The 288358-nt window shown below is 38.6% G+C and overlaps 1 protein-coding gene and 1 long non-coding RNA gene across 7 annotated transcripts; both read left to right on the top strand.

Moving 5' to 3' along the window:
* Window positions 1-47435: 47435 nt before the first annotated feature.
* Window positions 47436-200935, top strand: DLG5 (discs large MAGUK scaffold protein 5). 5 transcript variants are annotated; one of them, XM_012553933.3, is made up of 33 exons: window positions 47437-48816; window positions 112594-112662; window positions 128395-128563; window positions 129317-129460; window positions 131309-131492; window positions 138990-139249; window positions 141317-141629; window positions 145216-145446; window positions 149772-149956; window positions 154088-154213; window positions 157870-158002; window positions 159973-160100; window positions 160694-160869; window positions 164194-164297; window positions 164883-164975; window positions 167137-168174; window positions 170409-170541; window positions 172653-172797; window positions 174179-174300; window positions 175771-175860; window positions 176752-176920; window positions 180201-180363; window positions 181050-181183; window positions 183250-183414; window positions 185001-185181; window positions 186337-186485; window positions 187135-187305; window positions 188951-189147; window positions 192536-192679; window positions 193030-193157; window positions 195270-195379; window positions 195889-195998; window positions 198865-200935. In XM_012553933.3, exons 1-33 carry the CDS (start codon window positions 48489-48491, stop codon window positions 198966-198968), a joined length of 6096 nt encoding a protein of 2031 aa, XP_012409387.1. In that variant the 5' UTR covers window positions 47437-48488; the 3' UTR covers window positions 198969-200935. The 5 variants fall into 5 exon arrangements, with proteins under 5 accessions (XP_031812270.1, XP_031812271.1, XP_012409387.1 ...); XM_031956412.1 differs by lacking the exon at window positions 47437-48816 and adding an exon at window positions 80420-81869; XM_031956410.1 differs by lacking the exon at window positions 145216-145446 and having other exon boundaries at window positions 47436-48816.
* Window positions 200936-227823: 26888 nt separating this feature from the next.
* LOC116421187 lies at window positions 227824-241047 on the top strand. 2 transcript variants are annotated; one of them, XR_004231488.1, is made up of 4 exons: window positions 227824-227896; window positions 229378-229436; window positions 233109-233261; window positions 240859-241047. It is a non-coding gene; the product is annotated as an uncharacterized LOC116421187 (long non-coding RNA). The 2 variants fall into 2 exon arrangements; XR_004231487.1 differs by lacking the exon at window positions 240859-241047 and having other exon boundaries at window positions 233109-233455.
* Window positions 241048-288358: the final 47311 nt, after the last annotated feature.

A 288358-nucleotide genomic window follows, 5' to 3' on the forward strand; every position in this document is an offset into this window, starting at 1 on the left:
CTTAATCATCTGCTTAGATCGCTGCACAATAACGGCATAATTACTAGTGGGTTTTCAAGGCTTTTGAGGGGGTTTTGTGCAATATATGAAAGAAGGGTAAGTAGCCTGCCATCAAGAGAGGAGACTGGATTTTGCTCCGGGAGACAATGTGTTCTTTGTACAGAATTTGCTCATTAAGACTGGCAAAGAGCCAAGGAGAAGAAATGAAAAATGGAGACAGCGGCAGCCCAGCCCCTCCTCCCTAGAACCTTCCACGCGGGGCCCCTCCTTTGTTCATCCCTGAAGAGCTGTGTCCCTCACCCCAGAAATGTGCCCCAAGGCTTGGGGGGCTTCCCCGGGACTCGGTCTCGGCCCCATCCTTGAAGGCACCATCCAAGCCAGGGCCAGCAGGGAGTCCTCCCCCAGGTGAGGGGGAAGGGGCCGAGGCTGTCTGGAAGGAGCTGGTTTGGACTGTCCTGTTCCCTCATTTAGACGTTAAGTGAGCTCAGGACTCGGAGGCCACGGGTGAATGGATAGAAAGGTAGAGGGAAAATCTAGGAAACGCTCACGGAATTGTCAGACCCGGGGCCCAGACTTGAGTGTTTTGTGGAGGGGAGTTATGGGAGACGTCAAGGTGGCTTAGTAGAAATTAAGACAATTAGATTTAAGAAGTGGAAGAAATGGATGTTCGAAATCCTCCAGTCCGGCCTTATTTTCCAAGTGAGGAACTGATGCTCACGGAGGCTGTGTAACGTGTGCAGATCACAGGCAGTAAGTGATCGCACCGGGATCTGAAGGCAGTCCATTTAATTCCAAATGGGGGGTTCTTTCCACTGTACCCAGAGGTTCTTGGAACTCCCGTCAATTATTTTAAAATTGAACATACCCAGCTAGTTCTTTCCAACATAAATTCTTGGCATGAGTTGAAATAACTTGTCAATGCAATGATCACATGAAGATTTATATTATAAAATATGGTTTTCCCAAACCTGTCATTTGAGCTTTCTAAGCAATAGAAAGGATGGCAGTCCAATGGGAATGCTTTTAACATTCAGCTCAGCTGTCCTTGTGAAGTAAAACAGCCTTAACCAAGTGTTAATTTGACTCCAAGATCAGCCAGTTGAGTTTGGGAGTGTCCCACACTTATTGAGCAACCCTGCTCTCAGGGAAGTAAGGGATGGCCATTAGTTGTATCTCAGCAGCTTATAACTTAAAAGGGGAGGGGGGATTATTTTGTTGCTCCATATAAGTCCGTAAGGATCCAGATCATCTGATCTGCTGGCTATGCTCTGGGCCAGTCAGGTCGGGGCAGAAAATGCTTCAGGTCTACATTAAATGCAGAGCTCCCAGGAACATGACTTGATATGAAAATGAATGATGGCGGGGAAAAGTGACACCCTCAGAATGAACCATCCTTGTTATCCATTCCTCTTGGGTGGGACACCTTTGAGGCCAGTGTATTATTGCAGGTATTCATAAATGTGGCAAAAGGTGGATATAAAGAGACTGAAAAATCAATCCTTACTTTTCCTGTTTGTGCCGGAGAAAGAGATATTTCTGTAATGTGTTAATTGTGAACAATAAAGTGACTTTACAGTATAAACAGGGCAGGTATTTTAGATTTTGTACTCGGGGGTCAGAGCTGTTAGACTACTGTAATTGTAATAAATGAATATAGTTTAGACAGGTGGTGTGATATAGAACTCTCAATTCAGGAAATTATTCCTTTTGCCCTGCTTGAATACAAAAGAAAAACTAGAAAGTATGGACACAATGACATGTAGCTTCTAATCAGTCCCATTCAGAAGACTGGGAATTAGGGAATATGATGGGCCTTGACTACCAAAGTGCTGCTAGCCCTGCCTTCCTCCCCCTTCCTTGCCCTAAAGCACCACCCTAATTTAACAATAGAAAGTCCTGGTTTGAAAATGGGTAAATGTCCTTGCCCACACAATCTGGCTTTGGGAAAATCGCTTGATGTCTCCAATTCTCAATTTTGCTCATCTGTCAAGGGAGGTTCTAAAATTCTGAGATTAATAGATGCAGGCCCAGTAATTGCAGGCAGATTATTTGAATTTCTTTATCAAAAATTGTCCTGAAACAAAAAAAACCAAAAAAAAAAAAAAAATCCTCAACACTCTAATTTACCTATTCTGAAATCAAAATTAGATGGATCAAATTACAATGTGCCACCGGAGAGCTTTAATGTATATGCTGGTTTTTTTGGACAGAAAAGTGTTTTTGGTTTTATTTTTTTTTTCTCCCAGATGTGACAATGGTGGAAATCGACTGGAACATTTGCTTTTGTGCAGCCTTAGGTCAAAATTAAATGTGTATTATATTTCATATATTCCAAACTGGAGGACAAATGGTAAGTTTAACATTTCTGGAATTATTTGGAGGGGAAAAATGCATCCAAATTCCATCTCATCCATTAAAGTATATTTATCCTTAAGAAATGATTCTTTACTCAGTCCTTTGCTCTTTCAATATCTTTTTGTACAAGTGAATTAAAAGTAATTATTTGTTTTCAATTATGCTCTACTGCTTTATTAAGCTCTAGGGGGTTGGAAATGGGGAAGGATCATGTAGAATCTTTGAATATAAATTGTCAGAGTTAAAATTATGGTGCTATGCTTCTATTTCAGGGTTTGTTTCCCTATTTCCATTGATTTATTTCTGATTGAACTTGGCATTTCATAAAGATTATTTTTATTTATGAGTGCCTCCCACTTTGCTCTTTAATACTATTAAAAATCAAAGGGGAAAACAATTATGTGCCTTTACACAGCTTTTTTCCCCCCAATTAACAAAAATAGATTTTTCTCTTCCTCCAGCCTCCACAGAGGAAACACAATCTTTGTAACAAATATGCATAGCTAAGCAAAAATAAGGTCCTGCATCGGCCACATCCCATTCCTTGATAGGAACCATATTGCTCTGGGTTTTACTAGGCCTGGAGTCAGGTAAATCTGAGTTTAAATCCTCAGACATTGACCAGCTTTGGGACTTTTTAATCTGCCTCAGTTTCCTATAAAATGGAAATGATAATAATGCCTACTTCCCAGGTCTGTTGGGATGACCAAACGAGATAGTTTTAATATACTTAACACAGTGCCTGGCTTATTATTATCATTTAAGTTGATAATCCTTCCTGAATGAAAGAATACCTCCTAGAGCAGCTTTTTAATGGAAGGTTTGTTTTAAAAGTCCACAGGCAGAAAATTAAACATGGGGGTACTGTTGTGACTACAGCCTAGTCCCCTGCATAGGTGTCCTCAGAGCTCAGGGTCCCAGGAGAATGGTTTTTAATTCAGTGCACCTCTCAGTACCATGATACCGAAGAGATTTGTTAAGTTCCTTGACTTTTAGGAGTTAATGGCTGGTGACAGACAGTCTAAGCACATTTTGTTCCCTGGAGGATGCAATCCAAAAAAGGACATCGAAGGCTCTAAATTCTGTATGGGCTTTCATAGCCAGTCAGTGTGCCCGTGGCTTCACAGAGCTTTGCTGGTGTTTGATAAAGTAGCGGAAGAGCGACACTTGCCTAGGATTTGTCAACCCGGCTTCATGTCCTAGCTCCATCCCTAAGTCGTTGTGCAGCCTTATGGGAGAGACGGCATCCTTTGGAGCTTCAGTTTTCCCATCTGTACAATGAGAGGGTTGGATTACACGGCATCCCAAGCTCCTCCATCCCTGTAAATCTACACATGGATTAGGGCAATGGCCTCCAAGCACATAATGTTAGAGCTCAGAGACCTTCCTGCCCACATTTTATAGAGAAGCTTGAGAGCCACATGGATGTGGGGATTTGTCCAAGTTAGTTAGAGGCAGGGCAGCTTGAACCCAGGTCTTCAGGGAGGTTCTAATCCAGAACTACAGCGCACCCGATTTCTTCCAGTTTCTCTTTGTTGCCCAATATCCAATTGCACTCCCCCCCACCTTGTTCATAAAAAGAAAAGCGGTTTGGTGGTTAAAGGGTCCTCCTTGGAGTCAGGAACCCAGGAAGATTTGAGTTCAAATCATTACAGTATTCCTCACATACTGACATGACACTTGAAGATCTTAAGCTTAAAAAGGCCAAGGTCTCCCATCATCCAGGACCATCTCCAGTTGTCCTGATGTATATCTTGCACCCAGACTCAGATGGTTCTGGAGGGGACAGTGGGGCAGGTGCCCTTGCCCAGCCCTCCCTCCCTTAAATCCAATTCATTTGCACGTCATGGAATCCCCTCCCTGATGTCATGGTCCTCTTGGAGAACGAAGGACAAACAACAATGTGACATTGGGCAATTCACAAAGCCATCAGACTTCCAAGCAACTAAAGCTATAGATTTCAAAACAGCTGCTGGTCTGCACTGGCAGAAGAGGTTTCCTTGATGGGAGATGGGACGATAAGAAAGACCCGACTCTGACTTGGTCCAAAGCAAGGCCTCAGTTCCGCTGCACTGAGGTGACAAGATTGAAATTATCACTCAGTCTTCCTCTTCCCAAAGGGAGAGCAGGACCAGGGGCACCAGTCCAGCCTCCTGAATACAGACCAGAGAAGCCGAGTGCCTGTGGGACATATTATCAGAGGGTGATTTATTTATTTAAGGGTCTCTGAAAAAAATAAAAATCACTTGGGTCTCCGTGGAGACCTAAAGTGTTGCCATGGAGACCACAGTATAAAGCATCACCATGGAGACCCCTTAGAAACCCTGTCTAGGAAATCATTTCCAGGTGGGCTGGGGTTTTGGAAAAGAGCAAGATAAATAGGAAGAGAGGCCCCTAAGCCTCTGTGGCTGAACTTCCTGCATGTGGGAGGGAGAAGAAAAAAATAAGGAAATGGGGAGGGTGGAGAATCAAGATCAGCTCCACAAGTTGGGGGTCCCAAAAAATCTGGATATCCAAGAGGCATTTTGCTTTTATGAGCCTCAGTTTCCTATAAAGTGATGTGTTTGCGCTAGTTGATCTAACATTCATTTCACTGTTTTATTTTAAGAGTTCTCTCTCACACACACAATCCCCCCATCTGTTTGTCCCTCTGAGGTTCTGTAAGTTCTAGTGAACATCCCTTTGAGGTTACTGTCTTGAAGGAGTCTGGAAGTTAAAGTCATGGGAGAAATTCAAAAATTAACTTGGGGAATTAGCCTCAGTCACTTTTCAGAACCTCTTCCCCGCCTGCTCTCCACTCTGAGCTGGGTCATGGTCCACGGGCCTCCACGAGGTCCTTTGTTCATTATTCCGAAAGGAAGGGAGACAGTCAAGGCTCTGTCTTAGATCACTGTCAGCTCCGAGCTCTGCTCAGCTGTGACCTCACGGCTCCTGGCTTATTTCTAAAAATCCAACACTGCAAGAGGCCCCTTTCCCTGGATGCTCATAGCGTTTGGGATCTGGAGCTCCTGAAGATAAGGAACTAAAGCACTAGAGCCCAAAGCTGTCCTTACTGAGCTTATCCAGGTTCTCTTGCCTAGGACTGGGCCATGGGGAATTGGAGGGGATGATCTCCGGCTCTAGCTACAGATCAGTTGAAAGAGGATCCTAATAGTGTCTTGATATTCCTTTTGATTTGGGTGCCCAAATGATTCAGTGGATAGATTATTGGGTCTGGACTCAGAAAGACCTGAGTTGAAATTCATCCTGTTTACTATGTGTTCATGGGCAAATTACTTAACCTTTAGCTGCCTCAGTTTCTTATGTTAAAAAGGGGAATAATATCCCAAGATTTATTATGGAGATAAAATAAGAAAATATTTGTAAATGCCTTCATATATAAACTATATAAACACTATTGTCACTTTATTATTATTTGGGGAGCTCAAACCACATTGACAGAGATATGTCTGGTGTTTGTCATCTTATTTCTCTTTTAAAAATTGTATCAGCTATTTTAACATTTTTAAACTTTGAGTTCCAAAGTCCCACCTACTCTTTCCCTCACCATTGACAAAGGCAAGAAATGTGATATCAATTATACATGTGAAATCATGTCATCTCATTTCTGCACCCACTCCTGGGTTTCATTTTCCCAGCACTCTTCTCTGGTCTACTTCATTCCCCCCCATCCCTTAATATCCAGCTTTCAAAACCCTTCCCTTCTTTTTGATCTGACTTTTTTGCTGCTCTCTGCTCAGATCCACTCTAAGGAGGCAGAGTATGGGGAAGGAAATTGCCTCTGTAAAGACTTGTTTATCCTTTTGTAGCAGAGCTCATGGAAACCTCTGCTCTTCCATATTGAGACACTTTCTGGGAAATGGACAGTGCCCATAAGAACGCAAGAATCCATCCTTTCTCAGCTGCTGATCATTTTTCCTGCAAATGCCTACCCCAGTCACTGGGGACCAATCGTCCCAGAAATGCTGCTTAGTAAACATCCAAAGTGTGTATCCAGGTCCACGGGAAGTGCTTCACTCCAGCAAATCCACTGCTGCATTACAGAAGGGTAACAGAATGCTTGAGAACCCCTAGATCATGTAAGTTGGGCTGCTACACCTTCACAATTCTTCTGAAAATGCCCGTCATCCACTGACACATTGTTGGTGAAGTGGTGAATGGATCCAACCATTCTGGAGAGTAATTTGGAGCTATACTCAAAGAGCTACTAAACTGTGTACACCCTTTGATCCAGCAGTGTTCCCACTGGGCTTATATCCCAAAGAGGTTTTAAAGAAAGGAAAGGGACCTGTATGTGCACGAATGTTTGTGGCTGCCCTCTTTGTAGTGGCCAGAAACTGGAAACTGAGTGGATGCCCATCATTGAGGAATGGCTGAATGAGTTGCGCGATATGTTATGGAATATGATTGTTCTGTAAGAAATGACCAGCAGGAGGATTTCAAGAAAGTGAAATGAGCAGGACCAGGAGATCATTATACTCAACAACAAGACCATATGATGATCAATTCTGATGATTCTTTTCAACAATGAGAGGATCAAACCAGTTCCAATCGATCAGTGATGAAGAAAGCCATCTACACCCAGAGAGAGAACCATGGGAATTGAGTGTGGATCACAACATAACATTCTCTCTCTCTGTTGTTATTTGCTTGCATTTTGTTTTCTTTCTCAGTTTTTATTTTCCTTCCTTCTTGATCTGATTTTTCTTGTGCAACAAGATTACTGTATAAATATGTATACATATATTGGATCTAATATGTATTTCAACATATTTAGCATATATTGGATTATCTGCCAGCTAGGGGTATGGGTAGGAGGAAGGAGGGGGAAATTTGGAACAAAAGGTTAGGCAAGGATCAATGTTGGAAAAATAATTTAAAAAAGAAAAGAAAAAGAAAATGCTGTGGATTGTAATCCAGATGCTCTGGATCACAAACAATAGGACATGAGCTTTAACAGAGACTCTATAGAACTGAACCATTCACATTTTCAATTAATTCTTTCATTGACCCTCTTCCTCTCATCCTACTATGATTATAGGCTATTGGTTGTATTTCTGCCTGGCGGTTACCATTTTGTGACCAGGTTTAGGGGACCTAACAGTATGTTTCCTGGCCAGAGACTGACCTCTTAATATCCCAGAAGCAGGAAAAATTATATTTTTTCCTTACTAGTAACTTTATTTATAATACACATTATTTTGTGAGTCATGTTGGGAGAGAAAAATCAGAACAAAAAGGAAAAACCATGGGAGAGATTTAAAAAAACAGAAAAAGGAAGTGAACATAGCATGTATTGATTTGTATTCATTCACTCTCCATAGTTCTTTTTCTGGAGCCGGTGGCATTTTCTTTCCAAAGACTACTGGGCTTGCTTTGGATCACTGAAACTGAGAAGAACCAGGTCTTTCATAGTTGATCAGCACACAATCTTGCTGTTACTGTGTACAATGTATTCCTGGTTCTGCTTGTTTCATTCAGTAACAGTTCGTGTAAATTTTTCCAGGTCTTTCTATAATCAGCTTGTTCATCATTTTTTATAGAACAATAATATTCCATTACCTTCATGTACCACAATTTGTTCAGCTATTCCCCAATTGATGGGCATCCACTCATTTTCCAATTCTTTGCTACCACAAAAAAGGGTTGCCACAAACATTTCTGCACATGTGGATCCTTTTCCCTCCGTTAAGATTTCCTTGGGATATAAGCCCAGTAGAAACACTGCTGGATCAAAGGGTATGCACAGTTTGATAACTTTTTGAGCATAGTTCTAAATTGTTCTCACGATGGTTGGATCTGTTCACAGCTCCACCAACAATATATCAGAGTCTCAGTTTTCCCACGTCCCCTTCAACATTTACCATTCTCTTTTCTTATCATCTCAGCCAATCTGACAGGTGTAAGGTGGTAGTTATTTCTTATAGTTATACTTGTAGCAGCAAAAAAGATGGGCAGCTGAAAACCAAATAGACTCATGAGCTTATCTTGGTGACCTGATCCCTGTATGAATGAAGTCAACTGACATCAATCACACAGTTGAACTATAAATTCAACTGATAAATGTTGAACTTATAGACATACATATATTTGTGTATATATTAAATATATATGTATGTGTGTGTGTCCTGACTTTTCACATTAATAGTCATAAAAGCATGTGTAAAAATCATAAAAGCAAGAGGTGACATTGCCTTTAACCTCTGTGTTGACCTAATTTAGTGAGCCCCTTGTTACTCTCCTATTCTGTGAGGGAGTCCATTTGAGTTACATGAGAACAGGGGAATAGGTAGGTCTTCAGTAAGCCTTTCTATCAAACTGCCATTTATACTCAGTCAACAAGCATTTATTAGACTCCTACTGTGTTCTAGGCACTGGGCTAATTGCTGGGGATACAGAGAAAGAAAAATGATAGTCCTTCCTACAAGAGGTAGATAAGTGGTGTATTGGATATTAGGGCTGGACTTCATCTTCCTGAGTTCAAATCTGATCTTGGACACTTACAAGGTGTGTGACCCTGGGCAAGTCCCTTAACCCTGGAGGTACTAGTACTATCCCCATTTTGCAGATGAGGAAACAAAGGTTTAGAGATTTAAAAGACTTCCTCAGAGTCCAGAAGTTTAAGTCTGGGGCAGGATTCAAACCCAGATTTTCCTCCTTCCAAATCCAGCTACCCATTCGTCTATGTGTCATCCAATGATTACTGGTGAGTGATCAATCAATGTAATCGATCATCTAAAACTATGACAGCTGTCACTTGTGATAGAATGTTCACAAAACATTAAGAAAAATGAAAATTGAAACAATCTTGATTTCACCTCATTCGCAACAGATTTACAATGTTGACCAAAATGGGAATAATCGATGAGGGAAGGTGATGAGAAGATAGGCAGATAGGTTGAGCTATGAATTCATACTGCCATTTGGGAAAGCAATCGGAATTATACAAATGAAGTGATCAAAATGTCCTTTTGACCCAAAATTCTATTAGTAGGCATTTCCCACAAGGACTTCTTGGATAAAAAGTCAAGCTTCATATTTACTAAAATATGCATAGCAGCAGCAAAGAACTAGAAAGTAGATCCCCCTAGATTGGGGAATGGTTTAAATAAATTGCAATATGGGAATGGCATGGAACATCTCTGTGCTGTGAGAGACACTGAATGTGATGAATACAAAGAAGACTTTCATGGATGGATGCAGAGCGGAGAAAGCAGAGCACAAACACAATGACTACAGCACGTTAATGTAAAGGACCACACACAAGATCACTGAAAGTGAATATCGCCAAAGTGCAAATAAGCATGGCCCCGGAAAAGATACGGGGAGATACTCCCCCTGCCTCCTTTGAAAGGTGAGAGATCTGTAGATATGGAATATTACATATATTTACAGATGTTTTTTTCTACATATTGATTGGTTTTACTGGGTTTTTTCTCTTTTCTAATCTTAAAAAAAGCATTCTTTATTATAGAGGAGAGATTTTGGGGTGAGGGCAGGGTAAAGGGGTGAAAAGAGGGAATCTAAGTGATGTAAAGCCAACATATTGAAATAGTCACATATTAAAATATCCAAAGCACAACCAGAAATTTTAACAAGAAGATAAAATCAGATTTTGTTATAGCATCAAGCAGGAATGAAAACTGGAATGTAGAATTTTAAGTAAAAGGACCTTTATGGGAGTTTATGAAGATGTTTTCATAGCTTTGAAAGTGTCATTGAAGTTACTCAGCTTCCAATGGAGAGAGAAAAGCTGCTCAAGAAAATTGCCAGCTCCCTGGTCATTCTATCCGCCACCAAGGACACCTGACCTAGGCAATAGACAGTCCTGGGCACTGTGCTGATAAGTAATGATGATGGATTACAGAGAGACGAAGGGTATGGGAAACATGAAAGAGAAGAATGGGCCAGGGAGTGAGTGAGTGTCTGGAGGGAGGGAAAAGCCAGAGCAAGGGTGGGACATTGCAGGGGGGAGGAGGAAGGACCTGGACATCCAGGGTGCTGCAGGAGAACACTAGGGGGTAGAACAGAATGGAAAGGAGCCAGTGCTCAAACGGAAAGCTCCAAGTTTGTGTGCACCTCCTCCATGTAACCTTCCTCAATGGCATAGTGCTTGCTCTGACGATCCATTTTACTGGCTCTTTATGTCAACCTGGCTTTCCTGAATGCTCTCAAATGGCATAGAGTCGGTGAATTTTCTGCCATTGGACAGTGAAAAGACCTCAAAGGTTTCTTATTTTAATGATAAGGAAAATGAATTGTCCAAGATCACCCAGACTGTGTCAGAGATAGGATGTGAATTTGGGGCTTCTGGCTCCAGAACTAGCGCCCTTTCCATCACACCGCTCTACCATGACTTGCCTGTGAGGGGCTGAGGTAGAAGAAAGCTTCTTTCAGCTCAGATTTTATGATTTCTTAATAAGAAAGCAATGAAAAGAGAACTTCCTTCCTTCTTCCCTTTTCTCCCTCTTTCTTTCTTCCTCCCTCCTTTCCCTGCTTCCTTCATCTCTCTCCTTCCTTTCTGCCTGCCTTCCTTCCCTCCCTCCCCCTTCACATTAAAATGAACTGAGGACATTTGCTTCTTTTTAAACACAGTAATCACTATTATATACCACTCCCATTCCTTCCTTCTTCCCTTTTCTCTCTCCCTCTCTCCTTCCTTTCTTCCTCTCTCCTTTCCTTCTTTCCTTCTTTTCTTCCTTCCTTCCTTCTTTCCTTCCTTCCCTCCCTCCCTTTCAAATTAAACTCAATTGATGATATTTGTTTTGTAAAAGTCATTACTTTATATACCATCCCCCTCCTTTCTCCTCTTCCTTTCTCCTTCCCTTTTTACTTCCTTTCATCGTTCCTCCTTCCTCCTTTTCTTTTTCCTCCTCCTCCCTCCTTCCTTCCTGCCTGACTTCCTTCCCTCCCTCCTCCTTCACATTAAAATGAACTGAGGACATTTGTTTCTTTTTAAACACTCCCATTCCTTCCTCCTTTCCTTCTTTTCCTCCCTCCTTCCTTTCTTCTTTCCTTCTCTTCCTCTCTCCTTCCTTTCTGTCTTCCTTTCCTCCCTCTCCTTTCAAATTAGAGTCAATTGATGTCATTTGGTGTTTAAAACACAATCATTATATACCACCCCCACTCCCACCCAATACCTTCCCAGTTTTTTTTTTAAATTAAAAAAACCAGTACAAAGAGCAAAGATCCATCACGTCTCATTTTCTTTACCTAGCATCCCCAGCTTTCCCAAGGAAAGAAGCAAGGGGTATTTGTTGGGGAAGTTTTCTTGGGCCTGGGGAGCCTTCCCAGCCTCCCTAACATCCCACCACTTAGGCAGCTGCCGGTGCCTGTCAAGGCAAGTGTTAGTGTGTATTGTGCTGTCCTGTGCCTGGTCTGAGGCTTTAAGAGAGATTCAGGTGATTGTTTTCCCCGCTCTCCTTAAACTTCTCCCGCAAATGAAACGTTGTCCTCTGGAGATCACCCAATAAAATGCCGGAATAAATACACCGAGGCCGGGGAGATGAAGGCATAAAGCAGGGCAGACCCGCAAAGCCCGCAGGAGCTCCTGCTTTTTCTTTGCACTTAAGCATTTCCCTCCCTCCCTTTCCTCCCTCACCGTGTCTGTCAAGGACATGGCCAGTCAGCGGGGGCAGGTGGCCTGCACGGACCACAGGCTTTGTGCTGAGGTGCCAGGGATGACACTGGGGAGAAAGGGAGGCGCTAAGGAGAGATTTAAAAAGAGCAAATGACTCACAGCCGTTGTTCGTCCTCCCTGCGGGTCCCTGAATTACTAAGAAATTGACTGAGGACTTCCCTAGTCAAGTCTCTGTTTAAAAAAAAAAAAAAAATGCCAGCAACAGGGTAAAGGGAGTTAACATAGTGTCTGGATATAGTTATAAATACTTGCTGGATCTCTCTTTCCCTCCCTCCCTGTCCCTCCCCCTCCTTCCCACCCTTCTCTCTGACTCTCTCTGTCCCTCTCTGTCTCTCTGTCAATCTGTCTCTGTTTCTGTGTCTCTTTCTCTGTCTCTGAATCTGTGTGTATGTCTGTCTCCATCTCTATTTCTTTTTGTCTCTGTCTCTGTCTCTGTGTCTGTTTGTGTGTTTGTGTCTCACTCCATCTCTATTTCTATCTCTGTCTCTGATTCTCTTTATCTCTGTTTCTGTCTCTGTCAATCTATCTCTGTATCTCTCTTTGTCTTTTTGTCTCACTATCTCTGTCTCTGTCTTTCTCTCTGCCTGTCTCTCTCCATCTATCTCTCTCTGAGTCTATCTGTCTTTCACTCTCTCTGTCACACACATACACACACACACCTATCTATCCATCAATCTATTTATCTATCAGTCTATCTCCCAACACCTTCAAGCATGAGGACTAAACAACCTCCCTTTTCCCCAGCACAACTTCATTTCCTATCAAATTATCTGCTATTGCTGCTGCTATGACTCCTCCAAACTGAATTTGCCCCAAACACAGAAGTTTCATGTTGTAACACTGAATGATTTCTTGCTCCCACACTCCAAAGCCAGTGTTCTTTCTACTTCATTGTTGAAGGACCGTTTTTCAGAAAGCTGGGGTCCCAAATGGGACTGTATTGATCTACTGGTGAACAGCAAAAGGGAGGCGGGACTCTGGCCTCAGTTGCTCAGATTAGGAGAAGCTATTATTGATGAGAATGGATGAAATGGGTTTAACTCTTATCAGATCATGCAGCTCATAGATGCTCCCATCTCTATTTTAGTAGTAACAACCTTCAAGGGGGAAAACAATCATAGTTTTTTTTTTTTTTTTTCCTAAATTTTGATGCAGTTTGAGCTATTTGGTAATCTTTTCTCCCCTCTATTGTGTCTCTGGTTCCCTTTTGCACATAGTAGCATCAAATGGATTGACTGGGGGGTGGGGGGGAAAGAGTATTTTGTGTTTGTAGTAGCTGTTTTTGTGGTGGCAAAGAACTGGAAATTGAGTGGATGCCATCAGCTGGAGAATGGAGAATATGTTTTGGCAGATGAATATGATGGAATATTTTTGTTCTATTAGACATTATGAGCAGCCTTATTTATAGAAAAGCCTGGAAAGACTTCCATGAACTGATGCCGAGTGACGTGAGCAGAACCAGGAGAACATTGTGCACAGTAATAGCAAGATTATTTGAGGATCAACTATGATAGACTTGGCTCTTCTCAGTAATGCAGTGATCCAAGACAATTCCAGTAGACTTGGGATGGAAAATGCCATTGACATCCAGAGAGAGAAAGAGAGACTGAATGCAGATCAAAACATATTTTCGGAGGGTAGTTAGGTGGTGCAGTGGATGGAGCACCAGCCCTGATGTCAGGAAGACCTGAGTTCAGATCTGACCTCAGACACTTAACATTTCCTAGCTGTGTGACCCTGGGCAAGTCACTTAACCCCAATTGCCTCGGGGAGGGGGGAAACATATTTTCATCTCTTTTTTTGTTTGTTTGCTTTTTTTTTTCATATTTTTTCCCTTTTGTTCTGATTTTTCTTTCACAACATGACTAATATGGAAATGTTTAAAATTATTATATTTGTATAACTTATATCAGATTGCTTATTATGTTGGGGAGGGGAGAGGTAAGGGAGGGAGGGTGAAAAAAATTGGAACTCAGAATCTTACAAAAATGAATGTTGAAAACTTTCTTTCTATGTAATTGAAAAAATAAAAAAAATAATATTGAGGGGAAAAACAGAACTTTCTTTTTAATCTTTTGCTTTGGCAAAAAGAAAAACAAAGAAGGCCATAAAGATGGCGAGTGACTGGCTCTGGATACAATTTTAATAATATTGAAACTAAGCTAGCAAAGGGCAAGAGGAAAGAACCAATATGACCAACCATGAGCAAGCATGGATTGCCGCATTTTTCAAAAGATTGTGGTAATAATAGTTCCCAGTTATTATTGCCAGGGACTGAAGTAGCATCATTTTCCCACATAAAGTAGGAAGATATTTACTTGAAATTTAATGACTTTTCCCTGAGATAAAAATCATTTGTATAATGCTTTAGGATTATCACTATAATGTTTGAAGGTAACAGAGTACTTTAATAACATTTTTGGCTTAGAGTTTGCAAAGTACTTACCACTTCATAAATCTGTGAGATAGGTCTTATAAGGGTTATTATCTACATTTTACAGGTAAGGAAACTGAGGCTCTTCAAGATGAAGTGACAACATGATTATATAGCAAGAAAGGTTCTAAGGTAGAATTTTAACTCAGGTCCCTTGATGCTAACTTTAACCTATATCATACTGCTTCTCATTTATCACTTTGTTCTGGTTGGTTTTTTGTTGCTGTTGTTGTTGTTGTTGTTTTTGTTTTGTTTTGTTTTGTTTTACTTTATGCTTGGAAAATAGAAATAAAAGGCATTGTGGATGTCCAGAGGCACCTACCATCCCTTTGTACTTTCTGCACTTTCTGACCCTTCCTGAGCCCATTTGGGATTTTCTCCTCAAAATTAGTAAAGAGTTTGCTATTTCCCTCTTCATATCATTTCACCGATGAAGAAACAGAGTTAAGGGACCTGCCCAGAGTCACAAAGCTGCTAAGTGTCAAAGTCTAGATCTGCACTCAGATCTTCCTGAGTCCAAGTCTAACACTCTATCTGCTGTGCTATCTATTTATCCCTACCATCCCTAGCACTCAGTTTCTTGGTTCCTTCCTTTTGCCCAGAGACAGACACGGATTAATTGGATCCTGGCAGAGAGGGTGAGTGAATGCTTTCCTAGAAATACACAAACAATTCATAGATACCCCACCTAAATCCAAAGGAATGGATTCTTTGGCAGACACGTCAGCATCCAGAACCAGATAAAGGATGGGGGGCAAGACCCCAGAGAATTCATGGGCCATATGGCCCTGCATGCAGTTCAATTGCAAAATGAGATCATATTTCACAGCAAGTCAGAAGAATGACTTATCTAACTGGAGGCAAGTGGCCAGAATCAGATAGAGGAATCTTGATGAATTGGTAAGAGATGGTAAGGGGAAGCATCATGTGATAAGAATATATCTGAGTTTTACATTATCTTAAAAATCTACTCTTGCACCATCTTTGTGTGTATTGTCCTTTTTCAATCCCAATGTATTTTACAGCCATTTCTGATGATAGTAAATTATAGAAGCTCAAGACTGGAAGGGATCCTACCCATTACCATAGGCTGAATCCCTTTTCACAAGTGGTATTCATCCTCCTCTTAAAGCCTTCCAGTGACAAGGATCTGGAGAAAGGCTCTCTGACTCCAAATCTAGCTCCATGTCCTGTCCTTCCAAACCAAGGCTGATCCCTCTGCCATAGGGCAGCCCTTCAAATATTTGAAAGCATCTGTCATATCTCTACAGACAAAACAACTCTGACATTTAAAAGGTTAAAAAATAGAACACCTGCATTCATTCAGCTGCTTACAGTTACCTAATAAAAAAAGCACCTTATTAGTAAGAGGAAGCCCTCAGCTCATCTCATTGTTAATAACATTCATCTGTAAACTGCCATAGAAATGAATTCCTTTTTACACTTAACTGAATTTGCCTTAATTTTTTTTGTATTATTTTCATATCATGAAATTTTAAATTTATTTAAGGGCCTTTTTAATGATTTCCCAGGGCACCAAAACAGTTATAGATCTGACACCCACCATATGCCAGGTGCTAGATTCTGGATATTCAACAGTAAAAATAAAAATAGTTTCTAATCTTCAGGAAGGGCAGCTAAATGGTTCAGTGGATCGAGTGCTGGCCCTGGAATCAGGAGCACTTGAGGTCAAATGTGATCTCAGACTCTAACTAGCTGTGTGATCCTGGGCAGGTCACTTAACCTTGTTTGCCTGTAAAATCAGCTGAAGAAGGAAATAGCAAATCTCTCTAGAATCCAGAAAACCCCAAATAGGGGCACGAAGAATCATACATGACTGAAAATGACTGAACTACCAATAAGGAAGCTAGTCCTAACACGTTTACTCACATTTCTGACATGTCTCATTTGAATGAGAAATGTAGTACAAATCTTGTTAATGATATGACTTTGAACATGATACATTAAATCATAGATCCTTTTACCTTATCTATAAAATAGGAATAATAAATGGAGTAACTAGACTTTGCAAAGTCTTTCATTTCAGGCTTTTGTCTACTCTAAGAATCAATTTTAGCACCTTTTTGTACCTTCTTGCTTTATTGTCGTGGTGGTTGTTTAGTAGGGGAGAAAGTGGAGTAGCCTGGAATGGAAATTCCCTTAGGAGAGGAAGGAGAACTGGGATTGCTCTGCATATATCTTGCTTTCCTAAACCTAGAAGGAAGATGAGTTGGCTTTCAGGGCTTTATATCCTAATCAACAATGAACTTTTACCTTTTCCCACATTGTGTTACACTGACCATCTCTCTAGTTCCCTGAAGCTATTCATAGTAAAAACCTTAGAAATTTTAATAGTCTGTGTGCTTCCTTCAAGTAAAGGTAGGCTGGTGGAAAGAATAATGACCTGGGAATGGGAAAACCATTCTAATCCTGGTCCTGCTATTAATTTGCTGTGTGAACTTGGGTAAATCACTCCCCTGAGCTCCATTTTTGTCTTCTCTAAAATGGGGATGGCTCCAATTAAGTAATCTCTAAGATTCTTTCCTATTCTGTTAAGTACTTTTAGTACATGTTTATTGAATGAATAAATGAATGGCTAATATTCTATCACTGGGAGTTAGGAGCCTCCAACTTCAGTGGACAGAAGATAGAAAGAATGGGAGGAGTAATATGTAGTCTAGTCTACCGTGTGCTTAGAAAACAAATCACTCAGGAACCCAAAAGTGACCCTAGGAATTACCGGTAATACATATCCCTTACTTTTCATCATAACCTACTTATCAAATTATTTATTAATTTATTTTACTTAATTTTCATTAACACTTCTGTGGGAGAAATATTCCCACTTAGTAAATGAATAAAACCAAGGCAAAAATTAATCAGCTGCCAGGGTTGGAATGGGAAGATTTCAGGGACACTGGAAAAACCTTCTCTCCCCATTTAAAAACTATCACATTGTGGCAAGGTCTACCTACTCCACTTATGAGTTAAGCCAACCCCATGGCTTCATGGTTAAACACTGGAATCGCTGGTGTTTGTGGAACTCCAGTCTTGTAACTGAAATGTTTTTAAACTGTGGGAACATAACCTCACTACTTTTTTTTTCTTAATTATATAGTAGTCAGAACTGAATTGTTCTCCTCTGAGAAAATAAGGCTTTGCTTTTGTCCAATTTTGTCAGCTTTTTTCTTTTCCTGTCTGCATGCTTCATATGCAATGGAAAAGTCTTGTTCAGTGAATATAAAAGTTTTTTCCAGAATGGTTTCTAGCCAACATTGTGCTATGATCAACTTTGATAGACTTAGTTCTTCTCAGAGTACAATGATCTAAGACAATTCCAAAAAACTCATGATGAAAAATGCTATCCACTTCCAGAGAAAGAACTATAGAGTCTGAATGCTTATCAAAACATACTATTTTCACTTTTGTTGTTGTTTTTCTTTCTCCTGGTTTTTCCTTTTTGTTCTGATTCTTCTTTTACAACATGACTAATGTGGAACTATTTTTAACGTGATTTATATATGAGATTGCTTCCCATCTTGGAGAGGGGGAAGAGGAAGGAGTCAAGAAAGAAAAAATTGGAAATAAAAATCTTATAAAAGTAAGTAACAGATACCCTTATGAACCTCAAGACAGTAAATGTCATCTCCATTACCTTAGAATGATTCTGGGGTCATGCTGTCCCTATTCTGTGCCCAGACCTCTATTTCTTAACCAGGCTTTTTCTAATCAGGTCCAAGATTAATTATACAGACTACAGTGGGGGTAAATGAATGAGATGATATCGGGGACTCCTCTCACTTCTTTCCCACATGTGGCCTTGCTCATTTCTTCTAATTTACTCTTAAATGACTTAACCACATAATCTTATAGTTCCTCAAAACTCAAGTATTCACAGTTCTGGAGATGATTTAAAAATGTAGATAATCCAAAACGATACATAATGAAAACACATTAATATTTGATCTGAATGCTTTGGAATGGATTTGTTTTTATATTTGTAGTCTATGTAGAAGAATTTTAGTTGCTAGGGTGGAGAGGAGAAAGTAGAACAAAGGTTAACAGATTCACAAGTTTGGACAAGAAATTTTTTTGTATTTTTTTTTAATTAAAGCTTTTTATTCACAAAACATATGCATAGGTAATTTTTCAACACCGACCCTTGCAAAACTTCCTGTTCCAAATTTTTCCCTCTTCCCCCCCCACCCCCTTTCCTATTTGGCAGGTAGTCCAATACATGTTAAATATATTAGAATATATGTTAAATCCAATACATGTTACACATATTTATACAGTTATCTTGCTGCACAAGAAAAATTGGATCTAGAGAAAAAAAAAACCTGAGAAGGCAAACAAAATGCAAGCAAACAATAACAGAAAGAGTGAAAATGCTATGTCGTGATCCACATTCATTTCTCATAGTCCTCTCTCTGGGTGTAGATGGCTCTCTTCATCACTGAACAATTGGAACTGGTTTGAATCATCTCATTATTGAAGAGAGCCATTGGACAAGAATTTTTAAATTTTGTTCCTAGCATACATGTGGAAACCAGAGCCATTTCCTAACCTTAAATTTACCAGTATTTTTAAATTTTGTTAAGGGAAGACTGAATATTATTCAAGGTGACCTAGGAAAGCAATTAAATTTCAGGTTAGGAATTAATGGGAATTAAGAATTTAAACTGAAAGAAAAAGAATTCATAAAGTGCCTAAAGGTTTCTCTATCCAGCTGGCTAAGTGTGGCTGGCTGGGGTCTGCATCATGAAAGAGCTAACATCCAACAGATGGCAGCAGAGAGCAGTAGCACTTCAGCAGAGAGACTAAAAAGAAAATAGAAGAAAACGACTTAATATGAGGAAAAGCAAAAGGGAACATGAAAATATCAACAGAGGAAATTGGAGGCGATGTAACATTGAAAGGATGAACTATGCTGCTATGCACGCATCCTACCATATGCAGTCCAAGTATGTAATTTATCTATATTCCCTGGCTACACATATTTTTTATATTTGTGCCCCTTTATGTTTTTGCATAATATATATTCCTAGAGTGTGCCTGATTAAATTGTCTTTAACTGTGAACTACTTTGTTCTTTGGTTGGTCTAAAATAAAACTCATCAATGGAATCTTCTGAGCTGATTTTTAGTAAATACTGACCCATAAAGCAGCTTGAATGGGAAGCCTCATGAGAACTAGAAGCCCTGGGTACTATACTTGTATTTAAATATCATAATAGCTGATATTTTTATGTTCCCATTTCTAGAGGAAGGAATTAAAATTCAGAGAGATCCGGTGATAGCCACACAGCTAGTAAATACCAAAGAAAGAATTTTAATGTTACTTTCTCCTGAAACTAAATCCCATGCTTTTCTAGGACACCACACTCTCTCATTATATCGGCATATCTTTCTGAAAGTGAATTGTCAAAAGAAATAGGAAAGCCCAAAACAAAGAAATCTTGGCTCTAGAAAAGAGACAAGGAAAGGAACTTCTTCTATTCCTTTGTAGAGGTGGGGGACTATTAGTGTAGAATCTTGAATATGATATCAGGCAATAAATACCCTGTTATTTGGTTTTGCTTAACTGGTTTTCTCTGTTACATGGAAAGAGAGTCAGATTAAATGTTATGTAAAAACAAAAGACATCAATAAAAATGTTTTTAAAAAGAAAAACAAGTAAGGAAACTTTTTTTTTTTTTTTAAGTGAAGCGAGACTAAATGATGGAATAAACAAAATTTAGATGATTCAAGCCTTTCCCCTTTTAGTACTACTTTCTTATACCTATTTAATTCCTCCCTGCTAGCCATACTGAAGATTGACTCTATATAGAAGATTGATTCCACTTCTTTCTCAGTCTATTGCAAAGCACTCAGTTAAACATAGCTTGTGCTCCCTTAAAACTGGAACAAAGGAGGTGGTTCAGTGTCCAAATTTCAAAAGATTTCCCTAAAAGGTTGCATGTGAGGTCTGTAGAGAACATTGGAAGTGTCAACAAAGCAAGTAATTAAGCAAAGAAAGTACTTAGCAAAAATGTACCAGCAAGATTTGCTTCAGATAGTTCTATTAACTCCTTCCTGCCCCATCTCCAAACCTTTGTCTGACAAGGATTTCTTTGAGTATAGGTCATAACTCTGAAATGATTTTTTTTCCTTGAAAGGAAAAAAAAAATCAGTATATGATGGACATTAACAAAATAATGAGTTTTGTTAAAACCTGACCTGGGAAATGTGTTCTAAAATCAATACAATTCATTACATTTGAGAATTGACTTTTAACTTACTCTTTTTGAAAAAGGTCACTGTCTTTTCTCTCTCTCTCTGTGTCTCTCTGTCTTTCTTTCTCTGTGTCTCTCTGTCTCTGTCTCTGTCTCTGTCTTTGTCTCTCTCTCTGTCTGTCTCTCTATCTGTCTCTCTCTATACCTCTTCTGTTTCTGAAACTAAATTGTAAGATTCCCAAGGGGATAAACTGTGTTTCTTCCAGTGTGTCCTAGTACACTGCTAGGTCCTTGAAAGAAATTCAATTCGTGCTGTTGACTGACCAGTGAAGTCCAATGAAACCTGGAGATTGTTCTTTGAGAAGCAGCAACTGACAGCAATCATTATGTTTGTGGATGAAAAATCTATGAACTTGAAAATTAGGTCTGAGTTCTAATCTTTGGAGGAAAAACTTACTTTTGGATTTTTTGTAGGTTCTCCTTCCAACTTGGCTGAATAAGTTTGTTCCCAAATATGCCTGTGTAGCTTTAGCTTACTCCCTGTCCCAGTTTGAACAGTATAAAGAATCTTGCCGATTCCTGTAGAAGAAGATAACACAAATCTATGTGGCTTGGAGGATCCTGAGTCTGAGAAGGAATATTCTGAAGGACCCTAAAACTTGGAGATGCAAAAATCTAGAATTCTAGCAGATCCTAATTGTCCCATCCAATCCTATCATGGCAGCTGTTTTTAAGTCAGTTTCAGCTCACCTTTAATTTCAGAAAATTCTTTTGAGGGATACACACATTATTTACATATGATTTACATACATCTCTATTGACCCAGATATTGTTATCCTTTCCGAGGTATCTTAAAAGTTAAAATGTTATTATTCCTCTATAAAAGGTTGGATTTTTACATCATTATTTTTAATATGGCATTTTAAAAATTATATGTAAAAATTTTTAACATTCATTTTCAAAATTTTGAGTTCCAAATTGTCTACTTCCCTTCTTCTCCTGCTCCCTCATTGAAAAGGCAAGCAATTTGATATGGGTTATACATGTGCTTTCATGCGAAACATTTCCACATTAGTCATATTGTGAAAGAAAACAGACCAAAAAAAAAAAACCAAACCCAAAAACAAAACAAGAAAAATAGTTGTTGTTGTTGTTTTTTTTTAATGTGCTTTGATCTGCATTCAGACAACATCAATTTTTTCCCTGGAAGTAGATATCATTTTTCATCACAAGTGTTTTAGAATTTTCTTGGATCATTGTATTTCTAAGAATAACCAAGTCATTCATAGCTAATTATTAGACAGTATTGCTGTTACTACCAATAATGTTTTTCTGCTCACTTCAATTTTCATCAGTTCATGTTAGTCTTCCTGGGAATTTTTGGAAGATGTCCTACTTGTTATTTCTTATATCCCAACAGTTTTCCATCACAATCATAAATCACAACTTGTTCAATCATTCCCCAATTGATGAGGATTCTCTCAATCTTCAGTTCTTTGACACCACAAAAAAGCTGCTAAAGTTGCAATATACAAAATAAATCCAAATAAATCATCAGCATTTTTATATATCATCAATAAAGTCAAACAGCAAGAGATACAAAGAGAAATTCCGTTGATAGTATAAAATACTTGGGAATCTACCTGCCAAAGGAAAGTCAGGAACTATATGAACACAACTACAAAACACTTTCCACACAAATAAAGTCAGATCTAAACAGTTGGAAAAATATCAAATGCTCTTGGATAGGTTGAGCGAATATAGTAAAAATGACAATACTGCCTACATTAATCTTTTTAGCACTATATCAATCAAACTGCCAAGAAATTATTTTGCAGACCCAGAAAAAATAACAATAAAATTCATCTGGAAGAATGAAAGGTCAAGAATTTCAAAGGAATGAATGAAAAAAATATGCAAATGAAGGTGGCTTAGCTATACCAAATCTAAAACTATATTATAAAGCAGTGACCATCAAAACCATTTGGTACTGGCTAAGCAAGAGTAGTCGATCAGTGAAATAAGTTGGGTTCACAGGACAAAATAGTCAATGACTATAGTAATCTAATATTTGACAAACCCAAAGACCCCAGCTTTTGAGATAAGAATTCACTATTTGTCAAAAACTGCTGGGAAAATTGGAAACTAGTATGGCAGAAACTAGGCATTGACCTACACCTAACACTGTATACTAAGATAAGGTCGAAATGGGTTCATGATGTAGACATAAAAAATGAAATCATAAACAAATTAAAAGAACATAGGATAATTTACCTCTCAGTTCATGGAGGAGGAAGAAATTTGTGATCAAAGAAGAACTAGAGATCATTATTGATCACAAAATAGATAATTTTGATTATATGAAGTTCAAAAGGTTTTATACAAACAAAAGTAATACAGACAAGAAGCAATAAACTGGGAAAACATTTTTACATTCAAAGGTTCTGGTAAAGACCTCATTTGTAAAATAAATAGAGAATTGACCCAAATTTATAAGAATTCAAGCCATTCTCCAATTGATAAATGATCAAAGGATATGAACAGACAACTTTCATATGAAGAAATTGAAACCATCTCTAATCATATGAAAAGGTGCTCCAAATCATTATTGATCAGAGAAAGACAAATTAAGACAACTCTGAGATACCACTATACACCTCTCGGATTGGCTAAAATGACAGGAAAAGATAATGATGAATGTTGAAGGGGATGTGGGAAAACTAGGATACTAATACATTGTTGGTAGAATTGTAAACGAATCCAACCATTCTGGGAGAGCAATTTGGAACTATGCTCAAAGAGTTATCAAACTGTTCATTCTGATGTATCCCTCCCTCCTACCTCCCTGCCTCCCTCCCTCTCTTCCTTTGACCCAGCAGTGTTTCTGCTGGGCTTATATTCCAAAGAGATCTTAAAGGAAGGAAAGGGATCCACATGTGCAAAAATGTTTGTAGCAGCCCTTTTTGTAGTGACAAGAAATTGGAAACTGAGTGGATGCCCATCAGTTGGAGAATGGTTGAATAAGTTATGGTATATGAATGCTATGGAATATTATTGTTCTAAAAGAACAATGATTTCAGAGAGGCCTGAAGAGACTTGCATGAACTAATGCAAAGTGAAATGAGCAGAACCAGGAGATCATTGAACACAGCAACAGCAATATTATATGATGAAAAATTCTGATGGACATGGCTCTCTTCAACAATGAGATGATTCAGATCAGTTCCAATGATCTTGTAATCAGAAGAGCCATCTTTTCCAGAGAGAGGACTATGGAACTTGAGTAAGCATTTTATTTTCTTCATCATTTTCTTTTCTGGTTTTATTTGTTTTGTCTTGTAGAGCAAGATAATTGTATAAATATGTATGCATATATTGGATTTACCATATATTTCTTTTTTTATTAAAGATTTTTATTTACAAAACATATGCAACATTGACTCTTGCAAAACTTTCTGTTCCGAATTTTCCTCTCCTTCCCCCCACCTCCCCTAGATGGCAGGTAGTCCTATACATGTTAAATATGTTTACATAGATGTCAAATCCAATATATGTATACATATTTATACAGTTATCTTGCTGCACAAGAAAAATTGGATCTAGAAAGAAAAAAAAATCTGAGAAGGAAAACAAAATGGAAGCAAACATCGACAGAAAGTGTGAAAATGCTATGTTGTAGTCCATACTCTGTTCCCATGGTCCTCTCTGGGTGTAGATGGCTCTCTTCATCACTGAACAATTGGAACTGGTTTGAATCATCTCATTATTGAAGAGAGCCATGTCCATTAAAATTGATCATCATATAGTCTTGTTCCCATGTATAATGATCTCCTGGTTCTGCTTATTTCACTTATCATCAGTTCATGTAAGCCTCTCCAGGCCTCTCTGAAATCATCCTGTTTTACATATATTTCTACCATGCTTTACATCTTGCCATCTAGGGGAGGGAGGTGGGAGAAGGGGGCGGAGAGGGACTGGAACACAAGATTTTGCAAGGGCTGATGTTGCAAAATTATCTATGCATATGTTTTGAAAAATAAAAACCTTTAATAAAAAAAAGAGCTGCTATAAATATTTTATACATAAAGGTTTCTTTTTCTTTTTTCCTTTCCTCTTTCTTTCAATGAGTTGTTTACCTTTTCAAATATATTTTGGAAAGAGTTATATGATTTTTCCCTTTCACTACACCTGTTTTTTTAAGAAGTTTTCTTCAGATAATTTCTTTTTCCTTTCCCAAACTCTCTTGCAAAGTTCTCATTTCCTTTCCCCATTTTTCTTCTAATTCTCTTTTAAGATCCTTTTGAATTCTTCGAAGAGAGCCCTGTGATATGGGAACTAACTCATATCACCCATTGGAATTTCATCTGGAAAGGATTTGCCTGGAGTGTCTTCAGGGTTTGAGATCTGTTCTCTGTCTCCATAAAAGCTATCTATGGTCAGAGTCCTTCTTCCTTTTTTGCTCATTTTTTAAAGGTTGAGGTCTACTTTTAGAAGAAAGGGGAAATTGTCCTAAATTCCTTTATAGGAGACAGAACTTTTATGCTGGCCTGGGAAGCTGACTTCCTTATGGTGCTAGGTGGGTGTGGCCAGGTCCCTAGTTTTTTGAGGGTTCAGAGTCTCACAATTTGTCTTTTGTATTTTCATTGGATGTTTCACAACTAATCTGCTGATCCACTGGCATGTAACCAAGACAGAGTAGCCAACACTACTGTATTTTGGCTAAGAGTCTTCAAGTAGATTCTCCAACATGTGGACGCCACACCACCCTGCACCTGCTCTCTGGCAACCTCCTCCCTCCCTCCATTGAAACAGACCTTTTCTGAAATTCCTCCAAAATATCTTCCACTGGAAATTTGTTACACTCCAAATATTGTGGATTCTGTCACTCCAAAAACCAGTTCAGAGGCTCGATCGGGTGTTGAATGCCAAAGAGAGCTCAAAGACCCATCTACTCTCTGCAATCTTGGCTCCACCCTTTCTTCTTTCTTTCTTTCCTTCCTTTTCCCCCTCCTATCCTCTCCCTCTCTCCCTTCCTCCCTCTTTTCCTCCCTCCCTTTTTCTCTTCTTTCCTCCCTCCCTTCCTTCCTCCCTTCCTCCCTCCCTTTGTTCTCTTCTTTCTTTCCTTTCTCCCTCTCTCCCTTCCTCCCTTTCTTTCCTTCTTCCTTCCTTCCTTCCTTCCTTCCTTCCTTCCTTCCTTTCTTTCTTTCTTTCTTTCTTTCTTTCTTTCTTTCTTTCTTTCTTTCTTTCTTTCTTTCTTTTCTTTCTTTCTTTCTTTCCTTTCTCCCTCCATTCTTTCCTTCCTCTTCTTAATTTCTTTGGGTCACAAACCTAATAGTGGTAATGCTAGGTCAAAAAATATGCACAATTTTGCACTACTTGCATTTTTTTTTCTTCCCAGGTTATTTTTACCTTCTGAATTCAATTCTTCTTGTGCAACAAGAGAACTGTATGGATCTGCACACATATATTTTATCTAGAATATACTATAACATGTTTAACATGTATGAGACTGCCTGCCATCTAGGGGAGGAGGTGGAGGGAGGGAGGGGAAAAGTTGGAATAGAAGTGAGTGTAAGGGACAATGTTGTAAAAATTACCCATGCATATGTTGTCAATAAAAAGCTATAATAATAAAAAAACAAAATAAATATTATTAATAGCTCACATTTATATAGCACTTTAAGGTTTGCAATTTTGTCTGTTTTGATAATACATTTACAATAACTTCTGAGGCACTTGGAGAGAACATCTCTTCCTTATTCCTTCCTTCTCTTCTTTCCTTCCCATCATCATCTTTGACCCTTTCTTTACTCGCTGAACACTTTTAACAAATACTGATTGAATACTTACCAGTATCTCTCATTTCTAATCTACCATTGCCCTAGCAGCCAAAGGGATATCCCTGAAGCACAGTCCTGATCATGTCAGTTTTCTAGAGCAGAGTTTTCAAACAGTGGAGGATTACACAAAGCCCACAACATTCCTAAATGAGGTACAAACCAGATTTAAATACAATTCCTATCTGATTTTAATGTGGTGATATATCATTAAAAATAAATGAATGAATGAAAAAAAAGTAAAAATAAATGACTAAATAAAAATATGTAAAGATGTGTGACTTTCTAAGTCAATATATATGGTCTTTGGGGATTCTTATGTATGGTTTAGTGGCCCTGTTTCTATTTGAATTTGATGTCACTGCTCTAAAGGCACAATAAACCCCAGTGACTCCCCATTGACTCCAGAGTCATGGTATATTATGTTTTGAAAAGGTAGAGAAATTGCCAGAAAAATGGGGTGTTCAAGGAGGCCTACTATATCTAATAGCATTACTCAGGAACCCAAAGAATACTAAAGGGGTTAGAATGAATGAATGAGTATGTGAAAGAATGAATAAATAAACATGTGAAAATGAATTGTGAATGAAGTTATGAATGTAAGAATATAGATATTAATCAAATCACTATTTGCCAAGCACCGTGTATCTAGAGATATAGATGCAAAAAGAAGACAGTTTTTGCTCTCTAAAAGTTTATATAGTGACAGGGGGAAAACACCACACTATGAGGGGAGGAGGGGAATAAGGATTTATAAACACCTACTACATGCAAAGCACTCTGCTAAGTGCTTTTCAAATATGATCTCATTTGATAGAACTAAAAAACTTTTCTATATTCCAGGCTATCAAGAAGGAAATGTTCCTTGAAAGGAATACTTAAAAGATGAACATCACTTTTTAAAAAGTGCCTAAAAAAGGAAAACAATTTGAAGAGACAGAGACTTAATCTGTATTACAAAGTTAGAAGAGAAAAAGAATGAAAGAAAAAAAAACACAGATAATTCAGAACTATGTAATAGAGATGCAATTCCTGAAGATAAAGCAGCTTCTCCAGTTAAAAGGAATTATGATGAAGGTTCACAGAAGCCATGAGGACAGAGATCAATGCCATATTGGTCAAAGAAGGAGAAATGAGATTTGATATTTGATTTCTGTCTACTGAGCAGCAGTGAGGTGGCATTTGTTGATCTGCCATAAACAATAGAAAAATATTTTGTCTTCCTGATGTAAAATTCTGAAATAAGACAGAGATTCCCTAGATTTGTCAGTTTCCTTGATATCTTAATAGCAAAGCTTTATCAGAGATATTTGGTATAAATTTTTTTTCCTAATGGATGTGTATGTGTGAAATTGCACAATTGTCAGTTTTTTAAATCTTCCTTCTTTCTTGTTGGGTTAAAAATTCTCCTTTTTGCTATAGATTTGAAAAGTACTTGATCCTAGTTCTCTTCTTCTTCCTTTCTTCTTCTCATTCTCTTCCTTCACTTCCTCCTCCTCCTCCTCCTGTGAAACCTATATCCATATATTTTAAGCTATATCCATTTTAAGCTTATTGCGTTATTTAGTGTAAGTTTATAGTCTAAATACAATTTCTGGAATATAACCAGAATTGTCAAAGTTGTAAACCATGACATACTTTTTGAGGATTCCCATGGAATAGGCAAGAAATGGAAGGCCTAATAGTAAAAGTGGCATTTTAAAAATTAATATTGACTCAATTGAAGGCAAATTTCAAAAATTACTTGGTTAGAAGATGGTATCTGAGAATGCAATTTGAATTTTTAGGTCATGGATAAGATATAATAATGATAAGGTCTAAGAGAAAGATATGAAGCACATATGAGAGCTAGAAAAGCTTTTTTTTTTGCCCAAATTCTTATTCTGGTCAAGGGTTTTAAAGTGAAAATGCAAGGAGAAAAACACCTGCATTTATCTGCCAAGACTGATAATACAGAGAGTTATATTATGGCATGGAAATAATAGTAAAAGTACAGAAATAAAATCTCTGGCCTCAGATGCCAGTCCAAAATTGCAATTTTCATCACTCCCTCTACTTTTCAGAGCTTTGTATTGCCATTAAGGCAACTAAAGAATAAGCCACTACTTTGCTTTTGGCAGAAAGACTTCCAGCAGACAGAAATAGCTGCGTTTCATTATTTTTTCATGCTAGATTTAGGATTTCTTTCCCAAACTTGCCCCCCTTTCAATTATTCTGTTGTATACTTTTATGAAAATATTATTATTGTTTCTATCTCAATAAATCTTTGCTAAAATGTTTTTACCTTTTGCTCCTTGAATTTCGTCACACAAATTTATCTTCTTAATATACAATGTTGCTTCATTACTTATTTTATCTATTCTATTATAATCTTCCATAAGAATATTCCCATCATAAATGGCTTACTACCAATTCTCTCTGCAGACATCTGAGGCCAAAGTTTTACTTCTGTCCTTGGGTATAGTCTTCTTGAATAGTGTTTAGCATGGTAGGCACTTAATGAATTTTCATAGGCTGACTTTGTTCTCTGGAAATTATTAGCTTTCTAGTATTCTTTCCATGTCATTGAGGCAAAACTAATTGTCAGAGAATAAATGATGAGAAACTGGGATAAGCTCTACATCTATGATCTTCTGATCTTGGAGAAAGTGATTGTTTCATTTTAGGATAAGTGATAGAGGAATAATAAAAATATAGTTCAACATGTCCCTTAAATGTAGTGAGAAAAAATTTGAAAGAATTCAGAAAAAGATTGGTAGGATCCTTCCCATGGCCTAAAATACCATGAATGTCACTGGTCCAAGAGGGAAGGAAAACTCTCAAAGATGAAACTCTTATGATACAAGCAATTACAATGGGAAAAAATGATGTATCAATAATAAAAATTAGAAAAGAAAAAAGAAGGAATGGTATAAAGAGCCGGATGCATATTCATAGGAAACACATTGGCCCACTTAGATTGGTAAAGGAGTTGGGGGAATGCTTCCATCCCAGGCAGGAATGGAACAACTAGGATGTAATCCATATAAGCCAACAGATGGTACTCTGAGCTCAAGCTGTTCTAAAGTCTGTGGAGGTGCTTGCAAGACCAACTTTTCTTTCTTGAGTGTCATTTCAGTTCCTCTGTAGGTGCACAGTTGAGACTTGCCTGTCTCCCTCTGCTTCCCATCTTTTCCTAATAATGTCCTAGCTCAGGTTCATTCCAGTCTAGTGTAAGGGATATGAATGCATTTCCTATGATAAATAATAACACACTTGCTCACGTGCATTTCTGTCCCATTGAGACCTTAATCTCCTTTCCTCGTAAATAGAATTTTTTTCCTTGAAGAAGAATCTAAATGAACGAAATATGAGGTTAAAAATACTGAGAAACAGGGTTAATTTTGGACAGTGTCTCAAACTTCAACTTCCCAGGATTCTTTACTAAGGTGAAAAAGGAACTGAACAATGTTGACGTTGAAAATACTGAATTGCGATATTTTGCTGTTCTCCACTAGATTGCAAGATTCTTAGAGCCAGATATTGTTTTTTCATTTCCTTTAATACTTATCATAATACCTGATACTTAGTAAGTGCTTAATAAATAAATACTTGTTGACTTTACTATGCTAATCTCATTTTCCTGTATGCTATGATCTATATTCTGTTTCCCTACTTTCACAACAGGAACAGACACACCCAAAAATCTATTTGTAGATGAGTATCATCAGCCCTGTCTCACAGCTTTCTAGCTGGTAAGTCAGGTGAAAGCTGGCCACTGCTGATTGTTCTCAATACCTAACCACTGCCTATGGAAACTGGTCTGCCACAGGAAACTTCAAGTATCTCAGAAGGGGCTTAAGTATCCTAGACTCTGCCATATTTCTCATATGTTTTCCTTTGGTATCTTCCATTGTCTTCCTGGAAAGCACACCTCAGCTCTTTTTTCAAATATCCCCCCAGTAGTGTAATATTCTAACAACCTCAGGCTACTCTATTTATGTTAAATGCCCAAGGCAATTCATTCAGTTCTTCCTGCTTTTATCTAGTGCCAAGAGAAGTTAGGAAAAGTCAGAAAGGAAAAAACAAAATATCCCATCCAATGGTAAGCTACACATTTCAAAATGACATGTAAAAGAAACAAAAAAAGGATAGATAAAAGGATAAATGTAACAATATCTTTGTGGTTTGTAGTGAATAGTAAAGATAACACTAAGCAGGGAGGATTGCTATTGTTTTAGCTGCGGTGGGAATATGAGAAAGATCAAAGAACTCTGGGAGAATCCTTTGCCCCAGCAAAGAATGCTTAAGTCTGTTTAGCCAAATCAACATACATTTATTAGACATCTCTTGTGTGGAAGAGAGGAGGGCACTGTGCTAGACAACAGAGTTACAAAGTCCAAAATGAAGCCATTAGACTTGCCCTCAAGAAGTTAATATTCTACTGAGTATCAATTAAAATTATTATTTATTACCTAATTGTAATATATTATATATCATATCATATATTATCATAAAGTATTAAATATAAAATAAATTAAATAAAAATACCCAGGCAGTTGCTGGGGCTGAGGCTTCCAGTGCCAGGCAACATATAGCTACAGCCCTCTCCTTATTCTAGCTGAATTCTAGTGAGAGCAAAGCAAGAAGAGAAACTCTCTAGTGAGAGTTAGACTGAGAATATTTCATTTACATATGTTTTCTTTTTTTAATATTTAATTTTTATTTTATTTTTCTCAATTACTTGTAAACAAAAAATTTTAATTAAAAAATTTTTTTTAGTTTTAAATTCTGTCCTGCTCATTGAGAAAGCAAGCAATTCAATATAAGCTTACAAGTGCAATCATGAAACATGTTTCTATATTAGCCAATATTGCAAAAGAAAACACAGACAAAAACAAGACAAAAACAAAACTCAAGAATAATGGAAGTTTTTAAAAAAGTATGCTTCAACCTGTCTTCAGATTCCATCAGTTCTTTCTCTGGATGCAACTACATTTTTTCATAAATCCCTCAGAATTATCTTCAATTGTTCTATAGATGAAAATAGCTAAATCATTCCCAGTTGAGCATTATATGATATTGCTTTTATTGTATAATAATGCTCTTCTGGTTCTGGCTCACTTCACTTTGCATCAGTTCACATAAGTCTTCCCAGACTGCTCTGAAAGCATCCTGCACATTATTTCTTATAATGCAATCTTATTTTTTTAAAAATTTTAATAGCTTTTTATTTACAAGTTATATGCTTGAGTAATTTTACAGCATTGACAATTGCCAAACCTTTTGTTCCAATTTTTCCCTTCCTTCCCCCACCCCCTCTCCTAGATGGCAGGATGACCAATACATGTTAAATATATTAGAGTATAAATTAAATACAAAATAAGTATACATGTTCAAACCGTTATTTTGCTGTACAAAAAGAATCAGACTCTGAAATATTGTACAATTAGCCTGTGAAGGAAATAAAAAATGCAGGTGGGCAAAAATATAAGGATTAGGAATTCGATGTAATAGTTCTTAGTCATCTCCCAGATATACACAATAAGTATACATGACCAAACCGTTATTTTGCTGTACAAAAAGAATCAGACTCTGAAATATTGTACAATTAGCCTGTGAAGGAAATAAAAAATGCAGGTGGGCAAAAATATAAGGATTAGGAATTCGATGTAATAGTTCTTAGTCATCTCCCAGATTTCTTTCACTGGGCGTAGCTGGTTCAGTTCATTACTGCTCCATTGGAACTGATTTGGTTCATCTCATTGCTGAAGATGGCCAGGGCCATCAGAATTGATCATCATATAGTCTTGTTGTTGAAGTATATAATGATCTCCTAGTCCTGCTCATTTCATTCAGTATCAGTTTGTATAAGTCTCTCTAGGCCTTTCTGAAATCATCCTGTTGGTTGTTTTTTATTGAACAATAATATTCCATAACATTCATATACCACAATTTATTCAGCCATTCTCCAATTGAGGAGCATCTACTCATTTTCCAGTTTCTGGCCACTGCAAAGAGGGCTGCCACAAACATTCTTGTACATACAGGTCCCTTTCCCTTCTTTAAGATTTCTTTGGGATATAAGCCCAATAGTAACACTGTTGGGTCAAAGGGTATGCACAGTTTGATAGTTCCAAATGAATGCAATCTTATTTCATCACAATTATGTATGATAATTTGTTCAATCATTTCTTGATTGATGGGCATTCCTGGATTTCCAATTTCTTGCCACCACAAAAAGAACTGTTGTAATATTTTTGTACATAAAAGTCCTTTTCTTTGTTCTTTGATCCCTTTGGGATAGAGACCTATTAAGAGTATTGCTGGGGCAAAGGATATGCACAATTTTATAGCCTTTTGGGCATAATTCCAAATTGCCCTTCAGAATGTTTGGATCAGTTCATAACTCTACTAATAATGCATTAGTGTCCTTATTTTTCATCTCTTACATATACTTTTTAAGTGACTTTCAACAGCATTTTATTTTTTCCAAATACATGTAAGACAGTTTTCAATATACATTTTTGTAAAATGTTATATTCTAAATTTCTCTCTTTCTTTCCTTTATTTCTCACACTCCTCAAGACCATAAGCAATCTATATAGGTTAAATATGTGCAATTCTTTTAAAAGCATTTCCATGTTTGTTCTGTTGTGAAAGAAAAATCAGACCAAAAGGAAAAAAAACATAAGAAAGAAAAAAGCAAACAATCAAAAAGATGAAAATGCTATGCTTTGATCCACATTTACTCTCCATCATTCTCTCTCTAGATTAACATCTCTCTCTAGTCTTATTGGAATTGCCTTGAATAACCACATTGTTGAGAGGAGCCAAGTCCATCAAAGTTGATCTTCTTGTGTGTATAATCTTACATATACTTTTAATGATTTTAACCTGTTGTTTATGAACTCAGGGGCTTGAGCACATTGTTAGGATCTTTAGAAAATAAAGGGCTGCTCCTGAGGCAAAACACTGCAGAATCTCTGGAAGACAACACCAAACAATAAACTAACAAAAACTCACCATCAAGTCTTAAACTGCAAAAATAAGCAAACATGTTATGGCTATATTTCTGCAGATAGACTCCCATAGACAAGGTGTTTGAATATTGCCTGTACTGGTTATTTGTGTCACATGGACTTGTCCAGATGTGACTCACAAGGAAGCATGAATAGATATTTCTAAAAAATCCTCTGCCTACCTTTCTCCAATAGAAATTTTGATTGTCAGCCATGGAGTATCCTTATTGATTAACAAAGAAAGGTTTGAGCTCTATAGTATATATGTTTTTCTGAATTTGTAGTTTTTTTCTTCTCTTGTAGATCGATCCTGGGAAAGTACTCTCTCCTGATCTGGAATGTACGAAGGCTGAATAGGGGAAGATCGGATGATAATGAGTAAGCTAGGAATGGGTACCAGGAGGTGGTTATAACATTCCCAGGTAATTAGGGATTTTTTATTTCAAACACAGAAGCTGGAAAGCTCAAAGGGCTTTAGGTAAAGTATCAGTAAATAGATAAGGAGGCTGGAGACCTTCAATAGAGTGTTAAAGATTGGAGAAGTTGTACTGAGCACAAGTGTCCTGTGGTCAAAGATAAAGTCCCCAAGAGAAGTCTTGGGTAGATCATTGTAGTCTCTGTAGTAGATTGTAGATCTCTGAAGTCTCAGTGAAGGATGCGGGGAGCTTTTAAATAAAGACAGGGAAATACAGAAAGTTTGTAGCACATCATCAATGCTTTCAATGAGCTTATATTCTAGTTGGAATCTCAATGGAAAGATTACTAACAATAGCAGATATTATATTAAGTGGTGAAAGAGTTTGGTGGTCTGAGATCAATGTGGGCTAGGTAGCTTGAGAGGTGTTCCTTAAAGGAGGGGGGAATACTTGCCCTAGGAAGTGGAGAACAGAGGAACATTTCAGTAGGGGGCAATGGTATGAACAAGCACAAACAGGAAAGCAAAAAGTATATTTTAGGCTCATTGAGGGCAGTTATATTATCTTGAAAATGGGAATGATATGGTGAAAGTGGTACTTGAGAAATTTTAACTTGGCAGAGATGTGCATGAAACACAGGAGTAGGAGGCTGGCTATCTATGTGTTATAATTTGAGAAACTCTCTGAAGGTTTCCCTAAACACTAAAATGCTTCCTCAATTAGTCTGTTGTTGATTCCTGAAACTTCCACTGGATTCTTTTTTCTCTTATAGTTCCAGATATGGTCACTGTTTATGGACTATGGTGAATATTCCATGTGTTTTCTGCATTTCTTATCTCTTAGGCCTTTCTTTTTCTACATTTTCTTTGAGATCTAATAAAGGTTCTCCTATATCCAATATGATTTGTTACCTTGAGTTCTTGATGAGAGCTAAAGATCTCATTATTTACATTTATAGAAACTTAGACATAAGCTATGCATAAACTATGTTTACAGATTGTTTTTTCCTCTAGGGGTAGTGAGTAGGCAATGAGCTAAAAGAAGCACAACTCTTTTAGTACTATCCCTAAGAATGGGACTGGCCTATGTGATCCCAGAGCTTGAGGAGCCTTATGTCCCACATTATATCAACAAATGATCATTAAGACCTCTTCCACTTACGAATCATTCTGGGATTCCACAATATCAGAATGTAGCCTGCGTTTAGCCCAATCTACTGGATTCTTAGAGAAATCAATTAATTGCTCTGAAATGATTTGTCTTTGTTTTTTTTCCTAAGCCATTATTTAAAAGCTTCCCAAATTGTCTGTCTACTGCCTTTCAAAGACCAAAACCAAAAAAGGGCTAGGAGAAAAATATGGCTGCAACACACTTATAACTCTACAATCAGGGAGCTAAGGGGATCTCTTGATCTTTGAAGTTCTGAGCTGCATGGGCTAAACTAATCAGGATCCATACTTAGTTCAACACAGAGGAAGGGGAAGAAGGGTTGTCTAAGGTGGTGTGAACCCAGCTCCGGTGTTTATCAGAGTAAGCTCAGCCTATGAGTGGTCCTTGTATTTCCATCTGGTTAAAGATACACTTAGTACTAAAAACAAAAACAAACAAAAACTCTTCACCAGCTGAGTTTTTCAACTTAAGTCCTCTGTTTTTTGTTTGTTTGTTTGTGTCTTGAAAATGAATATGGAGTTCTCAATGGTTATGCTGGTAGAGTGCCAACTCTAGCAGGTCCTACCAAGTTTTCCGTGGGAGCCCAGTGACTTAGCTATGTTTTTGTCATCTGAAGACCAAAAATGGTGGAGAAGAAGGGGATGAATGTTGGTTTAGGTCACAGCAACTCAGAAAGACAGAAGTTGTAATCTAGCATCTTAGTTTATGAGATAATTGGTCCCATTGATGAATCCCAGAACTCTAGATATATGAGGTAAAAGGATCAGAGATAGGAGTGAAACTGGCATTGGCCAAGATTAAACTGGAAGTTCACTACTGTGGGGTTGAATTTTCTGAATCTAAATGCATCTAAAAAGTTATGTATAAACTACATTAATACATTAAAATTTGTATTCATTGCTCTGGGGGGAAGAGGAAAGAGGGAATGGGAAAATCTCACAATTTTCAGGAACCTTTTTGATAATGACTTTTGTTATATAAATCATCACCTTTTAAAAAATTTATTAAAGTTTTTTTTTTATTTTTCAAAATATATACATGGACAATCTTGAACATTAACCCTTGCAAAACCTTATGTTCCAATTTTCCCTCCTTTCCCCCACTCCCTTCCCTAGATGGCAAATCTATGTTATATGTTAAACATAGTAGAAATATATGTTAAATCTAATATATGCATACATTTATACAATTATTATACTGTACAAGAAAAATCAAACCAGTAAAAGAAGAGAAGAAAAAGAAAAACAAGAAGAAGAATGTTGCTTGCTTGCATTTTCTTCTTCTTCCTCCTCCTCCTCCTTTTCTTCTTCTTCTTCCTCCTCCTCCTCCTTTTCTTCTTCTTCTTCTTCTTCTTCTTCTTCTTCTTCTTCTTCTTCTTCTTCTTCTTCTTCTTCTTCTTCTTCTTCTTCTTCTTCTTCTTCTTCTTCTTCTTCTTCTTCTTTCTTCTTTTCCCCAAGTAACAACAAAAAGTGAGAATGCTATGTTGTGGTCCACACTCATTTCCCACAGAGCTCTCTCTGAGTGTAAAACTGAACAATTGGAATTGGGTTTGAATCATCTCATTGTTGAAGAGGGCCATGTCCATCAGAATTGATCTTCGTGATAGTCTTATTGTTGCCATGTACAATGATCTCCTGATTCTGCTCACTTCACTCAGCATCAGTTCATGTAAGTCTCTCCAAGCCTTTCTGAAATCATCCCGCTGGTCATTTCTTACAGAACAATAATATTCCATAACGTTCATATACCACAATTTGTTTAGCCATTCCCCAACTGATGGTCATCCACTCATTTTCCAGTTTCTAGCCACTACAAAAAGGGCTGCCACAAACATTTTTGCACATACAGGTCCCTTTCCCTCCTTTAAGATCTTTTTGGTATACAAGCTCAGTAGAAACACTGTTGGATCAAAGGTTATGCACAGTTTGATAACTTTTTGAGCATAGCTCCAAATCACTCTCCAGAATGGTTGGATCTGTTCACACTTCCACCAACAATGTATCAGTGTCCCTGTTTTCCCACATCCCCTCCAACATTTGTCATTATCTTTTCCTGTCATCTTAGCCAATCTGAGAGGTGTGTAGTGGAATCTCAGAATTGTCTTAATTTGCATTTCTCTGAACAATACTAAATTATCACCTTTTTAATGTATCTCTTTGCTAAATATGAATTTTCATTTTGAGTTTGTTCCAATTCAATTTGTCAAACATATAGCGGGCTGTGATAGGTACTAGGTAAGAGAGTGTTAAATATGTTTTAATAAAAGTAATAGTGATGTCACATTTATAATAGGTTTATAGATGGAATCATTGAACCCAGCCTCTACATTTTATAGATGATAAAACTGAGGGCCAATAACAGCTGATGGGTAGGATTTGAACTCATTTTCCTCACCCCAAGGCCAATCATCTACAGAACTTTATAATAATAAAAAACATGTTTTTGAACTCATGAAATTTATGGTCTTATGTTACTTAACTTCTGTAAGATGGAGGTGCTAGACTAGATTTCTAAGATCTCTTTGGCTCTAATGATTTATAGCTTTCATATTTCCACTTACGCATCATAGTTTCCTTGCTCCTTTTCCCTAGGGACTTTACATTTTAAGCTTGATCTCACACTGTTTCCTATTTAAATAATTTCAAAAGTCACACAGGAAGGAGTGGGAAGAGTCTTTCAGGGAGGGAAGTTCTTTCAAGCACCTCCTTCTAAATAAGACCTTTGCAAAAAAATTGGCCTCTGATGCTAGATTACCAAATCAGTTTACCAAGGCTGATGAAAATGAGGCAAAAAAATTTGTTTTTGTCATTCAACCAAGTAGATCTCTCTTCTTCTCTTCTTTTATCAAAACCCCTTTAGAGCTGACTTTGAGGAAATGTGCTGATAAACATGGAAGCCCCCTGGTATGGTAGAAATAGCTCTGATCCTGGCAGTAGAGTACTGAAATTTAAATCCCAACTTTGATACTGACAAATCATGTAAACTTGGGACAATCATTTGCTGGGTTTCAATTTCTGCAGGTAGGAATGGGGAGATGTGGAACTACAGGAAGTACCTTCTAGATATGTGAGTCCATATTCAAGTAACATGAGAATGATAACGTTCTCTTCAATAAAAGGGACTTCTTATAGGGATTTTTGTTCAGTTGTGTCTGACTCTTTGTGACACCATTTGGGGTTTTCTTGGCAAAGATACTGGAGTGGTTTACCATTTCCTTCTCCAGTTGATTTTATAGATGAGGAAACTGAGGCAAACAAGGTTAAGGGTCTTCATCAGGGTCCCACAGCTAGTAAGTGTCTGAGGTGATTTGAACCCATGAAGATGATTCTTTCTGACCCCTGGCCTAGTGGCTCTATCTACTATGTCACCTAGCTGCCCCACAGTATCCTAACTTTAATTTCTTTATTTTTAATTTCTTTCTTTTCTTCTTTCTCTTGCATTGAGAAGTTAAATGATCTATCCAAGGTTACACAGCCAAGATGTGTCAGAAGCAAAATCTGAACCAGAATTTCCTGACTTTGAAATTAGCCTCTCATATTTTTCAGTAAAGCTTTAAGGTTACTTTCATTTCTAAATCCTATTTTTCTCCATTTACACATGTATAGAAACATTCATTTGCACATATTTTTATGCACTTTCAATCACACATCTACTTGTAACACATATGCACACACATACACACACACAAACCCAGAGACAAACATACTTTATGCACTATGCAGATTCCTTCCTTTACATGCATGGGAATTAGGTACATGAGGCAGGAACCTCAGAGGGATCGGTTTCTTCAGAGGAACTGCAGGATATCAAATTATTTTTTGGAATCAGTCCTAGGCCATGAGTCCCCAGAAGCCTACACTACCTGTCTATATGGAGTTTCAGTGCATTGGCTAATTAGGGCTTCTGGTCCTGGATAGATAACCAACTGTGTGCTTTTAAACATGTAATATTTTTCTGTGTTGAAGTTTTTTTGGGTTGTTCAGTTGATAATCTCATTGATTTGGACATCCCCTTCAAAGATGAGGATTGAAACCTGTTCATTCCTTCATACAATGACTCTTTCTTGTCCCATAAATCTATAGTAAGGAGTCCAGCCAACAGGCTGAGGACCTATCTCTAGATTGAGTCTTTTATCATTTTTTTATGTTATAGAAACTTTTAACAGTTTGATGAGGCCTATGGATCCATTCTAAGAATGATGTTTTTAAATGCATAAAGTAAGATTAAAAATAACTAGCATTTATATAATACTTTAAGGTTGCAAAGCTCTTTACAAATCGTCATAACAACCTGGGAAGTAGGTGCTATTATTGTCCTCATTTTACATATTAGGAAACTGAGGCAGTTAAATGATTTGCCCAGAGTCACGCAGTTATCAAATGTCTAATACTGAATTTGAACTCGTTTTTCTTTCCTTTTTTTTCTTTATTTATAGCATTATGGATTTTTTTATTTTTTTAAATGCAATTAATTTTTTTTATTATAGCTTTTTATTGACAGAACATATGCATGGGTAATTTTTCAGCATTGTCCCTTGCACTACTCCTGTTCCAACTTTTCCCTTCCCTCCCTCCACCCCCTCCCCTAAATGGCAGACAGTCTCATACATGTTAAACATGTTAAAGTATATCTTAAATACAATATATGTGTACAGATCCGTACAGTTCTTGTTGCACAAGAAAAATCAGATTCAGAAAGGTTAAAATAACCTGGGAAGAAAAACAAAAATGCAAGCAGCCCACATTCATTTTCCCAGTGTTTTTTCTCTGGGTGTAGCTGATTCTGAACATCATTGATCAATTGGAACTTAATTGGATCTTCTCATTGTCGAAGATATCCACTTCCATCAGAATACATCCTCATATAGTATTGAGAAATACTACACTTGAGAAAAACTCAAGTTTTTCTGACCGAACTTCAGGTCCAGTGCTCTACCCACAATGCCATCTAGCTGCCTATATAATTCATATGCAACATATAGGATTATTTTTAAAAATCCAGTTTTGATAAAGGGAATGCAGTTATCAAAATAGTTAAAAGAGAGAAAGAAAGAAAACTCGAAAGGAAGAAAGAAAAAAGAAAAGAAAGAAGAAAAAAGATTGTGATATAGTAGTACATCCATCAGGGATTCTAATAATAATAGTAATTTTCAGTAGTGCATAAAATATATTTCCTGTGTTTTGTATTCCCCGCATTTAGTAAAATTGTTGTTGTTCTTTTCCTTCCTTCTGGAGAGGACCATGACATCATGGATGTGATGCCATGACATGCAAGTGAGATGGATTTAAGTGAGAAACAAAGTCATCAGCCTTATTTTCCCCTCCAGAGACATCTGGGGCCAGTTAGGTTGAGTAGACATGGTCCTGGATGTAGTAGGAGACTTAGGTCTTTTTAATCTAAGATTTTTAATGGATCTCAGTTTGACTGAGACAATCCCCATTCCATGATTAAGGCTAGGGAAGAATTGAGGCAAAGAATGGCCTCTTTTACCTAATCACAAGAAAAAAAAATCCTATCTAGGAAGGTATTCCTTCACATATCACAATAAGTGTTTAATCAATACTTTATTTAATTGAATTTATTGCTAGATATTTGCAACAACTATAATGTGATACATAATTGATATAATATTCCTTGCCTTTTCATTGAGTGGAGGAGGGGTAGGTAGAAGGGAGAGAATATGGACCTCAAAATGTTTTTAAAATGAATATTAAAAAATAAATGAATGAATAAAAACAACTTTCATGTGATATGAAAATATGTGTTATTTCAATTGGTGACAAAATCACAGGTACTGCTAATACTGCTGTGAGTTGTTGCCTGCATTCATAATGGAAGGGAATGCTAAATTTCTAAGAAAAGGATGAAATTAAAGATGTAATTTTTTTTTCCTATCCAAGTTTATGAACCACAGAAATAGACCTTTAGTTAATAACCTCTAGATTGATTTTGACATTTGACATATAAACTCCCCCAGAGGAGCAGGGGCACCATCCACTGGCCATTCTTAATTTTTGACATGTGTCCAACTCACCTTTTCTTTTTTCTGATTATACAGTTTCTGATGTATGCTTAGCATGGTACCTTAGTAGCTAAGTATATATTGGGGGCAGTTAGGTGGTGCATTGGACAGAACATCTGATCTAGAATCAGGAAGATCTGAATTCAAATCTGGCCTCAGATACTTATTAGCTGTGTGATCCTAGGCAAGTCACTTATCTGTGCCTCAGTTTCCTCATCTGTAAAATGGGCATTCTAATATCCCCCAATTTCCAGGGGAAGTAATCATTGTAAAATCCTTAGCAGAGTTCTGTCCAACTTTCCTTGACCTCATTTGGGGGTTTCTTGGCAAAAATACTGGAGTGGAGTGCCAGCTGATTTTACAGATGAGGAAATGCAGGCAAACAGCTAATACTTTGCCACTTTAAAGTGTGATATAAATGCTAGCTGAACTTTTTTTTTAAAGTATGGCATAAAATGGGAAACCTGGGTTCAAGGATGGATTCCATCTCTGAGGGTGTCTCCCAACTGTGCTTCCCACCTCATGCCTGAAAATGTTCACTCCTTGCTTCTGTGGAGTGCAGTTCTGTCACACAGAACTGACTGTCACAGTCAGCTTGAGAAAAGCAAAATGAGCCAAGATGTCTGACTGTGAACCAGCACCCAGAGCCCTCTTTTTGAAGTTGCCTGGGGCCTGGGGACAGATGGGCTAGGGCAAGGGGCAGCCATGTGAAAATTTTTGGAACAGATTGTTATTTACATCATTTGCCTAGTTATGCTTTAACTGAGGATAAACTGAACAAGACAGTCTGGGCATTTAGCTGAAGAGGGTCACGGGGTTTAATTGATGTATATACCCCAATATTTGTCTTATACTGAATACTTGGAGTCTACTCCCTGAAGTCATAACTAGGTAGAATAAGTGCTATGATGACCTGGAGGCATTCAGAGACCACCAGTGAAGAGTACTACTGGTCAAATGGGAGGCAGGAAGAGAAGTCTCTTCATTTCTCTGATGCTGTTGGAGAGTTCCTCTATTGTGACTTGCACAGTGAAAGGCTCTGAAATCAGAGGATTAGGTTCAAAGTCTCACTCTGCCACTTAAGACCCACTTGGGCAGGTCACTTAACTTCAGTGGGTCACAATGTCTCATCTGAGAAATGAAAGAGTAGATTACCGCCAGGGTCCCTTCCAGATCCACATTTATGATGCAGTGACCTATTTTGGAGATCTACCCTGTGTTTAATCTTTCTAGTTGCTACAGAAACAGTGTCACCATTACTCCCAAGCACCAGTAAAGTGATGATATATATTTTTTTAATTGCATGAATCTTTAAGTAGCCTTGTATGTAGATAGAGTGCCCGGTTTGGTCAGGGAGTCAGGGTCAGTTAGTCAGGGAAAGCTGGGTTAAAAGTCTTACCTCTTGCTGATTTCAGAAAAACCCAGATTTACATGAACTGATGCTGAGGGAAGTGAATAGGACCAGGAGAACATTTTACACAGTAACAGCAACATTGTGTAATGATCAACTGTGATAGACTTGGCTCTTCTTAACAATGCAGTGATTCAAGGCAATTCCAATAGACTTGAGATGGAAAAGGCAATCTGCTTCCAGAGGAGAACTATGAGATGGAAGCATAGTATTTTTATCTTTTTGTTTGTTTGTTTTCTTTCTCTTGCACAAGATTTTTTTTGATCTGATTTTTCTTGCACAACATAACAAATATGGAAATATGTTTAAAAGGACTGAACATGTTTAATATATTTCAGATTGTTTTGATGTCTTGGGGAAGGGGGAGGTAAGGGAAGGTAGGAGAAAAATTTGGGCCACAAGGTCTTACAACAGTGAATGTTGAAAATTATCTTTACATGTATTTAGAAAAATGAAATACTATTGGGAAAAACAAATCTTGTCTCTTACACTTAACTAGCTATGTGACTTTGAACAAATCTCCTAATCCCTAATTTCTTCATCTTTAAAGTCAGCTGGTTGGACTCAAGAGCCATTTATCCATAATGCTTCCAAAGTCAAATCTATGATATTCTGTTGTTGTCAGTCTTACCTGACTCTTCATGACCCCATTTAGGGTTATTTTTTTTTTTTTTAAGTTTTTCCTCTTTGATTTTTAAATTCTTTTTTGAGTTTTATAAATTTTCTCTGGGCAGGCACATTACTCTTTGGGAAAGAAGTTTTTTTTTTGTTTTTTTTTTTTTTACCTCAGTGTCCTTCTCAGAAGATGAATCCTAGTCTTCCCTGTTCCCACAGTAGGTTTTGATGATGGGGTTCTTTCTTCTTTGCTGGGTCATTTAAAAAAAAAATAAGAAGTGTTAGTGTAAGTAACTTTAATTTTGAAATGTGTGCCAGGGGGAATGGTGCTTCAAGCTTCACTTCAACTTTCCCCTCTGACCTGGAACCCATTTAGGGTTTTCTTGGCAAAAAATGTCCATTTCTTTCTCTAGATGATCCTTTGACCTGAGTTCAAATTGGCTACTGACTTACTATACATCTTTAGATGGGTCAGTTTATGTTTCTGTGTGTCAGTTTACCCATATTCTATTTTCTTTTCTAAAAATCATCATTCCTCAAGTCAACAAACATCTGGTTGTCTGCTATTTGCAAGGTTCAGGGAGGTAGCTGCTGGGTAAGATGCTATAAGTCAGTGGTCTGTGGTTTCACTGTCAGTGTGAGAACTCCTTACACCAAAGCAGCTCAGGTTACAAGCCTTTATTTTTGAGAAGTCTTAGGGGGCCCTGGGACTAGAAGTGAGTTGTTTGGAGTTACACAGCTAGTCAATGAATTGCATTTGAACTCAGATCTTTTTACTCTCCTGGCACTTCATCTTTTTCCCTCTGTTCAGGATACATAGATGCATCTTTGCCCTCAAAGATTTTAATGCTATTTCAAGACTGAATATTTTATAATTTGATTTTGTTTAGTAAGTTGTTCAGATTTGCACAGGCCTAGGTGTAACTTGATAATAATACTGATGTATATATAATGTTGAATTATATTTGTAAATAAGGAATTATGTAATACAATCATAGGTATGAGGGTTTTCATATTATAATTTAATACAGGTATATAAAGTTTATGGAAATATAGTTAGTGAAATTTCAGATCAAATTGTCTTTAAATTGTGTACCTTTTTAAATTGTAAGATTTCTACTGTATATTGATCATCCATAGTGTGATTCAATAAATTGCTTGTAATTTAAAAACTTATTTAATATTCAAAATAAATATGTAGTTTTTAAAAGCCTGGACATTTTTTTTGTGCATGGAGTACCAATGTGATATAGTGGGAAGAGCTTTAGAGTCCAACTTTTTTTATTTAAAAAAATGGGGAAATTGAAGCCAACACAGGTTAACTGATTTGTCCAAGGTCACACAGACCTTGGCAAAGCTGGAATTGGAGTCTAGGTTCTCTTTACAAAGCCTTGGGCGCTGGACTTGTGCCGAAGCTGTGGGTAACCAATCAATCAGTCAATCAGTATTTATTATGTCTATTATATATCAGGAACTGAGGCTACAAAGATAGCAATGAAATAATATTGGCTCTTAAGGAGCTAACGTTCTAATGGGGAGACAAATTCTTTTGTATGTATAATTAATATAAAGAGAATAAATGCAAATAAATATAGGAAGTTTGAGAAGGAAGGGCATTAGCAGTCGAAGAAATCAAGAAAGGTCAAGCTGAAAGTGGTGCTCCTTAAGGACATGGACCATCTTTTACCTCTTTTTGGATCCCCAGAACTTTGCACAATGCCTGGAACAGAGGAGATGCTTAATAAATATTTATTGAGTGAAAAGTGCATTCTGTGAGGTGGAGGTGAGGAGGAAATGCATTTCAGGCATGTGGGATAGCCAGTATAAAATTTGCTTGGAGGCTGGGGATGAAGTGCTCTGTGTGAGGAACATTTAGAAGGTTAATTTGGCTGAATTAAAAAGTGTGGGAGAGAGAAAAATGTATAGGAGGTTGAGGTTAGATTATGTGGGGCTTTAAAAGTTAAAGCAAGCATGCACACAGCTTCCTTATCTGTGGTCAATCCTTCAATAAAGTGACTAACTAGCCACCCCTTAGTTTATCTTTGCATAATGATTTTTTTTTTTTCTGTAAGTTTATACAGAGACTCCAGAGACACTGTAGCCTACCTCCCCTTCCCCCTGATTTTATAGATCAGAAAACTGAGGCCCTGAGGGGTAAAGTACTTGAGCAGTGACACATAGATCCTAACAAAGCTACGATTCCAGTTTCTTTAACTATACCTTTATTCTCTCCACCTCCTTCCCACATGCTCCCCCGCTCCTTCATGTATCCCACAAGGCTAGTCAGGTTTGATTAAAGTAGGGAATGCCAGAACACACAGTAAGGGGGAGGATGATGGGGGGCGGGGAGGAGTAGGAAGAAAACAGACACATGCTGAAGAGAGCTTTTTCCACTTTTGCAGGTGGGTTCTGTCTGCCAAGGAAATGAATGTCAGTTTTTGACAGAGAGCATGCTGCCTTTCTTCTGCTACCTTCTGTCACAATGACACCTGTGAAATCTAGCTCACTTGTTGATTCGTTTTATAAAGCTAAAGTCCTCCAAATTCCATCTGTCCCCTACCTCTACCCCATCTCCCCACACCTAAAGTTCCCCAATAATCACAATGTATTAATCCTGGGTCAAAAAAGAGGGGAGGGTTAAATCTAGGATATTGTCTGAATGCAGAATTGTGCTGCAGGGCCATTTGGAGGGGGGCAGTCACCAGAAGGGGCACCCTAATTCCTAGGCAAGGGAGGAACAGATGTGCCATCCATCAAAGGCCAGAAATGAGACATAGGGGTGGGGTAAGGTGGGGAGGAGGACAGGGAAAGGCATCAGCTTGAAAAAAGATCCAGATGCATTGGAGCCACTATGCCAAATATCCCTTTTCCATTCTACCTTTCCCCACAATAAAGTCAAGCCTTCCAGTTTAGTTACATGAATTCTCTCCCCAGTTTCTTTTTTTATTGTATTTTTAATTAAAGCTTTTTATTTTCAAAACATATATGTGGATAATTTTTCAACAATGATTCTTGCAAAACCTTGTGTTCCAAAATTTTCTCTCCCTTCCCTGCATCTCCTCCCCTAAATGGCAAGTAATCCAAAATATGTTAAACATGTTAAAATATATATTAAATCCAATATATGTATACATATTTATACAATTATCGTGCTGCATAAGAAAAATCAGATCAAAAAGGAAAAAAAATGAGAAAGAAAACAAAATGCAAGTAAAGAACAACAAAAAGAATGAAAATGTTGTGTTGTGATCCATATTCAGTTCCTACAGCCCTCTCTGGGTGTAGGCGGCTCTCTTCATCACAAGACCACTGGAACTTCTCCCCAGTTTCCCCTACAAAATTATCACGTCGCTGAGGGAAACAAGCCTATGCTCTAGAAATGGAGGAGACTCATCCCTCTGAAAGTGTTTTGTGGAGAAGAAGGCATTGGATTTGAAATGAAAGGCTCTGTGTTTGAATTCTGCGACTAGTTCTTTCTTACTACCTGTGCAATCTTAGATACTCTTTGTCGCCTCTCGTAAAATGAGGGGGATGGAATAAGAGAAGATTTAAGGTTCAACCATGAAGTCTATGTTTTTCCTTATCTGAACAATCCCTTCCCAGTCCCACTGCATCAGGATCCAATATACCTTGAGAGTATAGGCCAACCTGGGTCCCAGTTCTTCCCCATTCAACAATAGCTAGAAGTGAGTCAGTTTTTCCCTTTCCAATCTTACTGGAGGGGCAAGATCTCGAAAGGGGCGGAAGGAATGGCGATCAGAGGGAAGACTTGTTGCTTAGAGTTGAAGCTGAGGTAAGAATTTAGGTTGGGCTGACCAGACCTACTTCTGGATTTCAGATACAAGGGGTCTTGCGCTGAGAAACAGAAACGCTCTTCTTTGACTTTTTTTTTGAAGGAAGGGTTTGTCAGTTGAGGAATTTCTGGGTTAAAAAAGGCTTAGCAGCGTGCCTGGCACGTAGTAGGAGTTATATAAATACTTCTTCCCTGACCCTTCCCAAGCCCAGTTTGGGAAAAGGTTGATTAGGTGGGGATGGGAGTGTTGGATTTTTGGATGAAAGGGTGGAAAGGGTGAGTTTCGGACTGCAGGGATGGGAGGGCTGGGGTTTAGGATCTGGGGGTGAGAAGTAACGTAGAAGGGGTGGTCTAAAGCTCCAGGACTCCTTCAGCCCTCCCTCCCTCCCTCCCCCACAGCCCTAATCCCAGGCTGAATCCCGGCGGGACAGCGAGTGCGGCGCTCCGCCTTTGGGGGCGGGCCGGAGGCGGGGAGCAGGGGACCCCTCCTTTCTCCCCCGTCCCCCTCCTCCTTCGGCTGCTCCCCCTCCCCCTCTCGGGAGTCGGCCGCCCCGGCGCTCCAGGCGTGGAGTGAGTGACGGTCGGCGGGAGGAGAGCGCAAAGGAGGAGAGGAGTGGAGGAGAGCAAGGGAGCGGAGAGGGGAGGGACAGACCTAGCGGGAGGCGGCGACGGGGACCAGGCCGGCCATGGCGGAGCGGGAGGCGGTGCCGGCGGCCGGGGCCGGGGCCGGAGCCGGAGCCAGGGCCGGATCTGGGGCCGTGGTGGCCGCGGGGCCTCAGTGAGTGCAGCGAAGCTCGGGGAACTCGGGCCTGGGGAATCATGCCCCGGGGGCAGCGCCGAGGCTGCTGCAGCCGGGCCCGGGGCTGAGCGGCTGTCGAGGGGCTCGCGGACCTCGCAGCGCACTCTTGGGGTTCTTCATCCCAGATTGAGGTTTTGGTTTTGGCTTTTGTGTTTCTTGGCGGGCACGGTCGGAGAAGGCGGAGGTGAGCTGGGTGGGTGGGTGGGGGGCATGCCCGGCTGGAGCCCGGCCTCGGGGCGCGCCCCGGCCACGGCCGCCGCCCGCACCTCCTCCTTCTCCTTCTTCTCCTCCTCCTCCTCCTCTTCCTCCACCACCTCCTCCTCCAGCCCCGCTGCAGCAGCGGCAGCCAACATGGCTGCGCTTTTGAGCCCGGGAGGCGGCCGCCGCTGAGCCCTGCGCCCCTGTCCGCGGCCCCCGACTCCAGTCTATGGCCCTCCGGGAGCCCCGGCTCCCGCCACACTAGGGCTGCAGCTAAGACGCCCGCCCGCCCGCCTGCCGGCTCGCCCGTCAGCCTGGGGGGCGCCCCGAGCAGCAGCAGCAGCAGCAGCAGAAGCAGCAAGCAGCAGCAGCAAGCAGCAGCAGCAGCCGCTGCCACCGTCGCCGCCAAGCGGTCCTTCGCCCAGCCCCAGGCAAGAGGGGTTTTTTGCCGACTCTTGGTGCATCAGTCTCTGGATAAGGGGAGCTCTTGAAACCCCCTTCCTATAACGCTCTCCTGGCCGAAGGAGGCCGCCGAGGGAGGGGGGCCGCGTGGAGAAACCCACGGGGGAAGCTCCTTGGAGCCATGGAGCCGAAGCACCGGGAGCTGCTTGCTCATTGTCAGCAGAGCCTGGCTCAGGCCATGACTGAAGTGGAAGCCGTCCTGGGGTTACTGGAGGCGGCCGGAGCCCTGAGTGCCGGGGATCGCAGGCAGCTGGAAGAGGAAACGGCCGCTGCTGGAGGGGCCGGGGGCCCAGGGGCCAAGGCGGAGCTGCTGCTCAAACTCCTGCTCTCTAAGGAGCGAGACCATTTCCAGGACCTTCGGGTGGCCCTGGAGAAGACCCAGCCTCACCTGCTCCCCATCCTTTACCTGAACGGAGTGGCAGGGGCCCCTCAGCCCTCGGAGGGTGCAGGTAAGGGCAGATCAAAAGAGGGAACACCTCCAAAGACTTTGTAACCAGAATCAACCTCCTTTCCCTTTCTTAGTTTAATTCTGGAGGTCTGGCAGCCTATAGTGGACAGATTCCCTCCCTCCCACTCCCCCTCAATCTATATGAGGCGTTGCCTGGGGTTGATGAGATACCTGAATCTTTGGTCCTGTATATGAAGAGTTAAAACTATCCTGCATTTTCCTTGGGAAGCTTCTATATAGTGGGGCTGCCATTGACCTCCTAGAATCCCCATTTAGAATCCCTCTGAACTGGGGGAAACCTCAGGAGGCCATCTGGTCCTGCTTCCTGCTTTCACTACTCACAGTGGATGTTGGTTAAGCCTATTTTTAAAGCTCTTTAGGGAGTTCCCTTGGGAGACTGTTTCTGTACTTTTCATTTGGATAGTAGAAGCAACTAAGTATTCCTAGGCCCTGGTTGGAAGCCCGGCAACATAGGCTCCTCTCTGTTACTTCTCTTCTGGGCTCTCTTCTGGGCTCTCTCCTGGCCTCCCAAGATCCTGCCCCAGAGATTAAGCCCCAAGGAGGAATATCCCTCAAGGGGGGAGTGGGTGATGCTGAGAGAGGCCTTGGGGACTCTGGGAAAGGATGGAATGAGAGAAGTTGAGTCAATGAAGCTCAAGAAGTGTAGAATGCAGTCTTGCAATGAATTTATGGTCTCAGGCCATCTTCCCAGCAAGGGGCAGAGTGGGGAAGGTGGTGCTGGGGTCCAGTCCTGACCCTAGATGTGCTTCTTAGAGGAGAGGATGGGTGAAGAGTCTAAGCGTTTCTTTGCTTCTCTTCTGCTGCTGCTGGTTCCTTTGTCGAGTGTGACATTTGTACTTGGGTGGGGGACATCTAGGAATATCTGAGCAGGGGTCCACCCAGCTAGAGGCTTGTTTTGGGAGATGGTTGGATTTAATCAAAACATTTTTTTAAAATAAGGGAAGCCACTGGGAGGAGGCACTTGCCCAGAGGAATCCAAAAAGTGATAAAAAAAAAAAAAATCCCTGCCTGCTTCTTTTGATTTAAATGGCACCTGTTACTCTTTAGCACTTGGGGAATGACAGGGGAGGAATGGATGCTACCTTTTTAAAGAACCAGACTCTCTTTTTAGGAGAGCCGAGAGAAAGGCCTGAGAAGTATGCCCTCAGTGGTTGTGGGGAAACAGATCCAGACCTGTTCATTTGGCCATTAAAAGCCTTGCTTATTAAGACAATCATTTTTATTAGGTGCCCTCCATAACAAGCCGGTGAGGTGTGCACCTTGGGCTCCTCAGCGGGAAGAAACTGTGGCTCCTAATGCCTTAGTTATTTAGGGAGCTTGTTCTAGGTAGGGGCCCTGACGGTTCTTCCTGGCTCTGTCGGTCCCCTTAGAGCTACATTGTAAAACCCAGTCACTGTGTCTGTTACAGTGTCCTTGTTTTCTTGCCTTACTCGAAATATTATGGTGTGGGATACACTTCATAGTTTATAAAGTGCTTTTGCAAATGAGCTTGAGAGGCAATGTGGTGGAGGATGAAGGAGATCTGAGATTGGTCTTGAAGTCAGGAAGCTCTCAGGTTCGATTCTGACTCTAGCCCAGGGCACATTGTTTTTACTGTTCAGTGCCTCTGGCTGCTCTCTAGAATGATAATTACAGTTAATTTCATTCCAGTTGTTGATCTGCATTGTTGGAATAAGTTCTCTTTCTGGGAGTTCTCTATATCCATGATATCTGAGGTCTGGTTAAGAAAAAAAATTGGGGGATGAGTGGAGGTCTTTTGAGGATGCAAAGAAGTACCATAATTTGTCCTAATTATGTGGCAATTTCAACAGACCAATTTGTGGGTCTGGTGGTGGGTGAGGAATTGGCTTGAGTCATTGGATTGATCAAAGTTAAACTTAGGAGGAAATTATTTTTTAAAATTTAACTATTTTTTTTTCAGAGTATAGATTCATGTTTTTAAAGACTTTGATATTAATGATCATACTAGCTGATGTTTATATATGGGGTTTTATTCTGAGTGGGTGGGTGGAACATGGAATAGAGGACCAGCCGTGGAGTTAGGAAAAAAGGAAGCATGCATTTATTAAGCACCTAGTATATATTAGGTACTGAATTAAACTTTTTTTTTTTTGATAAATACTAATCTCATTTGATCTTGCAACAACTCGTGGAGGTGGGTATTATTCTTATTTTACAGTTGAAGATATTGAGAGAAACAAATTAAATGTCTACACAGCCATACAGCTAGTTAATAATAGTTGACATTTATATAGCACTGATTATTTGCCAGGCACTGTACTAAGTGCTTTACAAATATTATTTTATACTCACAACAGCCCTTGGAGGTAGATGCCATTATTATGCCTGTTTTATAAATGGGAGAATTGAGACAGAAAGGTTAAATGAATTATCTAGATCACACACCTCGTATCTGAGGTCAGATTTGAACCCAGGTTTTCCTGAATCTAGACCCAATGCTTTATCTGTTTTATGTCACCTAGATGTCTTAGTTCACCAGCTGACTCTAAAACCTAGTAACTGTGTGACTATGGACAAGTCAGCTGACTTCTTGGTAAGCCAGACAACTCTTTCCTGCTATATTTACAGATAGTTGCTTACCTGCATCACCTTTCCACACTGGGTGAAATCACAGATTTGGACTGATTGTTGTTGAAGGTAGGTATGTACAGGTATTCTTTCCCTTTCCCCATTTTCCAGTTGAGGAAATGGGGAACTTAGGGAAATTATGGCTTGCCCCGAGCTACATCTAATAAGTGTCAGAGGAAGGTTTGAAAACCAGGTCTCTACTGACTCCAGATTCACTACTCTTTCCAGCAGGCTATACTGACCTTTAGTTGTTAAAATTGTAGTCTTGTTTTTTAAAGCTTGATAACAGGATGTAGTGAAAAGAGTATTGGGTTTGGAATCAGTGCACCTAGGTTCAAGACTGGGGTCTGATGCTGGGCTCTGTGATCTTGGACAAGTCAGAAGATCTTCGATTTGGAAAGTTAGCAGACCATTTGAGGTCATCTCATCTATAGATCCTCTCATTTGAAGGGAACTGATGCTGAGTTAAGCAAGCAGCACCAGGAAAACATTGTATACAGCAACAGTAAGATTGTGTGATGATTAGACTTAGCTCCTCTCAACAATACTTTGATCCAAGACAACTCAAATAGACTTGGGATGGTCTATAAGATGCCCTATAAATGTCCCCATTGTATACCCTAAAGTGCTTTGTAAGCATGTTATTTTTATTAGTAGTATTAATAGCAATCACAAATAGTGCCTAATTTACAATAATTTTTAAAAAATGCTTCATTTTTATGAGTTTTAAGGGTTGGTGTGGCCAAATAATTCATTCTTTAGAAGATAACATCTTGCTAATAAATTTCCCAGAACTTGGTGAGGATGGTCTTTTTTTTTTTTTTTAATAGTTTTTTATTGACAAAACATATACACGGGTAATTTTTCAACATTGACCTTTGCAAAAACTTCTGTTCCAACTTTTCCCCTCCTTCCTCCCATCCCCTCCCCTAGATGACAGGTAGTCCCATACATGTTAAATACAATATATGTATATTTATTTATATAGTTATCTTGCTGCACAAGAAAAATCGGATTTAGAAAGAAGGTAAAAATAACCTGAGAAGAAAAACAGAAATGCAAGCTAACAATAACAGAGAATAAATGCTATGTTGTGGTCCACCCTCATTTCCCAGTGTTCTTTTGCTGGTTATCTCTGGTTCTGTTCATTATTGATCAATTGGAACTGATTTGGATCCTCTCATTGTTGAATTCAGCCACTTCCATCAGAATTGACCATCATATAGTATTGTTGTTGAAGTGTATAATGATTTTCTGGTTCTGCTCATTTCACTTAGCATTAGTTCATTTAAGTCTCTCCAAGTCTCTCTGTCTTCAGAGGATAGTCTTTTGATATCAGACTGTGTGTAATTAAATTGAGCTCAAAGCCTGTCCACTGTTGAACTGGACAGAGTTCATGTTCCTCTGGCATAGGAGGACCCAGAGCTGTCTTTACAGTCACTGGGTAAGGGTTCCATGGGGCACCTGAAATAAATATGTTGTTTTCCATAGATAAATGCTTTGTTTGTTTTCTGTGTCTTGGTTAAGGATGCTTTTAGGGGACAGAAGCTGATCCAGAGATGGGTTGGGGTTAAGATATTTATTCTTTAAAAGAATTCTTCCCATTTTTTGTGTAAGGATCCCCTTGGCATTTGGAAGTCTGTCTTAGAATAATATTTTTAAGTGCATAAAATGAAATTCATAAGATTAAAAAAGAAAACAAAGATTAATGGGAAAAAAAGGTAATTTTTTTTTTGTTTCACTGGAGTTCATAAACTCCTTGAAATCTATCCATGTACTCCAGACTAAGGATCCCTGCTCTAGAACAATGATTCCCAGATCATGTTTTGTAACATTACAGAATGAGTGTGGAGCACTGGAAAAACTTGCTGGTCAGGCATCCAGGAGACCAAGATCCTAATCCTGACTCATCTATTCACTTCCTGTGTGACCTTGAACAAGTCTGTTTCAATTTCCTTATTTGTAAATTGAGAGAGCCAAACTAGATGATTGTGATCTATACAAATTAGAGTGATGTGTAACTCCAGGTATTGAAAGTGATTTGCTTAAGCTTTCCATTTTCTCCCCTAAATGACAAGATTAAAAAAAAAATCAAGTGATATACATAGTATTTTGGAAGAGAGGGGATATACATTATAAATGAAACTACAGGAAGCATTTCCTTTTGGAAAAGTCTGAGAAAGAATATTGACTATTTTCAAGACACTCATGGATAATTGGCTATTCGGATCATGGGGTTATTAGGTTTAGAGCTTCCTTCATGTTACAGATGAAGTAAAAGATTTGTGGCCTGACTAGAGTCACACAGGTAAGCTAGTGATAGAGCTAAAAATTCTTATTCAGGTCCATTAAATCCAAAATCAATGCTTTTTCCCCACAGGATCAGGATAGTGAAGTAAAATTATTCTCCCGTCCAGTTTTTTTCTTCCTTGTGTGTCTTCACAGGCTTTTAGATCTGGGCTGGTTAGCAGATTGTCCTTCATTGTTAAGTACTTCACCTTCAGACATTTGAGAACAGCCTTTTAGGTATACTGCACTGTCCTAGGTACTAGGTGAGCTTCAAAGAGGAGCACAACAGGGTTCCCTGTCCTCATCAATTCAATAATGAGTAGGGGCCAGGTCAGCTAAGTGGCCAAACGGATAAGAGCATTGAGGTTGGAATCAGAAAAACTCTTCTCGAGTTCAAACCAGGTCTCAGATACTTATTAGTTGTGCGATTCTGGGCAAGTCATTAAATCTATTTGTCTCAGTTTGCTCATCTGTAAAGTGAGCTCGAAAAGAAAGTGGCAAACCACTTCGGCATCTTTGTCAAGAAAACCTCAAATAGTGTTGCAAAGGGTCAGACTGAAATACCTCAGCAGGGCAGGGAGTGATGACATGAACCATAATTGATTAGTAAGCTAACAAAATCCAAATGCTATATGAAGGCTATTGTTTATTGGGATAAGCAAGTAAGTAAATCAACAATAAGATTCTATAGGATCAGGGAAACTTTCATTGAGGATATGGTATTGAAGTTAAGTTGTAAAAGACAGATAAGATTTTAATAGACAGAAATGGGATGTAAGAAGCAATTAAGTCTAGAAAGCAATGTAGATGAAGATATATTGGAGGGATAGACTAGGAATGATGATAAATCCAATTAGAATAGAATATGTTATCCAAATATGACGGAATAGTGTGAAATAAGTCTAGGAAGCTATAGATGCACCAGATTGTGAAGAGCTTTGAATGCCTTTAATTTTGTGTGATAGGGAAAAGATCCATTGGAGGCTTTTGAGTGATGTGGCATGAATGCATAAAGAAGATTAATTTAGCAGTGATATTAATAATGAATCATTAGAAGGAAGAAAATAGAGGTAAAAAGGACTGGAGGAGATTATTGAAGTAGACCAAGAGAAGCTAATGAGAGCCTATAATAGAGCAGGGACAGTGAAAATGAGAGGGGATGTATTTATGATATATTGTTAGAAATTCAGTCCACAAGTGTTTAATTGAAGTTCGGAGTTTATCTAGTTTCCTATGTTGGAAGGGACCTCAGAGACTGTCTTCTGGACTGGAAGGTACCATCTTCCAGATGAGGAAAAATAGGCTCAGGAGATTGAGGTTATTTGAGGTAGGATTTGATTGCAAATCCTTTGTCTCCAAATCTGATGCTTTTTCCATTGTGCCCCACTGTATCTGGCCCAGAGCAAACCCTTGAGAAATGCTTGTTGAGTGAGTGACAGTGGATAGACCTGTCCAGCTGGGGAGGAGTGTCAGTGTTTGGGGAGTGCTGGGAAGGAAGATTGGAAAGATGCTCTTCAGTTGCAGAGAGGCTTCAATGCTGAGAACTGTAGACTTTACTGGGATGATTAACTACAGAGAAAAATATTTAATACAAATTCTGAACTTAAAAACACAAAATATAATGAGCATTTTCATATACAAAGTAAAATATAAAAAAAGAATTGTACATGAAATTGCAGTGCTGATTATGTATAACTTGCTTTTCTTTTTAAGTGTATAAGAAATTCAATATGTCACTTTCAAAGCTGTGTTTCTTGTTAGTGTTTCCTTACTGTTTTTTTCTTGTTTTTACCCATGTATTTAAAAAACGATTCAGTGATCCTCTACCACATCTTTTTTTTTTTTTTTTTATTAGCCTTATCATCAAAAGCATGGTTAGTGGTTACATTGATCAGAGTTCTTAAGTCTTTCAAAATTGTTTTTACAATCCTGGCTCTACTCACTTCATTTTATATCATCAGTTCATACACATCTTCCCAGCTTTCCCTGAAACATGCTAAGATGGAATAATCTTGACATGTGTATACACACATACTTATACATCATAAAGTCGTCTATTTTTGCATGTAATTATGCTAAACATTTTTGGTATACGACTCTATTAATTTAATTTCTGAGTTGCTCTTTTTTCTTTTTTCTTTTTTTTTTGGTTTCCTTGTTATCCAGGACTTTCTGTCTTTTTGTTTGTTTCTTACCCCCTCACCCCCACCCCCTGGCTTCCATCCACCCATTTTCCCTGCTTCTGGACAGTGAATGTTGGGGAGAATTTAATTCCCCAAGCATTTGTTAAATGCCTTTTCTTGTGTTAGGTTCTCCTGGGGAGAGAAAGAGTTTAGATGACAGGGTCTCTGCCCTTTCAAGTCTTTCATTTTAGTGGTAGATTATGACATACCAGTGACTAATGTAAAATAAAATGCATTGATAGCATTAATAACAAAATAGTGCCTGAAGTCTGAGGAAGTAAAGGGGAAGAGGACAGACCCCTATTCAGTTGCTTTTTTTCTTTCAGTTTTATGGTCTGGTTTAACAAGAAAGATTTAGGCTGAAGTGGAAAATGAATGGCCAACATGAGGTCTCTGAATGACGTCTGGATTGCATTTATCCACACTGATCCCTCCCCCGCTTACTATTAGGGCAGACTGATTGTACTGAATGAATGGTGTGACCCTTAGCAAGCCAAAGTCCTCTTCACGTCATCCAGGAAAATAATCTGCACAGAGCCAGTATGGGGTAAATTAATACTTCGCTGAGAGTTGTGGGAAGTTGAGAATGGGGGATGGGGAAGACTTGCTCATCTCTCATGGATATACCTCTTCAATTCTTCCAGCAAGCTCCTGATGAAAGCAGGTGGAAAGTTATCAGTCACTTGCCTGGCAAAGACCGAGAATAAGAAGGTCAAATTGACTGGGGCTGGATTCCAGGATTCATGTGGAGGCAGCACATTGCCTTTCCAGTGGCTATGAATGCTCTTGTGATAGCTGACCTGGCAATTGGGAATCTTGGGTTTTTGCTTTGGTTCTGCCATCAGCTCTGCCCTTGACCTTGGGAAAATTATCTAAACTTCTTAGGATTTTGGTGTCCCTGAATCTAAAACAGGAAGAAGAATACTGAGCTTGACCCTGTCTGGAAGAAACTTTGTCAGGACAAGCAAAAGATAGCTAACATTAAGGTAAAATCTGTAGGGTACAGAGAGTGTAGGGGATTACTCAAGTGGCAGCTTTCCTAGCTATTTGACTTAGTTACTGGTCTGCAGACAGCTGTGGATGGGGCATTGGAAAGATCCAGAGCTTGACTTGTTTCCTTGGGGTCTTAGCTAAAGTAACTCTTATAGCGATATAGAGTTAAAATTAGATGGTACCTTAGAGGCTTTTAAGTGGTACCCCCTCATTTTATGGTTTATAATTGATTTCATAATTACAATTGTAATTTGTGTTTTATAATTGAAGAGGGTATGTGCTTACCCATAGACACACAAGTGTAAAAGTGGGATTTGTACTCAGTTACCAGTCAGTATGCTAAAGAAAGAAGAATTTATTAAGCATCTCCTGTGTGCCAAGCATTATGCTAACTGTTATACATATTATCTCATTTGATCCTCATAACAGCCTTAAGGAGGTATGAGCTGTTATTATCTCCATCTTAGAGTTGAGAAAAGTAAGGCAGTCACAGGATAAATGATTTACTCAGGATTACACTGCTAGTAAGTGTCTGAAACTAGCAGCCCCTATTACCTGACGTCCAAGAAAGGGACAATTAGACATGGAAAAGTTTGTAGTGTCCAGATTTGAGGAGCCACAGATTTGACCATAGTATTGGTCAAACTATATCTGAAATGATGTATCCACTTCTGGGTCGCCTTTTGAAGATTATTAAATGAGACTTAGTTAAGGAATAAGGATAGTGAGAGAGCCAGAGACTGGATTGTGTGATGATTGTTTGAAGTAACTGGGGGCAAAGAGAAGACCAAGAGGTTGGGAGGAAACGAGATTGCTTTCGTCATTTGTTTCAAGGACTCTTTGTTTGGGAAAGAGGGTGGGCATATTCTTTGTAGTTCCATAGGGAAGAATTGGGATCATTGGGTAGAAGTCACAGAGAAGCAAATTTTTCATTTGATGCAAAGATGAACTTCCTAATAATTCAATTAGTTTTGGAAACATGAGGTAATGAGGTTTCTATTACCATTCAAAGGCTAGGTGCCTTTCTTTCTGGGTTAATCAAAAAGATTCCTGTACAGGGTAGGTTAGACCAGTGAACTTCTAAGCTCCCTTCTTATTCTGAGATTCTGTTATTTCAATCAGAAAATGCTAATCTTTTGTCTCAAAACTGGAACAAGTCTGGAGCTAAGGTAGCAGAAATAAGTTGAGGTAAAGAAATTAGTAATGTGGCCATTTCTCTTCTTTTAAACATCCTTTTTTTATTGATTTCATTGGAAATATCATCTTCCTTTCCCAAAGAACCACCCCTTATAGCAAAAAACAAAAAAGAAAAGAATTAATTAAAACCTATTAACACATCAAGCAAAGCTGATATCACATATACAGAGTTAGACTAACCCGTAATGCCCTACCTACGCAAGGAAAGGAGGAAGGTGGAGCCTTTAATTCCAGGACAATTTCTCCTTTGACTTCTGACTTAGCTTATAAACTCTAGATTTCCTTTCAGGAAGGAAGGTGCTCTTTAAAAATTACCAAGGAATAAGTCAAATGAGTGTCCTTGACTAATAAAAAACAGTTGCCGAGGGGTGGAAGGTATCACTTCCTTCCAGCCCATCTTTCTGCTCCTGAGAGGTCTGTACCCTCAATATTAAGTATTCCTTAACATAAGGCCATATTTCTTTCTTCTCATATGCTGAAGATAATTTTATTTATAATTTTATTTCCTGTTTTTTTTTTTTTTCCTTATTTTCCTTCAGTGACTTAGAATATTAAAGAAAGTTTAGTAAAGGCTCTGTCAGGTGAAGTTATCTCATACCAGGCTGGGACTACCACCTGACACTTAGTTTCAAGGTCCTTCAGTTGTTCATCCTGGCCTGACTCAATCTTTTTGCAAGACTGGATTCTGGGATGAGGAATAGGATGAGTGAGATGCTTTCTTATAGCCCCCTTCCCCTGGCTCAGTTCAACACATTCAACGTACCCAGAGGTTATGATCACATAAGGAGATCGATCACACAGGGAGATTGGTTCACACTTTGAATTAAATTTTGTGTGGGGCACCATGGCATGGATGGCTACTAAGTGGTCAGGGGATGCCTTTTTTTTTTTTTCTTGTGACAAAGCTAAAGCCACCCAGGTTTAACTGTTCTGACCAGTGGTTGCTTAGACACAGCACAAAGCAGAGGTAGATTGAGTTACAAAGACTCAGTCTGTCTCTTTGGTTGTCTTTTCATGTGTCTGTCTCTGTCATGTGACTCCCTCTCCCACTTCTTTTCTCTCATCCTCTTCCTCTCTTTTTCTCCTTTACTCCCTCTTTCTCTCTCTTTCTCCTTCCTTCTCTCCCTCCTTCCCTCCTATCTCCTCATTCCTCCCCCTCTCTCTTCTTTTTCTTTTTTTTCTTCCCTCTTTGGTTTTCCTTCATTCCTGCCTGTTCTCTCTCCCTTTCCCTTTCTCTCCCCTTCCTTCCCCCTTATTTCCTTTTTCCTCTTTTTCTCTCCCTTCTTTTTTCCTCATCTCCCTTCTTTCTCTCTTTTTCTTTTTACCCTTCTTCCTTCTTCCCATCTCTCTGTGTCTCTCATTTATTTGTTAAAAATGTTGGGGGGAAAGACTTTTATAATGAAGATAAGAAAAACCAGTTGGGATAATGACTATGATCTATCTTGGGCAATGGCATGGCAACCTTGACTCACTTGATTTCCTTTAAAAATAAAAAGCAGGGAATGCAACAAATACCATCTAGTAGTAAATTAGAGATCAGGGGGCCGTTGTAGTTTTACCCAGTCCAGTTAGAAATGACTGGTCATACCAGGGTGCATTTATGGGCTGTTTTATTTATTTACTTATTTTTATTAAAGCTTTTTATTTTCAATGCATATGCATGGATAATTTTTCCCTTGCAAAACCTTGTGTTCCAAATTCGCCCCTCTTCTGTAGATGGCAAGTAATCCAATATATGTTAAACTTGCTTTTTTATTTTGTTTTTGCTGAGGCAATTGGGGTTAAGTGACTTGTCCAGGGTCACACAGCTAGGAAGTGTTAAGTGTCTGAGATCAGATTTGAACCCAAGTCATCCTGATTTCAGAACTGGTGCTCTATTCACTGCGCCACCTAGCTGCCCCCATATGTTAAACATGTTAAAAATAGATGTTAAATCCAATATATGTATACATATTTATACAGTTGTCTTGCTACACAAGAAAAAGATCAAAAAGAAAAAAAATGAGAAAGGAAAAAAAAAAAAAAGCAAACAACAACAAAAAGAGTGCCTTTCTTTCTGGGTTACAATCAAAGAGATTCCTGTACAGGGTAGGTTAGACCAGTGGACTTCTAAACTCCCTTCTTGTTCTAAGATTTTAAAGGAGGCATTTGACAGAGCTGATGGCCGCACTGTGAAACAGATAGTAAAAGTAGGATTGTTCCCATTTTATAGGTGAGGAAACAGTCTCAGAAGTTAAGGTATTTGTCCATGATTGCAGCTGGAGTTTAAACTCTATGTCTAGGGTTCTTTCTATTGTTTTGTCTCTTCAAATGGTAAACATGAATGTGCTAGTAATAGATGAAGACCAGGGGATGACCCCAGCAGGTAACTGTGTCTTTGGTCCAGGAGAATTCCTCCATCTTGATTTGTTTCTTTCCGGGGGTATCTGATAAGGGTCAATTGGTGCATAAGGATGAAATCATTGGACAAAAATGATTTTGTTATGGATCATTCCTGGGTTCCATTTATCCAGTCTTGTCTTGGGTCCCATTACTCTGCAAAATAGCAATGCTCTTTTCAAATGGAAAATAATCATTTCTTCCTAGCTTTTCTTTAAGTACCTTCTTTCAGTCAGTATATACCTTTTTTCTCTTTTATATTATACTTATTTGATGATTGGACCTTTGTTTTAGGAAAATCACTTTAGTAACTGAATGGAGATTCAATTGAACTGAGGAGAGACTTGAGGCCTCAAGCCCATCAGTAAGCTGTTGCAGTAGTGGAGATAAGAGGTGATGAGGGCCTTGAATTAGGGTGGTAGCAGTGTCAGAAGGAGAAAACGAGGGATATAGAGGAGATATTTACGGAGGTGAACTCTTCAGGCCTTGACAGCAGCTTGGAAATAGGAGGTGAGAGAGAGTGAGGAATAAAGAATGACTCCTAAATTGTGAGCTTGGGTGACTCTGGAAGATGGTGTCCTGGAAGGAATGGTGAGGTTAAGAGCAAAGATAGTTCTCTTTTGGATATGTTGTATTTAATATGTCTTTGGACATATTCAAGATGTCTGATAAACAGGAAGATTAGAAGTCAATAGAGAGACTGAGACAGGAAAGTTAGATTTGAGAACCATCAGCATAGAGATGGTAATTAAATCCCTGGGAAGTGATGAATCACTAAGTGACATAGTATAGAAGGAGAAGAGGGCCCAGGACAAACTCCTGAGGAGACTTATGGTTAGAGGGCATGATCTGGAGGAGGATCCAGCAAAAAAGGCAGACAGAACAGCCCGAGAGGTAGGAGGAAAACCAGAAATGTGCCAAAAAACCTAGAAAGAAGAGGATATTTTGATATATACGGAAGGCCATTCTTTGTTTCTTTGGCTTCCTTGGGATATGTGCCCAGTATTGGGACAGTTAGATCATATTATTGACATTTTAATCATTTTTAAAATTCCTGATTGGTTTAGATTGCATGTCACATCTCTGCCAACTTTATATTAATTAATATTTCTGGACCTCCCATTATCACTCTAATGTTTATCATTATTTGATAGGTATCAGGATGATATCTCAGAAGTTTAAATTTACATTTGTCTTATAATTAATGATAGTATTTTTATATATAATATATATATATATACATACACTATATATAACTATATAAGTGTATATATGTAGATACACACACACACACACACACAGGAAATATATATATATATATATATATATATATATATGAAATTTTCCTGCGTGTGTGTGCATGTGTCTGTGTATAAACACACACATCAAAACATATATCAAATACAAGCACACGTGGCTGGACCTCCCTATCTGTTCCAGGCTGGAAATGCAATGGCTTCTATGACTATGGCCCATTCAATTACTGATTGGTCTAGAGGATATGACCTGAGCTTTTTCTAATGTGGGCTAGTTTGCTCACCTAGCACAGCTTGCTGGCTTCCCCTGGCTCACTGGGGCTCACCAAACAGATGCTAGCTTTAGTCTGGAGACTGGTTAGCTTTTACTCAAGTGTAGCTAAGTCTTGAACCTTAAGTTCCATCAGACTGAGCCTTCCCTGTAGTAGGAAATTATAGTCATGTGTTATCACATAGTACATGGCTGTTGATAGCCTCTGTTTTGTTTTTTTGTTTTTTAACTTTTCATGTCCTTTGACCATTTGTTGATAGATAAATGGCTTTCGGTCTTAGGTTTTTATTAATTCCTTATGCTAAATATATATATCAGACTTTCATCAAAGATTCCCCTTCCTCTCTTTACATCCCTATCTCCTCTTACTCAAGAAGCATTGATTTTGTTTCTTCGAAAAGCTTTTAAATTCCATGTAATTGAAATTATTTATTTTTGTCTCTTGGCATCTTCTTTGCCATTGGCTAAGAATGCTTTCCTCTAACCATAGTTGTGAAAGGGGGAATCCTTATCTGCTTTTCTATTCTTTTGATTACATTTTCTATGTAGTTTACTCATCCATTTGTAGGTTGATAGGCTGTATTGTATAAGTCTGGTCTAAATCTATGTTTTGCTAAACTACTTCCCCAGGTTTCCCAAGAATTTTTATTGATTAAGAAGCCCTTCTGTGGTCTCAGTTTTATTGAACATTTGGTGACTATTTCCAAAAGAAATGATTCCTTCAAGTACCTAATGATACTTAATTATTAATCAATCAGCAGATTTATTGCGTGACTTTTTGTGAAGAGAAAGTTTCATTTCTTCTCTTTTAAGAGCTTATAGAAAGTGTTTAACCAATAATTTTTGATAGGTTGATTATATTTTAGGGATGGAGACAGGGATTTCTCACAGAAAAGGTTAACTAGTTACAAAGTAGCATTTGCTCAGTACTTAAATAAGTCTTATGAGCAGTTAAATTCAGAGGTGAAAAGATCTCTATCCTGTTTTCTATAGGAGGCTTTTCCTATCAGTCAATGAACATTTATTAAGCACCTACTGAGTGCCAGGGACTATGCTAAATGCTGGGGATACAGAAAGAGGCAAAAGATTTTCCCTTTCTCAAGGAAATTACAATTTAATGGGGGGGGGTGGCGAGGAGACAACAAGCAAATATATACAGAAAAGTTACAGACAGGATAAAGAAGAAATAATAAAGAGAACAACAGGCACTAGAATTAAGAGGGATTCCCTATGTTAATTATTTCTAATTTATCCTCTCTAGGACTTGTTTGTACATATTTGTTTGCTTGATGTCTCCACTATTAGATTATAAGCTCCCTGTCTTTTACCCCCTTTTTTTGTATCTTTAGCACTCAGCACAGTGCCTGGCATAGAGTAGGTGTTTAATAAATGCTATTGACTAGCTGACTGACTATTGACTGACTGACCGACTGACTCTGGAGTATTTGGGTTCAGTTAGAAGCCAGAAGGGGCTCAAGGATGATTTAATCTGACCTCTGCTTTTCTAGGTGAGGAAATGGAAGCAGAGGGAGAGTTTGGACCTGTGTCTGGAACGATCCGGTGGACTCTGAAGGAGAGAGTTTGTGTGGAAGTGGAAAAGCATAATGGTTAGTGCAAGGAGGACAACAAGATGCATCAGTCTAGCTGGAGTTTATGCTGGGGAGCTGGGGAAACAGTACATTCTGTGAAGATCAGGAGTTTATAGGGTCGTTTTGTCCCTGCTGAGATGTTTTTGAAACGCTTATATTACAAGTCCAGAAAAATAAGCTTAGACCTAATGAGAATCAGGCAGCAGCCCCAAGGAGAGACTGAACAGGCTGGGCCTCTGCTTTCAATCGTTCCCTTTGTAGTTGGCCCTTCCCCGAGCCTGCCTGACGCACAGCTGAGGGAGGGCTGAGCAGAACTCTGAGTCTGTGTGTCTGGGCTTATGCTGGTCCCTGAGCCCAGGGGTACAGGAAACAGTAGCAGGAGGTGGAGAAGATGGGAGGAGCGGTGACTGGATCATTAATTTTATTTGGAGCCAATGTGGATTTCTTAGGCAGGAGCAAAATTTTTGCATATTCTTGGTTTGTTTATTTAAAAAAAAAAGATGCTTGTTTTTGAGATTGCAATTATGTCTCAAGTTCAAAATCACTGACATTTAATGAGGCAGCAGTGATTCTGTAGTTGTTATAGCACTTCATGTCCTAGTAGGCTCAAAGAGAAATTACATCTTGAGTAGTAAACTGCCTACTGTTCCCCTCCCGCACATTCATACGGGCAGCAAAGATGCTGTCATCTTTATTAGAACGAACCACTGATAACTCAGTTCTTCTTGTCCTTTTCCACTGAAATGACGCCGTACAATGTGCTACTCTGTCTGAAATGAGGTGGTTCAGTTCAGGCAGGTTGTTCACACACATACAAATAGTGAGATCGTTGTAGTTTTCACTGTTGAGGACCCTTTTATATTCCCCGTACAAAGAGGAACAGCCTTTGGTTAAGGAAATGGTGACTTATAAGGAAACAAATGTTTTTTTAAATCTTATAGAAGTTTGTGTCAGAGCAGATGAAGATTACCTATTTTAGCACTCATTTCTTTTCTTATTTTAAATGAAAATCTTCTTTTACTCCCTTTCTCCTCTCTCCTCCCAATGAGAAAGCAAGAAAAACAACTCTGTATTAAAAATATGTATAGTCAGCAAAACAAATTTTCACATTGGCCATGTCCAAAAAGAAAAAAAATAGTCTCACCCGGTACTCTGAACCCAATACCTGTCTGTCAGGTGCTGGATGGCATGTGGGATTGAGTCCCTCTAGAATTGTGTTTGTTCATTGTATAGGTCAGGGTTCCCAAGTCTTTCTAGAGACAGCTGGAGTCAGGAAAGATCTGAATTCAGATCTAGTCTCAGACTGTTTACTGGTATGATACTGGGCAAATCACTTAAACTTTGGCTCATTTTCCTCAGTTGTAAAATGGGATAAAACAGCCTCTCCTTCTCAGTGTTGAGAGGATTAAATGAGATATTGAAAAAAAATAGGGTGCTGGAACTTACTAGGTGCTTAATGTTTGTTCTCTTCCCTTTTCAGAATTCTTTGTCTTTACTTTTGTCAATCAATAAACATCTATTAAACACTCGTATTTATTTTATGTGTATGTGTATGTATATATCCATAGTGGTTTTTTATGTGTATGATACATAGAATCATAAAGGATTTGTATTTGAAGGGGAATCATCAGCCAACTAGTTCAACCAATAAATGACTGAGAATCTCCTCCTACTGTCATTAATAGCCAAATGATCATTCAATCTTTGCTTGAAATCCTTAAATAAAGGGGAGCCCTCTACCTGCTAAAAGCAGTAGCTATCATTTAGGGATGGCCATTCATTGTAAGGAAGTTTTTCTTACCTCAAGCCTCAGTCTGTTTGTGACTTCTGTCTTGTTCCTTTTTGCCCTGAAATCTAAATTTAAACTAAGTAAGTCTAATCCCTTCCAGATATTTGAAAGTAACTGGCAAGTCATGACTCCATCTTCTTTTTCTAGCTTTTTTTTTCTCTGAGCCAAACATCCTCTATTTCTTTAACTGATCTACCGGGAGTCATGAACTCAAGACTTTATTATCATCATTGTCCACTCATGGATTTCTCCAATTTAATAGGTATCTGTCTTAAAATACAGCATCCAGAACTGAATACTTCTATGTGTAAGAATAATTTCCATCTCCCTGAGCCTAGACATTTTTTGGGATCACCTGAAATAAGATTTGTAGCAGAGTTCCTGACACTTAATAGGTACAAAATAAATGATTCTTCTCTTTCCTTCTCCTCCTTCTCCCTAGCCCTTCTCTCTTCTCCCTTCCTCTTTTACTTATCTTAGAAGAGCATTGAAGAAACTTGACTGCTGATTTTGCTTCAAACTTCCCCTATAACCTTCAATAAGTTACTTCACTTCTATGAAATTTATCTGTAAAATGGGGACTGAAAATAAAGGGAGATGATGACTTTGAAAATGCTTTGCAAAAGTTAAAATATTTATGAATTATTAATATAGACTAGGAGTTCTTAACTTTTTTTGTGTGTATATCCTGGACTCCTCTGAAAGCCTGCTGAAACCTTTAGAACCTTTTCTCAAAAAATGTTTTTAAATGCATAAAACAAAATATCTAGGAATATAAAGGAACCATTTATATTGAAATAGAGGCAATTGACAAGAAAACAGATCATGATTTAAGAGTAGGTTTATTAGAGTAATTTCAAAGTAGGGATAAACATGAATGCTATTTTGAGATATTGGCAACATCTGTAATGTGATATGAAAATATCTTTGATTTCTGTTGGTGATTGTTTCTAATCTGTGTTGTTGCCTACATTCATAATGGAAGGAAATGTAAAATTTTATGTAGAGGTTCATGAACATAAATACATTTTTCCCCCATGCAATTTAACAGACCTTCTGAAATCTTTCCAAGTGCTCCAGTTTAAGAACCTCTGATATAGGACTCCTATGTACTCTAAAAGTCCTATAATGGGAAGATGATGACTAGATGAAAACAGATTTGTCAGACAACAGGCATTTATTAAGCACATGTTCAAGACATTGTGCTAGACACTATGCATACAAAGAAAGACAAAAGACAATCATTCTCAAAGAGCTCTCAGTCCAGTAGGGAAGAGAACATACAATTATGTATAAAGGGAAGGCACTAAGATCAAGGGGGACCGAAAAGGGCTTCTTGTAGAAGAATGGAATATGAACGAAACCAGGGAGGTTTTTTCATTTTGATACTTGCACAAGTAATCTTCCTGCATATTTTCTTCAGAACATGTAAATTTGCCTTGTCAGCATCCCCACGGGGTGTTAATTATTCTTCTTTGAATTTTTTTCTTTGAAAAATAATTATTGACATCTTTGTTCTCAAACTGCATTCATCCCCCAAATATATGCCTTCTCCTTTATTGAGCAAGCCATCCCTTGTAACAAAGAATCAGATTAAGAAATCTGTTCAACAAAACACATCAACCTTATCTGACAATTTACACATTATTCCATATCTATTCCCCCTTACCAGTGTAAAGAAGCCTTTCTTGAGTTTTAAGTTAAATTAGAAAGCCATTTCTCTGGAGGAAAAAAAAATATTAAAAATCTCTTTTATGCTAATTGCCAGTCAGATCATTGAGATAAATACTTCTGTGCTTTTTTGTGTTTTATTTTCTAGGAAGGGAAGCAATTTAATAAAAATACTTAACTTTTGTTTATCGGCATATATGTTCTGTCATATATTTTCAGGCCCATTTGATTCTTGGCAAACCAGTGAAATTGGGAGAGCAGGGATGATTCTCTTCATTTGCTAGATGAAGAAGCTGAGGCCCTGAGAGACTGAAATGACCTGCCTGAATTTGCTCAGTGAATTAGTGGCTAAAATGGGACCAGAAAGCAGGTCATTGTTAGAACAGTCCTTATCCTGGAAAGCTGATTTCCTGGAGAGGAGTTTTCCTCATTGGAAGACGGTTACTTCCAGGGTTCCTTGGCATTTTACCCACCTGACTATCCCACACAGTTTGAGTGAAATTCTGGACACTGAGGACAATATATGGGAGAGCACTTAATATGGACTCCTTTCCTTGTTCCTTGTAGAAAGTAATCTCTCAGTTTTGCTCATTTTGACTAAAAGCAAACAAAATAAACAAGTGAATGGAGAGGTATCACTGTCTTCAGCCTTACTGGTAGAACTGATAGAACCTTTCATTAATTCCACTAATTTCATTAATTCATTTTCACTTTAGATTATCCTGCCCACCTCACATATAACCTGGGCAGATGAGTAACTGAGTTTGAAAAGAGTGGTTGGTATTCTTCATTTATTTCTCTTTTTTGAATTTGGGAATATCCTATAATAAGGCTTTTGCTTCATTGCCTGATATCTGATCTTGGAATCTGGAGACTTAGATGTGAAACTTGATTAATATTTGCTATGAACTTGAAACAGTCAAAAAGCATTTATTAAATGCTATTAATTTATCAAATGCCTCCTCACTGTATACCAGGTGCTGAACATATATAAAAGACAAAAATAAATTAGTCTCTGGTCTCAGGGAACTTAAATTTTAATAGGGCAGGTAATATTTGCATAAATAACTATATGCAAACTAAGTACGATAAATTTTGGGAGTGCAGGGGTAGTTACCAGGATAGAGATCAGAAAAATCTCCATGAAAAAGGGACTCTTGGTAGTAATCATTTAACTTTTTTTAACCTCAGTTTCCTAATTCTCTAATGGAGATCTTTATAGTTGGCTTTATCTGTCTCATTAGAGTATTCTGAAGGGTAATATTTTATAAACTTATACATTTATATTTCTTTTTTTTTAATTTTTAGAGCTTTTTAGTTTTAGAACATGTGCACAAATAATTTGATTACATTGACCCTTTGCATAGTCTTGTGTTTCAGATTTTCTCCTCCTTCCCCCTACCCCCTCTCCTAGATGGCAAGCAATCTAATATACGTTAAACATGTTAAAAAAATATGTTAAATCCAATATGTATAAAAATATTTATATAATTCTCTTGCTGCACAAGAGAAATCAGATCAAAAAAAGAATGTAAATGAGAAAGAAAATGAAATGCAAGCAAACAACAACAAAAAGAGTGAGAATGCTATGTTGTGATCCACATTCAGTTCTCCACGGTCCTCTCTCTGGGTGTAGATGGCTCTCTTCATCATGAGATCATTGTAACTGGCCTGAATCCTCTTATTGTTGAAGAGAGCCATGCTCATCAGGATAGTCTTGCTGTTGCTGTGTATCCTGATCTTCTGGTTCTGCTCACTTCACTCAGCATCAGTTCATGTAAGTCTCTCCAGCCTCTTTGTATTCATCCTACTGGTCATTTCTTACAGAACAATAATATTCCATAACATTCATATACCACAGCTTATTCAGCCATTTCCAACTGATGGGCTTCCACTCAGTTTCCAATTTCTTGCCACTACAAAAAGGGCTGCCATAAACTAATTGCTATTTCCATATGAATTGTTAGTAAGTAGCTATTAGTATCATCATGAAAAACTGGGCTATATGAAAGAGAGGTTGCTCCTTGTGGTCTCTGATCTCATTTCTCTAATGAGAAGCTAGGTCTGATGATCAAGGGGGTCCCTTTTTTTGGCCCTAAAATAGAGACAGCATGCATAGTGCAGTGGGAAGAACTCTGAATTTGGGGTCAGAGAACCTAAGTTAAAATCCTCTGTCGGCCTCATAATCTGTGTGTGACGTTGAGGAAATCATGGGGAAATCAGTGAAGGCGTGGGATTAGCTGACCCCTGAGGATGCTTCTGGGATCCTGTGGGAATGTCCCATTCAGATGCTCCTGCACTGGGAGCCTGGGCAGGATTTAGAACCAGCCTTTGGGGAGAAGTCACTTGTGGAGGAAATGCAGACTGACTCAAAAGTTCGGTTAGGTCTCTTGCAGGGAGTTTCTTCTGTTGCTGGTTCTTTTTCCGGGCGTGCTTTAAGCCCCGGCACTTCAGTAAAGGGCATGCAAAGCCTGGCCTCTGAATTTTCTTTGTTGTCTTTCTTTTGCTCTCCTTTTCAAAACTATTTTTGTCCTTTGGCATCGCTTCAGAAGGCTGCTGAGCCGTATCATTGAAAATAACCCAGAGTTGGCAGTGTTTGGGTTGAGGAGCCAGAGTGCTGCTTGATAAAGGGTAGGGAACGCTGTCAGGTTTTTACGTCAAGAACACTTCCATGGTAACTCTCTGTTAGGTGTTGCTCTCCCAGGATGTGCGGGCATCTGTTTGGCTCTGGGCATCCTCAAGGAGCTGCAGACTTCTCTCTTGTCTTCTAGGACACAGAAGGCATGATGTGTGGGATTCAGTTTGTCTTAGGAGGTTGCCTTCCTGCAAGGTGTCATAGGAAAAACATTGGGCACAGAGTTAGAAAACCTATGTTTGTGGCAGCCTTGTGAAGTTAGGGACCCACTGCTTCTCAGAATAATGTTTTTCATACTATTTTCACTCTTTTTTCTGTATTGTATTTTCCTTCTCATTTTTTTTTCTTTTTGATCTCATTTTTCTTGTGTAGCATGATAATTATGGAAATATGTATAGAAGAATTGCACCTGTTTAACATATTTTGGATTACTTGTCATCTATTCGAGGGAAGGAAGGGAAAATTTGGAACACAATTTGCAAGGGTGAATGTTGAAAACTAATGTATATGTTTTGAAAATAAAAAGCTTTAATTAAAAAAATAATGTTTTTAAGAACATTATAGAGGATTACAAAGGAAACTAATTATATTGAAATATAGGTATCAAAGTATTGAAAAAAGAAGTTTGTCAGCCTCAAGTTAAGAACTCCTGCACTTTGTTGAGTAGGGAAGTGACAGAGACAGTCTTGTGCTTCAGGAAACTCACTTTGGAATCAGTGGAGAAGTTCGATCAAAGAGAATATGAATTAAGGTCTTGAGGGGGGATTAGCCTTGATGCCCTTCAGTGTTATAGATAATCTTCCCTTTGCTGCTTTAGAAACCTCACTTGAAGGAGACTCTTATTAAATATTGGCAAATTGAAAACTTCCTGAGGTCTCTCACCTAAAAATAACAACGACGATAATAACCAACATCCATACATCACTTTAAAGCTTGCAGAACTTTATATATATATATATATAATTTGCATTTGATTCTCATAATAACCTGGTGAGGTAGGTGCTGTTATTGTTTCCATTTTAGTAGTAGATGCTATTGAGGTAAACAGGGGCCATACAACTAAAAAATTTCCGAGGCAAGATTTGAACTCAGATTTTAATGACTTGAAGTTCAGCATGTTAACTACTACACTTTCCAACTCCAGAGAACCTCCAGAATATCAAGAGTAGCCTATGTAGACCTTTCAGGCTACCCCAGTTTATCAAGGGAAGAGATTGTGCTTGAGTTTTCCTTGGGAAGCACCAGCAAGTACGAAGAGTGATGAGAATTGACAGTCTGCAGGGTACTGACCTCATGATCCATTTGGCCCTTTCCCAGGAGGACTCAGAATAGTTGTTTGACAACCCCTCTGTCCCCACCCCTCCACAGACAGTGGGGGAGAATCTGTGTGTGTGTGTGTTTGTGTGTGTGTGTGTGTGTGTGTGTGTGTGTGTGTGTGAGAGAGAGAGAGAGAGAGAGAACAAATACTTGTGAACAGGAAATCTGTGTTAGACTAATAAACATTTATTGTATTTTTAAATAATTATCTGAGCCTAGAACCGAGATACAACAGGCAAAAGAAAAGTGAAATTTCTTCCCTCAAAAAGCCTATGTTCTAGTGCCATGAGTAAATAGAGGAGTAGTGGATATAGCACATAAACAGAGGAGTAGTAAAAATTTATGGAGGGAAAAGATACTAATTCAATTCAGTATACAGTTATTAAGTTTTTCTATATGCCAGGCACTATGTCAGCCCTGGGGATACAAATAAGAAACAGAGGCAGGCTTTTTACCCTGGAGGAGCTTATAATCTAGTATGAACCAGAAAGGCTTTGAATCAAGCTTGAGATTCTTAAGAAGCTGAGAGGAGAATGGAGGGGTGGGGGAGCATATTACAAACATTATACAAAAATAGGAAGGTAGGTGGGGAATGAAATGCCACATTAGAGGTCCTCTCCCCATTATTCTTAGTTCTACCCTCTGGGAACAAGCTGGACCAGTCCAGTCTCTCTGCCACATGTCAGTACTCTTCATTCACTTGAAGTGCTTATTAAGCACTTCCTATGCACCAGTACTGGAAATACAAATTGAGTCAGCAAGCATTTATTTTTTAAGCGTGAGCTATGTTCCAAATGTTGTGCTAGACTGAGAGATGAAAGCCCCCAAATTAGCTTTAGTCTAGCTGGCTGAGACCAGGTGTATGTATATAAATAGATAAGCAAATACAAAATAGAAAGAAGGAAATGTTGGGGAAAAGGAGTGAATAGTACAGGATGGGCCATTTGAAAAGGTTTCATGTAGACAAGTCAACCTTTGGTCTGTGCTTTCTCATATTTAAGATTGAGGAATAGGAATGGATGTATCTGAGATTCCGCCAGTCCAAGATCTACAAACCTGTCATTCCCCTAGAAAAGGAAGCTTAAGCTGAGCTTAAAAGGAAGAGATGGAGGTAAGGAGGGGCTTCCTTGCATTCTCTGGATAGCCAGTGAAGGATCAGCAAGAAAGCCAGTCTGGCTGGATTATAGAATGTAGAATGAGTCTGGAAAGACCGGTTGGGACGTGGTATAAAGGGTTTTAAATGCGAAACAGAGAAATGTATTTGTGACTCTAGGGACAAAAGACAGAAGGTGGAGCTTATTGAGTGGGGATGTAGCGTGGTCAAAGATGCATTTAAGGAAACTTGCTTTGGCAGATCTCTGGTGGATGCCTCTGGGGAGGGGAGAAACTTTGGGCAGGAAGACCAATAATCTAGGAGAGAAAGATTGAGCTTGAATTAGGTTGTGTCCATGCAGTCACAAAGAGTAGGACACAATTGAAATGACTGAGCAACAGCAAATCTCAGCTGAGAGAATGAGGAGAAGGGGATGGGTTGAAGTTTGGAGAAGGTCAAGAGTGAGGAATGGGATAAAAAATCAATTGGGGGGGGGGGTTAGAAGAAGATTAACATAAATATGTAGTAGTTCCCCATCAACATGACTGTTGCATATGAATGAGTAGAAGCAGAGGAAGGTGATGAAGGCACTTTTTAAGCTTTTGGACACTACTCTGCCAATGTGAACCATTATGACCATATAAATAGAAGTCATTAATTGTTATTAATGCTTGCTACTTTGGAGATCTGAGATTTAGCACTCACTATAGATGCTCTGGCCGCTGATTGGGATGGCAGTCCTCTGTCACTAAGTGATTAGTGATTTGGAGCTGGAAAGAACTTAAAGGTCATTAATTCCAACTCCCATATTTTACAGATGAATATACTGAAGATTTTTCCAGGATCACACAGAGACCAGACCAGGTGGGAATTTAAAGCCAAGTTTCCTGCTTTCACACCTGCCATTATACTGTGGGTGGCTTGGTGGTTTTTTGAGAGTTGCCATGGCTGAAAAAATTCATAATTACATGACCCCACTTGGCAAACCTCTTTTAACCTAGCTTAGTTTATCCTTAGGCAACAAAAAAGCAGTGCATGGAGACTTCTTTTTCCAGGTAAGATCTCCCAGATCTTGGAGTCTGTAATCAGCCCTGGGGAACTGAAGGTCAGCTTTGTGCATCTCATTACAAAGCTTTAGAGCAGTGGTTCTCAGAGTATGGTCTAGAGAATCCTGGGGATCTCTGAAACCCTTTTAGAGGGTCTACAAATTCAAAAATACTTTTTATTTCCAATATGGTAAATCTCTATAAATATAACCCAGATAAATAAAAACACTTTGGAGAGATCCTCAATAATTTTTAATAGGATAAAGATACTGAAAACAAAAGTTTGAAAACCACTGCTTTAGAGTGAGATGTGAGTGGAGCATTGATGATGATGGTAATTATAATGGATGGTGATAATTGTAATAATAGCTTATGTTTGCATAATGCTTTGAGGTGTCCAAAACATTTTCCTCACAATAGTTCTTTAAGGGATGGTCATATAAATGTTATTCTTATTTTACAGATGAGAAATAGGCTCCTATAGGAGAAGGGAACTGGTCAAGATCATATAGTAAATGCCATAGCCAGGACTCACTCAGACTTACAACTTGACCTCCAAATTCAGGGCTGTTTTCACATATCTTTGATGAGGGTCTGATAGCCAAGATTTCTAAGCAACTAACAGAATTACATAAGATCAAAATCTGTTCCCCCACTAATATATTGTTGGTGGAGTTGTGAAATGATCCAACCATTCTGGAGAGCAATCTGGAACTTTGCCCAAAGGCAAATGATAATTGTGGAAATATGTATAGAAGAATTGCACCTGTTTAACATATTTTGGTTAGTTTGGGTCTGTACCCCAAGGAAGTCATAAAGGAGAGAAAAGAACCCACATGTGCAGAAATATTTGTAGCAGCTCTTTTTGGTAACAATTGGAAAAGCCCATTAGTTGGGGAATGGTTGAACATGCTGTGGTACATGAAGGTAATGGAATTTTATTGTTCTATAAAAAATGATGAACAAGATGATTATAGAAAGGCTTGGAAAGATTTACATGAACTGATACTGAATGAAACAAGCAGAACCAGGAATACATTGTACACAATAATAGCAAGAATGTGCGATGATCAACTGTGAAAGACTTGCTTGTTCTCAGTAGTTCAGTGATTCAAAGTAATTCCAATAGACTTAGGACAGAAAATGCCATCTGCATCCAGAAAAAAATCTGAGGAGATTGAATGTAAATCAACACATGTTATTGGTGTAATATAGCATTTGAGGGCCCCTGGTTTTCTTTGGGGGGGGGGGGCTTCTGTTCTAACAATAAATCAATAGTCCTTAATCTTCTGGCTTTGGAGTCTGCCTCCCATGCCCAAATCTGTTTGATTCTGACCATTCCTCAATCAGAAAGATTCTGATCACAGGTAGTCCCACAGATCAAATTCCTGACACAATAGTGAATAGACCACTCTTCAGTTCATTGCTGACTGTGTAGATAATCTGTTGGTCAGTGATAAATAGATTCTGGAGACCACTCCTCTGGGCCCTAGATGTCAGTGATAGAAAGTGGGAAAAGGAGTTCCCTTTTTCTTAAGAGTTTGCTATTTCTTTTGGAATTCAGCTCGTTTGTAATGGCATTACAATTGCAATAAAATTTTGCTTCTTGACTAGGAAATGGGTTCAAGCCTGCAAATTCTTTTGAGATACCTTGAGACACTGGTCTGTGACTCCAAGCGTTTGGGGTCCCCTTCCCAATCTTAACACTATGTTCACTTCTTTTTTTTTTTTTTTTCTGTTTTTTACTCTCTCCTTTGGGTTTTCCCTTTTACTCTTATTTTTCTCTCCCAACATGATTCATAAAGCAATGTGTATTAAAAATAAAATAAAAATAAAAACTTACCAAAAAAGGGAATAAATAGATAAATAACAAAAAAATAAACCCTGTTCCTCAAAGAGAAGTGGTCAAAGTATGGCATAAATATTTCTTGGAAGAAACTATTAACAAACTACCTGAAACAATTTTCAATCTGTAATAAGAGAAATGAAAATCAAAACAACCCTGTAGTTTTGTCTCACACCCAGCATATTGGCAGTGACAAAAGTCAGAAATAGTGGGAAGACAGATCCCAGTGTATTGTTTGGTAGAGCCGTGAATTGATGCAATTTTGTTCTGGAAAGCAATTTAGAATTACCAGAAGAAAGGAACTTAAATAGCTAAGCCTTATGAACTAGAAATTGTACTGCTAAGCATATACCTCAAAGGAAGTCAATGCCAAAAAGAAAGGTTCTATATGAAACTGTTTATAGGAGCACTTTTTGTGATAACAAAGAATTAAAACAAAATAGATTTCCATAGATTAGTTAAACAAATTATGATATGCGAATGTAATGAAATATTTCGCCATAAGAAATATAAATATGATGAATGCACATGAGCATGGGAAGACTTATATAGGCTATATCAAGCTATGCAAATTGAAGCAGAGCTAAGCAAATAATATATAATGATTGCAATAATGTAAGTGAGAGGACAATAGCATAAAAATAAAAGTTGAAAGTTCTGAAATTATTTATCGTTTCTACAATTTGTTTTTTGATCCTATTCTTTTTTCTTTTTTTTTTTTTAAGAGAATTTTATTTTTTCAAATACAAGCAAAGATAATTTCCAGCATTCACCTTTGTAGAACCTTGTGTTCCACATTTTTCTCCTTCTGCTTGTTTAGTTTTGCACCTTTTTTCTTTCTTTCTTAGTACTTTATTTTCATGAATGGGAGGGAGAAACAGGGAGGAAAACAGTGGGAAAGAGATGGTAGCTAGTAAAGCAAAAAAATTATTTTACCAGTTAAGTCATTTATTTTCTCTCAATTACTTCACTTCTACCTCAATTAAATTTATTTAGTTGTTTAATTAAAAGAAAAAGTCACATATTTCCACGTTAACTATATTAAGAAAGTCATGTGTCATTTGATATTTTAATTTCATCTCTGTTAAGAGGTGGGTGACATATTCATTGTCCTCGAGTTGTATTTTATCATTGTATTGATCAGAGCTGTAAAATATTTTCATTTTTTCAGCATTTCTTTATAGAGTTGATGATATGGTATAAATTATTCTTCTAACTTGGCTCACTTCACTCTGCATCAAAATTTATTTTGAAAAAAGTTTGCCAAGGCATTAAATGCTTTATGTCATTTGAGCCCCTTTAGAGTGTCCTTTTGAGACCTTGTCTTTTTCTTATCTGATATATACTTGCATCCCTTCTCTGCCAGAGGCTAGGTGACATCCGTCTCCTCAAGGCCGTTATAAATTAGGAGATAGAAGAAACGTAGGAGCATAAGTAATCAAATCTAGTTTTTCTGATGACCCTGACAGAGCCAAGAGGGATGATGAGATCTAGCAAAGGTTTATTTTCTTTTTGTTTAGTTTTCTTGTTAGTTTTTTTTAAAAGAATGTAGAAGACTTACTTGTCTTGTTTGTGGGTAATAGAGTAGAAACAAAAAAGACTGAAAAGAAAGGGGTGATTGAAAGATGCAGGTGTTAGAGAGGTTGGCAATTTGCTTAATTTCTTTTACAGATGAGATTTGGGTAGACAGAATGAAATTGGGTATTGATGGGAGTGGGGAGGAAGAACCATGTTAATGGGGAAAAATAACCATCATTTCTGAAAGTTCAAACTGGATTTAGTGTCCACTGAATTATAAATTTAAAGTGTTAATTTAAATGAAAAGGGAACTGCTTATGTTCTACAATACCTAACTCTTAAGACTATTGTTCCTTCTGGTATGAGCCTAGTGCATGCTTTTTTGGGATAGAAGGTGGGTAGAAAAAGGGTAGGATCCGAGCAGGACTTGTTTGTCTCATATGTAGATTGCCTCTGGAAATGGGGCTTGTGTGAAGTCACTCCAGTGCCAAAGTTTCTTATGGGTCATAGCCTAGTTAGAGAGACGTAGCAAGTCTCTGAATCAATGGTGGATATAATTTGATTAGTTGGTTGTCATATACATGGTCCTGAATAAAGTCATCCCCATAGTTTTTCCTCATTTTCCCAGATGAGGCTTTTCAAATGGTGGGATCATTCAAATGGTTGGGGACTTTGGGATCAAGGCTTTGAGTTCTCTCTTTGTACTGGTCAATAGGATGCTTTCATGGAAAGAGTCTGGAGGTCTCCCCACTGGGCATTTGGGTGAGTTCTGTGTTTGTTTGCCCATTCCTAAAATTGGGAGCCTGCCACAATATATCTCAGTACCACACTGAAGGTTAATGATAGGTTAATACATCTATCATTAATGCAGTTGATCTGAAGGAATTTTTACAAGTATGAAAAACTTTCACAAATATAAAAAACGTTAATAATTCAAAATAAATAAAAAAAGAATCAAATATTAAAAAAAAAAAACCAACTTGAATCTTTAGCTATAGTATATACCTGACCAACTGTCTTTTAGAGCATGAGAGTGCAGGTGACTTAATATAGAGCCAGTCAAAAAAAGTCAGTTGATATTAAACACCTACTGCATACCAGTCACTGTGTTAGGTGCTAGGCAAACGACAATGTAATGGGGGAGAATTCATCCCTCCTTGAAGAATGACACAGCTGACTACCTGCTATCTGAGCATTTATTGTCCCATCAACTTTACCATCCCACCTTGATCTCTATCCACTTCCATCACCTCTGATCTTTGGTAGTATCAATTGTCTCCTTTGTGTAAAAACATTATATGACCAACCGGGGCTACCAAGTCAAAAGCCAAAATAAGTCATCCTTTGAGAAGATTCATTTTTATTGGAGGAAACTTAAAACCCGAGGCTGCTCAGCACTGTGCAGAGGACGGGGGATTTGGAGTTAGCCAGCATTTATTAAGTGCCACTGGCACTGGGCTTAGCTCTAGGGCTGTGCTGAAACGCAGATCACTGATCTGTTCTCCTGGAGCTAGTATTCTATTGAAGGAGACCAACATGCATACAACAAGCCAGATAAGGACTGGGGATAAATTGGAGATTATCTCTGGGTTGAGAAAGCACTGGGAAAGGCAACTTCAGGAGAGGGGGAGGGAAAGGGAAAGGGAATAAGCATTAATTAAGTGCTTTCTAGGTACTGTGCTAAGTTCTTTGCAAATATGGGCTCTTTTGATCTCAGAAGGTGGAACTTTGGCAGAGTTGAAGGTATTCAAGAAATACCTTAGAGAAGGAGACAAGAGGTCTTGGAAGACTTAGATTCTGGAGATGGAGTGGGCAGGAGCCTGGTGTTCTTGGATTCCGGGGGGATGTGTGGAGGGGAGGGAATAAGGTGTAAGGAGACCAAAAAAGTCAGGAGTCAAGCTGTGATGGGCTTTGAAAACCAGATTTTATGTTTGACCCTGGTAATAGGGAGCCACTGGAGTTTATTAAATAGAGGGATGAAGTCATCAGACCTGCACTTTGGGAAGATTATTTGACATTTTGAGAATAGATTGGAATGTGGAGAGACTCCACTCATGAAAATCCACCATTAGCTCTTGCAATAATCTAGGCTTGAGGTGAAGAGGGTCTGCTCCAGGGTGGTGCTGGAGTTAGGGGACAGAAGGAGACAGGTGTGGGAGATGTTAAATGGATAAAAGCACTGGAATTGGCAAATGATTGGATGTGAGGTGGAGAGAGTGAGGAATGGAAGAGGGCTCTTGGGTTTTGAGCCTGGGTGACCTGGCAGAAGGTGGTGTCCTCAGTAGCAACAGAGAAGTTGGGAGGCTTCCAGATTTCCAGGTAGATTTGATTTCATATCTCAGCTATTCTGTATAATCTTGGGCAATGCATTGAACTTCTAAACCTCAGTTTCTTGTCTGTCAAATGAAGAGGCTTATCTCAGTTCCTTTTAACTCTAAATTTTTGTTCCTATATTTAATATAGATATTTAAATATTATATATATATACACACACAAAACAATATAATTTGTTTTTTTATTCATATATTTTATTTTTCTATAACTTCATTTCAGAATTGCCTTTTCCAGAGAGCAGTCCCTTCCTCCTCCTTTCCTTTATTCTCCCCCCCCCCAAAAAAAAAAAAGTAGTTGAGCAAAACTAATCTAATCAAGGCATCTTACTGAGGCTGCTGGTATCTTTTGTGTGACACACCCATAGTTCCATGCCTCTGTAAAGTAGGGAAGGAGGTACATTTTCTTCTCTTCTGGGACAAGTTTGGTCATTATAATTACTCAACATTCAGGTTTGAATTTTTTTTTTCTTTTCTTTTTCCAGGTTGTTATTTTCATTTATGTTGTAGGTGCTGATTAAAAGTGATTTCAAAAAAGGGGAAGGTGCTAGCTACTAGACAGGATTAGGAAAAGTCTCTTTTTAGGTTTTAATAGGAAATGAACCTGGCTTTGTGGAAGCCAGGGATTTTAGCAGGTCCACGGTGAGAGAGAAGGGCATTCCCTGTGTGAAGAATAAAGTCTGGTGCAAAGGTAGAGTAGTCTTGATTGGTTGAAATGGCGAATGCAAGAAGGGGAGTCTTGTGAAATGATGTTCACATTTGTATAGTTTTTCATTGTATGCTTGTTTTAATATGCCTGCTAGATTATATGCTTCTTGTGGGCAAAAGCCCTGTCCTATTTATCTCCTCCAACACATAGTACCCTTCATTTCCCACACTTATAATTTCATTGTGGGTAGGGCTATCTACCAATATTTCTTTGCCTTCTATAGATCTAAAGAGTTCCCTAGTTTGCCTAAGATCAACTATGTGGTAAAGGCTTTTTCTTTCTCAAACCAGCTCTATATCCATTTTTTCTGGCTTTCTCCCATACCCTCCCTACTCTTCTCTGACTGCTGGTCACTCTGGCTTTCTTTAAATCCCAACTTAAAATCCTACTACTTGGAACCTTTCCCAGCTCCTCTTAGTTCCAATTATTTTCTCTTTGTTAATTATTTCCTATCTGCAGCTTGTTTTGTATATATTTGTCCTCCACCAAATTGTAAGCTCCTTGAGGACAGAGACTATTTTCCAACACATAATAGGTGCTTAATTAATGTTTTTTTAATTCCTTGCTTCTCATTTGACATTTTAAATGCTTAATATAACTGTAATGTGAATGAATGAACATTTTAGTGATAAAATACCCAGTTGTTGATATCCTGAGGCAGGACATGATTTGGCTAGGGGGATGGTAACATTTTTATTTGACTATTTTTTTTTGATCAGATGTGTGATTTTTCTTGATCCTTGTGCTTATGATTCAGTTCTAAAGTTGTTTTTTCCCCCTTGAAATAAATTTTATTTATTGGAGGCTTCCTGTGTGCAATCAACATTGATTTACAACAAAGGAAAAATTAGAGAGTGATTACTCACTTTACAGGAGGATTCACGGTATAATTTTTCATTAGCATAAGTCTAGTGTGGTTGGAAGTACTGAAGGCTAACAGACTAAATGCCAGTTCACTTGAGAGTCTCCACAATTTATGTATGAAGAGCACTGCTGTCTGTTGTTAAGAATGAAGAAGTATATTGTAGTTCATTGTGGAAGCATCTAGGACTGATTTTTTTTGTTTGTTTTTGGTTGGGTGGGAAGGCTGGGGATGCTACAAGCATTTATTTAGTGACTACTATTTAATGCTAAGCATGAAGAAAAAATAGTTCCTGCCCTCATAGGGCTTACATTCTTATTGAGGAAAAACTTTACACAAAAAGGAGCTAATAGGGTGGTGGGAAGATGGGAAGCTTCCTGGAAAGGGACATAGTCTTGAAATCCAAGAAGTCATAAGGACTACTGGGAAACGAATGAAGGTTGGCAGGCTTGGATAACTCCTCCAAAATGGGGCAAAGGGAAGAACAAATCAATGAGAGAACCTTCTCTTCTGCCTCCTTGAAGGCCTCAGGGAAAGATGGATGTTCCAGGAATCAGGAGTGAGGGAGGTTCTAGGTTCCAAAATGAGTATTTAGTTATTACATCACTACATATGTAATAACATGTTATTTGTTAATACATGGATTATGCTGCTTATTTCTGAATTTTGGGTTTATGCTTTTGAATTGGGAAGGGATTGAATTGAAAGAGTCCATACCTTTAAGATGGCACCCTGCTGGACTTAATCCTTGCTGTCAACCATGAGATGTTATTGGGTGCTGTTCTGTGTCCGATCATTATAAAAATAGAGTTGAATAAGGAATGGTTCTTGGCTTAAAAGAGTTTATAATCTTTTGGGGGAAATTCAGTATACATGTTGGGGGAACAATGAATGACAAAAGATAGTCTATAATTAAATACTAAATTGTGTGGTACAGATCAAAGGCACCAAAGAGCACTGAGAGCAAAAGTAGTTGGGAAAGGCTTTTAGAGATGTTTCAAGTTGATTGAGTCTTGAAGGATGGGTATGATTTGGCCAGTGAGAGGACATCCTTCTACTCTATAATGCCATTGTGTGACAATAGGTTATTTATTCATCCAGTCTAGCACTGGAGATACAGAGAACGCCCCTACCTTCAAGGAGTTTATGCTCTAGTATGAGGTTAGGGCTACATAACACCTAAAAAACTGAGAAAGGAATGGATGGAAGAAAGCATCTGAAGTTCTGGGGCCGGTTGGGAAATGATGTAATGTATACTTTGGGTATACATCCCTTCTAGGATCTGGGAGGAGCTCTCCTTGGCTACTTTCCGTCCTCTCCAATCAGAGAAAGGGAGGGAGGGGCCCGAGGGGCCCAAGGGGCCGGAGTTACTGCCGACTACGAATTTCAGGGTGGATTTCATGTTACCATTATGGAGGAGAGCTAAGGAAGACGGAATCCTACCTTCACGGAGCTTCCAGTCTTGCATCAGGTGAGATAGTCTTCATAGCATAGCTCTTTGCCTTGTTGCACTTTTCTTGTCAGAAAACTTTTTCTTGTTAGTTTATAACTTCTTTGAAACGTCAGAATGCTTCCTCATAAAAAGGAAAAATGACCTTCTCTGTGGCTGCTCCATGGCTTAAGTTGAAGTAAAAAGGGGGAAAAAATCCGTGGGCTAGGTGAAACAAAATACTACGGGTTTGGGTTTTTTTTTTCCCTGGAGGTAAGTGGGGTCTCAGTCTTGCGATGTTTACTCACTTTAGGGATTGGTTCAAAATTAGAATCATCGTGTTTTATTGGAAGTCAGAATTAAATTGATAAGCAATTATTAAGCCCCTGTTGTTTTCCAGGCGTTTTTCTAGGCCCTGACTACTCAAAAACAAAAGTGAAACATCCCTTGCCCTCAAGGGGTTTATAACTTTAAAAAAAAAAAAAAAGAAAAGAAAAGAAATAAAGAAAGAAACTATATGCATACCTAGAAATAGATATATAATGTATGGAGATGTAATGTTGTTTATTGATTTTTTTTTTTTTTTTGGACTGGATACTTCTTGTTCCAAGCTGTGAAATCTAGTTCCAGTAGGGACTAGAATTCTTCTGGGAACTTTTTCTTTTCATTGTTTGTCAATTTTTTAAAGATTTTTTTTTTTTTTTTTTTTTAAATAAATCAGCCGTGTAACTGATGCAGTCTGAATCCTTCCCGTGCCTTGGGTAGTAGTGGAAACCAAATAGGAACGAGCGGGGAAGTGTTGCCGGTGGTCGGACCCATTTAGCTTCCGTCTGCCTGTCTTCCCCCTCTGCTCCCCTTGCCATTGGTCTGGCGGATGACCCGCTGGGGTTCTGTAACTCTACACCACCTGCGGAGGCCTTGGGGAGCCTTTGTCACTGCAGGGACAGAGCCGGGCTACCGGGCCAACTGGTTGAGCCACTGTGCGGGGCGGGCGCTGATGGGGAACAACAAGCTTTTGTTGTGTACGTTGCTGGCCAAAGTGCACTGTCAGCAGGGGGCCCGGGCTTCTCAGGACTGTGGGACCTGGTGGGCAGTGGGCCAGCACCCATTCTGCCTTGTCTTGGGCAGCCTACCCTGATAGATTATGGGGAGGGGTAAGATGAGGAGGGGTGTACCTTGGGAAGCTAATATTGAATAACCTCGGCTTTTACTCGTTGGTGGGGGCCACCTAAGCAAAGAGAATTACTTTTACTTTTGTCTTCAAGGCTAGCTTTTTTTGTTTTCTGAAAACTCGATCTTTTCATGGAAATGCCCATTTTTATAGCTTTGGGAAAAACCAAAGCGAACCCATCCATTCCCGGAAAACTTCCGGGTTTTCCAGTAAGGACCTCAGCCTGGAGCAGACTCCTGTTCCCAGGTGAAGGAGGTTGTAAATCTAGGTAGAACTCACTGCCCCCGTCACCTTTCAGGTTTGCTGATCCAGAAAGTTCCCCCATGTTTGGGGGAAACAGGCCGTTCTTGTGTTTTCAGAGTTGAAGTTTGAACCCTTTTCCTGCTTCCCACAATGCCATCCTTAAGGATTTGATTGAGTACACAGAGTGTGGAGATTGTACTGACTGATGTGTCTGCCTCCCTTTCTAGATTCCTCCATTGGGAACTTGGTTAGTTCTTCCGAGTTGCTCTCTCTTTTGGGGGAAGGACTTTGGTGGATTGTTTGGCTGGTTGGATGGAGCACTGAATTAAATTAGCTGTGGTTTGATGAGGGTAGAGGAGGAGAGAAACTTTGAAAGAAGAGACAGAAAAGTGATCGCAAGATAAACTGCCTTAAAAAACTGCTCAGGATAGGAGAAAGTGGTATGGGAGAGAGACCTAAGCTCAAAAGCATCTTTAGACTTTTCCTGCTTGTCTGACCCTGGACAAGTCCATCATCATTCCCTACCTCAGTTTTCTCAACTGCAGAATAATTGCCTCTATCTTTCAGAGTTGTTGAGAATCAAATCAGATGATTTTTACGTATTTTGCAAACTTTAAAAATGGTATACAAATGTAATCTATCACCAGATTCCTAAACCACCCTCTCCTAAACTCCAGGCAGTTTATTTTAAAGCTATTTATTTTCTTGTCATTTCTGTGTCTTTTTCCAAAGTCTCTCTCCACCTCCATCCTCCTCCTTCATCCTTATGAAAGCCACTGCTAATCCTCGAGTATAAGGTTCATCTGATTCTCTTTGTCAACATTTTTTTTCCTGCCCATCCTTGGAGAGCTAGAAGCAATATATCAGTAGAAGAAACAAAGATGATCTGACCCAGTGTGTATGCTATATTCAGTATACTACTATATCCCTCACTTTGTAAAACTGTGCTGCCGCAGGCATCCTTTGAAGAAGAACTTCTCCAGTAGAGAATGTCAAATTTGAAGGGACAGGGTGAAAACAAAAAGAACCCAGAATCTAAAAGTCTGTTTTCAAATAGATTCGGCAAAGAGAATCTCTCATTGGCTGACCTTCTAGCCCATTTCTTCCTTTATGTGAACACATCTTATTTCCTTTATTTTCAGTTTGTTATTTTTGGTTCCCTTGTCTCCCTTCTCTTTTGATCCAGGCCCCATAATATGAAAGTATAGAAAAAAAGTATGGGGACTTTACAAGGGTTGCCCCGAGCCAAAATCAAAACCAAAAAAGTATTTGTACAAAATCTCCCTTGACATTTCTACTGTAGCTGGAAAGACAAAAAGACTTGATGGGCTCTAGGAAATTTTATATATATGCGTGTGTGTATGTGTGTGCATATAAGATACACACACACATTTAAATATATATACATACACACACACACACACACACACACACATATATATAAAACTCCATATCTATATGAGTTCTGCTGGGCTAGCGGTGTAACTGTATCTAAAAGCATAACTGAGCATCTGCTTTCCAACCTGGGGCCCTGTTGGAAATCTTAATTTGGGGGATTAAAATAGCTTGCTTATTGGCTACAGGCCTTTTCAGATGAAAACTTGTGAATACGTGTCCTGCTTCAAGAGTCTGCTTGCCTGCTCCCCAAAGTCCCCTCCCCATTTATCTGAAATGTGATGACATGGAATGAACTTTTGACAAATAGATATTTTCTGGAGATGTTGTTTTCGGGCTCCTTTGGTCTTACTTCTGCCCTGTGATGCCTGTGTCTTATCTATGTCTTATCTGACCAGCTCTGGTTCTTGTTGGTTGCATTTTTTTGTTTGTTTGTTTTTTGTTTTGTTGCCGAAAGAGCTCTTGATAATGGTCCATTTGCAAATGGTACTGGGTTCTCTACCATTTAAATGATCAACAGATATTGATTTATCTTCTTTCCATACATTCTTAATTCCTGAATTTGTGTTCTTTAACATTTTGATAGTATTTCAATATAAGTTACTGATGTAATTTAATGTGTTTTATTTTAGAAAGGATCTACAAGTTTCTCAAGATACTGAGTTAAGGGCTCATTTACAAGAGAGAGGTGAAGAATCTTTGACTTAGTACAGGGTGAACACAGTGCTTGGGTACTGGGAGGGGACACTGGGGTGGTACCTCATTTTAGGCTTATAGACTTTGCATTTATCTAAAGATGAAATTCTGTCTTTTATCCACGGAAAAAATATCCCACCCCTTTTTTCTATTGTCTCTGTGTTGACTCTACATATTCTGATTAAGAAAATGGCAATTTTGCAAAATAGTTAGAGAATAAACAATATGATTTGCTAGATATGCTGGAGAAACCAAGACAGAATTAAAGCTCTTGCCTCCAGAGAGGTTACATTGTATTGGGAAGGTCCAGAATGCCTTGTACACAGTGCTTGCTGACTTGGATGGTGGTGGGAATTACCAACTGCTGAGCCAGGTATTGAAGGATCCTGGGATCTTAGATCTAGTCCTGAAGAGGATCTAAAAGGCCATTTAATTCAAACCCTCCTTATACAGATGGGGAAACTGAAACCCAGAAAGATTTAATTATTTGTCAGGTTTCACAACTTAAGACCCAGTGTTTGAACACAGGTTCTTTGGCTCTGGAGCCATTACCTTGCCACTGTGTATCAGGGGAGGGGCCAACTAAACACTGAAGGAAGGTAAGGATTCTCAGATGGGTAGATGAAGGAGTGAATTGCAGAGGCAGGGGAATAGCTTATGGTTGTCCAAGCCCAGAGAATGGAGAGTTGGATAGCAAGTTGTCAGTTTGAGGGACTGTAGGAGAATAAGATTTAAAAAAGAAAAAAAAACAAAAAACTAGAAATAGAGCTTGGTGCTTGACTGATTGGAAGGAGGCCTAAAATGTCAGAGTAAAAAGTTTGTACTTTGTTCTACAGATAGAAGGGATCCACTGAAGGTTTTTGAGCAAACCGTAGCATGCCTTCAGTTTATGTTGATAATGGGTACAGATGATTTATTGGGGTGGGAGGAGATCAGAAGCAGGAGGGATCCCAGGCAAGAGGTTTTTTAAATGTTTGTAGAGTATGTGCTATCTGCAAGATTCAACGGGCAGACACATACATATACAGATAAATGCATGCATACACACACACACACACACACACACAACATACATACAGATTAGACAAAAAAAGACATTTCTTAAGGACTCATTTAGTGTTTTCTATGCTTGTTCAGAGGAGATTACAACATTGACAGCTCCGTGTTTCCCCTTCCCCCTTTTCCAAGCCTGGTTTGGTATGCTTTGTGGCTGTAAATTGAAGGGAGTTGGATTATTTTTAAAGATATAGAGAGCAATGAAATCTGTTTTGCTTCCTTTGTGGTTAGGGGGAGCTTTCCTTTGTGGGTGCTTGTTTTTGAAAGATAACTCACTTTCTTTGTGACTGATAAGATGCTTCCCTGATAGCCTAATCACACTTCTTGTGGTTGACTGGAAAGGATTTGTAGAAACTATGCATGTGACCAGTTTCTTCTCTTTTTTTTTGCCTTATAATGGGTATCTTTTTGTTGCTAAGGGAAAATGGAAATGAGGGCCTACTTTCTCTACATCAGCCTGTGGAATTGTTTTTAATCTAGAAATGAATGCAAATACAAGCTTTGGATGACTGGGAACCACGGTTACATGACAGACTATCAGAAAGTCATGCCTTCAAGCCTTCCTCATTGGTTTCAGTAAAGAGGATTTGGAAGGTTTTAAATATTCTTTTGAGATGGCAAATAGCTTGGAGACTATGTGCTACCGAATGCTTTATGATTACATCCACAGAAAGAAGTATGGAAAAAAGGGTGAGGATTATGTTTTTTTCTTTCTTTCTTTTTTTTTTTTTTTTATTAAAGCTTTTTATTTTCAAAATATATGTGTGGATAATTTTTCAACATTGATTCCTGCAAAACTTATGTTCCAAATTTTCCCCTCCTTCCCCCCATCCCCTTCCCTAGATGGCAAGTAATCCAATATATGTTAAATACAGTATATGTATACATATTTATACAATTATCATGCTGCACAAGAAAAATCAGATCAAAAAGGAAAAAATGAGAAAGAAAACAAAATGCAAGCAAACAACAACAACAAGAGTATAAATGCTGTGTTGTGATCCACCTCAGTCCCCACAGCTCTCTCTGGGTGTAGATGGCTCTCTTCATCATAAGATCCCTGGAACTGGCCTTAATCATAGATGATAATATTTCTGTGGATACATGACAGAACATTCCCTTCTGAAACTTCCCTTGTCTTCTGTGTGATAATGCACAAGACTGGTTAATATACTGGTTTGAACTGCTCCCAAATTAATTGTTTTGTGATGATTTCTATTTTTATATCACAGTCGTTTCTGGGTGTATATTTCTCCCTTTCAAAAAAAAAAATAATCCAGTGAATCTTCTTTTGCAACAAGGAAAAGCATTTAAGCAAAGCCACTTGACTGAGACCACTTCTGATGTGGCTCATGGAACATTTTGCACCTCAACTCCCTTATCTCTTCAAGGAGAGGGGGGAGCTCTGTTTATATAATGCTGGACTTTGTTTTTTTCCTTTTGTTTATATGATTGTAGTCATATATTTTGTTTTCCTCCTTCTGCTAACTTTCATTCTGCCTCAGTTCATAAAAGTGAAGGTCTTTTAAAAGATTATATGTACATGCAAATGTTCTTTATTTAAGATGAGGAACTAATTCGATACTATATTTGCAGTTTTAAAAATTTGTGTCTTTTGTTTTTATATATCACTTTCATTTCCAAATATATACTCTCCCCATCCCCTACCAAAAGAGCCATTATTTGTTGACAATTACTTGGTAATCATGTTAGATGTTTACTATATGCAGGATGGTGTACTTAGCATTTCTTGCTCTCGGGGAGTTCACATTTTTATGGAATAGTTCAAATAATCCTGTACAAACCAACTAGATCCCTTATAAGTAAGAATTAAAGGGGGGGGGGTAGGGGAGACATTGTTCTACAAAACAAATGCATTTTTGTTATATGGTACAATCTGCCAATTTTGGGGATGTTCTGCTTGCACCTCTAGTTTTCCACCTCTGAAAAAAAAAGGAAAGATGTATTTTTTTCATTTTTTTCCTTTAGGGCCACCCTTTGATTAGATACTTAATTTGCTTATTTTTACCTTTCCCTCTCTGAATTTGGAACTGTAGAGTGAAGCCTTTCCCAGCTTGCTTCTAAAATGATTCCTTTTCTTGAAGTCCAAGGTGCTCCAGTCAAGGTACAAAATCTTCCTGGGTGGCAATTCCATAAGTTAGGGGGAGTGTGGTGGGGATTAGTGTTTTATTGCAGCAGTGTTTTCCACCATGAAACTATCTGTTTTAGTACCAAGTCATCCTTACCTGTTGAACTTCCTTCCTTGTTCTGTGTTTCTTAAATTCCAAATAACAGGGTAAATGGAGAATATGTAATTCTTTTTTATTTCTGTCTCTTTAGGGCCCTTTTTGTATAAGTTATTTAAAGGACATGAAGGAAAAATCAAAGACTACTGCTGTGGTATAAAAGAGAGTGAATTATGGGGAGTACTGAAATGGTAAATTAAGAATGAGGGGGGAGGAAAGAATGAGGGGGAACCTTAGATATGATTTTGATCTATTACAGCCTGGAGGTTAAGAGTTTTGTGTAATACTATAACTAATGAATGAATGGATAAGTATGAATTAATGCAAAATATATAAATACTGGGCAGTTTGGGAGGAAAGGCACTAACAATTTGGAAAGCGTCCCTGAGAAGATGCTGTGTCTTAATCCCTTTTGGTAGTGTGGAGATGCCTATGGACTCCTTAGAATATTATTTTTAGATGCGTTATATAGAATAATAAAACCAATTATTTTGAAATACGATGATCAGAATGTTTTTAAAAAGTTCATAGACCTTTGGTGAAGGATTCCTGATGCAGAAGGTGATGTTTAAGGTTGTTTGTCCTTCATTCTTGAAGAGGATCATGACTTATGGTGAGTCTTGAAAAAGGAGAAGTATTTAAAAATTCAAGGAGGAGGGAGTGCATTCCAGGTATGGTGGATAGGCTTCAAGTCCTGTCTGTGCTGATAACTTTGTGACTCTGCTCATCCGTAGAAAGGGGATAATTATATTTCTACCAGTCACTTCAAAGGCTTCCCTGGACTTGTGCAGATCTGGGGTAGAATGTCTGTGTATTTCTTGTTGGTAGTTTATTTTTGGATTTCTTGGTCTTTTCTTGATCTGGTGCCAAACTTTTCAGTTTTCTGGTAAAGGAGTTAGATGGGCTTGTCTCCTCCTATAGTCATTTTGGTGGGAAGTCCCAACTCCTTATTTTGCAGATAAGTCCAAACAAGGTAGAATAATTTTCTCAAGGTCTTTCAGGTAGTAAGTAAGTAGATGTTAGAGATGAGCCTCTGCCATATTATAGTATTTCCTCATATGATCACAGAATTGGAGAATTGGGGGGAATCCTAGAGGCCATTTGTGAGACCAACTGAGATATTGTGTGTATATAAAGGGCTTTGTTTATTAAAGCTATGTATACATGCCATTTGAATTCAGTTTACATCATATCTGATGAATGGTTATTCACTCTTTGCTTCACCAACATATTTTGAGGCAAGGGAACCCATTATCTCTACTTTGGGGTGGTTCTAATTGTTGCACCTAATGGCTCAGAGGATAGCACACTGTACTTGGAGTCAGGAAGACTCACCTTCATGAGTTCAAATCTGACCTCAGACACTTAGTAGCTACGTGAGACCTTGGCCAGTTCCATTATCTGTAAAAAGAGTTATAAAAGGAAATGGCAAACCATTCTAGTATCTTTACCAAGAAAATCCTAAATAGAGTCACAAAGAATTGTGGTAGTTGTTATTGTTGTTAAGCTACCCTTTGACACTATTAATTGTGAGGACTTGTGGAAAATTATGTCAAAATTTGGTTGTCATTAAAGTTCACCCGTATTGTACATCAATTTCATGATGGCATCCTTGCCCAGGTTCTGCATAATGGAGGATGCTCTCACACTCTCCCAGTCACCAGTGGGATTACCACATGTGTTTGGACACCATGCTTTTTTTTAGCATGATGCTTTCTACAATATTGTCAAATATATCTTTAGCTCAAGGTCATGGCATTAAGGTCAGCTATTGCACTGGTGCTAAATTCTCAAATTGAAAAAGCCAAAATTAAAGTGGAGGAAGTTTGGTGCATGATTTTTTTTTTTCATATGATTGTACATTCGATAAAGCCTGCAAAGCTGAGAATGACAACAAATTGGAAGTTCCCCCTTATATTTTCAATCCTAAATATTTATTTATATATATATATATATATATATATATATATATATATATATATATATTATATGCAGTTTATTTGTGATCCTGGGTAAATTACTTAACTATTTTCTGTCAGTTTCTTCATCTGTAAAATGGGGATAATAATATCATCTAAATTTCAGGGTTATGAAGAGAAAGTTGAGATATTTGTAAAGAACACTGTAAACCTCATAGTATGTTATTCTTATTTTTCTTATTCCTCTCCTCTTTCTACCTTCCAAAGCTGGAGCCAGATTGTAAAGGACTTAAATGATGAGTTTGTATTTTATCCAAAAGGCAGAAAACTGCTACTAAAGATTTGCTTATTTTCTTTTTAGCAAAGAAATGAAACAGTCACAGATATATTGTAGGAATGGGGAGAGGAGGAGGATGAAGAGAGGTAGAAAAGGAATGGAAATCAAAATATTATAAAAGTAAATGTTGAAAATTAATAAAATTTAAAAGTAAAAAAAAAAGAGTATTAATTTAGAAGTATAGGGAGTGTATTGGAGAGGAGAAAGATTAGAATCAGGTAAACTAGTTTGGAAGCTCTTTTGATATTCTTGGTGAGGGGTGATTGGGCATGAATCATGAGGGAGACCATGGCCCAGCAGACTAGTACTAAATTTGGGAATCAGAATTTGCATTTAAAGCTTGACTCTGTCACGACCTTCCTGACCTTAGACAAGTCATGTAACATCTCAGAACTCCACTTTTTCTATTTGTCTTATGATGAGATTGGGCTACCAGTCAGTCAGTCAATCATGGCTTATTAATTACGTAATATGTATGTACCAGCCTCTTGGCTAATCTGGGAATAAAGATAAAATGTAATAGTCTTCCTTCAGAGCTTGGATTTTCTTGGACCAGATGGTTTCTTATGCCACTTTTAGTTTGAATTTCATAATCCTTTTATCTCAGAGCAGTGACCATATAAGTAGATAGAACTGGACATAATTTTAGAATTATAAATGGAGGCATGGTTGAAAAGACTTAGCAATTGATGGCATTGAACTTTTTTGGGGGTGACCTTTCCTCAGTTTTTGATGTCTTCCTAAGGGTTGATGAAAAGGGTAAGACCTGTGAAGAGGGAAGACACCTTTTGGCTGCCTGCTTAGGTTTCATTGCTCTGCACCCTGGGGCAAGCAAATGGCTGCAAATTTCTGTTAAGCATTGGTGACTATTGGGTGTCTATGAACTGGCTGCATCTGGTTATCTGGTTTTGCTTTTGTAAGCGTCCTTAAAGGTGACAAGTTCTTTTCTGTTTTTTACACGCACTGAAGCAGAAGGTGATGCTTTTTTGTAAGGTTAAGCATGTTGGTATGTGGAAATCTTTTTTTTTTTTTAAAGTACCTATTTATTACTGACAAGCTTTGACTGCAACCACTTATTGGTTGAAGGGTATTGCAGTACAGGAACTTGAGTCCCAAAGACTTGTCAATTTTTTGTTGAGGATGTTTTCCAATAGTATAGATAAGTTGGGTCCATATTAACTTCTATAATGCTAAAGAACAATTAAAAATTATGTATAACTACTTGATGGCTTAATTTTCTTTAGGATGAGATCATCTCTATCCCCTTTGGGTTCTTTTACTAAATAGTTACTTTTTGGATTTTTATTTTCCTAGTTTACCATTGACAAACTGAACCCGAGTCATCATGAGCCTCTCTTTGGTTCAGTTAACTTTTCCTCTGCTGAACTCTGTAGCTTTCATGAAATGGAGATTATTGGGAAATTGATATTTGCAGATGATTAAATCCAGATTGTGTGTTTTTTTTTTTTTTTTAAATGAGTGTCTTGGAAAAGAGATGGATCACATTTTGCCATCCCCTCTCCTTGCATTCAGAATTCTATAATCTTGGACAGTTTCCCTAAGTTGATGAGCTGAAGTCCTGTAAAACCATTTTTGAACTTATTGCTTTTTAACTCAATTGGATTTTTGCTGCAAATATTTTCAGGGTATCCCTTTCCATAAGTGTCTATGGATGATGATGAGAAAGTAAAGGAGGGAAGGATGTTCAGCTGTTAATCTTATTAGACTTTGGGCCCCATGTTGCATTCTTAATATATGTTAAGGGTTGCCAGGAGTAAGAGTGTACACTTATACTGGGAATGTTGAAGCTGAGTACTGAATTGTCTATGTAGCTGATGAGGTGTTTACTAAAACCTAGCCTTAATATGGTGAACCTCTGAGATAGGGGTGGAAGGGAAGCACTAGACCTAAGAAAGAGTGAACTAGATTACATTTGGGCAACTGATTAAAGCTTCTCTGCTATGCCAGTAATGGGATCAGATCTCTGCCCATCTTTGAATACTTCAACCTAGGTGAGATAGGAAGACCAAGTCTCAAAGAAAAATAAAATACTTTCATTCCTGGGCTACTTTCCCCCTTTTGCTTTCTTTAACAAAACATTTAATAAAAAATATTGCTCCCCTAACAAAAATCCCATCTATTAGTAGAAGCTTTCCCTCTAGCCCCTTTTGATTATAATGCCTTCCCTCTGCTAATTATTTCCTATTCATCCTGTAGATAGCTTGATGTATGTGTGTGTGTACTTGTTAGCTTGTTTTTGCCTCTATTAGATTGTGAATTCCTCATTTTCTCTCCCATAAACTGTGAGAGAGCAGGAATTCTTTTTCTGCTGTTTTTTTTTTTTTGTTTGGTATCCTTAGTATTTATATTTAGCAGAGTGCCTGACACACAGTAGGTGCTTAATAAATATTTATTGATCTATTATTTCCTATATTAATGGAAATCACAGTTGAGCTCTGTGATTTTAAATTAGTATTGGTGAGATGCCTAAATCTCTGAAGTTATATATCTTGCCCATTCCTACATTGCTAGTGTCAGACTGGGATTTGAATCTAGTTATAATTTCTAACTCCAGGTTCAGAACTCTGCTGTGTCTTGCTGTCTTCTCTGTCCTTCCATTCAGTTTCAGATAATTATTCAGCAATTATTTCTGTTTAGACCAGAAACTCTTGAGTGTCTTCCCCTCCCGGATTTATTTATTTATTTAGATTTTGGGGGGCTAGGCTAAAGAGCTTCTTTTCCTCAGTTGATATCTATCCTTAAACACCGGGTGTTGCCTCAAACAGATCTGTTAAAGATTTAAGCTTAAAAAGTTCTAGGTCACCCATTGCATCCAGAGCTATTTCCAGTTGTCCTGATCTATATCTAGCTCCTGGACCTAGATGGCTCTGGAGGGGAAAGTCAAGCAGGTGACTTTGCCCAGTCCTCCCTCACTTAAATCCAACTCACTTGCACATCATGACATCCCCTCCCTGATGGGGATGAGAACGAAGGACAAACAACATTTCTTGTAAAAGGTATCCCTGTCCTTGTGGTTAGAGGCATCTGATTACCTCTACTTATGTAGTCTAATGTTTCTTAGATCTGCAAGTTCTGGAAAGTAAATTGTTCAATATATTGGCATCTTATCTAGTTATAATCTCTTGGGCCAAACTTTCACCCTGCTTTCAGTTTTATAAATTTGTAGGAGGGTTGATTATAAAGTCTTTTTTGTTTGTTTTTTTAATAGTGTTTTTCAATTAACAAGCATTTCTCCCCCCCTTCTCTTATTAAAAGAACAAAAAAAGAAATTTTTAGTAAATATTTATAGTCAAGTAAAATATAGTCTCCTTTGTCCATATCAAAAAAAAAAAAAAAAAAATACATGTCTCATTCTGTACCTTCAATCCATTATGGAAGCATAGATAGATCCTCATCAGTCCTCTGCTATCATGGTTGTTTACTGCAGTCATAAGCTCATAAGTCTTTCGGAGTTGTTTGGCTTTACAATGTAGTAGTTATTTTCTAAATAACTAGTCTTGTTATAAATAATTAGTCCAAATCGAATTGGAATTCAAACCCAAGTCCTTTTATCCCTTGTTCTTTGAAGCACTACATAATATCAATATTGTTTTCCTAATCCAGCTCACCTCAGCACTATTTCATACAAGTCTTCTAGGTTTCTCTAAACTCTACTTCCCCCATCATTTCTTTTTACACAGCAATATTCATTACATTCTTATAGCATAATTTTTCCATTCATTTCCTTTATCGATGAGCACCTTTTGAATTTCTAATTCTTTGATACTGCAAAAAGTTGCTAAAAATATTTTTGTTCATAGGAGCTACTTTGATTTCTTTAGGAAAAAAGACCTAGAAGAGGTATTGCTGGGTCAAAGAGCATCTATACTTAGTGACTTTTTAGACATTATTTCAAACTATTTTCCAGAATATCTATATCATTTGGTAGCTCCACGAAACAAGGGATTATTCTGATTATTTTCTTGAACATTTCCAAAACATATTTCTCTTTTTAAAATCATTTTTGTCAACCTGTTGGGGGTGAAGTAGAATTTAAGTTTATTTTGTATTCCTCCAATTATTAGGGATTTTGTTGTGGTGGTGGTTTTTTTTTGGGGGGGGAAGGGGATTTATTTGTCAGATTTGGAAGGATATTGATAGCTTGTAATTTGTTTCCTCTCCTGTAGGCCCGAGATGTATGTACTGACTATGGAGAGTTTTAATTATAGTTTTGGTATTGCTCAAGATAATGAATTTAGAAACCATCTTGTTTTAAGTTCATGAGATTCTGCCTTTCTGATGTTTCTGATGTCTTCTGACCTTCCACAAACCACCTAAATTTTCCTGGACCTATTTTTTCTTATCTGAACAATGATGGGTTGAATTAAAAGGCTTCTTTTGTGCCTTGGAGATAGAGGTTTCTGATTTGTGGCCCCTGGTGAAGAACAGTGAGTGAACACCTCCAGGGGAAAGAAGTAGATTTATTTATTTATTTCAGGGGTGATTTAGGCATCTGATAGGGACTGAAACCTTAAAGATCATCTAGTTCAACCCCCTCATTTAATAGATGAGGACAATAAGATCTAGAGAACTTAGGTAACTTGCTCAGGGTGAAGTAGCTAGTAATTAGTACAAATTAGAATTCAAACCCAAGTCCTTTTGTCTGTTGTTCTTTGAAACACTACATAATATCTCTCAGTACTTTTTCTGTTGTTATGAATACCTTTTGCTGCTATCTTGCCCATCTGCCTCTTTTCCCATCTCTCAGTTCAGTAGGAGTCCCAGGCAGCTTTTTTTTTTTTTTTTTTTTTTTTTTTTTTTAAGGCAAGGGGCAGTCTTTCTAGTTTTATATTGGTATACTTACCTTTTACTGAGGTCAGAGGCTATTTATTGAATAGAGGAAGAAGACATTTGGGAATTAGGGGATCCTACCAAGGAGAGCTCAATTTCAGCTTGAGTTAGCCTTGGATTTCCAAGGCTGAAAAAGAATATTAACTTATGGAAAAGTGGATCTTGTGTTCAAAAGGGAGTAGCCCTCAGTGGCTCTGAAGAGAAAGGCCTGGACCATATGGCATTGGAGAAGACAAGTCAGTCTATGAAAGCTTTTCTTCATGGATGGACAAAGGATGAATTAGTCCCCAAGTCATTGGGGGAAACTCAGAGGTGCAGATGAGATGAATTCTTGGGTTGTAGGATTCTGATTCTCTCAATAAGGTGGGAGTACAGTACCTGATTACCTTTTCCACAGAATTATTCAAAAGTGTTGCTGTCTTGTCCCCATGGCCCAGGGAGGTGTAGTTTCCTCATTTGGCAGGTGAAGAAAGTCTAAGAAGTTAACTACATTTTGTAGCCAGTGAGTAAATGAAGTAATACTCTACTTTCCAGTCTTCTTAGACACTTCATAGCACGTTAAATTATATGTGTAGAAAAGCCAAACTGACCTTTTAATTCTCTCTCATAATAGTCCATTTCTTTCCTTTGCAAGCCCAGAACATCCAGCCTCCTTTACTTATGTCTCCTAAAAATGCTTTTCCTTAGCCTTTTCCCTTCATGTGCCACCTTCTGCAGAGGACCTTCCTGATCTAGCTATTTACTAGTGCCTTCCTCCTACCCCATTAACTTTCATTTACTTTGTATACATTTTTATTTTGTTTAGACAGATTGATATTGTAATTCTTCCATCTCCATCTACCCAAGGGCAGGGAATGTTTCATTTTGTATCCCAGTGTCTAGCTCATTACTTAATACATAGTATGCACTTAAGTACTTGTTTGCTTGGTAGAAGTATACCCATTTTATAGATGCCATACACTGAATTCCAGAGGGGTTAGTGACTTAGCTAAAGCACCAGTTATGGAATCAATTGGGCTGTTTTGCTGTCAGGGGGAGTCTTTTCTTGTAATTTACTTTTCCTAATCCCCTGAAATAACGTTCATCCAGTGGACTGGGGAGATGACTGGTTTTTCTCATCTTTCCCAGCCAGGTTGGTGCTGTTTTATTTCAGCTCTCTGGTGTGTCTCTGCTTTGTTAGGAAGAGTAGTCTAGGGGGTTGGCAGCTTGTATGATACATGAGGCAAAGGTATATGAAGTAATTGTGAATGACCCAAAATTTTGGACAGAATTGTAAAGCAGCAAGACGAAACACAAAACTCTCTTTGTTGGGGCTCCTTTTCTTCCTCCTCATCCATACACGTGCACAGCTCCATCCTATGTTTCCTTCTTGTCCTAAAATGGATGTTAGCTAATCCTTGCCAAAATGTTAATTATTGTGTTAGCTGAAGTGACCCCTCTGAGCCATATTTTCATTTTGAAAAATTCTTGATGTTTCCTTCCCTCCTTTCCATAATGAGTGAAATTATTCACATTCCGAATCAACAAACATTTTGGAACACCTACTCTTTGCGAGACACAGTGACATCTGTTATTCCTGTGATCTTCATTACTGTCAGTGAAGGCTTGGCAAGTTGCCTCTGCATGGTGCTGATCCTAGATTTAGGCCTTTTGTTTTCTAGGCACCCGGCTTGCCATCCAACACAGCTAGATGATGGAAATCACAGAATTTCATAATCGGGAAGGATCTTAGTGGCCAGCTTATCTAACCTGTTACAAAAAGAACACTGTGATCACTTGCCTGTCAAGTGATTCCAAGAGCTGAGGCAGCCCATTCCACTGCTGCCTAGTCTAAATTTTGCCTCTCTGTGTCTTCCCCCCATTGTTCCTGATTCTGCCACTTAGAGCAAAGAGTAATCTGATCCAGGGATTCTTGACCTGAGTCCATGAATGTCCAATGGATCTGTGGATAGATTTGGGAAACTCATGAAATTGGATGGAAATAGAATTTATTAATTTAATTAATGTCCAATCCCACAAAAATTAACTAAATCTTAATTATTTAATTAATAAATCTTTGTTTTCAGTAACCTTCAACAGCAATTGATCATTTTTATCAGTTATAAATGTGGGCAACAAGACTTATTATGAGATGGAATCCATAGACTTCATTAGGCTGCCCAAGGGATGGTGTCTGATTCAATTTCTTTTCTGTATCAGTCCTTTAAATAATTGAATTCAGCTATCATTCCTTCCTCCCCCTAATCTTTTGGATAGGGATTTTCTTGAATGTCTTAAAAAGTTCATATATCAATTCAATTATGTAAGCATGTATTAGGTGCCTCTTATATAGCAGGCACCACATTAAGTCCAATTTATATAAAGACAAGAAAATCAAGAAGTCTCTGCTCTCAGGAAAGTTTTAGTCATTTAGTCATGCACACAGGTAATACAAAAAAAATACACAAAAGTATATACAACATAATTTTTGCAGTGGAATTTAGAACACTAACCAGTAGAAAGCATGGAAATCAGGAATGGCTTCAGATGAGCCTTGAACAAGAGTTAGAGAAGACAAGAATCAGAAAGTGCATTCCTAGAGTTAGGAAGACTAGATTTTGAATATGGTCTCAGATACTTACTAATAGTGTAACATTTAATTTCTGTCTGCCAAGTTCTTCTCCTATAAAGCAGAAATAATATTAATAACTACAACAATAGTAACAGTGACATTTACGTTCCAGGGTTGTTGTGAGGATCAAATGAGATGTTTGTGAAGTACTTAGAATAGTGCTTGACACATAGTAGGAAATATTTGTAAAGTGCTTAAAATAGTTCTTGACACATAGTAGGTGCTTAAAATTTCCTTCCTTCCTTCCTCCTTACCTCTTCTCTCTTTTTCTTTCTATCTCCCTTCCTTTTTCCTCTTTCTCATTTCCTTCCTTCCCTCCTTCCTTTCCTATTTTTATGGTGATGCAAGTTTAAATCTTCCTATTTAGTTATTTGCTTGGGGGCTTTAGGGAGGCATTTCACCCTCCACTATATAAAGCTTTAGAGTTTTCATCTTAAAAATTGGGCTAATAATATTTGCTTCAAGATTTATTTCACAGGGGCTGTCCTGAGGGAATAATAAACTTATGAAGTGTTTTATAAATGTGAGTTGTTATTAAGTATAGCTATAAATACCAGAGTGAAGTGATTGCCTGCATGGATGAGGTGTGGCTGTTTAAGGTTCCAGAATTTAATGCCTTTCTCCAAAAAAGTATTTGTAATGTAAAGTATAATGTAATGTAATAGTATTCTTCTCTGTGTGACTCTGGACAGGTCACTCTGATTCTTTTTTCTTCTTCTTTTTTTTTTTTAAATAATAGCATTTTATTTTCAAAATATATGCAGATAGTTTTCAATGTTCACCCTTGCAAAATCTTGTTCCAAATTTCTTCCCTTTCTTCCACCCACCCCCTCCTCTAGAAAGCAAATAATCCAATATGTTTTTATATACATATTTCCACATTTATTATGCTTCACCAGAAAAAAATCAAATCAAAAAGGAAAAAAGAAATGAGGAAGAAAACAAAATGCAAGCCAACAACAAAAAAAGTGAAAATACTATGTTGTAATCCACACTCAGTCCCCATAGTCCTCTCTCTAGATACAGATGGCTCTCTCCATCACAAGTCTATTTGAATTGACCTGAATCACCTCTTTGTTGAAAAGAGCCACATCTGTCAGAATTGATCATCACATAATCTTGTTATTGCTATGTACAATATTCTCTTGGTCCTTCACTTAATATCAATTCATGAAAGTCTCTCTAGACCTTTCTGAAATCAGTCTGTTCATCATTTCTTATAGAATAATAATATTCTGTAACATGTATATACCATAACTTATTTAGCCATTTTCCAATTGATGGGCATCTACTCAGTTTCCAGTTTCTTGCCACTACAAAAAGGGCTGCCATAAACATTTTTGCACATGTCGGTCCTTTTTTTCTTTTTTATCATCTGTTTGGGATATAGATCCAGTAGAGAGAAACACTGCTGAGTCAAGGGGCATGCACGGTTTGATAACCCTTTGAGCATAGTTCCAAATTGCTCTCCAGAATGGTTGGGTGAGTTTACAATTCTGCCAACAAGTATTCCTATCCCAGTTTTCCCACATCCCCTTCATCTTTTCCTGTCATCTTAGTCAATCTGAGAGGTGTGTAATGGTACCTCAGTTGTCTTAATTTGCATTTTTCTGATCCATAGTGTTTTAGAGCATTTTTTCATATGATTAGATAAAGTTTTAATTTCTTCATCAGAATATTGTTCATGTGTCCTTTGACCATTTATATTCTTATAAATTTGAGTCAATTCTCTATATTTTAGAATTGAGACCTTTATCAGAACCTATAGATATAAACATGTTCCTCAGTTTTCTGTATCCCTTCTAATCTTGCCTGCATTTGTTTTGTTTGTACACCTTTTAAATTTAATATATTTAAAATTATCCATTTTGCATTTCATAATGTATTCTAGCTCTTTGGCCATAAATTTCTTTCTTCTCCATAGATCTGTGAAGTAGACTATCCTTTGTTCTCCTAATTTGCTTTCAGTATCACTATGTCTAAATCATGAACCCATTTTGACTATATCTTGATATAAAGTGTTAGGTGTTGCTCAATGCCTAGTTTTTGCCATCCTGTGTTCCAATTTTCCCAGCAATTTTTATCAGATAGTGAGTTCTTATCCCAGAAGCTGGAGTCTTTGGCTTTATCAAACACTAGATTACTATAATCAATGACTATTGTGTCTTGTTAACCTAACCTATCTCACTGATCAACTACTGTTTCTTGGCCAGTACCAAATGGTTTTGATGACTGCTACTTTATAATATAGTTTTAGGTCTGGTACAGCTAGGCAACCTACATTTGCATTTTTTTTTTTTTTTCATTAATTCCATTGAAATTCTTGCAGGTCACTCTTCTTACCTTAGTTCTTTCATCCGGAACAGGAGGGAACCATGTTGTACTAGCAGACCATTCCATTTCTAAATCTAGCTCTTAACTTCTCTGGGAGACATGTTTGAATTCTATCAAATACCTAGATGACTTTTGGCCTTGCACTCCTGATCTCAAAGATGAGTTCCTGTATTTGCTACACAATCTGGTATTTTTATTGTTATTAAGGAGTCACACAGACTTTCACCCTCCTACCATAGTGTTTGAGGAGTTGATCCAAACTCATTAATTTAATGCCACGAGATTATTAATTGACCTTTTGTTTTTTGTTGGGTTTTGGAGAGGGTGTGCTTCTTTTGAAATCAGTTTGGGGATATTTCAAAGGAAAAAAATTATAGGTATACCCCATCTAATGTTTCTGTTCCAGGAACATGGGGCTATCCAGGCTGGTTCCTAAGGAAGTGTTTGCATGTGTGTGTAATAAACAGTATGGCCTAGGTTGGCAGGATTGTGCAAGCCAATTTACATCTCAAAAATTTGGGTAAAGGGGTTTGAAAATGTATTAATAACATTAATTCAAAAGATCATGGTTGGGGCATGTTATATAAGATCTCTCCTAATTTTATTTATCTTGCTTAAGGAGCTTCATTTTAAAAAGTAAAAATGCATTGCACATTATTTCCTTTTATCCACTTTGTACTCCCTACAAATGAAGCTCCTTATTGTTCCCTGAATTTGATGTTGGATCCCCTGCTGGTTGTCCCTCAGGCCTGGAATGTATTCACTCCCTTTTCAGCCCTGCCTTTTAAAATCCTTATTATTCTTCCAGGTTCAGCCCATAGTACATCACCTAGGGGAAGTCTCTCCAGATAACTGTAGGTGCTCTTTCTTTCTCCAAAAATTTATCCTTTATCTGATTTATCCCTTCCTCCTGTTGTGCCACAGTTCTCTTTTATTATCCTGACTCAGTTTCCCTAAATTGGTCCTGCCTTAGTTTCCCTAATTGTTCTGCCTCAGTCCCCTTAGTTGCAAGCCCCCACCTCCCCATCCCAGTTCATTAAGAGTGGTATAACTCAGAGGTTATAAATTGTCAATGTGTAAACTCAGAAAGGGGGAATCTAGACATTCTGTCTCTTGCCAGACACTTTCTTAACTCCCAGCTTGTTAGAATTTATGGTCCTACCCCTCAACCTGTCGGAACCAGATTTATGGTTCCTACCTGGAGATTCCAGCTCACCAGAGTTTGGACTCCACCTTTGTTTAGCTATTGTGTATAAATATGTCACTGAGAGCTCACATTGGCTGCTGGACACTGGATTCTTGGAGTCTCATTCAGACCTAGGACCAAACCACGGATCCATTTGGTCTCAGCAAATCTCTCCCTTTCAAATAAAATATTAAAAAACTCTCTAATCTCTATCTTGCCTCAGTTACTCTGGCATTACACTCCTACCCCCCTCCCTTAAATGGCAAGTAATCAATATATATTAAACATTTACAGTTCTTCTATACATACTTCTGCAATTATGCTGTATAAGAAAAAGTCTGATCAAAAAGAAAAAAAAATGAGAAAGAAAACAAAGCAAGTTAACAACAACAAAAGAAGTGAAAATACTATGTTGTGATCCACACTCAGTTCCCACAGTCCTCTCTCTGGGTACAGATGGCTCTCTGCATCATAAATCCATTGGAACTGGCCTGACATCACCTCATTGTTAAAAAGAGTCACATCCCTCACAGTAAAATCTTGCTGTTGTGTACAATGATCTCCTGGTTCTGCTCATTTCACTCAGCATCAGTTCATGGAAGTCTCTCCAGACCTCTCTAAAATCATCCTGCTGGTCGTTTCTTATAGAATAATAATATTCCATAACATGCACATACCATAATTTATTCAACCATTCCCCAACTGATGGTCATAGAATAATATTCTGGCCACCTGGTATTGTGCAAAATAGTATCTGGTATCATAGAAAATGTGAGGCTACACGGTGTGAATTGTGAGCTGACCCTAAAGTCAGGGAGACCCTGATTCAAGTCCCTCTTCAGATACATCCTGGCTCTGTGACTCTTTCCACATTCCCAGGAAACTCTAAAAGTTGCAGACAAACTGGGACAGTTTCTTCATTTGGGAGTTCTCTATACCAATAAAATCCCTGGGCCAGTTCCTATCTCTATATAGATTATCTTAGTATATTGCTCTATATCCCCTTAGGAGAATACTACCTCCTTTAGGGCATGGACTGTTTTGTGTCTGGGAGCCTAACACAGTGCCCTTCTACTTATAGGTCAGTTAACAAGCTGACCTATAAATTTAGTGCCTGGTGCAAACAAAAGCAAAAGGAAACTGTTCTTATCCTTCGAGAGTTTTTATTCTGGGAAGAAGAGGGGAAGACAAATGAGTCATCAAGGATTTCTTAGGCACCTACTGTGTGCCAGGCACTGTGCTGAGGAAGCCTTTCCCTGTAATGGAGAAAAAGCTAAGGAAGGGCTAAGGATGACAGTGAAATGGCTACCCTTGCCAATCTGCTTCTGGGAAGGTGGTGGTTACCTTGATTGAGCTAGTTAGTAAATATTTGTTGATTTGGACCATTTTTTAAAGCATCAAATGGAGCTGAAGTCTTCCATAAACTCCTGCAGTACCTTAACTAGATATATTCCAAATGAGAGAGGGAGAAAAGGTCCTTAGATGGGGAAAAAATATTCACAGCAACTCTTTTTTTTTTTTTTTTTTTGTGGTAACAAAAAAACTGAAGCTAAAGGGATGTTCATCATTTGGCTGATTAGTTGTGGATGTTGGAATTCTACTGTGCTCTAAGAATTTAGGAAATAGACAATTTTAGAATTGTAGAAAATCTATTAAAAACATGAAGAATTAAATGAACAGAATCAGATCAATTTATATAATAAAACAGCACTGCAAATATAAACAACTTTTGATAAAAAACAAAATAAAACAAAACTATGATCTAACCATCCGTGATCCAAAGGTTTAATGATGAAATATATTGTCTGCCTTCTGACAGTGAACAGTGTTAGAGTATAGAGGAAGACATTGATTTTTTTTTTTTTTTTTTGGCATGTAGCCAGTGAGGGAATTTGTTTTGCTTTACTGTGCATATCTATTACAAGAAATTTAGAAATTTGTTTTTCCTGTCTCTTTCTATGACTTTGACTTTTATGGGAAACATCAATCAATAAACATTTACTAAATGTTTACTGTGTTCTAGCTACTGTGTTGAGTGATGGATATTTTTGTGATTTTTAATACAAGGTATACTTACATTTTAAGAAAACCTCATATTAAGAAAAGCCTAAAATTGTGAAAGGCACCCTAGTGAGCAATTATTAGCACTACAAGTAAAAGGATTCTAGTTTACCCAGCCCTACTTTATTTCAAATGAATTTGATTTGTAAGACTTCAGTATTCATATAGCTTTTCAGGGAATGAATGGTTCTGACTTGAATATGAACCTGATTACCTTCCATGTTTTGGATATTGCTGTGAGGCTCGTTTCCTCAAAGCTGTTGTCTCATTGTTTAATCCTCAAGGATTTTTCATTTAGTTCTAGATTTTTATAGCCCCAGGTGATTTTTTTTTTTTTTAAATAAAAGACTCTGAAAATGTAAATTTAGGGTGTAACAGAGATATAGTTGGATTGGGTTGGGCTTTTCCCGGAGCTCATTTGTTGCTCCTGTATTTGCCCTTCCAAAGCCTCTGTCAGTCACAGAATGGGCTGGGAAGGAACTATAGAAATTTCCTAATCCTATCCACTCAATTTACTGGTGAGGAAACTGAGCCTCAGGGAGATGTAGAGGCTTATGGAAGATCCTAGGGTGAGTCATTTGCAGAGCTAGGGCTTTAAGCCCTAGAAAATCATTTCCCCCTTGATTCCGATCTTTCTTCTTTCAGATTTAGAAATTCACAAGATAAATATATCCACTCCCTTGAAGGAGGGTACACAATAATGTTCCTAGTTTGGTTTTCTATTAGTTACCCAATGGCTATTGTGTCCTTTTGGAATATGGAATAATGTCCCTGCTAATCCCATTGGATCAAGTGAAACTTGTTGTTTGGATAGAAAATTAGCTTCTTGCAATGTGACATAGATTTTTTTTTTCTCCCTTGACATTTGGGACTCTCAGCAAAAATGTATTGGAAAGGGTTCCAAATCCTGACTTAAACACCTCCTAGTTGTATGCTCTCTGGCAAGTCTAATATTCTCCCTGAGCCATTCATTTTCCTTCTGGAAAATGGGTTTAATGATTTCTGCCTTCTTTGTCATAGGTGGAAAGATCACTTTTCAAACCCAGAATACAGAAGGAATTTATTGCATGTGCCTATAAATGGAGATGAGGGCAGGGAGGAGAAGAAGGAGATATCTAAAGGCTCAGTTTGGAGTGATCAAAACAGGATCTGGAGAAACGCAATGGTGAAAATATAGAGCCAAGTTGAGTTGGGTCCAGTGGAAGGATTCTACATTCATTGCTGAAGTTTTTATTTAGACAATGAGTTCCTGACCACTTTTTGAATGTCATGGAACTCTTTGGAAGCTTATTGGTTGCTTCTTAGAGTACTGTTTTTAAATGCATAAATATAAATATAAATATAAATATAAATATAAAAAATAAATATAAAGAGTTACAAAAGAAGCCAATTATGTGGAAACATAACTATCAAAATGGATAAAAAAAGTTTCTATGCAACCTAGGTTAAGTTGGTGAGAGATGAATAATTCCCCAAAGTTTGAATAGTATATTTTACTATCTGGCTTCAGTAAAAATCTTTTTTTTTTTTTTGCCATATGAATTGTTTATTGAATAAATACATGCATTTTCATGTAAATTACTTAAGCAAAAAAAGGATAACCTCTAATAAAAGTCTCCTTTCACTGATTTTCATTTTACAGATTCCTTTAATTTTGTTACAATTCCTTTTATTTTGTTTAGCCCAAATTACAAATGTTACCAACCACACTGCATCACATTTGGAGTACACTTTCACTGATATTCGATTTAAATCTTAACATTGCTCTGACTGTTCAAATCATCATTATTTCATACTTTAATTTAGAGATCACCTCAGAGATGGAAGAAGAGACCTTGGGCATTGAGTACAGCTGCTTCCTTTCAAAGATGAGGAAAATAAGGGTCAATGGAAATGAAATGATTTGCCCAAGATCACACAAGCAAGTTGGTATCAGAACTAGGTCTCCTGACACTTTCTAGTGCTTAATTTATAATGTTTTCATAACACTACAGAGTGTGGACCTTGTGGAGAATAATGTTTTTATTTTAGGATGTTCAGGAATTCATGTTACATTTTTTTCTTTAGATCAAATCTTATTGTTGTTCAGGCATATCAGACTCTGTGAGCTCATTTGGGGTTTTCTTGGCAAAGATACTGGAGTGGTTTGCCATTTTCTTCTCCATCTCATTTTACAGATGAAGAAACTAAGGCAAGCAGGGTTAAGTAACTTTCCCAGGATCACAGAATTAGTTAGCGTCTGAGGCCAAATTTGACTTTATGAAGATGAGTCTTCCTGATTCCAAGCCCAGTGCTTTATCCGCTATACCATCTTATTGCCTGCAGATGAACTAGTGTCTCAACATATGTAATACTATTTTCCAAACATATATAAATTCTATTGTGATTAATAAAGGGAATAGAGACTGGACTTCTGATTTTATTAGCAGGTAATTCCCAGGTAAGAAAACTGTCAATGTGAAAAAAAACTGCATCAGTGCAAGAAAACTCTATCAAAGAGATTGGCAAGTTCTCTGCAATAATAATAATCTTAAAGAATTGCCTGGAGCATGGTGAAGTTAAGTGACTACTGTCAAGCAGCTGGCATGTCTCAGAGGTAAAACCTGAACACTGAAAGGTCTTAATCATGGAAGCCGAGTCTCCATTCATTATACCAGTTTCTCCAGTGTATGATTCTTGGACTCCTTGAGGGGCTTTTTAAATACTCTTTCTAGGTCCATGAGGTTAAAGCTATTTTCATAATGATATTAAAATGTTATTTTCTTTTTAAGAAAAAAATTTCTTTTTTTCCAACTGTGTCTCTGTGTGAGCCCCGATTTTCTTCATCTATTTTAGCCAAAACAACATAATTCCAATAGACTAAATACTGCAGTAGGTAACAGAATTGGGCTGTTTTCTATTAAACTAGACATTAAATAAATTTGCAAAAAACATGTAAAAATGGTGTTATTTTTCACCAACTTTTTCTTGTTTTAGAGAATTATTTTTATAAACATGGTTTTTATATATTATTGCTATTTTAAAATGAATTGATAAGTAAGTTTTTTTTTTAAATTAGCAGTTTTATTTTTTAATTTGGTAAAAAAGAAAATGATAGGGGCAACTAGGTGGCTCAGTAGATAGAGCACTGGACTTGGAATCAAGAAGACTAATGTTCATGAGTTCAGATTTGGCCTTAGACTCTAGCTGTGTGACTTTTGGTAAGTAACTTAACCCTATTTGCCTCTCATCTGTAAAATGAGCTGGAGAAGGAAATGGCAAATCACTTTAGTATCTTTGCCAAGAAAATCCCAAATGGGGTTATAGAGAGTTGGACATGACTGAAATGACTGAACAACAATACCAAAAGTTTTTGTTTGTGTGTGTGTGTGTGTGTGTGTGTATCTATCTCTAAGATAGAGATCCCACATAAACAAAGCTTTTGGGGAATCTTAGTTGTTTTTTTTTTTTTTCAATACATGCAAAGATAGTTTTTAAGATCCCCTCTTACAAAACCTTGTGTTTCAAATTTGTCTCCCTCTCTCCTTACCTCCCCCTTTCCCTAGACAGTAAGTAATCTAATGTGTTAAGCATATGCAATTCTTCTAAATATATTTCCACATATATCATGCTGCATAAGAAAAATCTGATCAAAAAGGGGGAAAATGAGAAAGAAAAAACAAGCAAACAATAACAACAGTGAAAATGGTTATTATTTGACCCATATCCAATCTTCATAGTTTTACTTTTGGACACAGATGGCTCTCTCTATAACAAGTCTATTGGAATTGGCTGGAATTTATTAATTTTTTAAAAGAGCCATGTCCATCAGAATTGATCATCACATAATCTTGTTGCTGTGTACAATGTTCTTTGGGTTCTATAGACTTCATTTAAGCATTAGTTCATATAAGTCTCTCTAGGCTTTTCTGAAATTAGCCTGTTCATCATTTCTTATAGAATAATAGTATTCCATAACATTCATGTACCATAACTTATTCAGCCATTCCCCACTGATGGGCATCCACTTAGTTTCTAATTCCTTGCTACTACAAAAAAGGGCTGCTAAAAATATTTTGCACATGTGGGTTCTTTTTCCTTTTTTAAGATCTTTTTGGGATACATACCCAGTAGATATTAATCAAAACTTTTAGTAATTTTTAGGAATATAAAGAAATCCTGAGATCAAAGTCCTTTGCCAATGCCATACTGGCTTCCTAATAAATAAAAATTATTTTAAAAGTATTATTGGATTCATTATAGGTGGTTTTTTGATCATAAATTTTCCAAATTTGTGGTTTCCATCATGACTGGTAGGGCCTGTGAATTTATTTTTTTAAATTTTGAAAAGATAAAATCTTATTTTATGTAAGTAATAGGAGCAAAGGCTAAATCAAACAGTAATCCTTTATTAAAGCATCTATGATGTGACAGGAATTGTACATTTGACAGGGAAAAACATAAGCGACCTTAGAGACCACGTAATTCAGGAGCTCTTTGTGTGGGTAAGTCATGGTTCCCTTTGGCAGTGGCTGGTGAACCTATGATCCCTTTTCTCAGAATCATGTTTTTAAATGCACAAAATAATATAAAAGATAATAAAGGAAACCCATTGTATTGAAATATAATTATCAAAATATTAAAAAAGAAACCAACCCTAAGCTAACCAACCCAGATCCCAGGTTATAAATCTTTGATATAGTACAGTTTTCCCATTTTACATGAAGAGATTAAGTCCAAGAGAGTTTAAGTGCATTGTCCAGGATCCCACATCTCCATTGCACTTTAGTTGGACATAGAGCCAAGATTCATTAACTCCATAGTTCACACTACTAGTTTATAAGGTGTCATAGAGTAGACTAAAAGTTGGGGCACCCAGGATCAGTTGATCAGTCAATCAATAAATATTTATCACTGCATAATTTTGGGCCAATTGTTCTGTATTCTAAAATGAATGCTTGTTCACTTAACTCTTTAGGTTTCAGTTTCTTCATTTGCAAGATAAGGGTGTGAAACTAAGACTTTGAGGGTTTTGCGATCTCTAATGTTTCGTGATTCTAAGCTTTCTGCCATATTGGTCTTGGAGGAATCTTTTACCTTAGTTCAAGCCTAGAGAGTTTCTCATTTTCTTGTCCCTTTTCTTTTTCATGTAGGTTAATTGTACTCTTCTTTACTGGAAACTTCTCACAGGCATGTCCTGCCTTTCCATGTCCCAGTGCTGGTGGGGAAATTTGGGGTGATAAAGTATACTCTGGTGGAAAGAATGCTGCGGTTGGGCTTACAGGACTGACTGGGTCTTCTGTGATACTGGCTGGTGACCAGGACGATTATTTAATTTCTTTCTTCATGTGTAATACAAGGATAGTAATTCCTCCTGAGATGATGGGAGGATCATGTGAAAAATGTTATGTGATAACATAACTTATTTACAGTTACCCTGACTAAACTATAGAAATATAATCCATTATTATTGCTGGTTTGTCAGCACTTTCAGGTTTATTTAGGAAGTTCCAGATCAACAGTGTTTCTTGGAAAGAGTGCCCTCTAAAGTCCATTCTAGCCCGAAATCTGTAATCTTTTAATTCTGTAAAACATTAGAATGTATGCATCTAATTGATGGCAAGCTACTTTGCTTCAGTTCTTTAGCAAAAAAAAGCTGCTATATTTTTATACATATGGGATGTTTCCCTTTGTCCTTGATTCTTGATGTATCTAGTCTTGGTATTGCTGGGTCAAGGTTATGTTCAGTTGATTGAATTTTGGGACACAGTTCCAAATTGCTTACTAGAATGGTTAGGTCACAGCCCCACCACCAGTGAATCAATGTGCTTGTTCTCCCACAATGGGAGCTTATATTCTGTGTTAACATGTTCATGTGGGGTTCCTTTCTGACTGCAAAAATATAGCAGGCTACAAATTAGATGGAGGCAGTTCATTAGCTGGCTTATTTCCAAAATCAGAAAAATGGAAAGAAATATCACACAAAAACACCCTCTCTAGTGAACAAAATTTTATTTTATTTTTTATTTTTTATATTTACACTTCCTTGGAAGTGTATTGGAAAACATCTGAGATGGAGAAAATCTGAAGGCAACTTGAGGCATTTATATTTTCCCTCTCTCCCTTTTTTCTTATTCCCCTCCTCCACCCCCTTTAGTTGTGAACGGTTTTGGGATGCCATGTGACTTAGGAGAAGGAGTGACTCTTTCTCTTCCTGACAGACCTGACCACAGAGAGACAGCATGACAGATAGAACACATTCATGGCCTCCTTAGGCTGTTGTTCTCTTGACATCTAAGGCACTGGGAACATTGCAAAAAAACTGGATCCTTTCCAGTTTTCATCATTCTCTGTTCCCTTCTCTCCCCTTAGTCAATGGGACCCCAGCCAGAAGACTGGCTTTGACTGGCTCACAGAAATTCAGAAGGACAAGGAATGGTCACTCTGCTCCTTGACCCTGTGAAATTCTGAGAAGGGGGAAAAGACATCGGTCACAAATTGACTCAGCTGTCTCCAGAGAGGAGGAGTGAGGAAGGGCCGTAGGAGGGAGAAGGGGAAAGGGGGGGTACTTCCCAAGTTTAATGAACTTGGTGTGGGAAGGGGGAAAGAAGTGCTTTGGAGAGCTTGAAAGGAAGGTGGCTTACTGAAAGACGGGTGCTTTGTGCATGTAAATAATGAAAAAAAGTAGCACGTCATTTGCCAAGTGAAGTTCACAGCCAGGTTTCTATCATCCATTACAATTTGTGTAAACAAAATTTTGTTCACTAGAGAGGGTGTTTTTGTGTGATATTTCTTTCCATTTTTCTGATTTTGGAAATAAGCCAGCTAATGAACTGCCTCCATCTAATTTGTAGCCTGCCATATTTTTGCAGTCAGAAGAAAGCCCTAGGTTCAAATCTCCCTGCTAACATATATTGGCTGCCCCACCTGTCTTTCACTTAGTTCTTCAGAGCCTCAGTTTTGTCATCTGTAAAATAATACACCTGGAACTTACCACCATCAGGCTTAGATGAGGCTTGACTTTGAAAACACGAATGCTAGTTACTGTGCTATTTCAGAATGTTTCCTGTTATTACCACAGTGCTTTAGCCCTTTGTTTTAAAAGTGCAGTATGAAAACAGATTTAGGAAACAGTGAATACAGAATACCTGCATAATCTGAACTGTTTCATGGAATGGTGGGCATAGTCTTACCTTGAAGGAAAAAAAAAATCTCATAATGGTAGGAACCCTTTTGTGTGGATTAGTTTATGTGTAACTTGCATTTGTGGTGTAAAAGGACAGAGAAGTGAATTAAAGTGCCTTAGTTTTTATGTGTTTATCTAGAGTTCTTGAAGGGAGGGACTGGGATCATATGATTCTTATGCTTTCAGAAGAAGGTAGTTTGATTTCTTCAGGAGGTGGGAGTAAATTTAATTTTGGATGTGGATTTATAGTGTTTGTGGATGGGAAAGGACCTTAAGAGAACATCCGGGACAATATACTCATTTTAGGTTGAAACAAACACTTATTAATTGTTCACTATGTGCTAGACACTGTGCTAAGTGTTTTATAAGTATTATCTCATTGATTCTTACAATAATCTTGTGAGGGAAGGCTATTATCTCCATTTTGTAGATCAGGAAATAGATGTACAGTGATAGAGTGATTTGCTCAGGATCATACCGCTGGGAAATGTCTGAGGCAGGATTGGAATTCAAGTCCTCCTAATTCTAGGCCTAGTGCTCCCTCCATTGTGCCGCATAGTTGCTAAAAGTGGTACACCAAAAGCAGTGTACTGGCATTTTATTAGGCGTTCCATCCACTACATTTCTTAGCTCCCTCTGTACAGGTGAGGAAACAGGCACTAAGAAAGAGCATCTTTTCCTGAGATCTGTCAATTTTTTTTTACTAATATTTGGATAGCCATATTTATATGATTGGTTGTAATCCTTTGTTCTTTATTTTACATTTTAATTTACATGCATTATTCTGAGAAGGAGTCCAATACTGCCCAAAGGAATCCATGGCATAAAAAAGATTAGGAACCTCTGCTCTGTTTGAGGTGGTACAACCCAATTAGGGACAGAGCTGGTCGTGGAACCTGTATCTGTTACTTCCATTGTCTTCCATCATTCTCCCTCCTGCCTGTTTTACATTCAGGCAGAGCTAACCCATAGATTGGTAGCCTGATGGAAGGAAGAAGTTGGATGACTTAGAATTTACCCTTGAAGCTTTGGGACTGGATAAGATCGCCATGGGAGAAAGTATAGGGAGAGAAGAGGAGCCAGGATAGATTCTTCACTATCCAAGGGATGGAAAAAGGAAGTAGAGCCAAGAGGTAAATAGTAGTGGACAAAGAGTTAGGAATAATCAAGTTAATTCTTTGTCTGGTAAGGCAGAAAAGGACAGAAGGAGGAGACTGTTAAACACTGGAGGGTCAAGGAGGGGAAGACTCAAGGTTTGGTGATGACGATGAGGAGATTTGTTTGGTGACCTTTGAGAGAGAGCAGTTCCAGAGGAATGGTGGGAGCAGAAGCCAGATTGTGAGAGGTTAAAGATTAAGGAGATGGGAAGCAGGTGGAAGCAGTGGCTGCCTAATTTGATTGGTTGTACTCTGGTCAACTGATAAGGGAGGCAAAAAGTCAGTCGGAGGAGGGACAAATTAGGGTTCTAATAATTTGTCTCCCCTTTCATTCCCAGGATCCACTTACAGTGTCTTGTCCATCATGCCCTCGGACTCAGAAAGCAGCAGTTCTCTCAGCAGTGTGGGTGAGTAGCACTCTGCCAGTGTGTCAGCCCTTCAGGAAGTGCCAGGGGAGCCAGAGCCCAAAGGTCTGACTCTGCCAGCCTCCCTGTTGGTCGAGGTGCCTGGTGTGTTTGTGTGAAGCCATAGGGACTGATGACATTACCCAGGGTGTAGTTCAGAGTTGACCTGGACCGTTCGGATTCTACCATTCAATGGAGTTTGCTCTAATAAGCAATTAGGGAATCATCTTAGAGGAGGAGGAGAAACCTGGCTGTAATCTTAAAATGGAAGGTGATTGTTGGGGACAATGGATGCTTTTCCATATCAGTGCCTTGTAGAGCCTGTAATTCTTCTCTGTAAGCCTGTCTGCACGAGCCAAAGTTCTTTTCTTGGAAGCACAGAATTTCAGAGTTGCATGTATCTTGAATGGCTGTCTAGTCTGAGTAGCAAACCCTTTTCCAACATAAGCAGGCTGTCATCATTCTTTTGCTTGAACATCTCCAACAAGAAGGAAATTAAGTATATCCAGAAGTGGCTCATTCCATTTTTGGACAGCTCCAATTATTAGGAAGTTATTTCTTAACATCAAGCAGAAATTTGCTTCTTTGCAACTTCTTATTGTTCCTCATTTTTCCCTCTGGGATCAAGGTGAACAAGACTAATCTCCCCTTCTTAAGGACAATCCTTTAAAGTCTTCAAGAAGTGGATATGGTAACATGTACCTATAAACCTATAATAATGCTACTGGGAAAAACTGATGCTGGAGGATGTCTTGGGCTCTGGAGTTCTGCACTGTGATGAGCTAAGCTGAAAAGCATCCATACTGTTTGGCGTGAATATAGTGAGCTTCCCAAAAGCTGGAACCATCAGGCAGGGGCAAGCCATCCCAGTTTGGAGATGGACCTTGTCAAAGCTTCCATGTCCATTAGAATGGGATAGGGCCCATGAGTGAATTAATTAGAGAGATGCAATCTTAAAAATAAAAATTCTTAAATATCCAACATCTTCCTTTGAATCTTTTTCTTTTTTAAGCTCAACAATTGCAGCAAAGTAAAAGAAATGAAATCAGATTTAAAGTCCTTACCTCTAAAATCTACAACAGTAATAGGATGAGATATTTAAACTTGGAAAGGAGTTCAACCAGCTCATTTGTAGATAAGGAAACCAAAGTTTTTAAAGAGGGGTTGCATTGTTGAGGCGCAAGTTATTTTGGTGGCTACTCTCTGCTAAGGACTCCCTTTCTAAAACCTGGATTTGGTATTAGAACTGGCCTGCCAAGCCATGCTCAAGAATCTAATATTCCACATTGGATTGCTTGTGTTTGGGGGTAAAGGGGGTGATTTCAGAATGTCTTAGGAGGTAAAGCCAACCATCTTTCCACTTTTTCTGATATTCTGTAAGAACAATGATAGTTAGTGTCTGTGGGTGCTTCTTTGAAGCTCTGTGGATAAAAGAGAAATCTTTTCTTTGTGTAGTGCCTTGGACCTCTCTAGACTTGGGGGCTGTGAATTTTTTATAGGCTCTCTACATTCATTGTTTTCCTTGGGTTTATTTGTACAGGAATTGTGTAGAAAGAGGACATAGGAATAGGGTCAGTCAGTGGCAAAATTGTGAATGGGACAGTGAATATAAGGTCATAGATTTTGCGCTGTAAGGGATCCCAGAGGTCATCTGGCTGACTTTTTAGGCAAGCAAACTGAATAGTAGAGATTAAATGATTTGTTCAAAGCCCTGTGAAGGTCAGGGCTAGCATCTAAACACAGATAGCACCATATGGTATGATAGAAAGAATTCTAGATTCAGATTCAAGAGAATTGGGTTTGAATCCTGTTTTTTTTTGTTTTTTTTTTCCCTCTTGGGGAAGAAACAGGTATATACAGAATTATAATAAGTATGTACAGAATAAACTCAGAGAAAACCAATACAAATAAACACATGTGGCTAATTGGAAGGTACTGTGGGGGTAGGGAACCAGGAAAAGCTTCTTGGAAAAGGTGCATCTTGAACAAAGAAGGATTCTATAAGGATTCAATGATGGCTCTTAATTCCTGTTCACTGCTTCCCAGCAGGACCCAGGGCTCAGAATGTTACCCTGGTCCCTCCTCAGAGGCGTAGAAAAAGTGAGCTCATTCTCACTAAAGGGCTAGGGATTTAATACTTTTCCCTAATCAAAGAACATTTAAATTTTAAAAGGGCAGAGGGTGATGTTGAAGCCAAAGGAAAATAATCATTAGTTTTAAAGTGTCAGATCTCAGCTGGTAATGCGTTTTTCCGAGTAGGGGGCTTTTCTAGTGCCCCTTCCTTTTCAGTCTGTCACTGACTTTTCCACTTACATCAGGAACATGAAGGAGAGCCAAGACTCATCCCTCAAGGCTCCTTTTCTGCTGTCACGGGCAGATGGGAAGCAGAGCTCACTTTTGGTTCGAGGAGCAGCATGAGCTTTCTCTGCTACGTGACCAGATTTTGACACTGAGAGGCTTGGAAGAGGGTGTGTGAGCTCATGCACAACACACACACACACACACACACACACACACACACACACATACACGCACATTAAGCCTCTTCTATTATTCTGTATTCATTCAGAGACTGGCCTTAGTTGCATATCTCCGGTTTTTAAAAATTTGATATATAACTATTTTTTATGCCTTTGGGGAACAATAGGATTATTTAATGTACTTTAGCACATTTAGTACTTTAGCAATAGGGCATTTCAGTAAAATGACTGTTTTAAATGATATATATATATGTGTGTGTGTGTTCATATATTTGTGTATGTACCTACATTCCTTTTTTCTTGCAAATCTTATTTGAACTGAACAGCCAAACTCTATCCTTTTCTAATTTCTACTGAGCAACTATGCTTTAACACTAAATTCAATTAAATACTTTTTAAAATTAATTTTTTTTTAAAAGCAAATATCTTGGGGCAGCTAGGTGGTGCAGAGAATAGAGCACCAGCCCTGAAGTCTGGAGAACCTGAGTTCAAATCTTCCTAGCTATGTGACCCTGGGCAAGTCACTTAACCCCAATTGACTCAGTAAAAAAAAAAAAAAAAAACCAAACCCAAAACCAAATATCTTTTTTTTAATCACCTACATTTCCCTGTATTTCTTTCCCTTGTCCCTTTCCCATTCTTTAAATATTCTTCTTAATAATCTTAATATTATTTATTTTTATAATATTTATTTAATTAAATAAAAATGATATATTCTTTCCAACAAAGAATAAAAGTAGAAAGGTATTTTTGAATGCCTTCCTCTGTGCTAGATAACTGTGCTGGTGTCGAGAATAAAAAACACAGCAAATAGTTCATGCCTTCATGAAGCTTATATTCTACTAGTGGGGATGTGACATGTTAGCAAATATGTAATAGTACAAAAGAAATTGAAAAAAGACAGAACACTTATAAGTTGAGGGATCCTGGAAGGCTTCCTGGAAGCAGTGGTACCTAAGATGAAACTTTTTATTTTTTTAAAGTATGTGTTGATTTACATTCAATCTCTGTAGTTTTTTTTTTTTTTTTTTTTTTCCTGGATGCATATGGCACTTTTTATCCAAAATCTGTTGGAATTGCTTTGGATCACTGATCTCCCAAGAAGAACCAAGTCTTTCATTGTTGATCATTGCACATTCTTTTTTTTTTCTCTAATAAATTTGTTTATTTTTAATATACATCGCTTTATGATTCATATTGGGAGAGAAAAATGAGAGCAAAAGGGAAAAATGGGAGAGATTAAAAAAAGAAAAACAGAAAAAAGAAGTGAACATAGCATGTATTGATTTACATTCAGTCTTCTTAGTTCTTTTTCTGGGTGCAGATGGCATTTTCTGCCCAAAGTCTATTGGGATTGCTTTAAATCATTGAACTTCTGAGAAGAACCCAATCTTTCATAGTTAATCATTGCACATTATGGCTGTTATTGTGTACAGTGAATTACTGGTTCTGTTTGTTTTACTCAGCATCACTTTGTACAAATCTGTTTAGGTCTTTCTGAAATCAGCTTATTCTTCATTTTTTATAGAACATTAATATTCCATTTCCTTCATATGACATAACTTTTTCAGCCATTCCCCAATTGATGGGCATCTATTAATTTTCTAATTATTTGCTGCCACAAAAAGAGCTGCTGCCAACATTTTTGCACACATGGGTCATTTTCCCTAAAGATGAAACTTAAGGGCAGAAAAAGGATTCTAAGGCAGAGATGAAGAAGTGAGTAGAATGTCTTTCAGGCATGGGGACAGCTTGTGTAAATGTAGGACAGGTCATAAAGAATTTAGAGGACAGCTTGTAGTTCATTTTGGCTGAATGAATGTGGACATGGGTAGACCAATGTAGAATTCAGCTCCTTCTGTCTTTTTAAAATTTTATTTGTTTCAATTAATGAAAATATTTTTTTCTTTCTTCCACTTCCATCCCATGTTGAGGGTGGGGGGAATGTGTGACTCTGTGTGTGTGTGTGTGTGTGTGTGTGTGTGTGTGTGTGTGCATTGTATCACCAGTCTTCTGGAATCATAACTGATCATTTTGTTGATTAGAGTTCTTAAATCTTTCAAACCTGTTTGTTTTTTACAGTTTTGTTGTTAATTTTTAAATTGTTCCCTGGTCCCACTTATTTTGCTCTATCTCCCATTTATAGAGATTTTCTCCGTTTTTTCAGAAATAGTTTTTCATAATTCTTACAGCAGGCTCTTTATAACTAAACCAAAAGGGAGTTTTTTAATTGAAGCATGATGTCTCAGCAACTAAAATTAATATTTTCCTTCTCATTAGGTTACCTTTTGTTGAGAATATCAGGGTGTAGGTCGATTAAGAGAAAAAGATATTGGGTGAATTCTACACAAACAAATGGATGTGGTTAAGTTAGGTTTTGTTACCCTTCACCTACATTTTTGGATTATTTTCCTGCCTTTTATCTTTCACATGCATGTTCAAGTAATCTTCCTAATAAATTTTACTGTGTCCCTGCCTTTCTCCAAATCCTTCCCTATTCCTATTGCCTATAAAATAAAATGTAAACAAGCATTTTTAGATCTGCTCTTGTATCATTTCTCATCATTTGACTCTATTCCCTGTTGCCCTTGAATCTATATGCCTTCACGCCCTCTGCATTTCCCTGCTAATTGTATTAGTAATGATTTCTGACCTTGTCTTCTCCTGTTCTGCCTTTGTATATCCTTAGAGGCTTTCCCTGATTCCCTCTGTGATGGTATGAGTTGGCTGAAAATCCCTTTTTCCTTCCATGTCTAAATCAAGCATCATCTTTTCCATGAAACCTTTCTTTCCTCACTCTTATTTTTAGGATTTTGCCTGGATCCTTCCTTTGTCATTATCACCTTCTGTCAGCTATTACCTTACATTATTAAGTACTTAGGAAGCACCTTCTATCAGCACATTACCTTATAGGTATTAGGTATTAGCACATTACCAAACAGCAGTTTGCCATTTCTTCCAGCTCATTTTACAGGTGAGGAAATTGAGGCAAACAGAGTGAAGTGATTTGCCCAGGTTCACACAACTAGTAGGTGTCTGAGGTCAGATTTGAAATGAGGAAGAAAAATCTTCCTGATTCAAGCTTGATGCTCTGATACCACCTGAATTCTCCATGGCAAGAGCTGCCCAGAAATAATTCTCCTTTTCTTTCATACCCAACCCTTTCTGAAGAACCAGGAATAAATTGAAAGAAATGAAGTAGATTTTCACTATTTGGAGAAGCAGAAGATGGGATTTGAGCTCAGTTTTGAAGGAAGGCAGGGAAAGGGGGCAGAGCAGTCCCAGGAGAGTCACAGAAATGGGAGATCTTATTGGTTTGAGCACTTTGGGAGTAGACCTGTGTAGCTGAATCTTTAGATGGAGGGGGCATCAGACAGGTTGTGTCTGTGTGGATCTGGGCAAAGTCACCCAAAAGCTACTGACCTGCATTGGAAGTACAGAGTTTCCTCCATTAGGAAATCCCTGTGCCAGTGAAATCATGGATCCTTAAAAATAACAGTGAATTCACTACATCTTTGTGAAAGGAAAGTATATCTGAGCAGGGGGAGAAGAAAGAGAGCTTTCTTTATCAACAGTTTTAAACAACTTGGTACAGAATTTCACACGTAATTGGGACGGGGATGTCAAATTGAGTATTCCAGGCACTTGTCTGTTACTGTTGGGTACCCACTTACGTCTTCAGTTTAGAATGGGGCTCATTTAACTCCTTGTATTTATTATAATGAAAATAGATGCTCACTCTAGAAAGTTCCTCCTTCCAGACTTGCAATCATTAGCACTAGGTCCACATTCTCTCTAAGTGTTGCGTTCAGTTGTCAAGACTTTCTTATTGAAGTTTCTCTGGACAGATTGAGAGTGGGGGGAAGGGGAAGGAACAGATCAATGTGGATATAGCACCTGCTGGTCACCAAGCACTGTGCCTAAGCCCTTTTAAAAGTATTTTCTCCTTTGGAAAGCAGATTTAGAAAGGAAACTAGCCGTGCACCTAGATGCCTTTGGACAACCTCAGGCTGCTGCTGTTGTTGCTGCTCAGGGATCATCTTGCTCCTTGGCCCTTGTCCTAGCTCTTCCCCAAAGGTTATATCGTTCTTGGAACAATTGGGCTTGCTTTTACTGCAGCTGACCCTCGCCAAGGAGCTGTCTCCTGGGGATGGAAAGGAGGAGAACTGGTTTCCAGGGTGAATACCTTTAGCCATGCTCACCTGATGTCGATTATTGTCACTCTCAGATATGTGGATAAAGTGTTCCTTCCTCTTCCTCCCAGGGGAGCTAATTCCGGGAAGAAAACAGGCAGAAAAGGAATCTGGGAAGATAACATTAATGACCAAAAAATGATTTAAAAAAAATCTGCAAGCTCATGTTTGCATCATCATTACCAACCAGTCTGTAATGTTTTCTAAACTCAGTTGTAATTTTATTGGTATGAGGAGCTCCCAGGAAGGAAATCTCTTTGCCAGTGCAGATTGGCACTTTTTCTGAAATCTAAGAGTTTTACAGAGTGTTCTAGGGCACTGGAAGGCTAAGTGATTTGGAAATCACAGTCAGTATGTATCAGAGGCAAGATATGAACTTCGACCTTCCTAACTTGGAGGCTGACAGGTCTTTATTCATGTGCCCTGTGTCTTTTGGACAGTTATAAATTAATACCTTCTGGGTCTATGTAGGAGGCTCAGTTTCCTTATTTGTAAAAGGGGAGTTAGAATTGAAAATAGAGATGATTGCTAATGTTGTGAGGATTAAATGAGATGTTATATGTAAAGTTCTTCATAAATATTAAAATGTTATTTGTATACACGTTAGCTGACATTGTAATCATTGATGTCTTTATTATCACTAACATCTCTAAGAATGTCTATTTCACTCATCAGGAAAGATTTCCAATCTACTTACTCCCACTCTGAGTTGTCCCTGTGGACTGCTTGAGACTTTGATGCACCTAAGCATCTAAATGGCATTTGCTATTACCATAAATAAAGCAAATCAAGCTGGGGTCACTAATGATGACAGTAAAGTGATGTCTCATCATCCCATCATGATATATAACTTAAATCCAGTCCAGGATGAATTTATTTATTTTTATTTATTTATTATAACTTTTTATTGACAGAGCCCATGCCCAGGTAGTTGTTTTACAACATTATCCCTTGCACTCACTTCTGTTCCGACTTCTCCCCTCCCTCCCTTTACCCCTTCCCCCAGATGGCAAGCAGTCCTATACAAGTTAAATATGTCACAGTGTACAGGATGAATTTATAAAAGAACGTATGTACAAGATTGTGTTTTGTGTGCAGAGAATAAGAAATATGGAAAACTAAATCAGACCCTGCTGTCAAGGAGCTTATGTTCTACTGACCAGTAGGAGCTATATAAAGGGAAGAGGGAGTAAGAAGATGAAGTTAGAGCCTTCTAATTTAAGTATTAAAGTTTTTTTCATTTTAGTAAGTTGGATTAATTGGTTTCCCTTGGCAACCCCTCTGTTCTTGCTGGATTATAGTAGACAGTAGATAAAAGTGCAGCTGTAAGGGAGATTTGTGAGCAGTAGATGGTAAAGAAAATTTACAGTTAACCGTAAAAGGGGAGATTGCAGACAGACAAAACAAAATATGTACAAACCCAACTACTCTTCCTCACCCTTTCCATAAAACCAAAATAAAATTCTTTCCTCCTTAAAAATCTAGAAAAGCATAGAAGTCTTGGGCTAATTGTTTTAGGAACATGTTTTTTTTTTTTTTTTTTTTTTTTTTTTGGTTTGTTTTTTGTTTTAATAAATTTAAAAGATCCAGTCAGGAATTCTGACTGGCACTGAGGTGTTGATTGAGTTTATCTCTGAGGGCACTACCATATTAATTATAACCCAATAAAATGTTTATAATGCTGAACTTTAATTATTATTAGTAGAAAAGGTTAAATGATGTCCAGGCTAGTTTGTGTTAACTGGATCAGGTAACATTCTTTAATACTTTGAGGAAATGGGGTAGACATCCCCCTGCACTGACCATCATAACCTGCCATTAACTTCATTGATTGTCTTTGAGAATGACTGGTCAAATAATTCATTTTCTCAGAGATGAATCTATGAGTTCATTCTGGCTGGTCTTCAGGTGACTGATGTATAATTTGTGGCTAGGTCCTCAGAACTTTTTCTTTTTGGCAACTTGACATATATTGTTTTTCCCTGGTAGATCTGTGATTTCATCACTGTGGAAGTTCCCTCCATATGAAGCAGATTATAAATGATTTCTATGGGACTCTTTCCTGTGGTGTCTTATAGGTGGTATACAAGGCCTGGAGCTACCCAACTTTCTCAAGATCTGCCTAGATTTTGCCTGTCATTGCAAGGTTAACAGTGAATGATTGTAGACTTAGAGTTGGAGGTAACCTTAAGAGCCATCTAAATCCAATCCCCTAGGAAACCCAGGTGATAGAACTTGCCCACACTCCTACATCATTCCATCCTAGGGCGACCAGGTTCCAAATCTAGAACCCAACAGGTAGGCCACAAGGTACTCTACTGGTGTAGACTACAGCCACGGAGAGTCACCTTGATGTGATAGTGAATCAATGAAGTGAGGCTGAGATGGAGGACTCAGTCTTATACTTTAGAAAATTGTTCATTAAAAATATAGAAAATAAAAGTATTTATAACTTTAATGATTAAATTTATGCAACCTGGAAAATTCATTCCTCTGTGGTGGCTGGAAAAAGACTGATAAAAGTGGAATTGGTAAGATTAAAACCCTGGCTCTGTTGCAATCCAATCTGTATAATCATTTAATCTCTCTAGCCCTCAGTTTCCTTTTCCATAAAATGATATATTGAACTCCTTTCAGGTCTATGATCTTATGATTTCATTTCTAAGAATAAATAAAATATTATGATGATGACTTTTAAATTCCTATATTGCTTTCTTTTTCAAAATATTCATATCTTATTTGATCCTCATAATAAACCAGTGAGTTTAGTTGGTCAGTCATTTTTTCAGTCATGTGAAGCTCTTTGTAACAACCCCATTTGGGGTTTTCTTGGCAGAGACACTGGAGTGGTTTCCCATTTCCTTCTTCAGCTCATTTTACATATGAGGAAACTGAGGCAAACAGGATTAAGTGACTTGTGCAGGCTCACACAGCTAGTAAGGTGTCTGTGGCCAGATTTGTATCCAGAAATATGAATCCTGACTCCAAAGTTGGCACTCTATCCATTGAGCCACCCAGTTGACTACTAATTCAGTCAAAAATTTGGAGTCAGAAAAACCTGGGTTCAAACTTTTCTGCTGATACTTAGTAGTTTTGAGTCCGTGGGCTGATTACTTAACCTTATCCATGTCTCAATTCACTCGTCTGTAGATGGGTATAATAATAATTCTAATACCTACCTCATATGGTTGTTTTGAAGTCTAAATGGCATAATGTATGTAAAGGGACCTGAAAACTTTTAAGTACCAATCAAAGATTAGCTCTTTTGAAGTGTTTTGCCTAGAGTTGCATCGTGAGCCTTTGTGCTCCCGTTTTGGGTTAGCCCTTCTTCCTCTTTTAGGACTTCACTAGCCTCCTCTGTGTTTATCTCTGCTCTACTCCAAAGGTTCCTAACTATTCCCCAATCTTTTTATGGCAGGCTCTTTCTTAGGGCCCTTGGCTTGTGATCCAGTTTTGTGTTTGGATTGCACTTCTATGGTATCTTTAACAAAAATCTTTACCAAGATGGGTGATTTTGGAGAGAGATGGGTGCTTTGGGGGAACTTTTTTCCTATCTGACTCTGGACAACTGATTTATCTCAGTGTATCTGAAGATTGGAGCCTATTAGTTAAATGATTTTCCTTCTAGCTTGAAGATCTGTGAAGAATTTGACTCAGTTTCATGATTCTATGATGATTTGGTGATTTTGAAGCAAAAAATAAAAATGCATTTATTAAGTACTTACTATATGTCTGTACTATGTTGGGGCTAAATAAGACTAGATAGTCCTCATCTTCAACTTAGCAAGTATTTATTACATTCCTATTCTAATGGAGGAGACAGCAAGTTTAAAATGACTAAATACAAATATGTACAAAGTAGTTAAAAGAAAGTAGTTTGAGAGGAACAATAATAGATTGGAGGAAATTAGGAAAAAGCTTTAAGCATGAGATCATAGGTCAATAGTTTCTTATTAAATACCTACTACTATGTGCTTGAAATTATACAAAGTACAGGGGATAGAAAGGGGCAGTTAGATGATATTGTGAGTAGAGCGTCAGGCCTGAGTCAGGAAGACCTGAGTTAAAATATGACTTCAGAACTTTAGTTACTAGCTGTGTGATGCTGGGCAATTCACTTAAGCCTATTTGCCTCAGTATCTTAATCTATAAAATCAGCTTGAGAAGGAAATGGCAAATCATCCCATGATTTTTGCCAAAAAAATTCTGAATAGGGTCATGAAAAGCCAGACACAAAACAAATGAATAAACTGAGATACCCAGCAAGGCAAAAGGCAGCACTTACCCTCAAGGAGCTTATGTTCTAAAGAGGGAAAATCATCATACAACTCAGCAAGGCAAAAAAAGTCAGCACTTACCCTCAAGGAGCTTATGATCTTAGGGGGAAGATCATCATACAAAAAAAGAAGTAGTTGGCCAGGAGGCTGACTAGGTGGGGGGGAAAGAGTAAAAGCCTGAAAGAGTGAGACTGATAAGCTGGCTCTTCCGGGATTTGGGAGGAGCTGATTCTCCATCTACACCAGTCAGAGGAGGGAGCGTCTTTCAGGGAAGGGGTATTGACAGGTATGAGTTAAGAGTTTCAGTCTTGATATGAGCTTTCAGGATCGTGAGATTCTACAGGTTCATCTGGAAGAGTTCAGCCAGGTAAGAAATGATAAGATGATTGTTCTTGGCTTCTGCCTTGATGAAAGTTGGGTGCTTATTGAAGAGGAGGATTCTGATAAGGCGAGTTTGCATTCCAAGCATGTGGGACAGCCGGTGAAGAGACAAGGAGGTGAGTGATGGAATGTCATGTGTGAGGAACCAAGAGAAATCTCGTTTGGCCAGATTGCAGAGAGAGGAGAGAATAATGCTAGCCATTGAGGCTAGAAAGATCGGTTAAAGAGGAGACAGCACAGGTGAAGAGGCCAGGGAAGGGCATTTTGTCTTGGGAGGTCCAAGGGTACATGAGTGGAACATCGGTTCTGTGCATCCCTCCCCATTCTCCTTGATAATTCTAGGCATATTATTCCCTCATGGTTGATTTGGGGGCTTGTTAGCCCTTCCTTGTAGATTTGTTTATTTAAGAGATCTTGAGATAGTGGACAAAGCTCTCATTCAGGTAGGAATTTTCCTGGTTGGTTGAGAGCCTTTATCTCCTGAAAGGTGAAATAAATGCCCCCATCAGCCTTTTTTTTTTTTTTTTTTTTTTTGGTCACATCTTTTCTTAATAGCTTTGGGTTCTTAATAGCTTTGGGTTCTTTGTTGCAATGCTCTGTCTTCTCATCTTTATAATGATAGGGTTGGGTTATGTCAATAGCCTACAACCTATTTTTTAGTTAGGAATGTATTTTTTGTCTCCTAGAAGTGAAAAGATGCCCTTTGTGCACCTGATCTTGTGGAGCCAAGCTATCATTGTGGCACAGAGATTAGGAGAAGATCAGAAGGATTGGCAGGAGAAATGGTAGCTGGGATCACTTTCTGGCAGTTGGATCAGAAACCAAGACTCTCCTGTTTGCTATATCCTCGTGTGTTCAGCTCCTGTTCTGCTGGGGCATGCTTCATTTAATTTTAGGAAAATTGAAGGGATTTGGGGGAAGCTTGAAACTGAATTTAGTAGTCAGGGCGAAGGTAGTTCTTGGCCATGACCGAGTCCTTGATAGGTAGGTACCCTGCAGCTCCTGAATTGGGAGCGAAACCTGAGTAAGGTGAGATGCCGTGGGACTCTGGCAACTATACGGGCTTCTGACAAAATCTCGTTTGAGAAGAGTAGGCAAGTTACTGTAAGGAAGGTTGGTGCTTTAGGGAATAGAACTGGAGCTTTGAGCCAGAGCATGCTGAAACAGATTGAATTGATGGAAGAGCCAAAGGGAATGAACTTGCCTCATAGCCTTCAGGAGTAAAGGACTCCTCTCTTTGGGCATGGTTTCTAATTTTGTAAAGTCAGAGGGTTGGTCTAGATGATGGCCAAGCTTCTTTCTAGCTCCATTATGCTCTCATGGGGAGGAGGGATGGACGGGGATCCAGGAGAGCTGGATTTCAATCTCAGCTCTACTACTTGGTAGAGTCATGAGCAAGTCATTTTGACCAGTCTCCAAACTTCAGTTTCTTTAGCCTTAAAATGGGAATAATAGTAATAATACTGTCCCCTTTCATGGGGTTGTTGGGAGGAAAATGGTCTTGCAAGGTTTAAAACAATGTGTGAATATGATTTAGGATAATTTCAGGGAGACTTGCTCTGATCCCCTCTCTCTTCATTGCATCATGCTGCCGAATGGGTTTGTTGTTATAGTTGAGTCATTTTTCAGTCATGTACTGCTTTTTTCTTTTCTTTTTTTTTCAAATTTTTTTTTTATTATAGCTTTTTATTTACAAGACATATGCATGGGTAATTTTTCAGCATCGACAATTGCAAAACCTTTTGTTCCAACTTTTCCCCTCCTTCTCCCCACCCCTTCCCCTAGATGGCAGGTTGACTAATACATGTTAAATATACTGCTTTTTTCAAGGGGGGAAAAGGGGATGGTGGCAAAGAGTCATGCATCTGGAACCAGAGGCCCAGTGTTCAATTCTTGGCTTTTCCATTTAATATCTATACGATCACTTTTGTTCAGTCCTTTTAGTTGTGTCCATCTCTCCTTCACACCATTTGGAATTTTCTTGGCAAAGATACTGGAAGGGTTTGCCCCTTTCCTTCTTTAGCCCATTTTACAGATGAGGAAACTGAGGCAAACAAGGTGAAGTGTCTTGCTCAGGATCACACAGCTAGTAAGTATATGAGACCCAATGAGTCTTCTTGATCTTGGACCTGGAACTCTATCTGTTGCACCTCCTGGTTCTGCTTAGTATTTGCCTTCCTCTGTACTGGTTGATATAAAACTGGGCTTGTCTCTGTTCCTCACACATCATAACACCTTCTGTCTCTATGTTTTGTATTTCTTTTTTCCTCTCTCAGGCCTGGAAGAGATTCCCTCCTCATCTTGGTGTGATAGAAGCTCTCAATTCTAGACATAATCCAAGTGCCACCTTCTACTAGAAGCTTTTCCTAGTCCCTTTAAGGGCTCCTAGTTAACCCTGAGTAACGACTTAGTATTTCCATCACTTCCGTGTGTTATTATTGTGTTCACGTCATCTGTCCCAGTAGAATGGAAACTTCTTGAGAGGTAGAATTGGCTTCATTTTCATTTTAATATGTGTTCCCAGTGCCTAGTATAGTGCCTCACACAAGTGTGTGTTGATTGATCCTGCACAAAGCAGTATGAACTCTTTGATCCCTGACCTAAGAAAGCTTTCAGTCATAGTTGGGGACAGAAATCTTAAGAAACTTAGAATTCAAGAAACAGAACAATAGAGTCATTGAATGCTTAAAAGACTAGATTACTTGCCAGACGGAAGAGTTTGTGTTTGAACATTGAAGTTATTGGTGACCTTTGTAATGGTTCATGGAGAAAGAGAGAAAGATGTGATCAGACTTTGGCAGTGGAGGATGGATTGAGATAGGAGAAATTTGAGGGAGCAATACCTGGAAGACAATCATCCAAGAGAAAGGTGATGAGAGCCTTAAGCAGGATGGAAGCTTTGTGAGAGTAGAAAATGGATGGGAAGAAGTGTTTTGGAGGGGCAAGATTGGGCCATTGGTAATTGGTGAATTAGGTGGTGATAATTTGGGTATCACTGAAGTTTTGCTTTAGGTATGTTGAGTTTCACATGCCTGTGGACTATTGGTTTAAAATGTTTACTTGGTATTATTTGACTGGATCTCAGGAGAGCTTTTAGTCAATAGTTTTGTGGCTGTTAAATTATCTGATAAGCATTTATTAAGCACCTGAGGTGTACAGGGTATTCAGGAGGACCTACCTCTGATATGAGGATTCAGGGCTGCTCATCCACCTTTGTTCCCCACCTCCTCCCAGCTCTCACCTGTGGCTCTAAGAAGCTGTAGCGCATACAGCGGTCATATCCTGTAAAACTGTCCCAGCAGATGGGCTAAATCAAGTTGAGGGTAACCAGCAGGCCTCAGAGGCCTGTGTCCCCCAATCATGTGGAAATTTTCCCTGGTGGAACAGGAGGACAATTTGTCCCCATGGCTGTGTGGTTCCAGTGCTGTGGATCCTTCGAGTTTCTATGCATCCTGGGCCATTGCTGGCGATCCTGCTTTTGTCTTGCCACTGGACTGTGATGACCTCTGGAAAAGAGTGAGACTGAGGACTCTGTGCCCCTTCGTGCCGCTCTGTCTCCCTTAAATCCAACTCACATGCAAGTCAAGACACCACCCCATGATGTCATTTGTCCTCTTCAAACACAAAAGAGGAACAACATTAAGCATCCATTCTGTGCCAGGAGTTGTGCTAAGCATTGAGAATACAAAAAGAGGAGGAAGTCCTTCTCTCAAGGAGTCCCAGGCTAATGGGGTAACAAGAAAACAACTCTGTAGGCTTGTGTTTTATTATATAAGTATGTGTTTTATATATAGTTATGTTAAAAAGTTATATATCCTAGTTATGGAGCATAGTTATATGTTTTGTATGTGTTGTATGCTTACATGTGATACATTGAAAATTGTTATGAAATACAATAAAAAAATCTTTGTTTAAAAAAGCTATAGACAGGATAATTTGGAGAGTAAGCCTTATGGGCCCACAGATTTATAGAAATGAGGAAGTCTGAATGACCACTTGTCCATAGGACCATAGAAGGGCCCTTTGGTCACATAAGATGAACAAAGTGGACTCTAAGGTCTCCTCCCACTCTGTGGATCTGATGCCCTGGAGGAAGGGGGACCAGGACCCTCCTTTGTCAGTGACAAGAACATGACTAAGTAATGGGAAGGGAGGGCAGGCTAGTGAGCAGCATGTCAGGGAGGATCATAAGCTGGATTTGGAGGCAGAAAGGCGAGTTCAAATCCCTCCTGAGGCTGAACAAAATCCTCTCCTCTCTCTCAGGCTCAGCCCTTTTTGAAAAGCGGGATAATAAATAGCCCCAGGGCTTACCTCGCAGGCTTGTTGTGAAGCTTACTTGAGATGATGTATGTAATACTCTGTTGCTTCCGCCACAGCTGGGACTCTTATTTGCTTTTTCTCCAGGTACGACTGGAAAGGCGTCTTCTCCTCCACCTCCCAGCACGGAGAGCAGGCAGGCAAACGAGAAAGTGGAGACTCTTCTGATTCAGTTGAGGTTGATCACCCGAGAGAGGGATGAGCTGAGGAAGCGCCTGGCCCTCTCATCGCCTGGTTCGACTTTCGATGACTGCAGGTGAAATCTTCTGCCGGCTTTGCTCTCGTTATTTCATTCCTTTATTCATTCATTAAGCATCTTTGAAATGTCTGCAGCGTGCTAGGTGCTAGAGACCCCCAAATAAGTCTGAAACCTCCCTCCCCTCTAGAAACTTAAATTTTACTGTACCAATAGGTTACTTATGCAAATTGGCTGCTGTGTAAAGCATAGAGGCTTTTAAAATCTTAAATGAGTAGTTTATTTCTGTACATGTAGATCAGTGAGCTGGCATTTATTCATCATCTGCTATGTGATGATGATACAAAGGAAGGCAAAAATAGTGCCTTACATTCTAATGAAGTAGATAGCAAGTAAAAAGTCAGGTACATGTTTGTAAGTATCTGCTCTATGATAGGACAGGGAATATGAAAATAGAAAGTATTCTTTTTTTTTTTAAATTTTTAATAGTTTTTTATTTACAAGTTATATGCATGGGTAATTTTACAGCATTGACAATTGCCAAACCTTTTGTTCCAATTTTTCCCCTCCTTCCCCCCTCCTCTAGATGGCAGGATGACCAATACATGCTAAATATGATAAATTAAATACAAAATAAGTATACATGTCCAAACCGTTATTTTGCTGTACAAAAAGAATTGGACTCTGAAATATTGTACAATTAGCCTGTGATGGAAATCAAAAATACAGGCGGGCAAAAATACAAGGGAGGTTGAGTGCTTGTTGCTTTGTCTTGGTTATGTTAATTTGCTTTATTTTTTCCCTTTTTGGCAGGCCATACCACAAGCTGAACCCTGACTATGAGAGACTCAAGATTCAGTGCATGAGGGCTATGTCAGATCTTCAGTCCCTCCAGAACCAGCATACCAAGACCCTGAAGAGATGTGAGGAGGTCGCCAAAGAGGCTGACTTTTACCAGTAAGTGTTGTCCAATTACATCAGTACTTTGTGGTCTCCTTACTCTAAATTTTTTGTTTTTATCTTTTAAAATGAAAAAAAAAATTAAAAATCAACAAGCATTTATTTTTTCTCCTTCTTAGTCCCCCTCAAAGAAAAAAGAAAAATAAAAACATAAACCCTAAACAAAAGTTTACCACCCGCTTTAGGCTGCATTCCCAAGCAACCCGACTCCAAGAAGATCTGGTCCCGGTGCGCCGGGGGCCGCTACCGGCCTCACACTGTCCACAGGCACCTCTCAACGGTTTCACGTCCTCTTGAACTCTCTCTTCAAAGTTCTTTTCAACTTTCCCTTACGGTACTTGTTGACTATTGGTCTCGTGCCGGTATTTAGCCTTAGATGGAGTTTACCATCCCACATTGACCATGTCTCCAAATTTGCATCTTATTCTTTATTTTTTATTTTTTTAATGGCATTTTCTTTTTTTCCAAACACATGCAAAAATAGTTTTCAACATTCATCTTTGCAAAACCTTGTGTTCCAAATTTTTCTTTCTTTCTCCCCTCCCACCCTCTCCCCAAGACAGCAAGCAATCTGATATAGGTTAAACATCTGAAGTTCTTCTAAATATATTTCCATATTTATTATGTTGTGCAAGAAAAATCAGATCAAAAGGGAAAAAAACAAGAAAAATAAAAATAAAAAGCAAGCAAACAAGTAACAACAACAATAAAACTGTGAAAATATTATCCTTTGATCCACTTTTAGTTTCTACAGTTCTCTCTCTGGATGTGGATAGTATTTTCTGTCATAAATCTATTGGAATTTGCATCTTATTCTTAACTTTGCAAGCATTAACTCTCTTTCCAGAGCTGTATAACATGCTTTTTCTATTTTTAGCAATCACACTTCATCCCTACATTTGAACGGTTGTCTTTGGAGTCTATGAAAGTTGTCTTTCTGTACATTATTGTTGTTATTTCAGTTCAAGCCTTCCCAGGTGTCTGAAACCAATCCATTCATTACTTCTTAAAGTGCATAATATTCCATTACATTCATATCCCATCATCTGTTTGGCTATTGCCCAATTGATGACTACCTCCTTAGTTTCCAATCCCTTGCTCCCATAAAAAGAGCTGCTATAAATATTTTTGTACTTTTGGGTCTCTTTCTACTTTCTTTGATCTTTTTGAAGTATAGATCTGTTGGTGATATCCCCGAATGAAAGGACATGTACACTCACTGCTAAAACCTCCCATCTTTTTCTCATGTACTTATTTACAATTCTAGACTTGAAACCAGAAGTTCAAGATTCAGTTCTGATCCTGGCTTATCCACCAGCTATTTCTGCATATTTTTCTGGGCTTCAGTTTCTTTATTTCTCAAGTGGGGACTCATTCTGCTTAGATTTTTCCTAATCTTGCGTGGATAGTCAAATAAAATAATAGATAGAGACATACTTTAATCCAAGTTTGAATTAATTCAGTAGTTCTAATTCTAAAGCTGGAGTGGACCTACAGACCAATTCTTATTGAGGTCTAAGACTTGCCTAAGATCAAATGGTAACATCAGCAGTATAAAGATTTGAAGCCAGCTCCCATGACACTTAAAGCTTTCTCCACTGTACTATACTGTTGGGGTATTTATCTGAGATGTTCCTTAGCCCGTTGCTGCTGTCCCTTTTTGGAGAAGGGTTTTTGACCCCATTCTCCTTCCTCTCTGAGCAGTAGCACCTATGTATAGTATATTGTATATTATTTCCTCGGTACTTAGTCTGTCTTTTCTCCCATCCAGGCAGGGGTTGTCATGGGGCCCTTTAGGGGGATCGGGTCTGGGAGGGGACGAGGTGGACTGTGGCTATTTTTCAGTACTCTCCACAACCGACTCCTGAGCGATCAGGCTCAACTGAAAGAGGATGTGGACACTTTGAGGCGGGAGAATGGACAGCTGCTCCGGGAGCGGAACCACCTGCAGCAATCCTGTGAAGACATGAAGCGGCTTCGAGAGGAAGACCAGAAGGAGATCACTGACCTTCGGGCCCAGCAGCAGCAGGTAGCCCTGTGGGTGGTCGGGGGGAGCTTGGGCATGGCCTGGGATGTACTAACTGGGTGGACACATTTTGGGGGCCTCTGCTCTGCTATTCCGAGGATCAAATGGTGAACTGTCAAAATGCTTTGAGAAAATTCAAAGCCTTTGCCCTGTATAGTAGGATTATCCTTGAGGGTCAACTCTGTGGCTGGTTCTGACTCAGATCTCAGTGGCTGGGGTCATGGCAACTTAAAGGGAAGAGTATCAGATGTGAAATCCTTGGAGTCTGGTTTTGAAGCTGGGTCATATGAAATAGTGGAGGCAGCCTGAAAGCCCAGAGACCTGAGTGTGCTCCCCTGTTAGCCCTGTCATAGGTTCCCCAGTGATCTTCCGTGGGATGCTGTGCCTCCTGACAGAAGAGGGGCTCAGTCTTAGCCTTTTGTATCCTAGATTCCTGTGGCTGTCTGGGGAAGTCTTCTCAGATCATATTTTTAAACGCTTTTTTAGGTTACAAAGGTAATCATATTGAAGCAAAGTAAATTCACAGATCCCTTCCCCTCCTGAATCTGTGAAGATTAAAAAGGTTGAGAGACATAAGTTTTTGGGTAATTTAATCATTTTTATAATAAGGGCAGTATGTTATGGCCATCTCTCTTAGATCAAAGACCTTCATGGTGGTGAGCTCACACTTTATTTACCCTTTGAAGAGTAGGTGTTCAGTGAGAGGCTAGGAGTGACATCATGTCACCCTTGTACTGGAAGACTTATCTCTATTTCCAGACCACCCCCAGGCTTGGGCAATCTATTCAAAGAATGTATGCCCCACCCAAGTCTGAGCTGAACACAATGGCCATTCCATTAGGGTGGGGTCTTGAACCAGAAGGTTAGTTCAGTCTCATTATCAGAAACGTCTTTCAAGAGACTGAACCTTTAAAAATCAGGACTTTAGGAGAGAACTTTGTATTGCCCCAAATTGTTGATAATTGATAATCATTTCTGTCAAATACATCCACAGATAGTAATTCACGTGGCCCAGTTAAGAATCCCTAATCTTGGTTATCTCTAAGGCTCCTTTTAACTATATGAATTGTGTCTTAGTCTGTGCAGGGAAACTCCCTCTACTTTACTTTCTCTGTTAAAACGGGACAAGCCGTACTGTTCAGATTTCACCACGATGTGGATGAGACACCATCTATTGATAAAAATATCATGCTTGAAATGGGATTTGCTTCCTTGGAAGTGCAAAGGGGCAAGGACTAGCAGCCCAACTTGTTTCTCTTTGTAGACATCTCATGAGCAAATTCATACAGTGAGTTAGCCTTCAGGGTACCAATGGGTCCTGATTTAAGCCAACTTGATGGGGGGAAAATCTCAATTCCCTCTCTCCCTCCCTCACTCTTTCCCTCCCTCACTTTTTCCCTCCCTCACTTTTTCCTTCCCTTCCTTCCTTCCTTCCTTCCTCCCCTCCCTCCCTCTCTCCTTTTCATCCTTCCTCTCTTCCCTCACTTTCTTCCTTATTTACTCCTTCCCTCCCTCCAGCTCATTTTACAGATGAGGAAACAGGCCAACAGGATTAAAGAACTTTTCCACTACTAGTTAAGTGTGAGGCTGGATTTGAACTCATCAAGATGAGTCTTCCTGATTCCAAGCCCAGTGCTCTATGCTCCATGGTGCTCCCTAACTGCCTCCACTGCATTTTACAGATGAGGAGGTAAAAAAACCCAGGAGAGCTAAGGGATACACCATGCCTTATTGTCTGTCACACAGAAAGTAACAAAGGGGGGGTTTCATTCCAGATTGTTGTTCGTCCTTCATCCCTAGACTTCCGGAGCCAATACTCTTTTCACTTTTCTAGTCTACCTCTTTGGATTGAATGAATATGAAAAAGCTCTTCAGAAAGTATAGACTACTGTATTCCAAGAGAATGATAATTATATAGGCGTTGGCAGAATACCTTGTGGATATAGGATTTTCATCCAGACTAACAGTGAAATCCCCTGGACTTCTGAGACGATTTAATTTTTCTTCTAGAACATTTCCTAAAGTTTCTAGATCAGGATCTTTAACCCCAAACTCAGCACTAAGTTAATTAAAATGTTGATACCCCTTTCACTTGATTTGCAATTGAAAGATACCTTTGAGATTTAGTGCTCTCATTTTATAGATGAAGAACCTGAGACCCTGAAAAGAAAAGGAATTCCTCTCATCCAACCCTTCTCCCAAGTTTATTTGTGGTGTCTAATTTTTTCTCATTCTTTGTTTCCTCACATCCTACCTTACTCATTCTTCCCAACCATGTCTACCTTGGTCATTTTTCCAAGTACTATTTTCCTTATTCTGCTTTGAGCCTACAACATGATTTTTTCTTCATTTACATCACCCTCCATGTCTACATCATCTTCAAATGAGGTATATTCTCCCAAGCTTTCCCATTATGTTTACATTAAATCTACTTTTTAAAACTGCCCTTCCCAAGGTGTAAAGGTAGATCTTTGCAACCTCTCAATGGAGACTGAGAGAACTTTTTTTTTTTTTTGGTGGGGGGAAGTGGTTGGCAAATTCAGGTTGTTTTACAAGCAGCAAAGTTTACCTGCCCCATTTACCACCTTTCTCCTGCTTCCTTCACAGAAAGCTGAGGCCTTTTCTACCACCTGACTGCCCTACCCAGTTCCTTGTCCCTATTCTTCTAATAAGAGACACTTAAAGGTGATGGGGGTGGGGAGGAGAAGAAAGGTTGGTGTTTGAATAAACTTTGGCTATTTAGGTTCTCAGAGTTTATTCAGATAGAACAAAGCCATGTGGTGATTAATGCCCTTAAAATTTGCAAGAAAAGGAGAGCTTAACTGGAGTGGAAGAATAGACATTTGTGAACTGTACAGAACAAACTGCTTTCTCATCAGAGGGTTTTCTCTTTTTCCAACCTGGTCCCTGGGAAAGGGGAAAGGGGGTATAGCGGGGTTCCTGCTTTGTAGCAGAGCAGGTATCTGGCCCTACTTCCCTAACTGTGCTAGGTGTTAGGGCTCCCTTCTCCAAGGACCTTGGCCAGTCCGGGTTCCCTGACAAGGCCCACAGGGGAAAGGTCAGCCTGGTTCCACAAGGCTGGTTTTGTTGCCTGGATCCTCTCACGGCTTGTAAACTCCAAGAGGCCCTGGCTGACTAAAGGGGGCTGTTTGCCTTGTGTGTTTGCAAGAGGGATTTACCCATCTCTCCTGCTGGCTGGATGATTTATGGTTTAGAGGAAATGTCGATGCTTTGGGTGTGACGGCTGAAGGGATTTGGTTTCATGTCTGAAAAGCCAAACCGGTGGTCCCTCCAGCTTCCCAGATTTTCAGTTAAGCTGTTCCATCTTATGGGGATGTCAAGGGTTATTTCCGTCTCCTTCTTAGTGGATTTTGCTAGTGTCATTCTTGTGAGAGCTGGGACTAGCCTTGGATTCTCAGTGATACACATAGGAGAATTCCTTCAGGGACTTGGACATTAGAGTGAGAACACTGGAAAATCTCTTAGGATTGAAACCATGTCACTATCCTCATTATTACCCTGTCCTTGAGTTTCCATTTCCTAAAAATGAAGAAAATTCCTTAGAACATAGATCTTGGGCAGAAAGGGATCTTCTAGTGCTCTTTTGTCCAGTTCCTTGATTTCACAGATGTGGAGCTCAAGGCACAGAGATGTGAAGTCCGGGGTCATATGGATGTTAAATGTCAGAGGTGGGACTTGAAACCAATTCCTCTGATTTCAGAACTGATGTTTCTGTTTATTTTCCTGGGATCCATTCTACCAGAAATTTAGGCTTTTTGAGGATGGGAACTGTTTGTTATTGTTTCTGCATCTTGAACACTTGACAAATGGTGTCTAATTGATGCTTGTTGAATTAAATTCCCTGGGAGTTGGGGAAAAAGAAGGGCAAACTTTCTCTCATTTCTTTTTCATCCCATTTAGGCTAAAGGGAAAGCTGAATAGGCCGAGTCCTTTTCTTAGCTTGGGGCTAAATACCTGTTCTTGGCTTGCACCTTGCCTCTGAGAGATTGCAGCGCTTGTGGCAACTAAATCCTGGGGGAATATCATTTCTTCTGAGAGCTATGGTACTCATCTCTTAGGATGACTATTCCCTTTGGACAATGGAAGCAGGCCAAATTTAAATTCCTTTTTAGATGCTGCCTTAACCCCAGTGGCTTAGTATACATTTATTTCTTGGTGGGTTTGCTGATAAAGTGAGACTAGGTAATCACATTGAACCAGAGGGCACTTTTGGGAGTATATTCAATTGCTTCCTTTCAGTCTAACTGTCCTTTGTCACAAAAACTTGATCCACTTTCTGGACTATTTATTTCATTCTGGCCTGGTCTTGACACCTCAGGGTAGTATCCAGGTTTATCAACAAGCGAGTGTTATTGGTGGATGTTGTATGTTTCTTTCCATTTTAAGGAAAATAAATTCACAGTCTCTTTTGGCATTAAGATTCCTTGAGGACAATTCAGTCTTTGGTCTCAGGGATCTACTTTTCTACTCTGAGAATGTTGTCATTTGCTTTGGAGAACTGAACTCTGGGGGCTGAAGTTGCTCTATATGAAGCTTTCCTTTTTTTTTTTTTTAAAACTTGTGAAATGGAAAGAACTCTTGGTCTGTAAGAGGATTTGGGTTTGAATCTTGTTTCTGCTATTTAATACCCATGAAAAATTGGGCAAATCACTTAGGATCACATCCATATAGAGACAAATGGAAAGTTGGATTTAGTCCAGCATTCTCATTTTTTCAGAGAAGGCCTTGAGATTCAAGGATGTGAAGAGACTTGCCCACAAGTAAGTAAACATAACCAGGCTTAAAGCTTAGGGACTTGGACTCCAGCTTTTCTGTTTTTATAGGATATGGCAGTTCCGAGGACTCATGGCTTCAATTTCCTTATCGCAAAATGAAGAAATTGGCATCTCTATGATCCTTGTTATAATTGCTGGATAAGTTTTTTTCAATAATCATTTCTAAAAAAAAATAAAAACAATTACCATTGAATACTAGAGAATTCTTACATGGTCCTTCCCACAACTGCCACCTTGTGGGTACCACCAGAATGACAACAGCTGCTTTTCTCTCTGGTATAATAAAGCATCTTTGATTAAAACTGTAAGGACTTGGGATTTGCAGGATTAATTCAAACATAGTAAAAGGAATTCTCATTTAATAAACTATAAAAAATTTCTTCCTCTGTGAATTTTCATAGCTTTAAAGATGGAATGAAACAAAACATCTTGCTTTGTGTCAGGCATTGAGGATATACATAAAAGCAAGACAGTCTTTGCCTTTAAAGAGCTTGTCTTCTATTGGGAAAGACAACACATAGGGGAGCAAGAGTTGGAAGAGGAGAATTACATGGTGATTTGGCTGGTCAGTCATAGGGAGGAGCTCAGACCAAGGACAATAAAGTGAAAGGTCAATAAGAACCCAGGTCGGGGGTCAGGATCTGAATTCTGGTGGGACAGGGAGGAGGAATTGAAAGAGCGTGGAATGGAGAGGGGATGACTTGAAAACGGCCAGGAAGTAACTTTAAAGGTCATTTACTCTAACCATTTAGTTTCCCAAATGAGATCCCTAAGATCCCTCATGTATCTGCTGAGCTGATATTTGAATATAGCTAATTAGTGTCTGAGACTGAATTTGAACTTCTGACTATAGATCCCCAGCTTTGAGCACTGTGACTCTACCTAGCCGCTTTTAAGGGGAAGGCAAAAGTCTCTTGCATAGTTGAAGTATTACAGTTTCTGTGCATTAAATCCAAGCATTTGAATCATAGGGTAGTTTATGGCATGCTTAACAGCCCAAATAATTCTTGGTTTATACATAGAATTAGCTTAGTTATCTGTTTTTCCAGTCCTAGGCAGATTAGAAGGAAGGAGAGGATCTGGTGGAGTAGGTGCACTGACAGGATTGAGAATTAACAGCTGGCAGCCTGATAGTGGTGGAGGAGACAGAACCCCATAAAAATGAGATCTGACTCGAAAGCCTCAGCAGCAGAGGATCATGTCATTTATCGTGAGGAGAAATGTCCCATAGCACAAGAGCAATGGGAATTAAGGTGCTGGAATACTCAGCCCTTCAGTAATTCTGTTGTTTATAGTAGATTCCTTTAGAAACAATTAGAATCATATTCTCCATACTCTACTTAAGAAGGCAGGCAGTTCTGTGATACATTTTAGATAGATTCTGTCCAAATTTGTTAAAGTGCTTTGAGACTTAAGAGTTGTAAGCTTTAATTATTTGGGGAATTCACCTGTGTATGATAACTTAGATATTTATACAGGGTTTTATGGTTTGCATAGTATTTTACATATATTTATTTGAGCTTCCCAAAATTCTGTGAGATAAGTTGAGGCAAATATAATGATTAGAGAGAGGAGTATACTTGGAAGTAGGAAGGCTTGAGTTCAAATTTTGCCTCAGATGTTTCCTAGCTGTGTAACCCTAGACTAGCCACTTAACCTGTCTGCTTCAGTGTCCTTCATCTTGTAATGAGGATAATAATTGTACTTGCTTCATTAGATTGTTGTGAAGATATCAACTATTCAGAGGTGTGTGTGTGTGTATTTGTGTAAAAAATATATATGTATAATATAAAAATATGTAAACTTACATATATACATATTTGTATATTTACCCACATAATATACATTTACATATACACACACGTGTGTGTGTGTATGTAATATGGAACTAGAAATCAAACAGCAAACCTTTATTAAATATGTCCTGAGTGCCAAAAACTACGTCAGTCTTGGAGACACAAATGCAAAAAAAAATGAAATTATCTCTATTCTTAAGAAGCTTCTATTTTAATAGGAGAGAAAAGTATATTTGTTTGTCTGTACAGACTAACTCTAAAGAGGATGAATGCAAGTAAATGGAAAATAGTGAAATATAGTTGTTTGGTAGGTTAGGTAGCTGGGGAGGAAAGGCATCAGCCTTTGGAGGGATCAGGAAAATACAAGATGGTGCCTGACTTTGCAAAACAGGAAGGTACATTTTGAACCTAGGTGTTCACTTGAATTTCTGCTGCTGTACCATGCTGCGTCTCCACCTCATTCTTTGATAATTCTGGATACTTCAATCATTTCATATCTTGTCTACTTGAAGTAATAATAAGGTTTAAAAATTTTTAAAAAAATTCATGCTTTTAGTTTAGTGAGGTTAAAGTATCCTTCAAGAAGATCTCTGTGAGTCAGTGTAATCACTGTGATGATTTCATGGGATGTAAAAATGTATAGAGAACCCAAGATCCTCTAAATTAGCTGAATGCTGGTGACTAGAGATCTGGTCTCAAATCCTTTGTTTTTCCGCCTACCAGGTGCACAAATTCCCTTCTTTATGTAATACCAGATTGATGTTTCTGTTGAAAAAGACTGTAAGCCTTTTCAAGGGCAGGTGAATCTCCATCTTGCAACTACTTCTGTCTCTTACATGGGAGAGAGATAGTAAGCCTTTCCCTTTTCACCCCAGAGCCTTTGATAAACAGGTCACTTACATTTTTAGGTTTTGAAGGAGAACGGTTCATCAGAAATCCTTAACACGCTGTATGACACAGCCATGGGGAAGCTGGAGGGACTAAAGAAGGACTATGATGGATTGAGAAAGCGGTACAACGAGAAGGTCGCTAATCACAACACTGACCTGAGCCGGCTGGAGCAGATGGAAGAGGAGAACAGGCGCCTGCAAAAACAGACAGACACACTGGTGAAACAGAGAGACACATCCATCCACTTCCAGCAACAATACTCCTTATCCCTAAGGCGGTAGGAGCCAGGGGAGGGCTGGGGAGAAGGGATCTAGGGAAAACGGGGCCAGAGAGCACAGTCTCTGGAAGAGTACAGTCGAGATGATTTGGCTGGGTGACAGCATGGGGTTATTGATTTGCAAGGCTGATCCTGGCTCCCACCCCACTTCCCCCTGAAGTCAAGAGGAATGTGATCCCATTTCATCCTCATGCCATCCTTAAGAAGAAGGGTGGGGAAGGGGTTTTGTTTCCATTTTCATAAACTGGGACAATAAAACTTAGAGACTTGAAGAGTCTTGCTCAGCATGATATAGCTAATGAGTAGAGGAGTGGGAACTACAACCCAGTTCTGATTCCTATCTAGTACTCTTTCTGGTTGACCTGAAAGCCATTGAAAGCAATTGGGAAGTGCCTGGATCAGTTTGAGATCTTTCTTGATATCATAGATCAGAAAGAGATCTCAAAAGTCATTGAATCCAGTGCCCTTCTTTTAACAGTTAAATAAACTGAGGCTCTCAGAGATTAAGTGACATGTTCAGTTTCATATAACTAGTAAGAGTCTGAGGCAGGATTTGAACATAGGGCTACTGGACTCACTGTTCTATCCACAGTGCCGTACTGCCTGCTCAGGTTCTGTTGAAGGAGTGACAAATCCACAGCCAAGTACCATGTAGACACTTACTTCTTTTGTAGCCCTTTAAATGAAGCTGAGGGGAAAAAATGCATCCAGGGAGAATCCTATTCATATTGTGATTAAGAAGTAGTAACATGGCCTTTGAGAAACCTATAATGGTCATTATATAGGAACATAGGAGCAATTTCTAATGAACCAGAATGATCATCTCAAATATTTGTTTCACAGATTGTGAAATTGGGGGAAGAGGTGTGCAAAGAAAAGAGGTTTCAAAGTAGATTGGTAGATAGAGTTCTGTTCCTGGAGTCAGAGAGTTCACATGTAGACATTTGCTAGCAGTGGGACTCTGGACAAGTCATTTAACTTTTTATTGCCCCCAGGAAATTTGCTAAGATTTCAGTTTGCAGAAAAATGTTAATTTTCATTGGTAGAAAGAGTTCCACATTGGGAGTTTCCTATACAGATATGGCCCCTTCAATAAAGTTACTTACCCAGCGTGATAATGAAAATGAATGAATTCCTTGTTTTAAGAATAACTTTCTCTAAAAAGTTAATTATGTATTCACCACATTATTTTTACAAATATCTATTAGTTTCTCCCAAGATACTATGTTGAGTAATATCCCCACTGGTCCTTTTTCTCTGGAAATGTCTATTTTAAAACCGAAGTGCTAACCTTGCGATTGAAAGGCTACCATCTTATGACTCTGTGTCTATGTTCCTGGTTTAGCACCTGCCAAATATGTATTTAGATATTTCAGGGTGGTAAGAGAGTATGAACTAAGGGAAAGAGCCCTGATCTTGGAGTTTAAAAGTTTGGGTTCAAAACCCAGATTGGCCATTTACTTATTGCATAGCTTTTCTGAGCCACTCTTCCCTCTGTCAAATGAGAGTAATGATTCTCGTGCTCTCTGCTATCCTGAATGGTTGTGATAAAAATGTTTTGTAGAACTGAAGGTGTTATATAATATTCAAGTCTTCATCACTTCTAGTGACTTCTGGACCGATCTGTCTGGGGGAGGAACAGATGGAGCTGTCTAGGAGCTCAGGGGAAGTTGAGTGTTGGTGTGAACCTGCTCAAGTCACTTTACAGGCTTCATTTCTCTTGTTTGGAAGATGTGGATTTGAGGATATTGAATTCCTTTCCTGCTCCAAAATTCTGTCATCTGGATGCGTGGGTAGGGAAAGAAAAAGCTCTGGAGCTCAGCTCTAGTGTAGAAGAGGCAGTGTAACTTTCCTAAGATTGACAAAGGATACAGAAAACTTTTTGTTGCAGGGGAATTGATACTCTGTGGCTTTCTGATTGGGAAATAGGGGGATTTCACTTGTTACTTCATGCTTGGTTATTCAGGGGCATTAAAAAAATAAAAGCCAGTGGGATAAGGGACTAAATTGGCCCTTTCTCCTTGGGCTTGACCCCATTCATTGTCTTCTTTCCTTTTTTTCCTATAGCTTTGAGTCCATGCAGCAGGATTTGAACAAGGCAACGCTCCAGAACAAGGAGCTTCAGCGGGAAATGGAGCGCCTACAGTCGGAGGTGACCCGGTTGAGGGCCATGCAGCTGAAAGCCCTGAAGGATGCGGAGAAGTACAAGGAGGAGCGGGACTCTGTCTTTAATGAGTATCAACTCATCATGAGTGAAAGGGACCAGGTCATCAAGGAGCTGGACAAACTTCAGACAGAACTGGAGCTGGCGGAGTCCAAATTGAAGAACACCACCTCTGAGAAAAGGGTGGCCAGTGAGGAGATGGAGGCTCTGAGACAGGTAGACGGGAGCTTCCCCCTGGGGTATGGAATGGGCTGCCTGCTAGCAGATGAGGGGGGAAGCTGGTACAAAAGGCCAAACCAAGTGGAGATGTGCTTGGGAAGTAAAGTCTTCAAAGCTTCTTTAGTGAAAGTAACTCAGGGTTTAAATTTTTTGAGCTTCTTCAGCAGATGCTTGTCACAGTTCTATCTGGTTTGTTCAGTTCTACCTAATGATAATGATAAGAGCAGCAAAAGTATATATAAATAACACTTTAAAGTCTGCAAAGCAATATGTAAATATCTCATTGGATCTTCACAATTACCCTGGGGCATAGATGTTACCATTATACCCATATTATAGGTGGAGGAAACTGAGGGCAACCAGAGTTTAAGTGACTTGGCTAAGATTACACCACTATGATGTGACTGAGGTTGGATTTTACTCTTGCTGTGGAAGAACTGGGATTTGGGGGAGGAGGGATAGATTAGGGGATAGGAGAAGAGAATGAGTTCAGAGGCTCAAAGACACAACTGTGGAAAGAGGGTTGGACTGAAGTTAAGAAAACCTGGAACAGATTCTTACTTAGATGTAGTTAATTATATAATCACAAGCAAGCTCTTTCACCTCTGAATATCAATTTTCTCATATTTAAAATGGGCATAGTAATCTTTGGAACATTTATCTGACCAATTTTTTGGAAATATAAAAAAGAGATGATAGTGTTCCGTAAACTTGAGTGCTCCATTATGTGTCAGATGGCATTATTATTTTCATTCTCAAGAGCCTCACAATATAGAGTATATTTGGGGAGGTCAGGGCATAGTTACGAAGAGTTTATACCAGGGTGAATTCAGGTAATATTGAAGTCCATACTCCAAGAATACACATGCCCCTTAAGGAATAAGCCCTTTGGACTAAATTTTCCTTTAACAGCTAAGTCACAGTTGAAACTAGTACCTCAGCCCCCACTGGGAGGCTTCTATTCTGCGTATCCAACCTCAACCTCCTTCTAAGTTCTACTAAATCTCCCTGGCAAAGGAGGAGGCCAAGAAGCACTAAACTCTGAAGTTGAACTCTTGCCCCTGAAATATAAACCCTTGAAGGTCAGGGTAACAAAGGGATACAGCATGGTTGCCCAGGGTAATCACCATCCTCAGCATCAGGTCTCTGGACATGGATTCTTTCTCCATTCCCAGAAGCAGGGTTAGGCTTTTTCTAACACAGACTGTACCATCCAAATAGGAGGAAAGGGGATGGAAGAATGGTTCTATGAGAGGTACATCTTTGCCCATAGAGATTGATTATTAGTCTCCCACTATTTCGTGAGTTTGTCTATCCACCACGATGTGCAGAAATGCTTTTGACCTGCCATGCATAGATCTGTTGTGTCCCACATTGCCTTAAATGCTTGCCCTTTCTGTGGCCTTCTGGCATTCTCCAATGAGTGACTGGTGCTTGTTTATTTATTTTTTTCCTTGTCTGAACTGTTCTGTACCCATGTGTCTCTGTTTTTCTGCTTGTGTGTGTGTCTGTGCATCTGGTGGTGGAGAGTGGGTAAGGAGGCTGAGTGGTACGGAATTCAGGCTTTCATATTGTGAATCCCTGAGGTAAAACCACAATTGAACCAAGTGTCCATCCCATGACACATCTATGACCCCAATGAGGATATCCCAATAGTTAGATTTCCTTTATAGTCTCCAAAAGGAGCCCATTTTGGATTTGCCCATTAAGGAACAACTCTACATTAGTGTTTAAGGTGAGGGCAGATCCTCCCAGCTTTGGATGACATGTGCAGAGCAGGTGGTATTGGAGTGTGATTTCTGGAAGCCCTACCTCTGGCTTTGGTCATCTTTGACCTTGGTCTTAGGGCACAGGGGTCAGGAGTTGTAGTGAGGTTACAAGTTTATGCAATTTGACCTTTCTCACAATTAAACCATTTTTGTGCTTAGCTCTGGCCCCTTGGATTCCAGATTAATAGCTCCCTTAGTCTTGTCAGGGTGAGGAACAGTTCTTTTTTGAATCTCTCTCCCTCCCCAAACCCACTACTTTGGGAGGGAATAAGATCTTTTCCTCTCTTCTTCTCTTCCCCCTTTCTTCCTCAGTTTCATCTCTGTTAAAAGAGCTTTGCCAGAGTCACAGCTAGACTTCCCAAAATGCCCTCGGAGGCTTTTGGAGCAATCAGCAGCTCCTTTTCCTCACCTTAAATTTATTCCTCTTGGAAGTCTATCTTTGCCATCATCGGGGGGCTGGTCTACTAGGCCTTGGATGAATGTGATTCTCTCCGGCCTTGGTCCCAAGGCTGTCTGCCTGACTGTGTTGGCTCGAGCCGTGTAGAAGGCTTTCATGGCCTTGGGGAAGGATTCTTTTCATCTTCCTTCCCTAGACAAACACTTGGCTGGCATTTTGCTGAGAAGCTCGTTTCTACGTATATTGAATGGCTCTAAATGGGGACCTCACCCGTCAGGCTGGAAGTTATGTCCTCCTCTCTTTTCCCTCTCCCCCGACCCCAAGTAGAAGAAAACCATCTTGGGTTCCCTAGGGACTGGCATCGTAAGAGCTTTTGTGTAAGAATCTTTTATCTCTGCTGAAAATAAAACATACTCTCCCATCTACCTCAGTCCTCCAGGCTGCAAATACTGGTCTGTGAGAAGGCAAAGGACAATCACTGTTTTTCTCTTTCTCTGTCCCCTTGTTTCCACTTCATCTCTACCCTGTTCCCCCTTTATTCTTTCTCCTGGACAAGCACCTGGCAGGGCTTGGCCCATCTGAATTGAATGGTTTTCCAGCTAGAAGAGAATTTTTATGTGGAATTCTCCCCGTTCCTAGGCACCCTGTTTCCATATCTGGAGCTTATGAAATATCTTCTTTCTCTGAAATTGGTATTAGGGTCAAGGTGATGACTTCCAGCCACGGGTTATGGAGTCCTCCGCAGATGAAGGTCACAGTGTGGGTCTGACTCATTCATTAGCTGACTGGGTCCTGTGCTGGCTCACTGCACTTACTAGGAGAGTAAGGCCGCTGAATGCCGCCTCTCTGAGGGCATGGAATGGCACTGTGCCAGCATCTGCCTGAACTTATTGGAAATAACCTCCTCAGGTGTCTGGCCCCCCACCCCCACGCAAACACACACACACACACACACACACACACACACACACATATACATTTAGCTGCAAAATTAATTCCAGAACAGTGTTAGCACATACCTTCTTAAGGGTACACACACCCTTAAGTATCAGCTCTGAAAAGAGAGCTGTATGACTCTAAGGACGAATAGAGAGGATTTTTCCCACCCCTGTCCATTTCAGCACTTGCCCTGGGTCTCCTCTTTGGCCTCGGTGGTATTGCCTATTTCCAGATACCCGGGCCCTGAGAGTCGATGCCGAAGGCTGGAGCTCACTTTTGTTGCGCTGTATCAGCTAACCCAAATCCTGCTTTCTACCTCGACACCCGAGCCAAGCCCTGGGGCTTGTGAAGGCCCTGTCGGTAGAATGGAAACTCCCCCCAGAGAAACTATGTCCTTGGCCAGAGGGAGGGTGACAGCTTTGCTTTTGTTCTCTCTCTTTCATGTGATATGTGTGCCAATGATGGGCTCTTGTTTTAGGAGCTGAACTCAGCTCTGGTGGAAAGAGATCGGGCAGTCTGTGAGAGGAATGAGTTACTGGAAAAATACTGCTTCGAGGTGAAGGACAAGGCGGAAGCCCAGAAAGAGCTTGATCAAGCTTGCAAAGATATAGAGGCAGTGAAGGAAGAAAGAGATGTGGCCAGGAAAGAGAGGACAGAAGCTATCATCCAGAGAGACCATCTACTCAGGGAATATTACCAAGCTCGCCAGGTACTGACCACCTCCCGGAGGGGGATTCCTCCCCAATCCCCACTTCCCCTTTTGTAGCTCCTTCTGGGAGCGAGAAACACGCTGGGGAATTTGGCGTTGAGTTGGTGGGGGAGAGGTTCTTGTGAAAGCCTGCTCAGCTCTCCACCCCTGTGTCACAGGGACCACCCACAGTAGTCCAGTGATGGAGGCAAAGGGGATAGATGGACAATCAGTGGGCAGTTGATAATCTTTAATAACTGGCTTTTCTAGACTAGAATAGTCAGTCAACAAACATTTATGAAGTGCTTACTGTAGGAGGGATATCGCGTTCAGTGCTGGAGGGTAGGAAGCCAGAATCACAGGATCCCCAAGGGACAACATGGAGATTATTATACTTAGGTGAATGAGGGACTGATGTGCACACACAGCATAAATGGAAGGCATCTCAGAGAGGAAGATGCCAGCAGTGAGAGGGGCTGACAAAAGCCTCCTGAAGAAAATAGCCTTTGAGTGGAGGTCAAGGAGTCAGTAAGATATAAATAGATATAGATATGAAGATTATGGCATGGGAGACAGCCAAGGGATAGTATGAGGGGTTAGTGGGTCATTGAGTGAGTGAAGAGGAAGGTAGGAAGTGATGGGGAAGGTAGGAAGGGGCTGGAAAGAGAAGACTTTATATTTGATCCTGTAGATAATAGAGAGTCACTAGGGTTTTAAGTGTGAGAGTGACACAGTCAGTTCTGAACTTTAGGAAAACCACTTTGGCCCCTGAGTAGAGGGTAGTTTGCAGAAGGGAGAGAAACCAATCAAAGCATTAAACAGTATTTTTAAAATGTGATCCAATTGTGACTAGATTGTGTGCTACTGAACAAAGTGCACTTGCATTGGAAGTTACGAGATTTGGGTCCTGGTCTTTGCTTTGGGTTTTTATTTCTAAACCTATTTTAGACTGTAAAACGGAAGAGGTTGAATTGAGGTTCTTCCAGGCTTTGAAATTCCACACTTCCTTTTCTAGTTCCCCAGTTCCTCCTCTTCCTAATAAACTCAGTTATAGTAATTGGGGCATTAAAAAAAATAGATAGGCCTTTTGGGGTGGGACCAATTAATTTCACTTCTTTCTATCTCTCGCCCCCAAAATGGCAGTCACCATGTTATTAGAAAGGGCTTAGCCTACAGCCACTGGGCTGACCCTAGTGTAATCTTGTGCTATCTTATTCTGTGTTTGAGTGTGTCAGGGAGGAGAGAAAGAGAGAGGGGAAAAAGTACGAGAAGGAAGATAAGGTATTCTCCAGTGAAAAGCTGAGCTTCAGAAGCTCCTCCTTGGGTTGGATTAGCACCCGAGTCTGCTGAGGTTGATAAGGTAGGAAGCCTCCTCCTTTGTTCCCCACATTTTCCTTAATGCTCCAAGGCTCTGCCTCTGTTGAATGTGGTCTTGCTCCACGTTATGCCATGTGCTTTTTGTGCTTCAGGGCCAGGGTCTCTGTCCCTGGGACTTTGGTGGAATTCTGTGTGGGCTGTCAAGACTGTCTTTTGGTGTCTGCTTTGCTGCTCTTGGGAGAAAAAGGAGATTTGGGGTGGAAGAGGAAACTCTGTGTATGTTGAATCTTGCCCTTGGGCAACGAATTGAATTCATATTTCCAATTTCTGATTCTCAGTTACCAGAAAGAACATCAGGGAATAGGGAAGGGAGAAAAAGTATGCTAACCCATTTCACTTCTAGAGGAAATTGCTTTTTCTATCAGTCAGATGTTTGAATAAATACTTCATTGTTTGATTGGGAAAATCTCCCGCAGGTCTTTCAGAAGTGTACTGAGCTAGAATATTTCTTCTCTCCATTCTTTCTAGGTAACTGGGCAATGGGGGGAATTGGAAGCAGAAATAGACAGATAGCAAATCTGTCATTTTACCCTGTTATTTGATTCTTGGAGGAAGTTCAATGCCTATAACGTTCCTGGCTATAGGGTATGGTCTTTATTCGTGGGGTCTGTTTTTCAACCCCCTTTTAGAGAACTCCAGGCTGTCTTCTAAGATAAGCTAGGTAATGTAGGAGATGAGTACTTTTGACATGCTTCCTGGTTTATGGAAGTGATGGAGATAATGCCAGCTATTCCTTTGTCACCCTAAATTTCCAGAAGTTAGTGGGGACAAGTCTGGACTTTATTCCAGCATTCAGGCAGATGAGTGGTTTATTTTAACACTAAAATTAAAAAAAACAAACCCAAAACACTGGGTTTTGTTGACTTTTGCAAAGTGAAATAAATAGATTATTATAATCTTATTTAAAATTGGAACAGATCTTAGAGGTCACTAAGTCCAGTCGGAACTAGAATTTGTAAGAGTTACACATCTTATTTTTCCCTAGTTAATTTGAATTATGTGACTTGTTAGTCATCAACTGATTTTAAGATTCCTCAAGTGAAGAATTTGAGAGATTATAAGAGGGAGAAAAGGGGATTTCTTAACCCAGTAATCTTTATTTTTTAACTGAATGGTGAAAGATAGCTATTATGGTACCACAAAAGATTTCTTGTCTTGTTTCATAAGGAATACTCAGAGTCTTTGAAAAACAACTTTGTAGGCAGTAGTCAAGAAGCATTTACTAAGTGATCACTATATGTCAAGTACTTTGCTAAGCAATGGAGATATATAAAATGGCAAAAAATAGTTCTTCTCTCAGGCTCACATTCTAAAGAGAGAAACGAACGTGAAGATAACCAGCTAAATAGGAAATATAGACAGAGTAGATGTAAGATGATTTTTGAGTCAAAGCAAAGCAGCCGGGAGGAGGGGAAGGAGAGAGGATTGGGAAAGGGCTTTTAAAGAAAGCGGGACTTGGGCTGAGTCTTGAAAGAAGCCAGGGAAACAAAAATCATAATAACAAAACCCAACATGTTGCTGGAGTGGGTACTTTTTCCATTATTTGTTCCCTGTCTTCTCTGATGACTGAACTTATTTGGATTGGGCATTTCCCCCATGTGTCTTTTGGCAAACCTTAACCAGATCCCTGGTTAAGGATATGATGTGCTGAAACACATTCCACTTTACTATATTGGTTTCCTCCTCCCCTGTGGACTGGCTATTTATGTGTGTGGCCAGTGCCATATACCTGGTAAAATCCTAATACAGTTAACCACAGATGAGGGAGCTAGCTAATAACTTGAATATACTTGAATATTAGAGGCAGGAATCAAAAAGATCTTAACAAGCTAGAACACTGGGCCAATTCCAAATCGGATGAAATTCATTACTGATAAATGTAAAGTATTTCATTTGGGTTCAAAAAACCAACTTTTCAAGCTCAGTATGTAGAAGGAATAGATTAGATAGCAGTCTATATCACAAAGATGGGACGGTTTTAGTATATAATTCAGCTGTGTCCTGTTGTAATTTTGGACTGACTTAAAAAAAGAGGCTTCATTTCCAGGAATAAGGCAGTAATATTCCTGTTGTATTCTGCTCTTTTCAGACTACACCTAGAATATTATGTTTAGTTCTGGGGACCACAATTTAAAAAGGACATTGATTAACCTGGACAATACTCAGAAAAGAATGCATCGTACCTTGGCACATAGTAAGCACTTAATAAGTGTTGTTGCTGCTGCTGAATAATCTTGAGTCCATGTTATATAAGGGCTGGCTGAAGGAAATGAAGAAATTTAGGTTATAGAAGGGAAGGTTCAGTGAAGATATACTTTCTGTGTTCATATATTTCAAGGGCAGGAGTTGATGGATTTTAAAAGGGTGGAATTTATATTCTTTGGCTCTAGAAACTAGAACTAGGGCTAAGGGTAGAAGTTTCAGAGGCAAAATTAGTCTTAATATGAGGAAAAAACCTAATTTATCGTTATTGGTGTTGAAGAGTCATGTGGAATGCCTCAGGAAGGAAATGGGTTCCCTTTCCTCCTTACAATGTATGGAGATTGCTCACCTATCTGACTTGTGTGTTAGAATGGGACCAGGGATTCCTTTCGAGTGTGGATTGGCTTAGGAGTTCTCTTCCAGCTTTCTGATTCTGTGGCAGAATTAGGTACAAGATAGAATATTTGGGGAACTGACAGGCTTTAAGGTTAAAGTAGGGTCCTTATAAACATCTGGGGTTCTGCTTAGGTTGGGATAGAGCTATTCTCAGATTTCATTCTGTCATAGTTTGAACCATGATAGATGGATTGAAAGGGGCGGGCTGGGTCAGGGTGGGATGTGGTTTGGATTGGTCATGGCCCCTGGTATTCTGTCCTTTGAGCATATTGAAGAGCCTTAGTTGCACGCAGAAGATGCAAGAAAGGAGAACTTAAATCTAGCATGTTGAGGTGTGTCCATAAACCTCTTCACTCTGTCTGACCTCATAGATACAGGATTCAGCAACCCTGGACATTGAGAGAGCCAACAAAGAAATTGAAATGCTCCGAAAGCAGTACGAGGCCATGTCCCAGGAGCTCAAGGAAGCCATCCAAGAGGCAGAAGTGGCAAAATGTAGGCGAGATTGGGCCTTCCAGGAGCGGGACAAGATTGTGGCAGAGAGGGAGAGCATACGGTAACTTGACGCTCTGGGGTTCGGGTGGTGAGGGGCTCTCTCTTGGGCATTTGACAGCGTCCTATACATACAACTCGTACAACTCATCTCATATGCTCTTTAATCAGTAAGTAAAGATTTTGTAAGGTACTCAGCTAGTTGCCATACTGAATGCATCAAATCCTATTTACTGAGTGCTTTTCTAACATAATCTATGTTGTCTTGTATTTTCATTTACATTTCCCAATTGCATTTTCATTGGGTTCATTGGGTTCATTTGGGAGTTTTGGGGCTTGACCCATGAGTTTGACAACTCTGCTATAGGCTAACTCAGTCCTTTGACCTGGAGGAACCTGTGATCTTGGGACAAGAAGGGCACTCAGGTCATGCAGTAAGTTGGTGGATAGGAACTCGAGTGTTTTGATTCTTAGTCTGCTAGAGTCAGCCAGATGTGAACACATAACTTGTCACTTAGGAATGTAATTCCAGTAATGTTACTTAGCTGCTCTGTAACTTCGGATAGTCCATCACCTTTACCTGCAAAATGGAGACAGTAATAGCTGTACCAACTTACCCATCTATTTCCTAGGGATGTTATGAGCATCTAACGAGATAACAAATGTTAATACACTTGGAAAAGTCATAAGCACTCTATTTTCTATTTGTTATGTCTCTGATTTTTCTATGAGGCAATATGGAGTTAGGGGGTGGGATGCTGGCCTTGCAGTAAGGAAGGACCTGGTGTTTGAATCTAGTTTCAAGTAACTGTTAGTTGTACAACCCTGTGCATGTTCACCAAAACTCTTTCCCACCTCGTGTTTCTTTTCTGTAAAATGAGAGGATAGAATGATACTTGTAGAATTTAACACTTTTTGAACTTTTTTATTAATAAAATGTTTTCTTTTTGTTCTCTCATTTACCTTTCCCCTTTTCTTCTGCTTTTCCCAGTTGAAAAAGAAAGGAAAAGAAAAAAAACCCTTGTAATAAATGTAGATAATGAAGCAAAACAAATTTCCACATTGACTATCTCATTTTGTATCTTGAGTCCAACACTTTTTGGCCTGGAAGTCCACTAGGCTCATACCTTGAAAGATTCTTAAGAGGTTTGAATGAAATAACTTATATGAAGTAATTACACATATTACAATGCTAAAATAGATGCCAATTAATAATTATCATTAGTCTACAACTTGAAAATGAGGAAAATAATGTTTATGCTTCCTTCTTCACTAGGTTGTTGTTAAATGTTTAACAATATGATGTGCAGAAAACATTTTATTCACAAGCTAGTTGAATATAAATATATAAATATTACTCCTTGAAAGGGGCAACTTATAGCTGGAGAGTTACAAGGACATTCTTTAAGTATTATTATCCTTTCATCTTTTAGTCAGAATGAAGGATTGGGTCTGTATTTGTGTTGCTGACTAATAAGATGATGATGTACTTTTTTTTTTGTAAATTTTTTTTTTAATTATAGCTTTTCATTGACAAAACATATGCATGGATAATTTTTCAACACTGATCCTTGCAAAACTTCTGTTCCAAATTTTCCCCTCCTTCCCTCTACTCTCTCTCCTAGATGGCAGGTAGTCCCGTACATGTTAGATTTGTTAAAGTATATATTAAATACAATATATGTATACATATTTATACAGTTGTCTTGCTACACAAGAAAAATCAGATTTAGAAAGAAAATAAAAATAACCTGTGAAGAAAAACAAAAATGCAAGCAAACAATAACAGAAAGAGTGTAAATGCTATGTTGTGGTCCACACTCATTTCCCAGTGTTCTTTCACTGGGTGTAGATGGTTCTATTCATTACTGATTGAGTGGAACTGATTTGGGTCCTTTCATTGTTGAAGAGAGCCACTTCCATTAGAATTGATCATCATATAGTATTGTTGTTGAAGTATATAATGATCTCCTGGTTTTGTTCATTTCACTTAACTTCAGTTCATGTAAGTCTCTCCAGGCCTCTCTATATTCATCCTGCTGGTCATTTCTTACAGAACAATAATATTCCATAACATTCATATTTATTCAAATTTACTCAATTTATTCAGTCATTCTCCAACTGATGGGCATCCACTCATTTTCCAGTTTCTGGCCACTACAAAGAGGGCTGCCACAAACATTTTTTGCATATATAGGCCCCTTTCCCTTCTTTAAAATCTCTTTGGGCTATAAGCCCAGTAGGAACACTGCTGGATCAAAGGATATATAGTTTTATAGCCCTTTGGGCATAGTTCCAAAGTGCTCTCCAGAATGGTTGGATCCTTTCATAACTCCACCAACAATGCATCAGTGTCCCAGTTTTCCCACATAGGTTATGGGCCAGAACTCTCAAACTTGAAACAAGGATTTTTATAAGGTGCTAACTCAGTGGAATTGATGAGACAATGGGTATCCAGTTTAGCATGGTGCTTAATAGTTCTCTAAGTTCAGTTTGATTAATTTAATCTTACAACAAATAATGGTTTCCTACTGATATAATGATTGGTTTATACTCAGTGTAGAGCACATAAACCAGGTGGGATTCAGAGCAAGAGAAGACTAGGGGACTACTCACAGGAGTAGTTCCCTGGTGGTCTGATTTCTAAAATGATACTCTCTTCCTCTCCTCCTCCCCCTGTTCCCACCAATGCCAAACTAGATAACCATTGTCTTTATCAATTCCACTGACTTAACACCTTGTAAGAATCCTTGTTTCAGAGTTCTGGCCCATAACACACATCTCCTCCAACATTTGTCATTACCTTTTCCTGTCATCTTAGCCAGTCTGAGAAGTGTGTAGTGGTATCTCTGAGTTTTCTTAATTTGCATTTCTCTGAAGGTGATGTACTTTTAATGATTGCTGCTAATGTAGAAGACAACATAGTTTATTTGTGTTTTTTCTTTTCTGGGCCTTGCCCTGCCCAAAGCATAGAGAAGCTGGTGGTTCTTGGAAGGACATTCTCTCCTCTTATTCCTTAGCTTCATTTAGCAGTTTCACATGTCTTTAAGTCCATGATTTTCTCTTCTTACCACTATGTGATCCCGTCTCAGACCATCTCCAACTTACAAATATATACTCTTATTACAAAGTCTGAGTTAATGGGACAGTATCTTTGATAACTCTTTCACCACTCCTAGACCATTGCTGCATCATTACAAAGGCCTTTTGCAGACAAATAATTTGGGGAGGGCATTAATTTTGGAGGTGAATGGCAGTGTGATGTAATGGATAGAATGCTGAATTTTGTTGAAAAATCTGGATTTAAATCCTATGTGGGATGATGGATAAGATTTATCCTTAGAATTACTTAAATTTTCATTTCTAGTTAGTGATATGGAATATTTTTTCATGTGGCTATTGATAACTTAGTTTTCTTTAACCTGCAAACTCCTTGTGAGTATCTTTTGACCATTTATGAAATGGGGAATGTCTCTTATTCTTTTAAATTGAAATTAGTTCTGTATAGAGCTTAGAAATGAGGCTTTTATCAAAGAAACTTCAAATGTTTTTCCCCCAGTTAGATTTTCTTTGTACTTTAAACTATATTTCTTTTGTTTTTGCAAAGATTTTCAAAAACTTTTAGTTTTATGTAATAAAAATTGCCTTTTTTAAAATCTTCTGTGATTCTCTTTATCCTGTTTTTGATCATGAACCTCTTCCCCTATCCATAGACTTGAAATGTAATTTCCTTTGCTCCTAAAAAATTGTTTATGATGTGGTCTTATCTATATATCTAATCATGTATCCATTTAGACTGATGATGGTGATGGACTCAGTGATGCAGAATGAGACGTGCTTTTAGACATGACCACCCTAGGAATTTGTTTAATTTGACTACTTGTATTTGTTAAAAGGATTTAGTGTTTGTCTCTTTTTTTCCCCCCAAGTTTGAAAGGAGGAAGAGAAAGTAGATAGATATTAATTTAGTTACTTTGTTAGAATATACCAAGGTCAAAGTATCTTTTTAAAAAAAAAAATACCATTTTGTTCATATATAATTCCATTAATCAATTGATCCATATGCACTCATTATGTTCTTTTTGTGATAGACTTTAGGAATGCAATTCTAACCAGCAGTGAATGGGATGGGGAAGGAGATTTTTGTCCCAGGAGTTCAACTTCTTTCATCCATCTCTCTATTCTTTTCCCCCAGGACTTTGTGTGACAATCTACGGCGTGAGAGGGACCGGGCAGTGAGTGACCTTGCTGAAGCCTTGCGCAACTTGGATGATATGAGGAAACAGAAGAATGATGCTGGCAGAGAGCTTAAGGAGCTGAAGTATGTGGATGTGTCTTCATAGTATCACTCAGGCCCCCAGGCCTTATTAAAGCCCGGTGCTTTCTGTATTTAATCACAGTAGTAGAGGGCTAGATTTTCAGCCCTTTCCCTGGCTTGATTTTCTCTTTCACTTTGCCTTTATCCCTAAACCATGGGACATGTGGAAACACTGGATTTCCATTCTTTCTGCTTTTGGTACCAGGGGTCAATTTGAGATGCAGCTTAAGAGTAGTGTTAAATTAAATCACTTAATCTCTTGGTCTTGTTTTCTTAACTACAAAACTGGTTAATAAGACTGCCTGTATTACAGGATTATTGGAAAAGTCAAAATGAAATAATGTAAAGTGCCCCAGTTCTTTCTTTTTTTTTTTTTTGGTGGGGCAATTGGGATTATAAGTGACTTACCCAGCGTCACACAGCTAGGAAGTGTTAAATGTCTGAGACCAGATTTGAACTCTGGTCCTCCTGACTTCAGGGCTGGAGCTCTATCCACTGCACCACTTAGCTGATCCTGCCCCCCAATTCTTAACACATTATATAAATGTCTTCTTCTCTTGCCTTCTTCTCCCCCTTACCTCTTTTTTTTTTTCTCCTCTGAGGGTCTTAAACACTACAGAAAAGAGTTGCCAATGAGTCATTCCACAAATAGCCTTGGAATGCCCATCTTTGGAAGGCAAAACTGTTAGGTGCTAGATAGAGAAATGTATGAAAGAGCTTGCCCTTTGGTGTGAGATTTAAGTTATATGGGTTATGAAAGAAAACTAAATTGAGTGTGGGATTTAAGTGGGGGATGAATGGCATGCTTGAATGAATAGAGTACTTAAAAGCAGTTAAGTGCCCTAACAGGTCTAGTAGGATGGGGAAGGCTTCATGAAAAAAAGAGAGGATTTGGGGTTAAACTGATACTGACAAAAGACAATTTGGTTAAATTCTGAGACTTAGTCTGGACCATTATAGGAGGAATCCCCCTTTGGTGAGAGATGTTTTGGTATAGCCATAGTAGCTCTTGATTATTTCCCATTTTTAAATAGTAATTTATTTTTTTCAGATGCATTCAATTTTATCCTTTATTTTTGTAAAACTTTGGGTTCCAACTTTTTTTCTCGCCTTCCCTTATCTCCCTCCTCTCCAAGAGAGCAATCAATCTGATATAGGTTAAAGGTGTTCATTTCTTTTAAACATATTTTCATATTTGTCATGTTGTACAAGAAAAATCTGTTCAAAAGGGAAAAAACCATGAGAAAGAAAAACAAATAGACAACAACAATAAATAAAGGTGAAAATGCTATGCTTTGATCCATATTCAGTCTTCATAGTTCTTGCTCTGGATGTGGGATGGCATTTTCCATGGCAGGTTCTTCCTTTTTTTTGACCATTTGCTGTTTCCAGCAAATAGTATTGAATAGGGATCTTCTTTAGTCCACAGGAAGAAATTGCAGGGGGGGAAAGAGGAAAAAGTAAAATTTATGTTTATATACAAAAAGTCAAGAATCTCACAGTTTTTTTTTTTTCCCATTCCAGGGTTCTCAACTTGAGAGGCAGTTTTTGCCACTGTATTACTTGAGAGTTAACTGTGAGTTTCATAGAAGGTTTCTGGTCTGGAGGGTAGTGGTCTAGGCTGGCATTAGCATTGATATGCCTTGGGTTCTGCCTCTAGCTCAGTGGCAGAATGACTGAACTCACTGGATTCACTGGAATCGCTAAAATTCTCAATTTCCCAATATACAAATGTTCTATATAAATTCACAGATACCATAGATGCCATTGTGTGTGTGTGTGTGTGGGGGGGGGGGGGTTGGAAGGAGGGAGGGAATTTGGAACTGAAAATAAAAATAAATGTTAAAAAATATGAAAAATATAGTTATTCTCTCTGAGTAATATCAGATCTGAATTAGTAGTGACAGTTTTTACTCAGCTGAGAGCTTCTTACACTATTAAAGTCACAGGACTAGACAAAAAAAAAAAAAAAAAGAAATAATAGATACAGGAAAGGACAAAAAACTCCGAATTGAAGTGAAAAGCCAGGCTTAGGACACTTGTTGGAAGGACCAGAGCGCTTGTTCTTTTTGTGGGGGCACATGTGTTTTAGTAGTTAAACCTTTTTGGACAGACTTTTTCCTAGAATAAAATAGTTCTTTTTTAAGATGAAAAATTACTAGCTAAATTAAGGTCCTTGGATAAATAAATATGTTCTCTATGATGACACTTTTTAGAGGCAGCATCTTGTAAAATAGATAGGGATGTCCAGCCTTAACTACTTAAAGAAACTTGACTTAATACCCACTTCTGATTCAGCCAGACTGTCTGACCTTAGATGGCAAGTGACTTTCCCTCCAGTGTTTTAGACAGCTTTTTAATATTGTTAAGTTACAAGAAAGGTGTTGACTTGCATTGAGAAAGGCATTTTCTTTACCTGGAAATTCCATACACCAGTGAATCCTGACACTAGTCCCTATGCCTTCCTCTATTATCAACTTTCTCTGCTCTCCCCCCACATCTGCCATGTCTCCAGTTTTTGGTTGTGAAGACTTTGTCTGCTCTGCCAAGCCTGCACTTGCAGGAAACAAACTTTATATCATTTAAATATATCATTAACTATGTCATTTAATTAATCTATTAAAATAAGCCTTGTCCCTATTTCCTGATTTAACTGGGGAAGATGAAATATAAAGTGTGAAGGCAGAAAATACTGTGTCCTTTTTTTTAAATACATTTTTATAGGTATTTGTTTGTTTTAGATTTTACAAATTTTCTCCTGTATTTTTGTCCTCCCCTCTCCCTGAGAGCCGTCCCACATAACAAGAATTCCCCCTCCCTCCCAAACCAATTATGGCTAAGTGATTTGCCCAGGGTCATGAAGCCAGAAAGTGTTAAGTGATTGAGATCACATTTGAACTCAAGTCCTCCTGAGTTCAGGGCTGGTGTTCTATCCACTGCGCCATCTAGCTGTTCCAACAAGAATATTTTAACAAATACAATTTATTGATACCTTTTCTTTTTGCATGCTTGAATTTTCCCCAATATCCCTCTTCCTTCTCTCTACCAGAGACCTATCCCTTATAATAAAGAATATTTTTTAAAGAAAAAAGAAAAAGAGGAAGAAGAGAAAAAAACCCCTCAGCAAAACTAATATAACTAAAATATATGAAAATATGTCCAGTATTCCATAATTGGGAGCATTCTACTTCTGCAAAGAGGGAGAGGCACATGTCTTTTCACATTTTTTTCTTATGCTTAATCTTTGTAATTTTGAAATATTTGTTTTCTCATTTACCTTGTTGTAGTCACATGTATTGTTTTATTGGTTCTGCTTTCTTTACTCTGTATTACTTGGTAAGTCTTCCCATGCTTCTCTATAGTCAGATCTGTCTTTTCTTAGAGCACAGTAATAAATCCATTACATTCAAGGATTGTAATTTGTTTAGCCATTTCCCCCTTGATGGGTGTCTTGTTTCCAGTTCTTTATTACCATTAAAAAATGTTGCTATCAATATTTGATTGTATATGGGGGATTTCTTTCTGTCCTTTACTTTTAATGTATGATTTTAGGCTTTTGAGATGTCATGGAAGAATCTTGCTGTAATTTGGCAATATAGGACGCAAGAAGATTACACTGATTTCAAGAAATTCAGCTCTAAAATTCTCTCTTTCCATAGGGAAAAGATGGAAAACCAGTTGGAAAAGGAAGCCCGTTTCCGGCAGCTGATGGCTCATAGTTCCCATGATTCAGCCATTGACACAGATTCTATGGAGTGGGAAACGGAAATAGTAGAATTCGAAAAGGACAGAGTAAGTTGCCTTTAATTTTCTTTCTTTCCAGAAAGAGGCACATAGGTGATATAGTTCAAAGCTTCTCATTCTTAAATTGTGGTTCACATTTTCATAGAAGGTTGAAAAATTATGATTTATCATTAGGATTATTTGATTTATATACCTATTTTTATATACCCATATACAAGTAAAACTTTCCCAGGTGAAAAGGGTTGTGACCTTAAGCTTAAGGGCTTAAGCTTAAGAAGCCCTGGGTTCTGCAAAACCACTTGCATAAAGTGGTATGCTGAAGGATGGAAGGCTTGTATTCATATCCAGCCTCAGGCACTTTTAACTAGTTGTGAGATCCTGGTCAGGAAGTCTCTGTGGCCTTCAGTTTCTTCAGTTAGTGTAATGGAAATAATGACAGGACCTACCTTCTGGGGTTATTGTGAGGATCAAGTGAGATAATGTTTGTAAAATGATTCACACAGAGTAGGTGCTATATAAACATGCTTGTTCCCTTTCCCTGTCCTTGCAACAGGTGTAAAGTAGGGGATCTAGAAGCATCCTCTTAAAGAGATGTATCTAAGCCTTTGGCACTCATTTAGATTAGACATTCTGTTTTCCTTCTTATAATTGATATCTTCCCTTGAGGGGGAAGTAAACTCAGGTTTTCTTTATTATTAGAGATAAGGATAATGGATTGTACCTGTGATTTCACTAGGGAACTCTCACTTGAGAAAATTCCTTCTCCCAATATAGGTGAGCCCCTTCTCTGCCACTTGTGGTTTTATAAAGTACTTAAGTTAGGTAACCCTGCTACCTGCACCTTAGAAAACCATAAATTAACAATAATTTTATATAATTACATAATTATAACATATATATCATGTGTAACATATATAAAACATATAACATATAAATATAAATAATTATATTATATTGTATTTTTACTTTGTTAAACAATTCTGTTATTACATTTTAATTTGAGGCCCACTCTAGCTTAAGTCACTAAGTGGTTCAAAAACTTGCCAAAGTTGGATAACCAGTGTGTGTCAGTAATTTTCGCCCTATATTTCTGTCCTCCCCTTTCCCAGAGAGTGATCCCATATAACAAAGGATATTTAAAAATATATATAATTTATTGATAAGCTTTTACATTGCTTGAATTCTGTTTTTTTTTGGTTCTCCATCTACCATATCATAAATGCTTCTTTATTTTGGTCTGTAGCAAAAGTCTCTGCTATCTTCCTGAGTCTTTCACTACTTAGGACATCTATTGTTGAAGCTATTACAAAAGATGACAGTGTGGAACTAATGTTAATAAATGAAATGATTGTACTATAAGAACATGTGAATAGAATATACAAGAGAGACAGAACTTTTCCCAAGGTTAAAAATAAAAGATTAAAAACTTGGTCAAGCCATCAAAAGGTGTATAGCTGAGTAAGACTTGATAGAGTATAGTCTACTAGGTACTGCCTTCTCTATTCAAGTCATGATCCTTGAATAAATAAATGAGTTCTTTTTGATAACTTTTTGTACAAATAGCTAACTTTCCTATGTTGAAGTGAAAAGAGCCTCTATTATGCCATGTGGACAAATGAATTAGAGTGATAGACTCATAGATTTAAAGCTGGAAGAGACCTGAGATTATATAGTGTATTTTTAAAGAGAGGCAGTTGATACCTAGTGCTGTTAAATGACTTTCAAGTTCACACAAATAATAAGTAGCAGAACATTACTTTGTTACCAGAAGTGACTTCGAATCCAGAGCTCTTTCAACTGTCTGGTACTCCCTTCCTTTCCTCCAGGTAAGGGTCTAGAAAGACTAAAGGAGCCTTGTTGAGTGACAGGTACTTGGGATGACTTTGGAAAGTCGGGCAGGACCAGAGAAGAAGGAGGAGTGCCCACTATGTGTTTGGGTTTGTGTTGGTGCAAACACTTTCCTAAGCTGGTTTCTCTTGGCTGCTCCATTTATTGTGCTTTATTGCTATTTCCCATAGGAGGACATGGATTTGAAGGCACTTGGATTTGATGTGGCAGAAGGTGTGAATGAACCTTATCTCCCTGGGGACTGTGGCATTTTTGTCACTAAAGTAGACAAGGGAAGCATTGCAGATGGTCGATTAAGGTAATGGAAAGGGGTTGTTCTGTGGTTTTTTGAGGGGAAGTAAGAATGATGAAGTGGGGGAGGTCAGGGCATGGGGAGAAGGTTAGGAGTAGAAACATTAAAATCTTTGCCAAACTCAAGATTCCTTTCTTCAATTTGAATCTGTGCTGAGCCAATGAAGCTGTGCAAAAATAAATCTCAGAACCTCGGTGATTTCTAAAAGTCTATTTCTTCCTCTTTCTGTTCTATTCTCCTTTCTCAGCAAAGGTGGTGCAAAACTATCATTTTTTTTTTTTCTTATGACAATACATGGTCTCCCTTACCTTCCTATCAAATGTGCTTCTGCCTTCTTTCTGCTTTTCCAGTCCATTTTTCTAGCAGACAATATGTGGGCTAAGTGACTGGTTGATTCTTGTCCAATAGGGAACAGGACAGCATTGCTCACATTAAACTATTTCAGAGATGGGTACCTCTTTCATAGAGATTAAAATCTGCCTGAATCAGGGTGGGAGGAGTGAGGGAACTCTTAAAATATAGGTCCTTCCAATGGGGGTGGGAGGGAGATCTGCTTCACAGGTCTCAGTTGGTGATGACTTGATGTTGTCCCTTGCCAGGGTAAATGATTGGCTGCTCAGAATCAATGATGTGGACCTTACCAACAAGGATAAGAAGCAAGTGGTGAAGGCTGTTCTCAGTGGTGGAGGGGTCATTAACATGGTGGTCCGGAGAAGGAAGTCCCTAGGAGGGAAAGTGATAACACCACTCCACATTAATCTGGCTGGACACAAAGGTAACAGGAGCTTCAGGAGATACCTTTTCAGCATCCTGGGGTTGATATGTTTTGCTGGAGACATGAGAGGGTGATCCAGTTGACTTACTGAGAGCATAGAACTAAAACATGGCATAAGAGGCTGTTTAGTCCAGGGATTCATCTTAACCTGGGATCTATGACCCTGTTTGTTTTCTGCTTTTTAATTAAAATATTTTAATAACTGTTTTCAGTATAATTGGTCTCCTTTATAATTTGATGTATTTTCTTTTTTGCATATAAAAACATTTTTTTCTGAGAAAAGGTCCATTGACTTATTCATACTGCTAATTCAATAAAAGGTTAAGAGCCAATCTGTCATTTTATCTTTAAGTCACTTGTTGAAGGTAATGTACTTGGAAGAGTTGTTTCATCTCGTGAGCTTCTAACATTCATTTATAAACCAGTGCCATTATAAAATGTACCACAGTTGGTACATTATTTCACATGTTTCCAATTAAGGAATAGTATTTTTAATTTTTTTTTGGGGGGGGTTGTCTAGTAACCCCTGTACTTTTTTGCAGGCAGGCTTTGGGGGTTTAGACATGAGTAAACTGAAACAGCTGGCAATTAATTCAAGAGCAAGGTAGAGAGCAATTATTTGCTGAATGCTTTATTATATGGCATGTGCTGGAGTGCTAAGTGCTGGAGATACAAATAATAAACCAAAAAGACAGACTGTCATTAAAGAGCTTATGTCCTAATGGGGAAAAATGATATATAAGAGTGTTGAAAAGTAGGATTAAAGGTATGCAGCAGAGTGAAGGTACCTGCATTGGGCAGAAGAACAGCTGAAAAGGGAATGAAGCTTGGTATTCCCAGAGCCTTACTCAGTGCCTGGAACACAGTAAACATTTAGTTTAAGCTTGTTAATTAATTGAGAGAGACTTAGGATAGAATTGATCTAGAAAGAGAGCTATTCACTCATGAACACTGAATTGAAGTTAGCATTAATTTGTAATACCCAGTCAGCACATTGGAGTACGAACAGAAAAGCTAGATGTATATGGTAGCTTACATAGGGTTGGAGAGTCACAGTGTAGAAGCAATGATGGTAGTGATGGTGGTATTAAAAAGTGAGATGTTTAAGGATAGAGAAGTGGGTTGAGTTACCTTAAGCTTAAGGCAGTGGAGTGAGAAAAGTAAAACTGAACTAGAAGAGATAAAATAAAGAAATGAGGGCTTAGGGTGGTGATCAAAGACCTGGAGATCAAGAGGGAGATAGTGAACAGGTATAGACAGAACAAAGTGTGTGTGTGTGTGTGGGGGGGGGGGGGGGGGAGGGGGAGGGGGGGGGAGAGAGGGGGGGAGAGAGGGAGGGTGTGTGGGTGTGGGAGGGGGGGGGGGGGGGGGGGGGGGGGGGGGGGGGGGGGGGGGGGTCAAGTGAAGGCGGGAGGACATAGGATGGTCAAAGTTGGAGATCTTTTAATTCAGGCTGTTGTTGGTATAGCTGATCATCTCTGAATGGCTGAAGTGGAATGGTTCTTGAAAAGTCATCAAGTAATTAACGAGTCATAGAAGGGGAGAAAGGAAAACTGTAATTCAGATAGTGATGTCCATTGAGGAAGGGGGAAAGTCTCTTACAGGTGAGTATAATATAAGAATAAGGGTTAGGAAAGGGTGATATTAACAGAATGGCATGAATGTCCATAGAGATTTTTGAGTGATAGTGGGGAAAACCAAAGATCTGGAAATGGCAAAAGAGCACATTGATCCCAGAGTGATGGAATTAGAAGGGACCATCTCTTCCAAACTATACCTGTCAAGGTGAATGTTCACTCCTTTTCCAGGCTCTTTGTTTTGTAAACACAGGAAATGTAGGAATGGATTGAAGAAGCCATCTTTGTGGGAAAGCAGGGCAAAGGATGTGGTATCTTCAGTGCAGTCAGATTTCAGTTGTTGCCAGGAGATAGAAGACACTCAGAGAGACCGAAAAAGTTGGACAGCAAAATGTGGGGATTCAGAAAAGGTAGCTAAGAATACAGATGGAGAAAACAAGAAAAGTTAAGTCTTAACTCCTACAAATTCCAGAGATTAGGAAAGCCAGAACTAAAAGTGGCAGATATTGAAGAGTTTGACTTTGATCCTAAAAGATTTTGCAAAGACTGACTCTCACAAATTTATATACTTCATTCTGTACCCTTTGATTAGAGATAGGCTTAGAATTACTTGTAAATTTATGCTTATTATGCCATTTCAAGAAAGTAGATTTAGAAGTGGTGTATGGTGTATGGATAGTAGTGATATGTGGATAGGATTTTCAGTATCTAAAACATTGATACATTATAGTTAACAGGAATGAGGAGGAGGAAGAGGAAAACTTAGAATCCCCAAGTATAAAACAATTTGTGATCATTTGGTTCAGGGGCAAACAATCTATACACTGCTCAGAAGCTCTGAAGTTATCATTGTATAACAGTTGAATGTTAGATGTTATTTATTCTTGTGGCCCTATTTATTCTCCTGATTCACTTATTAATGAAAAATCGAGTTGAAATTTATTTTGGTACAAAGCACAATCTCTTCTATACACAGTAGGCACCTAATATATGTGAAATTGAAGTAAGTGCCTATTGTCTTTAGAGTATTGAAAAAAGGCTAAATTTACAGAAAGGACTGGATTCTTGCTCTATCTTTGACAATATACATGTGACACTGGATAATTTAGTCTTTTAAACTCTCAATGTCCCAAGCAGCTTTCTAAAATTGTAAATTGCAGGGACACTGCTGCTTGGAAGTTCCCTCAGTTTATGGAAGCAGGGAAGCCAGTGATCTGTTTTAGAGATTTGGGTATCCAATGAGAAACTTGAATGGATAGAGAGCTAGTCCTGAAATTGGGAAGACAAGGTTTTAGGGATTTTGTTAACCTTGAGCAAGTGACTCAAATCTCTCAATGTCTTAGGTACTCTTAAGACTAAGTCACTGTGAACATTCTGCATAAGTGGAGGGAGTTTTCCCATCTAGGACTTTCCAGTATCAATTGAACAACAGGCTCAGTCGCTGTCCCTCTCCTTGTCCCTACTAGCCATTATATTTTATAATCTTAAAATAATTCAAAAAAGACCACTGCCTGAAGTTAGGAACTTGAGTTACCTGAAATTTTCACTTAACTGGAATACCTCAGGCCTTGATGTTATTGTATTATATTTAACTTGACTAAACTGAAATTTAGCAAATGTGTTCTTGAATCCTGCTTATTGTCTCTTTTATCTTTTAAAAAATCAAACAAGGAAAAGGCAAGGATTGAAAATAGGCTATAGACTGGAGGGACATTTCTGCATTCTAATTTTGCTCTTTGTATTCTAGAGAGTGGTATCAGTCTAGAGAATGGCGTGTTTGCTGCTGCTGTTGTTCCTGGAAGTCCTGCTGCTAAAGAAGGATCCCTTACAGTGGGAGACAGGATTATTGCTGTAAGTCAAATACAGAAAGCCTTAAAGGGGTGTCTACCAGAAATGGGACAATGTAATTACATCTAGGACATGAAAAGCAACACAATCACGGCGAACCCATGCAAACTGTTCTTCACTTAACCCTCACATATAAAGAAATAAACATTTAAACTCTTATCCCTGTGAGAATAAGCTACCAGGACATGAGATTTAGATCTGAGCCACCCCAAGCATGGATACAGTTCTTGGTTTCCTAATTATGGAGGGATCAGTTGCATAACCTTGCCCGGGATGGAGTAGTATGGCTGTAACCATGAGACTTTTCTACCTACATGTAAGTCATGTACTTGTGTAAGTAGTTCTCTATATAAATCTCACTGGTGGGACTTTCTCTCCTATGTCTTATGTCCCTTGGGGACTGTCCATGGTGCTGGACCAAGAGAGTACCCATGGGCAACTTTCAGCCTAAAACATAATAGAGGATGCCTTTACACCAGCTGGTTTAACTAAATAACTCATTAGCTCTGTTCTTTCTCCAGGTTAGTGTTGGGGGTTTCACAGGATTTTTTTGTGGCCAGTCCTGTCTCATTTCTCCTTCTCCCTCAGATTAATGGCATTGCACTAGATAACAAGTCTTTGACTGAATGTGAATCCCTACTCCGGAACTGCCGGGATTCCCTGACCCTCTCACTAATGAAGGTAAAAGAGCTATAAATGCAAGCTTCTCTTCTGGGTGTAGGGGCAGAGACAAAAGGCTAGACCAAAACAGGAATTGAACTTTGCATATATATGCTAGCACTGCTACCTTTAAAAATCTCTTTAATTTTTCTTCTCTTGCTTATTCATTCACTGTCATAATGTTCTTTTTGATTCTTTGTTACAAAGATTGCCTCTGTGTTGATTTTTTTTCAATTACATATGAAGACAAATTTTAACCTTCATTTTAAAAAATGTTAAGTTCTAAATTTCTCCTTCTTTCTCTCCCCTTCTTCCTTCCTAAGATGGTAAGCTATTTGATACAGGTTATGTATGTGTAATCATGTAAAACGTTTCAATGTTCACCATTCAACAAACATTTCTTGAGTATCTATACTGTTACCTTCCTAGTTTGGAACCTTGTTACTTCTTATTTGGAATATTTTAATCCTTTCCCAATTATCTTTCTAATGCAGAGATCTGATGACATTAGTCCTCCTCAAAACTTTTTAGCTGCTCCCTATCACTCCTTATCTTGCCAGTCTGCATTTAGCCTTTCTTTCTAATGTCATACATTTTAGCCAACCTGTATTATTTTGTCATCTCTTGAGTCTTCATGCATGCATTTGCACAGATTGTGCCACTTGTCTGGCATGCATATCTTGTCTGCTTTACCATCTCCCCCAACCCCGCCTCCCCTCACCTCCATCATTCTGGTTCACCTTAGGAATCCCTTCCTCTGTGGGGCTTTCATTGATTTCCCCACAATAAAATGAAACCTTGTCTTGATTTCCCTTTTTACTCTATTTTACTCTGCCTGGTATGTTCGCCTATATCTCTTGTATTCTTTCCCCTCTCCCCCACCAATCTGTAAGCTATTTAGGAATAGGGACTATGTATTTTATATCTTTGTTTTCCAAATACCTAGTCCAGGACCTTGATGCTTAATAACTCTTGGTAAATTGAATTGAAGAGAAAATGTACTCCCCTCCCTTCTTTGCAGAGGTGGGGGACTATGGAGGTGAATAATTGCATATATTATCTGATATGACTGATGTATTGGTTAGGACTTTCTTAATCCTATGTTTTTAATTTTTTTCAAATAATCAATTTTTTTTTACTGTCTCCATGCCCTACTTCTCCCTCATCCCTTTTCAGTCCCATCCCTTGTAATAATTATTCAGATCTATAATCCTCAAAGGAATAAAAGGAAAAGGGGGGGGGGGGAAGCTAAAAAGAATATTGAAAAAAAAATCTGTTATTGTATCCAGCTTTCTATTCTTATAGCACTCTTTGAAGTAGCATAGCAAGTCTGGGCTTGGGCATTATAATTTCATAGCCTTCAGGTTTGTTTTGTTGTTCTTTATGTTTACATTGTTGTATTTGGTTGTGTGTCTTGTTTTCTTGGTTTCTCTGATTTCATTTTGCTCTTGTATGTTCTCTCATGCTTCTCTATAGTCATCACATTTGTCATTTCTTGCAGCACAGTAATATTCTATGATACTCACATATCACAGTTTGTTTAGGTATTCCCTCATCACTGAGTTTTTACTTTGTTTCTAGGTTTTTGCTGTGGCAATATTCTTTTTGATTCTTTGTTAACAGGATTGTGTATATATTAAAGACCCAGGTGTGATGGTGAATTCCTGTAGACCCTGCTACTGGGGAAGCTAAGGGTGGGGTATTAATTGGCTTTGAGAGTTTGGGGTTGCAATAAGGCTAGAGTTGGCCCAGCATTCAAACTAATGTTGTTTGACAGTCTACCTGAGGAGGTTTGGGCCTGTCTGGATTGGGGTCAGAGCTACCAAAGCTATTATACTTCCAGTCTGGTTGAGTTAGGAAGAACCAGTCTCCAAATTTTTTTTTTTTTTTTTTCTAAATTAGGAAAGGATATTCACAAGGACTGGGATTATTTTTTTTTCCTGTTGCCATCTCATGGCAAATTATGCAAATCACTGATTGTTAATTTGCCTTTATGAGTTAAGAAAGTCAATTCCTGTGCTAATGTTGGTAAAGTGCTTTTTAAGTCTCCATGTGCTATAGCAATTTCAGAGATGGTCATTGCTGCAGCTTTTTTTGCCTAAACAGTTAAATCCTTGGCAAAATCCTTTGCCATTTTATGATCTAAATGTTCTCTTTCTTCCGTACTTTTGGGGCCTCTTAGGTGTTCCCTCAGAGCTCTTCATGGAGTGGTCAGAATATTTTTGAGAATCTCAAGGACTCGGAGAAAGTGTTGAACTGTAGGCTCCATGGGTCCGAGGTCCAGGCTCAGAATAAGCGGAACTTAACACAGCACAACAGTTCCACGCAGACGGACATTTTCCATTTGGAGAACTTGGAGGACAAGAAGGATCCGAGCACCCCCGGGAGTGGTGGGGGCTCCTTCTGTGAGCACAAACCCTTCCCCCGAGGGCCCTTGCAGGTCGTTGACCCTCATCGGAGTTGCCACAGCGCCTCAGAGCACAGCCTTAGCTCCTTCAGCTCAGACCCCTATGGGGAGCGTGGGTATGGACTGGTGAACTTGGGCAGTCGGAGGATGCTGCCTCCCTTTGACACTGTCATCGGGGACTGTGTCTTGGTGGGCTCCACGTTGGAAGAGGCAGGGTCAGGGATGAAACACAGTGGTGGGACCTGGCCCAAGGTAATGGTCAATGCCTCTTCAGCAGAGACAGAGAAATTCTCCGTCTACAAGAAACCAAAGCAGAGGAAGTCAATCTTTGACCCGGACACCTTCAAGCGCCCCCAGACACCTCCCAAAGTAGATTACCTCTCCCCAGGCCCTGCCCCTGCTCACTCTCCCCAGCCCTCCAAGGCAGAAGGGCCCCCAACTCCTCCCACCCCTCCCAAGAGAAGCGACTCCATTAAGTTCAAACACAGACCACAGGATAGCTCTGGTTCAGAGACCACGCTGGTCCCCAGCTCTCCTTCTACCAGCCCGCCAGCCAGCCATCCCTCTGCACCAGCCCCTCTGGGGCTCAAACAAGACTCCCCACCTCACAAGGGCAGGGGGCGGGTTCTTCCTGGGCACTACTACCGGGAAGAGGAGGGGGACTGTGCCCTCTTGCCGGGGAGGAAGGCCTGTGAAGAAGATGGCAATTTCCAGAGAGGGGACGATTCGGATCTGAAGCGACCCCGGCCCAAATCAGCGCCGATTCTTCGGCATAAACTCACCCCAGTAACCATTCCCAACCAGTCACTTCAGGTAAGGTCTGACCGTTAAATGGATGCTATCAGGGAAGGAGTCCTGGTATACTCAGGGGGCTGTGCTGGGGATTTAGGAATTTGGGTCCTGGGTTGTTAATTGGTTGTTTGACTTCATTTGGAGGATGGGCACCAATGAACAAGCAGACCCTTTAAATGATGTGGAATCCAATGGTGGGATTCTAATTGGAGGGTGGGGGACAGAAGAGGACATGATCTTCAGGTGTGATCATCAACCAATCCACCCCATGGTTGAGATCATCCCTGAGTGCCATACAGATGTGCTGCCAGTTCCCTTATAAATAGAAGGGCACTCAGTGTAGTATTGACATATTAAGAAGTAACCCTAGAAAAATGGTCCTTTGCCCTGGTGTCCTTCCAAAAGAACTGACTGGAGTGTATATGGCCAGTCATTTAGTTTGATTAGTGCCAGGAAAAGTATTGTGAAGGCATAATGACTGAAGCTCTCAACAAAGATACAACTATTTAATTGACAATTGTTCTGATGGCTCAGAAAGTTTTAGTGAGTGTTGTAGTTCTGTAGCCATTGATGTATAACTGAGTTGTATGAGGCATTAAGAGTAAATACCAAGATGAATGACAGATTATCTGCCTCTAGATCTTAAACTTAGGAGCTACGAAGGTCATAATTGTAGTTCCAAAAAGTCTTAGTGCCATTTTGAAGCCTTTTTTATGCCTTTTGGAACATCCTGTGTTTTAATGGAAGGAAGTGATTAATTTTATAAGCCACATAATTAGAAAATGGGGCTAGGTCCTGTGATGGGCCAGATAGAAAAGAGACATAATTCCTGTTCTCAAGTATTTATAGTCTTGTTGGGAAGTTTAAATGTACATATATAAAAAAAGTAATAATATGCTGCTGTATACTAGCGTGCCAAAAGGAGCAGAGACAAGGGCCAAGGTTTAGAGGTAAGAAAAAGAACATTTTTTTGAGCCAAAATTGTCTTGTTAGCCAGATGAAAAATCCACAACTAACTCATATCATATGCTCATTTAGACTTAACATAGTGGCAGGCACATAGTAGGTAGCTAATGATTCTTGATTATCCTACTGACTGACTTGAGTGTATTTGCATCATTCAGCTTCCCTTTTCTTTTTCCCTCTTTCCTTCTACTCCTTCCCTATCAATTTAACAAGAACTTATTAATCACTTAGAATGTGCCAGACACTGAGGATACAAAGAAAAAAAAAAATGAAATAGCCCCTGTCCTTAGGGAGCTTACATGCTATTGAGGGGGGACGTTTTACATAGAAAACCAAGTACAAAATATATAAAAATAATTTTTCTGGGGAGAAAAGAAGCCATTGTGGAAGAGTTGATTGAGAGGAATCAACATTATTTTCCTGTAGAAGATCTGATTTGATATATTCCAGATATGGGGGGCTAGCTTCTTTGAAGATGGAATTTAGCTGGAAAGCAGATAGAGTTCAGGAAGGAAAGCAAAATACAATAAGCTCAGAAAGATAGACTGAAACCATATTGCTATAAACATAACTGAAGAATTTATATCTGATCCTAGGGACAAGAGGGAAACACTTGAATTGCCTCTGGCAGAGGAATGACATGTACTTTAGGAATATCTCATTGGTGGCTGTGTGGAGGATGATTTCTTTTCTTCCCTCCTCTCTCTCCTCTCCTTTTCCACTCTCTTTTCCCACTTTCTTTCTAATCTCCCTTCTCCTTTTCCTCCTCCCTCTGACCTTCCTCTCTTCTCTTTCTCCTTCCTTTTTTCCTTTTTTCTCACATGCAGTCAGTGGATTTTTAAAAAGAATCTCTTTCCAATTCCATTTTCTTTACTTTTTGAAGAGGCAGTTACCTCTTCTAATTTGAGAAGTTGGGGTGGGGGCTATGAGGGGAGCCTAATAACCCTGTATTAAAAATTACTTTTTCATAGACCTTCATACCCATTGAGGACCAGTCAAGCAAGAATAAAATTGAATTGTATTAGTATATTTTTTTCATCAGGTGTTTCCTGGCTTAGAATCTTATTTTCTGAAATTTATCTCCAGTTTTACCACACAAAGATACCAGGTCTTTGACATCCTAGGAGTAAAACTTGAGTAATCCATTCAGATAGGAAATGGTTATAATCATGACTTAAATCAGACTTAAAGTGTAGAATTGTGTCAGTAGGAGAAAAAGGACTACATTTGTACAACTCCATTTCACTGTTTCCTGGCTCTATTGGACATCTCTTCTCTCTGGTTTCCAGGCACAGAAATACACTCCAGCTACTGATGAACATTTCACTCCAGAGCTCCAGGAGTGGATCCCCTACTCTCCGAAACGTTCCTCCAGGCACAGTGATGGTTTTGTCCCTATTTACTCTGGTGGAGTATCTGCAGGTAAGTGCTTATAGTACCCTGGAGTTTGGTAAGAAAGGATACCATGTTCCAAGCATGGATGAAAAGAGGAAGTTATCCTTTTGTAGTCAGCAGCCTCCTTGAGAAATGTACAGAAAGGTAGTTCTTGTTTCTTCATATTTACTTCATCTTTTGGTGATTTTCTTTTTCTTTTTAGAGTGTATTCTGATCAATGGTTAGGCTCATGATATGCAGAAGCAGAAAATACTAGGGTTTAGTGTCGGATAAACTCAAAGATCCTAGCTTTGGGGGCAAGAACTCATTTTTGGAAAAACTGTAGTAAAAGTAGAAAGAAATCTGGCAGTAACTGGGTATAGATCAAAATTTTATAATATATAAGAAATGCACATGCACTTTAAACATAAAGAGTCATCATAAACAAAAATTGAAGACATTACCTGTCAGATCCATAGCTAGGGTAAACAGAGATAGAGAGGTTCACAGGAAGTAAAATGGACAATTTTTATTACATAAAATTTAAACGTTTTTGCACAAAGAAATGTAGCTAAATGTGACTAAAATTAAAAGAGGAGCAGGAAATGGGTGGGGGAATCTTTGCAGCAGATTTTACTGATAAGAGTCAAACTGTACTGAATTTATAAGAATAAGAGCCATTCTCCTATTCAAAGAATATGAAGAGGTGATTTTTAAAAATTATTTAATTGAAAAAATAATATTAATATGAAAAAAAATTTCCAGAAACCCTGGTGTAGCTAGTCCAAGGGCTGACATGACTTTCTTATCAGGCACAAGTTATATAGTCAGAACTTGCTACTTTAGTCACAGATTTTGAGGTAAGTGGTCCCTCTTTCTCCCTTTGGTTAATATAATTCTATGTGATTTTAGGTCAGCCCTAATAGCCAGAACTTCCAGCCTTGTATAAATTTAGCTGCTGGGATAAGTTGGAGTAGATGCCCTCTTCAATCTCATTCAAATTGAAAGTCTCTGATTCCTTGTGTTATTTCAGATAATCACACTCTTAATTAGGCATCCTCTGCATGACTTCTTTTGCCTATTAAGGCCAACAAAGAAAAGGGATATTTTACTGTATGTTGGAAGTGGGACCTTAGGAGCTTAACTTGCCTTGAAAAAGAATGAGAACTAAGCTATTAACAAATCATGAAAAGATGCTCTAAATCCCTGATAATTAATGATGAAAATTAAAATCACTCTGAAGTTCTATCTCAAATCTGTCAGACTGGCAGTGACAATTATTGGGAAAACAGGTTCATTAGTGCACTGTTGATGAAGCTTTTTAGTCTAGCCATTATGGAAAACAATTTGGAATTATGCCCAGAAAGTTCCCAAGTAGTATATATCCTTTAACTCAGCTGTACCAGGTCTATACCATGTCTAGGCTTCTATTCCAAGGGAATTGAATTATATAAAATTATGTAGAAAAGTGATTATACTAACTCTTTTTGGGATAACCCAGAATTGGAAACTAACGAAGTATCTTTCGATTGGGGAATGACTAAATAAATTATCTGAATATAGTGGAATATCATTGTACCCTAAGAAATGATGAAACAAACAGTTTAAGAAGTCTTCTGAAAGAAGACTTAGAATAACCTTTATGAGACGATCCAAGAGAAATAAGTAGAAGAAGATGAATTTATATTTATGCAATTTATATAATGGTAACAATGATATATAGGAAAACAGCTTTGAAAGATTTTAAAATTTTGATCAAAGCAATGATATCTCATGGTTCTAATAGAAGAAAGAGGAAACATTCTGCTCCCAGACTGTCAGAATGGTGATGAATTTAAAATGGAGTCCCAAGCCTGATGATCTCCTGAGAGTCTGAGTTTTGTTTTGGAAGTTTTCTTCTGTAGAATTAGCCATAAATTAGTAGAGTAAAAGATGGAGAGATGCCGGAGAGGCTCACTTCTGGAGCTTGCCCCTCTAGTCAGGAATTACATTAATATGAATAATCATTAGGTAATGTCTCTAAATTAGTTTTAAACATTATATAAATGTCAGTTATTGCTTTTGTTATTATTTCTGCTATCACCATTATCTAGAGTCCAAGTGAGTGTAAATGAAGAGGGAAACTGGCATGATAGTTTTTCTTCTGGCCCATTTTTCAGGTACTGTCCCAAGGAATTTAGCCCCATGCCCTGCAGTGACTGCCATCATGAGGAACCCTATCTACACAGCTTGGAGCCATAGAGTTCACCCCAATAGCTGCCAGTCTGCTGCCAGTCAGATGCACCATCAGCACTTGCATCCCAGGTATGCATTTAAGAAGTCATAGAAGGGGCCCTTGATAGATGGAGATTTAAGGATCAGAGATGATGAGACTTTTTCCACACCGAGCATAGCTCTTGGCTCGTAGTAGGTGGTTAATAAAATGTTTATTGGCTGTTGCCTAGTATTCCATGGGCCAACATGTGAACTTTTGCTTCTTAGTTGTCAGCTTTTTCTTATAGTCACAAATGTACTCTGTTTCCTCCATTCTGGCAAGAAGAGTTTGCTTTGCTTTGCTACCATTTCCAAGTGTGGTGGATACAAAGCTGGCCTTGGATGGGAAGCAAGCTGGCTTTGGATCCTGCCTCTTGACTTGTTAGCTTTGTGAATTTCTTAAGTCAATTGACAATTCTGATTTTTATTAAAAATATTTAAATTATTTTTTAATTTATATACTTATATAATATTAATTTATATAATTAATAATAATAAATAAATTAAATTAAAATATTTAAAATAAGAATGACAATGCTTGTAGCTCCTACCTTTCAGGGTTGTTTTGAAGCTCAGAGGAGACAGTATTTAAATATCAAGTGTTTTGTGCACCTGAAAGCACTATATCATGTCATCTGCTGCCATTATTATTTCTTATTGGCATCTGCTATTCCAGCAGAGTAGACTAAGCAGACTAAAAAGATCAGAAAGGAGAACAGTCATTAGGGACAGTTATGGAGATCTCTGTGTTTGGAAGGTTGAGGAACAAAGCCTAACAATCAGGGGAAATAGATCACTTTGGGGAAAATCTGGATTGATTAGGTCAAATATAGTTCTTCACTAGGTAATCTTAAAGTTAGTATAATATAGTAATAACATTAGATTTAAATAGACTTTAATATTTATCCAAGCATTTTTACCTGTCCTGGCACTCTGGTCCTTAGATAAGTGGGGCAATATTATTATTCTGATTTGTCTGGTGATGAAACTCAAGCTTAGGGAAGGGGTTTTGTGGTTGGGAATGTCGCAAGTTATTGATGAAAAAGTGAGTTAATTCTAAGTCCAATATTCCTTTCTTTTGAACCACATAACAGGAACTCTTTTGCTGTCTTAGGGGGGACTCTTTTAGGGGCCCATGACCATTATGTGTAGCCAGAGGGGCAGCTCAGTGGGACGTTGGTTAGAATGTCAGGTCTGGAGTCAGGACGACTCCTCTTCTTGTGTTCAAATCCAGCCTCAACTGGGCAAATCACTTCATCCTGTTGCCCCAGTTTCTTCATCTATAAAATTCATTGGAGTAGGAAATGGCAAAGCACTCTGTTATCTTTGCCAAGAAAACCCGAAATGGGGTCATAAAGACTCAGTTATGACTGAACAATAACAAGCCTTGACTGCCATCTTCAAGCACCTAACTGCTTTGCTTCTCACGTAGTGCACAACACCAGGGTCGCCTGAGCCTGGACCTAAGTCACAAACACTCCAGTGACTACTCAGAGACCTCAAGGACAAGGACCTCACATGGGTCCAACTCGTTACCATCTAGTGCCCGCCTCGGTAAGCATATCTCCAAATAGAATTTTTAATTTTTGTCCCTTAAGTTTTAAGCAAATAGACTTCTATAATCCTTTCTAGGAAACCTTGTAAAGAAGTGCACCAAATTTAGTATTTAGTATAGGATGTATTATGTATTATTTATTATTATTCATTTGTCATTATTTATTTATGATCGTATTATTTGTTTATTAGTTTGTTTAAATTGAGTGTAGGATTTTTGCCTTTTCTGTGGGTTTTTTTTTTTTTAATCTTTGTGGATTAAAACTAACTGACCTCAGTGATGTGTTTGTGCTTCTCCTGAACTGAGGAGATGAGGGATTCTTTTCAGGGCCATGTGTTAGTGTAGCAGCAGAATGTTCTTAAATCATACACATTCAGATTTATTTCCTTTTATAATTGTCTGTACTCATGAAGCCAGTCTGAGGATCAGTAGAGTATTTGTATGAGTGATATCTTATAGGTCTCTCTTCCAAGGTTTTAAATATTTCTGGGGTCTTTAAACCCCAGGAGAAATTTGTTTAAGATGGAAGTTGACAAGGGGCATGTCTGCTTCCAAATAAAGCATTTGCTGAATTAAGTTTGCCTAATGAGAATTCATTTGTTTGGGACATAGCCTGCCACAGAGGTAAATAACTAAAGAAATATGAATATTATAACTTTTTTTTTTTATTATGAGACAACTGTAATTTACCTGATTCAAGGTGAAAATATGACCACTAATCTAACCACAAGCTAAGATGGGGTCATTCACAGAGAGCACCCTACTGCTGAACAAAGAAAGATTAGAGAAGAGCAGAACAAATTTGAGGATTAGTAAGAGAAAGAGGACAATTCAATGCATTGTCACTTATTTATGGACAATGAACAATAGAATGTGTATAGGGCTATTCTTCTAGCTTTTAGGGAAATACTTCCCTAAAGTAGGTCTGGGTGACAGTTAAAAAAAGTTAACTGTAGCCCAAGGAGAGAACATGGGAAGGATTGGGGGTTTGTTCTTTGTAACAAATGATGGGTAGTAGGTATCATTGTCTTAACAGACTACTTTGCTAAGACTCGAACTACTCTGTCCTTCAGAGGGAAAAGACAGAACTAGTTTTCCTGATAATATGGAAAATTGTTCTTGTCCCTTAGGCTTGAGATTTGACTTGAACTTACTCATAGAGCTTTTGGTGTCAGGATAATTTGTACAAGAACAGTGGGTTAAATTTTCATCATTCTTGATGTCCATCTTATGCTTTTATTTATTTATTTTTTAATAATCTGATCATTTTTAAGGAGTTGGCAGGATCAGACCTAGTCAAATGTGATTTTTCTTTAAGCTACAAATCTTGGGCTGTTTTTCTTTCAGGGAAAGTGTGTGTTTCCTTGTGGAATTTAATTTATCTTTGTAACTTAGGCACCTTGTGTGACAGATGCTCAACAAATGCTTGTTAAGTTGAATTGTGAAACCTTTTGTGATTTAAAAAACAGGATCTTCAAGTAACTTGCAATTTCGGACAGAACGTATCAAAATCCCATTAACACCAAGATACCCTCGATCTGTCATGGGCTCTGACAGAGGTAAGATGGGGATCTCCTTTCTTCTCTCTTCTTGTTATTTCTTGCTTTTCATCTTCTGGATGGGTTTCCTAATTTTTTTTTTTTAATCTCAGTCAATTAATTAATTAATTGTTGGGCAGCTGTTGGCACTTGGGTTGGGATAGGGAGGAAATACAGAAAAGAGGAGACATAGCTCTTATTCTCTCTCTTTTTTAAAGCTTTTTATTTTCAAAATATTTGCATAGGTAGATCTCAACATTCACCTTGCAAAACCTTCTGTTCCAAATTTTTTTCTCCTTTCCTTTCTCCCACCTCCTCCCTTAGATGGCAAGTAATCCAGTATATATTAAACATGTGCAATTCTCCTATATGTATTTCCATGTTACACAAGAAAAAATCAGATCAAAAAAAAAAAATGAGAAGGAAAGCAAAAAGCAGGCAAACAACAACAACAAAAATGAAAATACTATTTTGTCATCCATGCCCAGTCTCCATAGCCTACTTTCTGGGAGTAGATGGCTCTCTCTGTCACAAGATCATTGGAACTGGCCTGAATCACCTTGTTGAAAGGAGTCACGTCCATCAGAATTGATCACTGTATAATTTTGTTGTTGCCATCTACAATGTTCTTTTATTCTCAAAGAGCTTGCTGTCTAGTTGTAGGGGCAACATACTCTGAGGCTATTGCTTGAAATAATAGCTAGTAATAACAGCCAGTATATGAGGAAAAACTACCCTACATGATATATATTATATGGCAATCAGGAACCCATTGTGAAAAAGACACCATTGAATACAACGTAGATAGTGAAGGCTTTTTGAAGCCTCTGTGTCTTGACTGAGGGGATTAACCCTCAGCTACAAATTCCACTGAGCATAAGAGAAATGTTTTGCCTTCCCCTTTCTTTGCAGGTTCACTGTCTCACTCTGAATGTAGCAGCCCCAGCCTGATCACTCCTCCCCAGTCACCTCTGAACCTAGAGACCTCGTCCTTTGCCAGTAGCCAGTCCCAGAGCTCACTTTCCACGTTACCTAGGATCGCTATCAGCCCAGCATCAATAGGGGAGCGAAGGAAGGACAGGTAAGTGTGGCCATTGATGTTTCTTTTGGAATGAAGTAGAAGAACATGATCTACTTGTCAAGAAAATCTGGGAACAGTCTTGTCTTCTATTATTCAACTGGTCAACTCAGTCACTCAGCAAATATCAATTAAGCACTTGTTATACATGTAAGGGCTGTTTGTACATGTTGTGGGAGGTGAGGTAGAAGAAAGGTTTAGGTTGCATTCTTGAGGGACCTTGCTGAATTTTAAAATCCACAAACTGCATATTTAAAGCTTTATAGTTTTAGAATTAGGAGAGCATAGAGTCATTTAGTCCGGCCTCCTCATTTTATAAATGAGGAACTGTGAAGCCCAAAGAAAGTAGATCTGGAATTTCAACCCAGATCCTGAGACTCCCAAGTTCAGCATTCTTCTTGTGGAAAATGAGAGGGATAGGGAGAAGAAACATGCTAAGCATGTCCAGCATCAGGATGGTCCACAGTGAAATGTTTTTGTCTCCTCTAAACTCTCTGATACTAGCTGGATCTTCTCTGCATCACAGATTTCCTTACTCAATCAAGTCAGAGTTTGTAGGGACTTTGAAATCAGTTATTTTAGTTCCTACTATAGATCAAACCTTTTGGATGGGATTCTGATTTGAAGTTAGAAGTCTCCCTTGGAATTTAATTCATATTCTCTTTTTTGTGGACCTTTCTGGTTTTTTCTATCACTGGACAGTTAAAAAGTATCTTTTGTGGAAACTGGGTCTCCTTATCTCTTGCTGCAGCCCCATCGATCCAGCCCCACTAATTTGCATTTTTGCCCTGTTCTCTTTCTGACCTGGGCTGCTCTGCCTTCCCCCAGTCCCACGGTATTTAATATTAATGTCATCCTATTCAGGTTGACCTTAATGTGGGCACCAGATGGAGCTCTGAGCTCTTGATCCTAAAAGATCTACTGGCCTCAGCCTCTCCCATAGCAGAACTGTTGTTGGCTGCCGTGGATTGTTAAATCATTCTCAGAAAACTCAGGTTAACTTTAAGGCCATTTTAATTCTAATTCAGATGTTTTGGTTTATACCCACCCATCCCTATCAGTGCTGGTGCCCTCTCTAGTTTCCCTTTTTTACCCAAAGGATTTTGGATCTGGAGTAGGATGTTAGAAATGATTAGATTTCAATTGTGAACTCTGCCCCCAAAGGGTAGAGACTCTTTTGTCTCTTTTTATATTTCCATCTTTTAGCACTGGTACCTGACACATAGTAGGCCCTTAATAAATGTTAATTGTTTATTGATTAATTCAAAAGGCCTGGTAAAACTGAAAGAATTCTGGACTGACTGGGAGTTTAGAGGCTTAAGTTTTGTCACTAAATAGCAAAAAAATTGGGCATATTACTTGCCTTTTCTGAGTTCAGTTTTCCAAGCTATACAAATAAGGGGTGGGTGAGGAGGTGGATAAAGAGGAGCTAGATCAGATTTCCTCCAGCTTTAAAATTTCTAAGATTCTTTGATGATGTGCTAAAATATGTAATATTGATTTAAAGTGCAATGGAAATTCAGAAGGAGAAGGATATACTTTCAGGCTGGCATTAGACAGACTCATTTTAATGAGTTCAACAGTGGCCTCAGATGCTTCCTATCTGGGTGACTCTGGACAAGCTATTCTTGTTTGCCTCAGTTTCCCCATCTGTAAAAAGAGCTGGAGAAGGAAATGGCAAACTACTCCTGTATCTTTGCTAAAAACAAAAAAACCCCTAAAAAAACCCACATAGGGTTTTTTAGATATTTAAAAAGATATTTAAATTTAGATAAAGGGAGAGATTTGTATTGGATGAAATATTTGGGAAAAGTTTCTTTGAGGAGTTGGCATTAAAAATTAGAGATTAATAAAGATGGGATGGAGAAGACTGTGGGCAAAATCTGAATGTAAAGACTTTATGATAACTAATCAGCCTGGGCACTAGGCTGGGAACTGGAGGATATATTTTAAAGAATGGAACAAATCTCTAAGTGTAAGAGCCATACAGTCCAATGGAAAAGAATGGCACTAACCTCCAAAAGTCAACTATACATGATAAATTTAGTCTTGGGAAGGAGAAAGGAGGAGAGTGATTTGCTATCCAACTGAACCAATCAAAAGAGTGCCTGAAGTCAGTGAGCATGGTCTGTAAGAGCTGTATTGTAGAGTTAGATTTCAGAAATCATGGTTTCAGACCTCAGGTAGTCTCAATCTTAAAGTGAAATGTTGTCTAAAGGTGGTTAGAACAAAAATGGGAGACAGCATAAAGTAAATGTCATGATGTGGGAAAATAGCACATCTTGGTTCTCTGTTTCTCCTGCTTTTCCTCTTCCTCCTTTTACATTTCTCGGTGTCTGTTGTTCTATGTCTGAGCTTTTCTTCTCCTTCTCTCCCAAATCTTCTGCCCCTTCCAGATATCTGTATCGTAATAGATCTTTTCTGAGACTTCCTGTGGCTCCCAGGCCTAGATTCTCCTCCCTAAGGAGTTTGAGGTTGGCCTGACTGACATAAGGTCCTTCTTCAGCAGTCTTGTGCACTTCTCCTTGTGCCTGTTTGACACGTTTGGATAATTTCCCCAAGGAGCATTTGCATGGTCATTGCAATGCTACCATGCAAAATTGCTCTGGTATTTTTTTTTAAATTATTTTTAATGGCTTGGGTTTGCAATGGCTTAATTCCTATGGTTGATTTGCATCACCTTGCATAGTTGCAAATATAAAAATAAATTCCCCTGGATTGCCTTCCCTGGATTGATCTCATCCTAAAAATTATCCTGTTTTTCTAGAGTCTTATATTCCTTCCCTCCATCCTAGCTCCCCAAACATTTATAAACTGTATGGACCAAAAAACGCTTCTAAATTATAGTTTGTAAATTACATATTATATAAGGCAATGACTTACATATATAATATGGACTGTCTTGTTCTTTCCTTCTTTTATTGTGTTGATCATACTTTTTGTTGTGTTCTCCGCTAATCCACATCTTTAAGACCATGTACCTTGGTTTCTGTGGGGTAGTACCAGTTTTTATTTTTTTTTTTCTTGCATGAGGTTTCAGGAATGTGTACAATCTGTTATGAAAGAGATAGTTGTCACATTTTCCATTTACTATGGTTGTCACCCATTTCCTTAATATTTATTTGATCTTTCTTGAAAGGGGATGCCATAATGTCTGATCTTTTCCTTGTAGCCCATTGCATGTTTCTCTTGTATCTGTCTTTGATCTGTCATTAAACACCATTCTGTCCAAAGTGTGTCATTGCATGTGAGCCTACTTAGAGTTGTTTCTTCCTTTGAAAAGGCCTTACATGGAGGAGCCTCGCCATGTCAAAGTGCAAAAGGGTTCAGAGCCACTGGGAATTTCCATAGTGAGTGGTGAAAATGGTGGAATCTTTGTTTCGAAAGTAACCGGAGGAAGCATTGCTCACCAAGCTGGCCTAGAGTATGGAGATCAGTTACTGGAGGTAAGAAATGGTCTGCCCTTGAGGAGAATCTTCTCCTTTTGCTAACTTTTCTCCTAATGACCTAGAAATGAAAGCACCCTTTATCACAGTAAAGCTCATAAAGTCGTTGCATATCTAGAGCCTCCAAAGGGTCAATGTAGGGTTGTCCTTGGATGAGATTCTTCCCTGTGGCTTATGTTCATAAGATATGAGCTAGAAACAAACTTAGAGGCCATCTAGTCCAATCTCAGCTGAAGAAAATGGGTGGGTAAAGTGGTTTTTTCATATAGGAAACAAGAGGCAAGATTTTAATGCAGGTCTGTTGTAGCTTTCCATTGGACTTCAGTGCCTCCTTATTGTCCCTGGCTGTGTGATTAGGTCTAGTCCATCATTGGGCTTGGCAAGATGTGCCAGAGGTTGTGATCTACTGATCTAGCTTTTAAAATCCCAAGTTCTCTTTTGTTCCATGTTAAGGCAGTAAGAGGGAGTTGGGAGTTAAAATGAAGAGACCCAGGAGAACTATTATCAAGTGTTGAAAGGAATGTTGTATCAAGGAGGGCTTAATTTTGTTTCTTTGGAGTCTAGAGTGATGTGATCGAAGACTTTAAGGGCTAAGTTAAGCCTGATGTCTGTAGAATCTTTCTTGCACCAAGAATTGTCCAGGAGTCGATTGTCCTTTTTTGTGATCCATCTGTTTTCTCTTTTAGTTCAATGGCATCAACTTGAGAAATGCAACAGAGCAACAGGCACGGCTGATCATCGGTCAGCAGTGTGACACCATCACTATCCTGGCTCAGTATAACCCCCACATGTATCAGCTTGGCAATCACTCCCGGTCCAGGTAAGGGCAGCTCCCTCTTAGAGATGGACCACCACTTGCAGTGCAATGAGCCTGAGACCAAGGAAGTATCTGTGGGAAGATATGAATAAAGCAGGAGCAGGTAGCATGGTGGTAGAAGGCGGGCGGGGTGGGGGGGAAGAACAAGCATTGATAAAGTACCTTTGCTGAGTACTGATCCCAACAATCCTGGAAGGTTATCATTACCTTATTTTACGTTTGAGAGAACTGAGATAAAAAAAAGGTTATGTCCAAGGTCATACAACTAGTAAGTTCCTGAGACTGGATTTGAACTCAGATCTTCCTGATTCCAAGCTCAGTGTTCTTTTCACTGGGCCACCTAGAGCCATTAATCTTATAGGTAGGAAAATCTAAGATCAGAATCTTGCCTTAGATCCTTACTAACTGTTGGATCCTGAGTAACTTCTTTTTGACTCGTTTCATTACCTTATAAAACAAGAGGATTGGATCTTGTGATTCTAGATTCTTTCTAGCTCTAAGTCTTTTTGATCTTATGATTTGGTGCCTCTTGTCACTTGACTTAGTGACTCCACCCACTGGCTAAAATCTTGTGCTTCGAAGGAGAAGGAAAACAATCATAGCTTTATGGATTTATACGTGGAAGGAACCTCAGAGGTCACCTTATCCAACTTTCTCATTTTATAGATGTGGAAAACTGAGGCTTAGGTTAAATGAATTGCCTGGGGTCACAACGGTAACAAGTATCAGAAGTTAGATTTGAAGCTAGTCTTCCTGACTCCATTTACAAAATTGTTCTTGAGTTTCTTCATTTTTTTTTCTTTTTCTTCTGAGGCAATTAAAGTTAAGTAACCTGTCCAGGGTCACACAGCTAGGAAGTATTAAGTGTCTGAGACCAGATTTGAATTCAGGTCCTCCTGACTTTAGGGCTGATGCTCTATCCACATGCAGCCACCTAACTGCCCCAAGATTCTCCTTCATTTTAAGTTTGAGAGAACATGGTTGCCTCAAAGGTCCCATTTTTGGAGCACAGTTTCTGGGGAATGCAGCCGTGGATCCTGCCTGAATTTTCAGGCTATATGTAGTGATCATATATTGATTAGTCATTGAATAGTTCATTGAATAAGTTTTTTGTGTGAAGTTCTGTTCCTAGGATAGATCCAATATGTCCCCAATAGAATGTGATACTTGATATCTTGAAAGCAGGGATAGAAGTTAAGAGAGGATGAAAGAAAGAAGAGTGTAAACTAGAGCTTTGTTCTGTTTTTCAAACTATAGATGTTCTTGGTACAAGATTTTGCATTAAAGGCAGAAAAAATTCTTGTCTTAATTCACAGTCACAATTTAAATTTTTTTCTTCCTTAAAAGAAAAGCCCCCCATGGTAAAAAAATTAAAAACTAAGGATTGGAAGAGACCTCAGAGATCATGTTGTACAGTTTGTAGCCAACACTAATCTTTACAAACACAGAGCCAACTGACCCTCTAATTGAAATCCTGAAAAGATGAGAAGCTCACTACTTCCCAGAGTTGCCCATTCCACTTTGGGGCAGCTGTGATAATTAATAAAAATTTCTGGATGTTCCCAGATCTTCCTTTCTGACACTTTTATTCATGGGTGTCTACTTTATCCCTTTGGGACCAAGTCAACCATGTCTAATCCCTTTTCTTTGTGACAGTCTCCAAAATGCTTAAAGACAGCTATCATGTTTCTTCTTAAGTCTTTTCTTCTCCAGGCTAAACAGATCCACTAGTCTTTACATGACACATTTTCTAGGTCCTCCACCATATTCCAGCTTGTCTTTTTTAAACTGTAGTGCCCAGAAGCGAAAGCAATGCCCAAGATCTGGCCTGACTCGGACAGAACACAGCGTCACTGTTATGTCCCTTCTTCTGAAAACTCTGCTTCTGTTTAGGCAGAAGCCCGACAGTGTTGGTTTTGGGGGCGGAGGAGTTGGGTTTGCCGTATCATCATGTTGATTTGTGACCAGGCTGATGGTAGAATTCTTGGCTGCGGTGCTTGGGTGTTGGGTAGGGATGGTGGGAGTGAGAACTGTAATCCACCCCCTACGCTGTTTTTTTCTCTCTCTAGCTCTCGACTGGACCCTGTGAGCTCTCATTCCAACCCACAGGGCAGTGGGTCTGCCACTCCAGACAGCCATTCAGTCATTGACACCGTGAGTGAGCAGGATGAGGGGACCATAACGCCAACATCCAAGCAGACCACACCTACCACCAGCCCTCGGAATTCCATCAGGTTGGGGCCTGGGACCTCCTTATTCACAGACCCTCCCTCTGCCTTCAGGGTGGCTCTAGATTATCAGGCCATTTTTGGATGAGGTATTTATAATGCTGATGCAGAAATTAAAAAGGAACCAGCGTTACAGTGTAAATCAAGACTTAGGTAAAATGAATCTGGTGTGAACTGCAAGCCTGGCCATCATTTAGGTCCCTGTTTTAGTTTCTCACTCAGATTGAGAGCCCAATCAGTTCTCATCCAATCACTTTTTTAATATTGGCCTTTGAACCCCTTGGTTGACCTTCCCCCAAATTCACTGACCTTTCCAAACCAGATGGAAATGTTGAGCTAGTCCAAGTGTGCGTTACCCTGAGCCAGAATAACTAGGATCTAACAGCACTGCCTCCCAATGGAAAGCCCAGACTATTGCTCCATAATATCTATTCTGTTACACCTGATGTAGTCATTGACCATAATCTGGTGGGATGGGATCCTGATACTGAAGGGGAAAAGGCTAAGTGAGAAGAAAGGCGAGGTGGATTCTGGGAAGGTTCTCTTCACTCATTTTAGATTAAGTCTTGGACTCCAAGAAAGTTTGTCCTGAAGGGGTAACCCTTAGGGATCATCTAGCTTTGTTTCTGAAAAGTCAAGCAGCCAGTTTGTTGCAAAGAGAGAACTGGACTAGAACTTAGGTGTCTTAATTCTATTTTAAAAGCTTTATTTCAATTTTCAAATTAAAAATTTTATTGATGTAATTATTATTTTTTAAAAATTCATTTCCTGCTCACTCCTCTGTCCTCTGCTGAACCATCCCTCTCTCATAACACAGGTGCAATTATGTTCCCTACCTCTGCACTTCACCTGCAGCTCACTGGCAACATGATTACATAATACATTGAGCAGAGGTCGAATGTCTTTGAGGTCATTCTCCATTGTGTTAGTGTGGTCTCTGGCCCTGCTCACTCACTTCACTCTGCAAATGTCCCTACCAGTCACTCCAAGCTTCTCTGTGTTTTTTATGGTGCTGTTATATTCCATTGTATTAATGGAGCAGAATTTGTTAAGCAGTTCCCCATGGATGAACATCTATTTTCTGTTCATTCCTTTGCTACTCTTTAAAAAAAGAATGTGGCAAATATTTTAAAAGTGGGGATTGTCTCTTTTTTTTATGTTACATCATCCCTCTGAACTGAGTCCTTTTGACGTGGTTAGGAAGTAAGATGATTTTTAATTATTACTTAAATAGAATATCATTAGGAATGTAAATGTGTGATAAAAAAGAAGATATAAGACATACTTCAAGGCCAATTTTTTTTTCTTTTAGATTATCTCCCCACTGATTTCTGTTTTAGTGATATTTTAAATTCATGGCTACAGCCAAGGCAGCTTTCAGAATCGAAGTCCTGGCGTCACAGCCTTAAATTAAGTCTTTGAGCTGGAAGGAACCTGCACAGCTAGTCCGCTCCAGCTCCTTGTTTCACATAGGTTTTCTGGAAGAGGAAGCTAATGGCTGCTCCTGTGCCATCCTTGGGATCCATTTCTCTTCCCACAAAGGGTCTGTGGGAGTGACGGAGGGCTAACTAACTCTCATTCTTCCTCCAAAGGGTCTCGGATGCCAACAAGAGAACCCCAGAACCCCGAGTTGTCATCATTAAAAAGTCCCAGGTGGAACTCGGCGTGCAGATATGTGGTGGGAATCTGCATGGGGTGTTTGTGGCGGACGTGGAGGATGGCAGTCCTGCTGGTGGTCCTGAGGGGTTGGTGCCAGGAGACCTTATACTGGAGGTGAGGACTTGAGCCAAGAAAGTGAAGAATTGCTCCCTTGTGGGAACCATTTGGTGCTTTTAAGAAGTGTGAGGAAAAGTGTCATTGTCAGTTCAAATGTCACCTCCTCTGGGAGGCTGATCTCAAGCTTGCACTATTAGCACGGGCTCCCCAAAATTGCATGTTTATGCCCTGGGGTTATTTTGTCCATGTGGTGTTCCCTAATAAAGTGTAGCTGCCTTGGGGCAGGCTCTGAGTTTTATCTCATTTTCCCCACGACCTAGCATTGAACCTGGCACAGGGGGCTTAAACAATAATGTATTGATTGCTTCATTGGGTCACCTGCAGTCCTTGTCCTCAGGGATCCCCAGTCTATGGGAAGAATATTCTTCCTGTATTTGAGGAGCCCATAGCCTGATAATCACGGGTAGGTGAGTAGGAGGGGGAGAATGAAGAAATGAACACAAGAAACATGAGAAGGGGAGACCCCCAACCAGTTCTGCAACGCATGTGGGATCTAGACGGGGGCAGATTCTGTGCAGTTCTTAAGTATTTATTAAGTACCAGCTGTATGCCAAGCACCCTGCTAGGAACTGGGAGTACAGAGACACAGGTGAGAACATCCTTGCTCTCCAGGAGGTTCTGTTCTACTGCAGGAAATCTGCTTCTCTGGAATAAGTCGTGGGGGGGAGGATGGAGCGTGTCATTCAAAGGTACTCCAAGTAAGAAACAAGAGAAGTTCTAGGAAGTTTAAATTGGAAGGACAGGGTGGGCAAATTCTCTATCTTTGTCTTTCTCTCCCCTCAGTATCTCCCTCTCCTTCTTTCCCTTTCTTATATCTTTTCCCCTTCTACTTCTCCCCCTATCTCTTTCTTCCTCTTCTTCTCTCCCTACCCCCCCTCTCCCTCTCCCTCTCCTTCTCCCTCTCCCTCTCCCTCTCCCTTTCTCTCTTCCTCTTTCTCCTTTTTTCTATCTTCTTTCTCCCTCTCCCTCTCTCCCTCCTCTTTGTCTCTGTCTCTCTCTTCCTCCCTCTCCCTTTCTTTTTCCCTCTTTCTCCCCCTCTCTCTGCCTTTGTATCTCTCCTCTGCCTCTCTTTCTCTCCCTTGACCTTGCCTTCCTAGCCCTCAGCACTCTGACCCTTCTCATCCTCAGTCTTCCTCTCCTTTCCCTTGGCAGTACGGTTCTGTGGACATGAGGAATAAAACAGCTGAGGAAGCCTACCTGGAGATGCTGAAACCTGGGGAAAATATCCGTGTGAAAGTGCAGTATCGTCTGGAAGATTTCAACAAGGTCAAGGACATTCCAGGCGATGGCTTCTACATTAGGTATTCAGGGGCTGGACCTGCCCCATCTCTCTCACAAAATCCGAGTTGTCAGAATTTTGGCTAGGTGCTGGAGCATCCTGTCCCTGCTCAGGCTCTCCCCATGTCTTATTCCTAGGGGTTGGCAGAAGGATGGATAATTCATTTCTAGGCTTTCTAGACAAAGCTTCTCAGGTATTTAAGGGAAAAGGCAGAATACCAGATTTGGACTTAAAGGCCAAGAGGCTTAGGAGATAATGGCTTTAATTCTCCTTGGGGGCTGCGAGTCTTTCGTTATCAGCCCCTTACACTGAGTTTGGATGATTTTCTATACAAGGGAACATTGTGAAACAAGGGCTGCAGAACATACAGTTATAACCCTAGGGACATGCCATCTGATGGGGGGAGCTACATTCCCTGCTTGACTGCCCTTGGCCTGGTCAGCAAGAGACAGTTTGTACCCTTGGGGAGCTCATATCTCATAAGGAAAAGCTGGTCCTTCTTTGGAGGGGGTCTCTGGCCCATTAGGAAGCACAGTACTGTTCTGGAGGTACCTCTATGGATCTGATGGAAGGAGGTGTGAGATAAAATAGCTTTTGGGGACTGGATAGGAGAGAACATTCTTTGGCTGCTTTGGACAGTAAATATTGACCCTTCTTTCCTTCTGGGCCAGGGCTCTATATGACCGACTGGCAGAGATGGACCAGGAGCTGAGCTTCAAGAAGGACGATATTCTCTATATTGACGACACCCTCCCCCAGGGTACCTTCGGCTGTTGGATGGCCTGGCAACTAGATGAGAATGCCCAGAAGCTGGAAAGAGGCCAGATCCCCAGCAAATACATGTGAGAGGTGTTTGGGCCCTTAGCCCCCCCAGGGGTAGAGAAGAGGGAGAAGGGAGTGTAGAGGTGGAAGAAAATGGGCTTTGTGGTCATTGTGGGAGAGGAAGGAGTTCCTAGATCTCATCCTTCTGGGAGGTGTGACATAATGAGGGTCTTTACTAGTATTTTTTTTTAATTAGACCAGTGATTTTATTTGCATAGGATATATTCTACTTAGTGTGGATATATACCTTTTGTGTACCTTTTAATTTCAGTAGCCCTGAGAGCTTAAGTGAGTGTCATATAACTAGTGTGTGTCCAAAGCAAGCTCAATCTTGGTCCACTCTTTTACAAAATTGGGCCTCCAGAGGATTAGCATCAGGAGGCAAAAATAGAACTTGGACTAGGAAAACAAGACTCTGGAGCAGTGGAGTCAAACTTGCATAGAAAAAAAGGGTCCCCTAAACTAAATATAAGCATCATTGTAGGCTGCATATTGACTTTGAAAAGCACATATCAACATTAGCTAGGTTCTATTGGATTTTCATTTAATGAAATATTACCTAATTCGATTTTAATAACTAATAATGAATTCACTACTTTTGCTCCATTCCTGGACTGTCCATGACTGAATGTATTAATGAATAGACCCTGTTCCTTTTATATGCTGTCCAGTGTTCAGCAGCTTGCAGGGATTTCAAATCTCACCGAAATTCTACATAATGTGGTAGAAAACTAATAAAATTATAGTACTTAGAATTTGGGACCAAGTCCTCCTAATTGTGAGTTCTTGGAAAAGTCAAATGACTTTCTTTAAATCTCTTTAATAAAGACTATTTGTATGGTGCTTTAAGATTTACAAAGGGCTGTACCTATATGATTTCATTTGATGCTCATAACGACCCTGGGAGGATAATATTCCTAGTTTGCAGTTGAGGAAACTGAGGCTGAGAGGTTTAGTGATTTGACCATCTTGTAAATAATCTGAGGCAGATATCTCAGATCTTCTTGACTCCCAAGTCCAGTGGGGCTTATCCATTTCTCTGCCTCACTGCCTCTATAAGACTCAGTTTCCTAAAATTGGTGAAATACTTGCACTCATAAGATTTTCTTGTGATGCTGAAATGAGCTATGAAGTGCTTTGTAAACTTTGAAGATCTGTGTAAATTAATTACTCTTTTCCCCAGGGGATTGGTCACCAGGTGATTTTGAAATTATTTTTTCCATTACAGCAATTCATGTAGATTTCTCTTAGGGCACAAAGAAGTTGCAATCCACATGCAGCTAGTGCCCACACTGAAGAAGAACCATAAATTGTTTAAATAGCCTTGTTATCATTATAGCATGACTTGTTTAGACATGGATCTGGCCATAATACTTGTGGATTAATGCCCTTCCAAAAACAACCACGTATCTTGAAACCTTAATTGCTATCAAACTACTTCTAAGACATGTGTTTGACTCCTGATACCAGGGGACCTAAAAGAAATGGCACCTTTGCATAATAGGATGATTGAACAGGATAGCTTCAGGTGCACACAAATGTCTCTAAGACACCTGTTGTTGATGGAAGTCCTGGATCTCGTGCTCACTTTGGGTGACGTTGGGTTAGATGAGCCTTGAATTTCCTGCCCACACCAACATTCATTCATACCCTTTCTTACTGTAGCATGGACCAGGAAGTCTCCAGGAGGCACAGCATGTCTGAAGTCAAAGACGAAAATAATTCATCAAAGACTTTGTCAGCCGCTGCACGGAGATCCTTCTTCCGAAGAAAACAAAAGCACAAACGGAATGGCTCTAAGGATAGCAAAGACTTGCTGGCTCTGGACACCATCAGCACGGACTCCATTCCCTTTCTGGAAGGCAAGTGACTTTGGTGGTCTTGGAGTCCCTTTCTAGGCTAAGTCATAGAGTTGAAGACTCCTGGGAGTCGTTCAGGTGATGATCAGTCCTGGGTCATCCCCATTTGACCCAAGAGAAACTGATTCAACACCACTTTTGGTGGAAAATTTCAAGGCCCCTCCAAAGCCTTGGTTCTTAGCTCTCACTTCAAAAAGGTGTCTTCCTGCTTTTCTTTCCAAACTTTGGTTGAGTTTCCTTTTCCTTCCTCACTTTAAGCTGTACCAAGTACTTTCTTGGATCTTTACCTGTTATACTCCTCATTCTCTGTATTTTATGTGGAGTATGGTAGTCAGACTCGGGGGCACAGGGATAGGAAATATGATTGATGAAAGTATTTTTTTTTATAAGCATGTAATAGAAGGAAAAGTTGGGATTGTGATACCTTCATCCCCACTCTCTGTGAAAGAATTTGTGTAAAGTGAATTATTGCCTTTTCCTTGATATATGTTAATTCAGAGAACCATATGTGTTGACATCCATTGGTGACTAGCAATGATTAATTATGGAGGGACATTTAAAAAAATTTTTTCTAGTCTATTCCATTCCGAGAAGTAGGAATTGAGTATTCCTTATACTTATAGCTTATAAAATGCTCGTTTGACTTAATTCTTAAATGTCTAGTCCCGAGAGTTACAAGGGATGTATGAGACTATATGCTTTCTAGTGTGGTCCCAATCAGACTTTCTAGTGGTACCTATTTCTACTTCACACAGCACTGTCTTCCCTTGCCAGGCTAAATTACTCATCATTCTACAAATCTTTTCTCTGCTTTTGTGAGAGGCATTAGAAAGAATAGTGGATTTTGAATTAGGAAATCCAGGTAAGAAACTTGCCTCTGACATTTTCTTGAGGGATTCCCTGATACTACCTGCAACAGCTAATAGTCACTCCATTTCTCTGGGCCTCAGTTTATTTAGCTATAAAATTAAGGCTGTGATGTAGATGATATCTAACATCTCTTTCAGCTCTAAATTTTATGATCCAGTGCCTGGAATCTAATAGGCATTTAATTAGTGCTTGTGGACTGTTGTCTGATCCTGTGGTTGAAAGTAAGTCACTTAAGTTTTCTGTGCCTTAGTTTCTTTACCTAGAAAATAGCAATAATATTTAACTGCCTATTTTTATAAGACTTTTGTGGAGAAAGAACCTTGTACACCTTTTGAGTACTATTGAAAAGTGAGTAGTTGCTGTGTTTTTGTTTTTGATCCTTTTCTACTATTTTTCACGGGCAGGTAGATGGCACAGTGTTAGTGGGCCAAGCCTGAAATTGGAAAGACCTGAGTTTAAATACAACTTCAGACACTTACTAATTGTGTGACCCTGGGAAATCACTTATCCCCTTTGCCTCAGTTTCCCCACCTGTAAAATGAGTTGGAGAAGGAAATGGCCAACCACTCCAGCATCTTTGCCAAGAAAACCCCAGAGTTGGACATGACTAAAAAATAACTAAATAATAAAAATTTTCATGCCTAGATCTTTTTATTCTCTAGGATCTTTAAAAGGGTCTCCTTCCTGCCATGAAACCTTCCCTGAGCTATTTTAGCCCACAGCAATCTCTTTCATAAGATCACAGATGAAGAGTTAGAGCTCTTAGGACCTTAGAACCGACATAGTCCAGTCTCCTCATGTTACAAGTGTGGAAGAGACAACCTTTCTATACACAGGTATCCCAAAATCTTAGTGGTCCAGTTTTAAACTATTAAAGCTTAAGACCACACTAAGACTTTTCAGATACCCTATAATAAACCTGCATACAATAAATACAAAATAGTTAAATATTTAGGGAAAGCACTAACTCATAGAGTGGACCAGGAAGGAAGGATATCTTGGAAAAAGTGATAGTTGAAAGAATTGTTTTGAAAGAATTGAGGGATCGATTCTGCAGAGCACAAGTAAGGAGAGAATTCATTCCATGCATGGGGAAGGCAAGAAGACCCAGGTGGAGTACCATGTGCTAGAGAGAAATCAAGTTTGATCTGGATTTGAAGGTGTGGGAACTGTAGTAATCTGATGGCTCCTCTTCATCTCCTTTGCTGGATCCTCATCCAGATCAGGCCTTCTAAGCATAGGTGCCCTACAGGGATCTATCTCTAGGATCTCCTTTCTTCTCCCTCTATACTCCTTCCCTTTTTCCTCTATATTACTATATTACATCTCATCAGCTCCTATGGATTCAGTTGGCATCTCTGTGCTGTTGATTCTTGAATCTTTTTATCAAGTTTTAATCTTTGATGACTTCTAGTCTCGAACCTCTGACATCTTGACATCGTCATACATCTTGAACTGAATGTCCTGTAGATATCTCATTATGATCAAAACTGAATTCATTATTTTTCTCTGCAAATACAAGCATTTCCAAATTTCTCTATTATTCTTGAAACCATCAGCATCTTTTCAACTCTTCAGGCTCCCAATTTGGCATCATGTACTGTTCTTCCTTATTTCTTCCATATCCAAGATTTGTCAAAAGCCTATTGATTTCGTCTCTGTGACATGTCTCAAATATGCCCCCTTTCCCACTCTGACACTGGGCATCATCTGGGTAGAGTCACTTATTACTATTGCTGCTATAGTCCTAATGTCAGTCCGGCTGATATATAGCTGATGTTTGGTTTGCCTGCCTCAAGTCTTTCCCTACTTCAATCTGTCTTCCATTCGGCGTTTTTCCTAAAGCACAGGTCCAACTGTGTCACCTCCCTCTCTCCCACCTTCTTGCAGTAAACTCCATTTGTTTCCTCTCATCTCCAGGATCAAATATAAAATCCTCTGGATGGTGTTCAAAGATCTTCATAACTTATCTCTTCCTCCATTTTCTGCCTCTACTTTTCTTACACCATATACTTTTCCACCAACTCTAAAATCAATGACAGTGATTTTCTTGTTATTCCTTGAACTAGACACTCAATCTCTTGACTCCTGGACATTTTCACTGGAAGAGATGCTTTCTTCATCTCTGTCTCTTGGCTCCCTTGTTTCCTTGAATTCAAGTTCTAGCTAATTCTTACCTTCTACAAGAAATCTTTCCCAATCTCTCTTAATTCTAGTGCCTTCCCTTTGTTTTTTACTCCCTAGTTATGCTGTATATGACTTGCACATAATTATTTTCACTTTTCCTCCCCTATTCGATGGTGATATCCTCGAGGGCATATATTAAGCACTTAATAAATATTTATTAATTAGCTGACTAGTTACGTGTGTGTGTGTGTGTGTGTGTGTGTGTGTGTGTAGATGTCTTCCTTAGCCTTCTTCCTTTCTGGAAACCAAAAAGATTAGTTCTGGTCAAAATTAAGGGTTGAGTCATTCTTTGTTCTCTGAGCCATCTGCTCACCTCTTGCTTTTTTCTTTTCAGATTCAGGCAGCTTGGCTTATCAGCGGGTACAGAAGGTGGACTGCACTTCTCCAAGGCCTGTTTTGATCCTAGGGCCTTTACTTGATGCTGTGAAGGACATGTTGGTGAAGGAGGCTCCTGGGAAGTTTTGTAGATGTCCTCTGGGTAAGGAGGCCTTTTTGGGAACAGAATACCTCATTTAGCCAATGCTGACAACCATAGTGATATCTGTAAGACTACTCATTCTCTTCCTCTCTTTTTCCTACTGTACCTCATTGTTTGGGATAGCAAGTTAGCATGAGTAGCAAAAATTAAATTTTCTCAGGAGAATCTATAAGATTGCTACAAGATTTTGAGGAAAGATTTGTGAAAAGATGGCACCTTAAAGTATGGAAAGAGTTGTGACCCAGAGCCAGGTTACCAAAGCAAGACATTATCACTATTCTAAATAGCAGTGAGAATTTAGGGCAACTCCAAGGAAAGCAAGCCATTCATGTTTTTGTTGTGTCTTTCAGAGGTGATGAAGGCCTCCCAACAGGCCATTGAGCGAGGGGTCAAAGATTGCCTGTTCATTGATTATAAAAGGAGAAGCGGCCATTTTGATGTGACCACTGTAGCATCAATAAAGGAGATAACGGACAAGGTACTGATGCTTAATAAGAGTGTCCCTGCTTTAGTTTATAAATGTCATGGAGTCAGAAAGAGTTCAGTAGAAGTGGTCAGCCCTTTATGCTCAGCAGTATTTCTCATTGATGTTCTCTACCTTTCCTTAGCAGTAAGCCATATTTTTATTTTTTGTTTTATTTGTTTTTCTCCTGCTACCAAGTTGACTTTCTTTTTACTCTACCTGGAATTCTAAACCTGTTATTTCTTCTCCTTCCGTCAAGACTCATCTCTGAAACAATCATACATAGGGTAGTTTGTTTGACACAATTCAAGCTTGAGAGTTGATAAGACTTCAATGTTAGATCTGAATTTTCTTTCAGCTTGATTATGTTTTATTTCATCTGTATTAATCACCAGTCAGCAAATAATTATCACTTAAAATTTTTAAAAGTCTGGTTTTTATGTCACCTGTGTTTCCCAATAGCTCCCCTTTCTTCCTAATCAACATTTATCATCACTTATTACAAAGGTTAAAAAAGGGGGAAAAACAATCCATAAAAACAAACCAATACACGTATTATATGCAGTGTTCCACATGTGTAGTTCTTTCCTCTCTGTAAAGAATAGAGGGAAATATCTTCTTATGGCTTTTTAAAAATTGGGGCTGAGGTATCCAGGGGTGAAGGAACCTGGTGGATTCCCAGAAGTTGTGGATAGTGTAGGATGATGGGCCCACTGGAGCCCAGTACAACCCTTCCTCCCATTTCTGGGCTTTTGTTCCAGTGCTGCTATCTTGGTACTGGTATCAGGGAAGATGCTGCTGAATTCCAGATAAAAGAAACACCTTTACTCAGGGAGATCACCTATATTTTAACACAGAAGGAAATGCTTTATAGTCCTCTCACTATAGGACCATATTGGGGCCTCTGGAAATGTTGCATTGGAGAGCAGATTCCCAGGCTGGACCACCCTGCCTACTATCCTTATTAACTTCTGTGTTTTAAAAGCTGAAAAAAATAATCATTTTACATCATTAAAAAAATAAAATAAAATTGGAGCTGATCTTAAATATAATTTTACAGCATTTAGTTTTATTTGTTTTACATTTGTGCTTTCTATTTATATTGTTCTCATTATGTATGGTTGTGTATGTGTTGTCATTGACAATATTTGTCAATACTTCATGGCCTTGGGCAAAGAAGGAAAACCATGGTAGGAGGAGAAAATGAGGCTTCTGAACCTAATTCTGCTGTGGATATTCCAATTGAAGAAAGAGGCAATTCACACACACACACACACACACACACACACACACACACACACACAGAGTTTCCCTGATTATATTTATTTTACTTTACATCAATTCATTTAACTTTTCCCACGTTTCTCTGTGTCTTATCAGCCATCATTATTTACAGCACAGTAATATTGTAGGACATTCATTTGCCACAGAATTCCCTAGTTGATGATACTTTGTTTCTAGTTAGTTGGATTTTATTATTTTCTTCTTAGTAGCACATATATCATGCTACTGAATTTTGTACTGCATTGGGAGTTCAGAAAATCTGCCTAGTCCCAGGTCAGCCTTTTAACTTAGCTCACCAAAGCATGTAGCACTCTTGGATCTCAGTTTCCTCTTCTGTTAAAGTAATGGATTGATTCTACCATTCCCTACTTTGACAGAAATAAGGGTTTTTGCTGTGCTTCTGTGTCCATCTCTCAAGGAGTTGGGAATTTTCCACGTAACACTCAGTATCTGTGAATTCATAGTTACATAGGGTAAATTCAGGCCACTTGGATCTTGCCTCCCCAAGGTCAGGCAACTGGTGGCACCTTGATACAGGCTTTGTCTTAGATCTGTTTCTCAAAGTTTGTACTTTATTGCTCATTGAAGCCATATTGTGCTTTGTTAATGACCCTGAGGTACTTATGTAGAGTAAGGGAGATTTCTGTGAAGATGGCTGGAATATGGCTGTAATATAATGAAATAATTAAGAAGTCCTTACAAGAGAAGGAAAGAATTTGGTCAGAAGATTACTTATATATTGCTCTCCTTAGAAAAAATAAAATGTTTATTTAAAGGACTTGCTCTGCTTCTGTCCACCTATTCTTCCCGAGTGTTCTGATAGTATGCTGCTTGTTCCCTTAGGACTGTCACTGTCTCCTAGACATTGGTCCCCATGCCATTGAGCGGCTCCATAGCATCCACATCTACCCTATTGTCATCTTCATCCGCTACAAGAATGCTAAACATATCAAGTAAGTGACCTCCAGAGCTGAGACATACTGAAGCCATTGTTTCCCTCTCTTGTTAAAAGATAAGATTGGCACATTGGAGCATTGGACCAAGGGCAAGAGGTCTGAGTTCTGCTCTAAATTCAATTAGTAACTTCCCAGGGCTTTGCTTTAGCTACATCTCTTCTCTTCCCCTTAGTCTTTTTACCTTCTAAATGATGGAATTGTTGATGATATCTAAGGGACCTTTCAGCTCTAACATTCCCTGGCCTTGTCTTCCTTACTCTCATGATTCCAGCAAAGGCACTGGAGTCATCCTGGCTATATACATATTTTTAATTTTTTTCATTGTAAAGATGCTTTCTGCTGCATTCTCCCAGATCCTCCTTCCCAGCAGGATCAGGTTGCTCCTTTACAAGAATGCACACCAGGGGGCCCCCTTCACCGTGGTTATCCTTTCCAATGGATACTTCCCATGGTGATAGAGAAAAGTAAGGTCTTTTAGCCCAATTCTGCTTCCGGTGTTCCAACAGAGAACAGAGAGACCCCATCTTCCTGAGGGACAAAGTCACACAGAGATATTCCAAAGAACAATTTGAGACAGCTCAGAAGATAGAACAGGAGTACAGCAAGTATTTCACAGGTGAGCATTTGGCATGAATGAGTTGGGCCAGGGAGCTGGGATTCTTTTGCAAAAGTGGGAGTGGGAGGTCGGGGTGGGATGCAAGCAACAATTTTGGAAATTTGAGGGTTTGTCAGCCTTGCTTGTGGCAGGGGGAGAGGTTTGGGAGAATCCCACCAAATCACTTTTTTCTTTCTGATAACATTTTTTCCAATGAACAAGCATTTCTTTTTTCCCCTTCCCCCCAAAAGAAGAGAAAAGAAAAGAAAAACAATCCTTGGAACAAATATTATGCTCAAGCAAAACATATTATCACAGTCTTATTGTACATATTCTTTTCAATTTCATAAAATAATTATTAAGCAAGAACCTGGGCTACAAATACAAAAAACTAAAACTAACTTTCTTTGCCTTCAAGGAAGTTACATTCTATTGTGGGCACTTGTGTTTGGATATTTAAAAGGTGAACTTTTTTACTGTGCTTCTATGTCCATCTCTCAAGGAGATGGAAATTTTCCAGGTAACACTCAGTATCTGTGAATTCATAGGTAACTAGGGTAAATTCGGGCCACTTGGATCTCACCTCTCTGAGGTCAAACAGCTGGTGACACCATGATACAGATTTTGTCTTAGATCTAGTTCTCAAAGTTTGTAATTTATTGCTCATTGAAGCCATGTTGTGCTTTGTTAATGACCGTGAGGTACTTATGTAGAGTAAGGGAGATTTCTATGAAGCTGGTTGAAAACATTAAAAAATTCCTTAAAGTAGGAGGAAAGAATTTGGTCAGAAGATCAGTTATATATTGACTTCCTTAGAAAAAAATGAAATGTTTATTTAAAGGACTTGTTTTGCTTCTGTCTACCTATTCTTTCCAAGTGTTCTGTTATACTAGCATACTGATGGTGGAATGATTGAGATGTCCCTCATTTTTAACATGTCTACATACCCATTAAATATGGGAAACATACCCATTAAATGGGAATTAAACATTAAACACATAGGGAAAATGCCCTACGTGACACTGGTTGTATTCAGTGCTCACTAATAAACTGCATGCTTTTACAGATAGTTGTAAAATCTGTAATAACAGATCACCTATCCTTTCAATATCAGAGGGCAGAAAAGTTGGTTGTTGTCCCATGTGTATTTTTGAGGAAGATCTAAATCAGATATTTTTCATTCACCTTGTTAAAAGTCCATGATATATCCTGTGGCTCCCAAATCATTTTGAAATTTTAAAGCAAAGCTGCCAGGAGAGGACAAGAATTATAGTCTGGGAATGGGGATCAGTTTTAATCAGCTTGCTGAAAGTTCTAGTGGCAGTGTCTGTCAGGAGTGGGGATTGTTTGATAAAAATTAATTTTATCTTCCTTTCTTTAGCATCTCACTTCCCACAAAGTATTTGCTCCATTTTAACCCCCAGCAATAGAGATTAGCTATTACAGATGTGTAATGTTAGACACACTTGCAGATGAAGTCACTGTATTATTAGTTCTACTTAATTGTTTTGTTACAGGAAACTGCTCACCAAGTGGGAGTATTCGGTAAATGTTTGACTTGGAAAAACAAAACACATTAGTAAAAAAATTTTTCAAAGAAGGAAAAAAAGATACATAGCCATTTGGATTTACATTTCTTTTCACTTTTTCCAGGATTCTGATTAGTAATTGACAGTCATGACAACACTCCAGAGCTGTTGTCTGAAAAGTCAAGATTCCATTGATTGTAAAGTTGAGCAAATCTAGCTTTACTTAGATGGTGTTTCTCTGAGGAGTAGTTTTTTCAAGTTAAAAAAAAATCCTGATTTTTCCTGGTTATTGGGACAACAGACTACCTGTCTTAGAAAGCCTGACAAAAACTTTAAATCCCATGCTTATCAATCCTTTCAGGATCCTCTCACGTGATACCATTTAAAATAAGAAACAAAAGATATTTTATATTTCAGTTAGCTTTTATATATTCATTTTAGCATCCTATCATGTGAAACCATTTTAAATAAGGAACAAAGTATATTCTATAGTAGTTTTATATATTTTTTGTTTTTAATAAACTAAAATATAAATATTTGATATAACATAATTATGAAATTTATAGTAATATTTGATCTATTTTTCCACCTCAGCTCCATCACCTGAGGAACAGTCTCGGGAACAAGGATCAGAAATAACTAAAAATGGGCAGCAGAGAGGCAGAGAATGAAGGAAAACAAAACAAAACAAGAGCCTGTTAAGCAGAGTTTTTAACTAGGTGTGGGTGATCAGGGTTTTGTACCAAGGGATGGAAGTGCTGATAGCACCTCTGTAGCAGATAGAAACTATTGAACTTCTAGTACATCATTAGCAAGAAACAATTAGATAAAACAGACAGTTACTACTTGGCCTACTGCTTGCTCCTCCATATGAATTAAACTCAGGGAAGAATCAGCCTATCCCATCCTGCTCTTTGCTCTGTAGGAACTTTGACATATCTCAGGATTTAGGATTCTGAGTTGACTCCATCCCCAACCTCAGGAGATTACCCAAAGCCCTCACTGTACTCCAACCCTTAAGTGCTCTTTTCCTTATATGAGATCAGGAAGTTAACCACTTACAGTCCTCCCAATATGATGGAGAACCATGAAACTTTACTGTTATTTTGTCACTACAACCGAAGGGCTATTGAATATTTCCATTTTCCTTGAAGCTGATCACTTCTGTGTGTTCTCTCCCACTTAGAATGTGATCTTGAGCACAGGGGCTGTTTGGCATTTTTTTTTTTTACTCCCGACTTAGTTGCTGTGACTGCTCTCATTCTGCTTCTGAAGCTTCCCATCCACCACCTGGACAGCTGATTTTTATAATAACTGAGAATTGACCTTTTCTCTGCTGCATTTCTTATGTTCTACAGGTATCATCCAGGGTGGAGCCCTTGCTAACATTTGCACTCAGATCTTGACGACCGTCGATGAAGAACAAAATAAAGTCCTGTGGATACCAGCTTGCCCACTATAGACAGACATTTTGCTGTGAAATGCAGAACATATTCTTCCAATGTAAATAGATGGCCGGACATTAAATATTTTATATATATATATATATATATATATATATATATATATATATTCACAGTTCTTCATGAAGGGGATTGAGACACTAACATGGATAACCAAAAGCACCTGCTTAAGTGGCTGAATAAGACTGAAGCCTTGGCTGGCGGAATTCATTTCTCTCTCACTTGTGCATTTATTTTCCTAGAGAGAGAGAGAGAGAGACACACACACTGACTGACTGACTTCTAATATGATGGGGGTACAAGGTAGACCAGGCTATATATATATATTTTTTAGCCGCAGATTATCAATGCTGCAGAAAGAATCTTCTAGATCCACAAGTTTACAAACCTTTTCTAAGTATTTGGTTGTTTATGTTTACTTGAATGTCCTTGTATTGTGACCTGTTGTCTTCCTCTCTGCCACTGTCCTCATCACTTACTCTTGTGTTTCTCTTGTTAAGTCTGACTTTTTTGTGCCTGTTCTCAGTGGAATAGAAGGGAGAGGACAATCTGAGATGGGGGGAGGAGGGACTGGACTGTGGGTTTGTGCTGGAATCAGTGGGGATGGGGCCAGGGAAAGGGGGAAATCTGGGGGGATTTAGAAACCTTTGGAAATTCTTCTGGGACTCTAGGATCGTATCTCCTAAGTTTTCAGGGCGATTCTTTGGCCTAGTTGGGATGGCAGAATCAGTGTCCTTTTAGGACATGTATTTGCCAGGGGAAAGGCCTCTCCTGCACTTTGGAGTTATTTTTAATTCCTCTGGTTGAAATTGCTTCCTCCTCCCTCCTCTCCCTTACTCCATCTACATAGATTTTATATTTAAAGACCTTAATATGATCTGATCATTCTGTACTTAATTTGTAAAGTAATAAAATAATCAATTTGGTTTTGGGGACTGGTGGTAGGGGAGGAGGGGGAAAGCCAGGCAGTAAACTTGGTCCAGTGCATGCTGTTTGGTCATTTTTAAAAGTCTGTAAATATCAATAGCTTTTACTGGTGCAATTTTGCAGAATAATTCTTCTGCTTTGTCCTTCGGTGTATGTAGCAGTCACATAATTGTGTTTTGTTTTGTTTTGTTTTAAAATTTTGATATGAAAATGGTCACAGTTTTGGGCTTTGGATCAAAAGCCTTTGGTAGTGTTCACACTGTCTGGAATCAGAATAAAATCATGGGATTTTTCATATCGTTTGCAACACTCAGTCACGCTGTGTACCTAGCTCTGTGATAAAGCAACATCTTGAATTTGCTTGTGCACTTCGAAAGCTTGAGTGGGTCCTGGCAGAAGATTGCCTCTCCCTTCTCCATCAACCATTCATTATCTTTATAGGTACTGTACTCTCTTTGGTTTATCCCATTTTAATTTGAGAAGGCTTTATGGACTGTTCCTAACATTTCATTTTTCTAGCAAAAGGTCTTAAATTTTTTTTTTCTAAGTTCTAGACTACAGGTTGTAGTTTTGTGCTTATTTGCATTTTTAAAAAATAAAAGGGATTTTTTTTTCCTTGCACAATTCCTCAGAAGAAAGAACTATATCAGGCCTGAATTTTGTTCCTTGTTTTACAGGTACACATTTTCTAGCTCAAACTATGTTAAAAAACAAAAATATAAAAATATTTAAAAAAATAAAAAAAAACAAAAACAAACCACAACTGTAGATTATGTATTGATGCATTACCTAAACGAAATAGCTATCATATTGAGGGGTAGCAGGGTTTTTGTTTGTTTGTTTTTTTGGTGTTTTGTTTTTTCTTCCCCTGAGTTGAGGATAGAGTTGGACTTTGGTACGATTAAAACAGACAGGTACTGTTCTGACCAGAATTTTCTGTACTAAAAAAAAAAAAAATTGTCACTTTGTATAAAAAAAAACCAAAAAAGTTAAAGAAACTGATTAGTATGATAAATAAAGGTCAATTTCTGTAATTTGAGTTTCAGTATCTTTTATTAGCTTTTTCCCTGTTCCTTCCCCCATCTTTCTCCTTGCCTTCTGAATTAAGTTGTTGCATTCTGTAAAATGGGGACGTAGTCCAATGGAAAGACCACACTGGCTCTGCACTGTGTCAAGGCAGCTGTTTTAGTTCTCCTTGATTGATTCCATATATCACTTTTTTTTTTATTTTTTACAGACATTACTTGTTTGTTTTTTCCTTCAAACCTCCCACACCCTCCCCCCCTTGCTCTTCTCTTTGAGTTGAGAAACTTAACTCTTAAAAATAGAGACCATTTAATGTAAGATCCTTCTGTTCTCATCTCAGAACTCATTGACATTATCCCTCTCTCTTCCTTTTCCCTATCTCTGACATCAAGGTAACATTTCTCCTTGCTAAGATCAATTTGTCTATACTCGTGGTTGTTCTCATCTTGTCTTCAATAGATTGTAATCTTAATCATCCCTTTTCTCTCAAATCAATTGTCCCCTACCTGCTTGTTCTTTTCTTATTACCTTCAAATATCTAAATTTCCTTCATTTAAAACCAAACCAGACCAAACCAGAAAATCTTCACTTGACCCAATCATCCCCTCATGCTGCTGTCTATTATCTCTCCTCCCTTTCTCAGAGAAACTTCTGGGAAAAAGTGGTCTTCATATACCTTTCTTATACCTCAACTCTTTGCAATGTTTGCCATTAGAATATGAGCTCCTTGGGGAGGAAAAAAAAAGGACTTCTTCCCCCCTCCTCCCTTTTTTAAATTCCAGCATTTAGCCCATTGCCTAGTATATGGTTGACTCTTGATAAATGCTTATTGACTGATGACAGACTGGCTTTAGACTTCTCAATTAACTAAAACTGCTCTCTTCAAAGTTGTCAAAATCTCATAGTGTTTTCTTAGTCGTCCTCCTTCTCAATTTCTCTGCTGCATTTGATACTCTGGACCAGCCCTTCTATACATTCTTTCTTGGAGGATTTTATATCACTGATCTCTCCTGGTTCTCTTAATTATCTGATTGTTCCTTCTCAGGCTCCTTTCCTGGCTCATCATCCATGGCAGCACCTTTACCATAGTGGATATACCCCATCTGAGCTCTCTTCATTCTTTCTCTCAGTAATCTCTTCATTTTCATGGGTTTAACTTTCACCTCTGTAGCCAACACTCAAATGTGGGCATATAAATAGCTTCAATATTTCTCTTTTGAATTTCAACCCTCAATCAGCAGTTGCCTACTAGATATTTCAAACTAAATGTCTTAAAAACATCTCAAACATGATAGATGCACAGCCAAAATCATTATCTCCACCCCTCTCCCAGAATTAAATTAAAAAAAAAACTCTCAAAAACCTTTCTTTATTTTGTCATGGGTGTAATCTTTCTTTGCATCTTCCAGCTCTGGCATTAGCTTTGATTCTGCCTCATTCCACACAGTCAATTAGTTGTCATTTCTACCTTCACCTTTAGCATCTGACCTCACTTCTCAAACAGCTACCACCTTAATTAAAAGTTCTTTTTCACCTTTCTCCTAACTGCTTGTTAACAGTTTCCTCTCAACACACCAGTCCATCCCACACACTGCTGTCAAGGTAATTTTGATTAAGCCCTAGGTGGTCATATTACTCTCCTGCTCACTTACCCTAGTGGCTTCCTGTTTCTTATAGGATCAAATGTTTACACGTAAAAGTTCCAAAAGATCCTCAATCTTTCCAGATTCTCCCTCTTGTATTTTCTGTTACATCCACACTGGATTTATTTTTTGTTTTGTTTTGTTTCAGCTTATTTTATTTTTCAAGTAAAAAATTAAAAAAAAACAACACTTCCACTTCCTTTCCCACAAAACCAATAAATCATCATACTTTCTTTATTTCATATTCTTTTTTCTCTAGGTTTTCTTGATACTTCCCTCTCCTGATACTTGTAAGTCTGACTGCTCCTTTAGTTTCTTAATCTGCATCCGGGTCACACCCTACTGTGGTATCAGCCCAGGTTCTATCCTGGACCCTTTTCTTTCTATATTGTTTCATTTGGTGATCTCATCAGCTTCCTTGGATTCAGTTTTCTTCTCTGCTGTTGATTCTTAGGTCTCCTTAGCCATCACTAGCTCTTCTGACCTCCATTCTCATATCTCCAACTACACATTGGCTGTCTCAAACTGGATGTCAAAGGACATGCACAGTTTGGTTATTTTCTGAGTATAGTTGCAAGTAACTTTTTAGAATGGCTGGATCAGGACCAGTTCACTAGTGTACTAGTGTGCCTGTTTTCAGGGAAACTTTGCCAAACTTGCCATCTTTGCCAGTCTGATGGGTATGAAGTGGATCCAGGAAGCCTTCATAGAAGAACCTTGAAGACATTCATCATTTAATCCAGTACTATTTTGCAGATGGTGAAACAGGTTCTGGGAAGGAGAAGCAAAATCTAAACACATTTATTTCTCTAATTCTTAGGGATTTAGAGCATTTTTCGTGATTATTGATTATTTTTAAAACTGCCTGTCATTGAACTGGATGTCAATCTCTTCCTCATAACACACAGCACCATCTCTCCCTTCTGTGCCTTTGTAGGGGGATGTCTTTGATATCTAGAATGTTTTCCTCATCATTTGCACATGGACTCCCTCTTTCTTTATATCCTACCTTCTATATGAAATTTTTCCTGATCCTTCCAAATGCTAATGTTCTTCTCATGAGACTATCTTGTTTTAGCTACTCACATTTATTATTTTTTTTAATATTCTGTGCATACTTACATAGGTGTGTGTTGTATCCCCAAGAATGTAAGCTTCTAATATGTAGGGATTAATTTTTTTTTTTTTTGTATTTTGACCCCCAACATCTAGCACAGTCCCTGACACACAGTAGTCTCTGAACTGATAGATTGATCGGTAATCTCAAAGCACAAAGAATGAAAAATTTCCCACACAAAGGATTTAGACAAATGGGTGAGAAAACTAGCATACATATAAAAATGTACAGCCTAAATATAACATGAATAGATGCAAATATGTTCTAAGCAGTTAAACACCAGCTCATTTGGGAGAATGGCACTGACTTTTGGGGAAATCAAGAATGACTTCATACAGAAGATGATGCTTTAAGCGTTGAGAAGTTACATCATTTACCTAAAGGCACACAGGTAAGGCACTATGTGGCCTGGACTTTAATTAAGGGCTCCTTCTTTCCCTTGCTTCACATTTCTTGAGTCTTCCCTCTGCCTCATTCCACACAGTCAATTAGTTGTCATTTCTACCTTCACCTTTAGCATTTGTCCTCACTACCACCTTAATTAAAAGTTCCTCTTCACCTTTCTCCTAACTGCTTGTGACAGTCTCTTATTACAAGCCTGCTCTTTCTTTTGATTGTCTCTTGTATAGGCCCACTGCCACTGACTTGCTTCAGTCCCTTGTCAGACCATACCTGGACCTCATTTTGCAGGAACTTTTTAACTTTGTGGTAAGAGGGGCAAAGTGCTGCATTTCTAGTCAAAAGATCTGCATTTGAATTTTAACTTTAGTGTATTTAATTGAGGTAGTGCCCATTTAGTGATTAAGAATAGGTAATAACTGAAGCAGAGAATGAACTCTTTTATTTAGTCTTTAAAAACCCAAACCAATCTGAGAGAGGAAAACCCTCAGAGTTTCTGGCCAAAACAGAAACAATTGTTATCTACATGGACTAGTCAAAGAGTAGTAGTGACTTGATGTTAGAAAGAAAAGGGAACCTCTTGGGGATCAAGGGGAACCCCAAAAATGGGGTTCTAGACTGATGTCATGAGTTATCTCCAAAGAATTTACAAGGCTTGGAAACTTTTCCAAGTCTAGGGACAAAGTTTATTATAATTGTAACTCCAGTTAAAGTGTGCTTAATTCCAAAATAAGTTAGCAAAGAAATAGGATCTGGAAGGTAAATTTATAAGGAAAAGTTAGAGCATCCAAGTAGTTCATGTCACTGATAATACTAATTTTATGGCTTAAAGTTGAGGAATGGTCTAGTTCTGACTTAGCACGCAGGTGAAATGCCCATAGTTCTCTGGACAGAGCTCGTGGTGGGAGCTGGGAAGAAAATTTTCTGGAGGTATGGTTTTAGATCTGAAAAGTCACTAGGTCAAGTGTCAGGTATCTAATTTTGTTCTGCACCTGCATTGACTAAGTGTGTTGTTGCTCATTAGTCTTAGAAATTCTCCTATCATGGACCAACAGGCTGTTATCTGATGGCGATATTTGTGGGTTCAGCATCCTGGTCAGATGGAGTAAACTGGGGCAGGATAAACTAAGGGAAGAAATCTGTCATTTCTAACTATATCACTCCCAAGGCCAAATTGGGATTATTGTTACATCCTTCTCAAAAGCTGTACCACATCAAGAAGATGGAGAAAGAAAAGGAGGAGAGAGGGATAGAAAGAAGAGAAAAAGAGGAAAAAGGGACAAAGGGAGAGGAGGAAAGGAGAGAGACAGAGAGAGAAACAGATAGCATTAAAAGAAAAAGTCTATGGTTGCTAAGTTAAGAACTCTTGGACCAGCTGCTTCCTAAAGGTTTCTTCTAGCACCAGCATTCTAGGATTGTCCAATTTAGTGGTCCAGTATTATCTCAATAGAGACCAGAGGTTGGAGTAAAAGTTGTTTTTTTCTTGAAACATGTCAACTTCTGAGGTCCTGGAAGTCCTGAGTTCCTCTCCCCAACCTTTGGCCACAGGGTAGCAGTTAATGCATCTGTGATTGCATCACTAAGTCAGGAACATGCGAACTTTCCATCCAAATTGCTTTGTTATACTGTATTTTGTTTAAAAAAAAAAATAGACTGCTAGAAATGACCTTGGCCTGTGGAGTTGTAGCTCACCCTGATGACGCCAAGCTTCCTGTGATGAATGAATGAATATGATAAGTGCTTTGGACCCAGTAGGGAAAAGTTAACTGAAATGATGGAGTTTTAAACAGTCTTTGCCCCCTAATTTCCTGCAAAGTTCAGCTCAAAAACCACCAGCTATTAAAGGTCTTTTCTGAACTTCCAAGCTGCTGGTGACTCCTCATTCCTCCCTGTACTATTCTCCCCTTCCTCCAATTAGCTTGTATTCACAATGTGTATATTTAAAACATGTTGTCTCTCCTGATACAGTTCCTTGACGTCAAGGACCTTTTAATTTTTCTTTTTCTTTTTTATTCTCCATTGCCCTCAATGTGCTTGGTGCAGAGCAGATCATTAATAAATATTTGTTAATGGAGTAAGATAAGGAGTCTCTCAAACCCCTTCCAAATCAAAGAGTCCATGATTCTAGGATCAGTCTAACTGAGCCCATTACAGTTGTTTGTTACTTTCTGTGGAGTATATGTACAAATGTATATACATGCATATAATTTTATGTATCCATAAAAATATATTAGTTATATGCATACAGATATAATTTCATATGTATATATCCAAATAAATATGTGCACACATGCACATCTGAGTTCATATATAGATTTATGTATATAAATACAGCACACCTATTTTTATACTGTTTATACTGTTTATACAGACATCTTTACGACATAAGTTCATGTATGTATACAAATGTAATTCATGTATAAACATGTGCCTAAACATACACACATATAAACATTTATACAAATATATAATTATAGACATACACATTTCATATGTAAATAAATATATATTTTGTTGCTTTTACACATTTCATATGCATATATACACAAATGCATATATACATGTGATTTCATATTCCCATGTATAACCCACACATATATGCATACAAATATGAATGCATGCACCTATTATATCATTTGCATGCTCAAATACATGGATATATGTAATTTTCTAGGATAATTGCATCAATATAGAATTTCATATATACATGCAAATATATTCACATATAGAATTTCATGTGTATATACACAAATATATATATTTATATATAGATAATTTATATATACAATTTCATAAATATAGTATGAAATATAAAACCAAATGGACATTTTTTCTTCTTGGCTTTTGGAAAATTTATCTCTGAGCTAGTAAAGATTGACCCCCATCTTCCTAGCATCATGATGCTGAAGCTCAGAGATAGATTTTCAGGTTTATTTAAAGTTTCCCTCACCCTGGGCAGGATGTGATTGGCAGGAGCCGAACTTTCAAGTTGCTGGGTCTTCATTTCTGGGACCCAGAATCTCGGGAATCTGCTGATTCCCAGGGCTGCTGGCCTGGCCTTGACCACAGAGAAAGTGGGCGGTGATTCCTCAGCCCAAGCTGCTGAGCAGCTGCAGGGTTTCCAAAGGACAAACTGGGAAAGGGCTGAAGGGTAGATTCTAACAGAGTCTGCTCCTAGCTGTTTTCCCCAGTCAGGCCTAGAGTATTTTCTGTTCTTTTAGGAAGCCTGCTTACCCAGAGGCAGGTTTTAAATAAAACATCTAATAATAATGTTTCATATTTCATAGAATGTTCGCATTGGAAAGAACCATGGAAGTCATCATATTTGACCCTGTCATTTTATAGAAGAGGAAACGGTAACCTGAAATAGGGGTCATGTGACATGGGCAAGCTCACAAAGTTATTTCATGAAAAAATCTGGGAATAAAACCTTAGTCCTGATTTTTTTAGTCTGTTATTTTTCAGCTTCATGAATTTCTCAGGCAATTTATTTTTGAGAAGAGAGACATAGCAGAGCTCCCAGTAAAGAAGAGAAGGACGATTGTCCCTTATACTACAACTGGGGAAACTGAGGCAGAGTGGCTAATTAAGTCTTGGTTAGTTAGAATGGATGAATGAAAGATGTTAAGTAGGACCAAAGAGGTGTCCCCTTTCTAGGACCAGAATATAGTTGATCATGGTTCCAGTATTGAAGGAAGCAGAAGAAAGATTATGGGAGCAAGATTGTTTTATTCATCTCTCATTGTTCCCCAACATCAGTTATCTCCTTTCCTTGTATTGCTTAATCTAGAAATTAGAAGCATTTATTACCCAACCAAGATGGGGAAGGTCTTTAAGTCCATGCTATATGAGGAAAAGTAGAAGGAATTGGGGAGATGAGAACATGGGAACTCTTTTCAAATGTTTAAAGTCCTGTCGTCAAATAGAGAAGGATTAGATTTGTTTTGTATTTGCTAGTTTCTAGTTTTGTATTTTATTTTGTTGTTATTTTGGTCTCAGATAGCAGGATGTTGCAAAGGCAAATAAGTAGGAGAAAACTTAGTAAAATTCCAAAGTGGAATAGACCATCCTGGGAGGTGGTGGATTAGAGGACCTGATTGGAGATCTTTCTGCAGACACTGAAGAATAGACCCTTGGTGGCTATGGTGGAGCAGGGCTTCTTTATTCAGCTGTAGTAAATGACAGAAGTCTTTCCACTCTAAAAGTCTGTGATGAATCCTACTGGAATACTTTCTCAGCTCAGCTTGCCTCTCCAACTTGTACCTGGGTCTCAGGATCCAGATCAAGCTGCACTTTGTTTTGAAAGAACTGACTCATCCCCTGGAATGATTTTTTCCATCCTTGACTTTTTCTATACTTTCTGCACTTTCTGCTATTGCTGTGGTTTCTTAATTGTTTCATAGTGGAATCCTTCCATCTCCCCAATTAGGTGATAGTGCCCTTAACATTAGTACTGATATATCTATAGGAGCCAGACACAGCTTATATGTACATCTAGTAAATATTTTTTCAATAAATAAATAAATATATCTTGTTTCCAGAAATTGATAATGTCATTTGGATCAGAGATTTAGATCAGAAAATGACTTTAAAGGTCATTTGCTCCAACCCCCTTATTTGATACATGAAGAAACCAAGACTCAGTGAGAGGAAATTATTTGCCTAAGATTAGAAGGCAGTAAGTGGGAAAGCCAGGATTTGAATACAGGTCTTCTATCATTATCATCATCATCATCATCATCATCATCATCATCACTTTTATTTACTGCTTTACTAATAATTTACTACATATTATAAAATTACACATTATTAAATGCTATTTATTAATATTTACTATTCTGACTATGTGGCAAATACTCTGTTAAACATTTGCATTTATTATCTCATTTGATCCTCACAACAACCCTGGAAGAAAGCACTATTATTACCCCTATTTCACAAATGAGGAGATAGACCGACAGAGGCTAAGTAACTTGTGTAAAAGTGTCTCAGGCCAGATTTGAACTTTTCTTTCTGATCTGCTGTACCACTTAGTTGTCCCCTTTTTTCATGTTATCACAACCTTGAATTTGGTTTCCCCTGTTCTGCACACCACTCCCCTGTTTCATGTGTGTGTGTGTATGTGTGTGTGTGTGTGTGTGTGTGTGTGTGTTTTTCTGGTACAGTTGCTGTGGTTTCAATACAAATGAAGAATGTTACTGGGAAGAAGAACCTGCTGAGAGATGGAGGTCATTAACCATGACCTACTCAGAGCTTGGAGTATTAGCAGACTATTCCCTGCTACCCCACAGCTCCGCCTTGTAGCTCAGTGGGCATCACGTGGTAGGCTTAGATGCTACCATCCCTGAAGAATGAGGGGCTCAGAATAACTAGTAAACACACATTTCCAAGAAGTTTTCCTAATGAGAAAGGCCCTAATCCAAGAAGGCAGATGTCAGGCTTCATCAGTCTGGGTTGTACCTCTGGCCCTCTGGGGCTTTACACCTCTGCAGGGGGTGGTTCTGGAGAGATTAAGGACTGAAGCAGAAAAGGTCATCTCCTCCCAAGGTCAGACATCACAGACCTGTTTTAAGAGTTGTTCAAGTTTTAAGATGATGAAAATAAGCATTGTTTTGGTCCCAGGACTTTGTGATTGATCATAGAAAGGTGATGGGAGTCTGTGGACTTAGCTAGCAACCCAGCAAAATAAACTCAAACCTGAGTGGGGGGGTGATTTCCTGCCTTTTCTCCAGCTCTAAACCTAAGTGGGCAAGGAGGAGGCTTCTCAGCCAATGTCATGAAGGTATGTGCGAAAGTAGACATTTTTTCCCTGAATCTGCTGGGTTGGGCTCCAGGGCCCTGGACAGTGCCAAGTACGGGCTGTGGAGCAGAAGTCTCTCTTGTTGACCAAGCCACTGGCTTATGACCAGTTTATCCTTATTTGGCTAAGGGGCTCCAACTTGAGCCTGGGCAGGAACATCACCCCCACCCACTGAGCTGGGATTCAGCCTGGGAGCCAGCCCATCCCTCCTGGCTCGAATTCAAGCTCTCTGTGCAAAGGTATGACTTAAAAAGGAGAGACTGGCTAGTCTGCTTTCAGTAAAGGGGAAAAAAAAGACTCTTAAAGAATTGCTCTTTTAGAAGCAGAAGCAGACATCATTCTACAAATGGAAGGGATGAGCTTCTTGTGGCTGTGAGGCCTGAAGCCCAAATAAACACCTGGGGATGCCAGCCAGAAAAATGGATGCATCTGAGACTTATTCCCCTTTAAAGCATTTCCCCTGGCAAAAGGCTTTCTGTATTTGCCCATGAGCTACCCCTCCTTTTGGCAAATCAGGTCTGTGCTAGTGACCAGTATACTTTTTTTTGCAGCCTTATTTTTTTAAATTTTTTAATACCTTTATGTAAGTTACTTAATCTCTATTTCCTCATCTGTGAAATGGGGATAATAATAGTGCTTACTTTCCAGAGTTGTTATAAGGACCAAATTTAGATAATAATTGCAAACATTTAACATTATCTGCAATGTAGTCAGAGTAGTAAATATGTAGTAAATAGCATTTAATTTATTATTAACATCCAAGAAAAATGCCTTATTTTCTTATGTCTTCTTTAAAACACATCTTTGGGCAATATTTGGGGTAGTTAGGTAGCACAGTGGATAGAATACTGGGTTTGATATTAGGAATCCAGCCTCAGACACTTACTAGTTAGGCAGCCTTCATTTTACCCTATTGGTCTCAGTTTCCTCATCTGTAAAATGAGCTGGAGAAGGAAATGTATCTCTATCAAGAAAATCTCCAAATGGAATCATGAAGAGTTGGACATGACTGAACACCTGACTTTAAAGCTGACTCTCTGTCCATCAGGTCAGATTGGCTCTCTAATCCTGAACTTTTAGTCAACAATGGAGAACAATGGCTTAAAGAAACTATAGCTATAATTATGATGTCAGCTGCTTTTAGGAGTTATCCTCCAACCTCACTGAATTTATCATCTTGGGTATATTTGGCTTAAGAGGTTCCTAATTTATTTTTTGCCTTAGGAATCACATCAGCTGATGGGCAGGAAGGGGAAACCCAGAAGGGAGACCAGCTTGGTATGGAAAATATGTTGAGATGAGCCATGTTATCATGTGTGGATATTCAAGAGGTGGCTATCTTTGTAAGACTGTCTAATGAGGATGGGAATATCTCTAGTGTAAGAACTGTGGGTAGGCTCGGGCAGAGTTTGTAATGCGAGTTTGTTTTTGCCCTTTTTTGTATCCCCAGCACTTAGCCCAATGCCTTACACATACCAGGGTCTTCATAAATGCTTGTTGACTTGACACTGAATGCATTTCCTAAGTCTTTACCTCAATTTTTATCCACCACCAAGGCAATAGCCATTCAGGGAAAGTGCTACACAATACACTTTTGTTTATTCCCCCAAATCATCTTATAGGGCATTTTCATCATTTAGTAGAATACACATATATTTTTCTCTGTTTTGCCCTCTGATTTCTCCAAATAATGAAGACTCAAATTTCTGTAACACTCTACAACTTACAAAAACTTTTCCTTAAAATACTCCCAGAAAACAGGGATGACAAGTGTCTTACCCATGTGTTACAAAAGAGCAGCTGAGTCCCGGAGAGGCAGAGGTTTGCCCAAAAAGCTTGTTAGCATATGAAACCAATACAGGGTTCTTTTCCCCCAAGCTGTGTTGCCAGGGAGAACAGCTTGCTGTTTCAGCCCTTCCAAAGCTTCTTTGTGAAATCTTTTGCCATAGAAGCAACCATACACACTGAGCACTCCCAGAAGAGTGTGGACTTTGTACATCTCCTCATGTTCAGTAGCTTGGGGTCCTCCAGGATCAGTACTCTATTGTGATAGTTAGGGAAGGCAGAAGTTCTCTGATAACTTCCTCCTCCAGTCAATCAATCAATGAACATTTAAGTGCCTATTGTGTTATAAGCACTGTGCCATCCTTATCTTCTTGCAGGCTTACATAAAGAAATGTGTATTCCCAGAATTTTAGCTTGTGTCTTCCCAGAAGGATTTCAGTAGCTTGGTCACTGTTTCTTTGGTTGAATAGATGGATCAGAGGTCTGATAATGCTAATAGGGAACAAAGTTCAGATACCTTCCCCAGAAGCTCTTCCTCTATGTGCAGATGCAAAATGGTCTCCTTTCAGAAGTTCCAGTGTTCCTGCCCACCTCCCTATTTGTGTCTGGAACTATATTAAAATCTATACTGACACTACTACTGGAAAGGTATGTCATTCTTCTCTCCTTGGCTTTACTTCATATCTTCATGATTTACCAAACAAAAACTCTCCAAAAATAAACTGAAAAGGGTGTCTCCTTCCATCCCCTTTAGAATGTAAGTTCCTTGAGGGTAAGAACTAAACTAACTTCCCTTTAGTTTTTGTATCTCAGAGCTTAGCCCAACACTTAAGACCTAGCAAGCACTCACTAAATGCTTTTTCATTCAAGGATTCTTGACCCCAAATCCAGAGTTTTTTCCCTGAATCCATGTTACCTTTCTCAGATGTAATTAGAACTAATTTAATGGGACTAAATGTAAAGAATTACACTTGGGTTCAAAAATTCATCTTCACAATTACAAAATGAGGAAGATATAGTTAGCAATTTATTTGAAAATCTAGTAGATTGCCAGCCCAACAGAAGTTAATCATAGGTATATTATAATTTAATTTAATCTTAAATTTATAAATCTATAAAATAATGGGGTCGGATTTGGTGATTTAAATTCTAACATCCTGTAATTGCAAATGATTGCCTTGCCTTTTTTAAAAAAATTAATACCCAACAATGGTGAGATATACTTTTAAAAGCAGCCAAAGGTTGGATATCTCTAATTGTTAAAATTATACTAGTAATAAATAATATAAATATGTAGGAAAAATAATTATATTACATTGGATCAATTTAATCTTAGGCTATATATTAAGGAAGACATAGTGACCAAGGGCCTTCGGCACTTGGCTCTTGTCTGATGTGTTGAGCTGTAAACTGCACATTAATAAATGGTGGCTGCTTCCCAGAATGGTGATGAATCTCAAAATCATGAGGATTAATTGAAAGAACTGGGAAGTCTGTCCTAGAGAAGGAAATGTTAGATGTATTATGTCAACTATTTTTGAGTTTTTGAATGACTATCCTGCAGAAGAGTTATTCTACTTATACTGCTAGCTTCAGAGGACAAAATGAGGAACAATGGACATGAGTTGCATTTGGTAAACTTGGACTTGATGCGGCCCAACAACCCATAATTGATGAGTGGCAGGTATCATTCTTGAACTCATACTATTTCTGAACTCTTAATTTTTCTTCTGACCCACAGGACAAGGAAGGGGATTGGATTTATGATTTCAACTGCTATAGGAATTCCAGTCTATCCTCAGACACTTGACACTCGTTCACTGTAGTGCCCTGGGCAGATCATTTAACCCTGATTGCCTTATCCCTCAACCATCCCCCCCCGCCCCCCCAAAAAAAGAGTATGTGCAAGGCAATACATTTATAGACTAGAAACTATCAGCATAAATTCTAAGATGGGATGGATGAATAGATTTAAGGAAAAGAGAAAAAAATCTGGGAACTATGGTTGATCAAAAGCTAATCTGAGTCCTCAATATTTGATGATTGGAAAAAAAAGGCATGTGGGATCCTGGGATGAACTAATACAATTAGCAGGTAGAAGAGCCTGGAAGCCACTCTTTTGTAATGATATTCTTATGCCAGATCCAAAGGAGAAATAGCAAATTCCTGATATTCTGATGTTCTTCCAGGATGAGAAGAACTCAACATCAGGGATGGCCTGTAGCCAGCCTTAATTGGTGGATGTAGAGTATTCTTTGAGAAAAGATGGAAGAACTGATGCTATCTAGATTTTAGTTACAATTACTTATGGCAACTTCATGGAAGAGTTCCATGCAGACCTTACAATCATCAAAATGATTTGTTTTTTTATGGTCCATTGAGGGATACAGATAATGCTTAGCCTAGGGGAAAAAAAGGACTTAGGATGTGATAATGGTTTTCAAGTATTGGAAGGGTTGATATGACATGAAGAGAATAGATTTATTCTGAGCAGCTTTGGAGGAGTTTTTTGGTTCAATATAACATAATTATTTTTCTTACATATTTATATTATTTGTTACTATTATTATTTTAACAATTAGAAATATCCAACCTTTGGCTGCTTTTGAAAGTAATATCTCACTATTTGGGGATTAAATTAAAAAAAAAAAGGCTAGACAATCATTTGCTATTATGCTAGAACTTAAATCACCAAGTCCAATCTCATCATTTTATAGATAAAAGAACCCAAGGTTTAAAGAAATGATATGACCTTTTATGAGATCACACAACTAGTAAGTGATAGAGCCAGGGGCACTTGGGACTTTTTACTTCATTTGTTTTTTTATTTTTAAATTAAAACTTTATTTTCAAAATATATACATGGATAATTTTCAACACTCATCATTCCAAGTCAAAATCTTGTGTTCTAAATTTTTCCCCTCTTTCCCCCCCATCTCCTCCCCTAGATGGCAAGTAATCCAACGTATGTTAAATATGTGCAATTCTTCTATACATTATTTCCACAATTATCATGTTGCACAAGAACAGATGAAAAAGGGAAAAAAATGAGAAAGAAATCACAATGCAAGCAAACAACAACAAAAAGAGTGAAAATACTATATTAATCCACACTCAGTTCCCACAGTCTTCTCTCTGGATGCCAATGGCTCTCTTCATCACTGAACAATTGAAATTAGTTCGAATCATCTTGTTGAAGAGAGCCACTTCCATCAGAATTGATCATTGTATAATCTTGCTGCTGCTATATATAAAGATCTCCTGGTTCTGCTCACTTCACTCAGCATCAGTTCATGTTAAGTCTCTCCAGTTCTCTGAAATCATCCTGCTGATAGTTTCCAATACAACAATAATATTCCATTACATTCATATACCATAACTTATTCAGCCATTCTCCAAGTGATGGGCATCGCTCAGTTTCCAGTTCCTTGCCACTTTGAAAAGAGCTGCCACAAACATTTTTGCACATTTAGGTCCCTTTCCCTCCTTTAAGATCTCTTTGGGATATAAGCCTAGTAGAAACACTGCTGGATTAAAGGGTATACACAATTTGATAGCCCTATGGGCTTAGTTCCAAATTGCTCTCCAGAATGGTTGGATATATTCACAGTTCCACCAATAATGTATTAATGTCCCAGTTTTCCCACTTCCCCTCCAACATTCCTCATCATCTTTTCCTGTCATCTTAGCCAGTCTGAAAGGTATGTTGTGGTATCTCAGAGTTGTCTTAATTTACCTTTCTCTGAATAATAGTGATTTGTAGCACCTTATCATATGAGTAGAAATAGTTTAATTTCTTCATCTGGAAATTGTCTGTTCATATTCTTTGACCATTTTGGCCTCATTTATTTACCTCCTCTCCCACTACAGCCTGCTGCTAAACTGCAAAGATATTATAGAAGGTATTCCTGTACTGAGGGATTGAGGTGGAGGGTCAAGGCAACCATCTTAGGTCACCACTGAGATCCCATCTCATGCTAAGATTCTATGACATGATCCATAGCCCAGGCTAAACTTAACCTGAAACTAACTGGATCAGAACGGGAAAATCATTACTCATAAGTCTTCCCCACTTTCTTCACTGCATTTCACAAAAGTACCAAGGAAGGACCTGACTTAGGATTTGGAACACTTCCTTGTGACTGTGGCATCACAAAGGGCTGCTAAAACTTCAGTTCTGCAGTTCTGCCCTTTATCTCTCCACAGAAAAATGCTGGGATACTTGTTGGAGCCCCAGAATGGAGAGAGGCAGTCATATTCTCTGAGCAAAGCAAGATAAAACATAACCTCTCCCCCATCTCCTACCTCCCAGCCCCCAGTGCTTAGAGAAAGAACTACTCATTAGAGAAGCAGACTGCTGGATTTTCATGTCATTATGTCATGGATTTACCAGTTTACTAGTATAAAAATGGATCAGAATAAGGATACAGTGCATTTACAATAATACTAGCTTTTCCATTTGGGTGAAAAAAGTGATGGAGGTGCTTTTCTATTTTCCCCACTGTACTGGTTTAGCAGATGTCATTACACATGGTTAAGCTTGAGACAAGAAGCTTTTCTGGGCTTCTCTTAATGAGGGGAGCAATATTTAGAAGCCAGCTTATGAAGTCCTTTGGTAGCTCCTCTAGCTTATTGAGTGACTTCACCACTCCATGCCCAAGCCAGTTTGAAATGTGAAGTGGGAAACAAAAAACATACACTTGAAGGACCTACAGATAAGTAGGAAACACCTTTCCTTTTTTTTTTTTTTTTTTTTTAGGTATTCCCTATGCTTCAGTGACTAGAATATAGTGGGCAATTGATAAATTCTTATTGACTTGACTTTTGCCTCATTTTCCTTAACTTCTTGCTGAGCTGTTAGTAAGGAGCAGGCTGATTGCTTCAGTTTCCAATTTCACATCTCTTGGAAAATGGATCAATCAAATCTTGATAGTTTATTGCTGCAAATAATTAGGAAGTTATTCTATATTCAGGAAAGTTGGCCTATAGACATAGAAACAACTATGCATAATGATGTACCAATCTACATAGTTTTACTTATGTATTAATAGATTATAATTCACCCTCAAGATCTTATTATAATATCACTTAGCCAGTCCCCTAACACACAAATCAGCCTTGAATGATCGGAGCAAGCATTTATGTCTCTGTGATTTTAATTCTTTTTTTTAGTGGCTTTCCACTGTCATATTTACTCCATGTCAGTAAAAATGGTTCCAATGAAGTGCATCTATCCTCCGTAATATTTCTAAAGAGCTTAGGAAAGAGCTTATTTGTAAAGTAAAGAAATCCAACACATAGTAGGTGCTAGATATTATTATTGCTCTTATTATTATTAATTTATTTATTTCCCCTAACAGATTCTCCAACTCAGGTTTTGTTTTTTTTTTTTTTTTGAAGAATTAATGCTGTTAGTTGGGAGAATGAGAAAGATCTCAGTTGTCTAAAGGGTTCCCCCTAGGAGTTTTCTAAATAACTGAAGGCTTATTCCTTCTAATTGTAATGCCAAAGAAACTGAGGCAAGACAGGGATTGGTTTTTAATCTTTTAATGTGGAGAGTTTTGGGCTAGGTGATCGAATGGAACTCATATTCAAAAATCATTTGACCTTGAGGAAGTGAAAGCAGGGAACTTTTATAGGGTTTTTGCTAAACAAGATACATAAGAGGAAGGAGGACAATGGGTGGGCAGACAATTCCAGGAAAGGATCATAACTTAATCCTGACAGAATAAGGGTCAAGATAAGGTTGAGGGCAGGAGACAGAGAGGTGAGGGGCAATACTCAAAAAGAGGGGGAATTATCCCAGTAAGGATATAAGGCAATTGGAGTTTTATAACCCAATGATATGGTAAGGTTTTTGCTGACTCAATTTTCCCAGTCCTAATGGCAAGGAATGGGGATGGGGGGAGGTGGCCATAATAATTTTATTTAGAGCATAGCAATTCCGGGTATGACAATTCAGGGCATAGCCTAATCACTAGGGATTAATAAACTTTTAAAAATTTCTTTATGATGAAAATACTTCTAAAACACATTTTATGCTTCTCTGTTCTTCATTATAATCTTATGAGTTTCCTTTAACCATTTCTGGATGACAGGGTCATTAGGATGAACGTCTATTATTGTGTTTAGCTATATTGTGATAATGTAAGGCATTATTAAAATGCTTGAGTTGTTAGCCCTGTTCTGAATCTGGGGAGGACCATAGGGAGAAGAAGTTGGTGGTTTGTTGGATAGAGTGGAGTCAGGAAGATCTGAGTTCAAATCCAGTCTCAGACATTTCCTACCTATGTCGTAGTCATTTAATCTCTGATTACCAGCCAAAATGGATCCACTGAATAAGAAAAGGTCAAACTACACCAGCATCTTTTTGAAGAAAACCCCCAGTGGGATCACAAAGACTTAGATGTGACTGAAAAATGACTGAGTTACAACATGAGGAAGGTGAGATGGGTCAAATGTGAAGTAAGGGGGCCAAGTAGGATACATGAACCCCGGGGAAATGGCTCAACCTTTTTACTCCATCCCTTTCCTTAAAAAAAAAAAAAAGAAAGAAAGGAAGGAAGGAAGGAAGGAAGGAAAATGAAACTAAATCCAAAAATCTCAATAATTTCCTTCTGCCTACAGAGTGGAGTCAACTCCTCAATCTAATGTCCATGGCCAATATATGAATTCAGTCTTCTTTTGCTGACATCTCCCACAGTTCCTTTGTGGGAATCCTCTTCTTTGACTCTTCCTTCTTGTCCTCTGTACATACTTTCTTCATGTTTAGATTTGTTTATGAACTTCCCTCTGCCTATAATACTTGCCTGTCATCAAATTACCTACCCAAGTACTACCCATTCTTCAAGATATAAACAAGGACATTTGAGGAACAAAGAACACCCAGAATCTGACCATGACCAGGCAAGAAACCAAATACCAATATCTGAATTCTATTTTCATTTCTGGGATAGATTAATTTTATAAGCCCTTCACAAGGGGACTTATTTTCTATTTGTACCTCCAGCAATTAACACAGTTTTGTTTATAGTAAGCACTTAATAAATGTTTTTTTCATTGATTGAAAGATCACGACACAGCAATCTGCTGATTCATTTAGTCTTGCCCTTTTAAATGCAAATAGAAAACCAATTCTTTTTTCCCCTGAACCTTCACCTCTATTGTAGTCAGCCCAGTCCTCTTCCAGTCCCACTATACCTCAGTTCATCCATCACCTAACCCAGTCTACTTTGGAACCATCACTCTATTTTCAACAATTTCCTTGAGGTTCTTGAACTTTTCAAACCAATTTCCTTCTATTTCCTTTCCTTAATGGAATTTCTTCTGAGGGCACCACATCCCTTGTGACCTTCTCCACTGATGGTCACTTTTTGAGATCACAACCCCTCATTAAGAGAACAAAGTATAGTCTTTCTGCCTAACACCATTCTTTCTTCAAGGTCATTGAAATTGTGTGGCCAAATTATGAGAGGATTATAAAATATGAATATTGATGGTACGCAATGGCAAAGCAAAGGGCAAGAAAAATGATGGTGACCCAAGAGTTAACTTCAGTGAAAAGGTTGGGAGAATGACCTTCACATGAGTCAGTAAGTGACAACCATGAGGGTGGGAAACAACAAGCCCCCTGTTCCCCATTCCCCATCCTGCTGGCTTTGTTTCCCTATCTATTCATTTCTTATGACTTTTTAAAAAAATTAGTCCCGTTCCTGGAATTCCTTGGCTCCTGACCTTCTTCTAATTTATGAATCCTCATTCTTAAGTATGAAAGTCTAAAAACCTCTCCAGAGTTTGGGGGCCTCTAGCTTCGTGTATATATATGTATGTATATATACATATGTAAAATCGAGTAAGGCTTCATCTATTTCAAAGTTTGAGTAAGCCTGAAGGACTTTAAGCATTAAGTCAAGGGGATACTTAAGTCCCCTCCCTGCTATCCTCCTAAGGGCATAGTTAAGTCCCCTTCTTGTTATTCTTCCTATTTCAGTCAAATATGGGCAACTGTGTACTTATTGGTCAAATTCAATTTCTTGGCTAGTTCCCGAGTTTAGAATGTAAGATCCTCAGCCAATAAGGATTAGGGTCAGTGGTGGGAGGGGGTATTTGCGTTAGTGATAAAAAGTGTTGACCCTGCCCCTGAAGGTGTCTCCTCCCTTCGATTGTCTGTTCGATGGGTGGGATGCCCAATTCTCTCCAGAACGTACAATAAACTTTGCTTTGCTTCTAGATATCTCTCCAGCTTTTTTTATTAAATGCTGTCTGAACCACACATCTACCATATTGGAAGTTTCCAGAGTCCATGTTTAAATTTGGAGGTTTCCCCAAGGCTAATCTCTGATTTCTCTTCTGATGACATAGAAGGTAGGAAAAAAAATCAGACACATAAAAACAAGATTCCTCCACCTATTGTACCAAACCCATGGCTCTCTCTGGCATCATTAAGAGATTTTGTTTCATCCCTTCCCTGGCCTTGATGGGGGAGCATCATTGGCTGCCTGGTTGTAATTTTCCTTTCCTTTTTGTTTCTGTTCCAGTGTCTATCTCCTGCCTGCTATCTTAAACCTTCCCTGGTAGGAGTTAAAACATAATGCAATCAGAGAACTATTGCCTTAAGCATTTATTGGCTAGTTTAATTCTTCTGTAAAGCTTCCTCCAAGTTACTCCTGCTCCAGGGCTGCTGAGTGTCCCTGGAGAAGATCAAGAAATGGAGCTGATTTCACCTACTATAAATTTATCATTTTTAACTTCAGTTGGGCCCTAGTTGTTGCAGCCTCCCTGCTTTACTCCATTTGTCATTCTCCACAGTGATTATTCCAAACCTTTCCTTTTCTGCTTTTATCACCAATCATACCCTTCAACTCCCTTTATTCACAATCACCTAGCTTCCAGTGGTACTTTCAAGTCTAAGATAATGAGATCAAAGATTTAGAGCTGGAAGTTTCTTTAGATACCATCTAGTCTAATCTTCCCAATTAACAGATGAAGAAACTGAGCTTCTGAGGGGATAGCCCTGCTATTCACTAAAATAATCCTTTAACCTATGTTAATATTTTTTTGTTCCAGATTTTAGCTCCTCCAGGACCTTGTTTCCTAATCATCCCTTTTCCCCTTTTCCCTTTTTGAAAATATCTATTTATCATTGAAGATTTGTGTATAATAGTAATTACCTGAGGTATTTATCCTGTACTTAATTTGTAAATTTCTTCATGGCAGGGTCTCATTTTGTTTAATTTTTTACTCCCTCTCCTTCCCTCCACTCCCCCCACTTTAGTACAGTGCTTTGCACATGATAGGTGCTTAGTGAATGATCACTGTAATGTTTGTAAGTTCTGTATTCCTCAAGAAGTTTGACTGATGAGCACATCCTACAGAGTGGTCCCTCTGTAATGCCGAAGAAACTGAGCAAGACAAGAGATTAAAGACCAATTCAATAGTTTATTAAATGGAGAGAAATAGTGGGACCAATGGATCCATGTTGATCCCAGGGCTAGACGAGACTGTCATCTCAAAGAGTCTAGCCCCGAGTATCAGGGCAGCGAGCTTTTTATGGAATAACAAGAACAATGACATAATGGAGGGACCTAGGTGGGGATAACCTAATAGAGAGAGGTTACTGATATTCTAATGACATCTAAAATGGATAAACCTTTATCTTGTCAAACATTAAGGAATGTCTATAAAACTTTTATCTCAAACATTAAGAGGGAACGGTTATAACCTAAGGCAGAACAACTAAATAGGACCCTTAGAGAAACTGGGTCACAACATTAAAAGGGAACTTTGGCATAACACCTCCTTTCTTGGAAATGCCATAGTACTTGTCAGAAGCACTCGCTGAACCTTTCCCTCACCTTTGTGCCCTTGTTATTTGTCTCATGTGAGAGGCAGCAATGCATACTGAATGGAGAATTGACCTCTGAGCCGGTAGGTTCTAAGTTCAAGTCTTACCTTTGATATATGGTGACTTTTTGATCTTGGGGAAATATCCAATTTCTCAGGTCCTCAGGTAACGTTTGTAGTTAATCATGTGCAATAGTCCAGATCAGTTTTTCTTCCCTCCTCCCATACCCTCTCCTCTCTTCCTCCATGTTTCAATTGCTCTTCAAGTTTTAAACAGGAAAGTATTGTAACAGTGCAAAGGACACAGACTTGGAATTAGAAGGAGCTGACATCTTACTCAATTTTGCATCTTTGCCATACTAGCAGATGCTAGATGCATGGTGAGTGCTCAATGAATGAGCTGATTTGACTGAGTGAATGATTGATTCCTTATTATTTCTACTTTCTGGGCAGAGTTTCAGGTGATTCCCCACCTGTGGCCTCCTCAGGTAGTCTGGGCTTAGTCATCCCACCTTGTGACATCACAACCAAACACCTGCAGTCTCTGTCTTGCACTTCCTGTGGCTTAATGGATTGAATGGGGATGAAATTAATATCTCATTGGAGCCTTCTGGGAAGCCTATCCTGCCACATGAATTCTTTCCCTACTCCCTCTGGACCACTTTCAGTACCAGACCATGGAGGCTGGATTCTCTGGGCTGAAGAAAGTTTGTAATTGAACATGAGGAGTTAATGAGGTAAAATTAATTGACTTTATTTTACTTTTTACTTGCCCATCCCTATTTCCCTCCACCCTCACCCCCACTCCCAATTCTGCTGGCTCAGTACAAAAGCATATCTTGCTTCCCTTTAAAAGTGACAGAAATTAGTAGGACTAATTAAACTTTCCATTCCAATGCCCCAAAGACCTCCCATTCCTGCTCTTCCTGATTTTGAGATACTTCTTGACACTTGTATATTTCTATGGCATAACAGATCTGGGGATTGTCACAATCCTGCTGATAATTAGCTCAAAGGGCTGGAGAGAGTAACCCTTATTGAAGGTCATCTTTGATTAGGATCACAGGAAAAGCTTCACAAAATGTGTTTAGGGAATAAGTTAAAAAAATTTTTTTTAAGTCAAAATCATTTTAAGTGAGTTAGAAATAGGTGGCACAAAGCCTTACAGGGAGAGAGCCCTCCTAGGACATTGTGTAGTTAATAGTGGGGCAGATCCATTGCCTGAGAGAGATGGTTGAACAGGTGGTGGCTGGATTGGGGAGGGAGTTTTTTTTTTCACTTGGGAGTTTTGTACATCAATGAAATCATAGACCAGTAAAACTAATCCTTAAAAGGCACAAAATATCATAAGGAAGAAATATGAGGACATTTTGACCATTCGGGAATGGAGAAAGTAGTTCTTAATCTCAAGGGGATTTTGGCCTATAGTCAATTGTTAGAATACAATTTCCTGTTGTAAGGAAATCCTGGGGAGGATCTATAGATGCCTTATCTGGAAAGGAAAAAGTGAATTTAGGTGCTGAGGATTGGAGGAGTGTGTGTGTGTGTGTGTAATTGCTTAAAGACTATGGTTAATCCTTCATTCACTGAAATGCTAAGTCTTTAGTCCCAGAAGCCCTTAACTGTCCTTGCAAAATTAGGCAATAAAACCAAGTCATTCAGATGAGTGAATGGAGTTGTGGGCTTTGGGATTGGAAAGGGCATATCTCCATCCTTTCATTTTATACAAGGGGAAACTAAGATCCACAATTAAAAAATTAAGCAACTTCATATGGTCACACCTGACATCCAACTCAAGTGGTCATCCTGATTTTGTTTGAAGGCCTCTAGGGGAAACCTGAGAGGTCCAATTGTACTCTGGGACAATTCTAGCTCCCTGTTCAAGATCATGCAGTTTGTAAATTGCAGAGGTTGATGACATTTGACCCTGGATTCTCTGAATTTAAATCTAGTACTTACTTGGGCTTTGCAAATAGATAGGAGTGGGATTTTAAGAAAAAGTAAAGAATTAGAACCCAAAATGCAGGTTCTCATCAATTGCACAATGGCTGAATAAATTATGCTAAGTGAATGTGATGGAATATTTTTGCTCTAAAAGAAATTATGAAAGAAATGATTTCAGAGAATCTGGGTAGTATGAAGTGAAGAAAGGTAAAATAAGGAGACTTAAGAGAGCCATTTATACAAAGACAGCTACATAGTGAAGAAAAACAACTTTGAAAGACTTTAGAACTCTGATCAATGAAATGACCAGCCATGTATTTAGAAAACCAATAATGAAGTATCTTATCTGTCTCTTAACAAAGAGGTAATGGACCCAAGATGTTAAGATAGACTTTGTTGGACATGGCCATTGTGTGGATTCATTTTGCTTGATTGTATATTTGTTAGATTTTCTTTCCTTTTGGTTTTTCATTGGTAGATGGGTCAGGAAGGGAAAGAAATAGCAATAATGATGCCAGAAAAAGAGGGCTAGTGAATTTTTTTTTAACTTCACAGAGGGGAATAGAAGAGAGTTTAGAAGAATACATAGACAAGGCAGTTTTGAAAGTAATGAGTGGAATTTAATATATATAAACTTAAAACCCCAACAAACCGTTTTTGTTGAATTTTTTTACATTGCCTAAATTTCTCCAGATTTATTTCCCTCTTCCCTCCCATATTATATTCCTTACTACTGCTGCTACTGCTGCTGTTGCTGCTTCTACTACTACTATTATTAATTCTACTTCTATCACTACTACTACTTCATTATTACTGCTGCTGCTATTATTATGACTTTACTACTACTTTGCTACTACTTTACTATTACTGTTGCTACTTCTACTATTACTTACTATTGCTGCTACTGTTGCTATGTCTACTGCTACTATAACTTCTACTACTGCTGCTGCTATTACTATTTTACTGCTACTTCTTCTACTATTATTATTTACTACTACAACTACTGATTTTTAAAGAAAAAAGGAATAATAGACAGGAACTCCTTTCTCTCTGCAAGAGAGGTAAGCCAGTGTCAACCGTCTGAGGCTGAATTTGAACTCAGAGCCTCTATACTCTAGAACATGTGCTCAGTTTATTCACCACTACTTAGCTGTCCCCCAAGGAGCTTACAATCTAATAGAAGGTGACTGTAAAAAAGGGAAGCTGCCCAGGGGAGGAGGTGCCAGAGGGTCCATTTAGCTTAGATGCATGATACTTCTTTCTATAAGAAGAGGGGTATATTGCTTTGCACTCCACTCTTCCAATTAGAGGGAAGAAAGAATGGTGCTGAGGAGGTTTTGAGGATCAAAACTGAATCAATCTCCATGATAATGAAATTTCAAGTGATAAGTTTATCTGGGAGGGAGGCATGTTAGGAAGCAAAGCAAGAGAAGTTGATGGGAAATGGCATATTGAAAAAAAAGAATTGACAGATATTAGCTAGAACAATTAGTCGACAAGCATTTATTTGTTGTGTCTATTATCTACCAGCCACTGTACTTAGTGCTGGGGATACAAAGAGAGGTAAAACAGGATCTTCTCTCAAGGAACTCACAATTTACATAGGAAGACAACACGCAAACACCCATGTGCAAACTTTGTACAGGATAAACCAGAGCTAATCTCGGATGGATGGCACTAACATTAAAGTGAATCAATAAAGTCTTCCCATAGGAGGCGTAACTTTAGCTGGGACTTAAAGGAAGTCAAGGAAGCCAGAAAATGGAGATGAAGAGGAGAGAATTCCAGTCAGGGATAGAATTCCATGCATGGAGGATAGCCAGTAAAAACACAATGAGTCCAACTGTGGGGTTCCAGCTTGTAGGAGGAATAGAAAAGAAATCACCATCACTAGAAATCAATGAAGGGGAGTATTCTATTTGTGGATGACATTGTGCTGGTTGTATCAAGGCACATAACATGAGAGGACTTCCTGAAAAGATCTCTAACCATTTGAAAGGACCATCCACACATGAAAGGATAAGTGAATGAAGAACACTTGACAATGATTATGGCATGGATGTGGAGCTATAGAGGCTATTAATCATCATATCTCTATCCATCCATGTTATCCAACAACTATAACATCTATGTTATCCAACTATAACATAGTTATGCAAGAAATTGGACTTGAAACTGCCCAGGAGGCAACTTTACCTTTACTTTTGGGAAACTGCAATGCTTCTGAAGTGATGTTATGCTTCCCATGAAAACACACATCTGTATTTTTAGTTAGAATTCTGCTACTGTTACTTTATGGCACTGAAATATGGAATATCAGTGTCTCCAAAGAATTAAAAATGAATATCACATCGAGGATAATAGAAAAGTCTATGGTAGGAACCAATGAGAAACTTTAAAAATGAACAGAAGTAAAAAGTCATTCAAGAAATGTATGTTAGAAAGAGAAGATGGGCTATGACAGCCCATGTCATGAGGGAAAGGGTGGGGGGGAGCTAGCCAGAGTATTCCACTTGTGCCCTGACAACAGCAAAAGAAGGTAAGGTAAGAAGGCTTCTGGTGTTTTGCCTCTCTTGTCCATTCAAGATATGGGACTTGAGAACATGAACATAGATAACATGGGTTTGGGGGGCAGGGATGAATAGCAATCTTTTTCTTCAGAGGGAGCTCTCACAACAATGAAGTCAGAGCTCCATTCCAGTATCTGAGTATCTCTCTTTTAAGGTTAAATACCCATTAGCTAGATTGATTAATCAGGAATATTTCCTCTTACTGCAACTGAGCCTGCAACTGGCTTCCTGATGACAGTATCACTTTAGTGCCAGTGGTTATCTGGGATTTACATACCTGTAAATTAGCTCCGTGAGGCCCCTTAGCATTCAGAGTTTAAAAACAACAGCTTTTCATCATAGTTCCCCACTATTCTGGTTGCCAAGGCAACCCTGAAATATGTTCCCTTTAGCCTTACTCATTACAGGCACAAAAGCTTCCCCAGATGTATTCTTAAATTATATCAATTACAGAATGAAAGACAGAGCAAATTCCCCAGAAGTTTTCCATACACACGAAGTCTGTGGGATTGACTAAGAGGATGTATTCTTCCCTGCCCCTCCTCATTTTGATTGTTCTATCTTCTCCTGATTTAGAATTAATCATTGTTTGGAGTTAACCAACTCATACCAATCTGAGAAGTATTTGTTGAGAATACTACTATAAAGTATCTTGGAATAGGTGGATGGAGGGACCATCCATGGTGGCGTGTATAACCTTAGACAAGTCACAACCTTGCATTACACAAACAATTAAGATTAAAGGTTGTAAAACAGTTGCCAACCTGCATTGGTACAAATTTTTTCTTCACAGGGCACTCCACGCACTGATGAAATTGAAGATTTAGAACAACAACAATAACAATATATATGACATTATGTTAGGCACCGGGGACACAAAGTTAAAAGAAAAAAAATAATCCTTGACCCAAAGAAAAGACACTGAGAACCTCTATTTTCTGGATTTAGGGGAGGCTGTTCTAGAATCATAGAGACAGCATCAAATCAACTCAATAAGTCAACAAATATTAACCTTTTGTTATATGCCAGGCATGATGTTAAGTGCTAGAGATACAAACACAAATGGGAAAAATAACAATACCTGCAAAACACATAAAAGAGCTGAAAGGGTTCAAACCTCACTTCTGACAAAGATCAGAGTGGGAGCTTGGATGAGTGACTTAACCTTTTTGTGAATTTGGAAACTCATTAGGATTTATCCCCTGGATTGTAATCTTGTGGGGATTCCCACTGGGAGGTCTCCAAGTGAAGAAATCATTGATCTCTCCTAGAATTATAGAATAGGAAAATAGAAAGGCATTTTAGGGTTATCCAGTTTCAGCTTGCTCATTTCATAAGTGAAAAAACTGAAGTCTCAGATCTCAGGAAAAGTAAATGGCAGAGCTAGAGGGTGACATCATTGGTTCCTGAGCTTTTTGAGTGTGAAGATATTCTTTTAATATTGAAATATATTTTGGATTTCCCAAAGCAGGAATAATTGTCCATCATCTCCTAATTGAGAAAAGACAGAATGATGACAGTTTAAGTTCCTATGAATTCACTTATATAAGCAGCCAGATAGTATAGTAGATAGAGTGCTGGATTTGGACTCAGGAAAGCTTGAGTATGAATTTTGCCCCGATAGGTGCTAGGCAAGTCACTTATTGCTTTGTTTCTCATTTTCCCATTTATAAAATAGCATTAAAATAGCACCAGTCTTACCAAGATAGTTGCAAAGATCAAGCTAGATAACATTTATTACATACTCCACAAACCTTAACGCACCATAAATGATAACTATTATTTTCTTGTTAATCATAGCAGCATCCAAGTAAATTTGAAAAGCAGCAAAGCATGTATCTGTGAAACACGTTGTTTATTCTTTCTACAGAAGGTATGTTTGCTTATTTGTTGTACTGAGTCATGATGCATATTTTGTTGGAACTAAATAAAGATAAAAATAACTGATCTTGGCAGTGACCATATGGGCTCCCAGATGCCTTACTGTCACTCCCCTCATAGCTTCATGTTGAGTATCAGTGTACTAAGCAGGCTGTAGCACTTACTCTGCTTGAGAAAGGGGGCAAGAATGGTCTGCTTAGCCACTCACCATGTCCACAGTCTACTCCCTGTCCTTTGGTCCTGGGTCTTGGCTGAGATGGAAATGGTCATGGCTTGTTTGGGAATGTGGATCCCAGGAAGATGCTTGTCTACCCTCTCCCTTTTCACATTCCTTTTCCGTGTCACCTTCTTCCATTAGAATATAAACTTCTTGAGGGCAGAGATAGTTTATTTTTACATTTATTAAAAAATGAAATTTCATTTTTAAAATTCAACTTTTTCCATTTATTTTTTAAAAGTACAATTTTATTTAATTTCAATTTTAAATTCTCTTCATCTCTTCTTCCCCGTCCACTGAGAAGGCAAGAAAAATAGAACCCATTATAAACATGTGTGTTTATTTTTGCCTGTATTTGTAGCCCCCAGAATTTAATAAATGCTTGTTGACTTGATAAAAATAACTTTTATTTATATCACATTATGGTTACAGAGCATTACAGATATATAATCTTATTTGATCCTCCTGGTAATTCTCTGGGGTTGATCTTAGAAATAATATTAACTCTATTTCAGAGATAAGAAAATAGAGATTAAAGGACTTAGCCAAGATCTCATAGTCAGTGACTGGCACTGATCAGAGATTTAGAACTGGCATAAACCATTAAAGCCAACTCACAAATTTTACAGATTGAAAGCTATTACACAGCTATTAAGTGTTTGAGATAGAATTTGAACCCTGATCTTTCTGAATGAAGTCCATGATCCTGTCCAGTATGCAAAGCTACCTCTCATCAAATACATCTGTGAGTTTGATTTTCAGAAGTCATCTTTACCCAAATATTGAGAATGGGGTAAGACTTATGATTTTAATGATATGAGAAATTTCCATTAAGGAAATTCAGCATCTTCTTTGAGAATTCTCTGGAACACTGAGACTATGTGACTTGTCCAAGGTCACAAAGCCAGTGTGTGTCAGAGGCAGCACTTGAGGCTGCTTCTAGCCACCATGCCATGTTGCTTTTCTTTTTACCCAAATTATTAATGGATTACATTTAAGATTCAAGGATAAGTCACAAGAGTTTGTGCTCACAAGGAATTTATTTACTTCTTAATCTGAAATGAAGAAGCAATGAGGGGTTACCTCCCCGAGTTCCTTTCTTTCAGATTATGGGACTTGTCACAGGGCACATAGAGTGGCTATGGCCAATGATGTCTGGACTACAGACTGACCAGTGGATTTCTTTCTCCATACCTCCTTTAATATTCAGAGGTAAACAAAAGGAGTGACTGCCCTTTCTAAATGCCCCAATCTAGGAGGATCAAACCTTTGGCCATACCAAACAGAAGCAAGCCTGGGATGAAAGCAGCCTTGGGTAGGTAGCATTTTGGTGCTTAGTGATGTATTCACTGGCTCCTCTGGCTAATTCTGTTAATGTACTATCAGAAAGAGAGGCAAATATAACTAAACTGCTTTAGTAAGACTGGATGTTGTCACTGCTTATCTCTCCTACATGGGATGCTCTCTCTTCTTATTCTCCCCTGCCACCTCCCTTCCCCTTCCCCAGCTTCCTTCAAGTCCCAGCCAAAATGTTGCCTTTCTTATTCTCTCTTAATTTGAGGACCTTCCCTCTATTCCCTCCAATTTATCCTGTTTATATCTTGTTTGTTCATAGCTATTTGCCTGTTGTAATCTCCTTTAGACCCTGTGCCCCTTGAGAGAAGGGACTGTCATACCTTTCTTTGTATCCCCAGTGCTTAGCATGTTGCCTGCCACATAGTAGGTGCTTAAAATATTGATTGATTGATTGAATGCTGTCTACAACATTTAAAGTGGTCATTTGGTTTCTTCTTGTATTTGTCATTGCACTATTGGATTATACCTCAGTCAATCAATAAACATTTATTGAACACCTAAATTGGCAGCCAGGTGGTGTAGTGGATAAACACTGGATTTGGAATCAGGAGGATTCATCTTTATGAGTTCAAATCTGGTCTCAGACACCAGTTCTGTGATCCCCAGGAAGCTATTTCATCCTGTTTGTCTTTGTTTTCTCTGAGCTGGAGAAGCAAATGGCAAATCACTCCAATACCTTTACCACAAGCCCCTCAAATGGGGCTATGAAGGATTGTATACAACTGAAACAACTAAACAGCAATTATGTGCCAGGCACTTTTCTGAGCGCTGGGGATACTATAAAAAGAGGCAAAAGATAGTTCCTGCTTTCAATGGGAGAGGCAACATGTAAATAAATAAATACAAAATAAGTCATATGTAGCATAAACAGAAAATCATTAACAGAGGGAAGACACTAAAATTAAGAGGGGTTGGAAAAGGCTTCCAGTAAAAGATGAGATTCTAGTTGGAGCTTAAAGGAAGCCAGGGAGGTCCACAGTTGGAGTGGAGGAGGAGGAATGTTCAAGGCATAGGGGCAGAAAATGTCTGGAGCCTGCCTCCCTTTTTGGTATGTAATTAATAGGAACTTTCTCCTTATGCTTTGGTTCTAGAATAGAAACATAAATAACTGCCTTAATGTGCACTACGTGCTCTTCTCTAAACTAGTGCTCCACCTCTGGAATATGCTGGAGGTCAAGCAGACTCAGAATCTCAGAATTAGAAAGTATCTCAGAGACCACATAGTCTGACTTGTTTTTGACTAGTGAGCTTCCTGATCTGGAATTGAACCCAGATCTTTGTATTATAGTGCAATAGAATTAAAACTTGAAAGGACCTTGGGAGGCTCAATCCCTTCATTTTGCAGATGAGAAAATGGAGGCCTAAGTTACATCTAAAGTCACAGAGATATTTGTCAAAAGTTAGATTCAATCCTGGAGCCTTTAACTTGGCATCCAGCTTCCTTTCCATTATGTCAAGTGATTCTCAAAGATAACAATGACTTAGATCTCATTTAATCAACACAGTGAAGTTATCCTGAGAGACAGAATGCTAGCTGATACATAGATTGAGAATGAAATAAACCCACAGGAATCCAACTGTCTTATTTTACAAATGTGCAAAGTGAGACACAGAAAGGTCAAGATCACAGTACTTTAGTGATGGAGTAAAGAGTGAGATCTGGGTCTTGTGTCTTTGAGTTATTAACATCACAAGACTATCAATTCAGAGCTAGAAAGGGATCTTTGAAACCTTCTGGTCAAATCCCTTCATTTCACAGTGTTTGTTCTACATTACCATGAAATCAAGTCCCTTTTTGGTGAGAGATGCATGCTGAATGTTCCCAAACTGCGGTCTCATCACTGGAACAGCTTGTAGCCCTTCTTGCAGTAGAACTACCAAAGGAGCAAGGGAAGATTGGAAATGGTAATGTGACACTGAGGATGAGATTAACATGAATAACTATGTGACTTTAGGACAGTCACTTAACCATTCTGAGCTCCAGTTCCCTAACTCTTAAAAAAACAAACCACCAACTCTCTTGTATCCTTTGCTCATTTTATCCCCATGTATCATCTGGTGGCTGAATTAAAATTCATGAGCAATAGACATCGGTGATGGGAAGGTTTGGACAGAACAGCTTGCTGCTGGGTTGTGAACAGTTTTACAAATAAGTCCTCATCATGGTAATTTGGGCCAGATGCAGTAGTGATGAAATGGGCAGGCGGCTGCCTGACCACAGACTAATGTTTTCCTCAGCTAATGGGGATGTGGGGAGGGTTCCTGAACTAATCTCATCAGCTTTCCTGGAAAACCCTAGACGGTGGGGTCTATGTTTGGGGAGAAGGATGGACAACAAGGGAGAATAATCAAGAGGGGCTTGTAGGCTAAGGGGTCTCTCTGCTCATGTGGAGATTGTGTTTCTGGAAGTACAATTTCATTAGTTTATTCATGCTTCCTTCCAGAGATATGGAATTTGCATTTGCATTTGGAGGGGGAAAAGGAGGGAGACACAGAGAGACAGACACATAGAGAGATAGAGACAGGAAACAGAGACAGAGAGAGAGGCAGAGAAGGAGAAAGACAGAGAGAGACAAAGACGGAGACAGAGGGAGGGGAGAGAGAGACAAAGGGAGGGAGAGAGAGAAGGAAGGAGAAAAAGAAAGAGAGAGATGGAAGGAGGGGAAGAGAGAGAGAGAAGGAGAGAGGGAGGGAGAGAGAGTCAGAGAGACAGAGAGGGAAAGAAACAGAGAGACAAAGAGAGACAGAGACAGGCAGAGAAAGACAGAGGCAGACAGGAAGGAGAGAGAGAGAGAAAAAGAGAGAGAGAGAGAGAGAAAGAGAGAGAGAGAGCACCAAAGAGAGAGAGACAGAGACAGAGACACAGACACAGACAGACAAAAAGAGACACAGAAAGACAGACAGACACACACACACACACACACACACACACACAGAAATACAGAGAGGGAAGGAGAGACAGAGAAAGAGGGAAGGAGAGAGGGGGAGGGAGAGAAAGAATGAGAAAATATGTCCCTCTCACTATGTCTGTGTGGCTTCCATGAGTCTTTGGCAGGAAATGATCAAAAGCCTCCTGTGTCAGCTGTCTACACACCCTAGCCTATTCTTGTGGGAATTTCTGGCTCATTCAGGAGCAGAGTGGCTGAATTTAGAGAGAACTATATTAGTTTGGGAGAGAATAGGGAGAGGTACTTCCTGCTTCCGTGTATCTCACTGTTTGTTTTTGTATATTTTTATTTTTCTTTGTTACTGACTTTCTCTTTTCTCTCTGCTTTTCTCTTTATGTCTTTGTCTCCATTTCTTACTGCCTCTCTTTGAGTCTGCATCCGTTAATATCTCTCAGTTTCTCAATGTTTGTCTGCCTCTCCTATCATTTTCTTTGTTTCTCTTTTTTACTCCTCTGTCTCCTTTAACCCTTCTAAATTGTTTTTTTTTTCCACCTCTTGTCTCCCTCAAATCAAACCAGCCTTTCTGTGACTCTAAGGAATATCCTTAATTTGGTCCCCCATCCGCCCCCATCACTCCCTTTGCCTTGTTTCCCTAGACCTTTTCTTCTTCCCTGCTGCATTGTCTGTCTTATTGCTATTTCTGAGCCTTTCTGAGCATCCAATTCCTTGGTCTTTCCCAACAGAGATGGTAGAAGTGGAGGAAGATAAAGGAAACAAGGGCAGTGTTTAATTGGCAGATGTTTGTGCTGAGTGATGCTGGTGGAAGGAACAAGAGTTTGGTGAATGAAGATGACTGGACCCCCTAAAGGGAATGTGAACCTGGTCCTGGCTTTGAGGTTTGCTCTCACAACCTACTGCTTCTTTTGGGAGAAAAGGTCAATGCAAATTAATCTCTTCTGGGGGAGTCAGACCTGTGACTTCCCGGGCATATCGAAGTCTGGGTAAGGAAACTCCTTCTATGAAGATGGATATCTGCTTTGCAACTTTGAGCATTAGATAATTGCTGTGATAGATTTAATGAATTGCCCAAAGTCATATAGTCAATGTTTTGTTGTGCATCAGCTCTCTTTAATTGTCCTGACTCAGTTTCCCTAAATTGTCCTGCCTCAATTTCCCTGAATTGTTCTGTCTCAGTTCCTAATTGTTCTGGTCAATCCTGCAACACCACCTCTCCCTCCTAATCATGATGATCCAGATAAGGAGAAAGACCTTCTATCTTAGGCATCATCAGAATGTTGGGTACTTCTCCCCATTCTGTAATCCCAATTTATCAGATTTCCCCCATGTCTCCCCCCATCCTGTAAGAACCAGATTGATAGTTCCTTCCCGCTTTCAGTGCTCTGCCTCCACCCCTGCCTCTGTCTACCCCCTGTGTCTGAGCCACACACACACACACACACACACACACACACACACATGTCATTGAGAACTCACATTATTTGCTGGATTCTTGGAGACAATAGTCTCATTCAGCTCTGGGACCAAACCATGGATCCATTTGGTCCTAGTAAATCTCTCCCTTTCAAATAAAATATTAAATACTCTCTAATCTCTATCTTGCCTCAGTTTCTCTGGCATTACAGTTTCAGGGGCCTTGTTTCATTTTTCTTGAGTCCAAGAATTGCTTTTAAATGTATACATATGTTTAAATTATTAATAAATTAATATATAATTATAGGTAAATATAAATTATTATTAAATTAAATATATGTATATTTTATTTACTATAATATATTATATATCATTCATTTATTTTAATTACATAATATTTATACATTAATATAATATTTTATATTTTAATTAATATATATTTACATATATATTTATATGTATATAACATAACATATATTTGTTACATAACATAACATATATTTAACATAATAACATATATAACATAACATATATATTTATTTTGTACATAACATATGTATATATAACATATAATATAAATATTTTACTTAATTTATTTTAATTAATAATTTAATATTAGTACAATAATTATATAACAATATATTAATATATAATTAAATATATGATTATATTATGTATTTATTTAATATAATATATTATATAAAGTATAATATATTATATGTATTATATAATATATAATACAAATATAAAATTATTATATTTAATAATAAATTAAATATTTAAGTATAAATATATGCATATATACATATGCAATTCTATGCATATATATTTATTTATTTTTAATTCAATAAACTCCAACAAAGATGTGCATTTCCTATACACAGCAGAACAGAAAAAGATGACTTTAAATGAAACTGCAAATATCTTGATGTATAGCTTGCTTTTCTTATTTTTAAAAAAAATGTAATAAATTCAATATATAATTATAAAAGATGTCCTCTTTGTGATTCTTTTTGATATTCCTTCCATTTTCTTTCATTCATAAAAAATACTTCAGGGGCAACTAGGTGGCACAGTGGATAGAGCACCAGTCCCAAAGTCAGGAGGACCTGAGTTCAAATCTGGACTTAGATACTTAACACTTCCTGCCTGTGTGACCCTGGGCAAGTCACTTAATCCCAATTGCCTCAGGGGGAAAAAAAAACTTCAATGATGCTTCTTTCTTCTCTATGTCTGTGTCTCTGGAAAATCTATTTCTATTGCTCTTTCCTCTCTCCTCCCCCCCCTCCCCCCCGAACTCCTTTTACCATTTGGGGAAAAAAAAATGTAAACAGCATCTTGGTAATAAATATATTCATTATCTATTTATTCATTCATTCATTCATTTATTTATTTATTTTTGCTGAGGCAATTGGGGTTAAGTGACTTGCCCAGAGTCACACAGCTGGGAAGTGTTAAGTGTCTGAGGTCAAATTTGAACTCAGGTCCTCCTGACTTCAGGGCTGACACTCTATCCACTGTACCACCTAGCTGCCCCATAATAAATATATTCAGTCAAGTAAATCAAATTAATACATCATGTCTGCAAATTAAGCTTGTCTACAACTTGAGCATCATTTCTTTGCTAGGAGAAAGGTTCTTTGTTTTATTATTAGTCTGCTGGACTTGAGGTTCTTCATTTCTTTAGTCAGAGATCTTTTTTTGGTTTGTTTTTTGGTTTGTTTTTTGTTTGTTGTAGTTATTGTATAAATTATTCTCCTGGTTCTTCTCACTTTGCTCTGCATCAGTTCATGTAAGTCTTCCCAGGTTTTTCTGAACAGAGATGCTGGGATGGTCACATACTTTGCCAATCATATCATGCAGTTTACCAGAAGTCCATTGGGTGGAATCTCAGAGTTAAACTGTGAGTTGCAACCCCATCTGGGTCACATAACTGAACTTGAGAGTAATGAAATATCAAATTATTTATCAATTCTGGAAAAAAACATTAAGCATGCTCTACATCCTACGTCAAATATTTTTCTGCTAAGGTTTAATTTTTAGATGTATTTTATTTTTTTCCAAATACATGTAAAGATAGTTTTCAACATTCACCTTGCAAAACCTTGTGTTTCACATTTTTCTTTCCTTCTCCTTCCCTCAACCTTTCCCAACACAGCAAACAAACCAATATAGGTTAATCATAAACAATTATCCTAGACCTATTTCTATATTCATTATGCTACCCAAGAAAAATCAGATCAAAATGGGAAAAAAAAAAAAAGAAATAAACAAACAACAAAAAAGGTGAAAATACTATGATTTGATTCATATTCAGTCTCTATAGTTCTCTTTCTGAATGCAGATGGCACTTTCCATTATGTCTATTGGAATTGTCTTGAATCATCTCATTGTTGAAAATAGCCACATTCATCATAGTTGATCATCACATAATCTTATTGTTGTTGTAGTATACAACAGTCTCTTGGTTCTGCTCACTTCACTCAGCATCAGTTCTTGTAAATCTTTCCAGGCCTTTCTAAAATCAGTTTGTTCATTATTTTTTATCGAACAATAATATTCTATTATCTTCATGTGTCACAACTTATTCAGTTATTCCCAATTGATGGGCGTCTACTCTTTTCTAATTCTTTGCTACCACAGAAAGAGCTACTACAAACATTTTTGTACATATTGGTCCTTTTCCCTCCTTTATAATTTCCTTGGTATACAGACCAGTAGTACCACTGATGGATCAAAGGGTGTGCATAGTTTCAAAGCCTTTTAAGCATAGTTCCAAATTGCTCTCCATGCTCTCCAGAATGGTTGGATCATTTCACAACTTCACCAATAATGCATTAGTGTCCTAATTTTCCACATCCCCTCCAATATTTATCATTACAAGATTTAATTCTTCTTCTCCTTCTTCTCCTTCTTCTCCTTCTCCTCCTTCTCCTCCTTCTCCTCCTTCTTCTCCTTCTTCTTCCTTCTTCCTTCTTCCTTCTTCCTTCCTTCTTCTTTCTTCTTCCTTCTTCTTCTTCTTCCATTGGGGTCAAATGACTTGCCCAGGGTCACACAGCCAGAAGTGATAAGTGTCTGAGGTCAGATTTGAACCCAGGTCCTCCTGACTTTAGGGCAATTTGTATTCTCCCCCCCCCCTTTTTTTTTTTTGCTGAGGCAATTGGGATCAAGTGACTTGCCTAGGGTCACACAGCTAGGAAGCAATGTGTTTTGAGTCAGATTTGAACTCAGGTCCTCCTAATTTCAGGGCTGGTGCTCTATCCACTGCGTCACCTGGCTGCCCCTGTGCCACCTAGCTGCTCCAAGATTTAATTCTTTATGTCAAAATGAATAAGCATATCTATCTCATTAGTATGAAAATTTGCTTTCCTCTTTAATAATGGCAAAATTATATGTATAACAAAAATGTTTAAAAATACATTTCTTTGTGATTTATCATCAATAAATGTTTGATTTGTGTTTCTATTTTATATACTTAACTATCTGGGATCATGAGTAGAAAAAGTTTAAGAAGCCCTGATCTAGTCTACCTCATACTTGACCAAAAATTTGTCCAACAGCATCAATTAATAAATCACTAAGGATTTAATAAGTACTTGCTATGTGCCAGACACTATGCTAGATTCTGGGAAGACAAAGACAAAAAGAAATAGTGCTTGTTCTCAAGGAGCTTATGTCCTGTTGGGAAAGACAATACATGCATATATAAGAATATGTGAAATAGATATAAGGTAAATATTTTTGGAGAGAGGAAGAAGGCAGTAGTAGCTTGAGTGGGACAATGCTTGGCATATATTTGGTATTTAATAAGTGTTTGTTGACTGTCTGACCAATATATATAATAAACAGAAAGAAGTCTGGTTTGACTGGATTGCAAAATATAAGGAGAAAAATTAAGGAAAAATGTTAACTTTTAAATAGAAGACTTTAATACAAATCTGAAATAGTTGAATATAAGTTGATTTTCAGAGGCTCATTTAGAAAGTGGGATAACATTCAGATACTGAACAGCACCCCTGTACCCTGCTACAAATTAAAAGATATTTTTTGAATGTCATTTAAGTGATATCACTGTTCATTTGCCTGATAGTAAACACATGTCCTTTGACCAACTGAACACTGTGTTCCTAATTTTGAGGAGGGATAACAATTCCTCATACTGCCACAGAGTTGTTCAGATGTGGGTGATGTGCCAAAGCCATGTTGCTTGGCAGTCATTATGGGCTGTGTTTCCTTCACTACCTTTTGCCTCATGGAACAGTTAGAGGAAGTCAAATGTCTATTTTTTCACAGTTTCTCTCTTGCTTTTATAGATGATACTTCATAATAAGTGATCATCTAACCTTTGCTTATAGACTGAGTCAAGAAATCATATTCCTCCTAAGGCAGCCTGTTACATTCTTTTGGAACTCAGTCTTTAGAATGTTTTCCCTTACATCAAGCCTAAATATGTCTTTCTGTAGCTTCTACCCATTTCATATTCTGGACTCTTTCCATCTGTCCTTTGGTTGTATTCTTGAGAAGTCTGGGCCTTTCCATCTGTTCTATGGCAGAACTCTCTTACATATATTGTCTTCCCCATTTAAAGTGTCAACTTCCTGTCTTCTTTTTTTATAATGCTTGGCACAAAGTAAGCCCTTGATGATTTTTATTTCATTTCTTCCAGATCTGCCCTTTGGACTCAAGTATGCAAGAGTAATCTTTTCACATGTGTCTGAAAAGAATCATTCTTCTCTTCTATATTTGGCTAGATATTTCTAGTTCCTTCAGTTGAGCTTCACATGGAGTGATATCGATGCCCTTGATCACTCTGATCATTGTCCTCAAGATGCTTTCTAGCTTGTTAAAATAACTTCTACAATATGGTGACCAGAACTACCATACTATTCTAGACATAGTCTGCCAGGACAGAGCACAGGAGGACTCTTGCCTCTTGGCTTCTGGACACTGCATCTCAATTTTTTCTTTTTTTTTGATTGCTCTGTTAATTCATGAATTTAACTTATCAAGTTTCCTTCCAGTCCACTAAAATGTTCAATTCTTTTTTTATATGAACTGTGTTTAACTGTATCTTCCCCATTATGCTGGGTCTGCCATCATGGAGATTTTCTTACTCTCATTCTAAATCAATGCCATGAAGATGATCTAAACTTAGTCCTTATTAGTTTCATGGGAAACTTTTAGGGGAGCAATGCAGCCCAAGTGGGCAGGACAAAGTCCCTGTTGGGAACCAAGCCCAAAGAGCAGTGTGAAAATTATCTTATCTGGAAACTAGGGGGTGAAATAGATAGCTCTGAATTTGAAGTCAGGAACATTTGAGTTTGAATCCAACCTCAGACGCTAGCTATACTGAACAAGTCACAATTTCCATCTTTTTCAGTTTTCTCATCTGTAACGTAGAGATAATGACACTTATCTCCTGAGATTATTAGGATTAAAAGAGATAATATATGGAAAGTGTTTTACAAACCTTAAAATGCTATGTAAATTGAGAATTATTATTAGTATCTTGTACTTGTAAAATTGATTTTTAGAGTCTAGATGTGAAACTTTACATTTATCTCAGATAAAGTCAGCAGTGACCATCTTTGTTAATTAGGCTGATACAATAGAAAGATATCAGATTTGGAGAGAGATCTGAGTTGTAATCTTGGCTTGACCACATATTATTTATGTGATCTTAGCAAATGGCTTAATTTCTGTGAGCCTCAGTTTCTTCATCAGTAAAATGAAAGATCTCTTTAGTCTCTTCTAGTCCTAAATATTTGAACCTAATTTGCCTTTAATTTAATTTGGGAGTCCACTGAGATCTTTTTGGATTCTGACTATAATCCTATAGCTTGATTAGAGGGAATGAATGAATGAAAAAAACATTTGTTAAGCACTTACCTAAAGGAGTGTTCTGGGCAAATTTTATACTGGAAGCGGGTCTTCCAGCAAAAGAAGGAAGATGTTCTGGGTAGCACCTACCTTAAAGATAGCTTCTCTAGCAACCTTAAGTTTTAGACTTCAAGAATACTTCTGTCTATTAAGAGAAGGGGAGATTCTTGGAAAGCCAGCTTCTTAAGAAGCTCTTAAGAAGGGAAAGCCATGTATAATGTCTTGAATTTGGAAGAGTGGCAAGGAACTAAAGCCACAATGTGGAAAAGTAAAAGACATGAACTTTTATAACCAATATTATTGAGTGATTTGGATAGCTATGCCTTCTTCAGCAAGTAGTTATTTGTCTAGCCTTTCCAAACATGTTCCATGGTAAAAGAAAGTCTAATTTACAGGGTAGCATTTTGAGTCTGGGGGAATTGTATAAATCATTAAGGAAAATGGGGCATCCCTTATGTGGAGAATAAGTTGTTGTTCAGTCATTTAACTCTTTGCAACCCCATGCACGCCAGGCCCTTCTATCCTCCATTATATCCAAATCTATCCAAGTTCATGTTCATTCTTTCCACAATACTACCTATCCATCTTATCCTCTTTCATCCCCCTTTCTTTTTGCCTTCAATCTTTCCTAACAGTCTTTTCTAATGTTCCTTGTTTTCTCATTGTGTGAAGTATTTAAGCTTAATTTTCAGTATTTGACCTTCTAGCAAGTAGCCTGAATTAATTTTTTCAGGTATTGACTGATATGATCTCTGCTATCCAAAGGACTTTCAAAAGTCTTCTCTAGTACCATAATTGATTCTATGGCTTATAGTCCTTATAGTCCAATTCTCATAGCCATAAGCTGTTACTGGAAAAAATCATAGCTCTGACCATATGGATCTTTGGTGGCAAAGTGATGTCTCTGTCTTTTAGGATGCTGTCCAGATTTTCCATAATTCTCCTTTCAAGGACTATAGTCATTTTCTGAAGTGATCTTTGAACCCAAGAATACAAAATCTGATGCTGCTTCCATTTCTTCCTCCTCTATTTGCCAGGAAGTGATGGGACCAGTTGTCAAGGTCTTAGGTTTTTTTTTTTTTTTTTATGTTAAACTTCAATCCAGATTTTGTACTCTCCCTTTTCACTGTCATTAATTCTTTTTTTTTTTTTTTTTTTTTTTTTTTTACTTTTTGTTATCAGAGTGGTGTCAGCTGTATATCTCAGATTGTTGATATTTCTCCTGGTGACCTTAATTCTGGTTTTTGATTCATCCAGCCTGGCATTTTGAATGATGTACTTTACATGTATATTAAATAAATGAGGTGACAACATACAGTTTTGTTATGCTTATTTTCCAATGTTTAACCAGTTATTTATTCCACGTTGCTTTTTGACCCACATACAAGTTTTTCAAGAGCCAAGTAGGATGATGTGGTACTCCCACATCTGTGAGAACTTGTCACATATTGTTGCAATAGGCACAAGCAAAGGCTTTAGTGAAGTCAGTGAAGCAGAAACAGATTTTTCCCCCCTAGAACTCTTTTGCGTTCTCCATAATTCAGCACATATTGGCAATTTGGTCACTAGTTCCTCTGCCTCTTCAAAAACCAGCTTGAACTCTTGGTAATTCTTAGTTCGTATATTGCTGAAGCCTAGCTTGCAGAATCTTAGGCATGCATTTGCTGCAATTTAAGATGAGCACAATTGTTTGAAACTTGAACATTCCTTGGCATTTCCCTTCTTTATAACTGGGATATAAATTGATCTTTTCCAATATGGTGACCACTGTTGAGTTTTTCAAATTTACTGACATATTGAGCATAGCATGTTAACAACATCTGGAGAACAAGATACAATCTATGTTGTATCTGTATTGAGATTTCCCTGGGTAAAATCTGGGTGGGGGCAGTATAACTTAAAGAGAGGATTATGATTTAGGGGATGGTCTCCCTTTTTTTCTATGTAAATTCAGAGATTGAGACTTTGTGCCATCAGTTATATAAATTCTCTGAGTCTTAGTTTCTGAAAGCTTTATATCGAAGATGTTAGATTAGATGACTGCTAATATTCTTTTCAGTTTTAACTCCATGATCCTCTTTAAAACCTTTTCTTCCATAAAGCCCCAAAGTCATCATTCCCTGAGTTGAATCCCTATAGCATAGCTAATATTTTAGCATAGTACAATGATCACATTTTATATGCTATCTCATTTTTTGATTGTCTATAGTCTACAATTCATTATGTACTGTCTGCCTTGTTAATTGTGCCTTATGTCTATCTTCTCCTCAACTACACTATAAGATTCTTGTAGAAGTTGCCATGTCCTAGGTATCTCTGACTCACCCCAAAGTGCCTGGCATGATGCTGAGATGATCAGGGCTTAATATATACTTATTGGATGATCATAGATTTGTACTATGGGAAAAATAAATATTGGAAGAGGATGCCAATACCACCACTAAGCAGGGGAGGGCTCCAGATGGCAGCCCAGTGCTTGGGTGCCAGCTGTGACCCCACCTAGGTTAGCAGCTATAGGTTTAGGCAGAAATGCTGACCCTATCGTGGCTTTTCAAACTGTACCCAGATCCCTTCCCTAATGGATTAACAGGTTTTCAGGACTGTGCTATTGGTAGAGCTGTTTAAAAAGAGGGGACCAGGAAACTTGTGCAGACAGTGAGAGAAGAAAGGATGATTGAGTTGTAGGTATTGCCCCCGAATCTGTGATAAATGTTTATAAAACTGGAGGTCAGGCTTGTCTGCTTTCCTCATCAGTGGACATGGCAGGAGAGAGGGCGAAGTTACCATAGACCTTGTTTGTATTCACTGAGAAGTGATGGGTTAGGTCACTGCTGTTTTTCTAAGTCTGAAATGCTCCTTTAGTCCATAAATAATAATGATAGCTGGTGTTTGTATAACACTTTGCCTGTCACGAAGAACTTTATAGATAATCTCTCTGTCTTTATCTATCTCTGTCTTTCTCTGTGTCTTTCCCTGCCCTTGTGTCTATCTGTCTCTCCATGTCTCTGATTCTTCCTTTTCAAAGATTTTCACTTATTAAAAATTTTTTTTGATGCATTTTGTTTTTTGTGTCACAGTCATTTCTAGATGTAATGTCCCTTCTACGATGAGCGGTCCCTTTGTGACAAAGAGAAAATCATTAGGTGAAATCAGCAGACTGTATCTGACAGCATATGCTCTATTCTGTAGTCACCATCTTACACCTTTCCAGACTACATCTCCTGATTTTTAAAGCAATTCTTTAGGGGGTAAATAGCACAAGTGTTATGACCATTTTACAAACGAGGAGGAGGGGCAGCATGGGGCAATGGATCAGAAAGCTGGTCTTGGACTTAGAAAATATGGGTTCAGATCTTGCTTTAGGCAGACCCTAGCAATATGGACAAGACACTTACCCACTCAGTACCAAAGACAATTTTTTTTTAACATTTTAACTTATAGAAAGTGAGCTATATCAGGGGAAATAATTGCTACACAGGGAGTTCCTTATGTGATAAATTCACTGATTGAAACCAAAATTCATTCCCCTGAAACAGCAGTAGATGAAGAAACTAGTGCTCAGAAATGCTCACCATCACACAGCTCACATGTAGGATGTGAAACCAAGTTTCTTATGCAAAGATTCATCTAGAGTAAAGTGGCACATAAGTCTCCTACCTCCACCGAGGATGAAAAACTGAAGCAGAATTGGACTGGGTCACTTCTGAGGTCCCTCCCAGCTTGAAAACTATGACCGTCTGATCTTATGACTTATGGTCTTACATCGAGAAGGCTAGTGGAAAGACATATCAATTAGCATCTGATGGTTTCTGTCTTGAGAACCTGGGACATTGCCTGGGACTAAAGGGGTTTCACAGGAAAATCAAAGGAACCAATCGATCTTAAAAAGCAAGAGGTCTTTTAATTTGGGGAAGGCCCTGAAAGAAAGGACACATGCCTTAATAGGACTTATGCAGAAGTGCAGGAGTATTAGGGCAGTCCATTGGTCTCATTCTGAGGCTAAGACTAATGCCTCCAAAACAGGAATGAGAAATGTATGGGGAAGGATACAACCAGAGTGTTCTCTAGAAGCCTTGAACAAGCTGGGCTTCAGGTGGTAATATTCATCATTATCGCAATCGTCGTGTTGTCATCATCATCATCATCACCATCATCATCGCTATAGCTGGCATTTATATGGTGCCATAATGTTTATAAGAGACTTTACAAATATTATCTGATTTTATCCTCCCAACAATCCTGTGAGGAAGGTGCTGTTATTATTCTAATTTCAAAGAAAAGGAAACCAAGGCTGAGAGGTTAAGTGGCTTATTCAGGGCCAATGTCTGGGGCTGAATTTGAATTCAGTTCTTTTTGACTCCTTGCTGCCATCCTGGCAAGAAGAGGGAGAGTGACAGTGGTGGTCTCGAAGGGATGCTTCTAGGACTTAGCCCTGGGACTCCAAGGTCCCTGCTTCAGGGCAGCTTTTAAAATAAGGGCACTGAGATATCTTATAGGGAAGAGACTGAGTTCTGCCCAGGTAGGTCTGATTGAATGAGTGAATGAATTTGTTTACAAGGTACCAGGCATTTTACTAAGCTCTGGGGATGCAAAGGAGGACAAAACCACGGTCTTGTCCTCAAGGAGCTTACATTTTGATAGAGAAAGACAATACATATGGGGAACTAATGCCACAAAGTGGTAAGGTGGTTGATGAAATGATTTGGGGCTGATTCTGGGCAAGATGAATTTCCCTTATTTGTCTAAGGCCCCAGAGGTACCAATGGGGCTAAATTTGTAGGCAGATAGAGGCCTTCTGGCCACTGGCACTAAAACTGTACTGTGATCATGGAACCAAGCTCAGGTACAGTAAGAGAAAATATCTCTTATGAACATCTGGAGCAATTTGCAATTTGCAAACCTTAAAGTGATTATCCATAACCACCACCACCACCACCACCACCACCACCACCACACACACACACTCAGAGAGATAGATATATAGAATAGAAAGGATCAGAAGACCTGGGTTCCTATCTCATCTCTGACACTACTAGTGTGACCTTAGTCAAGTCCCTTATCCTCCTGAGATCTCAGTGCTCACCTTTTTAATATGAAGGGGGTGAATTAGATGAATAGGTCTCTTCTAGAGCAAGATCAATGAGCCTTTGTTATTGTTCAATAGATTGTCCTTCATATTTGGTAGTCTAAAATTTTCCTTAATGTTAATTTTAACCATATCTGACTTGCATCAGGGGCATCCCATGCTATGTATGCTTATCCTTACCTCCCTTCCTTCCCTAAACCCACCCATTAATTTTACAAACAGAAGCCTGCAGTCCACATCCAAGGCAAATTTAACTCATTTTGGGAGAGAGCATAGAAACTCTAGGTTGGGAATTTTAATATGAGTCTATTACAATGTACCTATGAATTATTGCAAAATGTGTTTAGAGCAAATGGATGAAGCCATTCTGTTTTTCTCAAGGTTCAGTTTGACTTGCCAGGCAAGGCTGGTCATATTTTCCAAGGAGGAACGCCTGGGGTGGGGAGAATTCTCCAGCTTTGCTTGCTGAGTACTCCCTGAATCTCTGATTCTTCCCGTCAGACACAAGCCCAGTGTGCAGGGAGGGGCGGAGTACAAAGCTATCAGTCCAGTGACAAACAGCCTGAAACCCTGAGATTTGTGATTTACTCAAGCCCACTGGGATGCTGAGACTCAGGGTCTCTTTCTTCCTGTCACTTTGGTAGAGAGCCTGGCAGTTCATTTCTCAGTGGAGTTGGCAGAGAGGTGAATTACAATAACAGAGATTCTTAATCTTAAGAGTCCAGCCCAGGGAGCTAATCCTCTGAGTGGTTGTGTCCCAGACAAAAGGGAAGGAAGATGGATTATGATCACCTAGTGCTGCTGCAAAGTTGCTGGATTAACTACCTTGAAAATAGGCCAGGAGGATGGATATCAGGGGAAGAAAAGAAAGGGAGAAATTAAAAACAACCAAGAAGCCTACATTTCATGCAAACATTAAAATATATCCAGAGTAAAAGGAGTAGCTCTCAATGGTCCCACATTAATCCTTATTAGGTAACAGGATTTAAAGTAGAAAAGGACCAGGGAGATCATGTAGTTCAACTGCTTTATTTTACAGTTGAGAAAACTGAAGCTCAGAGTGGAGATTTGCAGAATGTTTTCTTTAAATCATTTCATTTGATCTTGACAACAGCTCTGAGTGCTAGTTAGTAGGGGCATTATCCCTCTTTTGTTGTTAAATTTATTTTTCGGTTATTTCTGATTTACTGACTTTATTTGTGGTTTTCTTGGCAAAGATCCTGGAGTGGTTTGCCTTTTCCTTCTCCAGTTTATTTTATAGATGAGGAAACTGAGGCAAACAGGGTCACACAGCTAAGTAAGTCTCTGAAACCAGATTTAACTGACAAAGATGAATTTTCTTGTTTCTAAGCCCAGTGCTCTATCCCCTGTTTCATCATTTTACAGATGAGATAAATAAACCTTAGATTAAATAGTATACTAATAGAGAATTTTGGAGTTGGGGTTAGAACATGGGCCTTTTTGATTCAAGCTCAGCCTTCTTACAACTAAACCCCAGGATGTTTTCTGAGAGAGAAATTGTAAATATATTCGTGGCCAAGATCACATTCTAGTAAGCAGCGCATTTTATTGTAGATTTTGAAAAACCACTGGTGCCACTAGGTAGCTCAAATAAGAGGTAGAGGCCTCTTTTGGTCTTTTCTACAATTCTCTGCACATAGTAGGTGCTTGTTGAGCATTTATGAATTATCACATTCCATGTCAAAGCAAACACTAGTTTATCCAGGTAACCAAGAGTAGGATTTTATCTCCTTACTCCATCCTTCAGCCCTACAGAGAAGGGAGGTAAGGTTGATCCTTTCCAATTCTGTTGATGATAAGAGGGAAAGGAGGGCCTGAGGCAGAGACTTTGATTGTTGCAATAAGGTAGCTTGAATGTGAAGGCCTTGGGTGGTTATCCAATTATTGTCCATGTGCTTTATTGGTACTCTGACCCTGATACAAAGTAGAGAGGAGAGCCTGAGATATGTGTTCTTCCTCAAAGTGTCATGTATATTTGTGGTAACATTGACTTGCTGTAATCCTGGAGTCCTGGTCCAATAAGCACCATGGGTTCATCCCAAGTGGGTTGTGTCAGAACCAATGGAGACTTCTATCGCCATTGAAAAATTAGGTGTATGACAAGTGAGATTAGTGCATAGCTCTATGAAAATTTCAACTAGACCTTCTTATTCATTCTACAAACATTTCTAGAGTTCTTAGCTTCCAAGTGTCCAGATACTTAATCACAAGACTTTTTAAAGAAACAAATGCTGTGCAAATTCCTGGATTACCATCATCATTCTAAAGATATAGCTTTCAGACATCATCACAGCTTCACCAGAAAGGACAATGGGAAAAAACCCAAACCACAATAACTAAAGGCCTCCTGACCCTACCTCAACTATCTAAGCTTATTTCATATTATTATTTGACATGCACGTTCCTTTATACTCAGACCATTTTCTTCAGTCCCATTGTGTTCTAAAGGTCAGCTAATTAGAACAGTGGATAGAATATTTGGGGAGATAAAACTCATACAAGTGACTATAATACAAGATGATGTTTTAAAAGGAGGCTCCAGTTGAATTGGAACTTAATAAATGGGTAGGATTTGGAGAGGCTTCAATGGGCAATACATCAACTAATCAATAAGCGTTCATTAGTCACTCACTAAGTGACAGACACAGTGGTAGGCACTGGAGATTCTAAGGAAAAGATTTTATGGAATTCTTACTCTGTTGAGTAAGACAGAACACGCATGTACAAATAGATGCAGAATAAATGAAAAAAATAAATATAAGTAGTTTAGGGAAGGAAAGCATATCAGGATAGCATTCGAGAGAGATCAATCTGTGTGAATAAAGGGAATAAGAATGGGGTATGAGATATGATCAGTAGAATATGAATAAATAGCCTAGGTTGGCTGGAATGTAAGGTGTCAGCACCATGGCCAGGGGTGGTGCCAAAATTGGCATTTAGCTCAGCCAACACCATAGCTCAGGAAAAGCTATAATAAAGCACAGCTGGGATGTCATGCATAGTGTGTGTGTGTGTGTGTATGTGTGTGTGTGATATGCACCAGGGAGATCTTTCTTCCAATAGTTATTAGACTGTCTACTCTTGTGGAATGTTTTGATAGATTTGGTTATTTATGGAGGATAATTCAGATTCAGGTAACTCTTTGGGTACATTGGTTGTATTACTTGGGATTTTTTGAAGACTTGCCTGATGTGGGAGTGATTCTCCTGGTATACTGCCGAAAAGGTAGAGAGGAGAACTGTATTTTGTTTCTGTATTTTCCTTACCCCTTGGAATCTTAATGTCATGGATCATTCTTGGAACCTCCCTCATATCTAAAAAGTGGGATCTGTGGAGGAATCAGTCAGTCTACTGGAAGACTTTAGCTATAATGATCAGAATTTTCTGCCATTGTCTAAGACGTACCTCTTTGATAACAAATGTTAAAATTTTATCCCAGAAGCCTCAATATCATAGTTAACATGGAGACAAGCTGGGATAGAGCCGATGATTGCATGGATACAGAAGTGTAAACTTCATTCAAAGGAACAAAATACATCAAAGGGCTCATGAAATATAACTTCATTTTAAGAAGATACATTCAAGTGGAGAAACCCACAGACTACAAGGAGAAAGAATTATAGAGAGTATTTGGGTAAAGGTCAACTGAGGGAGAAATAGAAATGACATTGTCATGGAAGTAGGATAGACCCCTTGGGAAAAGGAAGAAATAGGTGAGGATTTTGGAAAATGGATCCCAAACCTGGCATGAAGGTATGATATAGTAATGTTAGAGGGCATCAATTGCTGTTTTCCCTATGCCAGATGTTCGGCACTTACCCATTTAGAGATCCTTGGCATATCATAATTACCAGTGGGAGCTTCCTTACCTTTTAGCATATCATAATAACCATGGAAGCTTCCTTATCTTTTAGTCTTTTGTAATGGAGGAGGCAATCTAACAACATACACTTCCCTCACTCAGCCTCAGCTTCAAAATAGTAACAAAGCAGCAATGACTCCTGATTCCATTAAAGAAGCAGCTTTTTTGGGTTGGATCTCCTTGATTAAAACCTAACTTGTTCCCTGAAAAGACATCTTAGATCTGGCCCTTAGAGCTGGCATAGAGTTTGGAGTTCATAAAATATGATTTTGTCTCTAATCCTCATGAAATGTTAAAGAGCAGACAATAGAAATGATAGAAAACAATAAGTTGTGTGTCCTGAGTGAGCAAGAAGGAATTAAAAGGTTTTTTTTTTTTTTTTTAAAAAAAAAACAAAACCCAAGTATTAGTCATCTGAAGGCTTTCTTTTTGCTTATTCCTCTCTTGGTGGACAGAGTGGTAGTTAGTAACAGTTCTTCACTTTCCCTTGGGGTAGCTCCTGTTGGATGTGTCAACAACTGGCAGCAGTGAAGACCTAGAGGGCAGTGATGACCTGGAGAATATAGACCAAGATTTTCTTTCCTGTTTCTTCTTTCTCCCATCTTGGTTTGCTGCCAAGAAACCTTGCAGCCTTGTGTTGTGTGGTAGGCCTAACTGGACCATGGAAAGAGCTCTAAATCTATCCTTTTTGTAGGAATGCTTGTGTACTGTGAATTCTAGCATTACTGTTTGGGATGATATCATCAATTTATGGAATTTGTTTTGGATGGATTTACATGTTTGCACCAAGCTAGAATATTCCTAAATTCTACATATGTAGTAGGCTTCATTGGCTAGCTCTTGTCTTTTCATTCAGCCACAATTGTCTCTTCATTCAGTGGCATTTAGTCAGTTAAGCATCCTGTTGTCCTCTGCCCAAAGAATCCAAGTTGTGAAGGGAAGGCAGGTCTTAACAGAAAAACAAAGCAGTTAATAAATCTTAACTTGTTGTGTTGATAGTTTCATCTTTTGAACGAAGATGTGACAAAAAGAACTGCTATTCTGGTCTAAATTCTGAGTAATGGGAAAGGAAGTGGAAATGATGAAAACCTGAGAAGAAGTAACATTCCAGTTTAGAATTTTTGAAAGAAAACAAAAAAGAAAGTGATTTGAAGTATGACATGCACTCTTGATTTTTAGAGAGTAGATTTCAAAGACTTCAGAGTAGATTCAAAGAATAGTATATGGCCTAAAATTAAATGAGGAGAAATCTCTGTAGATGAGAAGACTCAAAAATGAAATTCTTTTTATAAATTTGCCTTGATTTTATATATAGTAACATTTTCTAATGCTACTTTTACCCCGTCCCCTTCACGGAGCTACCTCTTATAGTAAAATATGAAAAAAAAAAGAAACAAAAGTTTTGTAAAACTAAACAGCATCAAAAAGCCTGATGTTATATTCAGTACCCCGTACATAGTCTTCTCCTCCCCCCATCTGTAAAAAAAGGAGGGGAAGGCATCTATTCATCTTCTTTGGAGCTAACTGTAGTCATTGTAATTTTACAGCCATTCGATTTTGTTTTGTTATTATTTTAATTTACATTGTTGTTGTCATATTTATTGCTTTTCTGGTTCTATTTATTTCACTTTGCATTACATAAGTTCATATAAGAGAAGGAATATGGGACAGTGCTAGCTGTGGGCACTTGCAGGATAATGGAACTTTTGGTTTAGGGTTCCAAAAGAATTCATAGATAAACTCAGAAAAGACTTTAAAAATCAAATGAGAGATATTGAGGAAAAGCTAAAAAACCATCCAAGAAAAATAAGAAAATTATGAAAAAAATTAACAAACTAGAAAAGGAAATGCAACATTAAAGAAGAAAATAATTCTTTGAAAATTCTGTTCTGGAGAACAGAAGAGAAAATGTAGGAATAATTGGACTACCTGAAAGCTGTGACCAAAAAAAAGAATCTTGATACAATAATACAAGAAATAAAGAAAATTGTCCTGGAATGATAGAACATGAGGGGAAAAGTAGAAATAGCAAAAAAGAAAAAAAAACCCAAAAAACAAAACAAAACAAAAAACAGAAAAATCCACTGATTACCACTTCAGGATTCTACAAGGAAAACACATGGGAATAGTATTGCTAAATTTCAAAACCCCCAGATTAAAGAGAAAATTCTACAAGAAACAAACAACAACAACATCAAAAAAGAAAACAATACAAAAATAATTCAAATATGATGGAGCTACAATTAGAAATGTACACGACTTATCTGCAACTACAATAAAAGACCACAGGTCCTGGAATAATATATATTAACAATCAACAGAAATAGGTCTGCATTCAAAAATATTATATCCAGAAAAACTAACCATGACATTGAAAAAGAATATGAACAGTCAACAAACTTGGAGATTTTCAAGACTTTGTCTCAACCAAACCTGAACTCAGAAGAAAATTTAACCTATAAGAGCCAATATCAAAGATTAATTTCAAGAGGTAGCCTCAGCCACAAGCACAGAAACTTTCTCAACAAGGACAAATTATTTGTATTTTTTACATATTTTACATTTAAAATGTATACATACATTTGTATATTTTTACATATTTAAACATGTTACCCATATGTTTAAGATTGACAACAGTAATTGGGTAGGTCAAAAAAAGACTGGGGCAGAGCTGAGTATGATCTGACTCTAAAAAAAGCAAAACTGTATGGGAGAAGGTAAAAATAGTAATTATGCTATTTGAATGAGGTGCAGAGGAAAAACTGACATAGAGGCATTAGAAGGGGGAGGAAGGCTGGTGATTCTGAAAACCTTCTCAAATAGTGAATGGTTAAATAGGGAACAATACATACATGCACACACAGAGATATACCACCAAGGGTATAGCACCCTCCAAAATCTATAAAGAAATAATGGGGGAAGGAATAGGATAAGTGGGTTAGAGAAGGATATATAGATTTATGGCACCGGGGCAAGGTGTGTTGATTAATGAAAGTGGGGTAAAGAATGAAAGAAAAAGTGGGGAGAAGCTAAGGGAGGGATCCATGAGTGGGAGGAAGTTAAGTAATACCAAGGCAAGTTAGAGAGTAGAATTAATAAAGTGTGAGAATTAGCAGGAATAGGAAATAAGAGATATACACAAACATTATAACAAAGTTTGGGAGTAGAATTTATTAGAAAAAAAGTAGGGTGAGTAGTCGTAGATCTCAAACAAAATTAAAATTAAAGATTCAATCAAGAAAGAAATCTACATTATATGTAAGCCATATTAATATTGTTTTAGATTCATGTCTACATATGTGTAAATGTATATGTATATACATATGTATGTATGCATGCAGGTGTGTGTACATGTGTATATAAATGTATGTATGTGGGTGGGTATGAGTGTGAATATACATAGGCACACATACATACATACATACATACACATATATCTGTGCTAAACTGTAGTCTGCTTGGGGGAGGTAGAGGGATGAAAGAAGAAAAGAAGAATAAAGTAAAAAGGGCACAACAGAACAAAAGAATAACTTACAAGGAAGAAAAGAAAAGATCGATAGTCATGAATATATAGTCTCCTCTATTATTATGTGTGCTTTCTTGAAATGAAAATGTATTGTTACATATTTTGAATCTTCCCTGATATTTTGCTGGGCACATGACAGTGTTTTGTTTTCTTTTATTTTCCTTTTCTGTCTTTTTTTCTATTTTGTTTTTTCTTATTTTGTATTGTTTTAAATAAATATTTAAAAAAACAGTTCACATGGCTTTGCTATTTTTTGTAGTACAGTATTATTCTATTATATGCATTTATCACAATTTATTTCATCATTCTCCAATCAATGGACATTGATTGATTTTGTTTTTAAGCCTTTGTTGCCACAAAAGTGCTGATATAAACATTTTGGTTTATAAAGGAAGCTTTTTCTCATCATGAATTAAATTCTAAAGATGCAAAGAAATTATTCTGGTAAGGAGGAAAAAAGGGAAATCTTTAAAGAGAGAGGACTCAACAATTGAGATTTTAAAAAATACATAGAAGATAGAAATAAGAGGATACATCCAAAAGAATCTCTCAACCTTTCCAATTTTTTCCCTCTTTTGTAAAGAATTGTTTTCAGTTTGGAAAGCGTAGAATAAATATGAATGACAAGAAACTGAAAGCAAAGATAAAGGAGATAAGAGTATGTAACTGTTCTTGGTGAGTTTGGTCATTAGATCCACACAAAATGTGTGCAAGACACCTCAAAGAAATGGTAGATATGACTATCTGACCATGGATAAGTGCCTTTGAAAATTTGTGGAGTGGTGTTGCAAGATTGGAAATTGGCAAGTATCAAAGTTTTCAAGAAAAGGGAAAATGATGGAACCTTAAAGTTACAGACTGAATTCTGGAAAAATTCTAGAGTATTATTAAGGAAAGGATATGGGATCACTTTGAAAGTTATAATGGTCTTCAACTTGGCACATACTTAGATCAGCAAACAGCATCATTAAGGTAAAGGATGGAATCTGAGGGATTGGAGCATTTTTGAGCATTCTATAATGTCCCTCTACATAGTCAAGATTACCTTTTTACATTGACTGTCCCAACAGGATGATCAACATCTATAAAACCTTCATGATTCAGTAATGGATGGCTTTTTTCTGCATTTTATATAAAGGTGAAAGACTTTCAATCATATGAAGCAGTAAGTAGGGCCCTTCCCATACTTACCCTCAGAAATAACCTGGGTTTTGACTATTTCATTCTTGTCTGCTCTAAGTATAGGGGATGGAATCTCCAGTCTAGCTGAGGAGGTTGAGCCATAGGCATCTGGGAGTCTTGGAATCCAGGCTTGATGTTGGCAACAATGCTCACATATGGGGTATGAACTCAGAAGGAGCTGACTGCCAGTTCTGGATTTGAATTTGGTGAGATTAATGCTAGGTAGGAAGCAAGCTAAACCATGAACCAACCTTCATTTTCTCATCCTCACCTTACACATACTCTCCCTTTTTCCTTCTCTCCCTCTCTTTTCCCTTCTTCCCCACCCCCATTATGCTCCCAAAGTTCTGGGGAAAATGCATGTTTGTCTTGTTTTATCTTTGAAATAAGGACCCCTTTCCTTTGTAAAAATTAATCTGATGGTAAGGATTAAGTGGAATTTAGCTGTTAATCACAGGGTCTCTAAAATAAAGAAGCTCAATCAATGGAACTTTGAGGAAATGGCAGAGAATTTAGACTCTCTCTGGATAGAGGAGAATGAAGAATGGTGGAGGGTTAAAATGTAACAGGTTTGATTCTGAAGAGAATAGGACCAGACTAACCATTTTAAAAAAGAAAATGGTGATCAATAAGAGCCAGCATGCATTCACCAAGAACAGGTCATGTGATTAGTTAGATAATTGAACTAAAGAAAGAATTGTTCTCCATTTGAAAAAGAACACAAACTATCAAGGGGAAGGATCCCCTTTTTAGCAAGAACAGCCCGGAAAACTGAAAAGATGATAGAGATTAGGTTTAAACCAGCTTCTTGTACCATATGCCATAATAACTAATTTCAGTACTGTCATGGAGGAATGCTACAACTATCATAGATGTGTGTGTGTGTGTGTGTGTGTGAATTTTTTTCCTGTCATTTTATACTCTGGCCATCTGCCTCACAGATAGCTTGCTATTCTCTAAAGGATGTTGTCTATTGCTAGGGCTTCACATACAGATTGTATATGATAAGGGACTCAGAAATCTTTTAATATAAGTTTCGTTGATGCCTTTTGTTTTACGATGGTCATCTCCAAAAAAAGATTCTGCTTCCCCCCCCCCCCAACAATTTTCTCTAACCTTTCCTTGTACCAAAAAACAACAACAACAACAACAACAAATCTAGGCAATTAGGCAAAAGTCTTTTTATTAACAGTAATTTAAAATATGTGCTATATTATGCACATATAGACTGTCCCCTCCCCTCAACTCTGCCAAAAGGAAGAGGGTATATTTATTTTATTTGCTCTTCAGGACCCATGTAGTTATTACAGTTCCCTTCCTTTTAGTGTATTTTTTTTCCATTTTTGTGGACATAATGTTTTTCTGGTTCTCCTCCATCTCCATCCTCAGGCTACTGTCACTTCTGGCAGGCCCCCACATCTATCACAATGTAGTGAATGGAGTATTGGACCTGAGTCAGGAAGATCAGAGTTTGTGGGCCTCTGAGAATGTGGGCAACTTACAACCTTTGTGTACCTCAGTTTCCTCATCATTAAAATGGAGAAAGTAATAGCATTTACTTCTCAAGGTTGTTATGAGATAACATGTATAAACCTCAAAGCACACTAAATCTCTTCCTCCTCCTCCTTCCTCCTCCTCCTCCTCCTTCTCCTCCTCCTCCTCTTCCTCCTCCTCCTCCTCCTCCTTTTCGTCTTCCACCACCAAAATAATAGAGAACTCTGGTACCTTGTGACAATCCATTGCAATCACTTTGATCATTACCTTCCTTCAGACTCCAAGGAGACAGCTTAGGATCTTGTGCCAAGGGTCCCAGAATGAGTAGGATCCTGATCTACCATCCATCCTCCCTTTTCCCTCCTTCCTTGCAGCCATTAGCCAGGAGAGGAACTCTTAGAGAGATATACATTCAAGAATGCTCATGCAGGAATTGCTGCCTTCCTCTCTCATTTCCTTAGCAACTACAGCTCCTAAAGTCTCACAAAAGAGGGTTCTTGCCCCCAAATCTTGTCATTATCAAGTAGTTCGATGTCAGAAGTGGATATGGTTTTTATGCATGGAAATGACAATAGAGAAAATATATTACCAACTGCCTTGGGGCTATAAAATAAGATTTGGGATTTTCCATCTGTCCTGCAGCTGCCTCTTCTTATGGGTGTTGCTTCCCCTTGTTAAAAGTGAGCTTCTTAAAAGCAGAGGTTGTCTCGCTTTTTAGTTTGTATCCCTAGCTCTTAGCACAGGGATTGGCATTTGGAAAGTGCTTAATAAATGCTTTTTAAAAATTTAATTCATTCATTTTGCATCAGTTCTTACAGATCTTCTCATGTTTTTCTGAATTCCTCAGACTTTCTGTATCAAAGAATCACAAATGTAGGACAGATTAACAGTTATCTAATCCACCTTCCTAATTTTGCAGATGAGGAAACTGAATCTCAGAAAGGTTAATTACTTTCTCAAGGTACCACATATAATAAAATGATTGAGGTAAGATTTGAACTTAAGTCCTATGGTTTCAAGTTTTTTCCCACTATATCATTTTCTCTCTTACTTATTCCAATATATATTATGTTCTGTAATAATATTTGCAAAGTGCCTGGCAACCCTTAAAGTGTTCAATAAGTTGTTATGCTTTACAGATATTAGGTACTTAATAAATACTGATTTATGGATTGATTTGGATACAGAGTTTACAAGCACATTCTGGGAGGACTTCAACAAGAAGGGTTTCAGTTACTGCTCACTAACACCTCACACTCCATTTCCTTTGACTCTTTCCATGAAATAATGAAAACATCACTTCTGTTTGGTCCCACTTCCTCCCACCAGCCATCTTCACTGAGCTAACACATTCTGGATCCAATTCACTAGCATCTCCGGCAAATTGCACATGCAAGTGAAACAGACCCATTGTTTGAGTGAATCCGGGGATCCAAAGGCCAACGTCTGAATTTCCTATGCCAGAAAAACACACACCAGAAAAAAAGATCCATTAGAGTAAGTGCAAAAGGCAGTGTAGTGTAATAGACAGAGTACTGAAGAGGGCTCTAATCTCACCAGGGATTCTTACTGTCCATGTGACTCAGAGCAAATTACTTCTCTGGACCTCAGTTTCCTAATATGTAAAATGAGGGAATTTGGCTTAATGGCTTCTAAGGTCTCTTCCAGCTCTTAATGTGTGATCCTATGATTCATACTTGTGAAAAAATAGCCAGAGACAGCAATCCAAGATGATGAAGAGTGACAGAAAGTGGTTAGAGGGTCCAAGTAAGTCACAAGCTAAATCTTAGTCATATAACTGACATCTTAAGCCAGAATGACAATTCTGAGTTTCCATAGTTTGTTTTTTTATTACTCTCTCTCTCTTTCTCTCTCTCTCTCTCTCTCTCTCTCTCTCTCTCTCTCTCTCTCTCACACACACACACACACACACACACACACAATTTTGCATTAAGTTTTAAGAAATTCTTGGCACCCATGGCTAATTTTTGCTTAAGAAATACATTTCCCAGAGTAGAAGTCCATGAACTTCTGTGGATACTTGGAATATTCTTTAGCACTTTTGAATCCCTTTCAATCAGGGGTCCCTAGATGAGTTGTTTGTAAGGATCTGAAATGATCCTTGGGCTGAATCCTAGGTTCCTATTGAGAAAGTCCTCAAGAAGGCTCTGCTGGTGTGTATGTATGTGTGTTTAAAAATGAAATTATTATTGTATTGTTATTGCTATTAAAAATAACAATCAAATAACCAGTATGCTAGTTAATAACTGACTTCTATTTACCTTTCTCCAGCTTTGCATTATCCTCTTACTTCCTGTTAGTTCTTGTAAAAGTTTAAAAAGAGACTTTTCCTGTAGGAACCTTATATGGTAAAAGTGATTCTTCAGGCTAAAGGTGGTAATGACATTTCTACCTAGCAAGCAGGGCAGCTATTATTTTCTATCTTCCTTTCACCATTACGGGCACTGGAAGAAATCATGAACATCCAAGTGGTTCTTGATAATGAGAGTTAGTGATGTTGATGTCATCCATCACCTTCAGAGAAATTAATTTCCAACTCTCTCTTCCTTATCTTGTGTCGGAGAGTCTTCCTCTAAGTCTGGCTTCAATATCAAAATCCATGGAAAGATCACAGAGAATTTTGCAATAATGGCTGGGAGCAGAAATATCTTCCTCAGTCGAAATTCCTCCCTTCCAAAGTCTTACTCTGGAGTTGGAGAAAAGGGAAAAGTCTTAGGAAAGAAGGGGTATTGGTTATTTTCATCGTGTAGACTGGACCAGTTTTTTCTTCTAGAACTGTTGTATGAAGACATCCTATGGCTTTAGGCTAGAAAACAGGACTCCTTGGTTGGAAGCGTACCTAGTGCTAGAGTTGGGTCATGGCAAAGCTAGGAAGTTAATAAGGATTATCTCTGATATTCTTAGACTCCCTTTTCTTTATCTTTCTTCTAGTAAAGAAGTTCTAAACCTGGAGTCTGTAAACTTGTATAAAAATATTGATCATGTAATCAGTCTGTTTCCTTTGTAATCCTTTGCATTTAAAACCATTATTCTTTGGAGAGATTCATTAACTGCCAAAGGATTTCATAACACAGAAAGGTCTAAGCATCTCTATCTTTGGGAGATATCTAATTATTCTCTTTTCTATTTTTCTTCCCCCTCTATTAAAAACTACTTTCTCTTTCTCATGGAGAACCTAACCTTTCTTTGAATTAAATCAAAGTGAACAGGACAACTCTGAAAGGTATAAGTTGAAACTTTTAAAAAGTATGTTTAAGCAGTAGCTATCTATCTAAATTGTCATGTACAATCCTCTTTTTCTGTTCTACTATTTATATGAAAATTCCCATTTTACTTGATGCTTGTTCAGAATAAAATTGATGTTAAAAAAAAGTAAATTCAAAAGAACAAAGCTCTCATAGTAGAATTTCATGCATCAGGCAACAAAATGGGGGGCGGGGTATTCTGAAGAATAGTAGGACAGGTCTTTGTGTACTTTTAAAACAGTTCCATGTAGACGACAAACTACTTTTTAAACTAAGTATAATGACAATATTTTCTAGCTCATTCACTGCCTCCTTTGCCAATCTGTGCTGAGATTAGACTCATTAAGACAAGATTCGAATACCCAATAATATTTTCATAAGACTTGGTTGCAACCTTCTGGCACTTACTCTTTCCCTACTTTATGGCCCTCCCTTACTGAAGAAAGCAACATCTAAGTATCTACTAACAGGAGGAATAAGATGAGTCAAAGGATCTGAATCTGAGAGTTTGTGGAGGACTAACATAGTTGCTTTCCGTGGTGATAGCCTTGAGTGTCTTGGAATTTCACATATGGTTGTATTTTCCCAAAATAGAAAAATGGGGATTATTTCCTTTTAGATTGTTTGAGAACCCATAATGGGTTGATGAAGGGGCAAATAATAAGATGAAACCATTAATCACAGGATTTAGAGCTAGAAGGAATTATAACTCATCTAGACCAAAGTCCATTTTATGGATCACCATAATAATACATATATTCAATGATAATCCATAAATAATAATATAATATAATATTTAAAAGTTCTAAGTTGCAGGACTAAAGCCAATCAGGTTTCTGAACCTTGTCCGGCACCAGAAGGATGAGCCCTCAGTGGTGGGGAACCACCAGACTGCCTAATAATAATAATAACTAGTACCTATATACTGCATACTATGTACTAGACACTGTAGCATTTAACAATGATGATTGTATTTTATTCTTGCCACAAGTCTGGAAAGCAGGTGTTACTACAATTTCCATTTTATAGTTGAGGAAAATGAGGAAAATAAGCGACTTGTCTAGGTAGAAAATCTCAGACTTCAAATTTTTGAACTCAGATCTTTCTGACTCCCTGGCACTCTGTGTACTATGGAGCTTCCTAAACGTCAAAGGATTGTATCTGAAATGGTCCAGTCAAAAGTGGAGGTCAAAAGTTTCTAAGCTGATCAGAAATGAAAGTTGGGCAGGGGTATCCTGGAGCTAGTTTCTTACTGGCTCTCACTTGTTATATTTTCAGGATGAACATTTTACATTCAGAAATTGGAAAACATTACAAGTTGTAGCTTGATTTATTATTTTGTTGAGATTTAAGAAAGTAATGGAGAAAATGTTCATAACGCCAATATTTTTTTAAAGAGGCATTTGAGGTTAAGTGACCTGCCCAGAGTCACACAGCTAGTAAGTGTCTGGAGCTGGATTTGAACTTAAGTCCTTCTGACATGAAGGCCAGTGCTCTAACCATTGTGCCTTCTAGCTTCCCCAGATTAAATATAAAAGTGGTGTGTGCGTGTGTAAATATGTATGCATTTATATATTCATACATATACATATATATGTATATGTATGTATATGTTTTTTTTCCCAGAGGAGAGCTTGTTAAACATTTACCAGAAGTCCTCTGGATTGGATTCCTTTGTGGTTGATGTCCTTTCAATCTGGTTGAGATTGGGGAACTCAACATCTAAAGACATAAACTGATAAACAAACAAGCAAAAACTTCAAGCAAATAAATCCCTGTTGATTAATTGCCCCCTTTTGCTACTTGGGCTCTTCCAAGGAAATATAACTGTAATCTATAAAAATTCTCCCAAATTTTAGGATTCTAGATGTTCTTTGGGTGAATCTGGGGTATTCCTGGAAATCTCTTCTAAGCTGTTTTTAAATTTTTTTTTGTTTATTTTGCTGAGGCAATTGGGGTTAAGTGACTTGCCCAGGGGTCACACAGCTAGAATGTATTAAAAAATGTCTGAGGCCGGATTTGAACTCAGGTTCTTCTGACTTCAGGGCTGGTGCTCTACCACTGCACTATCTAGCTGTCCCTCCTCTAAGCTGTTTTAATGGTGCAAGGGATGTGGTTCCAATTTCACAGCTATACAAGTTTGTAGCCATCAGTCAAGAGAAATACTCCAGGATCAGTATGGTTTTTGTGGATACTTTGGCTGTGGTGGAACTGAGCCCTGAAGGCAAGAAACAAACCTGTTGGGCATTTACTCTGCACAATGCAAGTCAATCTTTTGGTTCTGAACTTGATCAGGAAGGCAGAAGACAGACCTAGATGGACCATCAAACTCCATTTAGGAGATAAGTGTGTTGAACCAACTGCCAAAGAGGTGGCAAGAGAGAAGACTTGACCACCATCCTGGTGGCTCTCCTGCCTTCTGCATTCCTTCAGTGAAACCAAGACCTATTCTGAAGGTCCCTCAGAAAGCTAGCCTGGCCCCAGGAGAAGGAGAGAGACTGTGAAGGAGATAATAAAAACTTTGGACTATTTTTGATTATTCTTGTGGTGATTATTCTGCTGAAACCAAGGCCCATTTGCTGGACCTCCAGAAAGCTAACCAGAACATTACATCTTAGGAAGGGAGAATATGTGGAACTCAAGATAAAAAAAGTTAAAAATTGTTTTACATGTACTTAGAAATTTTTTTTTTTTAAAAAAAGGATCTGAAGGATTTTTTTTTTAGCTTTTTATTTTTTTCTATTTCAAAATACACGCAAAGATAGTTTTAAACGCGCATTGCAAAGCCTTGTGTTCCAAATTTTTCTCCCTCTCTCTCTCCTCTCTTATACAGAAAATAATCCAATATGGTTAAACATGTGCAATTTGAAGGATTATTTTGTAGAAGAAAGATTTGATTTATTATGTTCTGCCCTATGGGTAGGAATCAGGAGCAAAGAGTTGATGTTCAAAGGACATTATTTAGACAGGAGATCATGAGAAACTTCCTAAAAATGAGGGCTATCCAAAGTGAATGGGCTGCTCCTCAAAACAGTGTGTTTTCCCTTGGTGATGGGCTTCAAGCAGAGACTGGATGATCACTTGTCTAGTCCATTGTACAGTCTAGTGTAGTCTACACTCATTGTAGAGTGGTAGGGGAAGCCTTTTTTCTATTCGGAGTTGTACTTGATCACTTCGGTTTTAAATTTCTGTGATTTTGTGATTTTGTATGGGCTCCTGGATCTAGAGCAAGAAGGGAATCTCAGAAGTCTAGACTAAATCCCTCATTTGACAGATAAGGAAATTGGTCAAGGGAGGTTTAGCCTACTTAATCCAGACCATCTAGATACAGAAGTGAGTTTTGAACCCAGGTCATCTGACTGAACTAGGGTAAAGATTGCCAAGATCTGTTGCAGTCAGTCAGAGTGTGAGCTTACAGGTAACAGAGAAAATATTTTTGCAGTTGTGCTGTTGACAAGCAGAATATCAACAGGGGCTGGAGTTCATTCTCACAGCTCATCTGTCATGCGTCATGGAATGCCTGAGAATTCAGAACCAAAGGAGTCCACCTTCAGACAAACTGAACATTAGCGGCAGCCTGAGCTATCATTCATCAAATACCTGTCTGGTCTCGGGCAGGGAGCAAGGCTGGGCTGATGAAGGAGAAGAATGTGTTTTCTAGAGATAGATAATATTAGCTTAGAGAGGGTTTTCAAAGCCAGAAGTAGGAGACAGATTTTCTATTCTTTTTAAACAGTCAGGGAAAAGCCAGGAGAATTAAGTTAGTAGCCAAGAGCACTTCCTAAGCCCTGGAAATCAATAACACACGTAAATCTTCAGTTGTCCCAGAACTGTGTCTTCAGGTGTGGAATAATGTCTGACTCAGGGATCCATAAGACATTTTGGGAGCCCGAGATCTTTTTGACATGTAGCCCTTTTCTGTTCTGATCATTATAATGTCAGATGAGAGTTTTAGTTGGGAAACATTTCAGCCCCATTGGATAGAGATACCATGGCCATTATCTCACTTACATTTCTCATGTTTCTGGAGACCATTTCAAAGCTTCCATGTATTCAGTAGCAATCAGATAGATGGTGGCAAGAGACCCATAAAGAGAACCTCAGAAAAACTCCATGGGTCAGTCAGTTGGGTGATCCATCCTATTCAGAGAGCATGCTCTCTGATAGAGTTTAAGGACTAACTGATGGAGGACACATTGAGTTTCCCAGGGCAACCACAACTTCAAAACTTAGATGATATGCCTTAATATGATATGCTTGGACTCCTTCAGTTATGAAAAGGAAAACTGAGGATGTGATTTATCTAAGGTAATTGTGACAGTCAATGTCTGGGAATAGTACTTTGGCTTTCTGACTCTCAGTCCCAGACTGTCTACACGCCACCATGCCGCCTCCTTAGCCTATAGTAATAACTCATCAGAGCTAACACTTGTGACTTTTCTTGAACTTGGTTTTATTTTTTTTTTACCTTGTTCCACTTCATCTTAAATGATGTCATTGGGCAGAAGTTGGATGACCCCTTCTTGGGGATACTGCAGAGTGGAGATATGAGTTGGAGGTCCCTTCCAATTTTGAGATTTTGTGATGTGATAATTCTATTTTCCCTACACTTTGTTAAGAGCTCTTGCCAGGTTCTCTGGTACTGATCTTAATTCTTGTATCTTTAAATATAAAAATGGGCAGCCTTCTTGTGAATGTGACGAGAGACTCTTACCTTCAAAGCCCCTCACAAGAAAAGAAAACATAGCTACTTTTTCAGCCAAGACAATTACTGCAATAGCTGACAGATTCAAAGCTCTTGCTGCCTTCATTGGATCTTTTCCATGTCTAATTGTGCTGATCTACACTTTTCGCTAGATAAAATGGAGAGACTCCACTGAAAATAGAGTTATGTGTTTTAGGGTTCAGAGACCAGGTTAGAGGCTCTCTATGATCAAACACAATTATTTTACACCATATGCTGTTCATGTTAACAGCGGTTTAAAGTCCTCAGAAGGAAAAGAGTAATTGATAAATTCATGGGTTAGACCTCTGTTTGCGTTTTTATTGGCAAGGCCAATCACTTTTGGCTTTAAGTCAGATGTTTCACTTTAATTAAAGTATGAGTAACTTTGGGCCAGGGACAGTGTGTTTAGATTTCCAAAAGCCTAATGGAATTGCACATCTTGCATTTGGTGGTGGGGACCCAGATTCAGATCACACTAATTTTTTTTTTCTTACTGACATTTATAATCAAGATACAAAAGATCTTGCTTAATAGGAACAAATGGAAACCATTCATATAAAAATGTAAACAAGGCACTGATGATTTTTGAATTATTTTCTCCTGTTCTAGATATGAAATAATATTCCATGCACAGCTATAACAGTATGGAGCTGGATGGTTGCAAGGATGGGTGGGAAGAGCACATTGGCACTTTCTGGGTCCAGGGACAAAGAAATTAAAGCAGACTGTGCCTGCTTGGACGGATGCCTGAAGGCGACTTTGATGCTGCCCTCCTTCTTCTTCCTCTTTTAAAAAAAAATAAATAGTATTTTATTTTTCTAATTACATGTAAAGATTTTAATTTCTCTAAAATTTTGTGTTCCAAAGTTTTTTTCCCTCCTTTCCTTACCTCCCCAAGACAGCAAGCAATCTGATATAGATTATACATGTTCATTCATTTTAAACATGTTTCCCTATTAATCATGTTGTAAAAGGAAAATCAGAACAAAAGAGAAAAAACCATGAGAAAAAAACAAACAAACAAAAAAAGTGAAAATAATATTCTTCAATCTACATTTAGTCTCCATAATTTTCTCTGGATGCAGATGACATTTTCTATCCCAATTCTATTGGAATTTTCTTGGATCACTGTGTATTGCTGGGAAGAGCTAAGTCTATCATAGTTGATCATCACATAATCTTGCTGTTACTGTATACAATGTTCTTCTGGTTCTGTTTACTTCACTAAGCATCAGTTCATGTAAATCTTTCCAGGCTTTTTGGAAATCAGCCTGCTCATCATTTCTTATAGAACAATAATATTCCATTACATTCATATGTCATAACTTATTCAGCCATTCTCCAGTTGGTAGGTATCCACTCATTTTCTAATTCCTTGCCACTGCAAAAAGTTTCTTCAAATGTTTTTGTACATGTGGGTCATTAATCTTCTTTTGCGATCTCTTTGGGGTACAGATCTAGTAGGGATATTGTTGGATCAAAAGAAATGCACAGTTTTATACCATCTGGGCACAATTCCAAATTGTTCTTCAGAATGGCTGGATCAGTTAACAACTCCAGTAATAATGCATTAGTGATTTTCCCATATCCCCTCCAACATTTATCATTATCTCTTCCTGCCCTCTTAGCCAATCTGATAAGTGTGACTCAGAGTGGTTTTGATTTGCATTTCTCTAATCAATAAGTACTGCCTTTCTTGATGGCAAAAAATCACCCAGTAAACTGATAGAAAAATTTGAATTTTTATGCCTGTCATGTCAGGGTCTTGTATGTTTGACCTTGATCAAGTGAGCCAACTTCTTTGGGTCTTTTTCTCCTTCTGTAGAATAGGGATAATGACCACTTTCCTTCTTTATGGAGCTAATGTAGGTAGAATCAATGAGAGATAGCTTGGCCAATAAGTCACTTGGCCAACTTTTTTGTTCAGTTTTTTTTTTAAGTTCTCAAATTGGGGTCTATGAAAAAGTTATAGCCTTATTTTTTTTAAATCATCCTTTAACTGAAATTTAACATTTCCTTCTATTATAAACTTAAAAAAGGATTATTCTGAGAAGGGGTCCATGGGTTTATCTGATTAAATTATCAGAAGAGTTCTTGAGGGGAAGAGAATGAGCATTTAAAAAGTGCCTACCATGTATCAGAATCTGTGCTAAGCAATGGGGATACATAAAGAGGCAAAAGACAGCTCCCTGCCCTAAATATTTTTACTGATGCTCTTCCTTGTCATTGGATTACAGCACGAAGGTCACCTTGATTTCTGGAAAGCCACCCCAGCATGGCATAAACTTTAAGCATGAGCTCAGTGGCATTCATCATCCAAGTGCCAGCATAACTAAGTTCATAAAGGCTCGTCACCAGATGGCTATTAAGTCACGAAGAGTTGTTTTGATGTGTTGCTTTGTTTTATTTTTGCTGCAGAGGTTCCTGAAGGCTATTTATTAAGGTGCAGAGGGTTGCAATCTGAGTTAGTGGGGCAAGTTCCCCCATTGATAAAATCATGAGCTTATATAGAAATAAAGAAATTCTCTGTTGTTTCCTTCAGTATAGGGCTCCCTTCTACTGAGGCAGATTGGCAATTCTGTAATTTATAATCTTAGAGAACTGCCTGGAGGTCTTGGGGAGGTGAAATGGTTTTTCCAGGTTTCCATAAGCAGTAAGTGACAAGAGATAGGCCTTATACTTAGAGAGATACTCCTGGTCCAACTCTTTCTCCTCTCTGCCACCTTGTTCTCTCCCTGTTCCCATTCTAACAGGGTAGGTAATGGAGCACAGAGTCCTTTTTCTCCAAACATCATTTTCATCCTGTAAAACTCCAAGCTCTTTGGCTCCCATGAGAAAAGAATTTTCGATCGTCTGTTGCTTTACAGCTTGAGATAGATAATTGAAGATGGTGGTGTTAATAATACATCCCCCCATCACTCCCAGTAGACCTAGGGCTTAGGTGTTTTTGCTAATAAGGAAGATTTGTGAGCAGGAGACAGTCCCTCTCTAAGGAAAAACAGTTTCAACTTCCCTGCAGAGAACCACATTGGGTTTGGAATGAAATAAGAAAGATACGATAGTAACCTCTTCCTTTTCCCCCTTATTTTTCTTTACTGTTTTTCATTTTTCTTTATAGCTCTAGTATCTAGTGCTATGTCTTGCTCGTAGTAGGCACTCAATGAATGCCTATTGAATTGAATTGATGTACTGGTTCTCTGGGGTCCATATTCTCCTAACTGATCATAAAAAATTATATTTAAAAATTTAGCAAAATATCTTAACTAGTCTTTTTCTCTTTCAGACCATTGCTTTTTGGGGATGGTGGTGGTTTGGTTTTGTTTTTATGAAGGGAGTTGAACATGGAATTTAATTTCTACATCTAAATAGATCTGTTTTACCTTAATATTCTCAGTACCTGAGAGGAACATGAAAATAGTCCTTATCCTCAAGGGATTTATATTCCATAAGGGAGTTAGCATGCATAACTTTATTCAAAGTAAACACAAGAGAATTTTGGGGAGAGACACCAATAGCTGGGGGAATCAGGAGAGACCTAATACCAGATAGATAGCATTGGAGCTGAATTTTTATGAAACCAGGGATTACTAGAAGGGAGGAGGAGTATATTTCAGGCCTGAGGGAGAGAGACTGCACCAGTCTAGGAAGATTCCTCCTTTAGAGAGTTATCTTTATAGGTGTCCCTCTGGACCTTTCCTGTGAGTTCCTGATTGGCTTTTGTCCTCATGGGATCCCTGTTGAATGTGTGATGTCTTGTTCCTTGTGGAAAGGCTGCTGGCTTCTGGGAAGGTACCAGACAGCCAGAACTTGGCTCTGAGGGCATGGGCAAAAACACTACCAGCTGAGCGATGTATTTATCATTCCTTCTCCAGAGAAGGATTTCCAGGAAGAGGAAAGCTATTTGTTCCTTTAAGAGTCAGAGGCTGGAAAAGATTAAGGAAGTTATGTCTCCACTCCTCTTTCAAGCCAGATGAGACAAAGAACTCAAGTAGAAAGTATTTTGTATATCAATGAGAGTATTTTCCTGAAGTGTTCTTGATTGAGGCTGATACTATCAACCTTCCATTCTAGAAGAGATGATCTTTTCTATTCCCACATTTAATGGAGGAGAAAGCTGGGAGGTGGAGGGTTTGTGATTTGGTCCAGATTACTCAATTAGTTGGTGCTCTTCCCCTATGCCATTACTTTCTTCCATTTTGATTTTTATCTGTCATCTTTTAATCTTTTGCCAAATGCCCCACATAGTGAACTTATCTTCTTGTTCTTATCTTACCTTAATATAACTTTTAAAAAATTCCCTTTTTGTTATCATTAGATGACTCTTAATCCCAAGTCTCAGCTCATGGAGGGCTTTGGTCTTTGTGAGATTGCTCTTACTAGTCTTCATTATCATTCTTTCATATTGTTTCATTCTTTTCCCTCCATCCCTTCATCTTTTATACACACATAGATGTATACATATACAGGAGTGTGCTGGAATCATCTTGAAATGACTTGTAAGAGACGATTGTTAAGGTTCCAATGTGAACATACAGCCCAGAAACTGGCAAATGCTACCCATTAAGGCTTTGTTTATTGTTTTTTTTTTTTTTAATCATCTAGACTTAAACAGTAGATGGGAAAAAGTGTTAATGATGCAGATTAAATTTAAAAAGGGATGTACATATCCATCCCACCCAACCTTTCCCAAGAGTCGAGTATTAAATATTTGCTGTGTATGCATAATACACACACACAAAGAGAGATGACTCTGAAATCAGGAGTCTTGTGTTCGAATTCTGACTCTGCTGCATGGGCTAGTCACTTAACTGTCGAATATTGTAGGCAACTCTTGAAGTCTAGAAATTGCAGAAAATTTGCTCTCCTGCCTTAGTAAGGGGAAGTTTTCTCAACCAGGAATTCCTTTATACTAATGAAATTACAGATCCACTTCTCCAATCTTGTATACATACACACACGTATATCTTTGTTACATATGTCCACATATATCACACATCAGATACATGCACATGTGTGTACATAGCAACACTGTGTTGCTTATACATATATGTATGTACACATATATGTATGTACTACTTTCAGAACATAGACATAGTAAAGTATAGAATCTTGAGTTTCTGGCTCTCTACTAATACAAATATACTTAAAATACTATTCTAATAGAGCTCGTGAATAGCTTGCCTCATCTTGCTACCTCTGCAGGGGATCCTTAGTGCCTGAAGAAATGAATCTCATATGGAAGCTAATGGAGCAAATTCTGAGACTTGCCTTTCCCCCTCTGGGACCAAGTTCATTCCTCTGCAAAAGACGGAAGTCTCTTTGATAGATTAAAAGAAGAAGTTTCCATGTTTTTAAATTCTTTTTCCCATTTGAACTTCTGGAGTACCTGTAGTTGTAAGATCAAGTGAACTGGGTCAAGCTAGGCAGTGAAGAGGAAATGTCACACTATGACCAGTATCACTCAGAATCATCTGAGCCTTGGCAGCTACTTTAAATCCTGGCCAATAGTAGAATGGGGGAAATTTTTATTTTACTGCTTTCCTTTCATCCAAGGGCCTAAGAAGGGAAAGGAAGGGTCTTGGAAGGGGAAGAACCCTTTCCCGCCAGTCTATTTATGAATTTCTGATAGTAATTTTTGCTATATACACTGATGATCTGGTAGGGAGGGAGCATGAGGGAATAGTTTATGCATTCTTTTAAATTTTCATTTCATTTAATTATAGTTTTAGCACATATACTAAATGTATTATGCTATGTGATGAGTTCTGAGACAATAACTTCTCTGTCAGGGTGAAGACAATGAGATGAATATATATATGTATATAATACATCTCATATTTTGATATTTTATAAACATTTCATCATTTAGATTATAGTTCTGACAACAAGGGATTACAAGCTTCTTCCAAGATAACTAATGTGGCCATAATGGGGAAAGGAGGCAAGGAATCAGTGTAGAACAGATTTCTATAGCCTTAAATACTTTCTCAGGGCCAAAAGATGTATTTTATACTCTTTTAAAAAAAAGGCTAGCCCCATGTGCAGTGACTAAAAGAAACCTGGGTGGCTATTAAAATGCAGTGTCATCTGGTGGTTAACTCAGATATTGGAGAAGGAGCTAATTTAAACCCCTTGGTTGGATTTTTTTTTTAAAAACATTTGTGACAGCACATCTGAGACAATACACCATTTGAAAATCTTGGCATTAATATTTATTCCCTAAATGTATATATCACATGTATTTTTGTAACAATACAGCGACAATTCCTTAATTCAATCTTTTAAATATAGAGTTTGTAACTATTACTGATATAAAATAATTTCTTTAGAACTTTCACATTTGTTGTCCCATTTTATGTTGTTATTCCTGTTTTACAGAGGAGAAAACTGACAAAAGCTACCCAAATGCCTAATAAGTGATGAAACCAGTATTTAAACCTTATCCTCCTGAATCTAAATACAGCATTTTTTTTAACCTAAAATTGTACTGTCTTTGGTTCAGAAATGGACTAACTTTATATTAGTGACAGAGAAGAACTTTTGTAACACTTTCACACTCATTATCTCAATTTATTTCTACAACAACTATATAAGGTAGGTAGGGCAGTTGTTATTTTTTAATTTCCAGATTTTCTCCTATGAGTACTAGGTTTGAGAAATAATTTTTCTAAATAAGATAAAAAGAAATGTGATTGACTTCCTTAATATAGCATTAATCTATTATTGATGTTAATATATTCTTTATGAATATGAAATATGCACATATGTATATGCATATAGATATATGTACTTTGTATATAAAATGGATATATACAATGGAAGCAGCAAAAGTGGCTCAGTGGATAGAGTGCTGAGCCTGGAGCAAGAAGACCTGAATTCAAAACCATTCTCAAACACTTACTAGCTGTGTGACCTTGAGCAAGTCACTTAATCTGTTTGTCTTAATCGACTATATAAGAAAATGGCAAAAAATATTCCAGTATCTTTGGCAAAAAAACTCATGAACAGGATTGGCATTTTATGGTCCATAGGGGAACAAATTGTTGAACATGACTGAACAACAACAAGAAAAAAACATATAACACACACACACATACATATAGGCATATATTCAGAAGTCCAGACATATACATTTCATTTGTTCTTTTGTTTCAGTAATGTCCGACTCTTCATGATTCCATTTGAAGTTTTATTGTAGAGACTATGGAATGGTTTGCCATTTCCCTCTCTAGTTTATTTTATAAAAATGATTAAAATTTATAGGAATAAGAGCTTTTCCCAAATTGATAAATAGTCAAAGGATATCAATAGAAAGACTTCAGAGGAAGAAATCCAAGCTCTTGACATTCATTTGAAAAAAATGCTTCAAATCTCTAATAATTAGAAAAATGCAAATTAGAGCAATTCAGAGGTACTACCTTACAAATAACAGATTCACAAAGTAGTGACAAATATTGGAGGGGCTGTGGGAAAGAGCTATTTGAAGGCACATTTTGGCTGGAGCTGTGAAGTAGTCTATCTGTTTCAGAAAGCAATATGAAACTATTTTCAAGAAGTTATTAAACTGTACATCCTTTTTGATACAGTAATATTGCTATATGATCTATGCTCCAAAGAGATTAAAAGGAAAAGAACAAATAAGTATAGTAGCTCTCTTTGAGATAAAAGAACTAGAAACTAAAAATGTCTCCATCAAGTGGAGAATGGCTGAACGAATTATGATATATGAATATAATAGAATACTTTTGTGCTAGAAGAAATGATGAAGAACAAAGCAATGTCCAACCACAATTCAGAGGACTCATGATAAAACATGCTACCCATCTCATGACAGAGAGGTAATGGAATCGGGATTCAAAATGAGACATGGATATTTAAAAAACATGGCTAATGTGGGAATTAGTTCTACATGACTATGCATATTTGTTACAAGAGTCTTTTTTCTTTTTTTTCCCCTTTCTAATCCAATGAGGAAGAGGAGAGGGAAGTGAGAGGGATAGAATGTATTTTTTGGTTAGCTGGAAAAAAATAAATTTAAAAAAAAAAGGAAGTTCAAGCTAAGCCTTGAGTGACCAAAAGATCCTGACCTTGTGAATTGTTCAGACGGTGCAGGTCTGAGGTGAATGTGAAATACCTGCTTAGTAGTCCCTCAAAGGACCTTTATATTTCTGGGGGAGCATAATGAGTGTAATGGGCCATTTGAGATGCTTTATGTTTTCTGTCTATGCTACCAAGTGTCTGTGAGTCATTTGAATCTTAAGTATTTTCTGTGGTAGTGGAAATAAGTAGTCATCCTAAGTCTGATGTCCTTATTGCACTTTAAATACCCCTTTCAGAAGGGATTGTTGCCCATAGTTTGCAGACACCATAGACATGAGCTATACCTAAGTCTTGGGTAGGGGCATAATGAGAGACAGAGACAGAAACAAACAGAAAAGGAAGTAGGAGGGAGGAAGAAATAGAGACAGAGAGGGGGAGATTTGACCTTTTTCTTTGGAGTTAAGCTCATAGAATGAAACTGAGTCTGTTGAAGTTGAGGGAGTTCTTTCCCTTGACGGGACCCCTAGTCTAAGATCACACTGTCAGTTAAAGTTAAAAATTTTCTGCCTCAAATCCAATGGCCATCTTTAATTTGGGGTCACTCTACTTTTCAAGGCTTATATCTTGCTGTTTCCCCTACAGCTTCTCTGCTCTATTATCCTGGCATAGACCCATGACTTTTTTTCTTGCTTCCTGTCTCCTTTTACCTGCTGAATTCCTTGCCATTATTTTATGTCTAACTCTAAGATCATCTTCTTCATGAAGCCTTCCACAGACCTCCTAACAGCAACATTCATTCCCTTTACTTTCTCACAGAGTAATTCCCTTATCTGATTAATTTTTTGTTTTTAATCTTCATTTCTAAAGTTTTCCTCTAGCCTTCCCTTCCTAGAGAGCTATAATGAAAAAAATGGGGAGAGAGAGAGAGAGAGAGAGAGAGAGAGAGAGAGAGAGAGACAGAGACAGAAACAGAGTCAGACAGAGACAGAGAGAGAGACAGAGAAAGGGAGGGAGAGAGAGAGAAGGAAATAAGGAGAAAGAAAGAGAGAGAGAGAGAGAGAGAGAGAGAGAGAGAGAGAGAGAGAGAGAGAGAGAGGATTATTCAGTACTGAGTTTAGTTACTTGCAGGTGAACAATGGGGCAGTTCATTGTTCTCTATAAACTTGAAGTAGACACAACCACAATGGTGCTATGGAAAGAAGCGTGATTCCCCAAAAGGAATTTCTGTGCTTCTTCCTGTTCTTGCTTCCCATAGAGCTACTATGTTACTAGTGCATATACTGTCTAGTTCTGTGTTGCCCAGAGAGTAATACCTGATGGGAAGGGAAGGGGATCAGTTCCATTGCCCATGAATGCTTTAACCCAAAGAACCATAGCAGCGAACACCACAGAACTGACATCAGTTCCTGCTCTCTAGCTTCTCATTGCTAGTGCTGCTATCTTGGGCTCTGTCTTAAATTCAGACTCCAGCATGTGTAGGGAGAGCAGAATCTTTAAATATCTGAGAACAAAATGAAGTATAATAAGGTGTAATCCTGTCTTTGAGCCAGGGAGACCCGATTCAAGTCCACTTTTGACCTATGCCATCCTGGGCAAATCACAACTTCCAGTACTTTAGGCACCTTTCTAAAGCTATAAGTTGCAGAGAAGGTGACAACATGTATAAGTAAAGAGAGTTTCCTCACCTAGGAACTCTGTTTGCCCAGTGAAATCACAAATGGTCTACGGACTTATCCGACCATGGAGTCTTGAAAACGTAGGATTGCAGTATAGAAGGACCTTTGAAGCATGTTGTCTAACCCTCTTAGTTCACAGAAGAAGACACAAAATGATCTTTCTGGTACACTACGTAGCCTCACCAGCTCTGTGACCTTGGGAAATCATTTAACTCTTCTGGACTTCAGTTTCCTCATCTGTAAAGTGAAAGAATTGAACTAGTTGAATTGAGCTCTAAATTCTATTATTTTGTGGTTCTATGAACCTTCCCACTACCCTTCCCCATCCTCAGGCTGTCCTAGAAAGGTTAGGTAGCTCCTCCCTGCCTCCCTGCCACCCTGCCTATCCAATTTGGGGCTGCTAATTAGTAGATGCCTCTGGAGATCAGAAGAGTCTACCCAGCAGGGAGTGGGAGGAAAGGGAAGGAAAGAGGAGGGAGATAATTCAGCATCCTAATCTGCCACCCTAGGAGAGACTTCCTACAGGGGCTTGTCTCTTAGAATCCTGGCTGACCTTTGCATCCTGGCTGTTCCTCAGGGAGCATTTCCAGTGTGGTTCTGAACTCTCCAGTGGGTGTAGATGACCAAGAGACATTTTTATGTAAGGAAAATCTTCCTAATCATTTGAACTAATCAAAGGTAGAATAAACTGCTCTGGGAAATTGTAGACTGAGTGCTGAGATATTTTTCCTACCTCCATCCCTTTGCATATGTCTTCTCCTTTCCACTGACATGACCACTGTCCTAGTTTGGACCTTCCTCACCTCCCATCTGGACTGTTACTATAGTTTTCTCATTAGTCTCCCTGTTTCAAATCTTTCTGCCCCACAGATGATAATGTGATATTCTTAAAGCATAGGTTTGACCTTGCCCTTCTGTTTACAATGAATTATTGAATGAGTTGGGAAGGAATCTGGTAACCACCTAGTCTAAACTATCAATGAAAGGAATCTCCACTAAAACACACATTCTGAGGGTCAAAACTCTGCTTGGTTGGGCACTCACCTTCTCTTGAGGTAATTTATTTCACTTTTGGACACCTCTACTTGCTAGGGAAATTTTCCTGACATTATTTCCCTTCTCAAAACAACAGTAACAACAAACAAACAAACAAACAAAATAAAAAAAAAATCTTCACTGACTTCCTATTAGGATCAACTGTATATTTCCCTGTTCAACATTTAAAACCTGACCTATCCTCACCTGACTTTCCCAGATTTGTAATATATTACTTCCCTTCATGCATCCTAGAGTCCAGCCACACTGGCCCTCTTATTGTCTCTCCCGCCCACTCCTCTGTCTCCTGGGTCTGTGGCCTTTTGGATTGGCTGATGTCACCTCAGGAAGGTACTCTCTCTTCACCTTCCTGCTTTCCTTCCAGGCTTAGTTCAAGTTTCACTTCCTTTTATTCTCAAATCCCTTGGTATCTGTTATGATTCTTACAAGGTGCTAAGTCAGTGGAATTGATAGAGACAATGGTTGTTTAGCAGGGTGCTTAACAGTTCTCTAGATGTACTTAGTACTTATTAGAGTTCACACCTTTAAGAGAACATATATAAGCTAGGAGCCTCAACCAGGATGCACTTCTGGAGATTCACAAGTCAGGATTCAGTTGAGGAGATTCACAAGTCAGAAGTTCACAAGCCCACTCTTGGAGGCAGAGTCAGATTCATTCCAACTTCCACCTTTGTGCTGGCTGGAGACATTGGGAGGACGAGAGGCTGAAGCTGGTAGAGTCAAAGGACTAGCGCAAGAGCTCTGGGAACCAAGGAGAGAGATAGACCTCTAAGAAAGCTAACCAGGCCCAAGGAAGGACAAGACTTGGACGGAAACAATAAAGGATTTGGACTTTAATCCCTGGCTGCATTTGAGGTGATTATTATACAGAACTGAAACTAAGGCTGTCTCCAGAAGCCCTCCAAGAAATCTGCTCCCAGAGATCATTATATTTTAGAGAAGAAAACATTACAGGTATCCACTAATATATATATATGCTGTCTCTCCCAGCTAGAATGTAAGCTCCTTAAAGGCAAAAATTGTTTCATATTTGTCTTTTTATCCTCAGCACTTAGCCTGAGACCTGGCATATAGTGTGTGGTTTGATTGAAGCTGGATGATCACTTCACAGACAGGAAGTCATAGATTTAGATCTGAATAGGACCTTAGAAATCTTCTAAACTGACCTTGTTATTTTACAAATGGGGAATCTGAGGGATAAAGAAATGAGACAATTTGCCCAAGATCAAGCAAGCAGAAACTGCAAAACTAGTACCTGAAAAAACTAGACAAGATAGTTGTCTTCAAGCACTTGAAGAACTCTGTCATATATGAGGGGTCTTATCTATGTTCTCCTTAGCCCCTAGAAATACAGTATGCCTCTGAGCCTGGGACTGCAAATTATATTGCAGGCTATATTATTATATCCATTTTGCAGATGAGGAAATGGAAGCTCAGAGAAGTGGATTTGTGTGTGTGTGTGTGTGATAACCATGACATCAACTGGAATAGGAAACCAAGTCTTTCCTGACATTCCACTGTGCTATCCTATCTCTCCAGGTTTGTTTTCTGAACCAGAGCTGTGATTTCATCAGCACAGAGAACTTCCACTGGGGAAACCTCATTACTACAGATCAGCAACTCATTGGTAATTTGGTCTGCCCATGCCTATGTAGGTATCATATATCAAAGGATTTGAATTTGAGTTTTTCTGACTCCAAGGGCCAGCTATCTATCTAACACACCATGCTTCTAGCTTATTAATTTCTTGATAGCCTAAGAAATTTAAAACCAAGTGTTAAGAGGCATATCAGAAATGAAAATGAAACCTTTTTTGAAATGATGGCCTAAATCATTGGGAAAATAGGATTCAGTTCATAAAAATCTCATTTATACACAGTGCTCTAGGAATTCGTACTTCTTTAAAATGAGGAGTTTCTTTGCATTCTAAAGTGGTAGATTAGATAGAGCTGTTCCTTGTTTTATGCAACAGATGTAGATCCTTAGGAATTATTGTTATCATTAATATTGATAAGGACATCTACCAGTGCTAATGAAAATAATACCCAAGCTTTGCTTAGTGCATCATGACTGTAAAAGAGTTTTCATATGATCTCATGAGGGCCTCACCAAATCAGTGAAAATAGATGGAATCTCTGCCAGATGGATTTTATTCACTAGAAGCATATAATGTTTAAAGGAACCCTGTTGTATTTGTGAAGTGAATCATTACTCCCTTAATTTATCTTCCATTTGCTTTTCATTTTTCCCATTTGGGGCTAATTGCAAGTGAGGTACAGTGTTGGTTTTTTTCCCTTTTTACTTACCACCAGGTGAAATGTTGGAAGATATATTTCCATCTGAAGTTAAAAACAAAAGACCAAATGAAAACTGGCTCTCTTGTAGTTTAAGCTTCTAAAGATAAACTGGATTCCCTCCCCCATTCCCCTTTTCTTTAAAGTATCCCTGAACAAAATCAAATGAAGAAAAGCTATGTCTAATGGAATCTGAGTGAAGGAGAAGGATGATCATCTTTTAATGGAATCCTATTTTTCAAACTGATGTTTAGCCTCCATGAAGTACTTGACATTACTAAAATACCAAGCAGGGAAGATTGGAATGGAAAAGAAACTCAGAAAAATTTTGAGAAGGGGGATGTTTCTTGAACAACAAAAGCCCTCTTCACTTTACAAGTGCCTATTTCAGAATAGGTGGTGTTAGGGGACCACGGAAATTTCCTAATGAGGATTTCTGGGAAATAAGAAAAAGAAAAGAAAAATCATAGAATGTTGTGCTTGGGAATCATCTTACAGATTCGCAAGTCCAATACCCTTCATCTTATAGAGGAGGGCATTGGTGACCACAGTGATTTGTCTAAACACACTGATGACAAATAACTTGTTTGACACCATTAATTACAAGAAAAGAGGTCCACTTAAAGGAGATATGTTACATAAGAGGCAGTGGATCTCCAGAAAGGTACTTGCTCTCCAGAAAAGAATCCAATTTGGAAGCCTGAAGGGTGGCTAACTGGAGGGCTCTCTTGACATTGTGATTGCTCTGGTAAGGAGGGACAGTGGGCATGGAACCAAACTAACTGAAGCATGGAAGGAGGATATGTGAGGATAGTGAGAAAACTAGGTATGGTGCTAATTTCTAAATTAACACCACGGGTACAGGCCTGTGGAAGACCTTGAAAGGTCCTCTGAAGTCACCTAGTCTAACCCTTATATTTTACAAATAAAAGATCCTGAGAGTTAGAAAGTAGAGTTAATCAATTAATCAAAAAGTATTTATTAAAATCTATCATGTACAAGGCAACGTTCTAAGTATGAGATACAAAGACAACATATAAAAAAGTTTCTGTTCTTGAGAAGTTTACAGCCTACTCAGAAGGATACAAAATGTAAGAAATGCATTAATATGTAACTCCTCTTGCTCTGAAGTTCCCCCACTCCCCTCGCTAGCAGCAGGGACTCAGTTCAAAGTGAGGGAGAGAGGAAGAGACCTCTCACGGGAGCAGCCACAGCAGAGAGTAGTGGCCAAAGTCAGAGGGAGAGGGACTTGGGACAGATGAGAAGAATACAAATAAAATGTAGGTACATCTCCCTGCTCAGACTGGTTGCCATGTTCCATCATGGGTTAGACACAGGTCCCTTCCAGCAGACAGACAATTGAGCTTTCTGAGCTCCATTTCAGCCTGAAGCTTCCATTCTAGTTTCTGTGTCATGTGGGAATCAAAACTGTGATCTTGCAGTTTCCACATCTGCATCTGATTGCCAAATAAAGTTTGAGTCCAACTTACCGAAGGAACTGTGGTTGTATTTCTTTGTCACCTCAAGGAAGCTCTGACTTTGTGCATGTTCTAAAACTATTAATTTTCTATTTTATGTCTGAGGGAGACTTCTGGACTCTAGATGAGGGAGCTCAGAGACACACAGCGCATATCATGTTTTTACCAGTCATTTTATTGACTGGAAGTTTGATTTTTCTTATTTTGCTTTGAATTCAATTCGGTCTACTGTGTATAGAGTCCTGTGTTCTACTTATAATTTATTTCCTTGTCAGTTCTGTGTCAAGTGCCCTGGTAAGGACCCTATGCACACAACCTTCTTGTTTGTTGGTCTCCTCTCCTGGGGGAAAATTTCAGTCATCCAAGGACAATGACTGTAGCACAGGAATGTTTCTTATACTTGAAAAATGTTGATTTGAAGATCAGCTTTTTCTTCTCTTGGATGAGCAAAGCCATTTCCTTTAGCCTTTCCCAGTAGGTCATTCAATTCCTTCTCCTGACCCTAGAGAAAGCTCTTCCTCTGTTGAAAAATAATCTTCAAGTGCTGTTTATAGAAGGGAAAGTTAAGGGGGAGTGTAATGAGAAGAGCTTTGGAGCTGGGCAGGATTGTGGCCTGTTCTCTGCAACTAGGTGGGTACACTGAAGACCAGAGTACAAATATGGTCTCAGATACTTACTAGCTATGTGATCCTCTCCAAGTCATTTAAGCTCTGTCTACTTTAGTTTCTTCAACTGTAATAATACAGTTATAACAATTGCATTTCTCAAAATTGATTTGAGCATCTGATGTGATAATATTTGTAAGGAATTTTGTAGATCTTAAAATTATATAAAGCTTATATACACATAAACTGCATAAATACTATTTATTATTGTTTTTATATTATTAAAATTTTATTATATTGTGGCTATCAAATACATCATCAATATTGTTGTTATTGTTAGCATTTTGCAGAGGAAGAAAGACTCAAAGATTAAATAGTTTGCTTATGATTACTCAGAACTGGAGGCAGGATTCAGACCTGGATTTCTTCTGGCCTTGGTCCATGTAGTTGCTGTTCCATCACAACACCTCTCTTCACTTTCACCTTCAGTCATTGCCTGGAGTTCCTTCTCCAAAGCACCATAAGGCAAGGTTGACAATATCCATCATCATTTTTTTTTCAGGCTTATCTGTGCTTTGGGTAGTCAGACAGACATCATTTATTGAGGGTCCCCTGAGTGCATCATCCTAGACTGAGTGCTTTGGGTAAACCCAGAGGAAAGAAATATCTGTGCTCTGTCCCTTGGGGAACTCAGGCTAAAGGAGAGAATGGATACAGTCATGGGAAGGAAGCACAAGATAAGAAAGCATACATATATACATACATACACATACAACACACACAAATGTATTGTGTATATATTTCCTCTCCTTAGAGATTTGCCTCCTTCTTTGAAAAATTTCTAGCCTTATCTATAAAGATAAAAATAAGCTTGCAGCATCAATGACCCAGGATCACTACAATGAATTCATGAAGAAAAGAAAAAGCATTTATTAATTGCTTGTTTGGGTGGCTAGGTAGTACAGTAGATAGAGAGTTACTCTTGGAGTCAGGAATACCTGAGTTCAAATCCAATCTCAGACACTTACTAAGTGTGTGACCCTAAAGAAGTCACTTAAACCTGTTTGCCTCAGTTTCCTCATCTGTAAAATTAGCTAGAGGAGGTAATGGCAAACCACTCCAGGATCTTTGCCAACAAAACCTAAGATGTGGTCATGAAGGGGTGGACTTCAGAGGAATGAAACAATAATAACAGCAGCAGCAGCAGTAACTATAATAACAAATGTTTATTATATGTCAAGTACTGTGCTAAGCACTGGGGATACAAATACAAAATCAAAGAAATTTTAATAGAATTTATATTTCAATATATGACAGTTCTAAAAAGGGGGAGGTAATGGTGATCAGGGAAGGGAGCTTTAACCTAATCTAGAAGATGCTAGGTATGACTACATTGTCCAAGAATACACTAGCACTGATGCTTTGGAACAGGGATTGCTGGGAAAGGCTATGTGAGGTATTCTGTGATTTTTGCAAAGTATTCTGTGATCTTTGTGAGGTATCCTATGATCTTTTTGAAGGGACTTCTGGGAGAGACAATCTGGATTGCAGAGGCAGATTTTGGAGTTCAAGTGTTGTCTACCATCTTGGAGCCATGTGGGGACGTGTTGGGCACTCAGTCATTTTGGCTTCCCAGTTCTTCTATTCAGGGACACCATGACGATCTGATCTGCCGAACTGCCCTCACTGAGGCCGATGAAAACATTTGATTCATTGGTAAGAACAGCGATTTCTGTGCTAACCCAAGTGCCTCTTAGAGATGTGGTTTCTCCCTGCTTTCTCCTTGGGGAAAGACACTACTCTTCTAATTAGGCAACTCTCCTAAGCTTCTTATCTTGGCAGAGTGGGAATGGAGAAGGAGAAATGGTTTTCTGCTCTTGAGGTCCTAAGTGCCTGCTGCTGGCTGCTATTATATTGAACGGACTACACCCCTTTGGCCTTTTGCTCTCTCCCCTGTTATTGTGTAGTCTGGTCTTCTTTTAATAAAAGAAATTAGTGGTCACTAACCATTGTTGTATGGTCAACATCAGGGTGGCAGATAGAGAGTGGGAAAATTGGTTAGTATAGGAAAAGTCAGGGAGTAATTCAGCCTGTGGAGAGAGGAACCCAAGGAAGCAGGAGAGTAATGATTTATCCCTCCAGGAAATCACGAACCTTTTATTCTCACTCTGTAATAGCATTCCTTAGCCAGCTCAAAGCTGATTTATAGATGAGAGTATAGTCAGAGGGAGATTAATAACCAGAAGCAAATAAAAAAGAAACCCACAGACTAAATAAAAAAATAACCCTATTGGTGGCAGACAAGAGCTGACGCAGGATAAGAAGGGGAAGAGGTAAGGCCTTTTGTGGATTCCAAGATGAGTCCCAGGTACTTCCCTGGGACTCCCTCGATTTCCCCTACTAATAGTTTACTATTGGGGGGGGGGGATTTGGAAGAGTTGTGAATTCCTTTTAGGCTGCTCACTCATTACTGAAAGTCCAACATCAGTATTTACTTACACAGGGATGGTGAATTGGGCCATAAGGGAGCACGTTGGCATTTCCTTTCCAGGAGCAATGCCTGAATTGATTGGATCGTGTGTGTGAGTGTGAGTGTGTGTGTGTGTGTGTGGGGAACAGGTGGACAGGTGAGGGTACTTGCACAATAGCATGCTTACTGGTCAGATGACAACTAGGAAGTAGGGGATGTATGTTATTGTATGATTATTTCCACTTTATTGATGAAGGAAATTAGGTCCAAAAAGAAGAGATTAAGTGTCATAGTGGGTGGGGCATTGGCCTTGAAATCAGAAAGACTGATATGAGTTCAAATCCAGCCTTTGCCACTTACTAGCTGTGTAACCTCGATTACTGAGAGAGAGGGAGGAGGGAGAGAGAAAGAGAGAGAGAGAGAGAGAGAAAGAGAGAGAGAGAGAGAGAGAAAGGGGGAGGGAGGAAGGGAGAGAGGGAGGGAGAGGAAGAGAGAGAAGGAGGGAGGGAAGAGAAGAGAAGAGAAGACTTGATCAGTTATGCCATTAGTCAAGAGTTAGCCCAGAGATTTGAATACAGTTATCTTATGACTACAAGTCCCTTATTCTTTTTAATAGCCCTATCTGAATCATACCCCAATATATTAAAGACAGAAAACAAAGCATACAGAAAATGAAATTTATGAAAAGGATGGGATGGGAGAGCAGAATAGCCAGGCTGTAGGAGCCGGGAGTGGTCAGGGGACTAGATATAGGGGATCTTAAAAGTAGAACTATTGAGTCAGCTATAGTGGGGGCCACCTTTTTTGGCTGGATCTGCTCGTGGCAGGATTGGGATGTTGATAAAGCTTGCTTTTGGTGACCTTCCACTAGTCCTTTGGTGCCTGTCTCCCCCTTCTGGAATCTGGCCCATGTCCCATTCCCATAAGACCTTCTCATCTAGCTATCACCCTAAAGTGTTATATGACACCCAATATGTTATTCCCCCACTCAAGGACTCTTGAAAAACAGAAGGTTATATAGCTTCAAAAGAATGGAACTTGCTGAGCAATGTTTCAGATGGGAGAAATGTTATTTTTTAGGGGGAGGAATAAGCAACATTAAATTAAACCAAATAGAAGACCTTCCCTGTTCTTGGATTATAGCGAAACTGAAGGAATAAAGAACAAGAGGAAGGAAATATGCAAGTGCTTAACACCTTTTATATGATCAGTAATATGTTTTTACAAGTATCACCTCATTTGATCCTCAAAACAACACTGAAAGATATTCTTATTCCCATTTTACAGCCGAGGAAACAGGCTTATAGAAGTTGTTACTTGCCCAGGGTCACATGACCAATAAATGTCTAAGGCCCAGCATTCTATCCATTGCACCACCAGCTGTGCCCCCAAGAAACTCAACAAATATTTTTCTTTTTTAATTCTAACTTTTTTTGTTAAAAAATGGGTAGGTATAGGATGAGAGGAACTTTGTCTCTCAGGATCCAGCATGTAGCCTTTAAATATCATTGACTTCCTTATGAATAATCAAAGTGAAGTGGTTCTCCCTCTAAATAGTTATTGGCTGTCAACTTTTAATTATCAGCATGGAAAATCTTCTGTGCTTATAATTTTTTAATGACCTAGACTCTTTCTTCTCTTACCCCCTCCTTCCATCATTGCCGTATTAGAATGAAATCTTATATCCTAATGAAAGCCACTTTGCTTGCGGTTTCACTGTAATCAAATCTAGTGACCCATACTTCATCTTAATCCGTGGATAAGCCTCCTGACTACCCAAAAGAGCTGAGCTCGCACTGGCCTCCCTGGCATTCAGATACAAAAATGCGCTGGCATATGGGAGAAAGTGGGAAATGGGTACATTAATGCTGGTGGCCAAGGACAGAGGTATATCAATTTTGGGACCTGGAACCTTCAGGAATTTTGGACCTCCCTTAGGTTTTGGGCTCATATAAATATGATATCTTACTTGGAATTAGAAGTCATTAACCAAAGAGAAAATTGACGTATTCTGCCATTAAAGACATTGACTGACACCTTATCTTGGCGCAGAGATGACCTTGGGCTCACCAAGGCTATGCTAAGCTCTGATAAATTCTGTTAAGCTGGAAAGATTTTAATTATGGGCTCAGTGATGGATTGTAGCATGCATTTTGCATCTGAAGACCAGCCTCACTAGGATAGGAAAAGCCCATCATCACGTTGGCTTCCAAGTAATGAATTTTTTCAGTGATGGAAGCTTGCAGAGATGACCTAATTAAAGAGCAGAAGGATTATAATTAGGATATAGTGGAGGGGAATTCTCCTGGTTAGAAAAATTACAGATTTTTGCTGTCTGTTGAAGTAATATTGGTATGTAATACTAAGTCCAAATTCTATGGCATTGGTTCCATTGTTACAAGGCTGGTTCTCAAGAAAAGGTTCCCTCCTCTTTCTTATGACCTGTATACTGAGCCCCTTAATCCATCTTTTTTTTTTTTTCACTTCCCCTTTCCTCCTTGAGCATCTCAGTCTAAAAACTTAGATTAAGGATATGCAATAATTTTATTTTCTTCATCATTTTCTTTTCTTGTTTTATTTGATTTTTCTTCTACAGCAAGATAATTGTATAATTATGTGTGCATATATTGGATTTAGACATATTTCTACCATGTTTAACATAAATTGAACTGCTTGCCATCTAGGGTAGGGGAGTGGGAGAAGGGGGGGAAACTGGAACACAAGGTTTTGCAAGGGCTATTGTTGCAGAATTATCTGTGCATATGTTTTAAAAAATAAAAAACTTTAGTAAAAAAAAAAAAGGATATGCAATAGAATTTCCTAAACGAAAAAACTTAGTTCTTTCTCAGCATGGTCTTTGTCTAATGTTAATTGAGCCTTCTAAATCCCTTTTCTCTGCTTGCCTTCACATTTTTGTCCAAGAGAAGACATCTGACTGAATTTCTTTTTAGACACAAGAAGAATTAAGATTTAAAGTGAATAAAATCGATTAGTTAAGGTCACCAAATATCAAGGCTTCAATATCAGGCCAAATTGTGTTTACTCATCTCCTAGATTTTGTCTATGCTATGCCTTCTGGGTCTTAACTTTTTCAATTAGTTTGCTTTTTTTCTTTTTCCTCATCTTTTATCTCCCTAAGGGGTATTCTTGTCCCACGGCTAGACTTTTATAATAATCTATTAACTCATTATACTGCTTTCAGTTTCTTTTGCCTCCTAACCTATCTTTTACATTTTTGCTAGATTTATTATCTTAAAGCTATCTCTAATTATCTGATCTCCCTCTCTCTGATACCTCTCAGATATCTTTAAGATTGAAATTCCTTCACTTTACATTCAGGGTGTTCCAAATTTATTTCTCCTAAGGTTTCTTTCTTTCCATTCCAAATTCTTTTTTTGCCCAACTCCCCTATTTTCCATTCTCCTGAATATGAAATATTTTTGTTTTTCTCAGTAATACTTTTAGAGAGGCAATGTTGTATAGTGGATAATTTGTTGAACTTAATTAGGAAGACCTGAGTTCTAAAATTCTCTTAGATATTCCATACCTCTGTATGGACTCCGAGCAAATGACTTGACTTTTCTGGACTTCAATTTCTTCACCTGTAGAATGAGGGGGTTGAACTTGATGGCCATTGGAGCACCTTTCAATTCTAAATATGTCATCTCATGATCCCTGTAGGCCTGCTTCCATCCAAGCTCTGCTTGGTCAATTGCTCTTCATCATTTAGGAGATAACTCAAATGGCTTCTTCGTGAAGTACTCCTTTAGCTCCCCAAGCTGTAAGCTACGACCCTCTTCTCTAAATTCTAATGGGAATTTGTTAGTACCTCTCTGATTGCAGCTTTCTAAACTAATCTGTATAGGAGAAGGAAGGCAACTCATTTTACTTTGCATCTTGTTGGTGTAAAGATTAAATTTGGGAAGTTATTTGAGAACTATTTAGGAATTTACCTATTTGCAAAGATTTAGAGAATGAAAAGAATTGAGGATCTTCTTCTGAAGAGAAGGGAGAAGGGGAAGAGAATAAGTATTTACTAAGTACCTACAATGTGCCAGACACTGTACTGAGTCCTTTACAAATATTATCTCATTTGATTTTCACAACAACCCTGTGAGGTAGGTGCTATTATCACCCCCATTTTACAGCTGAGGAAACAGAGCTAGAAAGATGCTAAATGACTTGCTTGGCCTTCTTTGAGATGAATGGAGGTGACTCTGGGCTCTTAAAGGTTCTGTCTGTGAAGCAGGAGCCCTGTCAGGGTCCAACACACTGGGAAGACTTTGAATATCAGCTTATTAACGGCCTGTCTATTGCCCATGGATCAGCCCAAGTTTAGAAAGTCTCAGGGTGATAATGCTTTTGCCAAAATGAATCTCAATCACATATCTACTAAATTGCAGAAGTGTTCCAGTACATGACATTGGAGGTGGTACCAGATTAACAGAAACTCAGATCTTTGAAGCATTAAAGTATAGGGACAGTTAAGAAGGTGATGAGGGAGAAAAGGCTTAACAAAAGAGGTAAGACTTGAGTTGGCCCAGGAAAAAGGGGTCAGTTTCGGATGTGGAAAGAGCACAAATGACCTGAATTTAAATTGTCAGTTATCATTTATGTGATATTGTGGCCATGGTCATTTCGCTTTTCTTGGTTTCAGTTTCCCAATGTGCAAAATAAATAAAGGTTGCACTGAAAGCCTCTAAGCTCTCTTCCACTTCAAAATACGAGTCTATCAATGGCATGAACCAAGCCATGGAAATAGGCCTGAGCATCATGATCTTAACACGATGAGGAGATCGTCCTGGCTGCAGAGTAGCAGAGAAAATTGGAAATATAAAGTGGGATTAGATTATGTAATTGTAGATGAAAAATTCAAAGGGACAGTCCCAGTGACTTTTGGTGCTTGCTTGTCCTTTGCCTATTTCAGCTTTGTCCTCTATCTGTTCTTTGTCTCTGCTTTTTAGCCCATTTTTCATTTCAACTCCCCCACATTAACTCTAATCAAAGAAGTATTTTTGAAGAAAGTGTGATCCCTCCCTATCCTCCTTCCAACAGTTCTCCCACTCTATGCAGTGTGGAACAGTGTTGGAGTCTGAAATTGGTTTGAATAGCAAATGACCAAGGGCAGGACCACACAAAAGTCCAGAAGCCCTTTAGCCGACAAATGCCAGCCAAGACCCCCATTGGGCTTGAAAGCTGAGCTTTATTTTTGCATTGGAAGTCTTCACTGCAGTTGGAGAAATGAATGGACATTGTGCCTACAGCTTTTCAGAGGGCAGCTGTCCAGAATCCTGTTTGCCTTCCATTTGTCTTGGAGGATGACCAAGCCTGGAGAGGAATAGGTGGATTAAGTTCAAAAAAGTTAACTCAGTCAGACTGTGGCATCCAAAAAGGAAAAAGAAGGTGGGTGTGGAGAGGAAATTGGGACCATTGAGTTACTCTGGCCAAAAACATCACCACCCTGCCCACTTTGTAATCTGCCTTTCTGGACTAGTTGTTGTACAACAAATAGTCAATCAATGTGGTGATATTCAAGGTCTTTCCAGCTTGTTGGACCCCAGCAGGGCTAAGGCTCCATGACAGAGACTTCAACAGTCCAGAGGCACCTTCATCCACCCCTAAGAAAGCTGAGGGAATCACTTAACATTTTTTTTAGCTGTTTCCTCAGCTGAAAAATAAAGATAATAATAGCACTTACCTCATAGGGTTGTTGCAAGGATCAAATGAGATAATATTTGTAAAGTGTTTAGTACAGTGTCTGGCACATAGTAGATATTTAATAATACTTGTTTTCTCCCCCTCCTTCCTTCTCCTCAGAAGAAGACCCTTAACTCTTATGTCCCGAGTTTCCAATTATTCTTAACTTTTTTCTTGTGTGTTGGTTGCACAACAAAATGAAAAGTTCTATGAGTTTCATTCTCTTTTACATAGCTTACTATAGAAAGGTACAATGAGAGATGCTAACAAATTCCTTTTAGAGTTTGCTAGAAAGAACTTGGTTAACTTCTGTGCTCACAGCTTTGGAACATGTAGGCTCCATGCAGTTTCCTACAACCTTCCTAGTAGCGTATACATGAAGACAAATCCTTGAGCCCATGCCTTGGGAGGGCAAGTCCTTCATCCAATGTGCTGAGAATGGGATGACATAGATTTGATTCTATGGGACGGATGCAATTGCTTTTCAATATTTTTCATAGCCTTTCAGATGTAGCAAGGGAGAGAAGAAAGGGCAAGAGCTCCATTGCCTGAAACTCATGTTAAAATTCTTCAAAATCCCTCATAAGCAGCAAACTAAAGTTGAAGATGTAATAGATAAAGAGGGCTGAAACTCTGCAAAGGTGTACTTGAACCTGAGACAGCAAAGCACTTAAGGCTAATTGCTATTTGATATGAGATAATGGTTCTATACCTACATATATATATATATATATATATATATATATATATATATGATGTGATGGCTCTCCTCACCATTGGTGCTTGCTGAATGTGTGGTGGTGAGGTAATTGTAGGCAAGGATTGGAGAGCAGGGGGAGAGAGGTCAGAGTTGCTCTGTCACAGGACAAGGAGGAGAGAGACTTCAGGCTCTGGACTCCAGAGTCCAGGATTCATCTTTGGTAAATCATGTGGCAGCTTGCCTGCCTCCTTCATTTCTCCTCCTAAAGACCAAGGACTTTGATTGATCCTGAGTCTGACTGATCTGAGGCTCTCCAGAGAGCTAGCCCAGACATTATAATGGGGAAGCTATCATTATTTTTTTACTCAGTAGAGGGGCTGGACCCCCCTAGGTATGCCTTTAAATAATATATGTGAGTTGACAGTAGTAGGCCAGGTATTAGAGGTTCCAAGAATACATTATATTATGTAATGTAATATAATATTATGTTATATTATGTTACATAATATATTAGATTGTTATGTCATATAATATTTATTATATTATTTGAATATTTGTAGATAATTGAATCAAATTTAGAAGGAACCTTAGATATCACTTAGAGAAGGAAATTATGATCCTACCTTAGATACTGACATTGGACAAGCCCCTTAACTTCTCCAAGACTCACTTTCTTCATGTAGAGATTAGGGATCATAATGCTAACTCCTTCCCTGGGGTTATTGTGAGGATCAGATGAGATGATATACAATTCTATGTAAAGATGAGCCATCATTGCTACTACCTACTTTTTTATAGATAAGGAAATCTAGTTCCTTTGTTCAGGAGAAATTCTCAGGATCCCCTAAAGAATTCCATATTTGATGGGTAATAATGATGAGCCTCACAATGCTTTCCCCTCAGTTGGAGGAAATAAAGTAGTTGGAGGTACAGTCATTTATTATACATCAAGCCAAGAGCACTGGCCAAACCATGGTCTTCCCCTGGCCAAATGCTCCCACAACTGTGCTCCTGGCATGGATGTTCATTCCAGTCAATCCCCTTGAGTTAAAAATCATGCTCAGATCCATGGACCATGTTCACTTTTTTCATTAGGTCATTTGGTTGCTCTGAAACCATCAGAAGCACTGGTTTCTCAGCTATGTTCCATTCACTTAAGGGGTAATTTTTGAGCATCTACTCTGTATAAGGCTCTATGCTGGGTCTTGGAATGGGGATGGAGGAAAGCAAACATTTGTGAAGTGTGTCATTCCTGGCTATCCCAGAGCAGATTGTCTAGATGGGAAGGCAAAAATAACAAATGACAAAGTATTTTTAAAAAATAGAACAAGAGCTTTCATAAGGCAATATATGGTTGTTAAATGAGATGTCCAGACAATAAGGACCACTTTAGAGAAAGAGAGACCACTTGAGGTTGGAGTGGTTAGGGGAGATTTCATAAAGAAAGCAACAAGGCCCTAACTTTTTTCTTCCTCTTTCTTTTTTTGAGTCCAATCCATCTAA

This window comes from Sarcophilus harrisii, chromosome 2 (assembly GCF_902635505.1).
Source record: "Sarcophilus harrisii chromosome 2, mSarHar1.11, whole genome shotgun sequence".
Taxonomy (NCBI): Eukaryota; Metazoa; Chordata; class Mammalia; order Dasyuromorphia; family Dasyuridae; genus Sarcophilus; species Sarcophilus harrisii.

Excerpts from the sequence above, each read along its gene's own strand:
- DLG5 (XM_012553933.3), top strand. The coding sequence starts at position 48,489 with ATGGAGCCGAAGCACCGGGAGCTGCTTGCTCATTGTCAGCAGAGCCTG. Across the intron at positions 187,306-188,950 it reads CAGATCCCCAGCAAATACAT|CATGGACCAGGAAGTCTCCA; the intron begins GTGAGAGGTGTT and ends TTCTTACTGTAG. Across the intron at positions 195,999-198,864 it reads GTACAGCAAGTATTTCACAG|GTATCATCCAGGGTGGAGCC; the intron begins GTGAGCATTTGG and ends TATGTTCTACAG.